The 288,358-nt window shown below is 39.8% G+C and overlaps 4 protein-coding genes across 17 annotated transcripts; 2 read left to right on the top strand and 2 right to left on the bottom strand.

The window, feature by feature from the left end:
* The first annotated feature begins 17,392 nt into the window (after window positions 1–17,392).
* On the top strand, window positions 17,393–91,009 carry DENND4C (DENN domain containing 4C). Of its 5 annotated transcripts, none has more exons than XM_039566733.1 (33): window positions 17,393–17,439; window positions 36,836–37,163; window positions 42,984–43,236; window positions 44,205–44,274; window positions 45,487–45,656; window positions 47,140–47,381; window positions 48,220–48,286; window positions 48,932–48,990; window positions 50,302–50,446; window positions 50,781–50,956; window positions 54,554–54,654; window positions 57,677–57,895; window positions 58,844–58,989; window positions 60,114–60,149; window positions 60,384–60,514; window positions 61,344–61,476; window positions 61,939–62,145; window positions 62,825–62,953; window positions 63,684–63,828; window positions 64,161–64,307; window positions 66,478–66,603; window positions 67,410–67,550; window positions 68,844–69,991; window positions 71,542–71,722; window positions 73,705–73,814; window positions 76,559–76,734; window positions 78,083–78,265; window positions 79,782–79,971; window positions 80,950–81,195; window positions 82,547–82,664; window positions 84,284–84,437; window positions 85,528–85,592; window positions 86,282–91,009. In XM_039566733.1, exons 2-33 carry the CDS (start codon window positions 36,853–36,855, stop codon window positions 86,416–86,418), a joined length of 5,862 nt encoding a protein of 1,953 aa, XP_039422667.1. In that variant the 5' UTR covers window positions 17,393–17,439; window positions 36,836–36,852; the 3' UTR covers window positions 86,419–91,009. The 5 variants fall into 5 exon arrangements, with proteins under 5 accessions (XP_039422667.1, XP_039422666.1, XP_039422669.1 ...); XM_039566732.1 differs by having other exon boundaries at window positions 66,475–66,603; XM_010392985.4 differs by lacking the exon at window positions 17,393–17,439 and adding an exon at window positions 26,257–26,383 and having other exon boundaries at window positions 66,475–66,603.
* Window positions 91,010–96,160: 5,151 nt separating this feature from the next.
* On the bottom strand, window positions 96,161–100,987 carry RPS6 (ribosomal protein S6). Its single transcript, XM_039566731.1, has 6 exons — window positions 100,883–100,987; window positions 99,995–100,126; window positions 98,901–99,111; window positions 98,387–98,533; window positions 97,104–97,261; window positions 96,161–96,332 (listed from the first exon to the last, which is right to left on the bottom strand). Exons 1-6 carry the CDS (start codon window positions 100,886–100,888, stop codon window positions 96,237–96,239), a joined length of 750 nt encoding a protein of 249 aa, XP_039422665.1. The 5' UTR covers window positions 100,889–100,987; the 3' UTR covers window positions 96,161–96,236.
* An 87-nt stretch (window positions 100,988–101,074) lies between these two features.
* On the top strand, window positions 101,075–145,024 carry ACER2 (alkaline ceramidase 2). Of its 6 annotated transcripts, XM_039566729.1 has the most exons (7): window positions 102,248–102,322; window positions 106,166–106,265; window positions 108,595–108,709; window positions 109,587–109,728; window positions 114,732–114,869; window positions 116,340–116,477; window positions 144,792–145,024. In XM_039566729.1, exons 3-7 carry the CDS (start codon window positions 108,634–108,636, stop codon window positions 144,988–144,990), a joined length of 693 nt encoding a protein of 230 aa, XP_039422663.1. In that variant the 5' UTR covers window positions 102,248–102,322; window positions 106,166–106,265; window positions 108,595–108,633; the 3' UTR covers window positions 144,991–145,024. The 6 variants fall into 6 exon arrangements, with proteins under 6 accessions (XP_039422659.1, XP_039422660.1, XP_039422664.1 ...); XM_039566725.1 differs by lacking the exons at window positions 102,248–102,322; window positions 106,166–106,265 and adding an exon at window positions 101,075–101,610; XM_039566726.1 differs by lacking the exons at window positions 102,248–102,322; window positions 106,166–106,265; window positions 144,792–145,024 and adding exons at window positions 101,075–101,610; window positions 117,180–120,402.
* Window positions 145,025–158,690: 13,666 nt separating this feature from the next.
* SLC24A2 (solute carrier family 24 member 2) lies at window positions 158,691–273,651 on the bottom strand. Of its 5 annotated transcripts, none has more exons than XM_039567191.1 (10): window positions 273,541–273,651; window positions 270,540–271,614; window positions 216,553–216,591; window positions 215,401–215,509; window positions 192,023–192,118; window positions 190,321–190,406; window positions 176,648–176,779; window positions 168,321–168,410; window positions 167,727–167,893; window positions 158,691–165,697 (listed from the first exon to the last, which is right to left on the bottom strand). In XM_039567191.1, the coding sequence occupies exons 2-10, from the start codon at window positions 271,470–271,472 to the stop codon at window positions 165,448–165,450; spliced, it is 1,902 nt and encodes a 633-aa protein (XP_039423125.1). In that variant the 5' UTR covers window positions 271,473–271,614; window positions 273,541–273,651; the 3' UTR covers window positions 158,691–165,447. The 5 variants fall into 5 exon arrangements, with proteins under 5 accessions (XP_039423125.1, XP_039423127.1, XP_039423128.1 ...); XM_039567193.1 differs by lacking the exon at window positions 273,541–273,651 and adding an exon at window positions 273,364–273,464; XM_039567194.1 differs by lacking the exon at window positions 273,541–273,651 and adding an exon at window positions 273,304–273,462.
* Between the last annotated feature and the right edge of the window lie 14,707 nt (window positions 273,652–288,358).

Below are 288,358 nucleotides of genomic sequence, written 5' to 3'. Positions count from 1 at the left end.
GATTTTTTTTGGTATCTTTTCTTAGATAATCTTGGATATTCCTGGAAGGCATATGTGCCTTTGGTATGAGTTGCAGACTGTTGCAGTTCCCCTCTTTGGTCAACAGTTTTCTACAACTAGACTGAAATCTGGTTCCGAATTTTCTGGGTCTGGACCTTTCGTTGTGCTGACTGTTAGACATGTTCACAAGCACAATTTTCTCCCAGGATACCTATCCATATGACTGCTTCAAACACTAAAATAAAGATCAAATTTTTACACATGTATGTATACTAATTATTGTGGCGAACAGATTAAAAAGCAGAAGACTGGAGAGGAGGACTGTAAATTGCTCAAGTGACCTTGCAGCTGGGAATAACTCTTGATAAAAGTATGTGAAGAGCAGTGATCCTTTAGCATGAACTGAGTTTAAGAGTGCCTGCATGTCCACCTGTATATCTCTGCTCAGGTGTTGCTTTGGGCATACCCTTGTTCACAGGGTAGTGGAAATTGATTCACACTTTGAGTTCAAACCACAAGTTTGTGGTTGTTCCATCTGCCTGCCTGTGTCAACTAACACACTAATGTATGCAAATGTAGCTACTGTAAGTGCATCCCTCCTCACAGAAAGTTGGCTGCCAGGATTGTGAGTTCAAGAAAGTCTGAGGACACCATGCTGCACAGGCTGGCTACTCCATAATGCAGGGAGCTGAAGGAGATGCCAAAAACTTGCCCAAAGCCCAGGACATCAGGCAAGTTCGAGGTTCTGAGACAGGGCTGGGGAAAGCCAGGAATACAAGCCAGCAATTCAGAGTTAGGATCAGGGCCTGTAAGGATAACAAGTGATCACCAGACAGGGCCATAGTGATGAGTAAGGTCCAAGGTCAGGATGGGACATCATCCTGTGGCCTGAGATTTGGACCCAGATTAGTAGGCTAAAGGCCAGGCACAGACAGGATTGTGGTGTAGTAGCAGCTGCTGCTCAGGTAGGATCCAATCACTGGAGCAGCACCTTGGGTCAGTTCCCACAGGAGGCTAAGGACTTTCTGCAGTGCTGTCTGGAAGGGATGACTCTTGGACAGATCTCTCCAAGCTTACCAGAGAGAGGAGACAGTCCTCAACAGTACTAAATTGGCCCTGAGGCAGCCAAACCCCCAGGAGGAAGGATGGTCTCAGAGCTTTTTAAACAAGTGTATTTCATAGCTCCAGTAACCAACAACTGCTGAGAGGAGAAAAAAAAACTAACTTAAGGCCAGAGAGCTCTTCTTACATCCTGTCAAGCCAACTTCTTGCTCCTTCCAGGCTTCTTTGGCTTTTTTCCTTCTTCTGCCCAGATACTTTAGGCTTCTATATTTAAGCTTAAAAGAAGGATGATACAAAGAGAAAACAAAGTAATGCTCTAAGTTACCGCATGCCTGCTAAAAAAAGGTAACAGTAATGTCTCTTCCTTTGAGATGTTAGGAGGACAGGTTTATAAATTCACCCCAGTTTAGCTGCTTAGTAAGTAATTACTGCTAAGGTTGTGACTGGTCTTTCAAATAAGAACTATGATAGATAGCCACTAACAATTATTTCATGAAATTGCTGCTAGCTTCACATAAGAATGAACAACCAGAGACCTCTACAAGTGATTTTTCACCCAAACCCAGGAAGCAGGCACTGAATCTAAAGGCATGCAAAGAGACTTTTGAATATCCATGCCCTTCCTACTCCAGCAGTGGGAGGGTTCCAGAGGAACTACTTTCTGAAAACCCTTTTTCCGAACTTCAGTAAACATCTCCCTATAAGGGAGGCATCTCCCTTTAGTACCTTAAGCAAATGGAACCCAGTTTAAGCTTTACTTACAAAAGTATCTCTAATCTTTCTTCCTGATACCTACCAAAAGTCTGTGTTTCTTCAACTTTTCTTACTTTATCAAAACCACGTTTTATTTGCAATACGCAGGTGCACTTTTAGGTTAGTCAGCATTCTGTCCTACCTAGGCTGTCTTTTTTTAAAAAAAGCATATTGTGAGGAGTTAAAACCTATTCCTTTACACTCAAAACCTTGGTGTTTTTTCCTTAACTTTCCTCAGAACTATTCAGCTAATTGTGAAGTCGTCTTCTCATATGGAACCACTTTTTCTGGATGTGAACAACAGTGAGTCAGTGAATCAGCAGATAACAAGCTTCCTGAGTGAAGTCAGCAGTTCCTATTGCCCCTCTATTCTGTATTGCAGAGGGATGTGTCAGACAAAGATTGCCAGACTGCTATACGTATTTACCAGAATTGCTAAATACTTCATCTTTGACCTTTCCCCTAGTTCCTCTCTCTTCTCCTTTTGTATGTTCATAGTCTTTAGTATCAAAATCCACACCCTTGATTTTAAAAATAAGGAAAGACAATGGATTTACAAATTAGGGTATCTTCTCCCTGATTATTCTTGCTTGCTCATCCGCCTGCTCAGTAACTACATTTACACAAATATTAAGGACAGAACTAGTCAGGTAGCAGAAATACATTAATTTCTTCATCTAAATAATTAATGTCAGTACCTCACCTTTTGCTAAATCCCTTCAGCGCGACCTGTTTATAAAGCTCTCTTTCTGGTGAAACTGCAAGATTATGGAGCTTCTGACAAAAAACAGACATCATGGCTTCCTTTACAGATGTAATATTTCTTATAGCAACTGAAACTAAGAAAAAGAAAGAAAAAAAAACGCCTCAGTTCTGTGCTATTGTTTCATAAGAACTTTGAAATTTTGTAACTGCTAACAGTGACATCTTAAAAGGTAATTCCAAAGAAAAAATAATAATTTTCCAACACCACATGATCTTCTCAAATGTATTATACACTATTTAAAGCAAAAAAACCATGGTGCTCCTCATGGAAATTATGCTAATAACACTAAATAATAATGATATTCAGAATTTTTTTGCACCGATAACTAATAAGTGTGTAAGAACCTAATTAGGAGCAAAAGAGCATTATTATTAGTAGTATTATTACTACTATTATTATTAAACAAGCATTCCACTTCTGACAGTCCTAATTCAGACTTAAACAATACATTAGAAACTTGCCATTAACATCACTAAACTTTGGATTATAATACATGTGATCTGTCTAACATCCCTCAATGAGCAGACAGAGATTCCAACAGGCACTGAATAAATCTCTCAGGATTTGGAGGCCACTCTTCCATGTCAGTCCTTTTCCTGACAAAAAAAGTTTCTATTTTCTTAGGTTATTGGCAGACAGTGATAAAATTTCCCCTGAACCTCTTTTTCTCCAGGCTTAACAACCCCAGCTTCCTCAGCTGCTCCCCAAAAGATTTGTGCTCCAGACCCTTCCCCAGCTGCGTTGCCCTCCTCTGGACACGCTCCAGCACCTCAGTGTCTGTCCCATAGTGAGTGACAGGCCCAAAACTGAACACAGGATTTGAGGTGTGGCCTTGTAAGCGCAGAGTACAGAGGGATGGTCACTGCCCTGGTCCTGCTGGCCACACTATTGCTGATCCAGGCCAGGATGCCACTGGCCTTCCTGGCCATCTGGGCACAGCTGGCTCATGTTCAGCTGCTGTCACCAGCACCCCCAGGTCCTTTACCACTGGGCAGCTTTCCAGTCATGCTGCCCCCAGCCTGTAGTGCTACATGGGGTTGTTGTGCCCCAAGGGAAAGACCTGGCACTTGGCTTTGTTTAACCTCATTTAGTTGGCCTCTTAATTCTGCTTACTGTTGTAACTTCACTTGAATTTCCTCCACTAGTAGTTATTTAATGTTCTTGTAAGTACATTGCTAGCCAAATTGTTTAAGTAGTGGGTCTATCACAATCTAAGGCTGTTGATAAGTAAGCTATTTTAGTTTTATACATATATTTACTAAATTCGTAGTTGGATGTGAGCAAAGCATTCATTTTTTTGATAAAAAGATTCTTGGTATCTTCTCATAGACAAAAACTTTACTACCATATTCTTGGATAAATCCCACATTGTTTATGAAAGCATAGTCCTACGCTGAATATTAAAAAAAAAATATATATTTTGGCATTAGATGGCATTCCATGTCTACTTTGAAAAAATAGGAAATTACTGTAAACGTTGGCCATAAATTTTGTCTCAACAATTCACTGATGATCTTTTCTGAGTTTAAGTGGAACTTATAGTTTCTTAAACCCTTGTGATGTCTTTGCCAACTGTAACAAGCAGGAATAAAGAAGAAATCTGTACTCTGAGGACTATAGTTTTAAAGCAGACTCTATACTTTCGGTAACTTTCATCACTATAACATCATGCAATTTAAAATTTAACTTTTAATTCTATTACTCGTTGCAAACAAATATTCTGAAGACCAGAAAAACAAGTATTTACAAAAATCCTTGGGAACACCAAGCTCTTCCAATTCCTTAGTATGTTTGATACTGAAATTGGCCGGATAGAAACTTTCTACCACAGTTCTGAGTATTAAAAAGCAGGCCTTTATTACAGCTTGCTGGTCACTCAGGGCACCCTTCCTCCTTTTGAGTGCCCTGAGCATCGAGTGAACAGAGTTTTTATCGTACACACTGATTACTTATTCTTTCGCTATCCCTGCTTACTTGACTTTATTTGACATAATCACTCCCCTTACCAGAAGTCCTTATGTGATTCTTTGGGGTCTGTCTTCAATGTCCAGTGTCATTTCTATGTGGCTGTTCCTTGACCCCTGCTTTTGAGTAAGCGCAATATCGTTGTTTTGCATAACTTCTACTCTGTCAGCCTTGCAGAGCTGAGCTGATTTCCTGCTTGTGTTCAGCATGACTTCTGTTTGCCTAAGTTACATCCTTAATCTATTTCTCCAAAGTTGTGCTGTTGTGTTCCACTGTCCTTGATAAGAGCAAATGCTGTTCTGTTCTACTGTCCTTATCATGTTGACCGCAAATTTCACAGACTTCTTCTTAAAACTTATGTGGCAGAATGACTGTAAGCTGCCTCACCATGGTCTGCACCATGGGCCACAGGGGAATCTCAGGCCTGGAGCACCTCCACCCCCTCCTTCTCCAATGACCTTGGTGTCTGCAGAGTTTTTCCTCTCACATATTCTCTCTCTGTTCTTCTCTGGCCGCAATTATGTCTGCTCAATACCTTTTTTCCTTCTTTGATATGTTATTGTAGAAGTGTTACCACCATTGCTGATGGGATCGTCCTTGTCCAGTGGCAGGTGCCATCTGCCATTGGCTCTGCCAGACATCGAGGAAGCTTCTAGCAGCTTATCAGAGAAGACACCCCTGCAGACCCTTGGCTACCAAAACTTTGCCAGGCAAACCCATACTGATGCACAGCATAAAACCTGTCACTATCACAAGTCTGATTGAAGTTTCACATAAAAGTAGGAGATCTGGTGTGCAATTCCACATACATCAACATATAAACTAGCTGTACAAGAGTGAAACAATAATTCAAGGAGAAATTACTCACAAGTATGCATACCGTGTTGCGTAAGACATATAAGAAACCCTTAACTGTAGTAGCATGACAGAAGTGCTGCCCAGCTCAGCACAAAAATAATCATTGAAGTGAAAACTTAATTCTTGTTACGTTTATATGGATCTTCTGAGTAGTAAGACTAACATGCCGTATTAATTCTAAAAAATTGTGTCCTTCTCTAGGTAACTATTTACTCATTTTCATCTAAGAAACACTGTTAATAAATACTAAAGGATGGCCAGCCCTAGTCATGTGGCTACTGTGAAAATCCATTCTTAGAGGTCAAGCAACATCAACCTAAACCACATAAATTTGCTCCTGACTTTTCAGTACTCCTCAAACACACTACTTTTTACTGTGACAAGAGGGAGGAAGACACTATTTTGTAGATTATAAGAGCCTTCAATGAACTGAGACGATTAACCAGGACAGTTTCACTCAGGAGAAGATATTCTTTGAATCAGTCTCCAAAACAGTGACAACCATTAAAGGTTGTGATTATCTTCTCAGTGAAAACAGTATTAGGCCCTGTGGCAGCAAGTGATGGGTTATGATTTCTGTCCCTCAAATACCACAGAAATACCATTTTATATCCTAGAAAAAAGTGTCTTCTCCTCCATAAAACCAGTTATAAGATTTGCTTTTGCCTTGCATGTATCATTTAGCCAATTCAACACTATTTTATGGCTTGCAATTTACAGACTACTAAAAACAAAAACCAGGAATTGAACACATTAAAAGATTACTGGTTTCTGCATTTTATATCAGATTTGGAAAGAAACGTGTCACAGCAGACATTAAAGTTTAGACAATTAACCACAATTTTAAAAACCTTCCTATGAATACTGCACACATGATTTTAAAAAATTACAAAATCTTTACATAACTCTATACATAGTATGAAGGACCATGGTAGGGAACATCCAGGAATTCTTCAAATTATCTCAGTGGAATATAAAAAAATTAGAATATAAATAGAAGCTTTGTCTATTTATAATAACCACAAATATATTTACAGACTTTCAGAAGGAGCAGCTATAATTTGGAATACTTTTCCTTCTCTTCCTACTAAAATCACACTATTGCTAACATATTTAGAATCTCTTGTGTTTCCTTCCCTCATTACAAGGAAGAATAAATCCTGTAAATCACAAGTTGTCCCCTTCCTCCCTCAGGTCAGGAGACTTACATGCTCTGTGAATTACAAATAAAATTAAGACATTTGCACTCCAGTTTTAACTGTATCTGTGTGTAGCAGCACTCTGCCTAAACAAAGCCAGTGCAACACCAGCAGGACACAACATATTCAAACTGTGCTGAAGTATCAGGACCTCTCAGATCATAAATTTTAGCTGGTTTTAACAATTTTAAAAATTGACATCATAAAGGTAGGTAATTAGGTATTAGGGTCCATGTGATAAACAGGCTTATCTCACCAGATAATTTAGTGCAGCAATGCAGACATATAAGGAATGTGTAAGATACAATCCAGTAAAGTGCTTAAACATTCATTTAACTTAAAAGCTCGACAACATCCATAATTAGGGAAGCCTTCATGATGATGATTTTATTGCTGAACTTTTGAAAACATTTTCAGCTTTTTAAGTAACACCAACTCCAGTGTCTGAAATTTCCTGAAAGGAGATTATACAATACTGCCACACTCTGTCAGGGAAAACTTAAAACACAAAAAAGCCAAAGAGAGGTGGGGACAACTTGATGGAAAGAAATTAAAAAACTTTCCCATACAGGAGATTTTTGCTCCACCTAATGGTCAGAAAGGAAAAGGTTGTTCTGTATGCTTCCTATTTGCTACACAATCAATGTTTGAAGACACATTTGAATAGGATGTGTCAAAGTAATACACATAATTATATCGTAGTAACATTATAAGTAGACTTATTGCAGCAATAACTAAGAAACACCAGCAATTTTACCTCATACATTCAACAGCTAATGGATTTTTGCTATCCTTGGAACTACATCAATGGCACCATGGTAGCTTCCAAAGAACTGAGTATGTGCTGAGTGTTGCTGCGTTTGTACATTACATAATGGGAAAGGTCCTTAGTGTGTGAAGACTGTCAGCCTGTGAATGTACTACGTGAACTTATATTGGTGAAGATCTGGTCCTTATGTTATGCTTTGTTTGCTGAATCTTTGTTACATACTGTACCAATTACTCATGTAACATGCATTCTCCAGATAAAACCAAAGTCCTTCACACATTCCACTCAAAGATCTATGTACTAATTCATTAGGTACTTGCAGGCGTGGGTTTGTTCTACTAGGTATGAACCTGCAGCATAGAGCATCAGACCAAGTCAGTGACATCCTGCGGATCTCTTTTTTTTTTAATGTAGATATGCAAAAATTCTGTATTTACTCAAGTGATATAATGAAAAACACCTTTCTTCCACGTTTTGAGAAAAACAATGTGAAGGTACCTACGTCTGGATAAGATGGATTCTTATAGCAAGTAATCCAATTTGAATAATCAATGTAATGTGATCTACAAAAAATTTTCCCAAAACACCATAAATTACTAAGGAATGTTTGAAATACTTTGTCTTTTTCCAAAAAATAATTCTGTTGTCAGACATAGAATATCCAAATTGTGTATACATTTACTAAGACATACAGAATATCTCCAACAGTGGTAGTAGACCTGCATGGAACACCTTTTAGTACTACACTATGTGCCTCTGGTTCTAGATACTAAATCACCAAATATGGGCAGATTTAGGCTTAGTTACAAATTTTCTCTGAAAGACCAGAATACAGCTGAAATGGAAATTCCTTGGGAATTTATGTAAAAAGAGGAAAAAAACCCCAAACAACAAAAAAACCCCAACCACAACCACAAAGATGAGAGGAAAACCGGCATTAGACAAGAGGAATGAGAAGACCCTAAAAAGTAGATTAACATGTCCTAACAGAATTACATTTAATAGGCCATTAAAAATTCTTAGTTTGCTCAGAATTGAGAAGAAATCTTGCTGTACCTAAATCATAGCTACTCCAGCTAAATTTTTATTACATTCTTTAAGAAAACAACATTATTTTTATTATTATATCAATTTTTTATTTTATTATAAAATTGCTTTAAAAAATGTCTACTCTGCAAAGTGTCATGAAAACCCAGTAAACTCACAATAGAAATACATGAAAGTATGGAATATACAATACTGATTTCTGATTAAGACCCTTGTGATCCAGTGATCCAGATTCTAATCAGAGTCAAGCTTCTTCACCTTTTTTTTTTAACAGTGTAAGGAAACCCTTCTATTTCTACCGTTCTGCAAATAGGAAAGCTTATTATTTTGGGAATGTATGTATTTAAGTGTATGAATAAGTGATTTTAGACTTTATGCTACAGTACAGAGCTATTCTGAAATTGATTGATATTAATATTACTACACACATATTGAACTGTCTATATATGCTTGTAATAAAAAACACCAGAGGAACGGCTTCTGCTGCTGTACAACAGTATCCAGTTATGAGCCTATAAAGCTCTATATCAAGTATTGACCACTCTATCGTTTTAAATATAGTCAAAATAACAAAAATCATAGAGTAACAGTCCATGCTCTCAGTTACATCGAGTTGTGCATGGGCAACACGTTAGCAAGGCTGACTACTTTATCAGACAACTGTTTAGGAACTAATTCATGTAAGTGTTTTTCACCCAGTGCTAACCATACATTTATTCTTGCTGTTACTTATTCTGTTTGTAAAATAACATTTCCTTTCAGATAATTGGAAGAAAATCTTTTGTATGTGTTTGGATTATCTCAGATTGCAAAGTTTTCACAAGGTTTTGCAATGTTTCATGTTAAACCTAGGGAACAGTTAATGAAGTCTGAAAACATTGTTCTAGCAGAGAAATATCTTTCTGTTTGAGTACTAGTTTTCTAGTTAATCAATAGTAAAAAAAAATTTGTAACAATAGTTTTCATGTTTATCCTGATATCGCACAATATGACCGCAGGCCTGGTTCCTATGGTATATCACCGTGTCCCGCAGCCATAGGGAGGAGGAGGAGGAGAAGATCCAGCAGGCAGGAGTTGTGCAGCAAGATTGATTTATTGAATTATTTTACAAACAAAGGACCAGCCACCCCTTGGGTGTGATTGGCCAAAATCCTAGAACATCCATTATCAAAATATTTTTCTACTATACCATAAACAAGACTTTCCAAGGTTGCAGGTGGCTTGGTTGTTTACATTCCCTGCTACCTCTTCTGTGAGAGAGAAAAGTCTCTCACGGACTTAGAAAAATAACAAGAAAATCCTCGCTAACAGCATTTTTGTACCTACAACACAATGTTACAGAAAACATTATTTATGCAATATTATGATTAGCATAGAGAGATTAAGGAATTCATAGAAGGTAGTTAAAAGTCCCAGGGGATGAAGTAGAAATACAGGAGCTGTGTGTATTACTTGTGCATTTGTGATATGCTCTGGCTACTAGATTTTCCTGTTTCCTGAAAAGATATAAATGAGTAGCATGCATCTGGAACATATCTGCACATTTTACCATCAAATAGAGCTGATTTGATCATACACCTAGGCTTTCAATTTGTTATGTGATATGTAACAAATTTAGGAAAGAAGTGGAGAACGGTAACAAAGATTCAGGAAAAAGAAAGTACCATAAGCAGTTACTCTTCTGGAAAGAGTGAAGAGAAATACAAATGGAGCAAAGAGAACACAAACTTCTAAGGTCATGACTGAAAGCACCACCCATGGTGTGCTGCAGAGAACTCTATTTATTTAGTTTGGAAAGATGAAAGGCTGAGTCACTCCTAAGCCAATGACATAAACCTTGGGTAGGGAGATACCCTACCTCATTTCTCACTCATCTGATGCCAGAAATATGTTACAAGGTCATTCCCTCCACCTTTCTCAAGCAGGAGATAGAAAAGTTGAACAGAGAGACCTCTGGGAATGCTGCAGTCTTTTGTGTTCAAATGACACCACCATTAGCTCAGGAAAGAAAAGGGCTAGGCAGCATTCATCTAGCTAACTCTTAACCTGCAGAGTCCTGAAAGAAAATCTCTTCTATACTCTAGGACTCGCCAACAGGATCAAATATTCTATTTCCATATACAAACCAGCCTCTGTACTTAGTCTATCACTTCCCATCCTTTTCCCTGTAAAGCACCTAATAAATGAAAAAGGAACTGTGAAAGGAAAAAACAAAACCAAATGCATACACACCCATTTGCTGTATTTACATATGCTCTGGAGCATGGGAACAAACTCCATTAGTCACACTGAGTGATTATTTTTCCCCTTAAGATAGGGTCTCAGATAAATGCTTCCAGGATTAAAATCTTAAGAGTGGACTTTACTAAATCCACTTAGCTTTTAAGTTCACTTATACCAAATGTAAATAGGTTTTTTTATAGAAACCTGAACTGTCTGGATAAGGCAACCCTACCTGCTGTCCGACACCTCAAAGAGTACTTACCTGCTTCCACTGTGACTAGAACTACTATGAGTCTCCAATCACTTTTCAGAGGTACTTTCTGAAGCACACTTTAAGCAGACTGAGTGGCTTAGGAAAGGGATCCTCTTGCTGATGTCTTTGTTTTGCTAGGAAGTGCATCTGTGGAGCCACAAGAAAGCTAAACCTATGCTTCTCAGTGGTTTTCTTAAAATGTCAGTTGCCTGGGTTTAATCATTCCACATGAAATGAACTGTCTTGTCAGAACAAAAGGGTTAAGAAGACAACTAAGAACTATGCACTGGGATATGATGGTGGCCTCCTCCATGGGCTTGAAGTGTTTGTGGAATCATAACCTGAGTTAATAAGTCTCAGATTGCATTAAGACATCTTGCTTATCCTTACATATGAGGGAGTTCTCCCCCTCATATGTATCCTCATGGAGTGGGATGACTGAGGACACAAGGCTGTAACAGAGATTAGAGAACAGGAGTGAGCAGGGAAGAAGTTGCTAGAGGAGGGGTAAAGTCAGAGGACAAAATATTGAGAAAGCTACAGTCAAGCAACAGAGACCTGTGGTTAACTCTCAGGAAGAAACACCCCCACATACTCCTAGTGAGGCTCACTGATGCCATGCCGGTCCCAGACACCTGGGTTCATAGCCAAAGGCCCTCACAACAGTAGTCCCCAGTCACATCCCTACTCCCTTCCTAGAAAACATTTTGCAGTCTCCCACTGTAAGCATTGTTGCTTCCCTAATTCTTAAATGAAAACGGCAATAGAATGATAATGTGTTTGTTTACTTGCCTCCAATTCCTTTTCTCTTGTGTTCAGCTTTCTAGGATCATGCCCATTTCCAGCAGTATCTCTGAGATTTAACAAGGAACATCCTATTGTCTTGTATATCTAACTTCTACCTTTCTGTTAAGCATGGGTAAAACAACAAATTCATTTGGCTTAGTGTTACACATTTCCAGTCAGTCCTCAGAAGACCAATGAAAGACTAGTTGGGTAGGTTCTATTTTTTTAAAATAAATATGCTAAAAGTTGGATTTAATTACAGATGTTGAAACCAATAAAAATTATTAGCTTGAATTGCCTTTAGACTACTCGTAAATAAACAATGGTGCCCAAAAAAGCATCTAGAAATTAAATATCTAACTTTTTTCAGTGGGTACACAGTAAGAAACTATGTCTTATTTCACATCTGAGTTTCATAGAATCATAGGATATCTTGAGTTGGAAGGGACCTTAAAGGTCATCTATTTCCAAACCCTCTGCTGTGGCCAGCAACAACTTCCACTAGAACAGGTTGCTCCGAGCTTCATCCAGCCAGGCCATGAACACTCCTATGGATGGGGCATCCACAACTTCTCTGGGAAACCTGGGCCAGTGCCTCACCATTGTCACAGTAAAGAATTTCTTGCTAATATCTAATCTAAATCTAGTCTCAATTTGAAGATGTTCCCCCTTATCCTGTCACTACATGCTCTGGTGAACAGTCTCTCTCCATCTTTCTTGTAACTTCCCTTCAGGTACTGGAAGGCCACAATTAGGTCACCCCAAAACCTCCTCTTCTCCAGGCTGTACAATCCAAATTCTCTCAGCCTGTTTTCTTGGGAGAGGTGTTCCATCCCTCCCCTAGATTTGCTCCAACAGGTCCATGTCCTTCCTGCATCCAGAGCTGGATGTAGCACTGCAGGTGGGGGTCTCACCAGAGCAGAGCAGAGGGCAGAATCCCCTCCCTGGCCCTGCTGCCCACCCTGCTTTGGATGTATAGCCCAGGACACAGTTGGCTCTCTGGGCTGTGAGCACACATTGCTGGGTTGTGTCCAGCCTTTCCTTCACCTGCTCTCAATCTGTTCATCCTCCAGCCTGTAATTATACCAGGGATTTACCCAACCCAGGTGCAGTTTGTGTGGCATTGTATTCTAGACAATATTTTTTGTTTCTTGTCTCTATTTTTTGTTTACTTCTCTCGTATTTACTCTTTGTGAAGGTACTTATTTATTTCAATCAAGTCAACCCAGATCTTTTGATAAACTGAGCAAGTTTTTGCTCAAGAAAAAGAGTTTTCTCACTTCCAAGAAGTGAGTCCTCTTGGAAAATAAATGAAAAATGAGGTTATGTTACTAAAACCAGCCATTAAGACCTAAGTAAGTACTTACAGTTAAGAAGTCAGGTTAGGTAAGTGACGGACAGAGTGGGTCAGCATAAACTGACCTGAATTTTAAAACAGAATTCATGTTCAGAGACATTCCCATTAGGATAGGATCAATTATCTCAGCAATTACAGGTGGATCAAAAATCACATAAATCACAAATCTGAGTGTACTTAAAAAATTACTGTCTTTTGTGCATTTTTGATCACATGGGCCAACTGGCCAGGTTCAACATGCAAAAGCAACAGAACCTTCTGTGGAGTATAGAGAAGTGACTGTTGTGTAACAGCTAACCCAGGAACCTGCTAAAAAAATCCAGAGCCAAATCTAACAGCAAAAAACAGACAAAAGAGAGCCCTAGCAAAAATAGATTGTAACAATCTTGTGCTAACCGAAACCCCCTTTTTCTATGTGCAGCCAAAACCAAGAGGTATCATGCTCAATACTTTTTAGCAGGAGTTACCTCTTTTTTCCAGCTACTGAGGACTCATGTAAGAAATAATACTTGAGGGAATCATAAACATTTTAAAAACAATTTTAAGACCTGTTGCCTTCTAAGCTGGACACAGAGAGTCTCTAACTGAAAGCTTTTACAGGGAAAAGAAACATGATATTTTTCAGAAAAATATACTGACAAAGCCTTTGGAAAATAAACATCTCAAAAAATCCTGCCACATTTTATGTAGAAAAGATCAAGATAACATGATTTTTTAAAATGAATGATTTCAAAGTATTCTTGAATTTAGGCAGTATTTTAAGCAGCATTAATTATTCATTAAAAAATAGTTAATATAGAGATCCGTATTCTCCCCTGCTGGTATCTATGAAGACCTTTCCACCAAGAGTACCCTAACTTAGGTTTTGATCTCATAACACAGTGATAACTAGCAAAAATTTATAATACTGGATTGAAATCCTGAAACTTTCAGACAAAAAGGTGTTTTTCCAATAGACAGGTTTGCTGAAATAGTTGCCAATTACAGGATATATGTTTTAAGCTGAAGCTAAATATGACAATGATTTCATTTTTATCCCATCTCTGTATGTAACTGATTAAAGCCAGAAAGAGCCTATGAACCTTCCACTCCCACCCATACCATACAGTCTGAGCAAATAAATTGTGAAACCATAACCAGTTGTACAATAAGAAGAAACACACGGATTCAGTGCTTTCTGTCTTATATGGAATTACAGAACACAGCCACAACTGCTCAAAAGTAAACAGTGATCAGATCTTCCACAGATTACAGTGAGAGCATTACCTCAAGCAATTTTTAACAGATTGCGACCAGCAGAACTCCCTGAGGCAGCAGGCAACTATCCCTTTATTCATTTTCACTATCCCCTTAATGGACCCAACTCCTACTTCATCTGTCAATTCCAAAAGACAGAGAAGATGAAGTGGTCTCTGATGTAATTTCCACAATTCATATGACTGGAGGTAACTACAGGATTAAGGAATGAAATCTTCCAGCAGTTATGAAGAAATTTTCAAGTGTTCTGTAAGAAAACTGAAAAGGAAAGGTATTTTTATTCCCAAGGACTCAAAATAAACAAATTATTTGCTCCAATGACTTTAAAGGATCAGGCCTTCCTGGAGTGTAAATTCGGCAATTGGTGACTAATCAAAGTCAAGACAATTTTTGAAAACTATCTGAAACTACATTGAACAGAGGGGGGTTTTTTGCTACTCAGATGCAAATTAAACAGAATTATTTGCTATAATATAAAATCCTTAAATTATAGGTTTTCAGGATCAGTAACAAGCTGCGTGACACATGCATGGTACAAAGGATTACTTTTGAACAAAAAACATTGATGCTTAGATTATCTGCTTTGGTTAAAAGACAAAAAGAGCAGAAAAGACCAAGAAACTCATGGTATTCCAGGAAAAAAAACCCCACTACGTCTTTAGATGCAAGGATCAGAGCTAACCTCTCTGGGTGAAATCGGTTCAAAACCACATAAAATTAGCTGCCTTTCTCTTGGCCTCATTCTTTCCTTTGGGTATTCCTTTGGAATTAAGGATGGCATGAGCAATACAGTGACTAAGTGCTACCAAAAGGATAGTCATCTCATTTTTTATGGCAGATCTACTGCTCAGTGAGTTTTTAGGGTACTTTATTAAGTCAAGAATTCAGGGAAAAAAATAAACACATTAGAACACCCCTTGATCTTCCTAGTCAGTTATTGAATAAAATCAGCATAGTGGAACATCTGATGGATGCCAGAGCTGCTGAGAGGTGATAGAAATCTGCAGCCAGAAAGGAAGACATCTTAGGGTAGAACCAAATAGAATACTCGGTTCTACAAGAGATTGTAGGTCCTCTTGGGAGGGACCTTCAATCATTTAGTCCAACTGATTGACCACTCCCAGGCTGAGTAAAACATGGAGTCCTTTATTGATGGCACCATCCAAAAGCTTCTTAGACACTGATAGGCTTAGGTCATTGTCCACTTCTTTAAGGAGTCTGTTCCAGTGTGTGACCACCCTCCTTGTAAAGAAATGCTTCCCAGTGTTCAGCCTAAACCTTCCCTAGTGCAGCTTTGGGCCATTCTCATACATCCTGGTGCTGGGTCCCAGGGAGAAGAGATCACATCCTTATCCACATCCCCTCCTCAGAAAGCTGTACAGGGAAACAAGGTCATCCCTCAGCCTTCTTTTCTCCAAACTAGACAAACCCAGAGTCCTCAGCTGCTCCTCATAGGACACTCCTTCCAGCTGTTTCACCAGTTTTTCTCCCATCCTCTGGACACATTCAGGGGCCTTCACATCCTTTTTAAATTGTGGGGCCCAGCACTACACAGAGGACTCAGGGTGAGGCTACACCACGGCTGCATCCAGCAGGATGATCCTGATCCCAGCTGGTGCTGCCCTGTCTGATGCAGCCGGGATGGGGTTTGCCCGGGCACACAACTGCTGACTCACACTGAGCTGCTGCCCACCAGCACCCCCAGATCCCTTTCTGCAGGGCTGCTCTCCACACACTCCTCTCCCAGTCTGTATTTGTGTCCAGTGTTCCTCCAGCCCAGGTGCTGAATTTAGTATTTGTTCTTGTTAGACATCCTGCCACTGATTATTTCCAATGCTCTGATCTATCCAGATTGCTTTGCATCCAAAGAGGCCCCCTAGAGACTCAACAGCAACCCCCAATTTTGTATCATCTGCAAACATACTAATTGTGCTTTCAACTCCTGCCTTCTGATCACAAAAAAACAAAAGCATTGAATAGGACTGGCCCTAGAATTGAATCCTGAGGAACACCACTGATGACCCACTGCCAGCCAGATATAGCCCCACTCACTGCTACTCTTTGAGCTCTGCCCTTCAGCCAATTCTTCACCCAATGCACTGTGAACCTGCCCCTCTCATAGCTGGACAACTTGTTCAGAAGGATGCTGCAAGTACCAAAAGCCTCATTAAAATACAGAAAAACTGTATCTACCATCTCCCCTTCACCCAAGGTAAGCTCCTCTGAGCTCGTCCAGGCCACTACACTTTTATGTCTTTCAGAAAATGTGACAAGCACTATTTGGTTAACGAGAGTCACCTATGAAGTGCATGGCCTCATTGGGGTAGGCGCCTGAAATGATCATGGCCATACGAGAATCAGCTGAGGTCATTCAGTCTGTTCAGCCTGGAGGAGACTGAGGACAGACCTCATTACAGTCCACAGGTTCCTCCTGAGAAGAGGTGGAGGGGCAGGCACTGATCTTTTGTCTCTGGTGAACAGTGACAGGACCGGAGGGAATTATATGAAGCTGCATCAAAGGATGTTTAGGTAGGCTATTAAGAAAAGGTTCTTCACCCCGAGAGTGGTTGGGCACTGGAACAGGCTCCCCAGGGAGGAAGCCTGCACCAAGCATGGCAGAGTTCAAGAAGCATTTTGACAATGCTCTCGGTGTGATTCTTGAGGACGTCCTGTGTAGGGCTACGAGCTGAACCTCCTGGTTGGTTTCTTCCAACTCAGAATATTCTATGATTCGCCAAGTGTTCTTTCTCACTACATTTTTCCTGGTACAACCCAGTACCTCACAGAAGCCACAGCGAGGGCACGGGCACCCCCCGTAACCTCACCCTGAGAGGACACGGGGCCGGCTCCTCGGGGTGCCCGCCGCAGGTGCCCGTGCCGCGGCCGAGTCCCGGGCTCCGGCCGCTCCCGCCGGCGCCCCCTGGCCGCCGCAGCGCCGCTCCCCGGCCCCGCCGCCGCCTCCTTTCGGGGCGGGCCCTAGACCCGCCTGTAGGCGTTGGAGGGGGAGAAAGTAACATGGTGGCGGCTTCCTTCCCAAGCAGGAGCGGCGGCGGGTGCGGCGGCTCCTGAGGCGGCGGCGGGCGCGGGGCGGGGGCGGCTGCCGGCGGCGCGCTCGAGGGGCAGGGGCCGGCGGGCCCGCGGCAGGTGAGGGGCCGCGGCAGGGGCAGGGGGAGGGGGCGGCCTGACAGGGGGGAGCGGGGGAGGCGGGCGAGCCGCGGGTCCGGAGCCCGCTCCCGCCTCGGGGCGCGGCGCTCCGCGGGGGAACCCCTCTCCTATCCCCGGCTACACGGCTGGTTCCTTGCCCTCGAATGAGTCCGGAGGAAACTTCCCTCCGCGCCGGACAGGCAGGGAGGCTCGGAGTGTTCCCCGGCACCGAGTCGGTCCCTGGGAAGGGGCCCTGCCCTGCCCTGCCCCGGCAGGGCTTCTGCGCCGGGGCTCGTCCTTAACCCGCACTGCGCGGCCGGGAGGGCGGAGGCGCTTTACAATTCTATAATTATTGCCATGATAATTGTTACTTCCCCTGCTCACTTCGGGCGCGGCCGCCCCACGGGCGCAGGTGGCAGGCGCTGCAGGTGAGTCTCGGGGCAGCTCCCTCCTTAATTTCTCCATTTTCCTCTCCCATTCCATGTCCCGGCTCCTCCCCTGAGCTCTAGCCTCAGCGGATTTAACCGTTGCGGGGGTCTGTGCCGAGCTGGAGATCGTCACCGGCTGTTGGACGGGTGCTGTTAGAATAATAGGGATCGTCCTGACTAAGTCACACTGGTATTTTGGAAGCTGGTCGTATCAGTGAGAAACTTAAAGTTCTGAAGATCTGAGAACAAGGAAAAGCTAAATGCATAACTTTTAATCAATCTGTGTTGTCATCTGAGGGTATCTGGCATGTCTTTGCTAACAGCCTGATAGCCTGTGTAGAGGAAAGGTCTGGTGATGTGCTAGGGCTTTCGTGTGTCAAATAGTGAAGAATTATTCACAGAAGCTGTCAGAAGCTTTAAATATGATGTAAGCTGATTAACTGTGTTGTTAATGCCAAACACAGTCTTCCAAAATGTTGGAGCACAGCTTAATTTTTGATTCTGCAGTCTCAGAAAGTATGCAAAAACTGAACAACATTATATTGATTCTAAAGTTAATGCCAGTTCTGTACCAATCTGCTTAATGCTGTTAAGTCCTCTTCTATTGTTAAATCAAACAGGTTGTAGACATGGACCGTTGTGCTGCTGTCAAACAATGCCTGTGGCTAAGCTTTTATATCTGCATGAGGGCAGGATAAACAACAAACAGGACATTTCATTTGACTTTTTTTCTTTTTTTTTTTTCCCCTGGAAGTTGTGTTAATGTGACTTCTCTAATATTTTCTTGGGTTGTTCTGAAGTTTTTAAACGTCATAGTGGTTTAAAGTTTAGGCAAATTTGAACCTCCACATGGACATATTAATAAAAAGAGAATTATTTGCCGTTAGTTTTGTTGGCCCTTTCTTTGTGTGGACCAAACATAAACTTAGTAAAAGTTTTTACATCACTCTTTTTAAGGTGGCATGTTAGAAGTTAAGGCAGTAAATGTTTTGTTCTTGTGGAAAAAAATAATGATGGAATGCAAATTACTTCATATCTGTTTGGAAAATGAAAAGATTTTTATTTGTATTTTTTTTTGAAAAGTGTCATGACCAGACTTAAGTGTTTAACCAGACTGCTAACCAACCATACTAGCCTATGTATTTCAAATCCTTTGCAGAAAGGACATAACTAAAAAACCATAACTGTCAGATAGTTTGTGAATGTTTTTCTTGTGAATGTGACTGTAAGTGGCTTTTAAGATTTTTTTTTTTTTTAAAGGATTGGCTGACAGACTGCTTTTTACCGTTCCAGTGGATATGAAATGCTAATAGTGCCTTTCTGTCTTGAGCAGTGCAAGGAAGTTTAGTAGAAACCAGAAATGTAAATTAGCTTGCCTAAGTGAGTTCTGACTTCTGTGTTAAAACAGTTACTAGCACAACTGGACACCAATTACTGCTAAAATCTTAATGCTTTAATCTTTTAAAAAAAAGAAATCCTACAAGTTAAGATGGGCATTTTCTTAAATACTTATGGAGAAGTATAAGGAGAAGTATAATGTTACATTTGGCTGTTTATTCTTTGGTTAAGATTGGTCTCTCCATAGCCCAAAATAAAGTAATGACATCTTCTTGGACCATGTCTTACATATTTGTTTTCTTATTTGAAGACTGTGTGTGTGATTTCTTTCTCATCAACCTTTACATGGTTTTCATTAGAAACAAACAAACGACTCGAGCAAAATCGGAATATTAAATGTTGGTATGTATAACATCCCTCTGACTCAACATACATTAAATTCTTATTTGGAGTGACAGTGCTAATATTGTTGAAATAGAGTTCTGGAAGTGGTATCTTTTTAAGCTTGGTTCTTTTTTAGGTCTGTGTTTGACCAGTGGAGAATTGATTTTGGAATTCAATCTCTATATGCCTTAAGGACAAATATGTTCAAGTGTTCATCTTGACACACCATCTGGGTTTGCTTAAAAATACAGTAGGAGAAAAGTCTCAGTAGAATTTGGTAGGAAAGATACATTGACAAAGTAGTAAGAAGAAGGTAAGGTAGTCTTTTGACTGTTATGTCTTACTGTTAAGCTTCCAGATAAATTTAATTGGCAGCTGTAGGCATAGAGCAGTATACATAAAGGCTGGCATGGCTGGTGGTCTTCTTACTGGTTTCGTGGCCTTCTGACTGAAATAACAACAAAAAGCACCTGTAACCTCTAAATCAGGCATCTTCTTGTATAAGGGTAGCCTGCACTGTAGAAAGTTGTCTTTTTCTTCCTGAGCTTGCTAGTCATCCCCAGGCAAGGATTGCCCACCTTCAGCATGCTGCTTTCCTGGAATTCAAGATACTGAAAATCTTGGCGTAACTGAGCTGTAAAATAGTTCTTAGGGATCGTGGTCATAGTTACTAAGTTGTTTCCCATGTGACTTGCCAGATACTTGTCCATACTGCTTATTCAGATCTGTAAAATGAAAATCGGTTTGCTGCACATGCATCATGAGACCTGTTTTCCTCTTGCAGTGCTTCAAACAGTAAGCTGAATTTTTTAGTTTTTTTAATCTGCTTTGGAATTTCTGGTTTGCTACAAAAAATGATACCTCTGTTAAAGTTGTTGCCTATGGTTGTACAGAAACATGATGCTGCTTCTTTCCCATGTGATAAAATAGTAGTGTTGTTGGAAATGCTACCCCTCTGTAATGATAGTGAGAGTGTTTCATTCTGCAAATTCGTGGAGATAAAGGCTCACAGTTCTGATCTCTCTGCAAGTGGTTGTTAGAAGCCAAGTGACTTAGTTCAGGAAGGGTTCTGGACTGCAACATAGTTTCTGGTGAAGTGTTACTGTTTCATGTGCAGTTAATTCTTGTGCATCTGTCACAAATGTGGGTGTATAGACTTACTTACTCTAAAGTTTCAGGAGTGCAGTTACACTGTGCTCTGCATTCCAAGCTCTGTGAGAGCAGAAAGTTTTGTCTTGGTTAGTATCTCGCTGTAGCCCTTTCTTTCTGCTTACAGGCTTTTTGAGGGTATAAATGTGGTCCTGATGTTTACTGTTTGCTTTGGCAAACTTGAAAACAGTTTTCAGAATTACTAAGATTATAATGATTGTCTCTGTTTAATCATGCAACTTTTTTTCTTTTCTTTTTTTTTTTTTTTTGAACACCATCTCAGGGTTGTTGATAGTGAGAACAGTAAAAATGTACCCACAATTTCTTGTTGAGTGTTGGCTTGCATGTCATTAAACATTCCATTTGCTTTGTTTCAGTTAAATGCAGCGGGCCAGTTCTGCCTTACTCTGCTTTCATCTTTGCATTTAGTGACACCAGTTCCTTTCCTTTATTCTCAAAAGGTCTCTAAAGAGACTTGGTGCTTTTCAAGAAAAAAACCAAGAGCCTGTGTTTCTCTGCCTAAAAGATATTAAAAATAGTGTAAATCAAGGATTGACTTGCAAATCAATTTATTCAGTTCTAGCAGCAGAAGCTGAGTTTACAATTACAAGTCTCTGGAGGAGTAGAAGGTTTCTTCATCTTGAAATGAAAGTGTTTCCCCTTTGTGAACAAAGGGCAGGTATACCAGAAAATGTAATCATTTTTCACCAAAGAGGCAAAGAACCCAATGTTTTTACTTTCTCTCTGAACCAGCTCATTTCAGTGATAGCTTTTGTCTTTATAATTAATTTCAGCCTTTGAAATGAATAAACAGAAGTCTGTTGCATACTGATGCATTCTTCAGTGCTGCTCTTCCCTTTTGCAAGTCTTTGCAATGTAGAGGAGTTGTTTGATTGCTGATAGCAAGACTTTTGGTTTTTTTCTTCCCTGTTGAGCAACCCAGTGCTGCTATTCCTGGTGTCACATAACATGGCTCCAGCCTTCGTTGCTATTCTCTTGGGAAGAAGCTATACTCTCACCCAGATAAGAAACCTGACATAGGTAGAAGTCTTGTGATTAAAATATCCTCCTGCCATGTCTATATAATTGTGTATATTTTTCTGCTTCAGGAAGGGATAAAAGCATGGCTGAAGTTGGGAGAAAGAGAACACAACTAGAGAGCAGCTACCTAGGAGCAGCATAGGAAGAAAAAGGAGTTGAAGGACTTAATTAATGTTTCAGGAAATTCAAGAACTCAAGGCATCTGTAGTTGTATAGTTAAGCCCTGAAGCTTCTGCAGATTATCCATCTTGGTCAAAGAGAAGATTACAGAATGGAAAAATAAAGTAAAATGCTGAGTCACAGCAATAGATTATTCATTTGGTTACTCTAATCTTCAAATATGGAAACCAGTGTGGCCAGTTCTCAATAGCTGATCAGTCAGCTGTCCTTGGAAATAGCAGCAGCAGTTTGCCTGCACTACAGTCATTTGTACCTACCTGTGCTTTCACTGCTGAGCATGAAATCTCATAATAACATTTTAAGTAATTAATGATCCTAGTGAGAATGTAAAATTCTGGGCATCTAGGTGCAAGTGGCAGGAAATTGTTGGTTTTGAAGGTAATAGGAGTTTAAGTATGCTGAGGTGGATTTTTTTTTGAGGCATAGATAATACCTTTTGGAGGCTTCCTTGAAACAAATCCTAAAAAATAAGCTGTGTCTTCACCAGAGGAAATACTTTCAAGGAGGTGGATAACCTGAGAAATATTAATGTATGTAAAACATATGTGTCTTGTACCTGTTAAGGTGCTGAAACTGCCAAAGTTGTGACTGAAGAGCAATACTGACAGAAGTTAATTTTTGCCTAGGGAGACTGTTGCTAGCTTTCTTCCTCCCCTGTTATCCACCACCTTCTTTTTAGGGGGTAATTCCCAATGAAAGCCTAACTTCAGGTGTCCTAAGTTACCAGCTGAAGCTCCCCTTCCAATGCCTGTAGAAGGAATCTGGGAAGGCTAACCCTGTGAGGTTTAGTTTTCTGAACAGGTGCCACATACATTTAAGATTTGGATTTGGCTGGAGGAGGAAGAGTACAAGTACTTTTATTACAAGGTTTCAAAGTCACGTAACCACTGTGATGTGGTTTGCTAATGCTTTGCACTTTGCCTCTCATTGGTCACATCCAGGATTGTTTTCAGTTCTGAATATTAAAAAGTCAGCAAGACATAAAAGACAAAACTTTGTTAACTGCATAATTTATGTTACTGTTTTCTCAAAGTTTTGCTGAAACCAGAAAAAGCGAGTCTACATGTTTCCTGTACAGTGTTTATTTGACTCAAAGTGAATTCTTGCAGTTAGAATCATCAGTGAAAGAGTTGAATTTTTTCTGGCCTTAAATTCTTGCTTAACCTTGGGGATACATCCTTCCTTAGCTTTTTTCTTTTCACGTTTTGTTATGTCTTAGTAGTAAATAAATAAGTAGTAATTCTCCCTGTACAAGACTGTTTGTTTTGTTTGTGAATAAAGTATAAACTTACCATTAAAGTTTTCCAGTACTAATCAACAATGTAGGTAGACCTGGAGTTGTACTGGTATAAGAAAATCTCAAGCCATAAGTAGAACAGATTTTGCAAGCCAAAAATTTGTTTTGCTAGTAGGGGTGTACTTTCACAGAGGCTTATATTTGAATACCTATATGACTCTGAAGAGCAGAATTCTGTTGTGGACTTCTGGTTATGTACAGTTCTAGGAATAAACCAGACATACCTTACACATAATAAAGGGAGGAGTATGTTGTTCAGGATTGGGTAGACAAAGTAACAAGTTCACCTTTGAAAAAAGGCATGGTGCGCAAACTTTCTTAAAAGAAACCCTTGCTTTCTTAAAAGACAGTGTCATTTCAAACTCTGATACATATACTTTGCTGCATTTTTTCTTTGAACTTTGTTTTTAGAAATCTACCCGTAAGATAATTATATGTGAAAGCCTGAAGTTCTTTTGGGTTACAGTGACTCATTCACTGTGAATGCGATGACTAATGTGACATTTCAGTGTATTTTAAAGAAAACAGAACAAATCCTTTTCAAAGACATTTACAGCTTTTTTCTTCTGTGAGATTCAGATGTACAGTATATGCACTGTACATCTCAAAACCTCTTCTTAGTCTTTTTGATCCAACTGATTCTGCCAGGAATAAAAGGTCTTATTTACTCAGTCACTCCTCTAATTTTGTACTGTTTTTCTAGTTATATTAGTGCCAGATGATTCACAGATCTGAGGAGGGAAACGGCTTTGATCCTCTAATTGTCCTTTGTACCTTTTTAAAAATCTCACCATTAACTCGAATGCTTTCTGGATTGAATGTCTGAGTTGAAATACTTTGCATTTGGGTTGTCCAGGTTGTTAAGTGTAAAAGTAGTATCACTCCATTCATATTCCTATTCATATTGTCTGTATGGAGCATTGGTACTGCCCTAGACTTGGCAGAGGAAGAAGGAATTTAAAAAAAAACAAGATAAGGGACTAAAACTATCATAGAGGACAGGATTATGCCCTCTCTTTTGAGCAGGGACTAAAATGATGGTAGCCCACCTCTAAGGTAAATCCTCTAACTCCACAACTGTCATCCCACCTGTCCCTTCCAAGAGCCAGTAGTATGTTAAAATTAAAGGAGGAAAATGAGGATGTTCCACTGCTGTATACTCGGGAGCATATTGTGTGGACTGGGATAGGTGTCTGGCTTTTTCGTGGTTTTGGTTGGGTGGCTCGTTTTTGTTTGTTTTTTGTTTGGTGGGGGAAGGCTTGAAGGGTTTGTTTTGGTGGTTTTGTTTTTTTGGGGTTTGGGGTTTTTTTGGTTTGTTTGGGTTTTTTGTTTTGGTTTGGGTTTTTTTTGCAAAGGAGGAAGTTGTGAATTCCACTTCACTCTGTGCAGAGAAATGAATGTAGGGTGTCTCAAACATTTTGTGCATGCCACAGCAAATGAGCATGGGGGCTGTGCTGTTTTATAAGTCATGTGGGATCAGATCTTGGGATGTCAAAAAAATTTGGAAAAGTCTGAGATCAGTTCTCTGGGTAAATCAAATAAATTCATTCCTAATTGGTTAAATTGGAAATAGGAATGTTCACAATTGTGAATTGTATCCATGATAGTCATAGCCTGCTTTAGGAAACCAGGGTTTTTTATTTTAAACATTACTAAATCAGTTACTAAATCAAGAAATATATTGTGTGTCAAAACAGTAAAAAAAGCCACAAGAACATGCATGAAGAAGATCTTAAATACAGAGACAAAGGCATATGTTAAATTATGACAGAAATTAATGATATGCTCTTCGCAATGATTTGACTTCCTTTACTGCCTAAAATCTGTACCGTTTATCCCAGAAAATCAAGTTCCCTGTAACTGTTTTGTCTGAGAACTCCACTGTGTGTTAAGTAATACAGTATAGGTATTTTGAATATCATATGATGATATTAAAAGCACGCTCAAAAATAGGTATAATGTCAGACCTCACGTTTATCATGTCTGGTGCATGCTAGCACTTCATGACAGAGAATCTCAAGCTTGCTACCCTCGATAGCTTTTTTTCATGTTTGAGGAAACTATTTATTGATACATACATCTGTATAAGTAGTACACTGCTGCAGCTTAAGACTAAAAGCATGAATATTCTAACTGCTGTCAAGTGTGTGGTTTGGACTTAATTTTAAGACGTCTTGGCAAACGAGAGTTTCTTAATGAGGAGTTGGCAAGAGGATTAAAAGACAGACTTCTGAAGTGTTAATAAGCTCCCACCAAGCTTGAAAAGCAGCTGAGGAAGAATGAAAATGCTGACATGAAGCCAAGTGGTTTGAGGCTGGTATCATAGGCCAACCAGAAATGGGAATCATCCCCTTGATAGGCACAAAAAGTGTTCAGTGGGATGGGGATAGGCTGCGAGGCTCTGAATGTATCAATGAAGCAGCCTGCGTTTGGTATGGTGGAGCTGTCAATGAAGAGACCTACAGAGAAGAAAGATGTCTTCCTTCAGTGGTGGTTTTTTACCGAAAGATAAAATGAGGAAAATAGTGTTCTTCAAAACCAGTGAGTGGGTTTTTCACTCTGGTTTTGTAGAGCATTTAGATGATGATTTCAAGTGACATATGGCTGATGGTGTTGTAGATGTTTAGGAGAAATCAATTCAAACCATGATTCTATGATCTGGCATATCTCTGTCTGTGGAGATGCTGGCAAAATAATTTCAATGTTAATACTTAACTATTTCAGTGTCTAGTAGATCAATAAGAAAAAAAATATCTCTGATTCTTATAGCTTACTCGGAGCAACCCCTCGGGTGAATTTGAAACACCATTCTTTCTTCTCTCCTTTGACATCTCAAAACCAGGTTATAGTCCCCACTCACCCCAACCAAAAAAGGGCACCAAAATACCTACAGAAAGCAATCTAGGAGATTGGACTCCTAGAAGAAATTTAACCACTGGACTTTTTGTCTTTTGACTTTTTCTTTGCTGTTTTGTTTTTGTTTCAGGCTACTATATTTGGCTTTTTTCCAAAGGAGTTTCCAATTACAGAAAGAGTTCTCTAACAAAGAATGTTTCCAGGGCAGCAGATGTTTCACTCATTACATAATACTGAGCATGGCTAACCTTTAAAGCTTTCAAATGGGGCAGTAAGTGCATTTTATAAAGTACTTTTCTTGCTCTGAGAACTATGTTGTTGTTATTATTGTTGTTGTTAAATTTTCTCTTTTGAACTATTTTCTTTGCAGTGTTTGGAGTAGTTGCCATCTTCTATTATGTGAAAGAACAGTTTGGGTACAACACTGATGAAACAAGATTAAACTGGTTTATTAAATGAGTGTAGCTGGACTGCTTGCTGATTATCATTCTTCCTGTCTTGTATCTTTTCCATTTCTGTTTTCTGTCCTTGGCAGTGGAACTTAATTTAGTGGTACCAAACCTGCCTTCATTGATTCCAGCTGCTTCTCGAGACTGTGTAGGTCAGTTGGCCTCACATATCTATAACTGCTCCAATTTTTATACCATTGGACAACTTGAAATTACTGTTCAATAGGAAAACTTAAGCTGTTGATTATTAATATGGTAGAATTAGCCTAGAGAGTCTGGAATAGGTTGGGTATTTCTTAGATCTAGGGTTTTTTTGGTTTGGTTTTTTTTTTTCCCTCCACTTAGAATTTTTCTGAGGGGCAAATTTTCAGACTCCTGAGTGTCCTGGACTACAGGGTCCATTAATTTAGAGATATTTTCAGCCATTTTTAATTCATAAGTAGCTATTCAACTTGCTGTCACAAAACTTTGCTTCTGAAAGCTTTGTTATTTTTGATACAGGTGTTTATATCATCACATCATTGCCCCACTGTTTTGTAGCAGTGGTAACTGGTTTTGCTGGCAATCAGAAAAAAATCAGACTAAAAGCACAATTCTGCTTCTTAAGACAGAATCCTAAATTGTTAGTAGATTTCTTCTGTGTCTTTTCTGACTAATTTTAATTTATTAAATATAAAGCTGAAAATTTTTGGCTAGTTTCCTCACTTCCTCTGGTGACCTTTGCATACAGGACAGAAAACCATAGCAAATGCAAAGAAAATTCAAGGTAGTGGGTAACAATAATATATTTTGTTTAAGGCCAAGTGTTCTCCATTTTTTTCTAAACCATGTCTGAAAAGCTGTAAGACTTCTCAGCAACAAAATTGATGTGTAAGTGGCAAACTGTATATGAATGAGAAAACTAGAGATTTATTGCTATGTAGCAATCACTTATTACAATACTGGATTTTCAGAGTCAGTTTATTTCATCACCACGTCTTCTTCTTGGGATGTACACTTTTGCATCATCTCTGAGCCCATGGTTTGAAACTGGAAAGGAAGTCTGTATTGGAAGAATACAGACACCTGTTTCCCCTTACATGGATGGTGTATTTGTTAGTGGCTCTCATGAAAATGTTAGTAAGAAATTGCCAAAGAGAGACCCCAAACACCTGTTCTAGTCAAGCTTTTTAAAATTGTGGTTGTCTTCAGTCACTGTAGGAGTTACAGATAAAGGGTGAAAAAGATCTTTGCATTTCGGACCTGTGGTGCCAGTGTTTGCTGTTAGGGTTCTAACTATGGTAATGTGATGTTAAGATTTATTTATTTAATCAATTTATAGAATACAGGTTGTTTTTCAGTATTAACTGTACAACTATATTTGACATACCAAAAGCTTAATGCACAAGTGATTTTGTTCTCAGACGTTCACAGTCTGCAGAACTCTGGTGCTCTTAGAACTGTTTTTTGTACAGGTGGAAAGGAAAAAAAAACCCTGCTGTTTCATTGAATTGTTTCCAGGCTTGGTGCCTTCGCTTCCATGGGAATTGCTTACCTGAGGTCATTTGCTGTGATACTTCTTATTTCGTACTGTAGTGCCCTGATCTGTTTGGAATGTTTTAGATAACTTTACCATCAAGCCTGGTTATATGCATTTTATGCCTGATTTTCATGTTCATATGCAATCAGAAAACAGTCTGGTACACAAACAGCAACTACAGAGTCAACTTTTTTTTTCTTTGCATATGTGCAAATTTGTGACAATTTATCTATCTGATGTAAAAAGCCAGTTTAGATTATTTTCAGTACCAGACCTTGATACAAGTTGTATTCTGAGGTTCGATTAACTCAGTCCTAGGTCATCCTGTAGGAATGCTTCATTAAAATGTAACTGGCTAGCTTTTTATCTTTCACCTTGTCCTTAAGTTTATTTTTCCAATGTTAGAGGCCTCTATAAGATAATCACCATGTAGGTTGTAATATATTTCAGTTGTGCAACTACAACATTCTCAAATGTTTACTTGAAAACTGCTAGGAAGGAATGGTCCTGTATTTGCATATATGCATGTTCAGACCAAAATGCAGGTGACATCCAGCCATTCCTGTTCCACAGCTGGTTGTGTTAAGACAGGTAGAAGGTGGGCAGTACATCTCTGAAGTTATTTTTGCAATTCCGGTTTTTCTAATGCTCATGTGATTTAGTCAAGTGACCGTAATTGAAACTTTGTGTAATAATTTTCGTTATAATCTGACATACAATCTAAAAAAAGGAAGTCTTTAAAAACATTTCTAATAATTTTTTTCTCTTGCTGTTGACTGACTGGCTAATAGTTTGTGGCCTATGTTTTTTTTCTATTTTAACCCTGTTCAGTACTAATGGTATGCTGGAAGTAATGTCACCTTACCTTGTCTTTTGTTGTGGGGTGTATATGTGCGTGTGTATATAGATGCACTTCATATTCTTACATGTTGTAAAACGTGCTTCAGAGAACTTATATATATAGACATGTCTGTGTGACTTCCCTGTGTGCTGCAAGTGCCATTTTAAGTGTTTGATAACCTCCTTGCTCACTAACTCCTCCTGAACTCACTTTGTGGAATAGTCTAGTTTATAATATTCCATTCTGTAGTAGTTTTCAGTTATCTGTAACGTACATGCAAGGTCTGATTTCTGCTGTGAAAGTGAAGTGCATAAACTGGAGTTGCCCACTTATCTGAGTAGAAATGGGTTTGCTTAAAAGGGTGCATGATATGGGCAAGCATATTGATGCAAGCAGTAGCAGGGAAGGTATGCTGAAGCACACAAGCGATTGGAGTGCCAGCTGCAGTATGTTCTGGCTGTTAAATGGTAACAGGTGACTGTTTGCACTTGCTGTGTACATTTAAGCACTTGCTGTGTACATTTAAGCCTGTGTGGGTACATGAGTGTGTTAGAATCATAACTGTGTTTCATGTTTAGCAAAAAAAAACACCAAAAAATCCAGTATATAAAGTTTTGATTGCCAGGTATAGTCTATAGTTGTGTTCCTTTCTGCTTTTCAAAGTCATTTCAAGCATCAGCTTCTTGAAATCTGGTTACACAGAGACAAAAACTGAGGCAACTAGAACAAGAACAATCATGCAGATTTATTGAATACAGTTAACAATGAGAACCACCTTCACTGTGTTCTTTTTGTAGCTGTGGAATACAGCTAGGAAATAAAAAAAAAAGAGCCAAAGGTAGCACTGTTGTTGATGTATTTCACTAACGTGAAGTTTTAAAAAATCATATTCATAGTATTAGTACTAACCACTATATCCAGTAATATTTTCAACCCTTTAGCATTGTATTTAGATTTGATTTTTATGAACGATCCTAGAGACAAAAGTTTTTAAGTGTCCAGATCCTCACTGCTGATAAACTTGCTAAGTTCAGGTCTTCGAGTTCTACTTTCTCTTGCCCCACATGATTAAACTTTATTGTTCTGATTTAGGATCACCTATTTGATCTGCGAACATTGGTCTTTTTTAATCATCTGTCATCATCTTTTTCTTCCCACCAGCTTTGTCATGCCATTATCTTTACCACTGTTGTGAAATGCTAGATGGAGATTTTTTTTTTAGGCCTGTAGTCACAGCATAAGGTGCAACAATTTTAAACTTAAAGAGGGTGGTTTAGATTGTACATACGACATAGTGAGGGTGGTGAGTCACAGGTTGCCCAGAGAATCAGGGTATCCAGACTGTGGATGCCATATCCCTGGAAGTGTTCAAGGCCATGTTGGGTGGAGCTGTGAGCAGCCTGCTCTAATGGAAGGTGTCCCTGCCCATGGCAAGGAGGTTGGAACCAGAGGATGTATAAGGTCACTCTGCTCCCAGCCCAAATCATTTTGTGATTCTGATATTTGAAATGTGTTTAGAAGAAAGAGGGACAAGCTGAAGGCTTAATGCAGCCCAGTTGTATCTCTTTGCTGGGTATGACAGTGATTTAACTTTTTCAAACATGTCTTTAAAGGCAATTACAAATCTTGTTTTCATTTTTTTGTCTTTTCAGCTTTAACAGGTAGCTCATACTGTTTATCTCAACAAGCATGCTATCTTGCTTGTTACTTAATGTGCCTATCCAAGGTGTATGTGCATACTATGTAATACTTTTTATGTGTTTTAAGGGACACTTCCAAATTCACTGATTAAAAGGAATTCTTCACTGGTTCTTTTGTTATAAAATAAAGATTTAGCTGGCATCAATGAAGATTCTTTTATACAAAGGGAAATCATATTGTTCTTCACTTCCTTCACCAATAGTGCTATTTAATCTCAGTACAGGATACAATGGTCTGTGTGATTAAAGAATAAGATAACTCCCTTCTTTCAGGGAAAGTTTGTTTCTGTATTTTCAGAATCTGTATACCCTTTTCCTCTTCTGATGAATTCACTGGAAATAATAGAGAAATTGCCTCTATAAAGACTTGGTCACGTAGCTGTATTTCTGTATTGAGTAGTGAGGTGCCTCACAGTGTTACCTATGAAGTTTTTCCTAGGGCAGTGGTTGAGAAACATAATGCTTCTCTCTTACTCAGATTGTAGCCAGTAAGTTTTCCAAGTCTTGCAGATGACCTCCAAATGCACTGTCTTCTGTCTATTCAGACAGAAGAATTCTCTCTCAAATTAGCATAGCAGATTCAGTTTTTTCAGGGATCTTTAGGTCAGTTAATTTTAAAAGTAAATGTCAAAGCACAGTGCATGTGCATTTTTTAAACTTCTTTACTGCCAATAGCCAAGTATAATTCACTTGCAAAGTTAAAGATCTGTGGAGAAGCCCTGAGTTAATTTTAACATCTACCTTGCTTAAAGCTTTAACTGTGGAGGCTGTTTACAAAATAGATGTTTCAACCACAGTGAACAAAAAGCGCTGAAGTTATTCTTCAGTCTGGAAATAAAACTTATTTCCTATGCAGTCTGGTTACAGAAATATTTCTAGTTATGAGGGAAAGAACTCATCTGAGTTCTTCAGTCAGCTGTGTATGCATGCTACAGGCTTCCACACAGCAAGTACTTTGTAAGTAGTAGTTTCCACACGTTGTAGTTTGTGGGTAACATCAGTATGTGAAAGAAGATGCAAGTTTAGTAAATTGCAGTGTCATGTTAGCCATTAATCACTTACGGACATTTCTGCCTTTTCAGGTAGTAGGGTGCTTACTGAAGTGGAAATACAAGGTTTTTTTAAGACCAACTTGATTTTTTTCTCAGTAAAGCTATGCTAGTTGGCCTCCTGAGCCCTGTGCTGGGTTTTTTTGAGAACATGTGAAGTTAGCACTCCAGTTAGAAGGGAACTGAAAAAGTACCTCTTGATATCCACACACACTCTGGACATATGTTTATTTTACTGGTTTTGTGCATTGAGATACCAGCATTTGTGACATTACTCTCCAGGAGCTGAAAGGAGCAAGCTATTACTCAAGGACTTGCCTGCACATAAGCCTTAAAACCGGCTATTTCTGAATCCAGGTCTTATTTTTACTCTGGATTGAGTACATACATACATACAGTTTGCCAAGAATGCCTTCTTCTTGTTAGTTTAAGGTGTTAGTATTTGTATGTAAATTGTCAGATTGTTTGTAATAAATGCTTGGTTGCTTCTGTATGCAGTTTTGCAAAGCTTATGTTTCCTTTTCTTTAGAACACTTGTCAAAAACTGCATTTATCTGTACCATTTTTTTGTATATTTATGCTGGTTTTCTAGCCGAATTTTAGAGGATAATTTGACACTTTACAGATTTTTAGAATCTAATTGGTGCTTTAGAGACTAGTAAATAACTAAACCAATTTCTAACATTGTAATTTTTTTCAAAATCTATAAAAACTATAAAAGTGGAATCCTTTTCACCAAGGCAATTTCCTTATGAAATCTCTCCTTAAGAAAGGGCAGTGACCTTTGTGAAGATAATAGCAATTAACTATATTTTGATAGAACTTTATGAAGAATTATAAAATTGCATTTTGATTGTGAGAAAGACTATTGTATTCTTAAAGCAGCCAGCCTTAAATGAACTGTGGGAGAGAACATTTTGTCATATTTCTGGCATTTAGCTTTGAAAAGATGTTATTTTCTTCACTCCTGCATATTTTTGCTAAACAAATCTTGTCTTAGGCTAGTTGTACTAAGTGCCTTAAAGTGTGGTCTGTGCTGGCTGGTTTTGTTTTTCACCTACAAAACTAATTACTGCCTGTGGGAATTCCTTTTAGAAAAACATGGGGGGTTTAAAAGTGCATCTTTTATTCCTTCATTTAAAAAAATACTTTTGGTCCTAAACTGCTCACAGCAAACTTTCCTTATGAGGACTATGAATGAATTGGAAAACTAACTTCACTTAAATAGTTTTTTCATAACCCTTGTGAGTCCATATGGACACTGGGGTTTGTAATTCCTGAAACAGTATTGCTCATGTTCTTAAAATGGAATTCCCAATTTTTGTTTTCAGTTTATTTGGCTCAAAATTAAGTACCTTGTAGACTTCAAAACAAGATCTTTCATGGAACTTTTATGTTGACTTTTTTTTCAATATATCCTGCATTGTCATCATCCAACATTAAGATAGCAGTGTTTAGTTTTAGAATTTTTTTTTTTTTTTGTATTTAGGTTTTTTCCTGCAAGAAAACACACTATTGTGTGTTACAATAGAAATCCCAATATTTTCTAAATGTTGTGTTTTTCTGTTAGTCTTGTGCTGTGCAGAACTGTGCTCATAGAAAACAGACAGAGGACAGTAGCTTTTGAAGTTATTCTCGGGAAAAGTTGCCGTGATAAAACTTAGGATAGATGGTCTCGTAGAAGAATGTTTATTCCCTTGTCTATTAAGAGGAGCAATGTTCATACTTGTTCTTGTGTGAGTCATCACAAAAATAATGGAAAATAACAGTGGATTCATCTTGTTCCCCACTAATCTTATGGGGTTTTTTTTTTTTTTCCTGCAGTTCAGAAGGCAGAGTATTCTTGGACCTGATGAATTCTGCTGTTTCTATTTGTAGTGGTGGCTATCTGCTAATTCTTTGTCTATTTATGTTTCTAAAACTGTTGCATTAGTGAAGATCACTATGGCTTAATTAAGAACTTTTACTTTCAGGTCTCTTTTGAGTGATCCTGTTGCTTTAAATCTTTCTGAAACTGGAGAACAAATTCCTGAAGAGCTGACTTGCAGTGCTTATTTGAAACCTTACTTATCCTTGTGGAAAAGGAACTGTTTTGAGAGACTCAGAACATTTTGAAAAACTCACTAAATGTTGTGCTGACATACAATACTTTTGTGCCAAGTTTCTCAGCTGAGTTGTCTGGTGACTCTGACTTTTGCCTGCCACATATTACACAGAGTTTCTATGAAGTAAAACATAGCCATGGCTAAGAGAAAAATGTAGTATGATAGATACAAGTGTATGCTCCTTAGCAACTAATTGCTACAGTTTTATTGATCCCCACTGATGAAAATTTAGGAATGGATTTTCTTCATTTGCGTTCTAATCCTCCAAATCTTAGTATTTACTTTTTCAGGTGCTTTTAAATTTTCCTCCCTCTGTTCTCCCAGGAAAACTTAAGTTCTCCCTTTAAAGCATATTTGAGGATAACATTAGTGCAATTCCAGGAACTCGAGCTGTAATTAAAATATAAACTCTTGTGGGATTTTTGACGTATGCTGTTATTGTTACTGGTTTTCTTTTTTCCTGTTCTGTGTGCTAAAAGTAAATGTAGGCCATGATTTTAATGTTGCATTGAGAAAACACAATACTGAGCTGTGTGAACGTGACCCAGTTACTAGAAGTCTGGAACATTTAACAAACGTTTTGGGTTAAAAAACCCCAATACTATAGGATGCCAACCATTTTCCTGTTTTTATCAGCTTTTTCCAGTTATTCGATTTCACTTCAAACAGTATTTTACAGATTGCAAGATACTCTAGCTCAGGACTTTCTTTTAAGAGGAGCAGAGAGTGGTTTGTTTATTTCTTATTTCCTTCTTTATTTTAATAATTCTCTGAACAATTCCGAGCATCTGAGAGGCAAAATGAAACATTTTAGACTTTGCAGTTTTATGATTAATCCAGTATAAGTCAGTGCTGCTGCTGAAAGGGTCATACTGCTACTGCTTTTGTGCTGACACAGGCAATGGCTGGAGAACTGCTCTGGTTGAACACTAAGCAGTCTCTGCCAGGTTAGCATTCATCCAGAGCCATTTCTTGTTCTAATTCATTATGTGGTTGCACAAACTGTAGTTCCGGACAGAAGCAAAGGTGGAAATGAGCAGTGGCAGTGTGAGAAGGGATCTCTTAACTGAAGCACCCGTTTATAGAGATGCAGGCACTCACCTTGCATTTCTTGCTGATTTGCTTAGCTGTAAGGCACTTTATTGCTGATTTCATGCTTTTTGTGACAGTAAAGATAAACTGATGCAAGTTTTGTACCTAAAGGTGATAGGAGCTTCACAGGTAGCTATGGCTCTGGAGTAATTTCCTTGTTCTTCAGGAGACCTAGGCACCTGAAGAATGAGGAAATGACACCCTGACATTTGCATAAACCTTTTATTGTTCCTGTTGATATGGCATCCATATGTTTTAGGCATAAATCTAGTCACATAAATAACTGTCCCATAGCTTTCTCCTCTGCAGGAGAGCCAAACTCTTCTGTGCCTATGTATGGATTGCCCTACAAAAGTTTTTGAGAGAACGTTGTAGTGACAGTGTGAAAAGCATTATGGGAAGATATTTTAAAGGGTGCAGGTACATCTCCTTTCAGGTTTGAAGGGATTTGAAAAGGTGATATTTCAGTGTAAGAAAATAAAAACTGTAGTTGGAATATAGAGGTACAACAAATTTGCATGAAGTTATTTCCCCTCCATTCCCAAATTTGTTGTCATGCTACAGTAGCTTGCAATATAGTGTTTGGCACCCGAGTTGCATAATCTTATGCTAAAGTTTTGTAGTAAATATGCAGGATGGATAAGTGATTTTTGCCTCAGATAGTACTTAGTACACTAATTATCAATAGTCTTAGAAATCTTGTGTGCTGTGAATATGGAAAATACTTTTTCAATATAATGTCAGTAAGAAAGAGCAGGATAAGAACAGGAGCGTAAATCAAGTTGCAGGGAACAGTGTTATACTGCCTTCACCAAACCACCTTTCTGTTAGCAGAGGCCAGTGTTTCTGCAGTTCCCAGACTTGGGCATTCTGAATACAAGAAACTTCTCTGTTTTGGTGGTAATACCTATGAACCACCACTCCTTGGTGGGTGGGACCTTGGAAGCCATGGCAGTCTTGTTTTCAGAGATGGGAACCAGACTTCCATTACTCATTAACTTTTTATATGGGATTCCCAGAAATCTGGTGATGGAAACAAAGGGATCTAGAAGAACGTGGTCCCTAGCTACCTGAAAGTTCATTGCTTGACTGCTACTGTTTAAATATGTCTTACTCATCTTGTAAATATAAAAAAAATTAATGAGATTTATGTGCTTGAAATAGTACTTGAGGTACTTGAGCATAGGCTGTCAGCTAGGTTTGTTCTTAATAGAAACTTATGTTTTACTGCTTTAACATCATATGCTTAGTGAACATTAGTGGTGTTGGGAGAACAACTCTTTCCAGATCTGGAATGTGCAGCTGAGCAGTGATGAATACTGCCTGATCAGCTGACGAAATGTGGGTTTGGATGTGTGATTTTTGTAAATGATTTCCAGATGTTACAGTCGCCAGCTGAATGTCTCAAGACTGCACTGTTAGGTCTAAGTTATAAAACAAAATGTATGCAATGTGCAGAGGATAAAGTGGTGAACCTGTACTTGCAATTGTTCTCTCTCTGTCAAAAAAAAAAAAAAAAAAAAAAGACAACGTGATTCTGTGGTCAAATTGCTCACAAGTAATGGCATAAAAATAGGGATGCTTTTAGATTGGGATACCTACATTAAGTTATAGCCTGTGAAGGGCTTGGACAGTTTAATAGATAACACAAAACAATTTTCTATGTAGCTGTTGTGTTAAGAGCTTTGAGTGAGATCCTTTATCTCACTTAAAACTTCCTTGTGTTAAAACATGACTGCTGTGATGCTAGAACTGAAATCCGATTACCCTCAGTATCTTTCAGTATCTTTTTTGAGCAGCAAAAGTCAAAGTTTGTTTTGCAGTATCCCTAGAATTTTACTGAACTCTGTATATAAGAATTTTACTATTTCCAAAAATTTTTTCATAAGTTCTAAATCCTGATAGTTGTTGAGAGAGGTTTGAGTTTGAAAGCAGAGTGTTCGATTTCTCTCTCTTTCCTTTCCCTAGGAAGTACTGACATAGCCATGATAGAAGACAAAGGTCCGCGAGTGGCTGACTATTTCGTGGTGGCAGGGCTCACTGATACAGACACAGCAACCCTCCTGGACCAAGAAATAAGCCGACATGAAACAAAGTCAACTGGTCCCAAGGCTCCAATTACTGACATTGCTGTGATAATTAAATCAGCTGGTGAAACTGTCCCAGAGGGATACACCTGTGTTGAAGCCACCCCTACAGCCCTCCAAGCCAACTTAAACTATGGAAGTCTAAAGAGTCCTGAACTTTTTCTTTGCTACAGGAGAGGCCGGGACAAACCACCTCTTACTGACATCGGGTGAGATTTCTATTGCTGTTGAGTTCCTCTTTCAATAATGATAAAATCTTACTCTTCATAGAGGATGGTGAAAACAGATGTGAGAAAAATTCTTAAAAAGTACTGTCTGTATTGCTTATTGTGTGTTTTCATATCGAGTAGGTCAAATGAAGTGTCAGTCTTCTAGTGAACTTGTCTTTTTAAAATTAATGATAATGTTTTAGTTTAAAAGATGGGAGAGAGCGATGAAGCTGATAAAATACGAGAAATTAAGTTCTCTGCTGCAGTTTTATGAAAGATGATAGAATAACACAGAATTAATTTATGTAGTCCAAATCCAGAAACATTAACATGCTTAATCTGAAAATTTATTACTTCAGAAGTCAAAAATTACCACTTTGTGGAATTCACTTTAATGCTTATGGTAAAAGACACAACTTTAAAATGTATAAGGGTATGTAGAACTACTGTGGATATAATGAGAAAGATAAAAGAGCATGGTCGTGGGGTGCTGTTACAATTATGGCAAAATAGAGTGTGTATTTTTCTCCCTACTTAGTAAATAAATAGCAAAGAGTAAGTATCATGCATCTATATATACACTATAATAATTTTAGTTATTTTCATTTATAAGTTTAAATGCTTGGACATAAAGCCTACATACTCTGGTTTTGACCTACTATTTGAGTGCCTGCTGACAGTCAGGGTTCAGTCAGGGGGAGACTGATAGGGAAATCTTAGTAATGAAAGCAGCTCCCTGGTAAGACAGTTCACTCCTAAGGGTTATAGTTCAAGCTGTATAATTAAGCTGGTACATTCTAATTTCTGTTCATCTTGATCATCAAAACTACATTCTAATAGTCTTCTTAGTCTTAGTGAAGCTGTGATTTTTAACAATCTTTTCTCATGTGATTGACTGGCACTGCAAGAAGAGACGCTACAGTGTGAAGTTATATTTTGAATGATTTGTTGAACTTCAGTAAGTTCTAGCAGAAGGAAGAATTTCTATAGGGAGTGTTTCCTCAAAGGAATTCCTGAACAATCAGTCTTCAGCATGTGCCTTTAAGGAGGCAACTTGGCTAGCATATGTTTATTTCGTGTCTCCTACAACCTTAGGAGCTTGAATTCTTGGGAAAACTTTGTAAATGAAATAGGCAAGTAGTTGGCTAAGATGGTGGTATTTGGCAAATAGTGTTTATTCTGTATTTGTTGTAGACAGATCTAGTTAGGGTGTCACACCTAACACGTCATGACCTAACATGTCATGGCAGTCTTTTCTCTCTGAGCAATGATGCGTATTCTCCCCCGCTGTTCCCCCTGCTTTGCAACTATGTGCAAGAGATGGTTAGAGCAATCTTTTTCTTCTTTGTTTTTTTCTGTGAATCCCAGAATTCCTGTGTGTTCAAATAAAAGTAGAGTTCAGGCAAGAGATGCATGTACAGTCTGAAGGCTAATTTATGCTGTTTTCTACTATTTTATTCAAGAACCAATGTGAAAGAATATTTTACCTTTCAGCCTGTCTGACATGCTGAGTGAACTTAATATGTAGAGGAAGCATACATCCCTTGAAAGGATGAAATGCATACTCTTATGTCAGAGTTGTTAGTATGTGTATAAAATTGAGTTATGTCATAGTTGGAGCATTCAAGTGACTCTTGATAAATGCTTGTGTCTGTGTATTTCTTTCAGTGTTATTTTTAGGGAAAGTAGTTAAACAAACGTTGTTTGGAAAAGATGGAGATAGGGACGTGCTCTACTGTTTGTCTGCCACTGTCCTTGTGTTCAGTATTTCCGCTCCCTCCATCCTCGTTGCTTTCTATTTGTCCACTGCTTGTTGAGTCTAAGTGTCTGTAAGTTGCCAGAGTGAATTTCTGCTGCAGTTACCTACTTGCATATAGTTAGGCCATGTGCCATGCCTCTGGATATTACATTTCCTAGAATTAAACAGATTAATTAGTTGGAAAAAATATCAGTTGGAAATTAGTTGGGAAAACAAAGGTTTGTTCTTAGGATAAAAGGTCTCTAGGGTAATTTTCCTACATGTAGCTGTAAAATTTAGTATCTTAAGCTTGTATGTCTATGAAATAATTCAATTACTGTCGTTCTGTTACTTTCCTCACCAGTTTTTTTGCTGATGTTCCAGAAGTAGATGAGAACTGAGATTTGAAATCTGTCGGTTTAGGTGCAGTGAGACTTTCAAACAAAATCTCACCTCTCTTTGTTTTACACGTGAGTTAGGAACCTGTTAGAACTCCAGCACATCTTTCTTACATGGAAGAAAACCTGACAGAAAAATGGTTTTTAAAGTACAAGTGGTTTTGCAATTCACAACATTTAGTATAGAAAAGGAAGAATATCAGAATTCTTGTCTGAGGCAGAGGTTCTTGTAATACCAAGTAATGCAAAAGTTAGGTAATTTGCATTGTGTGAGTAAAGAAATTCTGATTTTTTTTTAACTTTTTTTTTTTTTTTTTTAACTGGTATGGGAAACTTTAGTTTGCTTAGGGATTCTGTGCTAAGGACCCATGTGATCCTATATGCCTGATTACTGAAAATGTCTGCAGGCATATCGATTGAACAAATGATCTTCTTTACTAGAGATGTATTTTAAAAAAAAAATGAACTCAAATTTCAAGAAGGATAATAGAAACTGGAAGATGTTCTTAGCAGTCGGTATCTTCCACTGTTCCTTAATCCCACCACTGTGACGACTGCAGCTGGGTGTTTGGAACATCTTAGGATAATAATGATGAAACTAATAACTTGTTTGTTCAGACAAATAATACTAGAGGTGACAGTAGAAATAAAAGATAAATCAGTCTTTTCCCTTTGCTTGATCCACCACTTTTCTGACCTTCCTAGTGCTTACAATATTTATATAAGTTCCTTTATTATTCAATACTTGCAAAATGAGAGAGGAAGAGGAGTTATAAAGGCTTATTTTGCATAAGAACTGTGAGAGACAGAATTTTGTTTGGAGCTAGAGAAGGAGGAGTCAAACTGGACACCCCTAGACAAACGCAATTCACAGAAGTCTGTCTGTTTTGACATGGTTTTCCAGAAGCAAAGTTTTCTACGTTTTAAGGTTTTTAGTTCAACAGCCACGAGGTTGTATTTCTTCTTTCTAAACTCTATTCCCTGATGCATTGAAGTATACTTTAAATCAGTAAAACTGGGCGTGAGAGAACTTCCGCGTACAATGTCAAACAGTCTTACAATGAGATGATAAGATTCTTTTAGTCTTTCTTGCAAAGAAAGGACCTAACATCTAGAGGAAACTGGTTTGGATTTTGCTTGAAATGAAACTGTATTGATGTTGATAAAATAATGTAGCAAATAATGTGATCCTAAGATCAAGACCAAACTGTAAACGTAAAGAAGCAGGAAACAAGTCTAACCATGATCAGTACTAATTAATCAAAGGCAGACACTTGGAAGTTGAAACAAGTAGAAGTAAACTTATCCTGTCAGGGAGGACGTTGTATATACAGGGTGTCATGTTCAGTATTTCATGCATCACTTCTGAATGTTTTCTCTGAATCATTAAAGCCATTGTTTAAATGGAGTGATTCATGGGTGGTGGCATTCTTCTGTTTGCTTGCAGATACAGCATCATACTGTAAGTTCAGAACTATGCATGAGGTTAGGAAATGGTGTGGGTTTAATAATACTTCTCTAGTGTATGTGTAGGGGTGCATGTTGCTTTCATTTTCTTTTTTGTTTTGGTGAGAGGTCACCCCACTGATAAAATCTTGAGCATTTAAAGTACATTTCTTAGAATACTTGTAAACTTATTAAACTGAACTGCTGGAACAGTCTGATTAATGCCATGTTCCTTCTCATAAGCTGGCAGCTGACAAATGTTTCTGGAATAATTTTATATTTTTTGATTTTATTTAAAATACATGAAACTGAAATAAAACTGAACTGGAACTTTTATTGGAGATTGCTCTGTTAGTTATTTTCTTCTGATAAATGTAAGACAGTGATGTGAAGAGTTCATGTAAACTCCTTATGCACAATGGACGTCACCTGAGAGCTGCCACCATTATAGTTGTTGGGGTTCTGTTTTGTTTGAGGTCTCTTAACTTTATGGAGGAGGTAACCCAATAAAAGGACAAAATACATGTTCTTCCAGAACATTACATAGTTTAGAAGTAGTTCAATTACATGTACTTTCGTATCTTGAACCAGTAGGTAGTGTATTAACACTAATGTTGCAACTTGGAAATGCTGGTATTAGGCTGGTTTTGAACCTGAGACTACACATTGTTTTAAATGTACCAAGTCTGATGATCAGAGTATTTACAACTGAAACAATTGTTGAATATTACTGTCCTTCATGAATTAGTTGAATAAATTGGCAGCCTGGTAGCTACATTAATATAGTCCCAATTCATGCGATTTCTTTTCTTTTTTCAAATATTCTAGGACTGTAATTCGTCATCAATACTCTGACAAGATATATGTTTGTTCTGTTGAATCAGAATAAACAGTAATATTTGTGCTTTCCAATTTAATGATGGGAAGAGTATTTGAGTAGCTTTGAAAGTTTTAATTTTTTGTATTCTAAGTTTATATTTTTTTAAAGGTCTGAGAATTTTTGGATGTGAAAGAAGACTCTTTTTTAGCTTAGACACATGACTTTTTCAAGTTTTCAAAAACATACTTAGTAGCAGTCTGTCAAACATTTAACCAAAGGTATTTTGGGGCAGTAAATATGTATTGTCTGGTTATTTTTTATTTTAAAGTTGTGATGGAATACAAGTGGGAAGCTGCAGACCACAAAGTGCAAAGGTTTAATGTGTTACCTTTATCCTAAGTCTTGTTATGATAAAAACTGATTTGAAGGTGACAAGTACTCTGTACATACTGCAGAGAACCAAGCAAATGGAGCCATTGCTTATTTGGGTGTGGAATGGGAGATAAAGCTTGCCCTGTAATAGCATCTGTGCATTAAAAGTGTTCAGGTGTATGTTTTGGCTTCCGCATTTTGTCTCACAGTGACTTTCTAGTAGCTTTACATTAGGGAAAGAAAAGTTATTGCTTATTTAGCTGCTGTGAAGCTGTAAAGAATCTTTCATTTTTTGCTAAGAATATGATGAACTAAGTTAGTGATCTTGCAAAAAGAAAAAAATCCATACACCACATGAATGTTGCTGTACAGCCATATAAGATATATTCTGCTTTCTAGAAGTACAGCCAACTGTACTTACTATTTCTTCCTTTTCTTTTTTCAAGCAAAGTATTAGTTTGTCTTCCTCCCTCCTTATCTTAAGCACTGTTATTCAAACTGTGAATGTCAAATATTACTGGGCTTAGATTTTTTTTTTTTCCTGTAAAAATTCGTCTAGGAAGCAGACTTCTGTCCTCTGTTGTGCTTTCCCAAAAATATTTCTTTAAAAAAGTATAAACAAACAACAACAACAAAACCCAAACCCGAAGAACACTTAACATAAAAACCAGAAAAAGACAAGATTGAAATGACTTAGCAGGCATTTTAGTGATTAAATTGTCCAGTGTCCAGAGCAATTTAAACTGTAATTTGTATTTATTTTTCATTGATAGTGCAGCATTCCAACTAGTTCTATAACTAAAATCCTTTTCAATGTAGCATGGTTTTATTTTTCTGTAGTTCTGATTTGTTCCCACAGAGAGTTCAGTGTAATTTTAAATATTTCTGAGCAGTTTCTTCAACCTCAAGTGCTGCATGATGAAAGACAATATAAAAGGTGCCTGGTAAAATGTTGCAATGATGACATAGGTTGCTGTCTCCGAATGCGTTCAAGTAACTTCATTTCTATTTGAATGCACATAATACTGTTCCCTTCCTGTGTGCAGAGTTCTGTATGAGGGGAAGGAACGCATAATTTCGGGCTGTGAGGTGATTCAAGCTACTCCGTACGGTCGTTGCGCTAATGTTAACAACAGCTCGGCTTCTTCACAACGCATCTTCATCACCTACCGAAGGGCCCCTCCAGTGCGACCTCAGAACTCACTGGCAGTGACAGATATCTGTGTCATTGTTACCAGCAAAGGGGAAACCCCTCCTCACACATTCTGTAAAGTGGATAAGAATTTAAATTGTGGTATGGTGAGTATTTACAAGCTTGCATTCCCTTTTTTTTTTCTTTTTTAACCCAACAGGCATATTTAAAGGAGGAGGTCCTTGAACTCTTCTTAGCACTACTATAATTGTGTTCTATCACTACACCATAATTCCTTCATTCTTTATACAATGTGTGAGATGTCGGTTTTGTAGGTTTTGTTGCTTTGATTTCCTCTCGGGTTAGAAATTACTGTTTCATACTGATTACTCACTACTTCAGTTTGCATATTCGTCTATTCGTCTGGGTGCTATTTAGGAGTAGTGCAATGAAATGTTAATTTATTCTTCTTTTAATTATCCCTTCCCTTCTCTTTGGGGATGCTGGCATTTGGTATAATCAGAAATGCTTTTTTCTTAGTTATTTCTAATGCCTGTGTTACTTAGACATTGTAAGTATGATAATTGCTGCTTACAGTTTCTCAGTTTGTTTTAAATGGTTCTCTTTTATTTAGTCTGTTTTGCTTTTAGTTTGCTTGGAGTGGAATAAGTGAGGTTTTTTGAGTGGTAGAGTTTATTTAGACAAACTACAAAAACTCTGTGTCAATAACCAGTTTACAGAACTACAATAAAAGCTTCAAGCTATGAGTTATGATGATTAGAACTTGACTTCCCCTAATGAAGTCCCCAAAAGAGTCTACTCTTAAATAACCAAGGAAACATGAAGGTGGAAATTAAACTGCTTTACTTTTGCCTGTTCTTTTGTTGAAACAGGTCAGAGAGTAGTGTGGTGGTGTGGTTATTTTATGTAAATCCTCTAATCTCTGAAAAGTGAGGGAAGGATGAATTCTCATTTTTGTAATTTACATGCACTCAGCAGCCAACTGGTCATTTTATTCTGTAATGCTTTTTGTTAAAATATCTGATTTCTTTGTAAAGGGAGTATATTCAAATGCTTGATTTCTGTTGATTATTGTCATCTTTGCTGGTTCTGAGATGAAACTTGTGTCTTTCAGTGGGGTTCCAGTGTATACCTTTGTTACAAGAAATCTGTGCCAGCTTCTAACTCTTTAGCATATAAAGCTGGTAAGTAGTTTTAGAAGCTGTCTTAACATGTTAACAAAAGGATTCAAATGCCTTGTTGAAATAAAAGAATAATTTAAAAAATTTTAGTGCTGTCTGTGGGAATACTGTTCCTGGAGGATGTCCGTTGAAATCAGCTTCTATAATGCCTTCTTTGCTCTCCTCATTTTTTCCCAGGGGAAAAAAAAAGGGAATAGCATTTTTCTTTATTATTCTAGTTCTTATGACAGGCTTGCTGCCTTAGGAGCTTTAGCAAACTTTTGTCATAGCAAACATTTCAGATGTAGGAAAAGACTTCATATTTTTGTGTTGGTGATAACGGAGAAGGAGTAATTAAAATCCTGTTCAGCCTTACTTGTATTTCTTTCTATGTCTAAACATCTTCTGTTTAATATGAAAGTTAAATGTATTTCTTCCCTTCAGTTCCACAACTATTTTCTTGTTCCTTATTTGAGGAGAGTGAAAAATATTCTGAACAATAAATGACAAGTCTGGCTTTTAAAAGGTTTTTAATGCATTGCTACAGATTATTTTTTGTTTCTGAAGAAGCCCAAAAAACTTTCAGAACGTTTCTGCTGAGAACTAAGTGTACCAAATTCCTTTGAAAGGAGTAAATTACCAAACGGAAGTTGAAAGAATAGATAATGAAGTTGGTGTAGCACAGAACAAGCAAGATGAGCAGCAATAGTAAACCCATGCTTGTGTGCCTTTTTTCTAACAGCAAGAGTTTGATATATTTCTGAAAGCTGGATAAACAATTCTTTTAAATTCAACATACAGAGTAGCAGAGAATGCGGACAGTCAGCTAGTTCATCCTATTTTCAATGAAGGTATTATTTCTGTTTTTACAGTAAATTATCAGTTTCTTCATAGGAATTTCTAATAAAATCTAATCCAGTGGCACATTTAAATAGCACAAGTAATTCCCAAGTGGTTTGATGTGAAAATCTTCACTATGTACTGGTTTTGAGCAGTTATTAAAAGCGTAATAGCTCAACAAATAACTTCAGTATTCATGTACTATTTTCAAGTGATTGTTACTTGGATGGCTTAGTCTTACTGTCAGATGAAAGACTTTCTCTTTTCAGTTATAATCTTCAGTTATAAAGTTCAGGTAACTGTCAGGCGTACCTATATTTTGTGGAAAATATATTGCTTGCATTATTTACGGCCTACAGAGCAAATGTGCTTACTTTTCTTTTTCCTGTTCTTGAGGCTTAATTTTCAGATATCCTCAAGAGAATTATGAATCATTTCCACTGTCAGACTCTGTACCTCTCTTCTGCCTTCCTATGGGAGCTACTATTGAGTGCTGGGACCCTCAAACCAAATATCCACTACCAGTGTTCTCAACATTTGTACTGACATGCTCTTCTGCAGAAAAGGTATGGCTCCACACTGTGTTTTTGCTTTTATTTCAGGTGGCAGTTATGGAGATAGATGGGGATTGTTTCTTCTGTGTTTAAGAAATACATTATCTAATACTTCCTTATAAAATTATATTTCTTAAGCCTTCATGTGAGATGAAAGTGAACCAAAACGGGAAGCAGCTGGAAGAGTATATGCTGTTTACTCCTATGTCGGCTGAACCATACCCTTAGCAAAACCAAAGCTCACAGCACATGGCTTTCCCTGTTCTTTCATGTAATGGGAATGGAAGTGTAGGCTACATATTAAGGAGAACTTAACACGCGTGTCAGCAATGTGTTAGCAAATTGTTACAGTTTTCACATGGTTACCTTAAAAGACACTTCTATGTGACTTTATGTAATAGGGCTCTGTACATATCTCTGCACATGAGTTGATAACTAGCTACCAGAAAACAGGAAGGCAGGGAGAGGAAAAGTATGTGCTGAGAGGGAGAATGTGAAAGGCTTTAATGAGCATCCAAGACTTAGTGATCTTGTTGAATTTGCATGAAGGGATGCATGAATTTGCATGAATTCAAACATCTGAATTCTAACATTTGGATCTGTCTGCTGAATCTGTGGAAGGCCACCAGCACACAAAGGAACCAAAAATGTGCCTTGGCTTACATGTGGGAAGGTAGTAGAGGTACTCCTGATGAAGCAAGGGAGCCTTTGCTTAGGGTTGGTCTCCCAGCTGTTGTTTCATCTTGCCAACTGTCTGTGTGTGTGTGTGAACTGTATGAGGGAGTGATTTAATGTGTGATTGACTCTCTAATAAACAGCAGTTTGGCTCTGTTGGTGATAACAGCTCAACTTCCACTCTGTCTCACTCCCCTAGTAGTGTCTCACTCCCCTTCTCCATTTCCAAACAGAAGAAAACATTTGTCCAAAATATTAATACTTCTATTTCAAGCAGGGATGCAGTAGCTGCTACTGTTTTTCTTTCCTTATTCTTCTTTTGCTAAGCTTACCAGAATAACTCAGTTATGAAACTCTGACAAATAGGGAAGGAGTATTAGAAAAGGTTGGTATCTGTTTAGCTTGATAAAATGAAGGAAGTCAAAGCTAAAATAATTTTATTGTTTGGTTTGGTAGTGATAGGGGAATTTACTAAAGAGAAACATTTCATGAGAGTTTGAGTTTGAGATTTTGGGGGTGTTTTTGACCCAGAAGATTAATAAGGTTTTGTCACAGAATGAAGGTTTGGTTCCTTCCCTTTCAATTTGCTGAGTATGAATACTTTGTTGAGGAAGGTGCAATGAAAATGAGGAAGAGAGTTCAAACCACTTTGTTTATAAGGTTGCTTTGTGTACATGGCATAAATAATGTCATTTCATAAGGTACCAGCAAAAGCACTGTAGTTTGTGCAAACACCGAGGACTTAAAGATGCACCAAAAGTTCTAGCCCAATTTCCTGTTAAATACTGGACTTGCATAGCTGTTTTTCTTAATCTTTTAGGTTTACGGTGCTGCTATCCAGTTCTATGAGCCTTATCCCAGGGAGCTGCTAACAGAAAAACAGCAATCGCAGCTGGGTCTTCTGAAAACTGTAGAGAGAAAAGTGATTACTTCCAAGTCCATCAATTCAAACAAATGCATCTGTCTTCTCTCACACTGGCCTTTCTTTGAAGCATTTAGAAAATTTCTTATGTTCATCTACAAACTCTCTGTCTCTGGACCTCATCCTCTTCCCATTGAAAAGTATGTGAAACATTTTTCAAGTTGATGTGGGAATGTAGTTATAAGCTCAAGAAGTCATGTGATTTGTGCATGTCTCAGTTGCCTAGTTGCTATAATTGATCCGTCATCTTGTTTGCACTGTTTAGCTTATGTTGTACTGATAGAAATTGTTGCTGCTTCTGTTTAATAGTACTGGCTCTTGCAGTGCCAGCAAAGCTAACTGGATTTTACTCTGGGTTTTTTTTAGAATATGTCAAGCCTGTTTACCTTTCTCTTAGCGAAATCAAACACAGAACAGGCTGAGCTGTGATACATGCTACATTTGCTGTCCTTTGTTTTAGCTTAATAAATATAAGCTCAAGAATGCTGTACATTAGCAGCGAATATCTATGCCTGTTTCCAAGCACTGCAGCTAATTCAGATTGTCTGTGGCTGTGTTTGTAAACTCTGCAAAGGATGCTTGTCATGATCCTGAAAGTTTGCTGGAAAATGATGTTACCTTCAAAACTGTTAAGACATCTGGCAGTGAAGTATATACTTTAGCAGAATCTCCTTTAAAACTCTGTAGAACTAGGCTGCCTGGGGTTTTAAGTGGCTTGCATAAATGCCATTTTGTTCATATCTTTTGCTTATATATCTGAAGCTGCCAGTATTAATTTTCAGGCATGAAATGTGAGCGAATTAAGCTTCTTTGTTTCGGTTTGCATAAGAAGGCTCTTACACTTACCAAAACAATAAAGAAATCTTAACAGTCTTTCTAAAACATGCTAGCATATTAATTCTGAAATGTGGTTAACATTGCTTTCAGCCCTTCTTTACTCCCCGGTGCTGTTTTTCTAATATCTTGTCTTCTTTGCAGGCATATATCCCATTTTATGCACAATATACCTTTCCCTTCACCACAAAGGCCAAGGATTCTTGTGCAGGTAAGCAAAATGTTTTCACTAGTTTAAAATCCGTTTTAAGCCACAGCAATGGCAAATCCTCTCTTGCCTTTGGTTTCCTCCTTTATGTTTTTTACTTGGGTTTGAATACTCGCCTGCTGGAAGGGAGAGGGGAGGAGATGGATGGGCTGGCCTTCTCTCTCATTGGTATAAACCTGGGACAACTTAGCAAAGGAAACAAACTATTTCAGACTTCAGGTGGTGTGGATGGCAGAAGTGTCCTACTTGCGCTTTTGAAATATCTGCCACGTATTATGGTTTTATTTTATAGGCACCATTTGCATTACCTCTGTGGCAGGGTTGTTTTCTGTCTTTCCCTCACTTGTCCACCCACTGCTGTGGGTCAGATGTTAGTCCCCTGGGGCATTGTCTCTTGTGCTTCTCTGTTTAATCACCCAGCAGTAGTTACATACTCAACACTGAGTCACAGATGGTTTCCTGTAATGCTCAGAATTGTTTCAGTGATTAATACATGTTCTGTTCACTTAGTGAACCCGAGTCCCAAAGACACTGTGTCTGTAAGCCAGGCAGTTTATAAGACTATGGATATATATTTATATTGGAATATTATACTGTATTAACTTTGAGGTTGTTCATATCAATCACATACTACTTTATGTGTTTCAGCTTTCTGCCCATGATGCATTAATATTGTCACAGCCAGTTTCTACACCATTGCCATTAAGGTATCATTATTAATGCTTTAAATATATGCTGCTTGAAAAAATCAGAGGCAAGTAGGAGTCAGTCTTAGAAGGAAGTCAAATGTTAGTGCAATCTCATTAGGTGTTATAAACAGGAAGCTCAATATGCACTTTTAATGTTACACAGTCCTTTCTTGACATAGATGTGTCCCTTGTGGAAGTATAATATCATTAATTATCCTGAAATAAAGATGACTTGCCAGATTATTGCAGGAACTCCAAAGGAATAATAAGGCGTTTGTGAGGAGAAAAAAAATACACATATTTAAAGATCTTGTATTTTCAGAACCAGTGCAGTAAGCAAAATTTAATAGAATAGAGACTGCTATCTTGCTTTTTTTCCCTTTTTGGATCCAAGAGAGACAGTTAAATCAAGCAGTTAGGTGAAATCTGTGAATCCACAAGTGTGCCAACATTTTGGAAATTCAAAGGTATACCTACAAATTATTTGTGCTTGAAAGTTGTTGCAGTCTCTATGGATGCTGCCTGCACCTTCTGGGTTAGACCTCTCTATGATTGTGACATGGGGTTTTGTTTCAGCACTTTTGCTGTTCTTTGGTTTTAAGTTGAAAACCAAGATCTTCCGCCTTTTTATTCTCTCTGCCCCAAAGCATTATCATATAATATTTTTTATGCAGAAGAATCCCATCTTTAATCACAGTTTTTACACAAGCACTTAGGTGAAAAATTGCAGCCCTCCACCAAATTGCAAAGCAACATGTAAAAACTTTTTTAAGGACCAATTTGACACCCCTGTACTCATAGATATCATTACAATTCCTAAATGTGTACTGTCCAAACAAATTAAATGGAAGCTAAACTATAGGAACTAAAGGCATGTTGCTATCAGAATGATGGATTAATTTCATACCGGAATTTGATGCTGTGATTCTAAGATCAAATGGATACTCTAGTTCATGATTCTTGCATGAAGTAACTCATCATATGGAACTGCTGGTGTTGTTTTTGTTTGAATTGGTTAACCAGTTAGATTTGCTTTACTGTTATGAAGACAAGATGCCTGTGCATCTATGAGAGCAAGCAAGACAAATTCAGCAGTAGCGTGGTTTAGTGTATGTTTCTTCAGCAATAGAATGCAAATTTAGGTTTCTTTGGCATAGTATAAGCCTTAAAATGACATGATGGCTGTTAGTTAGATAGGTAGGTATTTAGTGTGTATTAGCACCATTCAACTAGTTGATCCCAAAGAGTTGTCAGAAGTTTGATAGCAGTAATTTTTTTTTAAACCCTGTAATATTTTTCTTTTCTTCCCCTTTCCCATCTACTCCTTAGTGGAGCAAACTTTAGCACTCTGCTCATGAATCTTGGACCAGAAAACTGTGCCACTCTATTACTTTTTGTATTACTAGAAGGCAAGATCCTCCTCCATTCCCTTAGACCAGCTGTGTTGACAGGCGTTGCTGAAGCTGTAGTAGCTGTAAGTACAAAGTGTTCTATACAGTAGTGAGAGAAATCAATTTAAACGCCACAGTTGTAACAAGGCTTTAAGTTGAAGTTATTGATGTACTGAATGGTCTTTTTTCCCAGCAATAGCATTTAGTTCAATTGTCCTAGCTAGTAACTCTTAGAAAGATCATAATTTTTGCATAGATAACTGATTAAAGTAATCAGACTTGGGGACTTTTTTCTGATAGTGTTACAAAGCTTTTAGCAATTTCATTTCGATGTGCTGTATGTAATCTCTTGGTTTTTCTTTTACAATATCTGTTATCTTGTGTTAATGCATTTATTTCATTTAATTTTTCCTTCAGATGATATTTCCATTTCAGTGGCAATGTCCATATATCCCCCTCTGTCCTTTGTCTCTGGCCACCGTACTCAGTGCACCTCTTCCATTTATTGTTGGAGTTGATTCACGATACTTTGATCTGTACGATCCACCACAGGATATTGTGTGCATTGACTTAGACACAAACATGGTCTACATGTAAGTTCTATGGAGATTTTATATTTTTCTGTAGACGAAGAGATTGCTGAAGTGCTCAGGAGATAAAATTGTTAAACACTGTTTGATGCAATGTGGTTTGTTTCTTACTGTCCCCTGTTTTTTTCCTCATTTCTAATGCTTCAAAGCAAATTAAAACTTAGTAAGTCAAGGATCAACACTTGGCACTTCCCATAAAAATGTGATGCAGATCTTGCATCTATAAATTTGTGACAATGGTAAGTAACTAGGGAAAGGATTGGTCCCCCTGTACTAGGGTGCTGGGGAGGCTGTATCTCAAATTCTGTGTTCAATTCTGGGCCCTTCGCAACAAGAAAGACATTGAGGTGCTGGAGCATGTCCAGAGAAGGTGGTGAAGAGTGTGAAGCACAAGTGTTGTGAGGAACAGCTGAGGGAGCTGGGGATGTGTAATATGTAGAAAAGGGCCCTGAGGTCCTTATCACTGTCTGCAACTGCTTGAAAGGGGGTTGTAGCCAGGTGGAGGTCGATCTCTTCTCCCAAGTAACAAGAAGTAGGATGAACAGAAATGGCCTCAAGTGGCACCAGGGGAGCTTTAGATTAGATAGTAGGAAAACTTTCTTCACTCATGGTCGGGCTTTGGAACAGACCGCTCAGGGAAGCGGCCGAGTCACCAGCCCTAGGGGTACGTAAAAAAGACATGTAGGTGCAGTGCTCGGTTTAGTGGTGGACATGGGTTTGTGGTGGTCATGGCAGTGTTAAGTAAGTGGTTCGACTTGATGATCTTAAAGGTTTTTTCCAACCTACATGAACATGAATGCGTCAGGATCTTTGATAACAGCTCTTGATGCTGCAAGCACTTGGGCTACTTTATGTTAGTGTTACTAAAGAAATTTTTCTGAAGTTTTGTGATTGTGAGCCCAATCAAGCAAAATTTGATGTCTTCCCTACATTAATTCTAAAATATTTTCACTTAACTATTGTATTTTTAGTACTTTTCTTGAATTGAAGTATTCCTTGAACAGTTTCTTTGCACCTTCTTGAGGAGAGGCTAATTCAGAATAACTCTTGTGGGTTTCTATAATTTGAGTACAAATAATGGAAATTAAAACCCGGTTTTTTCAGGTGTTTAGTAACTTTATTAATTACTTTTCCATTTTTAACTAGATCGTAAATAGAAAGATGTATCTTAGTTCAAGATGAGCATGGTCATCACTAAATCAAGTGCACATCTTTTCTCTGTGAAAATTTAGTTTTATTTATCTCATCATGTCACTTTTAAACTCTTGACTTTCTTTTTTACTCACCTGAGTTAGAGTTATTAATTTGATTTGTGGATCAGTGAAATGCTTTCTTGATTTTTACTGTCTCAGAAGGATCCTTCCTCTAGTGACACAAATGTTTCCTTTACATTACTGAAATGTTTTGTTTTGTTAGTAGCATCACAGGAAACAGCAAACAATGGAGCAAATTGTGTTTATTTTTTTATCATGGGGGGTTTTTTTCTCCTTCCCCTAGGTCTCCATAAAAAACACTTTAAAAAGCATTTGCATCAGTTTATACCGAAGTATTATGCCACCAAGAGAATAATTATAAGTGTTGTGAAAGAAGGTATTGAAGAATGTCATGAAAGATAACTTATTCATTTGAAGATACTTGCAGGGAAAAATACCTCAGTATTTTTGTTTATAAGTAGAATGGAAGTTGAGGACTGCATTGCAGAAAAATAGAGATAAAACCAGGAGATTTTGCAGGGAGACAAAGAAGTTGAGATGCTTTTAGGACTGTTATAAAGACCAAGTACCAGCATTACTTGGATTGGTTGTTGAACTAAAAATCTCCTAGTGGCTGACCACTTATGAGGCAGGCAGCTGGAAAGGCTTTCCCACCCTTTTTTTTACGGTCTTATAACCCCTTTTCTCTTTCAATAGTGAAGTGATCTCTTCTGATTTTGCTGCCCATTTTGCATTTATCTCATCTATACAACCTGTTTGACTTCCAGAGGAGTTTGGCATCTGTAATATTTGACTTGGGTAAATGTGAGGTATTGGTACCTGCCTTATAAAACGTTTCTAACCTGGAAATGAGTATATCTTTCAATTTTGGAAATGTGTAGGTAAACCCAAATTTCCATACAGCACTTTGTGTTGAAGATAATACAGAACTATGAAAATACTGTGTTATTAGTGAATAAAGATTGTTTAGTTTAATTTTATCCACATTGGTTTCTGCCCCTTTTTATGTCTATGGCAGTGTGGTAATGCTGGATTTGTTTGTTTGTTTGTTTGTTTAGGTGTAAAAGCATTTAACAGCACTGTTGCTGTTTGGAAAGACTGCTGACTAGAAAAATAACTTCTGAAAAATTAGATATTTTCTCATACATCAGTCTGTCTAGTGTCTTTCTAGAGCAAGTATGCTGCTACCTTTCTTAAGCTATTCCAAAAATACTAAATATTAAATATTTATTCATTCAGCATCTTCCTTATTGCTTTTTAAATTTTTTTAAACTCTCTCTGTGATACTTAATGAGCTTTCAATGTTAAGTAGCCTTTTTAGGGCAAAGATTTGAGAGTTTGTGTTATTTTCATAGCAGGATTTCTTTCCTGTCACTTTTGGAATGGCACCACTTACAGGGTTTATAGGCATGCCACTGTTGTGGGGGAAGAATGGGCAAAGGCATCCATAAGCATGGAATTTTTCTTTTAACTCCAGAAACTTTGGCTTCCTTCCTAAGATATTTCTGTGTTCATGCCAATAAAGCAAATTATAATGGAACAAATATTTCACAGATGGAAAATGCAAAAACAACTAGTGCCAATATCAGCCTGGATAGTAATAACTGGTTAGGTCTCATGGTGACAAGGTTTATTGTAGTCTCTGTAAGAGCAGCTCTCTCCCACCTTCTGTCTTCCAGAAAGAGGCATAGGAGTTCTCAGGATTTATTCCCTCCCTTTGTTTATATCCAACTGCTTAAAGAAGGTCTAGCATTGTAACTGTTGTTCTCCTTAAAGAAGATGAGCATCCCTTTAGGCAATTTACCCCACTGCTTAATCAACCACGTGATTTTCCAGCTGTAAACTGAATTCCCAGTCTTTCTAGTACCAGTTGGACTGTGATTGAAGAGGGGACCGGGTTGCCATAAACATATAGCAAAGTACCATATAATCAAGTTCCCAGACTGATCTGGCCTTTTTCAGTAACATGTATTCAGAACTGCCTTTCTTTGTATCTGTAGTGGTATGGCAGGTTTATGCTAGAATAGATTTTGCATAATAATCACATACAGAACAGTGTGCTTAAATCATAGTAGCAAGGCTGATAAAAAATCTGAAAGGGAAATAATTTAAAAGTCTAAGTGGAATCTGAAGGCAGATCTTCCTTGCAGACTGGAGAAAACTCTACTCATTACTCAATTTATACTGTTCTTATTTGAAAAAATGAAATTCTGAGTTATGTCACTCCTATTTTTTTTTTAAACAAAAAGGTCCAGTGACAAGATTTCTTTTCAAAATAATTTGAAGGTACTGTCTTCTGTAAATGAAGCAAATTAAGGTGGTTGACGTTATTCTTTTTCTATTGTCTGTATTTTATAAGTTCTCTTTTGTCTCTCCTGTGTTTTAGATCAGATGATAAGAAGAGCACCAACTGGAAGCAGTTTCCTAAAAAGCCATGTAAAAGTCTGCTTAGCACCTTAAAGAAACTGCACCCACAGCTGGCAGCAGGTGAAATAAAGAAAATAAAATTAATTTTAATTAGCATCTAAATGTAATTACTTCCTTCTATTGCATGAAATGTGGTTAATTTTTTTAGACTTTTTTTAATGTGACTTCTTAGAATTTAATCTGGTTTTTTAGCCTTTACTCGTGGTCATGTCCAGCTCTCATCCACCAGCACCCCCCCAAGTCCTTCTATGCAGAGATCTGTTCATCCCCCAGCCTGTGTTGATACTGGGGGTTTCCCCAACTCAGGGTGCAGCACCTTGTAGTTGATCTTGTTAAATCTCAGATTCCATGGGCCCACTTCTTGAGTTTGTTCAAGTCCCTCTGGATGGCATCCCATTCCTCAGGTGCGTCAACAGCAGCACTCAGCTTGGTGCCATCTTCAAACTTCCTGAGGGTGCACTCAATCCCTTTGTCTGTGTTATTAATGGAGACATTAAATAACACAGGCCCCAATATAGACCCCTGAGGGACACCGCTTGTCACTGATGCCCATCGTGACTCTAAACCATTCACCACTATGCTCTGGATGGGACTATCCAACCAATTTCTTATCCCTCTAACAATCCACCCGTCACATCCATCTTTTAGAGAGAAGGACGTTAGGGGGGTCTGTGCCAAAGGCTTTACACAATTCTGGAGATCTGTAGCCCTTCCCTTGTCCACTGATGGAGTCACTCTGTCATAGAAGGCCACTGGGTTGGTCAGGCAGGACTTGCCCTTGGTGAAGCTGTGCTGGTATCTTAAATCACTTCCCTGTCCTCCGTGTGCCTTAGCACAGCTTCTAGGAGTATCTGTTCCAGGATCTTCCCAGGCACAGAGGGGAGGCTGACATGTGAGTAGTTCCCAGGGCCCAATTCTAGCGAATATCTCAGATAATGAGATGGATCATGGAGTAGCTAAATTTTGACAAAATATTTTGTCAAAAGAAAAATAAAGACTGACCATCTTCAGCCTAATGTCTTAGACAGATAAGAGCAATGTTCTAACTGACCTAACAGTTTTCAGGTATTGTTTCTGTCTAAATATAGGTAGGTTTTTTCAGGTAAGGTGGTTCAGGCTATGTAAGGTTATGTCATTATGGGGAAGGAAATGATGATCGCCTCATAGGTGTACCTAAGATACACAAAATTCATAAATTGCAAAAGCAATCGTATTAATTAAGAGGTAAGTGTTCTTGCCTTTGTTTTCTATGGTTGATTTTTTTGCAAATAGCCTTTACTTCATCTGTTAGAAAATCTCAACTTTTATCAGCAGGGTATGTCATTCATTAGGAACTACTTCCCAATCTATCTTGAGCACAGCCAGTGGTCTCTCTTAAATAATTTTTCTATTTTGGCAATATTATAATAGCTATGTTGTAATATTTGTTTATATTTATGTAGAGATGTAACTGATATTTTTGTTATAATAATAAGTGTGGAGCTGTCATTTTCAGCAATCCTGCTGCTGTTTTTTTAAGACTGTAAGCGTAAACTCTGAATGTCACTTGTTTCCACCATTTGGTGCACTAAAATATTAGGATCTATGTTGGAAAAGTAGTTTTAGATGTGTATTCTTCCGAACAGGGAAAACACGGTCTAACAAATGAGTGGTTTAGGTCGCTTAAAGAATCAGTGGCAAAGGTATCAGTAAAAGCAGGTTTCATATTAATATGCAAATGCACGACAAAGTTCAGTAGCTAGGTTCACTCTGTTACCGACTACATGGATGAAGCACAAAAGGAAAATCAGATTAGAATCAAGGTAGAATGATTGTAACAAAGACTGAGGATGCAAAGTAGCAAGAGCATAAATAGTATGGGGAGGCCCTTCTGTAGAGTCAAGAGTTGCAGATGGACTCACTTGTTTTCTAAATTCCTAATGGAGCCTAGGTGCCACTGGATCCAAACTTAGTCTTAGACTAAGGGGCCAAGTCCAAACTAAGCCCCAGGTTTGTCTAAAGGATTTAGCATCACTTAATCATTGATTGATTTAACATTTACAAAGTGATTTAATAGGGTTTACTGTAAGCACCACAGTAACTTCATTACAGATCTGAGATGGAAATATTCAGACTATACTTGCTGTTGGGTGTTTAAATCCATTCACACATGCATGCACACAGACCCAAAGAATTGTGTACAAAGGTGTACATACTTGTTAAAATTCACCTTGAGTTCAGTGAGGTACTCCTGTCAGATGATTTGGCAACACTCAATGGGTGGTAAGTTGAGCCTTGAGGATTGGGTGGTACTGGGGGGTACTAGTACTGACAGCCCAGACCCTGTCAGCAGGTTACAGCAATGGTCCTCAGAGTATTGCAAACTGGAGGGCTGGTGGGCTCCAAGAGGTCCCACTGAGAAGGAGGTGCTGGTACAGTCACAGCTGCCCCAGGGAGCTCAGAGGGCCTGGCTTAGGACTAATCTTCATAGTGTCACAAGATGATTATCTTCAATCGTCTGTCAGTCTTCATCCTGTAGACTGGAAACTGCTGGAATTTTCCTTAAAAGTCGTTATACTTGTTCTGTTCAAGCTGTGATTTAGGCAAATAGTGTTCCAAGGCCATCCATGAGGCAAGAAATGTTCTTTAGGCAGCAGCAGTTCCTCAGAACAGCCATTGTTTCTGATAAGCTCAAGGGGATCTTAACTGCTCAGGAGCCATTAATCAAGGCCAAGGCCTAAAGGGAATGCCTGTGGAGACTGGAGGTTGTACAGCAGCCCAAAAGGAGCTGGGTTGGGGCAGGGAGTGGAAGAAACCACCACACGTGATGGTTTGTGTTTGTGTTGATTTATTGTTGAAAGACTATATTCAGTTGAGTATGAAGTAACATTAACTGAGCTGACGTCCTTGTTTTATGTCACAGACTGCTGCATGAGTTAGAAAAATATGCTTTTGAGGTAACCTGCCTTTTATATCAGCCAATTCAATTGGAAAATAATCACAAGATTTCTAGTGCTTATCACTTATGCATATGGGCAAGTAGAAAAAAATTTTGAATGCACTGAATTTTTATTAAAGGATTGTATGTGTTGCTCATTGACAGTTCACAGGAAAACTCAAGAAGGCTCTGCAGTGGAAATGACTCCTATAGAAGCAGACTTTTCCTGGCAGAAGAAGATGATAGAACTTGAGATGGAGATCCAGGAAGCATTTCTCCGTTTCATGGCATCTATTTTGAAGGGTTACAGAACATTCCTCAAGCCAATCACACAGGCACCTTCAAATAAAGCAACTGCTGCCGATTCCTTGTTTGATCATCAAGGTGAGGGTGGTGCAAACAAGCTGCTGACAGCACTGTTACAGCTTTAGAGCTGAAGAGCTGCATGACTTTAAAAGGTCAAAGTTCCCTTTGGTTGTAGAGTTCTTGGCAGTATTTAAAATGGCAATTGTCTAAAGTTCAGCTGTTCAAAGTTGATTGGAACTGCAGGTTTGCACTAGCTTTGTATTAGAAAAAGCTTTTTTTTAGTAGCATGATGCCCTCTCATCATGGCATATTCTACAAGGGCATCTCTTGGGAACGAAAAAATATTTCTCAATTTGTATGAAGCAAAAATGCTAAAAAGCCCAGTAATGAGGAGTGAAGTAATGGTCTTGATATAAATGGAAACATTGTGGAGAATGGGGCAGAGGTCAGAAAAACAGTAAAGCAATAAACAATAGTGAGCAAATATCACTTCCTTCATCACTGTTAACTATTCAGATCTGTTCATGAGTTGAACACCACATAGAATGTCACAGGGTTTTTTTATGTGGTAGTGTTTTGGGTTTTGTTTCTTTTTGGGGGTTGTTGTTTTTTTTTTTAATTAGTGGATGAGAGATTTGGCAAGAGATTTTTAGTTTTCAATTTTATCAGGCCCGTCACCTTCTTTTAGAATAATATAATTTTTATTTTTTATTTTATTATTGTTTTAGCTGTTGGATGCTTTTGTACAAAGTCATCTTTTTCTTGCACAATGAATCAACACAGTGAGAAGGGATTACATGGGTGTTATTGATTGCTGAGGATTGTTAGCTATGTTAAAAAAATAGCTACTAAAAAATGCTATTATTTTAATCTTCCAAATGCAAGTAGATATAAGTAGTTGTTGTTATAGATAAAGCAAATACTTGATGTATTAGCACCTTAAGTAATTTATGTTGACACTTCAAGTGTTCATTTCTTATGGAACTTTTAACTGGTATTTAGTTGTGTGTTCCCTTTTATAACCAGGATTTTTAAAAAGCAGAGACCGTGCCTATACAAAGTTCTACACGCATCTCACCAAAACACAGATATTCAGCCGCTTTATTGAAGAGTGCAGTTTTGTGAGTGACAAGGATACTGGCTTGGCATTTTTTGATGACTGCATAGAAAAGGTGAGAAATGTAGTAGTACTACTAAATAATATTTTTCTGTCTACTTTGTGTTACTTTACTGTCATTTAGTTGAGAAGGTACATAACTTCTGTAATAAGTGTTCAAAGGGATTGGAATTTTGGTGGTTATTGCTAGCTCTTTTTCTTTTCTTCATCATCTTGCGTGGTCATAATTTCTGTGTTGTTGGATGAAATTTTAATTAAAGGCCTGTAGGATTTCAATCTATAAGATAATGTGAGAATTACCAGTAGCTGACACTTTAGCAAAATGCTATTTGTGTTTTCTCATTAAATGTTAGTTATCCTCCCTCCAATGAGGAATTACTACCAGTGGGCATCTGTGTTGTTGTTTTTCGCAATTTCAACTTAAAATACGCCTAGTGCTTAAGATGGGGTCAGAACTGGTTTATGTGGATAAGTTCCCCTTTCATTACATGCATGTTATAGGAGAAAGATTGCTGTATCCCATTCTTTTTTTTTTTTTATTTTTTTTTTTTATTTTTTATTTTATGAAGTCACATCAGTATGGCTCTGATCTAGATAGGTTATGGAGTTTATAGCGTCATCTTTAAAATTCCAGGTTCACAATATGAAAGCTAGGAGCTAGAGAATTGTATTTATTTTTTAAGGCATATATATGATTCTTTCTGGGCAGAACATTCTAATAATAGCTTCTTATAGACTGAGTCTTTGATTCAGTATTGATTCTAATCAAATTAACATTTGTAAATGGATAAAAGTTCATTTGCCTTTCCTTTTCTCTGCTAAATGTGGGGTATGCATCTAGAGAATACGTTGTTAATAATTTGTTATTACTGCAGGTTGTCATATTGGAAATACCTGCAAAATAGTAGTTTGTCTCAACTAAACTAAATGAAAGCACTTTTCCTTTGATAGATTTAGGATTTTGTATTTAGTAGATAATGTGAGCGGATTGAAAGCATGCTGATTACGGAATTCTTTACTGAAGCATTTGAAAAAGAGCTTAATTGCTTCTACAGTAATATGGAAAATTGCTGTTTCTTCTTTAATATTTCAGGAAGTGACACAGCTTTAATAGAATTATTTAGGATTTTGGTTTTGAGTTGAGAAGAAACTCTTAATTTTTTTTTTTTCTTTTCCCAGCTCTTTCCAGATAAAGGAACGGAAAAAGGAGAGAAGGTACTTTGCCCTTGAAAAAGTTTAGGAATATCTGATCATGAAATAAAAATGGAAAGCCAAGGCTGTGGACTTGATATTTGAGTAATTAGAACAAGTACAATTTATATAATATATATCCAATCAAATGCAGCATATATTAAATATATTTTTACATATTCTAACATAATTGAAGTTAAAAAGGACACTTTGTTACAAAGCCAAACTCTGTATTTAGTGTACAAACTCTGTTTTCAGGTTGATGTAGATTCTGTTGAAGATGTACGCTTGATTGAGCTTGATGAGTCACAAAAAAGTGAACACACAGTGTTCATAATGCCACCAGAACCACCTGCTGATGATGGACAGGACCGAGTGCCAAAATACAGGTACAAGTTAAACAGTCACATAGAGTGAAACTGGAGTGCTTATGGTGTTTAGCAGGGCAGATGTTCCATGTTGGTGCAGGACTTGTCTTAATACAGTGTTCAGAAGAACTCAGAGAAAGATGTGAACTGCCCAGATTCTGGTAAGTTTCTGAAGCTCTGGAAGTCAGTGGTTTGGGTGTGTACGTGTGAGGGAATTTGGATTATGGTATTAATTTTTCAATAAGTTCTTTCCAACTATATGGTAATACTTTTCTGCATGTATTCAGTGTTCTTCTTCCTGTTTGAGCCATTTGTGTGTACTTTGTAGCGAGTGCAGTGCACTTTGTTCCATGTTGGAAATGATGAAGGGTGGGTTATGAATCTACCCAGTACTACTGATCTGCAGACAATGAACCAAAAGAACAAAACATGCACTCCACTTTTCAGATTTCTTGCATTCAGTCTTTTTCAGCCCTGTGCAGGAAGTGTGGAGTTTCAGACACTCTGGGTATGATTTTTTTCTTCCTGTCTCTCTTGGAGATCATGAGGGTTCTGTTTTTTGCTGTTGTCCTTGTTAATCATCATCTGTGCTCCCCTGACCTTCATGACATGGTTAGCCGTCTGGTTCTTATTTCCATCATCTTTGGAGGTTTAATGTCCAAGGCATCTTCTTGTGGCATCTTTGTGAATAAGGCTAAAAGGGTCTTGCTATCTTCTCTTTTTTTTCTCCTGGTTCTTTATTCTCCTGTTTGTCATTTTTTTCCATGCCAGCTGTCTTTGTATGGCTTTCCTGCTATGAGCAGGCATGTGAAAAGCTTTTATTTTCTGTTTTTTTAAATCATCTATATAGCTATAAGAACTTCCCGCGACTAGATTTCAAGCTCTTTGACAGGCCACAGGAGCTCAAGCTCTCCTTCAGCAGACACCCAGCTGGAAGCAGCATTTCAAATAGTCCAGCACTCATGGCAAAGAGGACAAAGCAGGTCAGATGAGTCTCACTGAGTAATCACTGTGTGATCACTGAAAGAAACAAACTTTCTTGATAGAGCTGCCACTTCCTGTTTATACTATAAGTTAATGTTGTTAGAGGTTTGGTCTGTGTAATTATTGAGAATGAACACTTACAAGTAAAAGAAACAGAAGAGATTAAAAAATTAGCATCTGAGATTACAGTTTATTGTCAAATGCATCTTTAAGCTTTAGACTGTAACAAAAAATTAAATTAGAATTAATGCTTTAGTGCAGGGAAAAAAGCTTGATCCTGATGCTAGTTTTTGCTTGCAGAGAGTCTTAATAAGAGAGCGGTAAAAAGGGATCTTTGGTTGAATGTGTGTCTATTATTATTATTAAATTCTTACTCTTAAGAAGCCAGTATCTGAGTTAGATTTCTAGATTCAAGATGTTGTATCTTTTGTCTGCTTTTATTTTTTGTTTCACCCTTACAGGAGATAAAAACAGCCCATAAATTAGCCAAGAAGTATTATGTCAGCCCTTCCCAGTGGGCTAAGTGTCTCTTCAGTCATAGTTACAGCCTATGGTTTATTTGTCTACCAGCCTATGTCAGAGTTGCACATCCCAAGGTCAAAGCACTGCAACAGGCATATGATGTTCTGATTAAAATGAGGAAAACGGATGTGGAACCACTAGATGAGGCAAGTGCAAATCAAAAAAAGTTACCATGAATGTGAGATAGAAGACAAGGTGCAAGTACAGTGTGTTTCGCTGACACCACCAGGTTAAGTGTACTTATGGTTTGACCTGTGTTAAAGCCACCTTAAAATCATCTCAAGTCTGCTTAACTACAGCAACTGGAAATTAATTTCCTTTTTCATCCCCAGCATAGTGTCTGCTGGGTCAAGTACTCCAACTCAGTGTTGCTAGTCATCTCACAGATGCCTTCCAGAAGGAAGTTCTTGAATATCCCTGGTTTTTAAATGCACTTTAAATTAATGCCTTGCAGCCTTACTGCACTAAAGGGCTAATGGGTTTGTGTGCAGCATACTATTCTTTCAGTAGTATCCACAGGCACATAACAGCAAATTATGCTGCTTTTCACATGGGGGCCTTACCTCCTTTATTTCTCAAATAGAGGAGCTGAATGGAAAAAGAAAATCGGCATGCTCAACAATGTGACTGCTGATGTTATTTCAGGTTTTGTGATTTCCTGTTTAATTTTTGCTCCCTCTTCTGGCTGTGGCACGTTATGGACTAAGTAGTTGCTCTCATGCGGCTTTCCCTTTTACATGTGTACAAGTTGGAAATCAGAAAAGAGCTTAAGATGTTTCAAAATTCTTGTCCTTGGTCCATTTATGTGTTTCTGTATCTTGTCAGGTCTGTTACAGAGTAGTAATGCAGCTCTGTGGACTGTGGGGTCAGCCTGTTCAGGCTGTGAGAGTCCTTTTTGAAATGAAAAATGCTGGAATACAGCCAAATGCCATAACCTATGGTTATTACAATAAGGTAAGGGACCAGTGTGTTTTGCAGTTGTCACTCCCAATGTCCGGTAGCATGTTTCTAAAGTTGTTTCTTGCAGCTCTTCACTTGGATTTGCTGATTCTCTTGGTCAAGCAATCCTTTTGGACATGCTTACAGAATGGCTGAATCTACAGTATATGGTTTTACACTGTTAAATTTACATTCCCATGCTGTTTGGCTAACCAAAAATTCTATTGAAATATAGATTTGAACTGTTTGCCTTTGCAAATTTTGGAACCATCTAGGGCTTCCATGTCAAATAAATCTATTCTAAGGTGTATTATTTAAGACAGCAAGATCCAAGATGGATGAAGGCTGGAATTAGGCTAGTTGAAGTAGCCTCTCTCTCTTTTCCTTGCTTCCAAGTTTCTGGAATATCCTGATGAAACTTCATGGTAAACAATATAAAGGAAAAAGAAAAGAGGTGCTACTATGGTCTTCTGTTGCAATCAAAATATATAAATAAGAACAAAATCCATCTTGTTTAATTAAAGAAATCTTGATCCATTGTTTGCTTTTACTCAGCTGTTGTGTACTGACCTGTGGAATAAAAGGGAAGGGCTCATAAAATTTCAAGTATTTGTCCTACTTCACATGGTTGACAGTAAATGCTTTTTTTTTTGATGAGGGGAAAAAAGAAGCTTCTTGCCCTACTGTGTTTTTTAATGTAACTTCCTTACTGTTTTTGTTATTGTAAAAATGTCTCTTTCTGCAGGCTGTTTTAGAGTCTTCTTGGCCTAGTAGTAACCGCAGTGGCATATTCCTGTGGACAAAGGTACGAAATGTAGTTCGTGGCACAGCGCAGTTTAGGCAGTGCTTAAAGAAATCAACGCAGAGCCTACGAATGCCTGTGATATCAGGTAATAAGTTAGTTGAAATTGATTTATTTCTGGTCAACAGGAGCATGACATGCTTTCTGAGGGATTGCAGCTAACATTGTGGCTTTTGAAAGTGGAAAATCTGTCCTTAAATGTATAAAAATTGGTATTTGCTAACTTGATGCTTGTAACAGGATTAGCATGTCTTTTGCATACTGAAGAATTAATTGTCTGATTTCTGTTGCCAGAATTTCATACTCCTATTTTATATGTGCCAGCAGAAGTATTTACTATTGTCTGAAGAGGTTAGATTTGTTAAAAAACCTGAACAATTAAGTCCTCTCTTACTAACCAGCTCTCATTCATGTCTTTAGCTCTGCGGAGTCCCACGGGTGGAAGTGATGGGGACATGGTGAGCCATGGTAGCGTGGATAGTTCTAATGATGCTAACAGTGGGGAGCACACCCTCTTCGTCAGTGACTTAGTCAGGCTTGATTCCGTTGATAATCACTCTAGCACAGGTACTAGATTCTGCTGGGTTTACTACTAACAGTTCCCCATAAGGCTAAATTTTCTAGTGTCCTGTTGGTTTCCCCACCACAACTACTGCTTTCCCTTCTTGAGGCTGTAGAGAAGTGTGGAGTTAACTTGTGTAGAAAAAAAGTACACTATTGTTGAACATTCTTCCTTTACTGCACATCATGCTTTAGTTTAGAATGGACCATAGTAGAAATATTCTTACATTAAAAGAAATGTTTTGCTGTGGTCTCATGTACCCTGCTTTTTGTGTTAACCTTCAGAAAAGGTTTGAAGCCTCTGACATATGAGGCTGTTTAATTTTTGCATGTTGTCATTTATTCATAGAAGTAATAGTCTGTGTCAGTAAAATCTTCCCATAAAAGGAAAGGAGTGATAGTTGGTGAGGTGATTAGAAGGTAACACTTAAAAGATGTTTCTCCTTGATGATATCCCAGAAAGGTCTAATTAGTATGTTATGTTAGGTTATAGTAAACCATGCTTTTAAAGGCCATGTTCAAGTGTCTTAATAGTAGTTGCTAAACTTTGAAATAAATACAGACATTATCAGAACCTTGTCACACAGTTTTAGGAGACTGTGGAAATGGAAAGGCAAGTGATAAGCTGGAGAAAAACTCCACGTTAAACATAGTGTGCACTCTTTGAGACAAACTGAAGTAAAAAGAGTGCACAGGAAGTTAATAATTTGAGATAGCAAGACAAAATGCATGGTTCTTTGTATCTGCTTTAGTACTGATCACATCCTACCTGTGCAGTCTCAACTAAACTTCCTTTCTGTGTGTATTTCAAAACTTAATGTACAAAATTATTCTAGCACACTCTTCATGTTTTTAATATCTTGAGCCCTTCTGTAAAGAGAACTTTGAGTCTGATTCCTGTGCTTCATCTGATATGTCTGCCTAGATTACTGAACTTCCCTTCTCTCTGCTCTTTGTTGCTCTGCTTTTTGCTCTTTGCTGTCCCTTGGGTGCCGCATTTATCCTTGGCTATCACGGTGTGGGGTGCAGACTTATGGTGTGAAGCCTTGGATGCACGTGTGCATTATTTCTACCCTTGAATGTTACTCCTGCAGGTAATTCACCCATTTATTGATAGGGTATTTTCACTTCTGCTCAAGGCAGGGATTACTAACATTATTGAAACTATGATAGAGAGAAAATAAGCACCAAAGAATGTCAGAACTTGATTTTCTATATAAAAAGTTTTCAATACAGCAGCCAAATGTGTTAATTGATGGCCACTCAAATTTTTGATTCTTTTTTACATATTTGTTATTGTTTGGTAAAATAAATAGCACTGATATGTACGGTAGATGAATTATGTCTGTCACCCAAGTTTCCTAACACCTTTCACACTCAGTGATTTACACTTTGATCTTTTTTGGTACAGTAATGTGTGCTAAAAGGAACTCTGAAGTATATAAACAATTCTGTTTAGCATGTTGCTGAGAAATATGTCCGTATAGTATTTTTGTCTTTTTGCACATGCAGCAGCACTTCAGATAAAAATAACAGAGAAAAGAGACTTTCTGGATTGTTTCATATGACAAACTTTTTGGATTACTGTAAACTTTTTTTTAGCGAGTTACATCTGGCAAGTTTAACTGGTATAGCAGAGAAACAAACGTTTAAAAAATGTTTACAGTTTTACTTTTTCTTCTATTACAGTTTTTACTTTGGCATACAGCACAAAGATACAGCACAGTTTATAGTACAGGGGTTTTTTTTTAGGGCTGAATTCACTGTTAGAAGTTTGCTCAATTATGGCTGTGCTTGTCTAAATTTCTTTTGTTAATTAATGCATTTGAGAATTTAGCTTACCCAGCAGTTAAATATTTCATGCTAATGTGATAGGAAAGGAATGAAAGCAGATACAGTGCATTAAAAATAGTCACCAGAGTGTTTCTAGGGGAATAACTGGTATTTAATATAATTAGAAAAGTAAATTTGGATTGGAATAGCCTGATTATCTCTGGTGTTATCATCACTGAGTAGATCTTTCCACCAATTAGACATTTTTGAGATCTTACTATGAACTTTTCTGGAGAAACAGCATGTGAAACAAATAAATTTCAGATCCTTTTTTTTCTTATTGAAACACAAATTTAGGAAGGAGAAACGAACTTGAAGCATATATTTGTATTTCTTCAAGCAGATTGTCAGTCAGACCAGGGTTACAGATCCAAGGATGAACTTTTGAGAGATGGTGTGGATAGTCTTCCTCCAACTGAAACACAAGTAGAGAAAGATCTTTCTTCTAACACTGAAGACTTAATAGGAGGTTAAGTATGCATGTTTACATTGGTGAAGGCTTTTGGTAATAAATGTGTTTCATGCATTAGACTACCACAAATGCCTAATGTATTGAATTAATAATGTTGCCAGGCTCAGAATACAACAGATTTCATATAGTTATACTACTTCTGTGCCCTAAATTATAGCAGTGGAATGCCTATAGGTAGAAATAGCCTTTTATTACATTAACTTAATATAGAAGGAAAAATTGGACATATGCTGGAGTACACAGTAATTTACATTCCATTTCTCTCATTTGTCTGTTTGAAATCTTGACAATTCTTTTAGCTGTACTTGTTGACCTAATAAAAGGCACTACTTTTTGTTACCAACTCTTCCCAACTATAGACAGCCTTATGGTCATCTCCTGGCTTTGTTCAGATTTTGCCCTTAGTTTTTCTGTATTTTGTTGTTTTCATTACTGAATTTGTTTCATATCTGGGTTATGAGATCTTTTGTGGGAGTTAGGGCTTCTAAAGCTCTCATTAAACAAACTGCCCTGCATGAAAATCTGTGAACTACTGTTCCTACTCTGCTTTGGTTAGTTGAAAAAAATACTATGGGGAGAAATTGGCAAACACTATAACCCTGTGAACAGCTAAGCACTCTCTGCATAATGCTGGCAACTGTAACCTCTCAGGGTATTACTTCCAGGAAATGCTCAGTACTTAGTAGGACTGATCCTTTAGTTTGTTATTATGTAAGGGGACAGTTGGAGTTTGTATTTTACATATCAGTGCAAATGAAATTACTAAGGTAAATTTACTAATGTTCACATTCTCTTTCTTGCAGAGGTTTCTACAGAAAAATCTTACGAAAAGCAACAGCTGAATTCAGAAACTCCAAGTCCAGCTGATCCACCTGCTTGGGGTAACAGTATTGTGAAAGTTCCATCTGGCATTTTTGATAGCAGTGGAAGGAAGAGCAGTGGTGGTGAGTCACTGGGTGAAACAGAGCTTGCTGAAGTCCTGATCTTGTGCTGTAGTGTTTTGCCATCTGTTTCATGTTATGAAAAGAAACAAATCTTCTGTTCAAGGTGCAGATGTCTCTCACAATGTTTGCTTTCCACCATTATCCTGTGCAGATGGCATAAAAGGAACTTCTGGATTCTAAGGTTGAAAATCACTGTTCCGTAGATTGAAATCAAGATTTTCCTTGCCCTGCACTCAGAGTGTTTCAGTAATATACTAGAAAACATAGAGAAATAGTGTCTCCACTCAATTTTGTCATCTAAGTCTTGCTCATCTTGGATAAGTCTCTATTCCTGCAGCTTACATTGCCAATCTATAATGCAGGAATAATGTGTGTTGTCTGTGTGCTGTACAAAATTTATTTACTTATCTCAAGATTTATGATGAGGAAGATTTATGGATATATAAAAGCCAGATTTTGGGATGAATTTTTTTTCTGCCTTTGTGTCTGTCCTTTACTAAGACAAAGTAGCCCAGCTTCAGTATACCTTGATAGCAAAGAATTGAGTCTCAGGTAAGAAGTTGCCTGGAACATTTTTGACAATTATGAGAACTGATGGCTAGCCAAGAAGCAGCATTGATGTGAGATTCAAACATTCTCCAGCAGGTGGATATGGTACAACAGGTCTTCTCTTGAGGTCCGAATATAGTAGAATTTCTGTAGTTACAGAGATTTTTACCTAGCTAACACAGCTATCCAGGCAGTACATATTTCCAATTACCGTGAGGAAATAGGAATATTTATAAGATTAGTTTATATCTTCCGCACGCTACACTTAATTAGCATTTTCTAAATATACGGCTGTGTCATAAGTGAAATAATGCATCTGTATTGGGCAGACACATGTGGTAGTTTTTTTCAGAACCAGAATGAACTATGGAGTTTGATGTTTAAATCTGTGAATATAGCTCTTGGGGAAAAAAAAGCCCAAAACCAACCAGAGCAATTTTTACTTAGAATTGTAGTTCCCTTTAGTTCATGGATGTAATACCTACTCTCTGGGTGTTGGCACAGGGAAAGGAGGTAGGAGCCATACACAGCTTTGACTCCAAAGAGTAGGTGGCTTTTGATCTGCAGGATGCCTTTGCATCCAGTGAAATAATGTGTTAATGCTGGTGTAACTTCTTAATGGGTATCTTGGGACTGCGGTACTCTCCTCTATGTAAGGAGATTAAGGAGATTTCACATGATTTCAGGAAATAAACATTTTTGGTGGCTGTGGATACCATATTATTAATGCATTTTCTCTTTTAGAAACAGTTTCTAGCCCACTGTTCATAACTCAGGATTTGGTCGAAGATGTAGTCTTTGGTAATGTTTCTCCTAAGAAAACAAGTGAAAAAAGACAGAAGAGGCAAAAACTGTTTTCAGAGAGAAGCTGCAGTTTCAGCAGTGAAAGCAGAGCTGGAATGCTGCTGAAAAAAGGCAGCTTGGACTTGCATTCTAAAGAAATAGCAATAATGATGGGAGAAGATGCCAAGATCCTAACAGCAGCTTTATCTGGAGCCAAAACTTCACCCTGTCATATGAATAAATCCCACAGCTTTGAAAATATCCCTGACCAGCAGGTTTCTGACATCAGTGGCACTTGGAGTTGTGTGACTGAGAGTGATTGGGACCTAGAGCATAGGTCTTTACCAGTGCTGGAAGAACCTGGGGAAGGGCAGGAGCATCTTGAGAATGGAAGAGATGGAAACATGACCACAGTGGCAGACATGAATCATGAACAGTCAGCTGAGTCTGAAAACCTGAAACCAGAAGCCAAAGATGCAACTGCTAAAAGAAATAGCTTTTATGGAGTGGTTAAGCCTATCGAAAGGGAAGATGTTGAAGTAGGCTTGGACCCTTTGTCTTTGCTAGCTACTGACAGCACGCAACCAGGTTATCCAGAACCAGGGGAAAAGTTGGTGTCACCAGTTGCAGCACGAAATTTGGCAGATGAAATAGAGAGCTATATGAATTTGAAGAACCCATTGGGTAGTAAGTTTCCCAGCATGGAACTGCACAAGCTGGATAAGGAATCAGACGCTTCTGGTATACTTGGTCACTCCCAAGAAAGGAGATCAAGCCTGCCTTTGGATCCCATCCTGCCATCCCCCAAGTGTTACGAAAATCGAAGAAGTCCTTCTGTCTCCAGATCCAAAACATTCACTGGACGATCAAAGCAACAATCCCATCCACAAGTTCAAAAGGAGCGGTCTTCATCTTTGACAGGACTGGGTCGTTCTTCTCCACATGGCTCATTGGGAACTGTTGTAACAACTTTATCCAATCTGAAGTTGGACAATATATTGTCTGGACCAAAAATTGATGTTTTCAAATCAGGCATGAAGCAGGCTGCCAATGTGGCCAGTAAGATGTGGGGAGTTGTAACATCGGCTTATAGTTACTCAGATGATGAGGTAAGTGTTTTTCAATATGAAAAGTTTGGGGACAGAAAGTTGGAGGGGTAACTTCTAGGTCCAGAACGTTGCTTCTCTAGGTGGTGTTTTTTATTAAATATTGACTTTTATTAGCTAATAAAAATTACACTTTATCTCTGGGTTTTATCCTTACTATTAAAAAAAAAAAAAAGCTTTTCAAACAAAGCAAATTAGATGGTCTTGATGCACTAAGTTTTAGCTTTTTGTTCTCAACATTGCCCCCATTTATTTATTTATCTTTTTATTTATATGTAAAGAAACTGAACCAAGAAAGCCTAGTAAGTACCAATTTATGTCACCTTAAGTGATGCCATACTTTCTTGTCTTACTACGGAAAACTGGGCTGTGAAAATAAATTACAAACCCAGGAGGTCAGGTTGGTGAGGATTAAAGTTGGAAGTAATAAGGTGCAGCCTGAGCTCTAGTAAATTTACTTGTCAAGAATTTGGAAACTAAATGTTATGGTTCTTCTGTAACTAGCAGTGTCTTTTTCAGAGTAAAACATTTCAGACTACAATGACAAGAATGAAAGAGCATATAGAGAGATGAATATTGTAACTTCCTCTTTTCTATATGTCTTGTTGTTGTGCCTTCAAACACAGTTTTCGCAGTTAGAAATGCTTCTGCTTGACCCAGTTAATCTGTCAATCTGGTGTTTGGTTTTAAGGATCTTTTGTCTCTCCTCTTTAGGCTGTTAAGATAGCTTCTTGTTCCTTTTCTCAAATTCTCCTTTCATTGCCCAGCCTTCATAAAAGGTGGAAAAGGGGAAGAGAGCTCTGACTTCATTTTTATGTGAAACAAATTTAACTGATGTTATTAATAGGGTCTCTAATACTAAATAAATAAATAAAAAAATATTTTTTTTTTAACCAGGTGTTACCTGTGACAATGAAATTTCACTGCCTTGTTTTCTTTCCTGAGATTTTTTCCTATGATTTATGTTTCTTCTGTGTGTTTCTATTAGGCTGATCCGTTGCATAGAATTTTGTTTAATGGCATATAATTCCAAGGATGTGACTTATTTTACTTTTCTTCAAGCATCCTTTCATTCTCTCCTATTTTATTTATTTAACTTACCTTTTTTAAATATTGTAATGATTGTACTTTGTCGCATCTTGTGTTTTGGTGACTGAGTTATTCTGCATCATTTCAGCTGGTATGTTTCCTTCCTGTCTCCAATTCTGAGAATAGGACTTTAACTTGACCCTTTTTTGTGGTAGTTACTTCATTTTGTGTAATGTCTGACGAATCACAGTTCTGCATGATTTGTCATGTTTCTCTTGTAATGAAGAAATTTATATCCCTGTTGTTTTGTCACCCAGTTTGTCAATTTTTCAATATCCTCCTGCTTTGTCCAGTATCTGCACTTTTTGAGGTTACATAGATTTATCTTATATCTAATAATTTTTTTACATCAGGATTTATCTTAATCTGGTAGTTTAATTATTTATTCTTTAGGATAAAGATGGAAGCCAAATAATGGATGTGGAAGTACTCAAAAATGCTACTTTTTTTTTCTTGCATTAAAGGAAGAAAGCCATCGACCAGACTGTAACTTCCCTGTTGGTTTTGAAGATAATATTTTAGGAGATAATCTGTTGTCAAGAACTGGAGTCTCAGGCCTGCTTACAAATGAGCTTGCACAAAGCACTACTAGTCTTGGCAGTAGCAGCAGCGGTGGAGATGTAGGAAGACTGCATTACAGTGCAGGTGAGATTATTTGCTTTTGTTTTCCCCTGTGTCTTGGGGTGACTTTATGATGTGTATCCCATATCGCTGCCCTATGCCCAGAAATTAATTCCTGTGCCTTTCTATGCCTTTAAACTGAGCCTGAGGGGGGGAAGGAAAAACTGAGCAAAACATTTTCAAAGCAGTTTGCAGCTTATTCAAGGTCACACAGAGGTAGTTTTTTTTTTTTTCCCAGCTGTGGCAGGGGAGCATGGAAGCACCCGGCTTGCTGCTTTCCAGTTCAGTTTCTTTTTCTCCAGAGAGAGACTGAGAGTTGAATTTTTTTTTTCTTCCCTGGAATTTCGGATTTTCTCCCTTTTCTGCTGGACTGCTTCAATATTAGAACACATCAGGAGGACTTTCCACTGAGTGCAGAGGGCCTTACTATAATACAACTGGATTACAATACAACAAACAGGGAGAACTGTTGTATGTGAAATCACTCAAAACAGTGGAAGCTATGATAATGTGAAATTATTTCAAGCCCTTAAGAGAATTACAAGCAAATTTTTACTTCTATTTTATACTCTTCTCTTGCAGTATCAAGTAGCTAATGCTTCTCTCTTCATTGAATGTATAAATATGCAGGAGTTTAACCACAAAAATACTTTCTGTGTATGTGATAGGAAGATTACTAACTAGTTATAGCAAGGAACACCTGCTCATTCATGTAAAGTCATAAGACCCTGAAAGTATTAATAGTGAAATATTAATACAGAAAAGCTGAGCAGTTTGAGAACTGCAGATAGGTGCATAACTAACAGAGACAGATCATTTGAGGGAGGAAAGAAGCAAACCAACCAAAACCAAACCAACAGAACAACCCCGTAGTTCCATGTGCACGAAAAACCTAAAGCAATACACACTAAAAGTTCTTCATCTTTACCATGGAATAGGAGGCGTTGGATACATACTTGGATGTACATGGTAAATAATTGATGACTGTAAGCCTATAGCAAATTGTCCATCCCTCCCCTGCCAGATGTAAAACTGGATTAAATAAATCTAATAATTTTCAGTTCAGATTTGGTTCTTATTTTGAGAAAAAATATGTGGTTTTGAGCCAGCTGTGGGTTTGGTTTAGGTCTCTATGTAATGCAGTACTTCAGTGATGCAGATATTGTAAAGCCATCTGCATCAAGAGAGGAGGAACTGTCTTGCATACTGGAGACAAGATGGCTCTGTCTCCCAAAATCTTGGCATGATATCTTAGATATCTTCTAGTTTCAGTTAGTTAGGAGGGTTATAAGAACTAACTGTAAAGAGGGGCAGCCAACAAGGCATGTAAAATTTGTTCACAAACATAATCTTGAACTGAAAAAACAGAGGAGCCTTCTTTATGATGAGGGGATACTGGTGGTGATTTTTTGAATAGAAAAATTTGGGCATGTCAAAAATAATTTTGAAAATTTTTCCTTCTAAGTGTGATTCCAACCATTTTCTTCTGGTGAATATATTCCAACTTCTTTTCCCCTTTTCCTGGATGAGGCTCATAACCATAAAACCTAGCATTACCGAAGAAAGAATCTTTGGTTTAGTGCAGCGTTAATCAGGGAAAACCTAAGCGCAGTAATGGCATTTTTGATATCGTACGCCTCACCTGGTGCTGTCCTTATGTGTGCTATTTATATATGGGTGTATTATTCAAGAAGTCATGACTAACCTTTTAGAGTTGGTCAATATACATTGAGCAATCTTACTGCTCTTTGCCAGTCTATTTTTTTTGTGTTTTTCTTTTACTAATCTGTGATACATTGTGTTAGAAAAATAACCTTGAAATGTTAATCACAAATGTTATATTTATCTATATGGTAATTATAATGTCAATGAGTTACAGATACATGTATCTTTGGAGATCTTTTGGTACAATTTTCTTGCCTTGGTTGAACAGCGGTTGTTTTCTTTGGGGATGGATTAGTCATTCTTTGGTTGAATACAAAACTCAAATGACTCTTTTTGTGCAGGTGAAGTTTCATTCCCAAAAAGTATGAAAGTTCTAGATTCTGAGAAATCAGAGCACAGCTCTTCGCATAATACTAGTTTATCCAGCATTTTCCAGAACTATGCAATGGAGGTAAGATAATAAACTCATAAATTAAAGCTATAATTAGTCAATATTACTGTATGCATTATTACCTGTTTAGTTGCATTGTGGCAGGTTTCTTCAAAACAATTTTTTCCTTGTTTCTACTGCAGAGATGCTTAATACTTGTAGGTTAGAGTGCAACAGCAGCTTTAAAAAAGAAGAGCCTCTTAAATACTTTTATGCATCCCTCATATATAGAGAGAAAAAAATGTTGAGGGAAGGGTCAAGACTTGAAGTGAAAGAGAAGTTAGAGATGAAACAGGAGCTTTTGTGAGGTTTTAGATTTTTTCTCCTTATGAAAATTGTGTTGTTACTAAATAATTATTTATCATTGTTAAATAATGATGATGATAGTGATGAGTTGACCACAGCCAGCAGCAAAGCCCTCTCACAGGTATTTGCTTACTCCCCTCTCAATGGGAGAGAGAATTGAAAGCGCAGAAGAAAAAAGCTTGAGGGTTGAGATAAAGACAATTTAATGACTGAGCTGGGGGAAAAGAAATAGAAAAGACAGAGACACAACAACAACAAAAAGTAGTAATGAAGAGATCAGTCAACACCCTGACACCTCAAGGAAGAGTTGCCTTGGAAAAAACACAGAGTTTTGTCTCTGAGCATGATGTTTCCTGTATCATTTTGGTCACACAGTATCACTTTGGTCAGCTGCAGTCAGCTGTCCTGGCTGTGTCCTCTCACAGCCTCCTGGCTGGGTTGGACACATAATGAAAAAAAATCCATGATGGTGTATAAAGCCCTGTGCAGCAATAACTAAAACATTGGAGTGTTATCAGTTAACATGAAGCTGGTTACCAGTCTGAAACACAGGACTATAAAGAATACTAACGAGAAAATTAACTCTATCCCAGCCAAAACTAGTGAAATAATGTTTTAGTATGCTTCTCAGTTTCAGTTAGTACATGTAGATGCTTTCAGATTTCAGATATGTAGGCAATGGTCACTGTGTTTGCCTTGGCTGCTTTTCTTTCAGCTGCAGTGTTACCTTGCTAGGTCCTATGTCGTTTTCATTTATGTTTGATGTTCTGGACATCTAGGCTTGTCAAGCTTCTGCACTGCATTATATAAAGGGCATAGCATAATAAAATAAAAATGTTATTGGGCAAATATCTAAATTGTATTAGCTCTCAAATTTATTAGAAGCTGTATTTGATGCTGTTTTCTCGGATTTTTCTCCCACGTGAGTGAAACAATGAAGTAAGAGGCACAAGGTGTATAGTCCTTTCTTCAGATAGTAGAGGATTAATTTTACCATCTTTTCTCCAGTTCCCTATCTAGCTTAGTGGTAAGACTTCTGTTAGGTTAAAACACAAATTTCTGGTTTTCCACTTATATTGGATTTGCATGGCAAAGATTTGGTAGCAGAGGGGTTACAGGGGTGGCTTCTCTGAGAAGCTGCCAGAACTATCCCCCATGTCCAGCAGAGCCAATGCCAGCCGCTTCTAGGATGGACCCACCACTGGCCAAGGCCAGTCAGTGACAGTGGCAGCAATGCTGGGATAGTGTATTTGAGAAGGCAAAAAGAATGCTGTGCAACAGCAGCTGCAGGAGAGGAGTGAGAACACGTGACAGAAACACCTCTCCAGATACCCAGGTCAGTGCAGAAGGAGGGACAGGAGGTTCTCCAGGTACTACAGCAGGGATTCCCCTGCAGCCTGTGGTGAAGGCCATGGTGAAGCAGCTGTGCGCCAGCAGCATCTACACCATGCTAGAGCAGGTGGATGCCCAAAGGAGGCTAACCTGGTAGACGGGAGCCAGTGCTCCTGGCAGGACCTATGACTCGGTGGGGAGAGGAGCCCAGGCTGGTTTGCTGGCAGGACTGGTGACCCTGCAGGAGACGCATGCTAGAGCAGCTAGTGAAGAACTGAAGCCCGTGAGAAGGGCTTGGAGAAGTTAGTACGGGACTGTCTCCTGTGGGAGGGACCCCACACTGAAGCAGGGGAAGAGTGTGAGGAGGAAGAAGTGTCAGAAAAACATGGGATGAGTTGACCACAATCCCCATTTCCTATTCCCATGTGCCATTTCAGGGAAGGAGGTGGAGAAGTCAGAAATTAAGGTCAAGCCTGGGAAAAAGGGAGGTGTAGGGGGAAGGTGTTTTAAAATTTGGGGTTAATTCTCATTACCCTACTTGAACTTTTAATTGGCAGTAAATTAAATTAATTTCCCCTAGTCGAGTCTGTTTTGCCTGTGGCAGTGATTGCTGAGTGATCTCCTTGTCTCAATTGTGTGTGACTCACAAGCCTTTTGTCACATATTTCTTCCCCTATTTGCTTAAAGAGGGAGATTGACAGAGTGGCTTTTGTGAGCACCTGGCATCCAGCCAGAGTCTACACACCACACTATTATAAAGGTTTCTTTTGTGTTTGATTGGTTTTGTGGGATTTTTTTTCCTTTTTGGATAAGTAGACATGCATTTACTTATACAATTCAAAACAATTTGTGTATTTATAAGTTTTCATAGAAGCAAAAAATTGCAAATGCTAAATTGGTAGCCTTTTAGCGTAATGCTTCTTCCATGTCAAAAATAAATTACTAATGTATTTATTTCATAGGTAAAAGTTAATGTGGACGAGATAATTCTGAGTATGGTGAGAAAGAAGTCGTGAACTCACTTCTCCCCATTGGTCTTCTGATACATGTTAAACTTCTATGGGTACTAAGACTATAAAAAACAATTGTAAAAGAATCCTGATAATATTAGTTCTCTGCTGTTCTAGGTCTTGATGTCAAGCTGCTCTCAATGTAGAGCTTGTGATGCTTTGGTTTATGATGAAGAAATTATGGCTGGGTGGACAGCAGACGATTCAAACTTGAACACTACATGCCCTTTCTGTAAAAGTACCTTCCTACCTTTCCTTAATGTTGAATTTAAAGACCTTCGTGGCTCTGCAAGGTCAGTGCATTTTATAGATACTCTGTTTCTGCCTTCGTACCTGTGCATAGTTTTATTTATTCACAAGAGGATCTTAGATATTGTAGCAATTGGAAAAAACCTGGACCATGTTCTAAGTTGACGGAATTGCTTTATTAAGCACACAGCAGTATTTATATGTTTTTTTGGTGCACAAGTTTAGGATCAAACTATGCGGCTGGTGATTAGGAAACTAACCAATCACACGAATAAATGTCAAAGCAGATGTTTCTTGCTCTTCTATCTCGGACACTCTCACACAACCCACACAGTTGTGTTCTGGGCCGCTTAATTGAAGCATTCTTACATAGGTATTTATGGCTGAGGATGATCTTTTGCTATGTACTTTCTCATGGGAAAAAGGTGCTTGTTAAGGTCAACAGGAGCAGCCTCTTCTACAGATATCTCTCCCCATCTAGATGTATGGAAGAATGTCGCTGCCTATTTGATGGTCGTGATTGTATTGAAGGAAATTATAGGTCATGTAAACTATTGAGTTGCATTGTAAAAACAGCCAAAACCTGAAGAACCGGTTGCCTTTTTATCACTTTTTTGTTTCCTATTTTCTATGTAAGCATAACTGTACAGAATGTGTAAGTCTGTTTTCATTTTGTTTCAATGTTAAAACAAAGCCTATGGACCTTAAACTGTATAAAAGCATATGAAGAGGTTTTTAAATCTGTCAGCAAAGAATTTTTCCCAGATCATATTTGCTAGCAGCTTTTAGTTCCAGATGCTCCGCCTTATTGTTTCTCCAGTTTAAGCTTCTCTACTTATTGTTTTTAACCTCTTTTAGCTGCACTGTGGAAAATGGAAATTAATTTTAAGTTCCAGTTCTCACTGTAGTGGTTATTGCTGTGAAACAGAGATTCCACTAGTGTTCTCTAATGCAGAAATTTAACATCTGTATTAACTGTAGAGTGTGTACTTAAGAGACTTAGCAAAGCAAGACCCATTTGTGTTGTCCTGTGCTTATAGTGGTGTATGATTGTGCAGTCTGTAATGTCAGATTACAATAGCAACCATTTTCAGTGATGTGTCAGCTATTAATATGCTGTTGCTGATTTGGAACCATGACAAACTAAGGTTGCTTGTAATGATTTTTGTCCAGTGTAGGATGTCTTTTTGCAGATCGAATCTTGTTATGTGTTAATTTACTCTGCCTGTGTAAGTTGCAGGGGTGAGAGTAGGATGGAGTTTGTCCTGTTGTCAAGCTTTTTAATGTTGTCTCCTTTTTTTGCTACTTTTGAAAATTAAATGTAGAAAATAATAATTTTATGACTCTGTATCTTTACCTTTGTATTTTTCTCCCTCCCATTCATGTAACTAGCTTTTTCCTGAAGCAAAGTACCTCAGGAGATAGTTTACAGAGTGGTACTCTACCATTAACCACGGATCCCCTGGAGCAGAAACTGTTGACCAGTCCAGCTGTTGATGACTTGATCAGTTTTTCAGATCACCTGCAGTCCAGCCACACCATAGCTGAAGAAACCAGCTCTGCAGCTGAGCAGGGGTAGGTAAAACAGGATTGTTAGTTCTGTCAGAAATGCATCGGTACTTCCACACTTAAAAGGGTAAGGCTGGCTTTTATACCAAATGTGGTGAAGTACAGTTGTAACTTGAGGATCATCTCTTTCCTCTCACTCTTTTTGCATGTTTTAAGCATGCTTTTATCAGTTTGAAGTAAACTCATTCCACAAGTGAGTAGGTTCTAGAGACACAGCTATAGAAATAAAACTTCATGTCCATCCACTATGAATCAATTAGTAGAACCTCAACTCAGTGTGGTTAAAACCCCATCACCTTTTAAACTCGCACAGAAATTCAAGCATTGCTTCTCCTTTCCTTGTATGTATGATTTAAAAAGAAGGACACTGCATTACGGGAAAAAATTAAGTCCATTTGCTGGAACACTTTGAGAGAAAGTTCTGGGAGCACTCAAGACTTGTGCTGAGCTTGTGTTCTATGACAAACAAAATCTGTGTAAAACTCAGAAAAACAATACCACTTTTGAAATAGTTTGAGGAAAAAAAGCATTAAGAGGAAGGTGTCATCTTGGACAAGGGAAGAATTGAAATAATGCTGCTATGAATTGTGACCTTTTTGCTGGGATTGCTTACATTTTGTTGTAATTGTTTGGGGTTTTTTAAATCATTATTCCATTTGAAGTTCTGGAGTATTAGTGCCTGAGAGTAATGAGCTAATGTCTGTGTCAGACAACTAGAGCTTTAATCAATGCAATAGTAGTTAGTCTTAATACACTAAAAATTAAAGGTGGTATTGCTTATGTTAACATCTTAATTTTTATGGCAATGTATTTTTAACTAAAGTAAAATTTAGGAATGAAAGTCACCTGTAAATAATCTCTTCTCTCTCTGCAGATTATATGGAAGCAGACACTTTCTGTTTCATTTTGTTCTTCTGTATTCTAGTTGAAGTAGTAGTTTCATCCATTATAATTGTAAGGAGCACAGAATGAATATTCCCAGATCTGCAAATGGCTTGGTTGTGTGTGTTAAATCTGACAAGCCTGAGTTTACTTAAATTAGCTTTCTGGATGAGTTTGACAGAATTTTCTTATTATTATTTTGGCATGCAATTTTTAAATTGTTTTCTGTTATACTGTTGTTCTGTTCATGACATTTAGAAAATAAAGGGAAGAGGAAGTAAAGATGAGCATAGTGAAAGGAAGATAATCTTCATAGATTGGGAAAACTGTAGATTGCTGTTTTTCTAAGCAAGGTAAAGCTGTACCAGAGCAGTGGTATCTGTACAGAACTACAGTGCTTTCAGATTCATATCTTAAGTTACACCCAGCTGCTTTTCTGGGAGGATATTTATACTGGTCTGAGAGGCATTTTGTTCTGTATTCCCTAAACAATGGAGCTAAGTAGGAAAGTACCATTTCTTATTAATAGAGAAAATTGGTTTGGAATCTTTACTTGGCAGCCTTTCTCTGCTTCCTTCCTGTTGCCATAGAAATACTGAATAGTTTCATATCAGCACATTTTCTTCTAAAATTCACACAGTGAAGTGGCAGAAGAGAAGACTATAGATCCCACAACCATGGAGACACGTGCCAATAGTCCACCAAAAAGGGGTGTGTCCTTGACTCGGAGCCACAGTGTTGGAGGTCCACTGCAAAACATTGATCTTTCCCAGAGACCGTCTCATGGCATTTCAACAGTTAGTCTTCCAAATAGTTTGCAGGAAGCTGTGGTAAGTCTAGAAGTTGCATATTCAGTTGAGAGAAAAATATTGAAGACTTAATTAATGAACTTAATAATATTCTACTACTAGCTTTCTTGTCCATTTGGGGAATGGGAATGGCCAAGCATATTTTCACCTTCTTGTAACTGAAAAAATCTTAGTTCAGTTTATCTAAAATTGCTTTTATAGTACTTTGTATGAACAGATCTGCTTGATTTGAAATATTCTCTCTAAGAGAATGAAGCTAGTCTTTGTCTTTCTAAAACTGGAAGTTCAATAGTAAAACAACTCCTACACCAGACTAAACACAATAGCGCAACATGTTGCAAGAATGAAAGTTTGTTCAATTTCTGTGCTCTTCCTTACACTCCTCCTGTATGTCCTGTTAGTCTTACCTGTTGAGTGGACAGGAAAAGGTAAGAGGCAGTATTGAGCCTCTTACCTTATTTGTGAAAATAAGTGTTTCTCCTCTCTTGGTGCTTGTTATTTTCCAGAAGCTGCCTTAACATGCGAACTTATGATTCAGTTCCACAGCTGATATAATTACTGACATTTCTCTTCAATTTCCATTGCTGCAGGCTTGGTACTGGCTACCAGCTTAGATAGCTTGAAACTGTACAATCAGGAACAAGTTCTAACAAATTAGCATTTTTTTCTTGTTCATATAATAGAGAAAGCCTAGGTGATTGATCTTTAAAATTAAGAAATCCCTAATGGTCAAAACTGCCAATGCTGTTAAAGTTATTGTGTGTTCAGTAGTACCAGAGGCTTCTTCCAAACATCAAAAGAAACTCTGCAATGAAGGTTTCCAGGGCAAGTAATCTTGAAGAGTACTTCTGGAAGAAAAATCTTCTTTGTTTTAGTAAAAAACAAAAACAAACATAAAAAAACCCCACACCAAGCAAACAAACAAAGAACAACCAAACAAAAAACCCAAACAAACAAAGAAAACCAAAAAACCAAAACCTTTTTTTTGTGCATTTTTAGGATCCTTTAATAAAACGACCTAACCCTGCCCCTGTATCTGTACCCTATTTGAGCCCTTTGGTACTGCATAAGGAACTTGAATCACTGTTGGAGAATGAGGGAGAGCAAGTAATCCATACATCCAAATTTATCAATCAACACCCCATAATCTTCTGGAACCTAGTCTGGTATTTCCAACGGTTGGATCTGCCTAGCAACTTACCTGGACTCATTCTGACATCTGAGCACTGCAATGATGGCGTGCAGGTAAGTGGCTTCCTCGTGTTAGAACGGCGGTATTACCGTGAGTTAAGCTGGAGAGCTTGGTTCAAAAATACTGGGTAAGTAATTCCTGAATAGCTGAATATAAGTTACTGGGTTTTTATAATACAACTAGGTAGGTTTGTTTTCCATAAGGATTCGTGAAGGGAGATGTGTGAAAACAATCTTCAAATTCTAGTCAAGATGGTCTCTTTTAAAAAGCCAGAGAGTAGGATTCATTGATGAATAGGAAGAAAGGAAAGAGGATGTGTCTGCAAAGAACTCAGAATCTGTAATATACTGCAATACACACAGAGTGAGTTACATACTTGAGTTTATAATCTTTAAAGTTAATGGACAGTATTTTTTGTTCTCTTGCAATAATAGGTTTTGCTATTCAAACTCCACTTTGTTTCAGTACTACATGACTAGAACAAAAGAATGTAGAACAGATCTATTTTTTGAGTACTTTGTGTTTCTAATTTAAAGGAGTAGATTGAAAACGATATGATTTTTATGTGTAGGTACAAACACAAAATTAAATATGTATTTGTACCTGATGCATGCAAAAAAAGAGGTGTTCTTTTCCTATCTAATTATACGCGCTTCAACTTCAAAATCCTTTCCCTCAATTTTCAAAGAAACACCCACCTAGAACTGAGAAAAATTTTGCAAGAAATGTACTTGAAGACAATACTAATGAAATCTATAGCATCCTGGAAAACCACAATGCTGTAAGAGGGAAAACAACAGGATGGGACATAATACCATGTAATTACTATTTAAATAGGCACACTAAGTGGTAAATTTTTCTTGCCTGGTAATTCTTGCTGTATTAGTGATTCCAGGGGCACTTAATTTTATAAAATAATTACATAACTGTTGCTTTGACTTCCATATATTTTTTATGGAAATAAATAATATTTGCATACATATGAAGATTCTTTGTGCTTTTTGGGAAGGCCGACATATAGACATGCATACCAAAATGTTCGTCAGGTCAGAAAATACTGCGGTATGGTATGATAAGTAGTACAAATCAAATACAGTGTTTGGGGCACAAAAAATATTTCCAGGTATATACTTATAAATATTTTCTTCAGATGCCTGTAGAAAATTAAATGGTCTTCATACATTGGGATAGATTAAAAAAGGTAATTAAATGTTGCAGTACTTGTGACTGCTCTGGTTGAGTGCAGTTTACTGTAAAAGATATCATCTGTTCCTCTTTGTTAGATTCAAGTTAAATAGAGTAAACCTTCTTTGTCTGCAAAATTAGTAAAAGAACATGGTTTTTAAATAATGTAACACTGTACTGGTGTTTTTAAAACTTTTTCTCTTTCCTCATGTGTTTTAGCTTCCTTTGACATCTCTTGCTCAAGATAGCAAGCTAGTATACATCCATCTTCTATGGGACAATATCAACCTCCACCAAGAGCCAGGGGAGCCCCTGTATATATCTTGGAGAAATCTCAGTAAGTGAAACAAATGCTACAGAAAGCAGAGGGAGCAGAGACTATGGAAAGAAACTGTTGTTTTATAGTGGCTGATGTGCACACAGCCCATCAATTTGCAGTATTTTTTAGTGTGTGAAGTATCTGCAATCCCTTAAGTACTTCACATAGTTCACATAGTTAGTTGTGAAAATAAGTTTAATCTGTTCATCATATGTCATACAGTTTCAGGGGGGAGGAATTGCTGATTGCTCTACATGTGGTGCTAAATAAGCCTCACTTGTTTTGAATGTTTTGCTGCATGATCTGGTAATAGCTCTGCAGGCATGTACAAGAAGGCTGTATTACAAAAAGGTATCTTGTACTTCTGTAAATGAACAAAATATCACAAGTCCCATTAATAGGTACATTTGGCACCTCTCTTGACTGTCACAAAGTAAGACCAAAGAAAGCCTTGTCTAGCATAAAAACAGGCAGACTGGTTATAAGAACTTAAGGATTTCCTTACTTCTGATCATCAAAAAATCTTTGTTGACCTAAACTTCTAAGTCCCTGTTTTAACTTTTAAAAACTGCTAAAAACTGTGTAGTGTGCTAATTTTGGTTCTAAGTAATTAAAAAGGGTTTGTTGAAAAATGTCCTAAAAATAACAACACTGATCAGAAAAGTACATTCAAGCGCACCAAACAATGTGGTATTTCCCTCAGATTCTACAAAGTATATTGATGTAACCATAATAGATGAAAAGCATCCCCAAATCATCTAGCCATGGATGAAGATGCATAAATATATATATTTGTGTAACAAAGGAGCAAAAGGCCTGTTTTAGATGTGGAGGAAAAATAGCTTTTTAGACAGGCCATATAGCAGTGTCAGAAGATATTTGAAAACAAGAAATTACATTTGTAAAGCATCATATATGTCAATTTTATGAAAATGTCATGTTGGTGTGGTGAAGATTACTAGGCTTGGTCTGCAATTCATTTACACACCATGTACTCACTGCCTAGTCTGTAAACTAACTTCTTTTCCAGTACATGGACTTACTATTCCCTCATGAGTCACTGTTTTCCAGAAAATACTAGTTTGGTGTTATTCTGAATGTGGCATTTGAAGTAACAAATCACGATGGTAAATGTCTTGATCATTTTCTTTCTTGTTTGATTCAGCTGTGCATTATCTATTTCAATATGTATCCCAAAGTTACCAGTTAATTGTAGGTGGCTTTTAAGATGGGCTTTGATAAGAAAAGTTTCTTTGCTAAGAAAAGTGGCACTTCTATTTTATTTCTTTTCCCTTGTTTAACAATAATCTTCTTGCAGTGAACCTAATTTTTAAGTACAGCAATGAATCTGAGCTAACCAACCATCACAGGCAATCTGATGCTGGGTACTCTTCAGTCTCTTGTGTTTCTGTCATGTGCGACCTCTTGCACATGGATACTTGATGCATCCTGTCACTTTTGGGTGAAGTTACTTCTGAGTGAAGACTATATGCAGACAAAGTCCTTCCATTTTAACAAATTTCTGTAGATTGAGTAGAGGTTGTCTATGTGTATCTCACTTTTGGAAATACTTCTGCTTATTAAAGTGGAAAAAAAATCTTTACTGCTTTAATAGTCTGTATGGTTGTACTTCCCAGATTCTTCTGAAAAGAAACCCTCCACACTGGCAGAAGATCAGCAGGCAACAAACACTTTGTTAGAGAACATCAAACTAAGTATTCAACACAATGATGTTATTAAGCCGATCAACCTCCTCCTACAGAAAGTTAAGCCAGATATGAAACGACAGAGGTAAAGGGATAATCTCTTCTTAGTTTCTCCCCACTAAAAATTAAATAAGATCAGACTGTGTACATTTCATAGTGATAATATCATAAGGACCTCTGGGGAAGATTCAGTTTCATTTGTGCCCACCAAAAACCACGTGTATTTCTTTATGCCTATGTTTACGAAGAGATGCACTCTGTATGCAGATGCATGGTGCATCCAGATCAAATGGATGAATGTGATTCTTTAATGAAAATGGACATTTTACAGTCAGTAAGAAAAATGCAGGTATCAATTACACAGATTTTGACGGTACTCCAGGTCTAGAAAATTGACAAATAAAAATGTACAGCATCCTGTTGCAGTGTGTGGAATATTCTCCCTAGTTACATCTTTTGAAATTCCAGCAGCCTGGAGTACTGGCTATGAAAAGTGGATGCAGCATGATCCACAAAGAGAGGGAGATATGTAAATAATTCCTGTAATGGTACATTTTGTAATCTGCACTGCAATTCAAGGAAGGCTTTGTACAAAAGCACAGGCTCTGAAGTAAATTACAGCAGATGTGTTTGACATTTATCATGCTAAGTCATCTTTGTTTCTGTATTTTGTAGTTACTAAAAAGAAACAGAAACTGATTTGCCTAGAGGACCATCTTTATGACTTCCACAAGGGGAAAAAAAGAATATCTGATTATTTAGTGATATCTATTTTTGAGATAGATCATGACATTCTGAAACAAGAAACAAAAAGTATGGGTGACCTAAAAGAAACCCACACAGGGCTTCATGGTCAGGCAGGAACAAATTAATAATAAATAAAAAAGTGGTGGTTAATTTAATATTTCTTGTTTGCTTGGCATTTTGATGGCAGAGGAATTTTTCATAGAAAATGTAACTACTAGGATCTAGAAATAATACTTCTTTCTGCATTAAGTAAAAGTATTCAGGCATTAGAAAACCTTAAGCTGGTTGTCATGTAGATTGGTCACTGTCTTCACAAGCAAGGTTAACAAAACAGCTGCAGAAACTACATAATGGAAGTCTTCAATATTGACTTTGTAAACAGGATAGTTGGTGCTTTCATTAACTCACCCTTCAAAATATTCCCCTAGGAGTTTTTACAGGGAAATTCTTTTCCTGTCTCTGGTGTCTCTTGGAAGAGAAAACATTGACATTGGTAAGTAAAAAAAACTGTGAAATGTATAGTCCCTGTGGATATTTTACATGAAAGCTAGTGTATAAAACTGACTTTTCATCCATGAGTTTCTAAGATTCAGTTGTGTTTTAGTGAGAAGTAGTGGGCTGTCAGTCTTTAGGTGTTGGTTTTATGTAAATATAATTCATATGGAACAAATAACGCTGACTTTGTTTGAAAACAGTAATGAGTTAGTTTGTAACAAAGGGTATTGAAGAGCTTGAAGTTTTAATTCCTCATGTCTGAAAGCTTGTTTCCAGTCTTGTCCATCTTTCTCCGACCCACATATCAGATCTATGTCATCTAAACACCTGATTTCCCCCCCCCTCTCCTGATGTGTTCTATCCTGTCTTCTATTTGGTGCTATGCAGTCGAAGTGAGTCCCTTGTGGGGGAACGTGATAGCCAAAATACATTGGGAACAGGCAAACGGAACTGTGAAAGAAGCAATGGGCAGGCACTGTGATGTGTTGTGGTGCCACACCATCTTATGGAGATGCTTTTCAGGTCCTCTGAGAGGATGCATTTAAAAAAAAAAAAAAAAAATCAGCATCTAGTGAGTGAAGATAATTTTGTTACTATATAAAAATCACCAAAAGCATTTTATAGGACTAGTATAGTGTGTTGTACAGTGTTTGCAAAATAACCTCAACTGTGCTTTTTCTATTTCAGAGGTCTTTGATAGTGAATACAGACTTGCACTTAAAAAACTACCAGAGGAAGTTCTTGAAAAGATGCAGAAAATAGATGCTCCACCAAGCAGCAGGGTTGAGTGTTGCAGGAAGTGCTTTGGAGCACCTTTAATATAAAAACAAGAAAGACGCACACTAAACTTTTGAGAGACAAAAGCAGAGGTGAACAAACCAGGAGCATGGTGATATATACACTTTTGAATCCCAAAAGGTGTTAATTGAGCAATTTGTCAAACCAGTTTCATTGAGCTGCAACATATATTCTTCTCTTTTATCTCATAGGCACATTGTAAAGTATGTCAAAATGTTTTAAAATTATGAGTATGTTTCAGTGGTTGGTCTGCTTTCCCCCCATATATATTTTTTAATTTCCTCAAATTTTTCCTCCACAATATCAAGTTGTTCAAAAAGGTGATGACTAAACAGCAGTCTATAATTGGTGACTTTCTTAAGGGCCACCAATATTTGTGTATTTTAATGAAGTACTTTTCCAGTACTCAGATTCTTCATTGCTTCTTTAAAATCACCTTTACCTAGAGGGGGATCCTTTTATTAGTGTGTGGTGTGGTTGTATGAATGCAAATATTTCAAACCTTGGATTGGAAGCTGCAATGCAGTTGCTTTCGTCAGATCACAGTACCTAAAATTGGTACCCTTCTCCTTACTCTTGTCCCAATCAGTATTCTGAATTACCTTTGCTGACCTTTTCACAATGTGTGTCTATTGCTGTGAGAAAACAGAAACTTACACTCAACTTTCCTGTGTTCTCTATCTGATAAACTATAAGATCCTGTAAACGTACTGGCTGCTTCCTCCAAAGAAGGATAGGCTTCTACACAAAGCAGCTCAGAGGTGGATGGCTTTCTAAAAATTAGGTAGGAAGCTCAAATGGTATTAGAATACATACAAGGATTGTCAACAGATACTGCCTGAAAAAAAATTATGCTTTATACTATTTGCATGTGTGCTTAAGAAGTGTCTTCCTTGAATTCTTTGTCACCCTCTCCCTTGGTTTCATACTAGCCTGTGGGTTAATTGTTTTGCACTGATAGTCCAGATTCAATATTTCAGTTAAAATGTATTTATAAATGTGGTCTTCAAGGTGTATATTAGCAGAAATGGAGTGCTTATGTGTATGATCTGAAAAGATGTATCCATCTTTTGGATTGCGTCTAGTAGATAAGACTCTTCCTCACCTCACATATTTAATTGACTACAGTAGTCATAGTCTTGGCAAGGAGAGCCTGGATACTGGTCAACAGTTTAAAAGTTTCTGTTACTTGAAAAATATTATAAGATTTATTCCAGGCTGAAAGCTAGTGGTGTGGCTTTTACAATGGAATAATTTGTAGAGAAAAAAAGATATCTGTAGCATGTAAAAGGAGCATAGATTAAAATATTAATTGCATCTGGGCATGAATGTGTTTGCTTGATACTACTTTTAAAAACTTTCATTCTTCAAAATTATGAGGGATGAAGATCTGTCTGGAACAATTTTTACATTAAACAATAAAACAGATTTTTTTTATGAGGTGAAAACAAGGGAGTGGCACTATTTGTGACAAAATATATTTGCATCATAGACTGATGCCTTATATTTTGTCTAAAAGTGCTGATCCTAAGTTAATATGGGGATATTACCTAGACAGATTCTCTCCTGATAGAACTATTGTGCTTTCTCAACAACTAAAAGTGAGAAAGCACAAACTTTTTTTTTATTATTCTTTATTCTTTGGGTTTATGCATAGTTGCTTGCTGATACCTGACCTACATAACAATTAAAAAACAGTCCTTGATTCTTCATCTTTTCCCCTCTTCTCCAGTTACACAATTGGCACGATTCTGTCCTTCTAAAGTTAAAGTCTATCTAAAGCATTGATCCAAACAACTTACTATTTCTACAAATCAAAGTCAGCAATTTTTTCCATGTAACTCTATACATTCTTTTCCAACAGACAGCTACACAAAGACCATATTTGAGTGTTAAATGGACAAACCATGTGATTATGTGATGCAACTTGCAAGGAATCAAGTTTTAGTTATCCTTAAATTCTCCCAGCTCATTAAATTGCAAGGAAAATCTGTCTAGTGAGTGCTGTTTTAGATATGTGAAATCCAAACAGTTTTAAAACATAGTAAAATAATATTATTATGAACTAGTTTCCATAAACACATAATCTTCCTTTCCAAACAACTTTCTCGTATGTTGCTGAAAATACAGATTAATCAGGTAGTAGTGTTGTAAAGAAGGCAAAGCAGATTGTGTCACAATTCTAGTGTTTAATGTTAAACCTTTCCCAGGTATATACACTAGACAAATAAAACCCAACAAAACTAAAGCCAGAGGAGAAAAGGACGGCTGCAGAATTGAACTTGCTTTGATTTACTCTTGCATATTGGCATTTTTGTACACTACAAATTAACTGCTGTTCCTGGTGTAGGCACCTGGATTTCAGAGTGGTAGAGGTCCTGCATGTAGCTGCTTGAAATCTTTTATCTGCATATTGGAATTGATTCTTTAATATAGAATAAAAAAAGGAAGACTTTATCCTTTTTATAGAAAGTTTTTAATGCTTAGGTTTTAGTAGCTAACTAATCAGTTGGTTCTTGAATGTAATCCATAACTCAGATGAAAAGGGAGATCTCTGAAAACAATTTGTTTTTATCTCAGAAGATCCTTTTTTATGGGGAAAAAAGTGTAAGAGTTTAACAAAATCTGGCCAAAAATAAGCAGGGAAAATTTTTAAAAGTTTGTTGTGAGTACATTGCAACCACTTTTGTTCTTCTGAAAATTAGGCACTAAAGGCACATTTCTGCAATTTAGTTGACAGGATGAACTTCTTGGGCTATATGGGGATGACTTAGTTACCTACAAATGCTTCTGACTTGTTTGACGCCCAACTCCTAGGAATCCAAATTTATCTGAATCCATAATAGATTACTGATCTGGGCAAAGTGTTGTGAAGGAGGTATGTGGATAAAGCTTGATTTTGGTTCTGTTGCTCTGTCAGTATAAACAGAAGAAGTAGCATTTTGCTCACTTGTGAAACTCTTGCCTCCACATACTCTTTCTAGTATTTCAACAGCCAGTGTTCAGAAGGAGATGGTTCTTCTGTGTATATTTTGTAATTCCCGTGTACAACCTGAAGGAAACATTTGCAGATCAGCATTAACTTCAAAACATGCAATGTGTGCACAAAGTGAGGGCGTAAAGCAACCTGATAACAGATGTAGATGCAAACAATGAATTTCAGGAATGCCCAACTTAGAAAGTTTGTATTGGAAGAACAATTATCAAAGAGAAGCTTCCTTGAATTGTTTCTAAGATACTGTCTTGCACCTTTCACCCAGCTATAAATCAGTTACATATACAGCTTGAGTGCTCATATGAAAATAGCTGGGTTTTTTGTGGAATTAAACCAACAAATGAGGTCTTAAATGTTTAAAAACAGGATTCTTAAGTTACAAAGCTTTTCTTTATGAATTATATTCTGGCACACCACCAAAATCTGACAACTTTGAAAACCCTTTAGGCCTAGGAGACTGATGTGGCTACAGTGTTGGCACAGTAATTGGTACCAGATTTTACATGTTACTAGAAGCATCTGTATGTTACTTACAATCATATCCTGTCTTCACATTTTATATAACTCAAGTTTAGACAATACAGTGGTAATAGAAAGTATTTTATTTAGTATATGTGTTTCAAAGTAAATTAATTTTGCAAGTAACTTAGTTTGTTCCTGGTGGAATTTCACATTGGTTAAGCTCAAGCTACATTGCACTTGTGAATGAGTAATATTATTCTATTTTAACTGTGAATTAATGGCTTTTTGTATTGCTGCAGCTAAAAGAATATACCTTTCATTGAGTTTACTGCTTTCCTTGAATAACTGCAACATAGGGGATATTTTCAAAATGTATATTAAATTAGATCATAGAAATTATATTTTTAAAACAAATTGTTAAAATGTAAGGAACTGAAGAATCCACTCAGTAGGTTTCTCTTTTTAAAATTCTTAATTCAACCATTATTTTAATGCAGATAATTTCTGTTTCATTAACGGTAAGCAGGTAATTTTATTCAGATAATTGTACATTTAAACAAAAGGGTTCTTTTTTTCTTTCAGCTAATAAAAATCTTAAAATGCATTCTGTATATCAGCTTTTCACTATGGATCTTTTTAAAAATGAACACCCTTGTAACTTTTAAGTGTTGAAACTGAATGGTTGAATTGGACTCTAGTTCTGTACTCTCCTGTGCTGTATATTGTGATGCATACATGAGAGAATCGGATGGCGTTTTTATTTGTTCTTTCAGTCTGCATCAACCAATGGTGCAAATAAAAGGGATTGTTTGCTGTTGTTTAGAAGCACATTAAACTCCTGTTAGGAGCTTAAAATAAACTGTATTGTAAGGAGGATGAAATTATGTGGTATGAATAAATTATGAATCTATTAAGTGAGCTGGGAAGCTTAATGCAATAAGATTTGCACTGGTTTAGAGACTGTTTTGAACTGTTGAAAAATGGCATCCATTTACTGTGCTTTGATTAACAATTGTTTCTCTGTAATATTTTGTACATTTGACAAAAATTTGAGTTTAAAAGGACACTCTATATTCTGAATTCTGTATAGATATTCTAGACTAAGAAACAATTTTTAACGTTGTTCCCAAAATAAAATATATATGCATCCTGTGTAAAAATGTCCATTGTTCAGCTTTTTTCGCCACTGGAATTTACATGACTGACAGAATTTAATCTTAAGTGCAAATTCAGCCTATAGTTGGGCAAAAGACTTTTGACTGCCTTTTTGGGTAATTATTTCACAGTATCTTGGTGGCTTCTGAATGGTGGGAAAGAGCAGAGGCAGGGCGAGAGGGAAGTAAAAGATGGGATTCACTTGTGGAGATGTGGCTTCTAGACAGGATGGTTCTGTGGCACCTTCAGCAAGCCTGGGCATCAGCAGAGGTAAGAACAGCTGAGAAACAGGCCGACTGGGACAGAATCCATGAAGCTCTTGTTTATGGGAAAGGCACAGCCCCAGGCTTCCTGAGGGCAGCTGGTGCTCTCTGCAGCATAGTTGTGGCTTTACTTGGGAGAACACCTTCCAGAAGTTCTGGTTTCTCAAAGGTTTCATAATGGGGACACAGAATGATGCTTTCACTTGGTGCATCCTAACTTGCAAAAATACTGCTGGACCTCTTGTCTCATAACATACTTGCAGGTTTACATGTAGTTTCCAGGGGGTTTTTTGAGTTGGTTTTTTGTTGTTGTTTGGTTGGGGTTTTTGGGGTTCTTTTGGTTTTTTTTAATGGGGCAGGGATAGGAGTGAGGGTTAGATGAAATTTAAGTAGTAGAAATTGCCAGTGCCTCAGGCCTTCACCTTCACAACTGAGTATCTTTCAAACCCCCTCGTGTGCGGCAGTCAGTTCATTAATCTGACAGTAACAATAATATCAGACCCTAAAGACCTTTCTCACTGATGAGAATGATGTGCCTAGCACAGATTGGTATATTGTGGAGAAGATTCATAATAAACCTGTATTTCCAGACCTATTTTTAGATAGGGAGCTGAGGAACAATTAGTGTTTTGGACTTGAATGTCTTGTAAGCATCACACTGACTTTCTTGTTTTCCTCTGACTGCTTTTGTCACTGCTGTCTTTTCAATAATGCTGCTTGCTAAGAATGTTACCCTGTCTTTGCATTTCCTACCCTTCATGTGGCCTGTTGAGGGAGGAGACAGAAAGAGGGAGAATGCTGTGCAAGAGCAAAAACTTCCATTTGAGGAACCACCAAAGAAGCATGAACATCGTATTTGGGTTTGAAGTTATAGAGAGGAGGGAACTGCCACTTCCTGTACCAGAATCTCATAGGAAATTTGAGGGACTGTGATGGTAAAGAAAATAGCAGAAGGTGCTTGCTTAATGAAGCTCTGATCCTTCATGTGTTCAGAGCAACCTTGAGGGGTAGTTCCCTACTAATTAGTGGTAGTTACCCCCCATCGCTGTAGACACAAACTTCTACTATCTAGAAAGAAAAGTAAAGGAAGGGCCAACTGACTTACCAAGCTGGAGAACTGATGGGGTCCACAAGCAATCTGAAAGGTCCTGCCTCCATGTAGGAGTAATCGTATGTGCCAGTGCAGGGTGAAGAGCAGCTAAGCAGGAAAGACATCATGTTCCCAGTGGGGCCCAACCTGACCCTGAGAGAGCAGAGTGCCCTCACAGCAGTGCAAACCAACAGTATCTGGAGGTGAGCTAGGCTGTGCATTGCCAACACGTGGATGGTGATCTTTATCTCCATGCTGGTGAGACATGTCTGGGTCCTATGTCCAAGTCTCAGCCAACTAGGACAAGAGACACTTCAACATCCTCAAATGACTTCAGCTAAGGGCCACAATGGTGACGAAGGGCTTGGAGCACCTGTCACACAAGTGGAAGGCTAAAAAAGCTGGCACAGTTCAGGCTGGAGAAAGCTTAGGGGCATGTGTCTCTATACCTGATGGGGTAGGTGGGAAGTACAGAAGACAGAGACAGACTTAGCTCAGTGGTGCCAAAAGAGGCAATGGGCAAAAACTTAAAATACTGAAGTGGATTTTCCTGTAGTTCAACTGTGAGGTTGTTGAAACACTGGCACATGTTGCCTGGGAGTTTGTGAAATCTGTCCTTTAAAAAATGTTCAGACTTGACCAGTCACTGCCCTGCTTCAGCAGGTGTTTGCATTAGTTTTCTAGGGTTGCCTGGAGGAGACTCAGTGGTTCTATGGAGATGAGTGGCAGACAAAAACTGCTGGGAGTAACAGAGGCTCACTTCACCTAGCTATGAGAGTAGTTCAGAGGGATGTTCTGACATTTTTGTTTAGGTTTCCTCAACATGCTTTCATTTGGCATTTTTTCCTCATTTGTTTTCTGTGCCACACTATCTAAATTCAGACCTGCCAGTTAAAAGTGATTATATGTCAATGCTATGTGTATTCTGTTTCCTTTGGTTGTGAAGAGATGAATTGCAACCTGCCATGTTCTGACCAGGGTCTGTTACTTGCCTTGAAGCTTAAGGTGTCTCTGAGTTTGCAGCCAAGCCTCAGACTTGCAGAAAAACTGTCCTTAAAGAGTAGAAACCCTGCTGAAACATTCAAGGAAAAGCTGCTGTTCCCAGATAGCACTTGGCATTGTGTTTAGTATCACAGGTTTTGAACTGCTGTTAAGGTGTTAAGGGACTTCTGCAGCTGCTGGCTTTGTGGTTTTATTGCAGTTCCTACTGCAGTAAAACTGGAAGTGCACAGGGGCAGAGAGAACCTGCTCCTACTTCATTAGTCTCTTTCAAGTTGGGGATTTGAGTCATCCATGACCTAAAGCCATGGTGAAAGCAGGTGACTGGGAAAACGCTATGAATTTATTAAAGACAAATCGTGCTAGGCTAAATTGGTAACTGCTACAGAAAAATAGCATGTCAAGAGAGAGTACTGCTTAGCTGGACCTTGGCAAAGCAGATGCTATCTCCCACAGCCTCCTCCTATACAAATGTCAAATACAGACTGGATGGGCAGTCTGTGAGATGGGCAGGAATCATCTCACAGGTGATCAGTGTGTTTTACTGAGGCTGGCAGCCTGTCACAAGTGGGGCTCCCTGGGCCCCATGTTGTAACATCTCCATGAATGATCTGGATGATGGGATCAAAAGCACCCTCCCCACGTTTGCTGTGTCACTGAACTGGGTGTTGAGGTGGACACATTGCCAGGGAGAGCCACCTTTCAGAGACACGAACAGGCTGGACCAGATGATCTTTCAAGGTCCCTTCAAGCTAGGACTGTTCTTTGAGTCTGCCAAGTCATGATATGCCTGATTTGCAATTGAAAGCCTAAGACTGCAGAAGGAAGCAGCAGATGAGCCACAAAGGCAGCTCCAGGAAGCAAGTGAGGGAAAAGAGTGCAGAAAGGATTTTTTAAACACTGGTCATTTCTTCATTAGGTCATGTATTTCCTGGCTCTGACAAGGCCACACATCCTCAAAGCTTGACAAAAATAACCAGCACCCCACTGAATTTTTTCACACACTGGGTATGAGTTGCACTGCTTCAGAGGAAGACTTACTAGCAGCCTATACAGCAGGAATAAGCCATACAGAATGGCCTACACGACTTAGTAGTGGTGTAGAATGTTCAGAACCTTCCTGTTCTTGTCCAGGACAACCACCTCAGTGCTTGGTCACCCTGACCAGAGTAAGAACTGTGTACATTTTACTAGGATAAAGAGGCTAGACAGTGTTATTTCCCTTCTGCAGATTGTACAATTCTCAGCATTGTGAATTTATTGAGTGCTACTTGCATACTTACCTACATTTTCTCCATATTAATTTTTGCAGAGACTAATGTGGATTAAAAAGGGGTCTTTTTTTTATTTAGTGAAGCTCAGGTTTAACAGGGCCTATGGATCTTCACTATTAAACTGCAGGCAATGACCATGGCCTCCATAAAAAAAAAATACACTGTAAAATGGTACCCTCTTAGAATTTTATTGGACTAGCCAGCATTATTTAATTCATGCGTAACCACCATTACTAACCCTCTAAACCTTTTCTGATTAGTTAGTTTATTTGTCATTCAAAACCAGCCTCAGTTAAGCTGTGAAAGATAGAGCTCGGGTAACTGCTTTGGCCAAGTCTCTTGGTCCAAGGTTCCACTGCACACAAGTGCTTCATGGCAAATTCTGTCCTTGTCAGATGGGTATCCCATCGTCCTAATACAAACCTAAGTTTAAGGACAGCAGGTTTGATCCTTCTGTCCCCATAATGTATTCCCAGCAGGTCTTGTCTTCTGCAACTTTTTTTTTCAGTCCCAGTTTTTCATCTGATGCATTATAAAATGCCTTCTAGCTAGGTGGGGCCCCAAACTTAGAAGAGTCTTGCCACACAAGGAAGAATAAAAACCTTCCCAACTTCTAAGGTTGTGATGAAGCTTAATGTACTAGAAATAGAAGCACCTATCTCAACAAAAATAAAGTGGATCCCAATTACTATTTTAAGAACTAAGACAATTTATTTGGCTCCAGACCATTCTAACATCCAACACATCTATTTTTAACTTGGAGGTGAATTCCCATTACCCTTACCCAGTACAGACTGAATACATTAAGGCAGATCTGTAATTTTTAATCCTCAATTCAAATTTTCTAGTCAAATCTTTTAAAAGCTGCCTTATTCGTGGCCCAGTACCAATTTCAAGAGCAGAACACTGCAATACCTACAGAATCACAAGTATCTCACATTTGCAGTAACACATACGGATCATAAAGAGCAACACCAGGGCTCCTCACAGGACTACCTGCCACTAAAACTTCTGACTAAGTATCATCCAGATCCTGAACGCTGGCAGACTTGCTGGGTCTGCAGTCACTTCCCTGTGGAGTCTGTTCCAATGAGTGTCTGAACTGCACTTAATTCTGCCAAGAATCAGCTGAAGGTTAAGTTTTACCAATGTTATACTCAGTATCAAAAGTGAGTGACACAATCTTCTCCTATGTAAACACTATCCTGTACTTTGGATTTAAAAAAACCCCATCAAAATACCCACAAATTAACCACTCAACACTACTAAGTGGGTTACATTCTGCCCACTGCACTGCAGAACCATTGCAGAGAATTTTGATGCTGCAGGTAAACCCTGCTTGTAGCAACATCCACACACGTGCACAAGTTCATAATAAAATGGAACTTCTCAATAAAGACACAGTACTACAAGTTCTCAAAATAGAACTGCATCAAGATCAAGGTTTGTGGCTCCAGTTTGGTCTACATGATGCACCTAGTCTGAACTGTTTAAGAGATTGGCAGTAACAACATGAACTACAAAGTCTCATACTGGAAGTTCACCACAAAAGGAGTTTATTGGTAATTAAATGTACAATGTCTTTTTAGTATCACGTACAACGTCTTTACTTCTGACTTGATTCAGACTTGGATGTAGAAGCTCTCAAAGAAGAAAGCCGGCGTCTCTTGGCAATCTGCTCCTGGCGTTTCTCCTTGGCTTCCTGAAAGGCATGGAGTATGGAGATGTTACATATCATCATCTTATCATCAAAAAGAACCAACTAGAGAAAATGCAACTTGAAGGAATAGATTCTGTAAGTCAAAAAAGCAAAATTATTTCCCTTCTTCAGAAGAATTCTGCAAGTATCCAAACCAACAGACCTGTGTCTTTGCCTGGTATGCACCCAAAACTTTAGTTAAGGAAGTGATGTGGAGTTCACAACACAACAAAGGTGCATCTCTCTCAGTTTTTATCTGGAAGTAATGAAACTCAGGAGGCACTGTGCCAAATATTCCAACTGTACCTGCTTACAGTACTGCTTCAGCAGTCACTGCAGTTTTAGGAGCAAGGGCAAACACATGCAAACAAACACCTTCTTGCCAACTTATCCTTTATCAAGATCAACTGCTGAATCCTATTTCTCTGCACAATCACTCAAATGCTTGGGCATCTTGAGTTAAAACAGAATTGATTTGAACTAAAATTGCTACAGCAAAAAATATCCTCAGAGGCTGTAACTGTTAGTTTCCTTGAAAAAAAGCTGTCAAATTAGTGGGCCTGGTTAATTTCTATTGCTCTAGGACTGGCAGAAACAGATAGAAATATTTAAAAAACCTCAACTGACCAGCTATGTTTATACTCACATTTAGGTCCTTATATTCAAAATGAGCTAGTACAGAGCAGCTGTAAGCATACAGTCCTGTTAACCAAATCCCTTGATTCTGGGAGATGAGCTATTTGCCATACAGCTGAGTTGAAACAGCAAACGTACCTTCATCCTCTTGGCCAACAGCTTGGCGTACTCTGCGGCTTCCTCCTTGTTCTTCTGAGTGCGCTGCTTCTTCAGGGCAATACGCCTGCGCTTATGCTGCAGCACTCGAGGAGTCACCAGTCTCTGGATCTTGGGAGCCTTCGTTCTGGGTTTCTTACCTAAAAATCACTACATATCAGCAGAAGTGGCAGAGTACCTTCTGAAGAAGCCACAGGCCTCATCTAGCAAACTCCAGAGTGTTTCATTTACTATTAGCATTATTTAGTGTACCATATATTACAGCAACTACAGAGAGTTCAACATCCTTATAGATTTTGCAGGAAAAATGATCAATTATCACCAGATACAGCATTAACAATACATGGTCTTAATGCTCATGATTTGTTATTAGAAATTAAGTGTAAATTTCTAGCATCGTAACAGGCCTGTCTCTTGTAACTCCCCCTAGACCTAAATTTTCAGTAAGGGTATTCATTATCTACCTTCCAGAATGAGCCATTGTTTCCAGCATTAAAAAGCCATCTACAATTTTACTTAGGTTTGACATTGTTTATCCCAAAAAACAGATCTACAGCCTACTATGAGCAAACAAAACACACTACCACACACACCTGTAAAATGAAATTTTAGTAAGCAATCCTGACAGACTTTAGCAGTCACACAGAACAGTCTGATGTCCAGCAGGATCATACTCTTTAATGGACAAAACCATTCCCCCTATGATGTGTTTTTCTCCCCAACAAACTTCCACAGTACCAAAGTCTTATCATATTATTCTAAAAATCCACCTTTTCTTCCCCAGATCAAAAGCAAAAAAACCCCCAAAATTACACCTTACACTGCAGGAAACTGGTATTAAGCCAAGCAGTACCCTTCCAATACAAGCTCATTTCAGACTGCCATAAGCAAGGGGGAAAAATCTTAGCATCTTCTCTCTACACTGCCTTTTCCCCCATACCATAAAAAAGTTTTAACAACATTCCACCTTGTATTTAACCCTGCAGCAACTACTTTTGGGTTATTCTTAGAAACTAGTAAAAATTACTCCAGATTTTATCAAACATTTAAGAACGAACTGTGACAAAACAGGGCAGAGAGGGGCGAAGGAAACGAGGCAACGAAGAAACTTTATTTTTTTCTACAAGTTACAGCTGACAAAGCTTAAAATAAAGTGAGTGTCAGCTCCTGGATGCACTATTAATCGTGGTGTATTCCCTGCAGTAGGATGAACACCTCGGCAGTAATTACAAGAACCTGAAGAGCTGTACTATTGGAGTTCTTACCCTCTTTGTTCAGAGGCTTCCTCACAACGTACTGACGAACATCGTCCTCCTTGGAGAGGTTGAACAGCTTCCGGATCCTGCTGGCCCTCTTGGGACCAAGACGACGGGGCACAGTTGTGTCAGTCAGCCCAGGAATGTCCTTTTCACCTTTGGGAATGCAAGTTTAAACATGCCATTTACTACATCTACTGAGCACCAGCTTCAGCAGCCAAACACTGAGCTTAAAATATCTAAGAATTCAAGGTAAGGCTATGTAATCTTTGGTATTCACTTGTCAGTAGCACCACCCCAGCTACCCTTGGCTGCTTTAACATGATCAGATTGCTGGCAGCAACAAGAAGTGTTTTAGTGATCAGTTCTAGCAGTACAAGACTGCTTGTGCTCAGAGGCACCGTTAAGACACATTCTGAAACTGGGACTGCCATTTCCATTCCATGCAACTTACCAACCACTGCAAGCAGGCTCCTTCCAGGTGCCTACTTCTACCTATTGCTTGTTTCATCCAGACTCTTACCCTTCTTCACTATGACTAAGTTCAGGACACTCAAGTTTGCATCAACAATGCAGCCGCGCACAGACTTGCGCTTTCTCTCGCCGGTTCTTCTGGGGCGATAGCAGGAGTGGCCCTTGCTGAGGAGAAGGCGGACACGTCCGTGAGTCAGGACACCCTGCTTCATGGGGAAGCCTTGCTTGTCGTTGCCACCGCTTATCCGAACGACATATCCCTAGGAAAGGAGAAATGTTTCTGAGTTACTTGTGTCGTTATTACCTCAAAAAGCAGCAGATACCACAACACACTGCTCGGAACAACAGAGCACTGTGTCCACGATTCTGCAAGAGTCTCTGTTATGGCTAGCACGAACAACTTTAACCAACACCTTTGGAACAATCTGGCCACTTATTTAAGAAACGTGAAAAATACCTCTGTATACCATAATTTACATTTAGTGTGATTCACATCCCTTTGAATTTTTATTGGGAAGTAACACAGTGCAAAATCTTGCACCATTATTGACTAGTTTTTCTGAAATTGTAAGCCTAATTAAGCCTGTTTACTTGACGAACTGGAAATGTGCACAGAACACAGGAGTGTCTAGAGTAGTACATAGGTAAAAAGGAAAAATACAGGTTTTATCATCTTCCCTGTGAAGATGGCAGCAGAAAAGATCATGTTCCTCAAATTCAGCTGCACTGTCCATATTAACACTAACTATTCCAAGCCCATCCACCATGCCAAACATATTTCTCCCCATGTATTAGCAGCAGTTTAAACACAACAAAGTCAATTTTGAACACACTGGAAGTTTTACACTGCAAATTTAACTTGGGCTGAATACCAAGAGACAGCACTGACATGAAGAGCAATAAGCCACTGCAAAAGGGAGCAAGAAACTAAGCAGAAGGCTTTAAAAACCAAAAATCTCCCATTCAGATAAAGTACCAAAACAGGCTAGCCTAATCAGTAAGTTCAGTACATACATAGCAAGAGAAACTTTCAATGTGACTGCCACCATGCAAGCATTACAGCATGAGAAGTGCATACTGGAGACATTTTGCATTTTACGCTCCTCAAATACAACTCTGACAACATTCTTCCGTACTTCCTACCTTCCACTCCTCACCAAGGGAATCAGCCAGCACCTCCGTGGCCATTCGCTTCTCATAAAACGTCCTTAGCTTACGCTCATCGTCCACTTCAATGAGCTTTTGGCAGCCAGTAGCCGGGAAAGAGATGTTGAGCTAGCGAAGAAAAATGCAAACAAGAAAACAGATCTCGTTGAAACTTCTGAGAAAACACTGTAACAAAAAATCAGTACTTACCTGATGGGTTGAGCTTAGCATTTCAAAGCTGAAAATCTCCAACTGCTTACACAAATGCTCACCAGCAAAGCCTATCATTACACCACACTTGGGAGAGCCAAAGCACGGACGCCTATGTTCGGCAACACTAGGCTCTACAACTCGTTCAGTCGCACAGAAAACTGACTTTATCGCAGCCAGAGACCGATCACACTGCGACCAGCAAAAATCTGTGTTATCCTCTTCCTGCAAACCCCTCACAGCACACGCCGCGTGAGAGAGACGCTCAAGTCACTGCAGAAACAGCACCTGCCGTGGGGGATCGCTTGTACTTCCTTGGGGCCGCCGCAGAGCGCAGCGCTGCACGGGCGCCTCCCGCCACTGCCTCAGAACAGCGCACACGGCGCCTCCCTGCCGGGCCCTACTGTCGGCTGCACAGGCCTCTCACTCGCCAAAACCTTCCCGAGCGGCCCACCCGGAAGCCCGGCGGTCCTCCACCCTACGGCAGCACAGTCCCGCCCGAGGGAGCGGGGCCCGCCAACAATCCACTCCCATCCGCCCCGCAGGTGCGCTCCAGCCCCGCCGCCAGGGACCATCGGCCACCAGTGGCGGCTCTGCGGGCAGCGCCGGGGCCATTTACGGCGGGGGAGCTCCAGCCCCCCACCCCGAGCGCGGCTCAGCCCGGCGCGGCCATACCTTCATCCTGCTCACGTCTCGGCGCCGCGGGAAAAGGCCGCACTTCCGCCCGCACTTCTTACATACACCCAGCAATTCTCGCGAGAGCAGCACCGCCCGCGCCCCGCGTGACCGGGGCTGCCCAATGGCGAGCGAGGCTTCCACGGGCGAGGGGCGTGGCCGGGAGGCGCGGGGGGTGTGGCCTCGCGGCGTGCCCGGGCCCGGCCCTCCCGCACGCCCGGGTTCCGGCACTTGTCTCCTGCCTGGGGCAGGCCCGGGTGTGGCTTTGGTTGTCTGAGGTGCCGCTCGCCAGCGAAAAAGCGTTCCTTGGGAACGGGCCGTGGAACGGCACGCAGGGACTCACGGGTCGGGCGGGCCCACTCCGGGGCTGGGAGTAACGGCACGTGTAGGAAGAAGCGCCATCAATACGCGACACGCTGGCTTTCAGGGGAAGGCGCGTTGTTTGCGTGGTATGAGCGGCTCCCGCCGGGATGCGCTTCCCGGTTCCCTGCCTACGCACGGGCGCAGGGGTGTGCGGGGAGCGGCCGCTCCTCTCTGTCACACGGCTGGAGCTGACCCTATGTCCTGTGTCCAGTTCTGGCCTCTGCAGCACGAAAGAGACAAGGAGCTACTGTGGAAGGCCACAAGGAGTCTGGAGCATCTCTCTTACGAGGAGAGACTGCAGGAGCTGGGTCTGTTTAGTCTGGAGAAGACTGAGAGGGGATCTCATCAATAGAAGTATCTCAAAGGTGGGTGCCAAGAGGATGGCGCCAGACTAATTTCAGTGGTTCCCAGTGGCACAGCATAGAGTAATGGCCCTAAACTAAAACACGGGAAGTTTCACCTCTACATGAGGAAGAATTTCTTCACACTGAGGGTGGCAGAGCACTGGAACAGGCTGCCTGGGGAGGTTGCGGAGTCTCCCTCTCTGGAGACATTCAAAACCCACGTGGACGTGTTCCTATGTCACCTACTTTAGGTGACCCTGCCTTGGCAGGGGGTTGGACAGAATGATCTCCAGAGGTCCACTCCAAACCTAACAATTCAATGATTCTGTGTGAGATACCTCTAAGCGTACAAGAGAGGCAGGCGTGCTGCCCACGCCTGTGGAGGACCTGGCTGCTCAAAGCCGCCGGGAACGGGGAACTGGCGGTCCCACCGCCCGGCTGCCCGGCGATGTTCGGGGCAGGCGCAGGAAGCCCAAGCGCTGCGGGCCCCCGAAACCTCTGCCCGTGGAGGGCCGGCCTGGGGCTGCTCCGCCTCTTGCGCGGGCCGCGGAGGGAGGGGCGGGGGCGCGGTCACCGCCCCGTAGCGCCCTAGGGCCGAGCCGGAGTGGTGGCTCGGGGGGCAGCGATGGGCGCGCTGCTGTGGTGGGACCCGCTGCGGGCCGGCAGCTCGGAGGTGGACTGGTGCGAGGACAACTACACCATCGTGCCCGCCATCGCCGAGTTCTACAACACGGTGCGTGGCGGCGGCGGTGCCCGGCGGCGCGGGAGCGGCGGCCGCCTCGGCACCGGGGGCGGTGGGCGGGGGGGCGGGCAGGTCCCGCTGCAGCCCGGGGGCTCCTGCTGCCTGCCAGCTCCGTCTCCTGTGGGGCTTTCATGGGATTGTAGCATGTCCTTCTATAGCTGGCAACTTCTCTTCCTTCTCCAGTCGCTGGCATGCCTGAAATTAGAGGATTTTTACCTAGTTTTTGAGGTATGAAATGGGGAGGTTTACTAGTCATATTGCTACCGGTAAGTAGTGTGCAGCAGGCCTTGTCCTCGTCTTTGTCGAGCCTTGTAGTGGCCAAACACTGAATTTTTGGTGCTAGATTGCCCTGGTCTGGTATCCATTTTCACAAACAGGTGTCAGTGCCTTGATGGGCGTGCAAGGCAGTGATGGGCCAAGATAAAAAAGTACCTTGGTGTCTGGAGGCAAAACTGGATTTCTCTTAAATATGTTTTGCTCCAAGGCAAAGTTTTCACGGACAGTTTGCCGTAATGTTGCAGCATGAAGTCAAGAGTGTATTTTTCAAAGAGGAAGAGATGTCTGTTTAAGAAAGTAACTGAAGAATGGAAAGAGAGGGAAGAGGAATAATGTAATTGTTGCTTCCTTCCAGTTAGTCATGGTTTACCCCTGAGTCTTGTCACACCTTTCTAATACCTTTCAGCTGCTGGAGAGAACTTAAAAAAACACAGCCACAGCAGCAGAGCCAGACTGCACTGTACCACACATCTTGGAAAGGGAGCAATGCTTTTGACATCCTGTTGATGTAAAGAATGTCAGTGACAGATCCCCTAGAGTAAGATAATCCATCAGGCTTTCGGGTAGTTTGCCCTTCCATGAAAAACACGTGTCCAGGAGCAAACCTGCAAATGCTCAGTCTGTTTTCTGTTCTATAGGAGGTGGTGTGTGCACAAATGAGGAGCTGGAGCTTCTGCTTTGTCTCTTTTACACTTTAAAGTGGACAGGTTTTTTCTCCCAAATTCCAGCCTTGTCTGAACTGTCTTTCCCTTTCAAGCTGTGTTGACTGCCAACATAGAGTGGAAGAAAGAAGTAGATATCTGGCTTCCCCCACTGGAGTTTGTATCATGGGAGGTTCTGTACACATCCAACAAATAATTCCATGGTGCACTGTATACATTGCTAACTTGTTTTTTTCTTGTACTTAGCTGCCAAAGTCCTAAAGATGGTGGCCGGTCTGTAACATTGGCGAATTTTGAGGGTGTGTAAGGGAAACTGTCAGCTTTTTTTGTATGTCTGATGTCACTGTGCAAGAACCAAAAACAAAGGGAGGAAAAGGTCAGGAAAAACAAGTTATTGAAGACAGCAAATGTGTTCTGTAGCCAGCTATGCAGGGGGATGGGTATGTGTGTGCTGGTTCTGTCTGGAGTAGAGTGAATTTTCCTCACAGGCACTGGTATGGGGTGATGTTTTGTTCTGGAAAGTGTTGATAACTCAGGCGTGTTTTCATTACTACTAAGCAGAGGTTACTCAGGCCTTTTCTGCTCCTCACCTCATCCAAGCAGCCAGTGGGGTGGGGGTACAAAAGGCTTTTGGAGGGAACACGGCTGGGACAGCTGATTCCAACTGACCCAATGGATTTCCCAGGCCATATGGCGTCATGATCAGCATGTAGAGCTGGAGGAAGGAGAAGGAAGCAGTTGGGACATTTAGGGTGGTGGCATCTGTCTTCCCAAGTCATTGTTACGTGTGATGGGGCCCTGCTTTCCTGGGCATGGAGAACATCTGCCTGTCCATGAGGAATGCTGAAATAATTCCTTGTTTCACTTTGCTTGTGTGAACAGCTATTTTTTTCCCTATTGAACTGTTCTTATCACAACCCTCACAAGTTTTCTCACACTTACCCTTCTGATTTTCTCCCACATCCTGCTGTGAAGGGAGTGGGCAAGCAGCTGGGCAGTTGTGGGATTAAACCACAGCACTGTACTGAGGTGATTAGCAGTGGTATAGAAGCTTGCCGAAATGCTAGAAGCTGCACTTGTGTCCAGATGAATAACTGAGGCTTCAGACAGGTGGACAGACACAGAAAAATGTTTGCCCCAAAGCCTGCTGTGTTGTGGCAGCTGTGTACAAATCAGTGAGGTGTTCACTGAAAGGGGAGGAAAAAAAGAGGCCATGTTGAGGGTAGTCATGTTTAGGCTCTCTTCAGTAATACCATGTCATTGTTAGGGTTTGATTTCTGTGTTAGCAACTTCTGAAAATTAAAACAGTTAGTTGCAGTGGATTGATGGGGATGTTCACAGGACAGTTAAGAAGTTTTTGCCCGACTCCAAAAAGTATCTTAGGTGTCATCTAAATTTTAATCCTTTTAGGGGGTGTTCATTCTGACTGACTCAAACTCCCTTGAAGTTCCAGGAAGCACTCTTCAGCAGACCTGAATCTGGCATCTGGGTCATTAAGCTTTAGATTAAAACCTTGCTAATCTGCATTTTAAACTGTCATGGCTGAGGTCAGAGTTGTGGTTGAGGTCTCACGCAATATTCATGTAAGCACAAAACTGGAGCAGCTTATATGAAATGTATTTTTAAAAAAATTATTTATTTGTTCTGGTGGGACTTAAACCAAAGCAATCACCAGGATTAAATCGGTAGGAGAAATCTGTTCAGAGGTTTTATATAAATTGATCAGACTAATTTTTTTAAACATACACAGGCTAGACTTAACATGATTTTTGTCTAACTAAAGTGATTCAGGTCTTACTCTTTTTCAGTAAATAGGCCACAAAACATTCTGTAGCTCAAATTGAAGGAATAGTTATAAGTATCTTTTTTCTGTTTTTTTTTTTTCCTTCTGAAATGAATGAAGTAATGTGTTCTGATGCAAAAATGATATTGTTTATGTTTTAAATACCTGAAAACTGTTGGGGTTTTTTCCTGTTGGCTGGGAAAGTCAGTACTTATCAGTTCAATATGTTGCATTTAGTTGTGCTTGTCATTTCCATTTAAGAAGGGTCTTATTTGCCAGGGTTTTATTCCTCTTCTTTTGTTCCCTAGTGGCATGGAAATCAAAGTTTTAAAAAGTTATGAGGTAGTCTTAAGAGTGTGAGAGAATGCTTGTACTCTCCCTACAGCATCTTTTTTTACCACAGAAGAGTTATAGTGTATGTAAATGACATGCTCAGGTACCATCACTCCCTCTGATGTTACAGGGACCTACTTTAGTTATTTGCTTTCTGCTCAGAAAGATGTTGTGCAGTAAGCTTCTCTGTGGTATTTGAATGCTGCTGCTCTCTGGGAGATGTAATAAATAGTGAAGAATACATGTGCTTTGGTAGGACTGCAGGAAACGTACTGTGTCAGGACAGTGGCCAGATGTGAGTGAAGTTTCATGATCATGATCTGAGCAAGCCCATTCTCTCTGTCTTATAGGCCTATGTCCTGAATTCCTATAATACAATTAATTAGTTGGAAATTAAAACTAAAGGTCCAGAATTGTATGAAGCCAAAAGAATGGACTGTTACTGAAGGACTACTTGCCTGTTTTCCAGAACTGTAACATTTAATTGTTGCCTTTAGCAGATGCCAAAGGAAATTTTCTGTACTACCGATGTAAATTTTTGCACTTATTGTAACTATAAAAGTATTTGAATTGTACATTACCAAATCATGGAGGCCAGTTGTGTATTAATATAAAAAATGCACATGCAACGTACTTTCTGAAGCCATACTTCAGTATTGAAATTTTCAGTACTAAAACTATTCCAGCTTCTGAGATGTTAGGAAATCCTCCTGATGGCCACTGCGAAGAGTACAAGTCATGCTCAGGCTCCAGTTTGCAAGGGGTTTCTTGCATTTGCAGGCAGGACCTTAGCATGAGTGGAGTTCAGAGCACTACGGTAGCACAGAACTGCTCCCGTGTTGGCTAATCACTTGTATAACGCTACATTGCTACAGCTGTGGTAAGTAGATCTAGTGTGTCCTTTGTCATCTTGTTCCTAGGCAGAATAAGGACTTTCTAGCCAAATTTTTGCAGACTGTGATTGCCTGTTCTGATTTTCTTCATTGGTGTGTTGGGGTGACCTTATGATGTGTATCCCATATCGCTGCCTATGCCCAGAAGTTAATTCCTGTGCCTTTCTATGCCTCTAAACTGAGCCTGAGAGGGGGAAGGAAAAAACTGAGCAAAACTTTTTCAAAGCAGTTTGCAGCTTGTTCAAGGTCACAAAAAGATAGCAATTTGTTTCCAACTGTGGCAGGGGAGGGAGGAAGCACCCGGCTTGCTGTGCCCAGGACAGTTTTTTTCTTTTTTCACCAGTGGTTCAGCTGCTTTGTTCTCCGGAGAGAGACTGAGAGTTGAATTTTTCCTTCCCTGGAAATTCGGATTTTCTCCCTTTTCTACTGGACTGCTTGATTGCTTTAACATCAGAGCACATCAGGAGGACTTTTCACTGGGCACAGAGGGCCTGGCCCTGGGCCACGCCCCAGCTCCGAGGAGACCAAAGGAGGACTCTAACACTTTCCCAGGTTTTTCCTACACAGCGAAAGATTTTATTATTTAGCATTATTTTCCTTTTCCCGTGTGTTTGTTAAATAAATAGTTTTATCTCCTTCACTTTCCTTTGAGGAAAATTTATTTTTTCCCGAACCTGGTGGGGGAGGGTGCCTTCTCTCAGAGGATATATTTCTAAATTTGGCCAAACCGGAACAATTGGTCAGTTTCAGCTGTAGAGATGGAATAGTTTACTTCCAAACCAGTTGGTTTATAAGCACCTATTTTTGCCCCTTGACACTTCCCTTTGGCCTAACTGTGTCTAAAAGCCTAAGATGCGTAGAGCACTCCCAGGCCCCCAGAGGACTTGTTCATATTCCGTCATCCCTGCTGTGTAGTCTTCCTACCTGCTTTGGAGTGACAGAAGTCTTCCTGTTCTGTGTATGTATAAGAACATCATGCACTGGGATCCTGGTCCATGACTGTATTCCCAACGTTGCTGACAGTCTCTGCTGCACGGAGACCGGTGCATTTTTTTGTGAACGGAAGTTGCTCAGGTGAACCTGTTTTGTTGAGTGTGTAGGTTGCTTTACAGGAGTTAAAACAACTTGATCTGCCTCTTAAAAATCTATTCTCAGGCTGTGTTGAGAGGTGGACAACAGTAGCTGAACGAAAAAATTTGTATGTTGTTCTTGAATTACTTCTCCACTAGATTTTCATTATTGTCGGTACAAGTTTGTAAATTTTTTTTAAGATATGATCTGTCCCAAAGGAATGTTCTTGGCCCAGAGTTGTTTTCTATATTAGCTTCAGAGGAGTGTTGCTGGGGGTGGTTTTTTCTTGTGCTTGGGCTAAGCAGACAAACATGAGAAAGCTGAGGCTGGAGATTTGTCCTTTGGCCCATTGTGAAGCAGCAATAGAGTCTTTTCATAACTGCTCAGTTACTGTGCCATGGCTGGCCCTCAGCACTGGCAGCTCCTGGGAGAATCAAGTGATCACTACTACAATGACAGTTCCTGCTAATTGCTAGTGAAGTGCTTTCAGTTTTTACAGCATCATGCTTTAGGCTGTTGGTAAGCAAGAAAAAACAGAAAACATGTCTTCATTCAAATCATACATATTAAATTAAAAAAAACCCTAGGAGTGGTCTGAATTATCAGCCTTTCCACCTTCCTGTAACTAGTTTTCAGTCGTATTCAGTTGTGTACAGTGGAGAACTGAGGGAAAAGATTGAGTTGTAAAAGGACTTAAAGCTCCAGGCTCTCTCTACCCTGCACAAAAAGGGTTCTAACTCTTTTAGCCTAGTGTTGTATTTCAGACCTTCCAGACAATAGCTATTGCTCAATAAATTGACTTCCACAAAGCTTGTCTAGCTCTTCCTAGTGCCAGTACTTCTAGTGCTTTTTCCATGCTAGGCTTGATAGCCATTGAGAGGACAGGTCACTCACTGGTCCTCAGTACCTTGATCTTGTACACTTTCTGAATTACCACAGTCTTGAATATTTGTAGATTCCCAATAAAACTCCTTTGGGAACTGACTTGAATTGTGATTTAAAGATGACTAGTCACATTTTACATTGCCAAAAGTTTTTATGCTGTTACTAATTTAATGATGTTAAACAAAACAAGTTGATGCTTTTGCAAAAACAGCTCAGCATAGGCAGAAACAAGGGCTCATAATTTGTTGAGCTGGGGCTTCACTGAATGACAAAATGTTATTATGGATGTCTTCGAAAGCCTATGGATATTTAAGATTTGTTTATTTTTTGTCTTTGAGAGACTTTGTTTTTCTTTCCTAGATAAGCAACGTCTTGTTTTTCATTTTACCGCCCATATGTATGTGCTTGTTCCGTCAATACGCAATCTGCTTCAACAGTGGAATATATTTAATATGGATTCTGCTAGTCATGGTTGGTAAGTTGGTTAGTCTGTGTTTGTCAACTCATGTGTGAACGGAGAGAGGACACTGGTTTTTCCTGCTTGCACTTGACTGTTTTTTAAAATAAAGCAATCCTGACCTCTACGGAAGCGTTTTCTTGTACATGCTTAAAGCCAAAGCAGCCGTAGTTTCTGGAGGTAAAATGACTTTTGCAAACTGAGGTTGGTGGGAAGTTCAGCTATAGTTCTGTTCCCTTCCAATCCTTCCTTGCATACTTTCTTTTTTTTTGTGTTTGGGTTTACTCTACAGCAGTGCTGGCCCTCTTTCCTCTATTGTTGCTTAAATGAGAGCTGAAGTGCCAGTGCAACTGAAGAGAGGAATAGACTGTACTGAGAAGTACAGTCTGAGAAGGCCCAAAGATGTAGATGTGAGATTCGGAAGCTTGTTCATTCCTGGAGGTACTTCAAGGGGGTAATCAGAGCCCTCTGGGGCAGTGTGACACTTTCCACCTGTAAACCTTTATCATGGAGTAGTCATCAGGTGCTGTTTTTTATCTTTGTCTTACCCATTCCTGTGCTATTGAGAAAATTTGGAAGCAGCATTTGGCTTTTATTTCTTAGTTGGTTTTGCTTTATAATTTTTCACCTGATGTTTCTTCATGCACATCTTTTCTAGTAGTAGCTGACATTTTTAGCTGCTGCTTTTGTAATGTACTTTCATAACATACTTTTCTTCATGATGAATGAGGGTATGATGAGGTAGATTGCCTGTTAGTAAAGTTGGTGCTTTTTATAACCTTTTCTAGACCAAATGGTAGCTACCATCTCCTGTGAAGTTCTAAGCAGAAGCAGAGTGTTTCAGTCTGTTACGGTACTGCAGCTGTTCATACTGTCTTTTGATTCATTCTTCCAGGAATTGGATCTGTTTATTTTCATGCCACCCTCAGTTTCTTGGGCCAGATGCTGGATGAGCTGGCTATTCTCTGGGTTCTGATGTGTGCTCTTGCCATGTGGTTCCCTAGGAGATACCTGCCCAGAGTTTTTCGAAATGACAGGTAATCATACAATCATACATCTACACTTCCATGTTTCTTGAAACTTCTTGTGCTAAACCTGCACATAATGGCACCAAGTTATCAACCTTACCACTATCACTGCTATTTTTGTTACTGGAGTATTTTACTCCATTCTCTTCCAGTTGCTTGTATCTCACTCAGCCCATTTTGTTCAGAATTCCTGAGTCTGCAGTTGCTGATGGTGGGGTTTGTGTCCTGTAACTTCAGGTGATTAGATGAGATGACTTTGGTCATTCGTCTTCAGGTGATGAGATGACAGTTCCTCTGGAATTGTCTATTCTTGTTGATTCTAGGGAGACTTTTACAATGAGTAGTTTATATAACTTACAGCTAATGTAGGAGAAGCCATCTTTCACTTTTGTATATCCTGAAGTGTATATATACAAGTGAGCCCGTGAAAGTCAGTTGAATGTTCATCTGAATTTTTAAGGCAGTGGTTAAGGATGGTGTTTAGGTATTAAAAGGCTAAGTGTTTCTTTAGAAATCTATTGTTGCAAAGGAATTTTTTTCTTTTTCTTGCACGTTTAAAAAAAAAACATTATAGCCAGTTTAAACCATTTGGTTGTGGTTTGCCCCACCATAAAACCATTGTGCATGTTGTTCTTTTATGCAGTAAAGAAGTTGACGTAATGGAGAGGCTTGAATTGCAGCATCAATGTTCTCTTTGAAGATTGCTGAGACTTCTGCCTTTTGCCGTCTTACACTGTTACTCTCTGCAGGATTTTTTTGAGTTTGTTTGATTGTTGGGGGTTTTGTTTGGTTGTTTTTTTCCTGACATCTGCCAGATTAGAAGTTGCTAATGCATGGAGAGAAGTTTGGTGCCTAGACTGACCATTCCTCAAAATAGCTTGCACTGGGTAGAATGTACCTTTAATTACTGTATACAGCCTCTGTGCATGGCTCAATTCTCTTCAACATCTTCATAAATGACTTGGACTTGGACACAGGACTTGAAGGAACACTAAGTAAATTTAACGACCACTCTAAATTAGGAAGAGCTGTTAAATCCCTTGAGGGCAGAGAGGCCTCCACAAATGAGAGCAATCACCAGCCAGGTGAAGGTCAGCAAGAGAAAGTGCTGGGTTCTGCACCTGGGATGGGGCAATCCTGAATGTATGGACAGACTGGGGAATAAGAGGCTGGAGACCAGTGCTATGGAAAGGGACCTGTGGGTCCCGGTCAATGGCAAGTTGAACATGAATCAGCAGTGCCCTGGCAGCCAGGAGGGCCAACCCTGTCCTGGGGTGTTGCGGTGACCCAGCCCACTGCAGGGCTGGGGCAGCGTGATGCCAATCAATCCCAGCCCATCCCCTGGATCGAGTTTCCCGAAGAGGCAGACTCAGAGGGTGGGTCGAGGGGCGGCTCAGAAGCCTAAGCTGCACCCCCCGGGCAGTGCCCGGCCACAAGCCGCCTCCCCCGCTTCGGGAAAATTCTCGGTTACTTGGTTGTTCACTGGTTCTTTGTTATAACTCCCGCCTCTCGGTTTCCCCCAGTGGTTCTTGTTAAATTGTATCCTCCCCTTGGCTTGTAACTCAGTGGTTGTTTTCCCCTTTCACCGGGGTTTTCAAATTGCCTATAAAACTGAGGACAAGCCTCGGGGAGGGATCCCATCGCATTCCATCTCTTCCGAGCTTGTTCGGGTTGCGAAACTTCTAACAATAAACCTGTTAGGAGCCAGACCAGAACAGCCTCTTTCTTCCTTTGTCTCCGAGCTAACGTGAGCCGATACCATCGCCTCCTGCCATGTTCCCTCTGCAAAGAAGCCAGCCAGCTGGCTCAGCCAGCAGCACTTTTCCTGATGCCAAAGTCGCTTCTGCGACACACAGAAGTAACACAGCTGGACTTTCTCCGCCAGAGCTCGTGCTTCGAGCACAAGAACTGTGTTACTAGGGGGCATCAGGCACAGCATAGCCAGCCTGGCAAGGGGGGGGGATTGTCCCACTCTGCTCTGCACTGGGGGAGCCTCACCTCGAGTGCTGGGGCAGTTTTGGGCACTGGAATATGAGAAAGACATTAAACTGTTAGAGAGTGTCCAAAGGAGGTTAATGAGGATGATGAAGGGCCTGGAGGGGAAGCCATATGAGAAGCAGCTGAGGTCAGTTTGTTTGTTCAGTTTGGTGAAGAGGAGACTGAGGGGAGACCTCACTGTGGTCTTCAGCACCCTAATGAGGGGAAAAGAAGGGGCAGGAACCAGTCTCTTCTCTGTGGTGACCAGTGACAGGACGTGGGGGAATGGCCTGAAGCTGACTTGGGAAGGTTTAGGTTGGATGTCAGGAAAAGGTTTTTCACCCCAGAGGGTGGATGGGCACTGGAACAGCTTCCCAGGGCAGTGGTCACAGCACCAGCCTGACGAGTTCAAGAAGCATTTGGACGGTGCTCTCAGGCACATGGTGTGACTCTTGAGGATAGTGCTGTGCAGGGCCAGGAGCTGGAGGTGTTGATCCTGCTGAGTGTCTTCCAACGCCATGTGTTCTAAGATTTTATGTGGTTCAATGGCTTTGTTGCGTTGGTGTAAATTTAGTACTTCTGTGTATTACAGTATAGTGCTATTACAGAAAATCATCAACAAGCAAACAGGTTTTTACTGGTGTCTTTTGGTTTATGATGTGATGTTCAGTTCAAGTGAAGAATTCAAGAGTCCTAAATTTACGTGTAATTTTTGTAAACTCTGTAAATGAGCCTCCAGAAACCTAGAGGATACATTTCATCAACTACTGTCTTCTGATACTGCAGGGTATGTTCATAATATGGACCAAGATATTAAACTATTGGGTTTTAAAGGAATAACAACACTTCTGTGGTAGAACGCTGTTTCTGTTGAACTTTGTGTTAAAACTGTAAATACTGAGATGAGAGGAAAGATCTTATTGTATCCTTCCACTTCTCACAGAATATATCAAGACAGTTACTTTTTTAGGAAGGTCTTTATTCCTTTCTGAAGTATACAGACATTCTGGGCAACAAACCCATCTTGGTTTTGTGAAAAATGGGAGCGTACTCCTGGTTCTAAAGTGATTTCAGCTTTTATTATGTGGCCTAAAGCGTAGGAGTCCACAGGTAGAGCGCATGCTGATAGTCCGGGGAAGTAGAGCAGGAGGGCTCCTGGTCAGCGACAAGCGTGGATGCTGCAGAGCTGGCGCTCGATCTTCTTCTTCAGAGCAGGGATGTTCCCGTTGTTTAAGGTCGAGCGGCATGCCTCACTGACCTGGATGCCTCCTTTTTATACCGTTTTTTGTCACTTTGGATTGGTCTCTGTTTGGATCCTTCATTTGCATGAAGGTTAAGGCACTGATTGGTTCTTAAGGGTTTTGTCCAGGCTGGGTCATTGCTTGGGGGCGGTGCAGTTTACTTAGGTGTAACACAGTACCCTTTTTACAATATAATAACCAAACCTTTTAACAGTACATGCATTATTAACATGACAATTATTAACTATTTAACAATATTACTAGTAACAGTATAAGTTTCTAACCTATTTTTGACAGTTTGAAGGCAAACCAGCGAGAGGAATTAACTCCACACAAATATGTTGTGAGAGATTTCAGGTCAGAATTAAAATTTAATAGAAAAAATTCACAATAAAGGCAATAGTACAGAAACACTGGCTTAAACTGACAGAGTCAGAATACGACCAGATACCCTGTTGGTCAGGGTGGTGGCAGCAGTCCCATTGGAGAGATGGATATGGTCTTGTTGAAGCAGTGATCCTGTAGAAAGGTCTGGTCCTTCTCTGGAGGTCCAGAGACTCCAGAATAGTGGTTATCGAGAGCTTTGTCATCTGGGAATCCAGTGGTGATATCGTGGTGTCACAAGCCCCACATTATATACAGGTAGGATTGTTTGGTTCCTCCTCCACAGCGGGGCATCTCACAATGGGATGATGTAATTCCATCAGTCATTCTGGGGAGTCCTTGATGGCCCATTAGCTGAGATGGCCCCGCTTGAGGCTGATTTTGGCTCGCTTTGGGCAGCTGTTGCAGAAGACCAACCATTACCAGCCCATCAGAAGGTGCTGTAGGTGGTGATAGAATACATACCTTACATTGTAAGCCAAGACAAAACTCTAACCTAGAACAGGTTTGGTTAATACTTTCAGGTTTTTTGCTTTGCCTGACTAGTCCTCAAGTATTATGTCTACCCTGTGCTCTTCACTTTCTTCATCCTCATCACACTTTGAGTTTTCAATGCTAAAAATGTTATTATCTGTCATGACCAGTTTGTGATGTGTTTATTCATTAAGACGTTCGTGTCAGATCAGAACTTCCTACTTAAGTAACTTGTTGCTTTACAGCAGAAATAAAAACTTTAAAGCAAAAAGCAAATGGAATGAGCCTAGGTGAAGCTAATGACACTTGTGGCCATGGAATGGTACTGTACAAATATATTGAGACCCTACTTCATATGTAGAAGAGCCATCCTTGGACAACAAATGTTTTAAAAAGCTATGGGCCAGTAGTTGAAGGGCAGCGTGATGGTCCTCTACCTGCCATAGCCCAGCCACAGACCGGAAGTGAGTTGTTTGAAGTGCAAACCTGAAGTTTAAACAGCAGTTAACATATATTTAATTTAGAGGTTGTCAGGCTGTCTACATAGGGTGCAATAGTGATTTCATTTTTGCTAAGACTATACCAAATCTTAGTCTTATAAAAAAGTCTGGGAATTTCTCACCTGCTGTTGAATTTGATTAAGAAAATGTTCTAACTTAGCATGTGAGTTTCAGTATCTTTGAAGGCTCTAAAGAAGTAAAGGAAAGTAAAGCAGACTGTAACATGGCTGTAGAAGTTGCTGCATTAACAATAAGAAGATATCCTAAAAATCCATATTAAAACCTTGAAGAATGATGAGACAGAACTTTTTTGAGGTAGTACAGTTCTGTGTGCAGAGGTGGACCTAAATTTTGTAACATATTAAAGTAATTTTAAAATTTCTGGGTTTAGTTTTGAATTAAAAGCAGTTTTTCTGCCCATATGAACTCTATTCAGGAGCCGATTTAAAGCTGCTGTGGGTGTCCTGTCTGGTGTTACCACCTGCCTGGCCTTCATTAAGCCTGCCATTAACAACATTTCGCTAATGACTCTGGGTGTTCCCTGCACAGCTTTGCTCATTGCTGAATTGAAGAGGTAAGTACAATTCTTCTGAATGCAGGCAGCATTGCCTTCTCAGATCCTTAGGACACCTGTGAGATGATACACTAGATCTGTCTTCAGTGCTTGTGACAGCAGATCAGAAATGCTTCTTCTATGTGCAAGAGCAAATCTACTATAAACTTGCTTGGCAGTTCAGACATTTTTTGACAAGGATTTTTTTTCCCTAGGACGTTATAGGAGGTCAGATATTTTCTGTGTTCTTGCAATATACCTCTCACTGCAACCCGATCTAACTCAAATTTGTTTATTTGTTGTGGAATCAGGGCAGGGGTTTCACTTTATGGACAGCATTTCTTCTGTACAGTGTGCGTAAGGGTGAGGTGATGGCATGGTTGCAGTCTGGATGGTAGTGGGAATGTGGAGCAAGGCCCAAGCACATGTGGAAGATGTTCCAGCTCTCAAAATTGCACTGTGAGTTTGCATGACTTTGTCATCTGAGATGAATAATATGATGGAGTCAGAGTGACAAAGATAAGGTTAATCACTACATTTTGGAGGATAGCTATCAGTTAGGGAGGGCTGTAGAAACCATAAAACCAGAATTCAAATAGAGAAGAACCTGAGACTGGTTTCCACATTTTAGAGAGTTCTTCTGTTACAGTGATACCAGCAGCTGTCCAGAGACTTTTTTTCCATCTCTTTACCCACTGCAAAAAAGACCAGAGGAATATTAACATTTGAACTTTTTCACCTCTTCTCCAGTGTCTGAGAAAGATTTTACAACTTACGCATGCTCTTATATGTTGCATGTGTCCATCAAAACAAGTTGAGTTAGAACAAAATGTCTTCATTCTGACGGCATCTGTTAGAATAGAGATTTTTCTGTTAGCTACATTACCCTGGTCTGCCCACTGCTTCAGTATACAGTGGAAGCCTCTCCAAACAATGTTTTGTAAAGGTGTTCATGAATCTTTTCTCATTAGACATCCTTCTGTGTATTTCTGTGGTCAAAGACACTTGGAAACAGCACACAAGTTAGTTGTGGACAAGGTCAGTAGCGGAACAATATTCATGTGTGTATCTGCTTAGGTACATGGTTCAGTGCTGTTAGCAGCAGTAGTACCTCTCACTGAGGAATGTAAGTGCCTTAGCATTAACGGGAGTCTTCATACAGTAACAAATAGAAGCAAATCTGAGCACTTGCTGCATGGCTGGTTGTTAATGAACAGCATGTGTAACTAATCGCTAGTTGTCCAGAACACCCCTCCCTAGGTATGAGAATAGTTTGATGTTTGCCCGCCATTGGCACATTGGTATTTAAGGCAATACCCAAAACACAGCTACTGATAAAAAGATTTGTTTTGTTACCTCACCACTGCCTTGTGTCAGAGCCAGACTTACTGTAAGCGAAGTTCATCTGTTAAGCACATTTATGGTGGAGTCATTTTAATGATATGTGTCTGGAACTGTTTTATAACTATTTATTTATGTTTTTCTCCTTAGGTGTGAAAACCTGCGTGTATACAAACTGGGTCTCTTTTCAGGTCTTTGGTGGATGCTAGCACTTTTCTGCTGGATCAGTGACAAAGCGTTTTGTGAGATCTGGTCCTCATTTAACTTCCCCTATTTGCACTGTGTATGGTAAGTGTTGTGTATAAAGTCCAAAGTTTGATTTAAATGTGATTCATCACATTACCCTTCTATGCTGCCTGGTGGCTATTTCTGGTTGGTTCTAGACAGAATTGATGGTAAGGTTTTATAAGCCCAGAGCAAGTCTTAGGCTATTCAAGGTGGCAGATTTAGGAGTCTCTTTGGCCTGATCAGATTCTTAAGCCACTAGGTTCAGTAATTGTAACTGAATTCCTTGCCATACTGGTTACTAAAACAGTAGCTGTGACTATGAAAACTTACACTGCCATTGATAATGATTGAAATCTTCATGATGAATGAGGATTAGTGATTAGTTAATGATGGTGAAGTGGAGGAGCAGTGAAGGAATTTGATGCCTTTTCTCTTTTACTATCCAGCAGATCATAGTTACTTATTTGAGGTGCCATATCTCAGCATTTCTGCACAAATCTGTCAGGTGCAGAGAAACCAAAAAGCTGGAGCCTGTTTAGACCAGGGATAAAACAGTTTTGTAGTTTTTCTTGTTCTCTATATTCTTTGCCTCCATGCAAAGGACAGACAGCAATCCTATGGGGGGCTTGTGAGAAGATTGTGAAGGACAGACTGATTTTAAAGTATGGTGATGTAGTTGATTGCTTTACTGAATTTATGTTACTGATTCTTTTTTTCTTTCCTTTTTTTTCCCTTTCTTGGTGTGTGGATGGCTATTCTCAGGCACATTCTGATTTGCCTTGCGGCATATCTGGGATGTGTCTGCTTTGCTTACTTCGATGCTGCCTCTGAGATCCCTGAGCAGGGCCCTGTCATAAAGTTCTGGCCCAGTGAAAGGTGGGCATTCATTGGAGTTCCCTACGTCACTCTCCTCTGTGCACACAAAAAAACATCTGTGAAGATTACATGAAGCTGGAAGCCATAGAATGGGGATGGATTTTCAACTTAAATTCCAGCACGGACAATATTTATATAATGAGAAATGACTAGTGTTGTGTTTTCTCTTCTTCCTAAGATAGGCAGCACTTCAAGTGTCGTAGGAAGAGGAGGGAAGTGTGTTCATTCCTCTCTGAAGAGGAGAGAGGAAGCAGGAACATGGGGGCACTTGAACACTAAAGTAACAAATGGCTCCTCTGTTTTTTGCACTGTGTTTTTGATGTAGCATTTCTCTTGATAAAATCTCTTTTCAAATACCAAGGTCAAAGAAAGATCTTTTTGTGGTAGGTCACCTCTGGTGCTTGATCCACTTCTTTTGTAACTTTCTTTGCGAAAGAAGGCAGTCCAAGATGCCTACATGCCATCCTGTGTCCTTCTTAGCTCTGATTTTGGTGTGCTTGCACATGGCCACAAGAGTGTGCTCATAGCCCATGCTGCTCCCAGCCCGGTGTGGCACCCAGGCTGTGCATTGCTTTGGATCACAGAACACATGTTTGCTTCCCCAAGTACAACAGGAGATCAGTGTTTGCAGCAGAATAACTCTGTAAGTGCAGTTAGGCAGTGTAAATGCGAGGGAGCTGACAGAAGTCCCTAAAACTAGGTAGAAGTTCAAGGATTTTATTGTATTTCCACTGTCCTGTGAATACTTGTATGCCGCATATTTCCTTCTTGCAGAAATGTCACAGAAATCCTTCTCTACCTCTACAGACACTTTTGGTCTTGAATTTGGCATTGAAGCACTCACAGAAGTGTGAACATTAACTTCAGTAAGATCTCAGGTCAGCATGGATTGGCAGTGTGATTAAACTATAAAAACTCATAGGTGCCTAGCTGCACATCTAATTTGAGAGCTGACTTCTCACCAACGCATTGCAAAGTGATGTAAAAAATAGTCCAGTGCTCCACTGGTTATACTTAGGAAAAAAGTAGATAACTGCTTAAAAACCAAGCTGAAGACCTAGATGTCAGTGAGCAATGAGATGTGATATTTGAGTCTTGCACTCTTGTGAAAGATTCAGATTTTCTGTTTGTTTTCAGTCTGTTTTGTAAAGATAAGGGATGTCTAGGTCCATTTAGTTTTAAGATTATTGGTGTTGAGGTTCAGGAATGGCTATAGTTCTTACAAGCAATTAATACTAGGCCTGTTTAAAAAAATGGTGCAAAGTGCAGGCATGTTTTTTAAATATTAGCAATTGTAGCTGCTTATTGCTGCAGCTTTTGGAGAAAAAAGGGTCTACTAACATTTCATCCGAACTCTAAGTGGGTTAAGGCTTTGAATATACACTTTTATTAATAAGTGTTATTTCCTTTTTTAGTATTAGACCATGAAATATGATTTTCTCGTTTGCTAACACATCTCAAGTTGTACTTGTTTTTTATCAATGCAAAAATGTACTCTATACAGTATAATCTTTATGAGAGTGGCTTTTAGCATGAACTTTGGCATGAATTAATTTTCAAGAATTTTAAGACCTTTAAAATTTTATATTCAAATTTATGCTTAGAAAGCAAGAAGTGAGGTGTATGCTGATACTCTTAAAGCAAATTGTTAGTGGGAGATACGACTTCTTCATGAGATCGTTAAGTGGATGAGCAGACTACTGTCAGATGACTGCCAAATCATAAAAGCAGCAAAATCTTTCCAATGGAACAGTACATATTTATACCACTTGCTAGTAGATTTGAAACACCTTTTTTTTGACACAGAGTGATAAAATTTTTGTATGAAACCTGTTTGTAAAAATTCATGTAGTGATGTTTGTTACTCTTTGAAACAGCTGTTCTGTCCTTTTCCTTCCTTTCTCCCTGATTATGAAATGCTCAGCTTCAAAGAGTTCTCAGGTATTAAAATTTGTATTATTAAATCCTTATACAGATAGGATTGCTGGCTGGAACCCAGCTAAGTTTTCTGATGCCTAACATGGCCCTACTTTGAGTAAGACTTCGTGATAGTGTTTGCTAAATTATTATGTAATGGTAAGTAAGTTATTTTCAGTATTGCTTGGGAACCTAATAACTGCAGACATAATGTACTATTCAAAATGACTGGAGCCTTTCTACTTAATATTTTGCTTGAAAGTAACCTCTGACTCAAAGGGCTCTAGTTAATCTGCTGTCAGTTGCTGTCTCCTACTCTGCAGAGTCTGACTGCTCACAAAGAAATAATTTTATAATTTAAAAAATCTCAGTAGGGCATTCAGCTATTGAAGAAGTAAATGAATGCAGATAACAGGCCAAGAATCATCTCCTGTATTTTTATTATCTAATCTTTAGCCTTTTTACTCTTCATAGATTTTGTGAACAAAGATCACTATGTGTTATTCAAAGCTTCACTGTAGAACTGGTTGCAGTATTCCACTGTAGCAGCAGCTCACCACTTTTAGATGTAGCTATTGCACTTCACCTTAAATTCGTATTAACTTACATGTTCTGAAAATAGCTACACTTACTTAAAAAATTTAAAAACATGCATTTTTTTACAAGATTCACAGCTTTACAGATTGCATCTACACAATAATATTAGTACCCAAAGAAGTATGTGATTGGCATACAGAAGGGTTTATGCACTGGATCATACAAATTGATATACTATGCACAACGAACTCTATTACTTTGCAATATAAAGTGATGTATATGCACCTGCAGGTTTTAAAGCCCCAGAATGCTTTCTTTCCCTGCCGGCAGGAAATGAGTTAATTCCTGGTGTTTAGGTTCAGTTAGTATTTTAGTCTATTCAGTGGGATGCAATACTGTGTTGAGCATATTGTAGATACTGACATGTGATATCCATCATTCCTTTAATGTTAACCTTCAGGTTTTTTAAGAAAGGATGGTTAGTTTTCAGTGGTAGCAAACACCTGCCCCATTCACAGTCATTAACAACTCAAGAAGTACTGTGTAAGGAGTGGTGTAGTGCTGGGGTTTCTTTCCATCTCCATTGAAGTCTGTATACTAAATGTTTGTGGAAAACATGTAATACTTTGCAGCATTAAACTGTATTTGGAGTAAATATTGTTTGCTTTTTCATACATCATGTTTGTGGAGAAGAATGCAGCTGCCAGTATAATGCCTTGAAGTATAGTAAAGATAATTTTTCCCTTACGCAGATACCAGCAATTCTGACTCTCTGAGGAGGGAGACTGCATTAGCTAGAAGACCATTAATTAATGAGATAGTGATTACTTTGCATATCAGACTGGTTTTTGCAACTTGAATGAGTATTTGAAAACTGCAAGTGCATGAATCAAAAAAGACAAGTAGCAAGAAATGGCTGAAAATGAGTGGCCTGTATTTCCACAAATAGACAAAACTGGGTCAGAAGTACCTCTGGGAGAGCAAAGTGGGGATCTTCAGTGTATGTTATCTAAGACTGCGCTTCCAGCTTAAGGGAGTGAGGTTGTGGCTATATAGTAGCCTTGCACCTGCCGCTCCCCTCCTGCTTCCCTTTTACCGTAGTTCGTCTCACTTCATGTAAAAGACCATTTTTGAGACATTCATGGATCCTCATAAGGAATTATAATCAAGCTCGAAATAGCTGTTGTGTGAAAGCGTAGCTATAATTCAAGAATGTTACTCAGTCATAGTTAATGTCTATAGCTGCTAAAAATTCAAAAACAGCTGGTGGGTTGGCTTATAGATTGTTGTGTCACTCAGTCTGCTCTTGTCTGGAATTTATGGGCATGGTTTCCCATGGAAACGAGAGGAGCATCATCATACCACTGCATTTCCCTGATAACTTCAGAGCTGCAGGCTTATTTTGTCCAAATCTGACAGAGGCAAGAGCCTCAAAGGTAATTTTGTGCAAAAAATGGTCAGGTAGAAAAGCCAGGCCTCTGAGACAAGCTATTGTTAAAATAATAGAAAACTTACCCAGGAAGGAAATCAAAGCAGTGCTCAGGTTCAGGATTTACTTTCACTGTGGTTCGTACCAGCTATAGCATCAGGAGCTACTGACACATGGAAAGAATTTCACATGCTTCTGTTCCAGAGATAGAGGAATTCCTTTCTCGTGTAACACACAGAAATCAATGTTTTTCTCCAAACTTATATGTCAGAAATTCCCCCAAGAGGTTGGTTGGCAGTGTCTTTTTTGCTATACTCCAGGCTGTCAGTTAAACACAGTGCAAGCTGAGAAAGACTGCAGTTTGAAGGAAGTGACTTCCATGCCACAAACTCGGGAACCATAAAAACCTGTTGGTAAACTTCCAGCATGTAGTAAGGAGGTGAGTAGGCGTTGGTTAAAAACAAATTGTGTCTACCTAATTTAGTTTTCTTCTACAACAGGTTATTTGCTGTCCCTGTGGCTATAGAGGAAACAGTATTATTAGATTTTGACACATAAGAGTTCTAGCACAGTCTGACAAGACATTATTATAAAAGTGCTAGAAAATCTGTTTGATAGAAGTTCTGTCTGTGGATTTGTGAAAAATAGTTTTGATAGCTGTTTCTGAGCTGTCCTAGGTGATCCATTATAAAATCAGAAAAAGGTGTAAAGTGGACCTCAGAGAAAGTCATTCCTGGGTCACCTTCTGTTTAATTGTTCAGTAGTGCCCACATAAAAGTTACTGATAAAGTCTGCAAAGAATACTTTGAGAAAGAAGTCTAAAATCCAAAGGTAGTTGGCTGAATTGTAATAAAAAACAAGACCAAAACTGAGTAAGAACAGTGTATTAAACCTATATAGTTATTATTGACAATGCTGATTGCAGAATAACTAGGAAAGAAGTTACTAATACTAGAACTGAAGGATTAATGTGAATCAGAAGCCAAATATAATACAGTAAGACATCATCTCATTAAAAAGAAAGAAACCCAACATCATACTGAAAAAATTCTGAAAGACAGGAAGAAATCCTTTCCTTCAGAGAGTACCAATGAGGATTACCAGCAGTTGGAAGAAACCAAAGGCCCATATGGAGAAACAGACTTAGCCTTAAAAAAGTGTGAGGTAGATACGAACATGATGTAAGTATGTACATGGAAGTGTGCAAAGATTCAGAGCATTAGGAGAGGGGAGGTGCAGGAAGCACAAGAGTAGACTGTGGAGGGTCAGGATCTCTATCTCTTAATGAAGATACATATTTAAGGAGCAATTGGAGCAGCTGTAGGCATTTGTGTAGGTGATGGACACGTCTGATCCTGCCTTGGGAGAGGGATATGGAGTAGTTGGTGGTAGTCTGGAGACTCAGACACTGATTTTTTTTTCCTCTTGTTGCCGGGCTTATGCACATGGGCTGGACATAGAATGAAATGTGGGCAGAGGTAAAGATGAGTACTTGGCCTGATTGCACTGGCAGAGAAATACCAACTGTACATAAGAGCATAATTGTGGGCATTACTGGGAAGTAATTGTCATTGAAATCTGTGTAGACTCTTAGGTTAGGAAGAATCCAGGAACACAAAGGTTGAGCTGTGATCATGCTTATGGGAAATACTCTGTGACACTGATGATTTACAAAGTCCAGTCTGTTTGGAGAGCACAGAACACACAGAATCACAGAATATTCTGATTCGGAAGGAACCCACAGGTATCATTGAGTCCAACTGTTAAGCAAATGGATTGTATGGGGGTCAAACCCTTGACCATGATCAAACCCAGCTGAGGTGCCTTTACATCAATCCTCACAGCATGGGCAATAAGCAGGAGTTGGAAGCCACTGTGCTGCTATAAAGTTGTGACCTTGTTGCCATTACTGAAACTCGGTGGGATGAATCCCATGACTGGAGTGCAGCTGTAGACAGCTACAGGCTGTTCAAAAGGTACAAGGGAGGAAGGAGTGGTGGAGGGGTTTCCCTCTGCATCAGTAATGAATTGAGTGTGAAGATTTATCTTTCAAGAAGAGCCATGAGCATGTCAAAAGCCTGGGGTTGAGAAAAGGGCAACAAAGGGAACCTTGTCGGTGGTGTCCACAACAGCCCCCTGATCAAGGACAGCCTATTGGTGAAGCCTTCTGGCTCCAGCTGCAGGAAGCACCGCTCTCACAGGCTCTTGTCCTGCTGGGGGACTTCAACCACCCTGACCTCTGCTGGGAAAATAGCCCAGAGAGTTGTAGGAGATCCAGGAGACTGCTGGAATGCATGGAGGGTAACTTCCTGACCCAGGTTAACAGACAGCCGTGCCAGAGGGGGTGCAATACTGCATCTGATGGTCACCAACGTAAGCAAATGTATCAGAGACATCAGAATAGTAGGCAGCTTAGGCTTCAGTAATTCTGCATTGGTGGAGTTTGCACTCCTGAGGGAGATAGGTCAGGAGAAGTGTGAAGTTAAGACCCCGAACTTTAGGAAAGGAAATTTCCAGCTCTTCAGGGAGATAGTCTGTGGGATCCCCATGGACATTGCTGTCAGGGACAAGGGACTGAAACAGAACTGACAGATCTTTAAGGAAGTCTTCCACTGAGCACAAGAGCTGGCAATCCCCAGGAATGAGAAATTGGGCAAGGAAGGCAAAAGACTAGCATGGCTGAGTAGGGAACTGCTGGTCAAACTAAAGGGAAAGAAGCAAATGCAGACAGTGGAAGCAAGGACCCATGACCTGGGAAGGGTATAGAGATGAAATTCAGTTGTGTAGGGATGGGGTGAGGAAGGTCAAAGCAAAATGAACTAAACCTGGTATGGGACACAAAGAATCACAAGGTCTTCTACAGGTACATTAACCAAAAAAGGATGGTCAAAGGTGTACTCCCCCTAAAAATAAGACTGGAAAACTGGTAATAAAGGGTGAGGAGAAGTCTAAGTGACCTGATGAGCTGCATCCCAGAGTCCTGAGGAAATTCACTGATGTAGTTGCCAAGTCACTCGTCATGATATCTGAAAAGTCGTGGCAGTCAGGTGACATCTCAGGAGACTGGAAAAAGGAAAACATTGTACCCATCTTTACAAAGAGCAGAAAAGAGGACCCTGGGAACTACCGACCTGTCAGCCTCCCCTCTGTGCCTGAAAAGATCTCAGAACAGAAGATGCGCTAAGGCACAAGGAGGACAGCAAGGTGATTTGAGACCTCCAGCAAGGCTTCACGGCAAATCCTGCCTGACCAGCCCATTGGCTTTCTGTGATGGAGTGATTACATCAGTGGGCAAGAGAAGAACAACCCCAAAACAAGATGTCATTTATCTGGACTTCTGTAAAGCCTTTGACATGGTCCTTGACAACATTCGTCTCTCTAAATTATAGAGCAAGAGGTTCAGCAAGTGGACTGTTATGTAATAAGGAATTTGTTGGATGGTTGCATGCAAAGAGTAGTGGTTAACAACTCAGAGTCCTGATGGGCATCAGTGACAAGCGGTGTCCCTCGGGTCTGTATCGGTACCAGTATTATTTAGTATCTTCATTAATTACAGAGATGAAGGGATCAAGTGCACCCTCAGCAAATTTGCAGACAACAACAAGCTGAATAGTGCAGTTGCCACACCTGAAGGACAGGATGTCATCCAGAGGTACTTGGATAAGATAGAGAACCGGGACCATGGGAATTCTATGAAATGTACCAAGGCCAAGTGCAAGGTGCTGCACCTGCATTGGACGAACCCCCGGTTCCAACACAGGCTGGGGATGAACAGATCCAGGGCAGCCCTGCCCAGAAGGACTTGGGGGTGCTGATGGAGGAGAGGCTGGACATGACCCAGCAATGTGCACTCACAGCTCAGAAAGGCAATTGTGTCCTGGATTGCATCCAAAGCAATGTGGCCAGAAGAGCAAGGGAGGGGATTCTGCCCTTCTGCTCCACTCTGGTGAGACCCCACTGTAACAATCCTCTCTAATCATAGAGGAGCAAAGACAACTCTCTGTGAATAAAGCAGAAAGAACCCTGAGGTTCAAAAATTCTCCAAAATGAGATTAAAGCCAAACATGGTTAAATGTTTATACCAAAAAATTGATTTATTTAATTTAATGGTAAAAGAGGCAAAGAGAAAGAAAGAGAAAAGAAAGAAGTAGAAAAAGAGGTGGGGGGGGGAGCACAGGAAGAGTGACAGAGACAGATTAAGTAGAAACATACCACCACCCTGTGGGTCCCAGTGATGTCTCGTTGCTTCCCTCCATCTGGTCTTCTTGGTGGTGGGGGTCTCCCGCCCAAAGGTGTAAAATCCAATGGATTCATATATGTTTGGGACAGTGGGAACACCAAGGTACCTCCCCTGAGGGGAGGCCAGGTTTGACACTGTCCCTTGCAAGACTTTGGATCAGTTGCATCATTTTGCATCACATGCAGTGCGCTGGTGCAGGGTCTGGGGAACCCTTTGGGGGGGAATTTGATGGGCCATGACACCCCCTCAGCTGCCCCTCACATGAATGTCCCATATATATGGCTGTCCTGGGGTGGGGGAGCTAGTCTGAGCTAGTCTGTGCAGCAGAGCATGGGTGTTCACTGCCTCTGAGGTTTTTTGCCATGCCCCTGAAACCCTCCTGCTCCCACCTGGGGGGGTGTCTGTGCAAACCTGGCAACAGAGAAGCCTGGAGCTATGGCCTCCACTTGGAAGCTGCTGGGCTTGGCTCTTCTGTGAATGCTCTCCCAGGCCTTACCCATTACTTCCCACTACTTTATTGCTTTGAACAACAGTGTCACTTTCCTTGTCTTGAATAGCCTTAGGCAGTTTAACTCACAGTTCAAGGTTTCAGTCAGGAAGCCCATTTAGGGTGGGCTTCGGTGGTGCAGCTTCATTGTACAGTTTTACCATAATGGGCAAAAACCTTTCTGACAATGTTTGAGCCATGAATTATAATATTTCAGTCTCTGACACCCACCGGGCATTCTGTGTCCAGCTCTTGGGTCCCCAGCACAGGAGGGACAGGAACCTGTTGGAGCATGTCCAGAGGAGGCTCAACAAGTTGATCAGAGGGATGGAGCACTTCTTGTATGAGGAAAGGCTGAGAGAATTGGGATTGTTCGGCCTGGAAAAGAGAAGGCTTTGGGGCAACCTAATTGTGACCTTCCAGTACCTGGAGGGAACTTACAAGAAAGATGGAGAGAGACTCTTTACAAGAGCATGTAGTGACAGGACAAGGGGGAATGAACTGAAAAAGGACAGACTTAGCATAGATGTTAGGGAGAGATTCTTTACTGTGAGAGTGGTGAGGCACTGGAACTGGTTTCCCAGAGAAGCTGTAGATGCCCCATCCCTGGAAGTGTTCAAGACCAGGCTGGATGGGGCTCTGAGCAACCTGGTCTAGTGGCAGGTGTCCCTCTCCAGGGCTGGAGGGCTGGAACTAGAAGATGATTAAGGTGCCTTCCAACCCTACCCATTCTATGAATCTATGATTCTCTAAAGCAGTGAGGTTCTGTCTCTATTCCCATTATCCCAAGTATCTTTATGTCAGGATTCCTACTGCAATGCCAAAGTAAGTACAGCACCTTATTTTGTTGCAAGGGTTCTCTTAAGTCAGGTAACTCTGTAAAACTTGTTTTTCATGTATCTCATAGACTCTGTGAAACATTCTTAGAATTACAAAGTGATCAGCTTAATAAATACTAAAGAATGAAAATATCGACAACCCACAAGAACAAAACCAAAAACTTCTAAGGGAGTTGTTTTGATTCTCATATTCTCATATACCCTTGGTATCAATGGGGAACATGGAGAATTCAAAGAATATAAAAAGTCTAGAAGTTGTCTCTGAATGACTTTCATGGGACTGGATGAAAGGTAAAACATCTTTTGATCAAAGAGCGGTGCAATATGGTCACAGCATGCACAATTCAAGTATTCAAAGACACATCATCAGCAACCACACAGGTAGAAAATGAGAGCAAAAGCGCTTGGATAACAAAGTATACATTTAATGTAAAAAGATAGAAGTTATTTGAAAACTCTCCATACACACAATATTTACATAATTTGCTGTGGGACTTCACTCTGTTTGTAGGGTACCATTTATGACCACATTTTGTCAGGTGCTCTTTCTCCATGAAAAAGGAAGTTACAGGCCCTTGCGGACACTAGTTTACAGTGACAAGTGAGTGACATGATCTGGAAAAAACTGTTTTCTGAGAGAAAGAAAAAAAAGAGTGCATATTTGAACAATGAACCAGAGGGCAAAATCTGCACAAGGCTGAATATTGTGTTTGTATAGAAGTGATACCCATTATTGACATTAATGACTACTTGGAGAAATTGCTTAACAGCTGGAATGCAAAACTAGACGTCTGTGGGGAATAAAGGGCTGTCGTGGTGGTGACTGTCTGTTCAGGGAAGATGTTCTGCTGACAAGAGGAAACTGCTAAGTTGCCCAAGAGAGAAGTGGAAAGGAAACCGTGAATGATGGCCTTACTGGTAGGTAGGAGGGGAAAAGTCACAAGTAGACAGCTGCCTAGGGAGAGACTATGAAGGGAAAAAGCCTCAAACAAAATGTGGGCATTGTAAGAGGACTGCAGAGAAGGGAAGATGACCTACTTTTTTGTAGAAATCCATACAGCCCTGCAACGTGATTCTCCACATAAGCATATTTTGGAGTGATGCATGCCTTGTAAGTCCGTCTACAGGACTGTGGTCTGCTTCTCTGCTTGCAGTGCACCAAGCAAGGATTGCAGTGTCCTAGGCAAACAGATAACTAAGTGTTTCAATATTGTACTCTCACAGCTGCACATAGTATCTCCACAGAGACGTGATGTGGTCTGTCTCACTGACCACAGTATCTGGACCACCTTTGTTAATTGCTAAGCTGCTTTGCTAAAAGGAGATAAGTTGATCAATACAGCAAACCCCATGTTTAAAGCCTGCTGTCATGAAATGATGGCAAAATAGGGCTAGAAATCTTTTCAGGAAGTCATGTAAATCAACAGCAGTCAAAAGCAGGCTCAACCCTTCAAAAATGCCTCAGGAAGATTTTTGCCTAGCCTGTTGTTCAAAAATTCCAGTGCTGCAGTAGCCACATTCTCTTTTCATTCCAGTCACACAAGCAGAAGGGACCAGTAGACAAATAGACAGCAAGACTTTTACTACCAGCATGTGTGCAGTATGAGGAAGAAGGCTATCGTAGGGGAAGACTCTCTGCTGGTCCTGCACTCACATGTCTGGCTGAGTCAGGGCTTTGATGGTGCAGAAGCCCCCTGGGTAACATGCTAGCTAGTTTTCCCTCTTTGTGAACTGCAGTGAAAGGGATGGGTCAGGGAAAAGGTGAGAAGATGCTAACTGCAGCTTGCCTTCTGAATTTAGCCATAAAAGAAACCCCAAAACCAATCAAACAAAAAATACAAACCACAAACCAAAAAAAAAAAAAAAACAACAAACCCAAACCAACCATGGCAGAAGTCACTCAGTATATTAGTGATGCCTGTTGCATCTTCCTGTAGAAACAGAGAGGTGTAATCGCAGTGTGACTTTTACTAGTCCACTTCCGTAATCTGAGTAAGTCCTGATCCAGAAGAAGGGAGTACATAATTTGGACTATCTCTGTAGTATCATTATTGTATTTGGAAGAAATGAAGAGGTGGTGATGTGAAGAAAAGTTTAATTTGAAGGTTGGACTGAAGCAATCTGGTTCTAGGGCCTGCCTTAGTTTTATAGATGGGATGGCTAATCTTGGTTACTTTAAACTCTTGGCAGTTATTAGGGCCACTGGAAGAATGAAATGTTAAACCTGTGCTCTTTGCCCCTCATTATATGCACTGGATTTATCACTTCTGACTTTTTCCAGAAATCTTTAGCTTTGTTACTTGTGATGCAATGTCTCAAATTCTCTATCCCCAGATGCCCTAACACCTCATAGAGCATGACATGAGGCATCCACCAAAGGCAAGACTACATCTGCTATCTGTCTAACAAATACTTCCTTCTTACTTCATGCTCTGTGTTCATTTTGTGTCACGCCCTGAACTGCGATGGACAGCACTATGTCTCACCACTGAGGGAAAGGGATATATAGCCTGGGGACGGAAGAAGCCTAGTGTGCCAGAAAAGAGCTGCAATGTGCACTTCCAATACCAGTTTTAGCTTGACTGCAGAAGGGGAGAAACACTACAAGGAGTAAAATGCATAGGAAAGGAAAATAACTCATAAATAATGTTGGTGAGCACTTCCGTGGTGTTTTGCAATCGCAGACCATGTTGGCACAGCAGCCTTGTCCTTTGACCTTACTGTTGGTGCTTTTTCTTCAAATCTTTCCTTGCTAGTTACCTATTTTGCTGGTTAACCTGATGTGTGCTCTCACAATTCAGTGTCTTTGTAGTTGTCCTCTTTTCCTCTCTCTCTTATTCACTGCAGCAAATAAAACTGCTGTGTCCTGGCTTTCAAACTCATACCTCTGCTAGACTGAGTTATTTATCTTTAATCTTTAATTCTCTGTCTGTGCAACCACTGCCAGTGATTGCAGTGATGAAAACTAGTACAGACAGCAGAGCTGTTAGATACCTTCTAACCTGCTGATACTGGTGGCAGTTTGTGGCTGCAGTGTTCAGCAGCACTGAAATGCCTAAATACATAATATACATTGGACGTGAGTATACAAAATAAATTTTAATGTAAGCCATAATATAAAGACCTTTCCACAAGCGGTGCTCTGCCTAAAGTGAAAGGTGCTACATCACTTGCAAAAGGGGAGATCAGCTGCTGCTTAAAGGCTATGTTATCTTAATGCTGCACATTGCTGTAAATTATATGAAAGGCCAGTCCTCCACTGAACTATGATGAATGCCTGACCTCAAATATAGCTTTTAACTGTGAATATCAGAATTTAATAGCAAAGTGTGAGAGTTTGTTCCTTTTTACAAGTGCTAAATGTTTTTTTGATTCAATATTTTTATACTTGGAAAACTGAGGAGTAAAAATCTGTCAGTCCTCAGACTGTAGCATGCTGTTTTATAGCTGATAATTATTTGCAATATGAAAAATAATAAAGACAACTTAAAAATGCATGTTTTATCCTGGTCAGCAATTGGATGCAAGTATTAGTGTTTGCTGTAAGGCTCTGTGACTTTTTCTACTACAGCTGAGAATTTAGATAAACAAATAATTCTTACTATTTTAATTAACCACAGCTTATTTACAGTAGAGAAGAGTATAATCTGTTATTATTGCTATTTCCTTCTGGGAAGGTTAGATGTGGTGTAAGTAATTCAAATCACTCTGTGATCTCACTGATTACTGCAGTAATCAAAGCTATAGCGTAGGCAGGACATCGACAAATGTGACGTAGAGTGGAAGACAGACCAGGGAAAATCACAGAAGTCTTTTTCCCTGCTGGCATTTGTGGCAGATAAAAGTGCTACATCATAGAAAAGGCCCTGTATGTGGTATTACTGATGTTATTTCTTGAACCTAAACAGCATTTAGGAAGTAATTGCAACCTTGGGAATTTCAGCCTATTTAGTATCTCAGCTGGAATCAGGAATGGAAAGAGCAGAACTGCAGTATGAGCTGTCATTTTTTTATATAATTTAACTAGAATGTGTGGGTGATATCATCTTGATAGCATGAAGAAAATGCATAGAAAAAAATGCCTTGACTGTGGAAACAGCTTTGAAATCACTGACAGGTTTGCAGCTGAATGACAGCTTAGGTGCTCCAGGAGACCTCATATCAGGCTCCCTCTGTGAGAAACCAGCTCTTTGCTCCTCCATTCATTATGGAATATATGATTGACCCTTAAACTGTTCCTAGCAATAACCACACTGTCAGGAAAAAGTGGACATTCTAACAGAAAAAAACCTTTGAAATATTCTGCTGTGATCTCTTTTTTTTCTCTGTTCCCATTGCTCCTCCCTTCTCTGTTCATTTTAGGAAACAGATGACTCATACAATAGAAAACCATAAATGTAAAACATATACTGTACATGTAAAGCACAGGTAAATGTAAGCATATATGGCATTATTTGTGACTGTATAAATGTGCAGCTGAAAAGATTGTATGGTCCTGGACCTTGCCTTTATAAGGTGAAAGCTTTAAGAAAAATGGGTGAGACAGTTGGTACACACCATAGTATCTGAGTACCAAAGTGCATGCTAACTGATAGAGAAGTCTTGTTTGATAGCATGCAGGATAGGTTCTCTGTGAGGCAGGTTATTCATTCATTCCTTCAAGAAGGAAGGCTTTAAAAGCAAATAAAGCCTCGGTGGGTGAGGACTATGATGCAAACTCATCAGGCCATTGTTAACTGGATGCTAGGAGGAAGGCAGGTTGCAAGCATTTTCAGTCAGCACTGGGGAAGGCCTCGGGATACATCTTCTCAGTGTAATTCTGTTGCCACTAGAGATCCGTGACAAAACCAAGACAAGTGGCAGATTACCACACATTTCTGTTGAAGTTTATCACTAGAGAAAGAAAATGCATGTATTTTGTCCCTCAAAACATGCTTAGCTGAACTTTAATCAGAAGGGTAGTAGTTAATCCAATAGGACATGGTTCAAGAAAGAAATTGTACAGAAATGTTACCCTCCATCAGTATTAGGTCTGCAATTCAAATACAAAGGTCAGCTGTCTTTCTGTGTATTTCTTTTCATATGTCCTCAACAGAAGAAAACATATGTCAAATTTCCTTCTTAATATAATACTGAAAGCTGTTTTAATAAAGTGTGGAAAAACTTTCTAAAATGTAAGGAGTTGCTAAGTCCGTTGACTGACTGAAGTTGCTTAGTACCCAGATGAAAAAACTCTACCATGTTAAGCAAATTAACGTCTCTGACAAACGTAAGCCTTTGATGGTGTTTAAACCATCCCCCCAACATATTCAGCCAGGAGACACCTCAGAGATAGATGTGGTGTAATACACATAGAGGAATGAATCAAATGTCAGAGTCATCACAGAATCATAGAATGGTTTGGATTGGAAAGAACCTTATAGATCCTCGAGTTAAAACCCTCCACCTTCCACAAGATCAGGTTGCTCAGAGCCCCATGCAACCCAATCTTGAACAATTTCAGGGATGGGGCATCCACAGCTTCTCTGGATAACCCGTTCCAGTGCCTCACAGCTTTCACAGTAAAGAATTTCTTCCTAATATCTTATCTAAACCTACACTCCTTCAATTTAAGGTCGTTCCCCCTTGTCCCATCACCTATCACTACATGTCCTTGTGAAAAGTCTCTCTCCAGCCTTCCTGTATGCCCCTTTAGGTACTAGAAGGCCACAGTTAGGTCACCCCACAGTGTTCTCTTTTCCAGGCTGAACATCTCCAGCTCTCTCAGCCTGTTCTCACAGGGGAGGTGCTCCAGCCCCCTGATCATCTTCATGCCCCTCCTCTGGGCTTGCTACTGTAGGTCCATGCCCTTTTTATGTATGTGTCCAGCACTCCAGGTGGAGTCTCACAGAGCAGATGGCCAGAATCCCCTCCCTTGCCCTGCTGGCCACGCTGCTTTGGATGCAGCCCAGGACGCAGATGTGTCTCTGGGCTGCAAGTGCACATTGCCAGGTCATACTGAGCTTCTCATCCACCACCTACCCAAAGTCCTTTTCCACTCCGCCTGTGTTTGTACTTGTTATTCCACTGACTCAGGTGCAGCACCTTGCACTTTGCTTTGTTGAACTTCATGCAGTTCACACAGGCCCACTTCTCAAGCCTGTCAAGGTCCCTCTGGATGGCATCCCTTCCCTCCAGCGTGTCCACAGCACCACACAGCTTGGTGTTGTCAGCACCCATTGTTGCTGGGAGTGCACTCAATCCCACTGTCCACAACACAGATAAAGATGTTAAACACAGCTGCTACCAATACTGACACCTGAGAAACACCACTCATCCCTGGTATCCACTTGGACATCAAACCATTGACCGCAACTCCAGCAAATTCCTTATCCACTGAGTACGTGTCAAATCCCTATCTTTCCAACTTAGAAACAAGGATGTAATGCATGACTATTTACCCTTTAAAAAAGGGGGGGTTGTTTCCCCCTTTCCATTCAGTGGGAACTTCACCAGACTTCTCAAATACGATGGATAGTTGTTGGGGTTTTAGGAGTTCTCCTAGTTTTTTTCTGTTAAAGGAATTTTCCCCATTGCTAGGAGGACAAATTGCTGGGTGCTTAAGAAAAACAAAGAGCTAGCCACTGGAGTGGGGTGCATCTGGCTACTCTTTTGTTTCACCTGGGTGTGCGGTTAGGTGGTCCCTGAACACCGGAGAGGGAGGCTGTTTTTCATCAGCTGCTTTTCCTTCTGTGGAGAAAAACCCCAGGATCCCAAGCCCGCCTTCCCTGCCCCGCTGGCAGCCGGGCCATGGCCGCCCTGCCCCGCCGTTGCTTCGAGCCTTCGCTACGTTATAGCCCTGCTCGCTCTGCCTGCCCAGACCTCCGGGGGGTTCTCCGTTTACATACATCTCATCTGCCATCCGTGGGATTTGTGCTCGTCCCCGCCGCTCCAGCCTGCCGTTCCTGAGGGTCCGGCCGGACACCGGGATCGGCTGCCCAGGGGTTTGTGAAGCCTTTGTCCCATCCCTTCCCGGGATCCCAGGGCACCGGTGCCGCGTGCTCCCCGAGCTCGCTCCGGAGCGCCCCCTGCAGCCGCGGGGGAACCATCGCACCTGCCCTGCTCACCGGGAGCTGCCAGCGCCCCTGCCGGCTGCGAGCGGAACTGCACCCGAGGGGAAAGGGCCCGACAGCCGAGAAGGCTGGGGCTGGGTTTGTGATTGTTTGCTGTTACTGCCAGAGTTATTGGTGTTTGTTTGCCTTGTTATACACATATAGATATATAATAGTAAAGAACTGTTATTCCTATTTCCCACATCTTTGCCTAAAAGCCCCTTGATTTCAAAATTATAATAACTCGGAGGGAAGGGAGGTTGCATCTGCCATTCCAAGGGAGACTCCTGCCTTCCTTAGCAGACACCTGTCTTTCAAACCAAGACAATAGTGGCTTAGCCACTTCCTCGGCCAGTTCTATCAGGCCCTGTAGATGTATCTCATCAGGTCCTATGGACTTGTGAACCTTTATGTTCCTTGAATGGTCTCAAACCCAGTCTTCTCCTGGAGCAGGCAGTTCTTCATTTTCCCAGTCTCGGCTTTCACCTTATGCAGCTGGAGCATCTGCTGGTGAAGGCTGAGGCAAAAAAGCTGTTGAGTACCTTGGGCTTCTCCATGTCCTGGGTAATCAGGTCTCCCATATCCTTTGTGAGAGATCTCACATTTTCCTTGACCCTTCTTTTATTGCTGATTTTGTTACCTCTGATGTCCTCGGTGAGATTTACATCTGTCAGTGCTTCCTAACCAGATCCCTGGCTCTTTTGACAATTTTCTATATTCCTTCCAGGCCACCTTTCCTTGCTTCCACTCTCTGTAAGATACCTGTTTGTGTTTAAATTCATTCAGGAGCTCCTTGTTTATTCATGCAGGCTTATTGGCATTCTTTCTTGATTTCCTGTTAGTAGGGATGCATTGCTCTTGAATCTGGAGGAGATAATCTTTGAATATCATCTAGATCTCTTTGGCCCCTCTTCCCTGCAGGGCTTTATTCCACGTCACTCTACCAAGGAGATCCCTGAAGATACAAAAGCTTGCTCTCCTGATGTCCAGGGTAGTGAGCTTGCTGTGTGCCCTTCTCCCTGCCCCAAGGATCTCAAACTCCACCTCTTCACGGGCACTGTAGTCCAGGCTGCCCCTGAGCTTTACATTTCCCTCCAGCCCCTTCCCATTGGTGAGAATGAAGTTCAGCATGCATGCATCCCTCCTTGTTATCTCCTCTTCCTTGGAGAAGGAAGATGTCATCAAGGCATTCCAGAAATCTTATGAGTTGCCTGTGCCCCACTGTGCTCTACCTCCAACAGATGTCAGGGTGTTGAAGTTCCCCATGAAGACCAGGGTTTGTGAATATGAGGCTGCTCCTCTCTTTTTTCAAAGGCCTCATTGGCTAAGTCCTCCTGGTCAGGTGGCCTGTAGCAGATTTCCACTATTAAGTCCCCTGTCTCTGCCCTCCCTTTAATCCTGGCCCTCTAAGACAGCTTCTCATCCAGCTCCAGGTGGAGCTCCATGCACTCCAGATGGTCACTGACATAGAGAGCAAGACTGCCTCCCTGCCTCCCATGCCTGTCCTTCCTAAAGAGCCTGTTCCTTCCATTCCGACACTCCAATCATAGGAGTCATCTCACTATGTTTGTGTGATGCCAGTAAAGTCATAGTCTTGCAGGTGGGCGCACATCTCTGGTTCATCCTATTTATTCCCCATGTTGTCTGCATTAGCATAGAGGCATTTAAATTGGGCCCCCAGTGAGGCTGACTTTCTGTCTGGAGTGGCTGTAATTCCTTAAAGCTGCCCTTCGGGTGCTCACCTGCTGACCTCTGTATCCTCAAAAGGTTCTGGGCATGTCTAGCTGGCTCTGGCATCTACTTACCCTATGATATGCAGGTGGGGTTTTTCTTGTTGTTCAAAATTCATATAGTTCTTCCGTTCAGGAGAGTTGACTGTATACGCAGCAGAGCTAAACTGTGAGCCCTTCTGGGAAACAATCACCTGGGATAACAAGCAGTCCTCCTTCCCTTGCTGCTTGCCTATAGCTGGCACTGCCACCGGGCTGGTGCCTCCCTCAGCCCCAGCCCGGGGACCCTGGGCAGGAGCTTGTAGCAGGCAATCTGTGCTTTCAGAACCATACCCTCCAACGCTCCATGGTTTTGCTAACCCCAACCAACACTTGCATGACTGCTGCTACAGAAAAGGCTTTAGTTATTGTAAAAGCCAGCCAGCCAGCCAGGAAAAGCGAACATGGGGAGCTCCACAACTCAAGAAGTTGAACTTAGAACAGTTCTCTGCCTTACAAATTGAAAGCCTTCATGTTGTTAAGGTACTTTTAATGTCTCTGGCTCTCCCTCCAGTGAATTTTCTGTGTTTAAAAGTGCAGAAGGTCATTCTCCTCTTTTTAAACAGAAGCATTTGATAGCAGGTATTTGCTCTGCACTAAGGTAGCTGCTTCCATGTAGCTCATGGAAACTAGATTGCCTTTGGGATCTTCACCTTTCTGTCAAATATGAGTCAAACTATCCTATGAATAAAATGCAAGAATATGTCATAACTGGATGAGGCATAAGTGCAGGCATCCTGACATGCTTTCAAAGGAAATAATATCAGACTTTTAAAGGAAAGAGGGACAGCTGAGATACTGGGAAATCTGTTTCTGTTGATTCCCTCTTGTTTTGACTGCAACAGGCTTCTTACCTTCTGGATATTTCTTCATTACACTTTAGAAGACTGAGGTAATTGTCTAAAACCAGCAATTACCATTCCACGGGATGCATTTTATCTTTTTCTTCCTCTACAGCAATATAATGAATTTGAACTTACATACTGTCTCCCTAGCCCTTTTGTTCATGAAGAACAAAATTGTACCCATACCCACGAGTGTAGTTTCAATCTTAAGTCAGCACTAATGGATTTGTCTTGCTTTTAGTTGTCTTTATGCAATTTCTGAAAGCAACAGTCCAGCAAGTAAGACACAAAATCATTCTTTTAAGCTCACTCTTTGTGCATCTACTTCATCTCCCACTGTGAAGCCCACGGAGATTTTGCTATCACTGTGGGCAAGGCCAGTGCTGTAGACACTGTTTACACTGTGAAATAAGCTTGCTTAGTTGTTAACTCAGGCTGCACTACAAAATTAAGGAAATGCAGACTCCAGTAGGAGTAATGCAAACCAGTTAAAAGGAACAAAGAACGGTAGACCTGACAGAAACAAGACAAGGGACCGTGTCATGCAGAAAACCTTTCCCTTTTGTATTCTCTCCCTGACCTCTTTTATTTGCAACTACAAGATATGATCACTCAGGCAGCACAGCTGTGCTGTCTGTGGCTTTGATCTGAGGGCTTTAGAGTGCTCTGTCATTGAAGTCTCCTGCTTGAACTTTTCCCCATTGTCCTCCTGACAAAAGGCACTGAAGGTAAAGTGAATAGATTGTTCTTCACAGTTACTCAAGGAGCATTTTCCCCTCCTTTCTGTGAATCCTATGATTCTCAGTATTGCCCTTGACCCAAATAACATCCCAGTTAGGAGAACTCACAGCAGTTCTTTAGCTTCAAGGACTGAACACTGCTTATTCACAGCAGAAATACCTTCCTTCAGGCAGCCATTTCAAACCATTGGCAATTACTGAAATGTACAATGTATTGCTTTGGGTAGGTGTCTCAGGAAGGGGAGATCATCATTCCTCTCGGGTTCTCGCTCATGCTGCTGTGGACGGAAAGCTGAAATGCATGTTACAGCTTGTGGTATCAGATTAAAGAAAAGTCAGTAGCAGAAATTGTATCAGTCAAGTTGTCACCGAAACTGCAGGAAGAACAGAAACTCTCCAACAGCATCTTTTCAGTGTTAGAGAATTTAGGCATTACTTTATTCTGGACAGGATGTGCAATAGAAATCATTTCATCCACACATGCCCGGCTTGTGCAGTGAAAATCATTCCACCACACACCACTTTACCAGACTTTTCACATACCTATACAGACAAAACCCAAAGAAATTCTCATACATTGGTCTGAAATTACACAGTTCTTAGTATTCAATCACCTGTTGGTGATTGATCCCTTTGCCTCCAATGCTAATTTGGTCCTCATTCTTTGGTCCTCTTATCAATCTTTTCCCAGACCAGGTGTGTCGGACCTCTCCAGGGGCTGGTGTTTGGGGTAATGTTTGTTAATGTTTGTTTATCTCTCATGTATCTTCTGGCTACTCCCGATCTGTAGGTTTTAAACTCATCAGGCTTCTCCCTGTGAACAGTGTCTTTTGATGAGAAACTTCAATTCCCCTTGCCCCTGGGCAAAGGAGAACAACCCCCTGACTAAAGTTACATTAAAAAATATTAAAAGTTGTATCATTTCCAACAAAGTCACCTACTTCAAGGTGACTTGAGGCAGAGGAAGCTCTGCTATTTACCATGTGTTGCACAGAAAAATGAAATAAATAGTGGTTTTCAGCAGCATTTGATTTTTATGGTGATAAAACAATATCAGCCTAACAAAAACATGTCTGTTCTGGTAGATATTCATCCTGTGCTTTCACATACCAGATGGTAGGGTGTAAGGGAATAAAGATGTTAACAGGGCCTGTAAATGCAAGGGATCCAAGTGTTCCTCTCCCATAGGTTTCTGTATCACTTCTCTGTCATAATCCACAGAGATACCTCCAAATCGCTCCAAACCAAGCCTGGAGACACTTAGAGAAAGAGTCAGACAAGTGGGCATTTGCTTTATTCAGCGCTGGGTACATGGAGGATCGCTGCTCCTAACATGCACACACAGCACTGTACACAGCACTGATACAGTTATATTTCATGAATATTCATTACATTCTTTGGGCTAGGAGTGGTTATACAAATTACTTCTCAGAAGTCATTAATATCATTAGCATACATGACACGCAAGCGTAGTGTGCTCTTGCGGTCACACTGAGGAAGGCCCTGCATCCTCCTTGGGGGTCATTCTGGTGAAGGCTAGTGGTCTTCCTCACAAAGCAGTTTTCACCTTTCTTTCTGAAGCATGTGCATTCCTTTGTTGGCTGTTTCAGCGGTTTCTGTGCTGGTTTCAACAGGTTCTGTTCCTGTTATCTTGACAAGGTGCATTCTGTTTCTCTTGACAAATCTAAGGCGCATCCTGCTTCTGAGGCTTGTGATTAATATTTGCTTACTCTTAATAGTTAACTCGTGCTTACATGAGTAAACTATTGATTAACTCCTTTCATACCTTATGCCAGGATAGGGTATTGTTTAAAGCAAATGCTCACATCCACAAAGATAAGAATCTCTGGAAGATGACTTTAATAGGACAAAGCAAGTAATTAACCATTTCATAACCCAGAGGACAGAAGCAGATGAGGAGCTGTAACCTCAGGAACTCACTGTGCTACTGTTCACATGTTAAAAAAACGGGCAAGACTAGTTACACCTGGAAAACATTTACTACAGCAGTCAGATGAAGGTAATGCAAAGGAAGAATGCGGAAAATCACACTATGAGAAGCCAGTCCATAAAGGACACAGAGGAGACCTGCATCTTTATTTGCAGGGAGAGAGCCATCCACTGGGCCATAGCCCCATGTGGTTTCCCTCTCTCAAGGTTTCAGACGGCGCAGTCCCCTTTTATCCTAAACTCCTGGCCACATGTTGTCTCCTTCCTTTCCACACTGGCTGAAGTACTAGGAAGGTACAGCCTTCCCAAACCACCTACCACATATTCACCCCTTGAACCTGTCATTTTCCTCCCATGTTTCGAAATTCAGGCTATCTGGGTTCTGCAATAGACTTTGTGCAGACCCATTTGTCCGTTACCCTGAAGTTCAGGAGTCAAGCTGACTGGGTTATGTAACAAACTTGTGCAGCTTGAGGTTGGTAGAGACATTAAGATCCATTTAAAAGACGTTAACACCCATTTCTCCTAAAGACCCTCACCCACCAAATTGTTTGTAAAGACACTAGCACCCATCTTTCCTATCAGAAGCAGGGCATCAACTGAATGCCTGAAAATTGCAGCAGAAGCTATAGTCCAGCAGTGTATGTGAAACAAATTGTCAGACATCCTGTGTTGGGGTTTTAGGAGTTCTCCTTCTGTTTTCTTTTTCTCTTAAAGAATTTTCCCCATACATGTTGCCAGGGGGACAAATTACTGGGTGCTTAAGAAAAACAGAAGACCTGGCCACAGGGGGAGGGGTGCATCTCTTTCGCCTGGGTTTGTGGGCTATTAGCTCCCAGCGTTTGGATGGAAAGAGAGGCTGGAAGGAATTGGTCAGCATGGCAGGCTTCTACTTTTTCAGCTGCCTTCCTTCTACTGGAGAAACCCTGGGATTCCCAAGCCCATCTTTCCCTGCCCTGCTGGGAGCCAGGCTGAGGCCGCCCTGCCCCCGCCGTTGCTCCGAGCCTTCACTACTCTGTAGCCCTGCTCGTCCTGCCTGCCCAGACCTCCTGGGGTTCTGCTGCAGCTCCGGAGTTTGATACATCTCGTCTGCCACCCGGGATTTGTGCTCGTCCCTGCTGCTCCAGTCTGCCGCTCCAGCCTGCTGTTCCCGAGGGTCCGGCTGGACACCGGGATCGGCTGCCCAGGGGTTTGTGAAGCCTTTGTTCCATCCCTTCCCGGGATCCCAGGGCGCCATTGCTGCGTGCTCCCCGAGCTCGCTCCGGAGCGCCCCCTGCAGCCGCGGGGGAACCATCGCACCTGCCCTGCTCACCGGGAGCCGCCAGCGCCCCTGCCAGGCTGCGAGCGGAACTGCACCCGAGGGGAAAGGGCCCGACAGCTGAGAAGGCTGGCACTGGGTTTGTGATTGTTTGCTGTTACTGCCAGAGTTATTGTTGTTTGTTTGACTGGTTATCCAGATACAGATATATAATAGTAAAGAACTGTTATTCTTGTTCCTCATACCTTCACCTGAAAGCCCCTTGATTTCAAAATTATAATAACTCGGAGGGAAGGGAGTTGCAATTTTTTTCATTTCAAGGGAGACTCCTGCCTTCCTTAGCAGACACCTGTCTTTCAAACCAAGACATCCTGTCAGCATCTTCTGTTTCATGAGTGACAGGGACAGGGGAGGGGATAAGTTAAAGGGACATTGTTACATGAGGACAAGTCTTACTCGAAGTGAAGGACACTAGACACAATAAAGGCCAGAAATATTTTAATAATTATTTTATTTCTGGTGGAAACAAACATACATTTTCACTATATCAAATATTCTGAATAGCCGAGATACCTGGAACTGTTTTGTTTGCAATTTTGTATTAAAATCTTACCTTATCCCACAGCAGATACCGGTGGAAATGATACAACTTTTAATATTTTTTAATGTAACTTTAGTCAGGGGGTTGTTCTCCTTTGCCCAGGGGCAAGGGGAATTGAAGTTTGTCGTCAAAAGACACTGTTCACAGGGAGAAGCCTGATGAGTTTAAAACCTACAGATCGGGAGTAGCCAGAAGATACATGAGAGATAAACAAACATTAACAAACATTACCCCAAACACCAGCCCCTGGAGAGGTCCGACACACCTGGTCTGGGAAAAGATTGATAAGAGGACCAAAGAATGAGGACCAAATTAGCATTGGAGGCAAAGGGATCAATCACCAACAGGTGATTGAATACTAAGAACTGTGTAATTTCAGACCAATGTATGAGAATTTCTTTGGGTTTTGTCTGTATAGGTATGTGAAAAGTCTGGTAAAGTGGTGTGTGGTGGAATGATTTTCACTGCACAAGCCGGGCATGTGTGGATGAAATGATTTCTATTGCACATCCTGTCCAGAATAAAGTAATGCCTAAATTCTCTAACACTGAAAAGATGCTGTTGGAGAGTTTCTGTTTTTCCCACAGTTTCGGTGACAATACCTCCACATTAGCATGCAAATTCCAAGCAACAAATTCATGTCAGGTGTTGTCTCCCAATTCCACAGAAAGGCCAGTTTAAATACACTCACTTGATTTCTCCTAGTTGTGGTTAGAGTGCTTTTTCCAGGGCCAGATAAATGGCTAACTCTGCTCCCAAGAAATGAGAAATTGAGGAAGAAGTACAATTTAGAGTAGAAAACTTACTTTTCCTATATGAATTTGACTTTCCTGATTTTTATTTCTTTCAAATTAGCTGCATATTAACTGAGATTAAAACCAGACACCAACGTAGGAGAAAGAAAGAGGTTCATTGAGCCTCCTTACTTTGCTGTTTCTAGCTCTGTGTAGCTTGACAAGCTTCTCAAAGACATCAAATTTTCGCTCTGCTGCTGACTCATTCGTGGTCCACAGATCAAAATCAGCAAGGCCTTCAGATGCAACCAGTCTGGACAAGTTGTTCCCTGCAGCCTGCTGGCAGGTTGCGTGTTGTGCAGCAAGTTTGTGTAGATCTGAATGCTGAGCAGATGTGTGCTTTCACCCAGAGCCCTCCTGCAGGTGCAGAGACCTTCACCATCCTTTACTCAGGAAATGATGGGATTCACTCCATTACTTGTTATGGCACCCAGAACACATAGAGAACAGAAGGAAATCTGTTCATCTCAGTCTAGAAGGAAAATACAATCCGCAGCTCTTCAGAGGTGTATGGTGGGGCTGAGGAAATTCAGCCCACGTGAATCTTAAGTGAGAAGACACTCCCTACATGGGTCATGATGAAAGGCAAAGTTCCATCCAAGCCCAGCTGCTCTTTATTGTACCTTGGGCTGGTGCAGAAACCTAGAGAAACCCAGAGCTTTCTTTAGGCACCTCCTCTGTATTGGCAAATGTAGTTAGTATTTACTGCACTCTCTATGATCTCTATCACTGCCCTTACTCTTTAACATTCAGAATTGAAATCAGCCCAGAAGAGGATGCTTTTGTTGCAATGAAGGCCAGCAGGGGTTTTGACTGGAGAACAGCTGCTGTAATGCTAAGTATATATTTGGAACAAGGACACGATGAGATGTACTGCCCTGCTTAATGTCCTTGCCTGACTGTGCCTTGCTCTCTCCTGCATTAAGGGTTTTATTATATCTCGTTGTTGTCAGCAGAGGTAATTGCCTGCAAATGTCCGCAAGCACACCTGCTACCAGACACTTTGGTATTAAGGTAATTCCAAGAAAATGAAAGCTTCAGCAACCATGCCAGCACCAGTTATTAATCCAGATAAGCCACCTTCCACGCACTGAGGACATGACCTGTTTGTGTTTCAGTCCACCCACCTGCCTTGACATTCTGGAAGATTAGTGTCTCTCTGGGAGATCACTGTGCCCACCTCTTCCTGATGCAGTTTGTGGCAGACCTGGTGACTAAGAGATTTTAATTGTTTTGCCCATTCCCAGATATTTCTGCTGACAAGGCCTGTGTGGGGTCTGTGACTTTAGCAGGTCTAGACAAGCTGGTACAGGTGCCAAAGTACCTTTATGCCAGTAAACGGTTCCTACTTCCTTCTGTAGGGCAGGAATGGTAGAGCTCACCAGGGCAGGTGAGGCAGTGGGTGCAGCTACATAGTGTCACCTTTCTATTGGTATCCAGACTTTGCATAAACCCGCTGTGAAACAACTGAGGATGCCCTGCTTCTACCAGTTGCTCTCTGCTCCTTCCATGGTGCCTGGTAGTGCCTGCAGAGCTGACCTTGCCACTCTATGTTCAGCTGCCAAGTGATACCAGAGACAGCTAGAACTGGTGTCAGCTGTGGTGCCAGCTGGACAAACTGGCCTTGCCTGGAGGACGGCAGTGCTGGCAGCGTACCTGATGGAGCATCGTGTGGGCATTAGTCCCTTGCACTGCTTTCTTCTGTAAGCAAAACCCACACTTCTCTCCAGGGTGTGATGGATTACAAAAACGCAGATGACTTACTGAGATACTAAGACGAGAAAAAGTGAAAATCCCAGGAATACATAAAACAGAGACTCAGAACCTGAGTTACATCGTGACCGTTTCATTCCAGGGCTGTGGATTTACTTGTAGGTTGGGGTGCTTTCTGCTGCCTGAGCCTTATGAGGGGAAAAAAAGGCCTGAGACCTTCCCATTCTGAGCACTGACTGTCTCCACTTGCTGGGGCACCACTTGTGACAGGAATTATTTTGGATGCTGGGCAGTGTGAGGAACAGAGAGGAGCCAGGGCAGTAAAAACAGGCCTGAGGACAGGGAAGGTTTGGCTCCACCATGCTTGTCCCAGCTCCTCTCAGGACAACACCCTGGCATGTTTTAAATAGGTTTTTAGCAGGACAGGTGATGGTGGTGGGGAAAAGCTGTCCAGAAAATTTCTTTTTGGAAAAATTGCGTATTAACAATCATGAACACTTAGCAATTTCCATTTTCAGTCAGTTTGTGGTAAAAGCTTTGCTGAAAGTTGTTCTGAGTGGAGAGTAAACTGAATTTTAAGGAATATTTTTTCAAAAATTTGTTACATAATAAAACAGAAAATGGTTTTACTGATACTTTTGCCTGAGGCACAAATGTTGCATCATACAGCATGTTAGCATGGAGCAAGCTAATGTTTCCAACACTCAAACTGATTTTTCTTCTTTCTTGCATTTTGTGATCTTAAGTGAAACTCTTTAGAGCTAGTTTTGGCTAGCAGTATGTCCTAGTTCCAGAGGATCAGACTACAATGAAAATCCGTGAAAATCGAGATACCAAATCAGCAAGAGTTGGTCATTGCTGTGAGAGGCAAATTCTGACCAGCAATATAGCATGGTATCAAGGCAGGCAGGCAGTACATGATGGCAAGAGCAGGTCCAGATCTTCAGAGGGAATTTGACAATTCTGGGAGTAGTTTCCCTTCTCCTTCACCCTAGTTAGTAACAAAGAATAGGAAATAAGTGGGGATGATGTGCGGGCAGTGGGAGCAGTTTTTTCACTGATGCCATCCAGTGCACTAAACTGTCCACAGAATCATTGAATTTATAAGGCACCACTGGTGGGCTCCTCAAGTCCAGCCTCCTTGCTTACACAGTGTCCCCTAGACGATGTTACTCAGGGTTGTATTCCTTCATTTTACAACAAAGTTAAAATGGGCTGCAGAGAGACAGGAGGGAAAACCATCTGCGTCTTTTGAGACATAAATTGTAACTGGTAATTTTTATGTCAGTTTTTCTCCTAGTCTTCCTTCCTGCCCTGCTCTCTGGAACACAGTGTCCAATGAAGTGGTGTGTTTTCCCATGCCAGACAGTGACCACAAACATACCCTCCCACCCACCTCCTCCTCTGCCGCAGACAGCAAGCCCAAGCCAGACCTGCTTGTGAATACAATATTGCTGCTAGCAAGAATTTCTCTTGCTTCTTTCTAAGCCCATGGGATACTTTTCTCTCTCATGAAGAGATTAGCAGAAGTTCTATAAACTATGAACACCTGCAACCTTGTAGAACTATGTTTACTGTACAGTAGAAAAATATTTTGACAATGGGTGTTTAGGATTTCTAGCCAATCCACCCAGGGGGTGGCTGATCCTTGTCCAATTAGACTATGAAGAAAAAAGTCTATAAAAGAGTTTGTAAAATAATTAAATAAATCACTCTTGCTGCACAATTCCTGCCTGTTGGATCTTGTCTCCTCTCCTCCCTATAGCTGCAGGAGACGTGATCTGCACACTCCGACGTGTCCTGCATGCTGCGAGCCAAGCAGAATTTGTCTAGAGGTACGCTGTTCCCTTTCCCCCTGCCAGACCGGGATGTCCAACAGGACTAAAAAATGGCGAACGGCGGCTTAAAAACTGACGCTGCGTTAATGGTCTGGAAAGGTGTTTTCAGTATAATGTGCACCTCCATTCCTGAAAATTCACTTTGTGAGTTATTAGACTGGGTTGCCCTGCATGGCATTTCCCCGGACAGAGACACCGCCCTGGATTTTGGGCTGTGCTATATGGTGCGACCTTCCATCTGGGGATCCAGCAATGTTAGAATTATTAGGCACTTGGCGGTTTTTATTTAACCTGCTGATGGACCTTGACTGTGGCAGCAGAGCTGGCTCGCCTGTTTCGGTGGTGAGTGATGGAGAGATATCCGAAGGAGAGAGATGTGAAAAATCTGCCCCGGCTCCACGGGCGGAGAATGCCCCGGAGCCTGCACCGGGTCACCCTGCACTGCCGCAGGACCCCACGCCACCCGAGGACCCCGCGCCGGCAGAGCAATTAGTGGGGGTGTCAGGGCAGCGGGAGAGCGCACAGCCCGCCTTGCCGTTCGGCTCAGCGGTGGCCACTGCTTTTCCGGGGCCAAGGCCGGGGGGTCTCGCGTCCTGGACCTCCATGGCGGCTCCTGACCGGGCTGCGCAGGTGCCTGCCGCGTCAAGGATGCCCGGATGGACCTTTTTGGCCGGTGTAGCTCCGGACAGTGCTGCACATGCACCTGCCGCGCTGAGAATGCCCAGATGCTGCTTGCCCCTCTCCACAGCGGCGGATGGTGCTACAGAAAAGCAGAACTGAGCAACTGACCCTCTAATACAGCATCTGCCTTTGTTGACAGAGCTGCCGAACATATCACAGCAGCTATCGGAGCTGCTCAGCTTGCAAAAGCAGCTGTTGCAGCTGCTGGAGGTGTCCCGCCCCATGGGCCCGCGCCTTCTGCACCTGCACCATTTGCGCCACCCACGCCCCCTGGGACAGAAGCGGAGAACCAGGAAGTGGCGCGACCAGCAGCTCCAAACCCGGAACGCACGGCAGCGGTGGAGCTGGTCCCGGCGTTATCCACTGGCACAGCGCCGGCGCTCAAGCCACCAGCGAAGCCGAGACCAGCGACAGAAGCGGTGGATGAGGCAGCTGCACCCCGGCCAGCGGCAGCTCCGAACGCTGCCGCGGCACAGGAGACAGCGGCTCTGTGCGCAGCTGCAGCACCGCAGACAGCGGCAGTAGCTTCAGCGCCAGATCGATTGAACCCGGCCAAGGTCGCGTCCCGGAAAGAGGCTGCAGTTCAAACCACAGCTCAGTCGACTGCAGCCTGTGCTGCCAGTTTCTCTTCTGGTCGGTCCAACCCTCCCCGCCCACCTTTGTTCGTTCACGGCAGCTCAGAGTTGCCTTTAACCGACGATTCATCGTTGGGCAGTGAGGCAGAGGAGGCTTTGGCCCTGGGGCTTAAAGCTGCTGTAGCCGGGCGGCAAAAGAAAAGGCTGCTTCGATCTCGCCCCTGGACCTTTCCAGACTGCACTGTGACAGTGCGTCTGAGACACTACAACCGTTTCTGGGAGTCACTTAAGATGCGGGCTCTGGAGGAGGGAGATTGGAATTTATTGGAAACACTGGGGATGCCAAGTAGAGTTGAGGATCCTGAGAGTAATCGGGAAGCTGTTACACTGCATCCACAGGCTGTGCCTGTAGTTCAGGATGGTAGTGACACCCCAAAAGGGGAGATCCAAGCTTTCCCAGTGTGTAAGGCTCTCCCAAATTCAGGCCAGAATGATAAGCATGAGGTAATTGCTTGCAAGGTTGCACAGGATCTACAATCCAAGCTTGCACAACATGGGCTTGGTTCTGCTGAGGTTATGCAAATAGTAAGGATGATAAATACAGATTTGCTTGCTCCATTTGATATTAGACACTTAGGTCAAATCCTATTTCAACCTGTACAATATGCAGTTTTTGAAAATACTTGGAGAAAGCTGGCTGACAAGGCTGCATTAGGGAATATGCAGTTCCCTGCTGATGATCTTCGATGGACAGTGGGAATGGATGCTTTGATGGTGACTGGTCCCTCCTCTGATCCCAGCCTACAGAGTACGTTTCCTTCTAGTGTCCTGCAGCAAACTCAACAGGTTGGCATGGCTGCCCTGCTGAAAACCATAGAGCTGTCTGCTCCTAGAAAGCAATATACTGAAATAATTCAAGGGAGATCAGTCATTCCTCTCTTTCGTAGAGAAAGTCACTGCTTGTCTCGAGAAGCAGGTTGACGATGACGGGTTAAGACAGATGTTGTTAAGGCAGTTAGTGAGAGATAACGCAAACGAGGAGTGCAGAAAAGTCATAGATGCCTTACCAGGGGATCCTGAGGTAACAGACATGGTCGAAGCCTGCGCTAAGGTGGGATCTGGGAACCAGAAAAGGTCTGCTTTGGCTGCGTTCCTGCAGCCTGTTCACGCATCTTCTGGTCGTGAACCAAAGCAACCCAAACGCGCAAAAAACCAGAAGCGGCCTAAGCCAAGCCAAAAAGAGAACACACTGATGCCCCAGTGCAAGAGGTGTGGCAGGCCAGGGCATTGCTCAGACTATTGTAGATCCCAGACTCATGCTGATGGTCGGCCGTTGTTGGGAAACTTCTGCCAGGGTGCAAGGAGGGGGAATTGCTCTCTGATGCAGTCGCTCCCCCAGAGAGTGGCACAGGTACAGGCACAGGCCTACCCAGCCACCCTAGAGACAGCACCCAGGGATCAGACAGCACCCAGGGATCAGACGGGTTTGACGTCCACACCGCAGCCGCAGTCAACTTAGACTCTAGCAGTGTTTATAAGGTTCCCTTGCATGCATATGGACCCTTAGCCCAGGGATCCAGTGTGATGCTGGTGGGAAAACCTGACGTTGCCCATCAAGGAATCATAGTGCACTCAGGAGTTATTGATGCTGACTTTAAAGGTCAGATTTGCGCTATGGTCTCCATGCAAAAACCCCCTGTGACTATTCCTGAAAAGACCTGCCTTGCTAAATTAGTGCCTTTTAAGTCTTGTGTCCCCAGGATAGAACAACAAGCTCACAAAGATAACAGCAGTGGATCTACGGGACTTCCGCAGGCCTTCTGGACTGCAGACATCTCTGACCAAAGGCCACAGATGACGTGTACCCTGATCCTGCCAAACGACCATCCGCCCCGGACTCGGCTTCGAGGTTTGATTGATACGGGTGCTGATGTAACTATCATCTCCTTCTCTGAGTGGCCTCCCTCATGGCCTTTAGCCCCGGTGGGATCGGCCATCGCAGGATTAGGAGGATCCACACAGAGCTATTTAAGCGAACAGCCTGTGATGGTGAGGGACCCAGAGGGGCACACAGCTACAATTAGGCCTTATGTTACTACCACTTCCCTTAACCTTTGGGGGCAGGATGTGTTGGCAGCTTGGGGCGTACGGATTGGGACAAATTTTTAGCAGGGGTCACTGTGTGTAAGGGCGCACAGCATCCTACACTGCCTTTGCGGTGGTTGACTAACACACCAGTCTTTGAGCCGCAGTGCCCCCTACCAAAAGAGAAGTTAGACGCCCTTCATCAGTTGGTTCAGGAACAGTTACAACAGGGGCACATTGAGCCTTCTACTAGTCCCTGGAATACTCCTGTTTTCGTAATTAAGAAGAAATCAGGGAAATGGAGACTGTTGCAGGATGTCCAAAAAGTTAATGCAGTAATGGACGGTATGGGGGCATTGCAGCCTGGCATGCCCTCTCCCACCATGATTCCTGTGGGGTGGGACATCCTGATCATTGATTTGAAGGATTGCTTTTTCACAATTCCTTTGCATTCTAATGACAAACCCAAATTTACCTTTACTGTGCCTGCCATTAACAATGCTGAACCTGCTAAGAGATACCAATGGAAGGTCCTCCCTCAAGGGATGAGGAACAGCCCAATTATCTGTCAGTGGTATGTCGCCCAAGCTTTAGCCGGAGTTCACAAGCAGTTTCCTGATGCACGCTGCTACCATTACATGGATGATATCCTGGTGGCAGCATCCACACGGGACGAGCTGCTGAGAATACAGCCTCAACTGCTCGCTGCTCTGCATGCCTATGGATTACAGACAGCTCTGGAGAAAGTTCAACAGCATCCTCCCTGGAAATATTTAGGAGTAAAAATTTTGGACCAAATTATCCAATGCCAAGAGGTGCAATTCCCGGATTCGGTTAAAACCTTGAATGATGCTCAGAAACTGCTGGGTGTTATCAATTGGTTACAACCTTATCTAGGTCTAACCCCAAAGCAATTTTCCCCGCTTTTTAATACATTAAAAGGGGATCCTGATCTGAATTCACCTCAGGAGTTGACTCCGGAAGCGTGACGAGCACTACAGGAGGTCCAACGGGCTGCTTCCGCTCGTCAGGTTTATCGAGTGGATGCCTCCATTGCTATCACTGTTTTCATTACTATTCCAGACCTCCATCCTACAGATACCATTGGCCAGTGGAATGCACAATGGCCTGATCCTTCGCATATCCTAGCTCTTTTTGCCTCATCAGCAAAAAAGGACCGTGACCACAGTGTTTGAATTGGTCACTTCTCTGATAATCAAATGCTGTCAACGGTGTTTGCAACTGATGGCTGTGGATCCTGCAGTAATTGTCATTCTGATCTCAAAGGAATACTTTGAGTGGAGCCTTATCCAGAGTGCTCCTTTGCAAAGTGCACTGCAAAACTTTTCAGGGCAGATCACTTACCATCTGCCCAGACATAAATTACTGCAGTTGGCAAAATCGACCGTACTTTCCTTGTAGCTGAGAAATAGTTGAGTGCTGGTGCAAGGACCCACCGTCTTTACGGATGGTTCTGGGAAAACTGGGAAAGCCATCGTTACCTGGAAGGAGGGATCAGAATGGCAGGTGCTGAAGGAACACGAGTCAGGCTCTGCTCAGTTAGTTGAATTAAGGGCTGTTACCATGGCTTTTCAGCGATTCTCACAGGAACCTTTGAATTTGGTTACTGACTCTGCTTATGTAGCAGATATCACCCAACGCTTAGATTGTTCACTTCTGAAGGAGGTGAACAATGCGGCTCTGTTTTCACTGTTGCAAACCTTGTGGTCTGCGATTCAGGCTCGAGTGCATCCGTATTACATTCTGCACATTCGAAGCCACAGCAATTTACCAGGTTTTCTAACAGAAGGCAATACCAGGGCTGACATGCTGACCAACCCTGTGTGGGTAGGGCCTCAGCCTGACAGAATTGCACAAGCCAAGGCATTGCACAGTTTCTTCCATCAAAGCGCACATACCCTGCAGAAGCAGTTTCATTTAACACCAACTGAAGCGCGCGACATTGTCAGCGCTTGTGCTGTCACGGACTCACTGCGCCTTTGCCAGCGGGGTAAACCCCAGAGGGCTAAAAGCCTTGCAGATTTGGCAAACGGATGTAACTCACATCCCAGAATTTGGTCGGCTAAAATATGTGCACGTGTCTATTGACACTTTCTCCTCGGCTATGTGCGTTTCTGCTCACACTGGAGAGAAGGGCCGTGATGTCATTGCCCATTGGAAATTGGCTTTCTCAGTCCTGGGCGTGCCAGCTTCTGTGAAAACCAATAATGGTCCTGCCTACGCCTCGGAGAAGACGCGGCAGTTCTTGCACCTATGGGGTGTAGACCATACCTTTGGTATCCCACATTCTCCTACTGGCCAAGCCATTGTCGAACATGCTCATGGTACTTTGAAGCATGTTTTGGACAAACAGAAAAGGGGAATGCATGGAGAAATCCCACAGAGCCAACTAGCAAAAGCTTTGTATACAATTAATCACCTTACAGTACCACAAAATTCAAATAATCCTGTTATTCTGAATCATTTTCTCTCCTTGCAGTCTGCAGGCGAGACACAACTGCCCCGGACAAAAGTCTGGGTGCGGAATTTACTTGCTAACCAGTGGGAAGGTCTGCATGAGCTTATCGTTTGGGGTTGTGGGTATGCTTGCGTTTCCACAGATACTGGGGTACGGTGGCTACCTGCAAAATGTGTTCGCCCTGACCTGCTGCAGCAGTCTCTAAGGAGAATGCCCGCTGTTTCTATTGTGGTGAACTTGGACACTTTATAAAGGACTTCCCACAAAGGTCACCCACCCAGGACCGTCGTGCCGCCTACCAAAGGCACCAGAGACAGCAACAGCACCAGCAGTGTCCAAAAAAACTTCTATTGGAGCGCGGTGTCAAGGCCCCGTGCCCAGACAACAAATCAAAGGCCATACTACCCCGCCCCGGCTGTGAACTCCACATCGGACCACCGAGAGCAGACAGCTGGACCTCGCCCTGCACCATCATCCCAGATGACACATGACAAGGATCCAACACACGGAGTGCTACTGATGGGAACCAGACGCCAACTGGTAACATCACTGCCATTTAACTTTGTTGACAAGCGTTTTTATCGTATCCCCACAGGAAAGTATGGACCACAGAACGGCCCATGGGACATTCTTATCCTAAGCGATACCATCCATGGTCCAGAACAACTCTTTGTATTACCTGAGATACAAACAGTGCACCCTGGACAAGAGATTCTTGTCCAGCTTTGCTGCATGGACACACCTTTCTTTCTCCCACAGGGAACACTGATTGCACAAGCTTTTTTACTTCCACAGAACCACCCAGAACGGCTTCCTCTCAATCCTACAGCAATGTGGATAGAGATTGTGGGCTCAAACAAACCGACCATCGAGTGCAGCTTGTTCTGTAAAGGAGAAAGGGTCTACTGCCCAGGGATGCTGGACACCGGAGCAGATGTGACCATCATCGCCTGCTCCGAGTGGCCAGGGAATTGGGAACTGGAGCCAGTGGCAGGTATGATCTCCAGGATTGGTGGAGTTGCAGTATCCATGAGAAGCAAATGAAATGTCATCATCGAAGGACCTGAGGGCAAGATAGCAACCACCCGACCATTCATGGTAAGAGCCCCCATCACCCTATGGGGCAGAGACCTTCTATCCCAGTGGGGTGCCACCCTTATCATTCCCAGCCAGGATTTCTGACTGAGGCCACTGAGAAACGCGCACTGCCATCTACTCCCCTGCTCACCTGGAAGACTGACAACCCAAAATGGGTGAGGCAGTGGCCCCTTGAAAAAGAAAAACTCAGCGCGCTGGAAGCCCTGGTGGAAGAGCAACTCGCTAAAGGTCATATCACCGAAACCACAAGCCCTTGGAATTCCCCTGTCTTTGTACTGAAAAAGCCCGGCAAAGACAAATGGAGACTACTCCATGACCTGCGAAAGATCAATGAGGTCATTGAAGACATGGGCCCCCTCCAACCCAGCCTGCCATCACCATCGATGCTGCCCCGAGACTGGCTGCTGGCCTTCATAGACATTAAAGACTGTTTAACATCCCGCTTCATTCCCAGGACGCACCCCGGTTCGCCTTCTCCATCCCCTCTCTTAACAAACAAGCCCCACTCAGAAGATACCTTTGGCTCGTCCTCCCACAAGGCATGAAGAACAGCCCAACCATCTGCCAGTGGTACGTCGCCCACATTCCGTCCCCCATCAGGAGCCTATTCCCAGAAGCAATCATTTACCACTATATGGATGACATACTAATCTGTGCATCAGAAAAAACTTACTTGGACAGAACTCTTAAAAAGACAATTGAAGCCATAGAAGAAGCAGGGTTCGAGATTCATGAGAACAAAGTGCAGCACTCCAGCCCATGGACTTACCTTGGCCTCCAGATCCGTGAGAGAACCATTGTACCCCAGCAACTTGCCATCAAAGAGGATCCCAAAACCCTAAGGCACTTACACAGCCTTTGCGGATCCATAAATTGGATATGCCCCCTACTGGGAGTCACAACAGAAGACCTCACTCCCCTCTTCAACCTCCTCCACAGCAGCGAAGACTTGGACTCTCCATGCGCCCTCACACCTGAATCCCGAGATACCATCACCAAAGTCCAGGAAGCCCTGTCTTCACGCCAAGCCCATCGCGTCGAACCCGGCCTGCCTCTCCAGTTTGCAGTTTTGGGTGAGGCTCCCCGTTTACACGGACTGATCTTCCAATGGGACTCTCAGCTCAGAGACCCTTTGCTGATACTTGAATGGGTCTTCACAAGCCATCAACCTACAAAGACATTAACCATCTTCCAAGAAGTAATGGCACAGTTAATAAAAAAGGCCAGAACTCGTCTCCGCTCTCTTGCAGGGTGTGAGTTCACATGCATGTACTTCCCATTGACCACTGAAGATCTAAAGCAGTTGCTCCAGACCAATGAGAGCCTCCAGTTAGCCCTAGATAGCTACACAGGCCAAATTTCCATTCACATGCCAAAACATAGATTCTTCTACCGTGATGCAGCTTTTAAATTGATTCCAAAATTAATCCAAAGTAGAAAACCTCTCAAAGCTCTGACCGTCTTTACCGATGGGTCTGGTTCGTCCCACCAGTCTGTCATGACATGGAGGCAACCCAATACCCAGAAATGGGAATCTGATATCCAAATAGTAGAGGGATCTCCACAGATTGCTGAGTTAGCAGCTGTTGTCAGAGCCTTTGAGAAGTTTAAAGATGAACCTTTTAATTTGGTCACAGATTTGGCTTATGTCGCTGGCATAGCTATGAGGGCTGAACATGCTTTTCTAAAGGAGGTCTCCAACCAAAGATTGTACCAATTGGTTTCTACATTAATTCATTTAATCTCGCACAGAAAACAGCCTTACTACATTATGCATGTGAGGTCACACACTGACCTCCCTGGTCCCATTGCCGAAGGGAACAGGAGAGCAGATGCACTGGCCATGCCAGCAGAGACTGCAAACGTCCCTGACATCTTTGCCCAGGCAAAGTTGTCATGTGCATTTTTTCACCAAAACATTCCTGCCCTCGTCAGAATGTTCAAGCTTTCAAAAGATCAAGCAAAAGCTATCACTGCAACATGCCCGAACTGCCGGAACTACCAAATACCATCTATGGGCACTGGAGTCAACCCCTGTGGTCTGAACAGCTGCCAATTATGGCAAACCAATGTAACCACTTCCCATCCTTTGGGAGATCCAAATATGTGCACGTGTCAGTTGACACATTTTCTGGGGCAGTGTTTGCGTCAGCCCATGCAGGGGAAAATGCCATCCACATCATCAAGCATTTTCTCCTTGCCTTCGCCACCCTGGGAGTCCCTGAAGAAATCAAAACAGATAATGGGCCTGCCTACACCTCTCACAAGTTAAAAGATTTCTTCAGCCAATGGGGGATAAAACACAAGACAGGCATACCTAGCAATCCCACAGGACAATTCATCGTAGAAAGGACCCACCAAACCCTCAAAAGAGTCCTCAACCAGCAACAGAGAGAAACAGAAATCTTGTCTCCTGTTGAAAGACTCTGTAAGGCTCTCTATGTCATTACCTTCCTAAATGGTACATCATCAGAGCCTGACCCCCCAGTACTCTGCCACTTCTCAAATTCAACCCAAGCTAAGCTCACAGAGATACCACCAGTGCTGGTAAAGGACCCTGAATCACACCAGGTCTCTGGGCCTTTCCAATTGATTACCTGGGGGAGAGGCTACGCCTGTGTCCAGCTACCATCTGGCCCGAAGTGGGTCCCAGGAAAAAGTATAAAACCATACTTAGGCCCTACAAACACTGCTACCACAAACACCAAGAACTCTCCTGAGACAAATACAGGACCTCCCCAAAACCAGACCAGCTCGGCATGGAGACGAAAACATCGCCGAATGCACACCAACCAGGAAAAAGATCGTCCCACCACACGGCAACAGACGAAACAGAAAGCTGAACAAGAAGCTATGGCGAAAGTCAAGCTGTAGGCCAGACACAGCCTGAAAAACTGATCCTAAGTTTATATGTTATCACCCCTTGTTACCCCAAAATATCCCCTTCCCTCAGCCCTTGTCAAACCTCCCTAAACCCCAAAACTTCCCCTCTCACCACGAAGCTAACAGATCTCACTTATATTCCCTCTCAGAAGCCCCATCCCTCCCCAAAGATGAAATGTATCTACGTTGATGCTGTCCTCACTGCTACCTCGATGACCTAAAAGTAGATAAGAGCCTAGACTGGGTCAATGACCTTTTTGGACGATGGGGAATAACAGGATGGATTGCATCTTTGATTAAGGGAGCTTTGTGGGTATTCATTGTAATTATTACTGTGTTACTTATGTTCTCTTGCCTCCTATGTTGCTGCAGAAAGGCTGCTGGGAATGCCTTTTTAATAAATACAGAAGGGGGAGTTGTGGGGTATTCCCAGCCCCTGCCCTGGAGGGATCTCTGCTGAGACAAGAGATTTCGCAATCGCCCAGCAGGACTCCCTGGAAAGGCAAACACTTCTTTGGTCACGGCGAGAAAAGACAGACCCACAATCCTTTAGGAGACTCTATGCAGATCCTCTGTAACCCATTGGCTTTCACCCACCCCTGTATCCCTATAAAAGCAAGCCCTCTGCCCCTGTGCAGAGAGAGAGTTCTCGTCCCTGGCTTTCCCCTTCGCCGGAGGGGACCCACAATAAAGCTACCTTCGTGCGGAACCAGCCACATGAACCTCTCGACTCTCTCTCTGGTCTGGCTTGGCCTGGAGGCTGCCCTGCAGAGCTGAGCTGGAATCACGAGCTGACAATCACTAAAGAGCTGACAGCCTCTGCAAGGGCCCTCCTGCCAGCAGCTGAGGGAAGACAACCGGGCCTCGGGAAGGTGATTCCTTTTGGGACCATCTTCCCAGACCGGTCACCTCTTCCTGGGTCAGAGCCACTGACCCCATCACCAGCTGTAATACTGACCTACAGCATCAGAGGCAGAACAGGGAACCTCCAAATGATGACCAGGAGGTCAACCATCAGGCGGATGGTCCTTCCACAAGCAGAGACTGGGATGGTCCTTCCACAAGCAAAGACTGGCATGCTCCTTCCTCAAGCAGAGACTGAACTTTAAATTTCTTGTAATGGAGTCAGATTGTTAAAGCCTTAAGGACATATCTAGAATTAATAACTGATGTAAATTTCTATTTAAGATTAATACCTAGTAGAATTATTATAAAACAAAAAGGGGGAATTGTGGATACAATATTGCTGCTAGCAAGAATTTCTCTTGCTTCTTTCTAAGCCCATGGGATACTTTTCTCTCTCATGAAGAGATTAGCAGAAGTTCTATAAACTATGAACACCTGCAACCTTGTAGAACTATGTTTACTGTACAGTAGAAAAATATTTTGACAATGGGTGTTTAGGATTTCTAGCCAATCCACCCAGGGGGTGGCTGATCCTTGTCCAATTAGACTATGAAGAAAAAAGTCTATAAAAGAGTTTGTAAAATAATTAAATAAATCAATCTTGCTGCACAATTCCTGCCTGTTGGATCTTCTCTCCTCTCCTCCCTACGGCTGCGGGATACAGTAATACCTGTTCTTCAGCTCTGACACAGCCCCACTACAGGCAATCCTCCAGTACAGCAGAACCAGCACATGCAGTTTCACACATTTTTATCAGCAGTTAGTGGAAAGTTGTAGCTGATGGCTGGTATTTACTCGCCATTGCTGGTGGACAGGCGATAAGTGTTTGGAAGCAACCCAAAGGTTTGTGGGACACTTCTTGTTCATTCAGAGTTTCATTCACTGTAAAACTATTGCTCAAACATCCTATTTGGTGTGCTTTAAACTTACAGGATGCTGGTAACTTCTCTGCCGATCCTCATATTTAGCTAATAAGAAATGGTTCAGTTTGGGTTTGATGCCTCAGAAGCAATACTGTAGATTTACAACTAATTGCTAGTACCTCATCATCATGTGAAAAAATCCTCCCTTATCCACAACATATATATGATGTGCAAACTGTGATGTGAAAATTTGCATAAATAAGAGATGAAGGGATGACAAAACATCTCTTCAGGGCTAAAATCTGTAGTCTAGCTCTCTGTACTCTTTGAAAGTTTCTGGCACAAACATTTATTTCTCTGAGATATGTGTTGACGGAAAAGGAACTCTTTGTTTAAAATGGAAATTCTGAAGTCTTTCCAGGGAAGGAAAGTTTTAACTCAGCTTTAACATGCACATTGCTTTTCTCCTTGTCAATAAACAATCGAAATGCAACTATTTGTAAAGGAAAAAAGTAACAATGAACCGTTTTTTCAGCACTACAGATAAGGCAGTGAAGTACTTGCTTGTGGACACTTGGCAAGGCAACTTGCCTTCATTCCCCCAGGCAGGATTGCGGTGGATATATAGTATGTTTTTCTTTTCTCCCTGCTCACCCCAGTCATATACCACCAAGGTCTGCTGTGGTACTGAAGGACTTAAAATCCTGTACTGTACAAAAGTCACTGAACTTGAGGAAGGGATCAAATGTTAGCAAGCAGTAGGGTAAGAAAACACACACCCACAGAGCAAAGCTATGAACACTTCTGTGTGTACGTATGCATGTTCACTTCTCAGATAAAGCCTAAATGTCTTTTTACAAACTCTCTATCTCCAATCTAAATTTCAAAACATCCCACATGTGCCTTTGTGACTTGGAGCCTACACCAGCTCTGTTTTTTGTAGGATGTGTTTGACCTTGTTTTTTGTTGTTTGGCAGGCATGAATGTCTCAGGACAATCACCATTCTCAACTGCTAGGCTATCAGCAAATTTCTTTTGTTTCCAATCTAAAATTTTAAGGCTCTAGTATGGTTAAAGATGAATGAAAAATCTCTCTCCTGAGCTCCCACCTTCAGCGTTGGCACTATGCCTCACAAAAACCACCTTACTTCACTGTGGAGGATGACTTCTTGGGGCTACTATGGGAGAAATACTAAGTAATAATGTCCACTTTTTGTAATTTGTGAAGATGTAAAGTTGGGTTGATTATGGGCAAATTTTAGTATTATTGACTTTCTTTTGCTGTCATTTGTTGAAGATCATTCTTTTATTTAAATACATCATTCACCCAAGGACAGACTTAAAAAAAAAGAAAAAGCCTAGCTGGTAAGGACAACAGACTGTGCAGCCTGGTGATTAAACAAGGTGTCAAAGTAAAGAATGCGAATTAAAACATCTTGTGATCAAATGTATCAGTAAAGAAACCTAAGGGAACTTGATCCTGAATGGAACGACACGGCTCCAGACATACACAACTCCAGGTAGTTTGAACTCACATTGGGCTGTAGAAGAAAAATCCTTGTCTAACAAAATTTTAAGCTCACTGAAAGACACGCAATTTCCTTACTCTCTGTATACACAGAAGGTACCACTGGGACATGACAAGAGGCAAGCAGTGCAGCTTGAACACTGATAATGACAAGCAGCACTGCAGATCATCTCTGAACCCGGAGAAAGTAGTTAGAATACTATTTTCAGAGTAACAGCAAACCCAAGACCATTAAGACAAAAGATACTGAGCAAATTGACACACTCTCTTTTTATTAGTATTTATTGTTGTTATTGTTATTCACACTTAGACAACTCAATTACATAAAGTGATTTGTATGAAGAACTCTGTGTTAATATGGTAAGGTGAGAAAGTGTACACGCCACAGTGAAACATTCTGTAGATACAGTGAAGTAGGACCTTGATAGAAGGGATTATTTCCAAGAGCCCATGTACAAATAAAGGTAACTTTCATACTATATACAAACTTATATTCACAGAGAAAATGCTGATTTAGAGATACAAGAGTTTCATCTAGTGAATAATGATCCATACACTTAAACACAGGAGAAAAACTGCAATTTTCAGGGGGTTGCCTGGACTTGCAAAATATAAAATACATGGCAATGTATTTTTACTTTTAAAGTTTGAAATGAGTACAGATGGGGGACTTCAGATTTTTCTTACAATAGGTTGAAACTGAGAGATGATAAGAGTATGAAAACTACAAAGTGAAACAAACATGCTAAAAAAGCTTTATTACAAAAATAGCATCTGATTGTCAGTTATAACACACTACTATTTTCACATGACAATACCATGTCCTGATCTTGCCATCTTAAGTGACAGAAATAATTTTAATTTATGTAAGTCAACTCCCCAGAGTCAGGACTGCAAGATTAAAACTGCAACAGAGATCTTGATAATGGAAATGAACACAAGTGAAATCCTTTGGCATTACTTAATTATTATAAGGGATTAAAATGAATTATTGATTTCTACTGGATAACCTGACCCTGGAAACTTTTTGGAGAAGCAACTCAGTTCTTATAAACTTACTAAAACATAAGGAGCTTCCTTTACTGTGATCTCAGTGGGAGAAAACATCAGAGTAGCAGAATGATTTAATTGCTTCATTGGGCCTGACTCTGCGAGCATCGTATTCCTTCTCCTGGGGTGAACAAGGGTAGCAGGATTGAGTCCCTGCTGCAAAGGTAGTGTGCAGCATTTTGTACAGCCCCACAGGAAAACTCAAGAGTATGAGGAGCAAACTCCCCCTGACTTACTGACAGCATCACTAAGGCAAAACCAGATCCTGCTTTACTGTACATTTATTTGTCAGTATTTTACATTATACTTTAAACAGAGACATGGAATTGATTTTTTACTTTAAAATTAATGATCCCCTTATTTAGAAACCCCATACTAGTCTTCTGGGTTTTTTATGGCTTCTTTTTGCATTAAGACAACTATGTGACATAAAATAAAAATAAAAAAAAATAGTAAAGTGCACGATCTTTAAAAACGTGTACAAATTTCATTGTTGGGATTGGTTTTGTATTTGATGAGGGGTGAATTTACAATAAATCTACATGAATGTACAGTTCATTTACCAATCTTGAATGACTCAGTCTTGTCCTGGGCTGTTTCACTTATGGCTCATGTAGGAACGATACGGCCAGTTCTGTGTCTGGCCTATCCACACTCCGAGGGATTACATGGCTTCTAGTCTGGGGCTGACCTACGCCTGGCTGGCTGGGGCATGGGCTCAGTGCCATGCTAATGTGACGACATGACTTCTGGAGAAGACACAGCTTGCAGCTGGTCAGGCAGAGCACGGGCAGGGGAACGCTCAAACTGTCTGCACCCATCCAGGCAGACAAGCCCTGGGATGCTGCACACTGACACCTAGCAAGACACTGCAGACCTACAGGATGGCCTGCCTGAACTACAGGGCTGTGAGCCGTATGTGACTTCTGTATTTGATGGGTGCACTGTATTGCAGAACTTCAATTTGGAAATGATTCATCCCAGTTCCAATGGAAATGACGGGTATCTCAATACCGATATTCCTGTAACTGATGGCAACAGACCCAAGAAGGATAATTTTAACATCAACCACAAATGAAACCCATGGCTGTTGGAGGACTGGAGCAGTATTCTTCTCCACACTTTTGAGTGCAAACTATCCCATTTGATAACCTCAAAATCACTTTCTGCAAGTATTTTTCCGTGTGCTAATTCTTTAACTATAATAATAAAAAGAATTGCCTGCTCAAACCGTGCCTCTTTCTCAGTTAGTTGTGTCATTGTTATTTACAAGAGGTAAAATTGTTTCCAAGAATACAAGTGAATGTAATTTATCTCTTTGTACATAGCTCCCAGGACAAATAGGTTTGTTATGTAACTGCATTTATGAAACATGGGAACCTAAGAGAAAAGTCTCTATCTTGTCCAGGTTAATGGCAGAACTCTTCTACATTTCATTGGGCCAGTTCTTAGAGAAGGGATTATTTCCTTGTTATAAATAAATAAAACCATCTGATACAGACTCATACTTGACTCAGAACATAAGTTATATGGACCACAAGATGCTATTTTAAGGAATTACTGCTGAAAGACTAGTAATTAAAAAACATTGTATATCCCCTTTTTTGAAAAATATGTAATGAAGTAAAAGACAACCAGAGAAATAATCCCTTAAAAAACACCCAAACATTAATAATATTCCTAAGTATCTATTTTTTCACAGTACTTGGATTAACTACATGTTTAACTTACCACTTTGTGGACCTTCATATCCACACACAACAGTACCATGAGTGACAGTGACCATAAACTACTTCAGAGTAGTATATGTGGAAATTATATGGTAGGTTCATTGTCATTACAAACAAATGACAGCTAGATAAGATTGCTTGTCACCCACCGTGCTTTATGCTTCATGAAGTTTATGCAGTCAGCCACAGCAACTGGATACATAAGCAGAAGCATACAGACACAAGAGCCTGTCTGCACTATAAGAAAGCACTAGCTTTCAGTAAAATAGTTAATTTAAAATACATAGAGCTTTGCTGAAAGATCTTTCCATGTCTACATGTAGTTCTTAAGGAGAGAATTGTCACACCACACTTTTAATCACACTTTTATAGCTTTTACCAGATTGTGACCAGGGTGGCTTCTGCAGAGGGAAAGCAGAGAATAGTTGTAGAACTCCGGTAGTATTTTTTACCAATGGGGCCCATTCTCATATTTATTTTCAATGAAGTTAGTGCAGAAAACCTTTAAAACTGGCTACATTCTGAACCATGATCCTATTCCAATGCTACCGGAAATCCCTTCCAAAAATTGTGTTCAACATTGGTTCTGTTCAGAGATGATGGTGCCACGGAGAGTTGGTTATTTAATCTGAAACTGCATTCTTATCGTACTTACTGTGTTGCCAAGCTGGTGTCCTGAAAGTGCTAAGCTAGAACAGGATCTTTATCATAATGCACATTTTTCATTTGCACTTTGTAAGGATTATGCAGACACCAGTACAATTGAGTAAGTGAGCACAGGCATACAGGCAGGTGGAAGAGGCTTCAACACCAACCAGCTCGCTGTAGAATTTGGGCAGTGTGAAGGACCAGATCCCTAGTGAAGTCATTCAGAACTTTGACTGAAGAAAATAGAAACTGAACTTTGGCTTCTAGGTGTGAAATGTTGAGAAGAGTTCATGATCCCACACTGAAGTAATTATGAACCATGAGAAACACTTTATGCTGGGAAATTTGCTGTCATTGTAAAATAGGAATGTTGTAACAAGTGTGTGCATTTCTGGCAGCATTGAGCCTGGACAACTCACTGACATCCCGTCACTGGGTTGGAGCAGCTTTTGGCTGTTCTCTCAGCATTCCAGTTTAAGATTGAATTCCTTCTGCACAGGGCAAGGGACTAAGCTTCTCCCTCCATCCTACTCCTCTACCAGCCAGCAGAGCTGTTGTCTTGTAATCAAAGAGCACACCAGCATCCAAATGTCCATGAACAGTTTACCCCAGCAGTAGAAAGCTGCCTTGGCAAGTATAAACATTGTTCACAGACAGCCTCCACAGGAAGCACCACACAACTGAAATCTGTCCTGCTACCTCTGGATCTGAGATACCACTGGCACAGTTATTCAGCCATTTGAAAAATGGTCTGCCCTACAGATGCAAAGCAGTGGGAGCCATGATGTGTCTTCTTCTGGAGGAGAAAAAGCTATTTTTAATATCTTCCAAGATAAATACGTGATAGGGACAAACAGACATGGGAAAGAAATGAGATACATTTTAAAACAGGATAGAAATGCCATTACAGGATACTAGTATTTAATGGTATACATAAAGGTCTGCCTATAAGCTGTCGATGCCAGTTACTCTCTACTGCCTACCTGCCCTCAGTGTGGCAGCAGTCTCTGCTGCTGATGCCCTCACTTTGCAGAGTGCACCAGAGTGCTCTTACAGCTCTGAAGGTCAGATAGGAGTTTTTCTTTTCCAGTGTAGGAGTTGTTACACCATGGTGGCATGAAGTTAAAAAAAAAAGAAAAATTGTACTGAACAGAGATTGTTCTGGTCTGGTTTCTTGATTTGAAATGTCAGAGCAGTGAATCTGGGCATTGCAGTATTTTTTAAGTGCCCACATACACAGCCATTCCTTTAGATCACTCCTCTGATTCTGCTTACTTGGGAAAGGCTTGCCTGTTTTGATCACTGTCATCAGAAACAAAAGCATTTGGTGACTCCTCTGGAATAGACTGTACTGTGGAGTCAGCTCTGTATTTTGGGACTCAAGTTTCAGTGGAGGTCAGAATTTGGGTTATAGATTTTGCTTTAGGTTGCTGTTCCTGTCAGTAGAGGGCATCGCAGTTATGTCTATCCACCTACCTTTCCAGTGTACACCCCTAGGAACAAATGTTAAAGAGGTGGGCAGGCAGCACTACCATTAAGACAGGTAAGGACTCTGGACCAGTGAAGGATCTTGAATACAAAGACAAGTTTTTGCTCACAATGTGAGAAGCTCACTCTAAAAAGCATTAAGAAGTAAGAGATGTTGCTTGTGGTATGGTTAAAATCAAATACTGATTCTGCATGTAGCTAGGACTTAATACCTTAGGACAATATATGAGTAGCAGACATTGCAACTCCTAGTATCCTTCCTTTATTTCATTAATATCTCACTTTTTTCTTCATGATATCACATGATATTAATATTCCTAATATGAATTTTGTACTGTTTTCTCTACCACTGTTTTCTGTCAAGTCCTTACTTTCTAACCATACACCATTACATACGAACACATATAACAGGAGTAACAGTAAAGGACAAAGGGGATGAGTGAGAAACAAACAGCATGAAGCAGAGAAAAACAGACAAGACAAAATGTGCTGAGCCTTCTGTTACACAGATGTGAGCATGGCATTGCCACTGTGAGCACAATACATTTATGAAACAATGCTGAAACAGGTCACAGAAATGCACTGAAACTTCATGAACTCTTAATTGCACAAAAGACTTGAACAAACAAATGATGATTATCTGAAATAATTTCTTAACATTCATTCCAGTCTAAACTACAGAAAGATGAACATTAATTGCTTTCTCCCTTCTTGGCTTTTTTTTTTTGCTCAAGGTTTGGACCTTCTCCTTCTGTCAGTATCTCAGAAAATGGATGTTGCATTTTCACTGCTTCCTGAGTTTCTTTAGACATGTACACTTCCAGCAACACTGAGAATTTTCATGTAAGTTTCCTGCAGCTCCACTGTATTTAAATTGCGTTTCTCCTACCTAGTTTCAAGATTTATAATAGCAAATGTGAACTGCCCCAGCTTTATACAACAGCTGGGGATCTCTTCCAGCAATAACTATATGTAGCTGTGAAGGTCCTTACACTCCAAGTAATAGTGAAAGCCTGTAAAATATATATTCACTTAGCAATTAGGCTGCCACTTTATAACTACTTCTATATTCTGTATGAAATACTATGCATAAGCAAATTAGCCTTTTTATTCTGGCATGAAAAGGCAAACTCATAATCATAACAGCATCTGAAAGCCGTTGGTACTGTTGATATTGCTGCTTTAGAAAAAATAGTGTGTTCACATAGCTGTATGATGTCACTGCATGCTGCGTTGCTATTAGAGAAGAAAGATTATCCCCATTCTGGTCTTTGCATGAGAATGCAATGAAAATCTGCACCAGTTACAAAACGGTCAGGCATCATGGCTCCTTCAGTGCCAGAGACAGAGTTTCTGGAACCTGAAGGGTTTTGCAAGATGTAAAAAACCACCATTAACATCCTGCTGATTGCCTTTACAGACCTGTGATGCAGATGATCAAAACACTGATGAATTCCCTGGCTTTGCTGAAATCATATCATACAAATCCACTTACACGAAGAGACGTACAAGCTCTTCCCTGTTTGTGACTCATCGCTTCATGTATGCTTTCCACTCAGGAGTTTCAGCAGGCTATTGGAAAAATCCTGTACCAGGGTGTGTGGGGGGTGGTGCCTCCACAAAGTTAATATCAGCATTCCCCTTAGAAGAGGAGAGCTTTAAGAACTGAGCACACTGTGTGTCTGTGCATACTACTACAGAGAATGAGAAGTCTGCGGGTGTGTACCGCAGGCAGAGGAGAAGCAGTAACTTTCGCTGTTGCCATGCGTACGTAGTGTGTCCATTACTGAGCAGCGAGGATGTTCTGCAGCAAAGAAACCCTCGGTGCACCTGGACTCAGCCCTTCATGCGTAACTGCACTGTCCACAGCAGTCGTTCTTCAGCTCTGAGATGAACCTTTTGTATCCTTTTCTTTCTTTCACTCTTTTAAAATTGAGGAAGAGGAAATTTACAGATCCATGGGTTATTCCCACTGAAGCTTTCCATTGTGTTTTGGTTTTTTTTCTGTTTCGTTTTGACATATTTATCTTTTCTTTAATATAGGTTTTGTTTCGATTTTTCTTTTTCTTTTGTCAAGAAACAGCACTTTCCACTAGATGGAGACAGGACACTGGATCACTTTGTCCTCCAGGAGGACACTGACAATCAGGAACACAAAATAAAGCCCAAACATGAGGAAACCCAGGATTTTATTCATCCTCCACTTGCAGGAAGCAATGGATAGGATGACAAAGAGCAGCATGATGAAGAGGAGGACAATTGCACAGAACAGGCCATTGCTGCTGACTGTCACTGGGGTGAAGCTGTTAACCACAGCATACAGGAGCCATGGAAGAGGAAGGCTGTTAAGAAACAGAAAAATTAATTTAAAACATTGTGGAAGTCCAGAAGGGAGCACTAGGAGTTTTCTGGAGACAATTCAAAACACAACCAAAGGCTTCCTGCATAAAGTGAGGCAGGAAGAGTTTCAACTCTTCTAATATTTTCATAAATATAAATTGTAAGCTTTCTCATGGTTCTTGGGGAGAATACATGGGATTTTTGCCCCCCACTCTTCCACCAATTATACTGGGGAATTATATTTCCCTTGGCTGGCAAATCACCTGGCATTCTGTCTGTGAAGAGGAAAATCCCTTTCATTTGTTTCTAGATTTCACACCATCTGCAGAAGAAGCTATTTGCACTCTTTACAAGAGCCTGTCTGACAGGAGGGTAAGTTGCATAAAAACATGTCCTTGCCATGAAGAACCAGCACTCTGCAAGGCACTGCCTGCAAAATTTAGCCCTTAAATGTCTTTGTCCCCATTTACTGTATAAACCTCTGTTAAAACTGTGAACTTCAATTGAACTTCAGTTTAATTTCTATTTCTGTGTTTGCTGTCATTGCATTTCTCATTTCTCATGCCACAGAAGGAGACAATATCCCTCTGCAAGTTGTCAAGCTGAAATAAATATTTAAGACACTGATTGGAGCTTAGCAGGCTTAGAAAGCATGAAGTGAGTTGTCAGAAGCTCACAACATTAAAACTTTCAATAAGCAGTTCAGGAGAGAATAATTTATTACAGCTGCTGTACTAACTACACCAGTCTACAGCTCAGTTGTGCCATTTCTGCTGTAAACATAGCAGACTGGTGCAGGACAAAACCATTTCCACTGGCAGGAAGACTAAACATTTTTTAAAAAGTAAGAAAGCACTGCAAAGAGAAAGAATTTTGTAATGCACCCTCTGTATTCCAAGTTGGAGGACGTGGTTTTCATATATTTTACAGGTTTGTTGCGTATAGGTATTTCAAAGACTTCATGCTTCTGAATTAACAGAAAAGTGGCCAAGTTTTCCTACCATATCTAAAGGTACTGGCATTAGCTAACAGATAAGAAGGTATTTACTATCCATTCTAACTTCTGTAGCCTTTTTATACCTTTGTGCAGTTGCTGGTATTTTTTACCTGTGAAAACCAGGATCTCCTCTACAACCAGGCTGTTTGGCGCTGTGACTATGACTAGACATGTTCTTCTGTTTGTGTGTGACAGCAAGAATCAACCAAAGATGGAGAAATTGAAAGTATATACATGATTCTCAGTATCTCCACCCTGTGTTGAAGATGGGAATGTGGGAACAAAGAATTTATCTGTGTGTTTCCTGCACATTTTTGAAATGCTGAGGCATAGATTACACTGTTTCTGAACCTGATCTACCTTGACCTCAAAAGATCAAAAAAGGATTTGAATTACAACATCATGCCACAAATCATTACCCTAGAGCTGCCATGAAGCAGTGAAGTGTAAATAGTAAACTTCTGCACAATCTCATGTAGCTTCACATTGTCAGAGCTATTGAAAGGGTCCTTTTTGTTAACAGAGAATTGGTTTGTAATTTGGGATTTGCCAGGTATAGAAAAAAAAATTAATCACATGTCAACAGCAGCCTAAATGAGTTACACAAGACAATGACTTTCTGTTGTTATTATAGCAAATGTTGAATACTGCAATGAATTGTTCCTGATCATCATTTATAAAGAAAGCTCTAGTATAAGCACAATGAGTGGTAGCAGAAAGCAAACAGCAACCTCATAAAAGCATAAAAAGCTTTGAAATTCCTTTTCGGAACAATGCTCTTGCACAATTTTAAAGTGCAATTCACTTGCCTAGGCCTTTCTGTAATATATAAAAGCAGGGATTAGGCAACAAATTTACACCATTTCTTCATGCAGGTATGTATAAACTTCACAGCACTTGCCACAGTAACATCTGCTGCATATTTGCATCACTCTCCTTTTTAAAGATTGCTGCTTGTGGGCAATACCACACCAATGTGCTAAGAACAAAAGACTTGTTTAAAATAGACACTATTTTTTTGGTGTAGAACTTACCCCACTGTGATGTCAAATATGTTGCTTCCAACGGAACTGGATACGGCCATGTCCCCCAGACCTTTGCGTGCTACAATAACACTGGTAATAAGGTCAGGAATGGATGTGCCAGCAGCTAGAATAGTCAGTCCCATGATTTCTTCAGTAATACCAATGGTCTCTCCAACCTGGAAGGGTTGAGGTAAACAAAAGGTAAACAAAAACAGAAAAAAGTGTCCTGTAGTGAAGAAATGTTTTCAGCTGCCCTGGACTTGCCACTAGCTTGGAGAGTACCAGGCGAGATCTGATAAATACTAGTTTCCACAGACTTCCCGATGTATCAGGAGAGAGATAAGACAGTCAAATAGAAGCATAAGGTATTGACAGGCAGTTGCTGATGGTTGTGATGTTTTAAGAATGATTAAGTCCTGTGGTCAGGTGAACCACCACTCTGAACTATTTTCCATTTAGTGAGTATTGATTGGCATCCATGGCTACAGCTGCCAAAATAAAGTAGCACCCAGCATGAGCTAGATGGACTCTGTGTCTAAACGATCTTTTACAGTGCAAAGCATAATGCAGGGCTTTTATTTTGTACCAGTATCACCTCCTTACCTGGTGTGCCCACCAGACCATCAAGTAGGAAAAGAATGCAATCCAGCTGATAGAGCCAAAAAACGTGATAGGAAAAAATTTTCTTGATGTCTGAAACAGAAACAAGGAGAAACTGTGAAAACCTGTATTGAAGGGTGACATGCCATACTCTTAATTGCTTCTCAATATGAGAGTGGCTTCTCATTTTTTCTGATGGCCTGTTCTGAGCAACTGTTCTGATCATCATCAGATGATCAAAATACATGTCAAGAAAGGTAAGAAATGGATGCCCTGACATTGGTATATACTTACCTATGCCTCATTCTTCCAATTGCTTCAGTCATAAAATAAGACCTCCTAAGAACTTGTATGATGAATGGCAAATTTTGGGTTGTCATTTTTGTCATAATTTTTTATGATGCAGTTTGCATATGGGTTTAATTCACTAGTGGTTTGACTTCTAAATTTATCAATAATTTCATGCTTATTCAGAATGAACGTTTTCAAACTGCTTCAACAGGTGCCTATATCTTTCCTTCCTACATTAGTAACTTTTTGCAACAAATTTCACAGTCAGTATAACAAAGATTGCCCTATGACAGAGCTAAAAACATGCACACCTAAAATATATTACGGCATTGTCGTGGTTTGACGCTGGTTAGGTGCCAAACACCACGAATAAAACAAGGTGAAATGAGGATTATTGAGGAAAATGGAAAAACTTCAAGGCAAAACAGGTCCACACTTAAACAGTTATAGTATGAAGAAGATTTATTACTAACAAAATAATAAGAAATTAAAGCAAACTCCCAGAACACCTTTCTCTTCCAGTACCACCCTCTTTCCACCAACCCACACAATGGAAACAAATGCGGGGCTTGATCAGTGTTTCATTTCTTAGAGTCTTTCTTTATGTTTAAGGAAAGGAGTTTCTTCTGCTGTGCCATGGGATCCTTCCCACAGGAGACAGTTCTCTGTGAACTTCTCTAGCATGGTTCCAACTTTTGCAAACAACAGTCTGCCCGGAATCTGCTGCAGTGAAAAAAAATATCCCTCCCACGAATCTTGCCATCTTTCCCCACTGCCATCATGGGTCATAAATAACATGGGGTTTAGTCTTTTAAGGATGAGCTATTCCAGCCTGAAAGTAAAGGCTCTCTTCTTCAATCTCTAGAAGTCTTTTACCACATCTATATACTCTGGCATGAGTATTTTTCATGAACTACACGTGGATTTCTACATCCCCACATGTACCTCATCTTATGAATTATAGGGAAAACAAATTGCTGTATTAGTCTTCACCACGGCTTGCAAGGGGAATTTTCAGCTCCGGCACTGGGAGCGCCTGCTCTCCTTCCCTTCTGTTACTGACCCTGGCGCCTCCATGTTGGGTTCGTCTCACATGATCTCACTTTTCCTTTCTCTCTGACCTGGAAGAAATCTGGTGCCTGTAAGTTGTGGCTAAGAAGTTGATCTTGTCTCTTGTCCGGGCTCTGCATTGGGGAAAATTCAGCATGTCTCTCGTTGCCAGCTGCATGATGTTTTTACTTGGTTCGACGTGAGCCACACTGGTTGCATGGAAGGGGCCTGCCGGGCCCAGAAGCCACGCCGCGAGGTTCCGGCTGCGCTGTTGCTTAACCCTGTTGCTGGTCACGGCTGCCTGTGGAGCCGGGATGGCTTTCCCTGGCGGCTCGGCCCCGCGTCACCGTGCTGGGGGAAGGCCTCGGGTCTGCTTCGGGATGGGACCCAGGGGCCCCCAACCTTCGCCACCCCAAGTGGGGGGGAAACAGGAACAGAAAGAACTTCCCGTGCTTGCTCTTCCTTTAAACATGTAAATTGCAGAGGCAGTACCAGCTTTTTCATTTGTTTAGCAACTTGTCCATCGAACTAAGTTTAAACTACCACAGGCATTTAGTCTTCTTGTGAAAACTACTCGCTTTCTCAATAGAAGATATGTTAAGCACATATTTTTAATGCTTCACTTTGTAGAGAAATTCGTTATAAAAACATGCAAAACATACTGTCAGGGCCTTCAATGAATTAAAAACTGTATATAATACCGAAGTAACTTAATTTTCATTTTCACAGTCTCCCTTACTAGTGTCAGATTTTTAACAGATAGTGTTCTTGCAGCCAATGAATGGGTTCTATGCAGATTAATGATTTATTTTGGTTTCTCTTCTTTCCAGTCTTTTGCATTTTCCATATTTCTTACTGACTAACTGAATCTATGTAAAAAAAGAGGTCAAGTTAATACTAAAGGAAGGAAACAAAACTGCAGTACTGCACCAGGCAAACACTACCTAAATCAGTATTTAAAATTAAATTTTTCCTATGAATGAATTCTACCAGTCTTTCTTTATGGTCATTGACCTTCTGAACGCAGATCTTACCCAGATGATTTCTGACATGTGACTAGCAGAGTCCTACAAATTTTCATGAATAACCAGTAGAACTGCCTGTGGAAATAAGTTAGACCAGTCTGAATGCCTGTTTCAGCTGCAGCTCAGCCCTGCACTACTTCCTCCTGTTCAGTCCTCACTAAATTCACTTCCACTCCAGAGTTTTTGTGCCCCCTTTCATTGGAGGTCATGCCCCTGCTGCACCAGGAGGCTCACAAGACTGTGGATCATTTCTAGATGATGTGGGAGTAGACAGGATTGCAGGGCTTTCCCTGAATGTGACTTTTGGAGAGAAAATACCATTTGTTCTGATTAAGTTCTTCAAGCCATAATAAACACTTCTTTTTTAGGGAGTTTACAGAGCTGCACAGACAGCTTTTCTTACGTAACAAACTCAACAGGCATTTATATGGAACAGTTTCCCATTTAGGAACTGATGAGCATGAAACCACAGGGTGGCTGTAGACCAAGAGATGATCAGTGTATTGGGCTGGCCATTAGAGCTGGTCAAGCAGGAATGTCACTGTTTTTTGCCAGCTGAACCTGAAAACAATGAGGCTAGTCTGTAGCTCAATGAGACTGTAGATTTTCTGCTGATGTAACTGCAATGAGTTCAGGACATTAACTGATGTAAAAAGGGTAAAGTCAGCAATGGCAATTGTGCACACACATCTACAGCATGGGACAAACAGAAGGTCCATATCTGCTCCAGCAGCAGGTGCAGCTGCAGGCTGTGCTAATGGAGCACTTTTCACTCCCTGTGTGCACTTTGCATAATGCCAAATGTCCGGCTGAAAACTGAGCATGTACTAACATTGATTAACATGACCTATACCATTTCACAACTGAATATACACAGGAATACACATTAAAAATGGTACAGATTTAACAACACTACTAGAGGGATGGAACACCTCTTCTGTGAGGAAAGGCTGAGAGAATTGGGATTGCTCAGCCCGGAGAAGGCTTTGGGGTGACCTAATTGTAGCCTTTCAGTACTTGAAAGGAGCCTACAAGAAAGATGGAGAGAGACTGTTTACAAGAGCATGCACTGACAGGACAAGAGGACTGAAAGAGAGTAGGTTTAGATTGGTATTAGGAAGAAGTCTTTAGTATGAGGGTGGTGAGACACTGGAACAGGTTGCCCATAGGAGTTGTGGATGCCCCATTCCTGGAAGTGTTCAAGGCCAGGTTGGATGGGCCTCTAAGCAACCTGGCCTAGTAGATGGCACCCCTGCCCATGTCATGGGATTTGGAACTAGATGATCTCCAAGGTTCCTTCCAACCCAAACCATTCTATGAATTTATGATTCTAAACTCCCTCATAATATGGATAACTGAACTTCTGTTGGAGTAAAGGAAGCAGTCCAGTAGGTGTTTTAAATGGATTACCCTTAAAATAAACAATGCCACCTGGAAACATCCTTTTCATATAAATTCCATTAGTGTCATACGCATAGTTTTTAGAAGTACGCAGGGTACTTTGGTTGATCTATTTCTTAATTGCTCCTCAACTCATTACAGATTTACTTCTTCAAAACAGAGTTCTAAATTTCTATCAAAGCAGAAAATATGATAATGAGCTTATGATATTTAAACCTACTCAGATGGACTTTTAAGTTTAAAATCAAAATTTTATATGCATTGGGTGAGAGAAGACCTTAATCTGAAAAGGAACGCAATTTGAAAGAAACATATAGATGGCTGTTATAGTGATCTGACACCAGTGGGAGCAGAATTAAGACTGGTGGAAATAAATGAATCTAAACAGCAATTTCCTCTTCTAAAACTAAACAGCTAGCACTTTTTTTCCACCATTCTTAGTAGTCAACTTTTCCAACTTTCAACATTTTTCATCTTCCTTGTAAAAGCTGGGATTTTTTGGCAAGACATATGGTTAATGAGACGATGAAGCGATAAACTTGTTGCACCTCATCACAAAATCTGCACAGAGCACCTTGCAGCAACGCTATTTGAATGATCACTGCACAATACTCAAGATTTAAGCATACATTGGCTTAAGCAAAACTAATACAACCAGAGCAGTGCTGGCCAGTAACAGCTCTCTGATGGTGAGATTATATACACCAAATGGTTCTTGCAAAACAAGGAGACACTGCCTATCTGAGTCAGACACCCATGCAATTTGGATGGCTAAGAATTACGAGTCAGTAACTTTGCAGCATGTGTACTCCTCGCCTGTCTTAGCTAATCCTCTCCCACTAAAATTAACTGATAAGCAGCAGTCCAAGATACTTTAATAGGCTTAACACTTAAATCACCTATTTTAAAATGGGGAACATTTAAATTCAGAAAGGGCAAAATTTAAGGCTTGTACGTTTTACAGGTGATGAAATAAAAAACAGACTCCATAGATGCTGCTATATAATTTGCATATAGATGAAAAATTTAAAAAGCCATAACAAGAATGCTGATTCTTTTTTGTATGCTGGATTTTATTCCAGACTATAATAATAATTATGCTTGTTTTGTAACTAGTGACAGCATTCTTTTGAGATTTATGTCATTTCTACTCCCCAGCTCTTTGAAAAACAGAGAGCTGCCAATTCTAAACATTTTCCTAGAAGAATTAGTCAGAGAACAGGAGACAGGAATACTTCTCCCCATCTTTTTTGGTAGTTGTTGTGGTGGTTGCATTGTGAAGACAGAGTGCCTAGTTTATTACCAATTGGCTCTTCTGTGGTCCTAGTAACACACAAATGAGAGAAGGCATGGCTCCTTCAGTTCATATGTTATCTTCTTTTAACAAAAGCAAAAGGATTTTGTAGTTCCACCGTAGATTAGATGGTTTGGTACTGTTCCTGCCTATCAGAAACCTTAAGGCTGTTTTTCTTGATATATTTCTATATATTTATTTCATGCCAGTGTCTGAAAAACAGGACTATAAGCAGCAAAAACAATCCAGGTATGAAGGCTCTTCTTCTAAGAGCTTGATCCTGAAAGGTAGTGTGTGCTGAATAATTTGGAAGGTAACTTTTAATTTTAGCCAGTATTATTACCAACATCTTTAACCTGAATGATTCATATGTTTGTCTCGTTCATAAATGTTTGTCTCGTTCATAAATGTATCTGCATTGCAAAGTTTGATCTTTCTTTCACACTTAACAGTGCTTAACTCTGATTACTCAGAACCTGCTCCTCTAACTGGATCTGTACAGGAACATGTTGTCCTTGTCCCCTTGGTAACAGTACATCTCTGAATGGCAACAAGAGTTCATGGAAGTTGTAGCTCTTCATTTGTAATGGGAATTTGCAGAGATAAAAGGAAGAACTCCCCCATATGGGTCCAGTGATGGCAGAGCCCTAAGAGCCATTTTTCTGGCCTGTAATGTAAGGGGATGGACAGTGGAGTAAGGTTGTAACAAAAGAGGTGTTCAACATCTGTTCCTGACCTACCAGGGCACCTTGGTCACGTAACTTTTCTTTCAATCTTTCATTATCTGTTACTGCTGGAGGTGGGCAGTTACGTATGTGACCTTTAAAGAGCCACCGGGGAAATAAGCCATTAGTACAGGAAAAATACCCATTATTGTTCAAAACACCTGAGCAAAAACTCAGGAAAAAAAATTCCCCAAGGGCACACCTACCTCTGGAATATGCCAACAACATTATCACGTTATAGTAAGGATTTTAATATATACTGGCTTAATGTGAGCAGGTGTTATTAAGGCACTAAACACATTAAAACATCTCAGCCAGTCAATCAGCTGACAGATAGCTGAACTAATGCATAATCTACTCTAAGTATATAAAAATCTGTATATGTGTGCAGCAGAGCATAATAAGGCAGCAGGATTTTGCTAACTTTAGTACCAGAGACCTTGTCTACGAAATAATTTTTCTAGAGCTTCTGGGCTTCGTGGAGCTAAATATATCTTGGAATAGTACAAATAACTGCAGGCAAACCATCTCCTTTGCGTGGAGATAAAATACACTTTAGAAAAAAGACTCTAGATGAAAAGAAGAACTTACTGAAAAGTGGACACCCACAGAGGATACCAAAGGCTCCATATGGTCTTTCAAATCAGTATATAGCACACAAGCATTAATTTTATATATGCACATGCTAGTTTGAGCATTCTGATGCAGAATTTGGGTTTCTGACTAAAATTACCACACTTGAAAATCAAGTCCCTGATAGCGGCCTACCTAAAAAATCTAGTTAAGTATTGGTTTGGGTTTGCTTTAACTTTTACCTCACAGATTTCATTGAAAATTGTTTTCTGATGCACATGCTGAGCTGTGATATCAGGCTTTGTTTTTGTTAGGAAGGGATTAGCGGGGATGGCACACAGAAATAAGTGAGAATATTTTGAAGATACATTAATGAAGCATATTTAATATGTTAGATAGTTTATGGAACCATCTGGTTAATTCTTTGACAGTAATGGTCAAAGTAAGCAGCTTGTCACATCAATACAGCCCATTACCTCTTCTGTTAATCTACGTGTAATTACAAACGGCATTGGTTTTTTTCTGTATAAAAAACTACTCCTTTCAGTGAACAAAGTTTTAAAACTCTGTTGTCCACTTGCCTATCTGGCACATACAACCATGTTTATCTTTTGTGCAGGGTATTTTAGATGCCGGATGTCAGCATGGAGTTCTGTTGTGAATGGTACTAGTGTTAATAATCACACGCATCACACAGTTGCAGGCAACTTTTCAATTCACTCTCCAAAACTATAATTTACAAAACTGTTCTCATTTGTACAGTACAGAATATTGGATAAAGCTACAGGTCTACTTATACTAACTGCAGATTTTCAAAATTCAAAATAATGCCCATACATACTTCTCTCTCATTTTAGATCAAGTTATGAAAAAAATTACAAGGACGGTTTTGAATGATGAAAGGAAGGCCTAAATTCAGAAATAAACAACCTTGAAATTCATGAAGTATGCTCTGTGTGTTATGAAACAAAAGTGATTACCAGAGTTTTCTGAAATCTTTAAGAAAAAGAAAGCTTAAACATTGGAAGGGAAAACGTCACTTTATAGCCTTTGGAAACCTTTATCCAAAACCAAATCAGAGATCTTATTTTAGCTTCTTTCTTGCACTGAATTGCAGTTTTGCAGCGTGTGGGATGGGAAGGTTTTTCGCTGTGTGTGAGGAGGAAAACAGAATTCAGGGTGTTGATTTATAAACTTACATGCTGTGCATGCCTCTTTGCAGTAGTTTTAAACCCATTTTTCATCCAGAAAGGAAAAGAGACTAAAACACTACTAAAATTTTTTTTTCAGCTCTTGACTCTCTCTCTTCTACTTTCCATGAGCCTTCCCAGTCAGGTCTGTTTGTATATGTGAGTATGAAAGTGGTAAGCCTTGGTAACTCACCAGTCTTACATTACTTCAGGCTGTGTTTGGGACAAAACTGGCAAGTATTTATACATGAAGGGACTTACAGATCTCATCCTAGTATGAAAATTACGAGATTATGGGTAGAGCAGAAAGGTCTAATAGAACATAAATTTAAAAGAAATGCATATCATTATGTTTGAACTGCAGAGAGAATCTAGACAGTCTAAAATCCTTCCAGTCATACCCTTTAGGGCACTGCAGATAGACAGACTTACTCAGCACTCATGAGACATTCAGTAGAGATTCAGAAATACAAATGTGAAGGCCCCAAAGAAGTTTTCAGACCTTTCACTTTATGTCATAAAGTATTAGTGAATACAAATTCAATATACAAATTAAATCAAATACAACCTGTATAGAGCTATTACCAACCAGCTGCTCATAAACACCCATTTGCGATTTGCAGATTTGAATACTGATGTTGTGACCTCTTCTTCAAAGAAGAAACCATTAAAAAAACCCATTAGCTCTGTTTTTACATGAATCTGCTGCTGTTCTTTTTTGGCATTTAACTAGAGAGCCACCCTTTTGTGCAGAACACACTGACATATAACAGTTACTTACAGGTTTTCTGACATCTGGCAGGGTAGCCCACAGTGGAAAAACAATGGGTAACACTAAAAGATAGGTGGCCTGCTTGCGTCGGGTTTCAGGCCAGGCCAGGCTGAGAGGCTGTTCCTCCTCATCCTCTTCGTTCTGTAAGAAAAGCTCCAGTGAACAGATTATCACAGTGGATGAATAAAGTTAGGGATTCTTTCAAAAGGAATTCAAGGAGGGTGTTGTGTTTCACTGAGAACTATGGCGCCTAAAAACATTGCATTAACAGCCCACCTACCCAACAACATTAGCTAGGACACACCAAAAAAGACTTTGGCCAGACTGTGAGGTATCCCTACAGCACAGGCTTCCTGAGGATGTCCATTTGTTGACAACGTGGCTGGTCCCTTGGGATGCACAGGGTGTCTCTGACAAGTGTTCCCGTGGCTCTCCCTACGGTTGTGGGCTAGTCTAGTCAGGGGTTAAGACCTGTCTGGGCTGCATCAAGCCTGGCCACACAGACAAGAGAGAGAGAACGTGTGTGTATATGTGCCTGTGCACATGTGCACACACCCACACACACACAGAAGTGCATCTTTATGCATGCGTATAGATGTATAGGTGTATCTAATTTCTTAAGCTTTTGCGAGGAAATAAAAAAGTTACTATTAAATATATATGCGTATATATGTGTATGTATTGTCTTCTTCGCAGGGACATACGGCAATTCAGGCACCTGTGGGGATGCTAAGCTCCTATGGGTCAGACTAGTGCTAAGATGCTGGTGTCAGACTGGGCTGCTCAGGGCTCTGCCCACTCAAGCTGTGAAACCAACAAGGATGGATATGGCCCAGCCTCTCTGGGCCGTAACACTGCTGTTGGGCTGTCCACATGAGGAAAGGGCTTCTCTTTGTCTCTCCCCAAAGTCTCTTGTGTTTAGACCAGTCGCAACACAGCAGTGTTCTTAACAACTTGGTCCTAAAACTAAAGCCAGTCCTCTCCAATTTGTTTCGCTGATTTTCTCATTGGTCTATAGTCTCCATTTATGTGTAAGCTGCCCACCTGTCATCCCTATTATGGAGTAGGTGTATAGGAACCCTCTCCCATGACAGAAAACATTTGGCTGCCACACACTTCTCTTTCCTTAGACTGCTTCTGCTAACAAAATGGAGCAAGTATAGCAGGCATGACTCAGCCTTTTGCATGCATGTATCAAAATAACATTTAAACTGTTAACATAGGTAGGTGATATCTCCAGAACTGCACATAAATTGCAGAACCAGTCAACTGAAAAAATGGCCTGAACAATACTTTCACACAGATGTGTGTAATGCAAACCCTGTTAAAGCTGGAAAGATTTCTAGAGAGCTCATTGAAAGCTAAAAAGGTCTGAAAAAGAGCAGCTGGTGAAAACTGTTTGAGAACGAGTGATAATGATGACTTCTTCACGTAGTGTTCTTGGGTTTTATTTTTGAAAAAAAGATAATGATTGAGACATCTCCACAATATGCATGTTATTCCCCCTAGAGATTTATAATAGGTTTCTTTTCAGTTATTGCCCTGTATTAAGATTGCTTACATAAACCTTATGACAATGCTATATGAAGCAATCATTTAAATGACCACACCAGTTGTTTTTTTCTAAGCAAAAGTGTTATTGATGAAATGTCACTATATGATTATACTGTTAATAACATTTTCTACCTACTGCTAATTGACCTAACTGGTCTTGATTATTCCACTGTTGTGTACTCCTGAATTGTCCAACTACCTGAACTGATCAGTACCTACAGAAGCAAGCTCAGCTCTTAGCTTGGGATCTTTCAGTATAAAGGTATCACCTGACACCGATGGACTGGAAGCAAATTCCTATTTACCTCTTGACACATTGACAAGTTGCAGCTACTTTTGAGTTATGCGTTGATGTCAACAGAGGACAATATTTTATTAACCTATATACTTTGTGAAACTCCCAAGTTGCAAGACTGTAAGACAACAGTAAAGTGAACAGGTCACTGGTTATAATCATTAAAAAAATTTTAAAAATATTTTGGCACAGTTTGTAGCACTCAACACAATACTTCAGAGGCTCCTGAGCAGCTTAAGAGGCTAGCTTTTGGCTTTAGCTTTCAGCTCTTCACTGAAGTTGGACATACTATGCTTCATTGCTGCAAATCTATTGAAGCCTGATTTTAGGGAAACTGTGCTGGAGAAGTTTGTGAGGCTACTTCCCAAAGCCAAATCCATTCCTTTTTCATTCCGGTAGATGCTGTTGGGGTGGGAAAATCAACCTGAGACGGAGGCTCAGCTTTGAAATATGATGACTGAGATTAAATCTGAGCACAAAAGGACCAGTTGAAGGGTTGCCTAGGTAACTCTTTCTGAATGGCCTCTGTGTAATTCAATCAGCCAACTCAGCTGGAATAAAGCTTTGTAAGTGACTGCTGCATAAACAGCACTGAGTGGCATGGTATTTCCTGAATTGCCATCTTTAGAGATTAGCCATGATTAACAACTACATTTAATCACAACAAAACTTTACATTAGTCTGAGTTTGCACATGAGTCTTAAAAATATCTAGACAGTAATGCCTATGTTGGTTCATGCAATACTGTACCAGTACACACTGTAGTTTAACACTGGGCCTTGTTCTATTTTCATGTCTGTGTCAAACACCTCTGAGTGTGCATGAGCACAGAGGCAACATGAGTGGCTGTAGCAAAGAACCACAAAGAATTGCTTTTGGAGATTGCCAGATGTCTCCCGAGAAACCTTGATCTATCTGTGTGAGATCTTTTCACCTTCCAGTTGTCCTATATCATCCCTTTCCCCAAGACACCAATGAGGCCAAAATATAAGGCCAAACACAAGCTCACAGTGCAGGCAAAACACTTCTTCTTGCTAGTTTAACTCCAGGGTACATTACAGATGTCACAGATTAGATATTCATTTCATATTTTGCAAACTGGATTTGGCATCTGATTTTCAATGCTGACTTTCCAAAAATCAGTGGGAATAATGAAGTTCGAAGTATTTGTAGATCTAGCTTCCACAAATTTCAAAGCAATACTAAATTATCCACTGAAGTTGAAGAAATGAATGGGAAATAATCACGGCAGCTCTAAAACCACACAAATGTGAGTGTCACACTGTGGACTAAGCAGCAGTGACAGAAAATGACTCAGCACAGATTCATGGAGAGATTGCACTGTCTGTGGCTCCAGGAATGTACATACTGAATTATGCACTATCACAGTTTGTAGAAACTAATCCTGAAGCTCTAGTTTTGATTTATTTTGGTCTGTATGATGAAAACTCTGTACTTGCAATGTTCAATATGATTATATTCTGCAACGCAAAGAAGAAAATGTAATTATAACATGATACACACCCAGGAATTCAATTGCCTAAACACATATGATGGTACCATTTTAGATATCTTACGGTATCTGCCTTGACCCCTACATGCTCCAACAGAAGTGAAGAATAGTCTGCTCACTTTATGACACACCTGCCAGCACTGTGCAAAGATCTCCATTTCTTTAGGGCAGCTTAAGTGCTACTACCTACACATCTACACTCCAAAACTCATTCCCTGCTATGACTCCGTAGCTAATTAACAACACTGGGCTGGACATATGGGAAAGCTGCATTACCTGATGTGATGTACTCTGATGATAATCTGTTAAACTGCTGTATTAAGTCAGAACAAAGGCCAGTTTACCCCAGTACCTTACAGTGGTCAGACATGAGCATTCAGAGACTAAGTATTCAAATATGGCATATTTTTTCATCTTCCATAAATTCATAAAATCATAGCAATATTTAGGCTGGAAAAGACTTTAGATCATCAAGTCCAACCAAAAACCTAACACTCCATCACTAAACCATGTCTGCAAGCACCATACCTACACATATTCTAAATACTTCCATGGATGGTCACACAACCACTTTCCTGCTTGGTAACTGATCCGAGGCTTGATAACCCTTTCCGTGAAGGAATTTTTGTAATAGCTGATCTAAACCTTCTCTGACACAACTTGAGGCCATTTCCTCTTGTCCTGTCACTTGCTACTTGGGACAAGAGGCTGACCCCTACCTGGCTACACCCTCCTTTCAGGCAGTTGTAGAGAGCAATAAGGTCTCCCCTGAGCTTCCTTTTCTCCAGGCTGAAAAACCCACCTCCCTCAGCTGTTTCCCACAGGATTTGTGCTCCAGACCCATCACCAGCTCCACTGTCCTTTTTTGGACACGCTCCAGCAATTCAGTGTCTTTCTTGTAGTGTCTTTCTTGGGCCCCAAAGGGGAACACAAGATTTGAGATGTGGCCTCACCAGTGCCAGGGGTACAGGGTACAGTCACTGTCCTGGTCCTGCTGGCCACACTATTGCTAATACGAGCCAGGATGTCACTGGATCTCTTGGCCACCTGGGCACAGCTGGCTCGTGTTTAGCTGCTGTTGGCCAGCACAGAATCACAGAATCATAGAATAGTTGGGGTTGGAAGGGACCTCTGGAGGTCATCTAGACTAAATGACCCCCAGGTCCTTTCCCACCATGAAGCTTTTCAACCACTCTTCCCCAGCTTGCAGCACTGTTGCATGGGGTTGTTGTGATGCAAGGGCAGGCCCCAGCATTTGGCTTTACTGAACCTCACAGCACTGGTCTCAGCCCATGGATCCAGCCTGTCCAGACCACTCCGAAGAGCCTTCCTACCTTCAAGAAGATCAACACTCCAACCCAACTTTGTGACATCTGAAAACTGACTGAGGAGGGTGTACTTGATCCCCTCATGCAAATTACCAATAAAGTCATTAAGCAGGATTGGCCCCAGTACAAAGCCCTAGAGAACATCACCAGAGACTGACAGCTGGATTTACCTCCATTCACCACCACTCTCTGGGCCCGGCCATCCACTCAGTTTTTTACCCAGTGAACCATCCACACCTGGTCTACCCATCCACACCATGGAAAGCCAGTATCTCCATAGGAATTATGTGGGAAATGGTGTTAAATGCTTTACTGAGGTACAGGTAGACAACATCCACAGCCTTTCCCTCATTTACTAAGTGAGTCAATTTGTCATAGGAGGAGATCAGGTTGGTCAAGCAGGACCTGCCTTTGACAAACCTTGGCTGATGGGGCCCAGTCCCCTTGATGTCCTGCACATGCTGTGTGATGGCACTCAGGGTGATCTGCTTCATGACCATCCCTGGCACCGAGGTCAGACTGACAGGCCTGTGGTTCTCTGGATCCTCCTTCCCACCCTTCCCATATCTGGGCATCACATTTGCCAACTCCAGTCAACTGGGACATCCCCAGTTAGCCAGGATTGTGGGTAAATGATGCAAAGTGGCTTGTGAGCACTTCCATCAGCACCCTTAGTACCCTTGAGGGGATCCCATCCAGCCTTAGAGACCTGTGTGTCTCTAAGCAGTGTAGCAAGTCACTGACCATTTCCCCTTGGATTATGGGGGCTTCGTTCTGCTCTCAATCCCTGTCTTCCAGCCCAGGGGTCTGACTGACCCTGATGACAGCCAATCTTGATGTTAAAGAATGAGGCAAGAAAGGCATTCCATACCTCAGGTTTTTCCTTATTCCTTGTCACAACATTTCCCACTGTATCCAAGAAAGGATGGAGATTGTCCTTAACCCTCCTTCTGTTGCTCATGTCTTTCTAGAACACCTTTCATTTCTAGAAACACCTTTCATTGTTTTTAACTGCAGAAGCCAAATTAAATTCTAGATGGACTTTGGCCCATCAAATTTTCACCCTGCATAACCTCACAATATCCTTGTAGTCCTCCTGAGCTGCCTGTCCCTTCTTCCAAAGGTCGTAAACTCTCCTTTTCCTCCTGAGTTTAGCCGAAGCTCTGTTCAGCCAGGCCAGTCTTCCCAGACAGCTCTTCTTTCAGCACATGGTGACAACCTTCTCCTGCACCTCTAAGATTTTTTTCTTGAAGAATGTTCAGCCTTCCTGCACTTCTTCGTTCCCTTGCGACCACCTCCAAGGAACTCTATTCACCAGTCCTGTAAACAGGCCAAAGTCTGCCCCCTGGAAGTCCCAGACACCAGTTCTGGCAGTGCTGCTGACCACCCTCCTTACAGCTCTGAGAATAGAAAGCTCTGCTTTCATTGTCTCTGTGCCCAAGATGGCCTCTGACCACTACATCTCCCACTAATCCTCTGTTCACAAGCAGCAGATCCAGCTGGGCACCTTTCCTGGCTGGTTCCCTCACCCACTGTGTCGAAAGTATCAAGGCATGTTTCACACAGTTCAGAAACCTCCTGGACTGTTCCCTTTCTGCTCTGTTGTATTTCCAGCAGGTATCTGGTACACTGAAGTGTTCCAGAAGAAAAAGGTCCAGCAGTAGTAAAACTTCCTCCAGCTGCTTATGGTATATTTTTGTCTTCCTCTTTGAACTAATTGGATGGTCTATATTAGACTCCCACCAGGATATCGGTCCTGGTCTTACCCGTAAGTACTCAACCCTTTTATTACCACCATCAAGCTCTAGAAAGTCAAACACTCCGTAACATACAGCGCTACCACACCACTTCTCCTTCCTTGCCTATCCCTTCTGAAGAGTTTATAGCCATCTATTGCATCACTCTGGTTGTGTAAGTAATCCCACTATGTTTATGTTACTGGAATTACATCATAGTTTTCCATCTGCTCAATGGCTTCCAGCCCCTCTTGTTTGTTGCGTACACTGCATGCATTGGTGTAGATGCACTTTAGTTGGGCTATCAGTCCTGTCACATTTTCTGGGGGGAGGAGCCTTAATTACTATGTGTCTGTTCTCAGGTGCTTCTGTTGTTTCTGATGGATTGATGATGCTTAGCTCTTTGCAGCTGTATATGGATCTTGATCCACTACCTCCACTGAGATGGTGAAGGTGCTGTGTGAATTAGTACAGGGACATTTCAAATGTGCTCTGGCATACTCAGCACACCATGGCACAGACTGAAGGGCCTCACTAGCACACTGTTCCTCAGACATTGATGTGCCACTCCTAGGCTTATCTCTAGCATGCCTGGTTTCATCCCTTTCCTCTTTCAAATCTAGTTTAAGGCTCTTTCAATGAGCCCTGCTAACTCTGATCCTTTTGCCCCTTTGAGGTGTAACCTGCCTGTCATCAGCAGGTCCAGTCTTGTTTAAGCCAATCCATGATAAAAACCCCAAAAACTCTGCTGGTGACACCACTCTTGGTGCCAGTTATTGACCTTCTGAGTTTTCCTGTTTCTTCCCTCATCATGTCCTGCTACTGGAAGAATACAGAATGACATACTTGTGCCCCTCATCCCCTAATCAGTCATGAAAGATTTAGATGTAGCTGCATTAGATCTTCACATATAATAGTCATTACTGTATTTCTGTGAAATTCTTACCAGCTGTCATAACTCCTTTTACTTTTTATGCATTGGATCCTCATTTTTTCTTGCTGAGATTTGAGACTGTCTTTTCCTTACAGAGACATCTGCAGTGATGAATATCAAATGTATACTAATGCCTAGATGGGATAATTGTGGTACCCTAGCATATATTTTATTGTTATTGTTATTATTATTATTATTATTATTATTGATGATTAGGAAATTAATCCTCTATTAGGAAAATGGATCTTAAGAAATGAGATTAGAAGTGTTATTTTGCTTGGTGTTCTCTTTCATACATCTGTAATAAATATTCTTTTAAACTCATCTACATACATTCTAAACTCTGTTCTTGCTACTTCAACTATTCTTTTATTTAAATCATTACAAACAATTAAAGTGGTACAAAAACTATGGATGCTCCATATTTCACAGTTCTTTATGCAAGAACATCTATCAAATATTTATCTGTAATCCCAGGTAAGAAAGCGCTTACTGGTTTGCTCAGGATTGTTTTAGAAACATGGGATGGTTTGGATTGGAAGGGACCTTAAAGATCATCTAGTTCCAACTCCCTGACATGGGCAGGGACACCTTCCACTAGAGCACGTTGCTCAAAGCCCCACCCAGCCTGGCCTTGAACACTTCCACAGCTCCAGTTGGGGCATCCACAACTTCTCTGGGTAACCTGTTCCAGTACCTCACCACCCTATCTAATCTAAATCTATCCAATTTTCTCAGTAAAATTTTTCCAAACAGAGGAAATTACGGTGTATTTTACATTGTATAAACAATACAAATATACAGTGACATTTCATCCACAATTATTTTGTTTATAAACAACAGCTTATAGCAAACTCCATCTGCCAAAGTCACAAGGCAGTCACTCCTTCTAGCAAACATCACAAAATCACTCTCTATAGGGGTTTACACTCATATTATATTAGGAAAAACAGTTGCTTTTTTTGGCACAACACTGAACAGAATTTAATACTTTTCTTCCTCACATTAGGAGAAAATGGAAAACAAGTACAAAGAACCACCTCAAACTTCTGAGCACTTCAGAAATACTGAATCTGCCACTGTTTACCAACTAATCTGTACTGTATAACAGCTATAACGTATGAACTATAAATATCATATTCTGAGGATTAATCTGTTAGTCCACCTAAGATGAAGAGCTATGAGATGAATTCTCATGCTTGTACATTTCTTGTGCATTTTGGCTGCTGATACTTAATCAATAAAGAATTAGCCTGAGGGCTCCAGAAGAAAGGAAACTGAAGACAGGAATTATATGCAGTTCAATTTGCTTATGCTGCAGTACAGATATTGCACCACTTTTAAAGAGGCAATTTCTTTCCTTGCTGAAAAAGACTGCTCAGGTCTTTTTTTGTTTCAGGGTGGGTTTTTGTTTGTTTGTGAGGGTTTTATTTTGGAAATGAGCTGTGTACAACCTAACTTTTCACAATGAGTAAGTCACGAAAAACTAACTTATGTGATCATGATCTCAAATGTTCTCTGTCCCAGAGGTATATAGTGATTTTAAAAATTGAGGTTTATTTTTTTCTTTAGAGGGCACATCTCACACTAATCTCTTTCACTAGAAAGGCAGAGAGTGTAGGCAATTGGAGCCCTACTAAGAACAGCCTCAAGTCTCTGCCTTCTGTTTCTTCTCTGTAAGCTAAATCACTCATTTGTCTTCTCTTAGATCTCATTAAAAAAAAAAAAAAGGCAAAACAAGATGAGATAGTAAGCTAGTACAAGAGTATGCAATTTCTATGGGGTGACTAAAGATAGAAAGCAACATCTTTCCTCACAAATTCTTGAGTAAAAGTCAAGCAGTCAGTAATACTAAATCCCTGAGCTTTCAGAATGCATTCTGTATATGCAGATACTCTTCTTAGGACAGTTAATTTGTGCTAATCCTTGCTGCACTTTCAACTCACTGAAAAGAGCTACCTTTTGAGTGGACCCTGTGGGAAGGAGTAAGGTCAGGCAGGTGTTTAGTCCAGATTCTGCTATTGCTGCTTGTGTCCTCTTGGGCACTTGCACAAATAAGTAAAATCACAGCTCCCAGAGCTTATATGCTAGTTTTTTATGCTATGCTGTCAGCATTCTTTGGGGAATTTGAAAATAAATTCTCAGAATGTAACACACTAAACTTCAGTCAGCTCACCAGGAGATGTAACAGCTATGGTATCATGGAGATACTTCTGAAGAATAAGCCTTTGTCTTCATGCCGTTTTTCACAGTCCTAATTTTCAAGTAAGTCAAACTGGTATACTGCAGCAAAAAGTGTGGACTAGGTCACTGAGTAGCATTGTGAAAATAAAAATCAACCCCTTTTGATAGCAGCACCTTCTCTTTAAGTTGCAAAGGGCAAACAAGATGCAGACATTTACTTTAGGCCAAGTGTGGCAACTGAAAAAGTATTTGGGCTCTGGAAAATAATTTTTTTATGATGAATCAAACAAATACCAGGGATGCTAGAATGTATCACGGTCTTACAACGAAGGCTGCTCTAATCTTCTCGACCCTCTCTCTCTATGAAATAGTAATGTTTAACATAGCCCATATTACCACCCTGAGACAGAGAATGCAATGCTACTCACATTCACACCATGCTGATTTGATGCAAATGGAATCATTACTCCAGGGCAGGGGAGATATGTCCCCATCAGGGCTCTGTCCTGAAATGCAGCACAGGGTGCTGCTGCTCTTCGGTGGGGAAGGCAAAACATGCTTTACCAGATTGCTGCTCAGGTAAGTGGATTACACCCCATGCAAACAATGAAGCCTTTGCACCATTCTCCTGTGGCATAAAAATTGCCTTATACTTTCATGGAAAAGTTATCTCAGTCATGATTGGCATGTAAACACTTTCCAGCGGGGTTTCCACGGAAAAAGGAAGAACTGTGTGCACGTGTACATGTGTACATGAGTATGTGCGTGCATGTGTGTGTGTGGGTGTAGGTCAGAGGAAAAGGTATTATCTTCAGATTGGAAACTATTTTCAGGTAAGCCACAGGTTGAAACAACTACCAAATGCTAGTTAAGAAGGTGGCAGGGGGTGGAACTGGACTTCTCAGAAGGATCACACTCTTGAAGGGCACTTTACAAAACATTTAATGAGATAGTAAGCGTCCTTTTAGTCTTGTTTCATTTTCTTACGCATGCTTGGTACCACTCTATGAAGCTTTATATAACAGAGTCTTCTCCTCTGTGGCAACCTGCTAAAGGTTAAGAGACAGAATGCTGTAAGTAGAACAAAATCCCCAAGGAAGATGCAATATCCAGCAGAAAAGAAGGCAATTTCTGACTTCAAATAAAGCAGTAATGTCTTACAGATGGTATGGTGGGAGGAGGTATTGTTCCCTCCTGTGCTGGCTAAGGAACGGGAAGGAGACCACAGCCATCTGTCCTTAGCTGAAGATCCCAATTTTATCAAAGTGTAGGATATCGGCTTCTGCTTATAGGTAAGTGGGGTGATAGGAGTCTTACTCTCTGGCACAAATGATTGGGTTGCTGGGTACATTTTCTGGACAGCCTTTTTGAATTTCTGCAAGCAGCATCAGGAAAGAGTTTTTCTTGTTGAAGAAGGGCTTGAGCTACAAAGAGAACAGCTGACTTTCCCTGGAGGACAGTGGAGTAAGAAAAATGGAGTTAAGGTCCTAGGCAAAAGGGAAAAGCAAGACAGTGGAGTTTGGAAGAGAGAAACGAAGAAATTAAAAACAAAAAACAAAAAAGTAAATTAGGTGAAATACACCAATCATGACATCTTGCAGAAGTCATTAACTTGACAGTGTCCTCGAATCTGTCTTGTGTGGTGTTTCAGCTCTGTGTAAGCCTTTCCTTCTTTCTTGAAAAAGAAGGAAAATATAAAGATGTTCCTAAAAAGCCCCTAAAGAAACCAGGAGAGGTATATGGAAAACTAAATCATGGCAATTGGGAGTATCATGCTTTTAAAAAGAATTATTTTACAAAAATATGAAAATTAAAATACAATATGAAAGCTGGTTTTTTGTCCTTTGCTTGTAGTCTTAGCCTGAGACCATCTTTTCACAAGGGTCTTTTTCTCAACATTGTAACTTTAAAATAATAGGGGATTTATAAGTAAAATGGATTTATGTACATAGAGGAACATAGAATATTTAATGTACTTATTTTCAGACAATTCTAACTCAAATACAGAGACTGATATTCTAAAATGCTTGTGTCAAGGGATTTAGAACCAGACACTATAATCAGCATCAGTGAAAAGTAAAACAAAAAACCACAAAGGTGACTACGCTTGTTTTGCAAGAGGGAAAGGCATGAAGACCACAGTAGAAATTGACAACGGGGGAGAAAGAATTAGATCCCTATGTGGGTCTTCTGTATCATCACTGCAAACATGTTCCAGGATGACCTGCTATATGAGTATATCCATTTCACATCCCACAGTTTTTAGGACAGCATGTGTTCCCCCAAAGGCATATTTGAAGCTTTGTTCATCCAGACTGATAGTTTCTAATTTTCTCAGTTCTAAATTATCACTACCACAATATGGAGGCACTAATAGTTAATTTTTTAAAGAGATTTTTCTAAACAGCACTTACGGATCACAAAACTGTATCTTTAGACTATGCAAGTCGAAAACTGGAGAGAAGCAATTTTATACTATCTTTCCAAATTCTGACACTACTTCCTTCTGCATTAGAGTAAGGAAAAATAATCAAACTTTCAAGCTACTTGATTGAATTCTACTTAGAAACAGAAGCAAATGATATCAGTATACAATGGAGAACACTTCATTACAAAAAGATCAAAATTCAAGAGCATTTGTAGGTCAAGTTTGGAAAAACTAAATAGAAGGAGGAGGGCAATGACCTATTCCCCTTCTTCAAATTCTAATATTCATCAGTGAAAAGGGTCACAGAAACGATGTGTGTGGGCTTCTGTTGTAGCCTATAAATTTTGTTGTCTTCTATAAATTGAGAGTAATCCTATTAGTGTCCACAAAGTCAATACACAGAGCAGAAGGAAACTGAAAAGCCCAGTGTTAGCTTCAGAGTGATACTACAGTTTGGGAAGGTGTTTAAGGAAGCTATGCACAAAAAGCCAGGCAATACACTGAGGAAAGGCTCTGGCACACTACAGAGTTGCCAGAGATCCTGACAGTGAAGGGTCCTAAGTATTATGGAAGCCTATTTATTTTTTCCATAGATGAGTAGACTATTTGTATTACAACTTCTCAAAAATTCCACTATGCACTTTTAACTTACAAAATACATTTCAGCATATCAATACTCAAGCAGCCTAAGAGAGCTGCCAGGTTACCAATGGAAGAAGACAAAATTGGAAAGGCCACTGGGGAGGAATCCAGCGTGGGCCATCTCAAAATGCAGTTAGGAGACTGCTAGTTTTTATTTTTACAGCAGATACCTGAAATCTTTTCACTCAGATTGATGGAGCTAAATCTGCAGACTCACTCCTCCACCAGTTACAAACCTCCCTGCTTTGCTCTGTTGTGCCATTTGGATAAGGATAAATACTGTATCCCACATCTAATACATGAGAGTAATTGTTCAGCATTTCCTAATACTTGCCGAAATAAAAGTTCCGAAGCCTGCATCACTGCAAATTTAAAACATCTAAAGGGAGATGAAAGGAAAGCTTTGCTGAGTAATGTACTCTTGCAATAGTTTTCCCTTCTTTCCCTGCAGTTGCTTGAAACTGAAACCATTATCTCAAATAATAAAGCTCCTTGACCGTGCTGATTTCTGAACAAGCCTAGGAAATGTTTTATTACAATGTAAATTGACAGCATGTGGACACTGCTGTGATATGTGATTGCTTTTTCTTCATTGTTTTCACTGAACAATCTCAGGGGGAAAAAAATCTTATGAAGCAAGATAACAGAAGGCAGGATGCAGTTGTTTTTGTACAGGTCCTCTTTCATAATTAATTTTGACTATTCCATGATGCACATCATGACAGGTTCTCTTAAGAGAACAGGTTTTGTGCAATGTGACAAGCAATTTCTATTAGCTATATTTAGGGCTGCAAACATCTCATCTGTAGAGTAAAAATACATTTCCTAAAAGAACAGATTCCAGACTCCCATCTTACCTTACACTGAAGGGCAGGAGCAGAAGGCAAGAGCTTTTATATATGGCAAACTGTACACTGGATTCAGTTCTAAATGAAATCTAAATATTATGCAGACAGTTCATACTGTCAGCTTCTTTCTATTAAGATGTTTACTTTCAGTGAAAAGCACAAACATGCAACACATTTACTAATACGAGAATAAAAAGAAGAATAAAATAAAGTCACTAACCTCTTCAACATTATGGGCGATTCCATTCTGCACTGGTCCTGAATCACTTGGTGGTGTTACTGCAACTTCCACTTTCGCACCTTTCTCTGTGGCATCATCCACAGATAAGAGTGGGAAAACAACAGATCAGAATATTAAATAACAAATATACTAGTGAAATAGCTGTCATATATACAGTCTGAGCAAATGATCAAATACTAAAGTTGAACCAACACCTGTGTTAGAGAGAAAATATTTGCCTAGTACACATTTTCAATGAAAATCCTACAAGCAGTGAGCTAGCATTTGGAGAAATATTTAAGTTCATTGCACTCACTAAGTTCAGTGCACTTTGTTTATGCTAAACGCACTGAGCCTAATACTTCAGGTAAAAAGTGACATACAGCACTCACCCCTGACATTATAGAATGCAACATGTTGCATTTACAGGTGAGGGGATATATTCAGTGATTTAAGTTTTGTAACACACTAACCCTTGCAATTAGTAAAGTTCCTTCCAAGCTGTAATCCTGCTGTCTCCCATGCACAAATGTGGGGAAAGAGAAAACAGATGGTGTAATAATATCCAGTAATAGAGGATGATCTTCAAACCAGAATCCTGTAGTCCTTGTGCTAAACTCCCACAGAATTAAAGCGATAAAGTTAGGCCTTTGGTTTCTGATGCCAAATTTATTAAAATTTATTCTTACTTTGACTGTCTTGGAATTCTCTAAGTGGTAATTACCTCTATAAGTATGTAGGACATAAATGTTGTCAATGGCCCCAAATCCCTCGGACAATATAAAGTAATGGGGAATAGCAATATGAAATGCCTTACTCAAGTTCAACATGCCTTATGGTATGCTCTTGTGCACAGAAGTAAATACAGCTGTCTAGTTACATTACTGCTATCCTGAGATTCTTCTAAATTAAAAATCTGAGATCACAGCCACAGCGGAGTGCCAGACTATCCGTAATTATTTCAGTATATGTGTGTTGTCTCTTAACCCTGCAGTCAGCATTATGGTTTATTAACAGACTGTCCCAACCAACTGCCTGATTTTGGAAGCAAATAATATCTAAACATAACACAAGGTCAGAAAAAGTGTCAAGTAATAAAATGATTCAGATTTTACTGGACACATTTGTATCTGATTTTCTAATGCAGATAATATGATGAGGTAAAGTAGAGAAAACAGGTCACAGTAGAGATTTTTCTCTCAGCATAGGAACTTTGGAACTAAAATACAAATTCTTGCCTTAATGGCAAACCCTAGTAAGTTAATTTTGCACAGTTAGCATAGATGGGCCTAAATGACTCCAAGCAAATAGCATACAGACAAATCAAATCTTAAATATGAAGGTGATGCTTTTTGTGACAAGGGTGGTACCATATAAAATGCATATTCTACTAGAACATTTAAATAAATTGATTAAATTTTCCTGTATGTACCGCAAGTAAGTTTTGACTCTCTGTCACTTCAACACATAACCAAAATCAGCTTTGCTTTTTCTTTTCAACCAGCCAGAAGGCCTTCTATTCTTGCATTCAACTCCTGTCCCATCCATAAATTTCATACTCTTCAGTACAGAGAATCAGAGTATTTTTACTAAAATAGCGTAAGTGATGTAGGAGAAAGTAATGATTAACAATTTTCAAACAAAATAAAACAGTGAAAGAGACTTCCAGGAACAGATGATAAATCTGTAATGCTGCACTCACCATGATTAGCAGCTCCATTCTGCCTTTCACTGTCTTCTACCTGGCACTTCTTTTTGGCAATATTATGCAGAATTGAGGCCCTTTCCTTGAACTTTCCTAAAAGAAAACATTGTCATTATTACAATGCAGCCATTTTGAGATGCAAAGTTTCTTTGCCATAGCTTAGGCTCCATAGAACAGTGCTGATAATCCATTTCAATTCCTCGTCAAACAGCAAATACGCTATTAAACACTATCTCATGTTCCCATATACAGGGTGGGATTTTTTTTTTCTTTTTTTGTGGAAATAAAATGCAAATTTTTTTTTGAGAAATCAACAACGAATAGACCAAGAAATTGAAACCAAAAGCTATGATTTTTCTTCGGAAGAAGTCGGTAAAGTACCACCTATAAATGTGCTGGTGTAAGATTTCAGCTGAAGCAGAAGATGAATACAGATTAATAAAGATATCATAAACAAACACAGTTCAGTTCTCAATTAGTAGTACAGTACAACAGAATTTCATATTAACACATATATTGCATTACAGTGAGTGTGGTTAGCTTTGTCACTTTGGACTCATCTATGTGTCTTTGATTTCTACTCACTTCAGTGCTTGAAAAATTATCAAGATTATTCTGGGAGTTATTGAAAAACACCTGAAAGACAACACAGTCACTGCTCACAGCCAGCATGGCATGAGGGGAAAGTCCTCCTTATCAAACCTGATTTCCTTTTATGACAAGGTAACGTCCAACCCACAGCTGGATGAACACATCACGTGATGGGCGAGCAACTGGCTCACGGGTCAGGCACAAAGGGTTACAATGAATGGGGTGACATCAGACTGGAGACCTCTCACTGGTGGGGTTCTACAGGGCTCCATCCTCAGCCCTGTACTCTTCAACGTCTTCATAAATGACTTGGATGCAGGACTGGAAGGGATACTTAGCAAGTTCACAGATGATACAAAACTGGGAGGAGCTGTTGGCTCCCTTGAGGGCAGGGAGGCCCTGCAGAGAGACCTTGACAAATCAGAGGGCTGGGCAATCACCAACCATGTGAAGTTCAACAAGGGAAAGTGCTGGAATCTGCACCAGGGATGGGGCAACCCTGGATGTATGGACAGACTGGGAATGAGATGCTGGAAAGCAGCGCCATGGAAAGGGACCAGTGGGTCCTGGTCAGAGGCAAGTTGAACATGAATCAGCAGTGCTCTGGCAGCCAGGAGGGCCAAGCATGTCCTGGGGTGCATCAGGCACAGCATTGCCAGCCTGGCAAGGGAGGGGATTGTCCCGCTGTGCTCTGCACTGGGGCAGCCTCACCTCGAGTGTTGGGGGCAGTTTTAGGCACTGCAATATGAGAAAGACATTAAACTGTTAGAGAGTGTCCAAAGGAGGTTAATGAGGATGGTGAAGGGCCTGGAGGGGAAGCCATATGAGGAATGGCTGAGGTCCCTTGGTCTGTCCAGCCTGGAGGAGACTGAAGGGAGCCCTCATTGCAGTCAACAACTTCCTCGTGACAAGAAGAGGAGGGGCAGGCACTGATCTCTTCTCTGTGGCGACCAGTGAAAGGACCCGAGGGAATGGCCTGAAGCTGTGTGAGAGGAGGTTTAGGCTGGATATCAGGAAAAGGTTTTTCACCTCAAGGGTGGTTGAGCACTGGAACAGCTTCCCAGGGCAGTGGTCACAGCACCAGCCTGACAAGAGTTCAAAAAGTGTTTGGACAATGCTCTCAGGCATGTGACTCTTAGAGATATCTTGTGCAGGGCCAGGAGTTGGACTTGATGATCCTTGTGGGTACCTTCCAACTCAGCATATTCTGTGATTCAGAAGGGGAAGAAGAAATCTCCAGAATATATGATTTTCATATCAGATTCTTAAAGGTAAATTTTCTTCTAAACCTGCCAGGTTGTAATTTTTGTGTCCCATGAATTTAACCATGCAGCTCAACCTCTACACTCTCTCTAGGGCAACACACTCTCCAGAGGTCCAGGGTTCTGTCACTCTTTATTGACCACAGTGTCCAAATGATATGTTCAAACTAGGCAATGTCAAAGATGTCAAATATGAAGTGAAATGAATCCTTTCTCTGCCTTGATTGATATTTCTATGTAAGGACTCTTTGGATACATAATACAGCCTATGTTGTGCAAAAAGTTGATGTATCTGCCTTTATTGTTATCCTGATTGCTGTTGCACTTCTAGTCTTCTAAAATATTTTTTTAAAGTTGAACTGGTGTCTATTGTACAGTACACCTCTAATTAAGAATACTACTATGATACAGGGCCTGTAGCTCTTTTAATTCTTCATCTCCATTAAAAAAATTCCACTGAAAACTGTGGTTGTCCCCACAGCAAAACCAGCACAGGCTTAAGACCAGAAGATATTTCAATGGAATTATATAAAATATTAACAGTGAAAAGTAAATGAAAAAAAAAATTAATTAATTCAATTATTTGGATAACAATCACTTCCGAGCTAAAATCTTGGAGAAATTCCAACCACAAAAGGATAAATCATTAGTTAGGAAAGAAATCCTCTTATCCCTCCTCAAAACCCTGGTACCCACACTTTCGTATGTGAAGAAGCATATGAGCAGTTCACAGGGACTAGCAGCTATCATTTGCTGGGAAGTGGAACTAATTTCTCAACAGCAAACCACTTGGAATACCACAAATATTTAATAAGCAGTACTGCCCTTTCTGCAGTCCCCATCTTTTCACAAACACATCATGTTCCAAAAAAAAAAAAAAAATCAAAATTAGCAATTCACAATATTTTGCAAATATTATGTTTTTTTGGCACCCAGAGTAAAACGCCTGTAGAATAGCATTTAAGCATGAAACACAAGCATAAATAACCTGGCATCTCATTATTTCACTGCACAGGATAAGAGACAGAGATTGCAGTTAGAAGGGAAGAAGTAACAAAGACTTAAAGAAAGAGAGAGTGAGAGAAAGAACAGAAATTTTTTAGGATAGCAGATAAAAGAGAAAAAACCAGAAAAAATGCAAATCATATCTCCAAATATTTTAACCCAAAATGCTGAGCCATGGCAGTTCCTAACTTCTTTTGAAAGAGTAGGGCCATTTAAAAATGCTTCTCCAGAAGAATATGTAGATATTAAAAGGTGCCTGATATAATTTCAGTTTGCTAAAGGGTTGTGCTGGCTTTCAGGCTCCAACTCAGCTTTACATGTTTGAGAATTCAGCTTGTGGTGCCACATATATACAAACCCATTTTATGCAAGCAATGAAAATGATGCAGCTGAGACATTTTCTGAAAAGTATCTGTGGAGCCCCATGTCTCCACCTACTCCAAGATGGTGTAGGACCTTTCAATTAAACATTCAGTTTTAGAGGTTAATTAAAATTATGAAGAATTTAAGGTTATTCTAGTATTTTATTTGAGATTCTGTGAAACTGTGTAGGTTTTCTTAACAGAGAAACATGGCCGTTATTGAACTGAAAAGAAAATGTCTTCACAGAGATTCACACTGGTTTAGATTAGCTTAATTGAATGTGTCCTCTATTTTTTTCACATTTACAAAAACCTCCCACCATCTTTAGAAAGACTTTCTAACACTGACTTTTAACAATTTTAAGTTACACCATTCAATTCAGGAGACTGTTCCAGAGTTACAAGTCACTGTCATGGAAGTTAAAATCAACATTTGAAATGGAAAGTTGTTTTGTTTTATTTCTCAGTAGATGCATGGTTCAGTTTACACTGTTTTATATCATTACCTTCCATTAGATTCACTCAATGTAGGTAGCAAAAGTGCAAGTAAATTTTTAAAAGACATTATTAACTATCAAAAACATGCAACTGACAAAAGCCTGCATGAAGACAGTGAGAGGTAAAAACACAGCGAGACGTAAAAAGACAGCAGAGCAATGCCCCCTCCCTCCCTCCCTCCCTTCCTTTCTCTGCCATTTTTCTTCCTTTAACCAAATAAAAACTTGTTCACTGAAAGGGAAGCACAGAGCCACCAGGAAAAAGGACCACATGAAGATGTATCTAAGTAATTCCAATTTTCAGAAAGCCACTAAGGTCAATCTTAGGCACAGATCTTCTCTCAAGTCTTTTTTCTTATCCTTAAGTGGGCTCACTAAAATAAAGCATAGAAATCTTATGTTACTGTTCTTATTTCTACAAGGTAGGTGCCTATGTTTCCTCTGTAACAGTCCCATGTACTATGGTTTGACTATGTAACAGAAATTTTCACAGCAGCTGGTATAATGAGAGTTTAGGTAAATGAGAATGCATGATTCCATGGACCTAAAATAGGACAGATCGCTATAGAAAATTCTCAGTTAATCTAGGTTCACTACACTCCAATGGATTTTGCAGCTCATTTTAGTTTGCAAAGAATGAGGTAGAAGGAAGAGGTGATCAAGGCCAGATGATTACCAAAGCAGGTAGCTTAAAACTAAATTGGTTTTATTTGAATAGATAGAAACAAATCAGTATTGCATAATGTAGATATGCCTTGATCTGTATGAGGAACTCCAGCTGGCATCAGCTGGCAGAGATTCTCCTCCTGATAAAGGATATATTAAAAAGCCAGTCCTTTAACTACAAACTAAATTGCAGACTACAGGCTCCCTAGGTCAGAAAAGTCTCTCATTTGATACGAAAACAGTTCCTCAGGAATTCACTCATTTAAAAAATTCAAGACTCTACCACTTGCTTAATTTTCAGTCTGTGATCAAAGGAAAATTACTGCATCTATGTAGCTATAGCCAAGCTTTCATGAATCTGAACATGTCAAATCTGTGGCTGTTGAGCACTCTGAACTGTACTTACTAATTCTGCTGATGGCCTGCTGTGGAACGGAACTAGTGAGTCACTACTAAGCAGTTCCAGAAATCTACCTTACATGCCTTCTCCTTTAAGATCATGCAGAAGTATCAAATGAGAACACATGCAATTTTGTTGTGTTGTAGGCTATTGGTGGAGCACAAGGTTACTGTGAGGGTCTCGTCTCATAGGGCATGTTTACTGCATAGGTTGGGCCTGATTAATCTAAAATTAATTTAAAGTCACTTTCAGACCAAAGGGGAACAATCAAAACAACAGAAATCAGTTTCCAATACATGGAGCACAATGGCTCTCTGGCCATTATTCTGAATCTGATTGTGTATTATAGCTTAACCATTAATTCTCATCCCTGATTGTTCTGATGAAGCAGGAAGAATAAATGCACTTGAGTTTCTTCACTGGAGGACTGAAAGAATATTGCCTATCTCCACTCTAGGCTTGAGGGTCTGGACATAAGGATGTACTTTATCAGAAAAAAAAAATCAATGGATTTGTGAGTGGATTTATGTGTTCCTGTGACTAAGCTGTTGTGCAAAAGGTACAAAAACCTCAGACAAAAAAAGGAAGACAAAGAAGAAAATGGGTAATGCAAGTGAGTGTGATGCAGAGTGATAGCAATTAAACTTCTGAAAATCCAAACAGAAAGCTGAAAATATAGCACACTTTGATCAAAATACAACTTCTGGGACACACTACTCATTACTTGCTTTGTGAAAGACAAGTGAAAATGATGATGATAGTTGTATCTGAGAAGGTAAACTGCATCATAGACTCTTGTCAGTGTTTCTAAAAACAAAGAGCTTCCTTTTTATTTCTGCTATTGGATTTTTCCTGTTGCTGCAGTATGGTCCTGAATTATTTATTCATGAGAAGTGCATTCTGAGATGACATTGAATATTAACAGCATTACTTCTGCATAGGCACAGTAATAATATACATATATATGTATGTATCATACTGCAACAGGTATTTCCCTACAAATGACTACATTAGTTGTCAATAGAGTATTTATGTATTTCAGAAGGCTACTTTTGAAATAGTAGATTTAATACTTCACCATAAAAAATAAAAACCTTAACATACCCACGTTTAAGGCTACAATGAGAAATTACCTTTGTATCTTGACTGTAATGAAGACTCATGTAAGATGTACTGCAAAAGCTTTACCTCTGGTAGCCGTATCTGAGTGGCCCAGGTTAATGGCTCCTTACAGATGCTTGAAAGGTGTATTTAAACAACATAGACACCACTGTTTGTCTGTTAAAATCTGCTTTCAGACATCTTTTCTTTATAAGTGTCACCCCTGTGAACCAGATGCGTAATCTGGGTAATGGAGGCAGTGAGGCAGAACCATTCTACAAGCTCAGGCCTGCTACAGATGAAAACAGCATCTTCCTACACCTGGCGCCAAGGTTTATGGAACCATCTCCCATAGCCAGCCCCAGGACCAGATGGTTATATTGGTGTATCAGCAGCACATACAGAAAGAGGGAAATAGACATTATCACTTCCCATCCACCCTGAGGAATGATCATAAGTAAGTCATGTAATGAAGATTCTCTCAGGGTCTTCAAGATTACTTGACACTAGAAAGCAACTGTGTTTTTAAAAACAGAGAGTTAAGGTATTTGCCTTAAATTCCCAAGATTAAAAACAAGTAGGAATGGGTGCCTAAGTTTTCTAGAGGCCTCAAGATTTTCCCCATCCCCAAACATGCCGCTAATTTCTAAACATAATGAAAACATCTGTCTGGCATTATAATCAGAGAGCTGGACAAGAGACCTTGATCCTACAGACAATCGGGTCTCAGTTCAGGGATAATTCCAAATTGTAGAAACACTGACCGCACTGGGACTAGAAGCATGTGTTGGAAATTTAGCACACAGTTAACTGCTTTCCTGAATTAGTATGATAGAACTGCAATGCTTTTGAATCAGCAGAAAAATTTCCTGAGATTTCACTGAGCCCTGATTCAGGCCCTAATTACTTCCTTCTTGTATTGCTAGAACAAGGATTTCAAACTGCAAATTTTTTGCATTGCAATCAAGCATACAATTAATACTCCAGGAATAAACACGCCTAGTTTTTAAAGGTTATTCATTACTTTTCAATAATACAGTAAACTGAAGTCACTTAGCAATTGTTCTGAGTGATTTGAAAATCCATAAATTAATTCCTCTTCTTGAATTCGTGGTAAAACATGGCATCAAATAAGCATCCACAATCTATCCTATACTGTGCCATATAATTTGCAAGTATGGTTTTGCATATATGTTCTTTGCTAAAAGCATCCCATTGTATTTCCTTATCTGAAATAGCAGAACTGAAATGCTGAAAACAAGAACTTGAAAAAAGAGTCATAACTGACTGAGCCATCAATAAAGACATGCAAAAAGGAGTTATTCAAAAATGGAGAAAATGAAAATAGGACCAAGAAAAACAAAGGAAAATGTAAACACATAAAAGGCACTCAAAGGGCTTCAAAAAAAGCTGATACAAACAATTCTAAAATATTTCTTACCTTCTTCAGTCATTGTGTCATAATATTTTAGGTTTCCATATGATCCAAGCTCTATAACATCACAGTAAAAGACACAGAGATAAGGAACCAACAGACACTCAAGAAATGGACATATTTTTGCATGTGCTTCATAAACTGGAACAGTGATTATGCAAAACATTTTGCAGGACAATGAAACACAGATTACAGAAATGACACTGCTTTCTCCCCAAAATTTCACAAGTCATGGACTTTAGCTAAAGTGTTAAACTTGCTAAAGTGAGATGTAGGAGAAGCACTGAAATCTAAATTTTAGCCTTTTCAAGCTTCTTGCTGATTTGGTGCCTTTACACTTGGGGAAACATAATAAACCTTGAGAGTACCTAAACAGCAGTAGTCTTGTAAACTAAGCTCTTTTACTGTTCCCCAGGTCAGACATTCAAATACTACTGTATCCAAATAAAAAAGTCTCTAAACACATAATTTTAGGAACTGTTCATAATGCTGTCTCCCAAACACTGTTTTGATATCAGTGCTGATGTTGACTCACTTTAGAGGGGTTACTTAACCACTCTCTTGTCACTTGTGAAATCAGAAAAAAGTTACTTGGTTCATCAGGTGATATGAGACCTAAATTAATTAAATAATCAAATTTACCTGAATATATTGCATTACTATATTCTATCAGGGCAGAAAAAAGAATGGAATGCAGAGGTCTCCAGGTCTTTAGGGCTGCTATTATTCGTTTCTGTGTGATACAATCTTGCATGAAATCACCTTTTTACTCCTGATGTGGCTTTACACTCCTTTTCTTGAAGTGCTTTTTCTTAAAATTTGGCATATATGTTATTGTATGTATAAATACAATAATTAATGTAAGCCCACAAAACAGGACAATGAAAAATTTAGCTCAATGAGGACTTTGTAAATGATCTGGCTGAGGAATTTGTGGATTACTTCACTCATCATTTTTATGTAGTTTTACAACTGAGTTTCTAAGCATCCAGCCTTTGACAGAGTGTAAACATTAAAAAATGGATACTTAACAGTTTAGTGATGCTCTTTGCAAATATTCTCTCTACATATTTATGAAACAGCTTAAAGAATTGAATGTACAAGTGATATTCAATTATTTTGGTTTTTGCTGATGCACCATGATTTTTCAACAGTTGTTCACAAAGGTGAATTTCAGTAGAGGCCTGGCTATTACTCATTAACTGTAAAATACTGTGATGATAGCAAATCTGACACTTTGAGAGATCAGGGGTTTTTTTCTTTTTTTTTTAAAAAGGCATCTTACATCATTTGCAGAGAAAGAGAAGGCCTTATGCCATGTAACTAAAAAACACAGCATATTATCTTTCTTTTTTTAGTAAGGATGATTGGATTACAATGACTTTTCATAGGCATATGTTCAAAAAACTTACAAATATTCATATACTTTTGTTTGTATAATGCAGTGTCTTACTTTCCCATAAGTATGCCCAATAGAATAGAACATTAAGTCTCTGTTAAAGCAAAGAAAACTGTAATTTAAAGACAGAATTTATATATTGTTTTACAGCAATATAGAAATGTATATACTGTTTCATAAAAATATTCCTGAGAACATTAGTCTCGCAACAAAATCTTTGTAGCTGCTAGTACATATACGAAGATACCATTCTGATTTTAGCCCTACCATCTTGATTTTATATTCTAAAGATTTAATTTCCTTACCTGGAAAGAGCTCTCAGTAACTTCAATATGGACTTCCCTACATACAGCATTTGGAACTTGCCCTGTTTAATTAGGGCTCAGTATTTGCTGATTCTATGGGCAGCACCTTTGCTTATACTTATTCTCACTGATCTCAGCCTTCATGTGTCTGAGGTCTGCTTTGCTAGAACCTGGGCTGAGGCACTCACTGGAGATTGAGAACAGGACAGGAACACAAATGCCAGAAGGAGTCTGCCAAAAGGAGTTGAAGAGTAAATAAAGAAATGGAGGCACATGGAGAGCAACATGTTGCCAGAGAGGGGCTGCATTAATGAAGGTGAGAAGAACATCGCACCACAGCAACAAACTTCAGAATTAACAGAATAGCATGTCTTAGCAGATGAAGCAGAAGAGATTTCAGAGGAAACCAACAACTGTGAATTCTGAATCTCAAAAAGAAATTAAAAGGGTCAGAGAAAGGCAGGATATTTCACACACTGGCAAACCTATTTAAATCTATTTGCTTCCTGTCTGAAGTGAGAAATAAAAGCCAAACAGGAAAGAAAAAAAGGGTCGATCTGACCTTACAGAGACCAAAAAAGACGAGAAACAAGGTGATGCATGACAGTGCATGATGCTGATGATAATCATGTTCTGGGCACTTCAGCAATTCAACACACCAAGGATTAAACTAGGTTAATTCTTGCAGTTAGCAAAATTATTTCCAGGAAAACTAATCTTGTTGGTGCGATTATGTTCTCCAAAGCTTATAGTCCTATACCCAGAGTGGAACATTTTATACAATCATCAGCCCACTGACTGAAACGCACAACAATGATCTCAGAAAACATCAGCTGCATGTATTCACATGAATTATTTTTGAGGGTTTCGAGATTAGAACAGTGCTGCTTGGCAGCATGACAGATCTGCCTCTATACAGTCAGCCTCCAATATATTGTACTGGCTTCTGCTGTGAAATTTGGACTAAACACTCTTTGTTTCTGAGTTCTCCTTTATACTAAGACATATTCTGTTCCATATGACTGTAAGTAAACAGAAAATTAAGTACTTTTTGGAAAAAAAAATTGTATTGGAAAAATTTAACAGCTTTAGAAATAAATTTGTTTGCAATGGAATTGAAAAGGATACTTGAAAAATTATCCCCAAATCCAACACAATTAAAATTTGACAATTCCATTTTTGTGAACAGGCTATGCAATTCCCATGGTGAGGTCATAGCAGGCAGACTGGATGACAGCCAATACCTGCATCCCTGCTGGTCGCATGAAACAAAGAGGATGCAGAGATGCAGCTTAACAGCTGATCCCCAACAGCTACGGAGTCACTGAATTAATTTGTTCCCTTCTGCATATTTTTACACCAGAAGAGAACAGAAGGTTCCTGGTAATCCCGTCTGACATTCCTGAAGGATTACAACAACATTTGTCTTACTACGTACTGCTCTCTACTGTGTTTGTAGGTGTCACACCACATCAAAGCAAACAGAAAGAAAAATGTTGTTAGTTAATGGGCTACATTATTTGTGATTTCAAATGACATTCAAGACACCCAGCATGACTTCACCAAGAGAAAGTCCTGCCTGAACAACTTAGTGACCTTCTATGATGGAGTGACTACATCTGTAAACGGGAAGAGTTACAGATGTCATTTATCTGGACTTCTGTAAGATCTCATCATGCTCCCTCCCTCTCTCTGAATTGGAGAGAGATCGATCTGTTCAGTGGATAAGAAATTGACTGGATGGCTGCATCCAGAGAGTAGTGGTCAACAGCTCAGAGTTGACCACTGATAGATGTGGTGATGAGTGGTGTCCCTCTGAGATCAGTCTTAGTTAATATCTTCATCAACTGTGTAGACAGGGGAGAGCAAGTGCATCCTCAGAAAGTTTGAAGACAACACCAAGCTAAGTGATGTAGTTGCCACATCCGAAAGACAGGACATCATTCAGAGGGACCTGAACAAATGGGAATGGGAATTTCATGAGGTTTAACAAGATCAAGTGCAAGGCGCTGCACCCAGGTTGGGGAAATCTCTGGTGTCAACACAGGGTGGGGGATGGACAAATCAGGAGCAGCCCTGCTGAGAAGGACTTGGGGGTGCTGGGGGATGAGAGGCTGCACATGACCCAGCACTGTGCACTCACAGCCCAGAAAGCCAAATGTGTCCTGGGCTGCATCCAAAGCAGTGCAGGCAGCAGGGCCAGGGAGGGGATTCTGCCCCTCTGCTCTGCTCTGGTGAGACCCCACCTGCAGTGCTGCATCCAGCTCTGGGGTCCCAGCACAGGGGGACATGGACCTGTTGGAGAGCCTCCAGAGGAGGTCACCAAGTTGATCAGAGAGATGGAGTACCTCTCCAATGAAGACAGAACATTTGGGTTGTTCAGCCTATAGAAGAAAAGGCTCTGAGAACACCAAAAAGCAGCCTGTTATTTAAAGGAGAACTGCAAAAAAGATGGAGACAAACTTTTTAGTAGGACTTGCTATGGTAGAAAGAAAGTAGACTCACACTAGACATAAGGAAGATATTTTTTATATCGAGGATGTTGAAACAATGGCCCAGGTTGCTCGGAGAGAGGTAGTAAATGCCCCATGCCTGGACACATTAAAGGTCAGGATGGACAGGGCTCTGAGCAACCTGATCTGGTTGAAGATGTCCCTGCTCACTGCAGGGAGGTTGTACTAGATGATCTTTAAAAGTCCATTCCAACCAAACTATTCCATGATTCTACTAAATAAGATAGCTAATAACTCACTTTATTTTACACTAAGTATTGTACATACTGTCTGTGATGAAGTACGCATTTCTGTCTTTTAAATGTATAGCCCCAGGCTGCCATAGAAGAAAAGCAGAGCCAATATTTCTCTCCTGGGACTAAGATCTCAGATGCAGCTGTCCCTAGTAAGGTCAGAAATGAGCCTGTCTCAGAGTTTTTCAAACTACTCATAAGCCATACAGCTATTTTAGAGACAGCAACCTGCATTACTAAAGGCATGTATCCCTTCATGAAAAATGTAAAGTCAGACTCTCAAATGAAAGAAACTAATTGTGGATTTCTCCAACAAGCATGAGGCTTTCACTTTGTATAAAAAATGTATTTGTATGAGAATTCATGTCACACTCCTCCAAGTTAATTAAAAGCTTCAAGGTTGATATATCTATTATTTAACACAAAACTGCTAAAGAGAAATTACCAATGGCAATCCTGTAATTTTTAGAACAATTCCATTCCACCATTGGATTTATTAGACACTCCTTTTGTTTGACTTCTACAGTCATGAAGGTGTCAAGGCTCAATCCTTTACCCGTATCAGTGGGAGTTTGGCTTAAAAGAAATTTTGAGGCATTCTGGAACAAGCAGATGGAAAGCACATATTTTTCCTGAGTTTTCATACTCATAAATTCAAAATACTGAAAGGTTGAATACGCAAAACATAGGAGAGATGTGAAATGAGAAAGTAAGGGCTCAAAACTGGTAATTAAATTGAGAACATGCATGTAAAAACTTCAAATTAAAAGTACGTAAATAATTATGAAAAATTCTAAACTTATAAAGCCTGAGTATTGGAGACAGAGGAGAATTTCTGTGTGAGGCGTTGTACACATAATTCTGAAAGTTAGCAAATTCCTGGTAATCAAGACATTATTTTGGAAACCCACTCTTCCCCTTCCCATCTTTTTGATAAGACCTCTGATTTACAGTTATTATTTCCATCAAGCTTAACAGGATGTCCTTTTTTTATTTGCATTTTTTAAAAAGAAGGCCAAAAAACTGGCCAAAGGAGTTGGAGGAATTCATAACATCAAGGAGGACAAGGATGTCTTTACTGTTTTTTCTTCTAGATGTCATGGTCTTGAGAAAATTCAGTAAGATGATCAGAGTCTCATCCATAAACAGAAAAAGGAAGCCACTTTAAGAGCTGTTCTAGATAGGTTGTAGTGACAATCCAAACTAAATTAGAATCAAAATTTGATTTGGTTTCAGCAATGATGTTAGATTAGGAACAAAGATCTCTTGATGCTAAGAACTTGTGAAAGATCTAGTGAAGATTAACATTACAGGTTTAAAATTAGAGTCCTAACCTCTAACAGATCTTTAATAAAAGATAATGCCTTTGTACATACACTATTTGAGGCAAAATACACAAAAATCCCACCAACTGAAGGCTTTCAGGAACTGGGAATTTTAAAAAGGAAGAATTATTTGATTTTTTTTTTCCCCGTGAATCTCATCTTATTCTGACTCTTACCATTTATGAGCTTCAGAAACCTCTTAACTTTCTTTCTGAGTAATTATATCAAATCTGGGATAGACTGCCACTGCTGTGGGAGTTTGTATGTCATATCATTGCAGAATGCAGAGGAGAGAAAACAAATATTCTTTTAAAAAGCAAAATACTTATTCTCCTACTACAACCGGGTAATCAGATGTTGTACCCTACATTTTTACTTGTGGGCCTTCCAGCTGCCCGTTCTTCAAAAATGGAGGCTTTGCCACTGAGCTGTTTCTGTGGAAAATACAAAAAGACCCTTTTTGGATCTAACTAATACAGTAAAAAAATTACATTGAATTTCAGAATTGTATGTTTTTTGCTTATATTACTACGAGTACTGCTTTTTTAACACTCCTAAACAAATCAACAAAATAATATAAATGAAGTCTTTCAGGTACTTGGCTATTGGGCAGTACATTGGGAGTAACTAAATTATTTACTACTGAGTATCTGAGCTCTAATAACACATGTGATCACCTTTCATCTTCTCTTTAAATTGCAAGCCTTCTATTCCTGTTCTCTCTCCTCATGTGTCCTTGCCCTGTTTTTTACTCTAGGTGGTTTTGCCCTGAAAATAATTTTTTTAGAGTAGTCCGCTCTTATGTAATTGGTTTATTGCAATTTTATCTTGGAGTGTGAATAGAAATATAACTAAAAATTTATACAATTATATCAGTAGAGTTCTGGGCAGCTTAAGATAATGATAACATCCAAAAGCTAAATCTACCTATTACTTTGCTCTTAGTGCAACATCGAAAATTAAGAGTGAAAATGCAGTGTTTTCAGTCCTTATCATCTAACAAATCTTCTTGTGGTGACAAAAGGAAATTTGTCAGGGTTTTAACTGTATGGGCTGAAGAGCAGATATTTTTAAGGGGATGATCAATGACATATGCAATGGAGCAGAAAGTAAATTAAATTACTATTGTATGTCAGGCCCAGATTTTGATATTTTTAGGTGATTTTATTTTTCTTAAATTAAAGCATGAAATTGTTTGTTCATGAGAGCTTTGTTTCCTCTTCACTCTTAAGATACCTTTGTGCCATCTGCCATCAAACTCTTGAAGAAGAGCCAAACATTATCTAGAATGTACTAACACCAAAGACAACCAATACAACAGAATTGACTCAGCCTGGATCAAACACAGTTCCTTTAAAGATGGTATTTACCTTCAAACAATTTTCAAATATTCATGGAAATAGGAATTCCAAGGTGTAGAAGTGAAAACCTCATCATGCTGATGATGTTGGGAGTTCAACCACTGATTCTTGCGGGATCAGGATTTCCTCGAGTGTCTGTTGGGCCAAGCACTGTAGAGTACTGGAAATCTGCAACTCCAATGAATAAATTTCAGCTGTTTTACTTTCCAGCATATCCTAAGAGAATAACAGAAGGACAGCATGCCCTCCTTTCACTAGCCAGTCATAAAATCCAACCAATCTGGAGGATGAAGTCATCTGTCATGTGCAAACTGCACTAAAGGAAATCTCCCATTTTCAGCTTCAATGGAAAGTCCCTCACAGCCACTACTATTCCCTGGCCTGTACAGATCTATAAATTGTTTACATTCTTTGTTGTTCATGTTTTTAACAAAGAAACTTCGAGTTGGGAAGAAACTTATAATGAAGCTAAAGCCATTATGCATGTAAATACATAGTCAGGACAGCTGTACCCTGCGCTGGGATCATGCTTGTGTTTAAATATTCATGTCTTCCTTGCATTCTCTGTAGGGAATCCCAAGAAGAATATGCTATCTGAAGAACAGGGCATCACTGGAAAATATTATGGAGAAGAGAAACAAGAATTCTGCCTGCAGTGAACAGCTTGAATAGGTTATAGTTAAAACAACAAAACACGGCATGCAGAAATAAATTGTTGTGAAAACTGACAACAAAACAACCACAAGGATTAGATTTCAGATTCAAAACTAAATTAAAAAGGCATCAGAAAATGTCTAGTATTTAAATTTTTCCAACCACAAAGATCAATACTGATTTTAAAGGGAAACCTATGCTTCAATTTTATGTAACTAGAAATCTCAAGGAACCTAATGCAACAATGAGTTGTGCCTTCTCTCTGAATTTTGGGAACCTCTGAAGATAAGCAGATCTGACACTTACTGCTACACAGCTGGAGAGCATCATAACAAAGAGCTACATTTTCCCATCGAACTGCCCATTCTGAGAGAAATCTGCAAGGCTTTCTTTGCCCACAAAGTTATGTGTAACAAAAACATAGCCAATTTTTAATGTCTGTGGGTAGGATAAAAGTTGCAAGCCCACTCACCCTATAGTCATGGAAGTGCAGCCTCTGTTCATCTAGAAAAAGCAAGACCAACATGCCCAAAGTATGACAAGAATGAATTGGTTCCTGTATGTAAGCTAAAATGATCCACTCAGTAAAATAATTCAGACTTCAAAAGTCTGTTTCTTTCATTGTCAACATATATTTATGATTGACATATAAAAAAATCTGCTGAACCAAAACCTCATAATAGAATTCTCTTCACTAGCCCAAGACACTGTTTTTCTCTATGCCAAAATCAGAAATTTTTGTAGACAGCTAAGGTTCCACAGCTGTTACAGTGACATTCATATCTTCTGAGTGTTACATGGAAGTTTGTAAATACAACTGCTATCCATTCTTGGTTTTGATGTCCTAAGTAGTACTGGGGGAAACAGCTCTATAATTTCTCTCTCTCTCTCTCTCTCTCTTTCTGACAGATATTAAATGAGCTATCTAAAATACTGTCCCTGCCTATTTAAATAGGCCTGCTTTTAGCTGCATATAACCCATATAGGTTACTACTCTATCTATACTGTTGCTGACTCTGGCAGTGTGGGGTGTTTGATGTCCAAGATACTTTTAATATACTCATCTCATCTACATTATCATGGAATCTCAGATATCTAAATTAGGAACACAATTTTGGTGGTCTCTACTGTAGTCGAAACATAGAGGAAGGTGAAAGAAGACCTTGCTGGAGAATGATGTGTCTCATTGCTTCACCTATCTCATTTGGCTGTTTGAAACCTCCCCCAGGAAAATGCTTTCTTCTTGCTAATGACTGTGCAGAGAGTCATGCCACTGAAAGCTAGAAAAGTGCCACTGCAGCAAAGGTGACCAACAGCACCCTTAGGGTGCTCCACTACAGAAAGCACTGCCACCAGGTCAAGGACATGATACTGTCCTTCCACCAGAGCTCATGAGACATATCTGGGTGCTGGGACTAGTCCTGGCCTCACCAGTACAGGACAGTTGTAGACATACCAGAACAAGTCCAGCACTGGGCCACAAAGATCATGAGGGCACTGGAGCATCTCTCATAAGAGGAGAGCCTGAGAGAGCTAGGACTGTTCAGCCTGGAGGAAAGAAGGTTCAGGGACATTTTATCCACGTGTATAAGCACCTGATGGGACAGAAAGAACAAAAGGGAGTAACACTTCCCTCAGAAGTGCCCACTGACAGGGGAAGAGCCAATGCACACAAACTCAAAACCAGAAAATTCCATCCAGACACAAAAAAAAGCACCTATTGGGATGATGGGCAAACACTGAAATGGGTCTCCCAAAAAGACTGTGGAGTCTCCATTTGTTCATGACTGGAAGCTGTCGTAATCAACCTGCTAGAGTTGATCCTACTTGAGCAGGGGACTAGACTAGCTGGATTCTGTAATGCAAGAAGTCCCTTTCAATCTACATGAAGAAAACCACATCAATTTTGTGAAAGCTAGATGCATGAAGAGAGTATGAGTATCTGCCTGACTTGACACTACAGTTTGAAGGTTAGCCTAATTGTCCTTTTTATTTGTTTCCCATCATCATATCAGACTGAAATACCATGGGAAGGAGTTAAAGAGAAGACACTATACTATAATTAACAGCTACTAGTATGTATGCGAGCCTGGCAGGGAGGCCCCATCCTCTCTGGCAGGAATCCCTTGCAAACATTTCAGTCTTCAGCAGAGAGGAGAGCCAAAATGGTCTAAGCACTGTGCTCAGAGAACTGCTTTTTCTTGATGGGCCAGAAGAGGAACCAAGGACAAGCTGGGTGAGAACAAGGGTGCAAGAAGAAGGACGCTCAGCTTCTTTGCAAGCCTAGGAGAATGCCTAAAGGATGCTCAAGAATGATGACAGATTTAAAGCAGAGGTAGTTAATAACATACATAATTACTTTTATTAATTTTGTCTAATTTGCATATTTCTTCATGTTAAATAAAATACTTTTGTGCTTATATAGCTCTGAAAATATATTTCTTTCTTCTCTGGTGTGGTGCTAGGAAGTGCACTCAAGTCCTGCAGCACCACAGAATCAAAGAATTGTTAAGGTTGAAAAAGACTTCTGAGATCCACGCTCTGGAGTTGAGGAAAGTGGAAGTGCGCAGGTTACTTCAGCAATGCAGGAGCTGAGCATTGCCCATGAGTTGGTGTAAGCTGAGCTGCCTGGCCTTACTTCTCTGAGGATATAGCAAATAAACAGCTTCAGGCAAACAAGGTTTCCAACGGCACCAATGGCAGTGAGCACAGACATGATGGTGCAGCTCGCCTAGGCCATGGGAAGAGTAAGAACATAAGTTTTTTTGCAAAATGAGACCAAATTTGGGAGCCTGCTGAGTGACGGTGCAGGCAAAGGTTATCGAACCTCTGTCAGCTGTCTTTGGGGTGAGCTGACAGTTTTCATGACATCTAAGAAAAGTACCCAAGTAGCAGCAGCAAATGAAGCGGAACAGTTTGAGGTGAATGGAAAAGTTGGAAAATTCTTAAGACCAGTACCTAGGAACACAACAGCATCTAGCAAGCAATTATAAATAATTCACTACTATGTCAAAAACCCTGAGGAACACATTCTTCTTTATTTTCCTGAGAAGTATGAATGCAGATTTCATTTCTTTTTGTCAGAACAGTGACATTACTGTATTTTTCCATGTTCAGTGAAGGAAGTGACAGAATTGTAAGCTCAGCTTTATGTAACAGAAGGTTACTTTTCTCACCAATAACATGCACCATATTTATATCTTAAAAAAAAGTACAGCATATAAGATAAACAATTCATTTTCTGCAGAAGTACATCCTGTAGTTTTCCATTTTGGAAATAGGACTCGAGATGGGAATAGGAGAAAATTGCGAAAGATACCTACTTCTCACTGGGGACTAGGCCATGACAGAGATTTATATCACACTCATTTTCATGCAGAGGATGGCATTTGCATATGAGTTATAGCCTTGTCACATAGGAGCAAGAAAGTCAGCAACCAGCTAAATCTTCACTTGTGGGAGATGTTTTGCTGGCTTGTGGCACCTTATCAGCAGGCAGAAAAGGGGTGCTATGATAATGAAAAGATCTCATTCTGCCTGTACCCTGATAAAGCTGTGCAAGAAAAACAAAGTAGCCTCAGATTGCACTGGTGCTCTAAATCCTCCCTTCACTGCTGGCATATTCCCTGTTCAACAGAGTACCTGTAGAAGCCTCCAGAGAGAAAACGCTCCCTCCACACTCCTGAAGGAATCACCTTTAGAGCAACCTACAGTTTATAGGGAGAAGGTAGGATTACTATTCATGGCAGACACTTTCATAAAAAATACTTACCATCTTATTCTTGTCCTGCTCCCACTGCACAACAGCAGCCATCTTGTGTCAAAAAATGTAAAGAGATCTTTGTAAAACCTACACTTTCATAACCCAGGAATATCCCTTTCAAAACTAGGACAAAGGTATCTGAGGTACAGGACTCAGAAGGAAACAGCTACAAATGATCAATGATTTTCATGATTTATGTTCAAGTTGCTTGGATTTTGGATTGGGGCCTGACCAACACAGCAGGTCAGATGATGCCATCCTTATTCATACCGGTAATGTTATGAACAGACCAGCTGACTACTCAGCTGGATTGCCAGACTAGCACTTAAGCAGAAGCAAATATGGCATAGGATTTCCTGGGGATTAATGACTGGCTGAGAGTTGATGATAGCCTGATGCACAGGCAGTCATTAATCTTAATCCTCAGGAAATGATCTGTATCAAGGTCATTATTTCTGTAGTAAGAAAAAGGCAAACAAAAACCTAGTATCATATAGATATTTATATTTTTAATGAATGATGAGCTTTCAGCTGTAATGTAAAGTTCACATCCCATTAACAAATATCCTACACATTCACCTCATAGAGTGGCTGAACTCTTATCTTCTTAGAAGCTTTATGCTGAGACAAAGATTTGAAGGGGAGAAGCCTTCATTGTCTAGACTGTTAAATCCACAGCACGACTGCACACTTGCCTGAGTGCAAAGCGCCAAATATCCAGCAGCTCCCACTGATCTCAGATATTACTCATCTGTCAGAGGTGGGCTGAACACCTTGCAAGCCTACTGGTTCTGGAGAGTTTGCAAGCTGGCTTTCATAAGCCAAGCACAAGCCATGAAAAACTACATTTGTGTGAAAAGGGAAAAGGAAAGACAGGTTCACAAGTGTGTAATAGTATATTGGGACTGCTCTGTTTATCTACATCTTGTGGAAAGTAAATCTTACTCTCTCATTTCATGTTACCCTACTTGCAATCAAGTGCATTTTTAAGATGCTTTCAATTGCTGTAGAGGTTGGTTCTGACTTCACAAATGAATTATTCAGAAGTAACTTTGATGCGCTGGTTTTCTATAAATACATTGAATGTTAATGCAGTAACAATGGTGTGTAGGTCAAGCTGATCTTCAATAGTCACACGGCCTGTTTATACACTCTACACTGCTTTTGCTACCATGAGGATGCAGATGGGACTTCTTCTCTGTCAGCCTTGCAAAACCCACACTCCAAATGACAGTGCAGTGTGTCTTCTGATGCCCCCATTTCCCTTGCAATTATTCAAGGGAATGTAACTGTGAAATTTTTTATTGACTTAAAGAGAAAGAAAAGCTGGATCTCCCAGCTGCAGTGCAAAAATTAAAAATGTAACTTCTAAAGGCAATATTTGATCTAGAAGCTCTCAAGAATCAAGCAGAGCTCCCAGACTTGATCCGTGCTTTTCCAGCCACTGAAAACACAGCACACTTGGCTGTGACAGCTGCAGTGTTGCTGGTGTCTGATTGGGAAGTGATTTGACTCATGGACCCAGCAGTCCAAAAAGACGGGAGGTACTGAGGAAGCCATCCTATCGGAGAAGGCTGAAAGAAGGTGAGTACAGGTGAGTGAGATCCAATATGAGAAAGGCAAAGAAGTAAATGCTAGAGAAACGCAGGAAAAGGAAATGTGAGGAGAAGGAGGTGGAAGATGTCAGGAGTATGCCCAAGTGCAGGAGGTGCCAGAGTTCCTGTGTACATGTTAGCTTTGACAGACACCTTTCAAATTTTTTCCTTTGAGAGTGGCACTTTTAAATGCTTTCATAAACTGTTTCTGCAAATCTAGCAAATTCAGCAAATGACGCAATGTTTTTGACCTAATGATCTAAGCCATCATCTGGCAGAAATAATGAGGAAATTTAAGCTGGCTAAAATAAGACTGAAAAATGCTCAGAACATCTTTCTGCTATTCCTTTGAGTCTGATCCACACTTGCATCAAAGGATTTGGATGAAACCCTTCAGCCTCACAGGTCATGCACCAGGTCCATGGTCATTCATTATATGAGTGCAAGAGAGCTAATTTTCTTTGCTTACACAAAACTCAAAACTGTTGAGGTTTTTTTGTAGAGGAAAGGGTGTGTAAAGTGGAGAGAGCCACATAGGCCAGAGAAGGCAACAGGTAATCCTTTACATCTTTACATCTCCCCAAATGATGGGTTTATAGAGCAAAGGACTGCATTTCTCAGACACTTTTAATAAATTCCTTTCTATTTGTAACAATTAAATGCTTTCAGCTTAAAAAATTACTTAGCTAGCATGGCAAAAGTCTCTTAAAATAAAGATAATGCACCAATTTGGTTCTTCAATGTCATTATGAACATGTAGATCAAAACACAAAAACATGGTGAGAATTTGGTAGGTAAAATTCATACAGATCCAAATGGATAAATAATACTGTATATAGTAGGTACCCACATCCATTTTCTCACGTGCTTTTTAAATGAATGAAAGATTGAAATATAATGACATCCAAATTTATTAACTAGTATTACCTACCTCAACCAGCCACAGTATTTACATCAAACTAAAACATCTTTTCTTTCACAGAAGTTTACAGAACAAGCTGAATACAGAATAATGAATATGGACACTTAAAAGCTTAAAATCTCAGGAAACAACATGAGTGTTCAGTGAAGATATCCAATACTCCTCATGTTTGCCCTCCAAACTGCCTGCAGTGCAAAAGATCTTGAAAGCCAAGTCTGTGTACAAATGAAGTGGTGCCTCAGAAAAGGTTAATAATGTGTGACAGAAACATGGATGCATTTTTTTCAGATTTTTCCTACAGCCATAGGTCTATTTATAAAAAGCTAAAACCAGAGCTCCATGCACAAAAACAAATTACTGAATGAATTGCACTTTCATGCTCTCATGAACTAAAATTTGAATTCTGTAAAGTCAGCAAAAGCTTGAAATACTGGCTTCATTATATATAACAACGTAAATATCTGCATACACATAGGCTATTTTCCAGCAGTTTTTTGGCCATTTCTTCATGGAAGTTTTGCATTAAAACACAGTGTTTACTGTAAATGTATGTGATTCTTTTTCCCCTTTGCAAATTTTAACTCAGTCTGTTATTTTTAATGAAATGTCCAGATAATGAAATGGCTACTGTCTTGCACTTACTTGAAGGCCACAACATATTTATATTCCCATTTTTTAAAATACTGTTACTTCCAGGACAAATGTAAGACTTTGCAAAGGTAAAAATCTGTAAACAGTGAAGTATTATGTGCAAAGAAATCCTGAAGAAAATGTTACTGGATTACTTTAAATAATATTTATGCATTGCAAACATCTCTATCGATCCACATTGATCTCAATAATTTTACTGACATAATGAAAACCAGGATTGAGTTACTTGACAAACTTAATTATAATTAATACCTATTTTTCAGAAGCGTAGGGCTTTTATCTCTCCCAACATGAATTTCAGATTTTAAACCCCTGTTGCCCTTCACTGTCATGAAGGGGGAAGCCTCTGGATCACACTACACACTGCAAGCCTACTACAGCAGAAAAGTAGACAGGTCTGAACACTGAACAAGCTATGTATGGGAAACAAGTGAAATAAGCTTGAGCAGTGGAAAAATACCTGAGAGATGATCTTATTCTCAATTTCCACTAGGTTCAAATTGCACTCCAGTCAACAATTCTAGCTTTCTTGTAGTCTTCAATCTGTCATGTATGCTCATGTGAAGTGCTATATATAGCTTTTGGTCACTGAAGTTTGAAAGGTCTGTCAGTGATATTTTAGGTCTCTTTAGTCCTTCCCTATTCCTTCACAAGTGCTGTTTCTCAAGACATCTATTACTGCAGCAAGAGAAGTCCTACAGACACACAGACACCAAATAACACACGGCCCTGAATTTTTGTTGTTCTTCTACTAGAATATGAGAGTCAGATCACCCCACAGTCACAAAGCCAAATCACACCACACTTGGATAAAGCAAGTGAACCATTTACATACATGTAACACAGAGGTATATTTGCTGCATTTTTATTAATGTCAGTGTTAAACCACCTGAAGTCAAATCAACAGAATCTCATTCTTTTCTACAGTCCACATGACAAATTATCCACCATTTTGACATTTTTAAAAAATATAATCAAAACCAGGGAGGAAAACAAACAAAAATCTTTATGAAAGTACAGGATGATAGAGTTTTTGTAACTTTTACATTGCTGCTGAAGCCAGAAGAGAGGAGAATCAGTAGTTATAATATGCATCGACCAAATGATCAGTTCTAGTTTCACTGCAATGAACACACTTCCTAAGTTGAAAGTCTTGGTGGGAGTATGTGTATCACTATAAAAGTGAAGAACTCTCTCAGAAAACCCAGACACATTCAGAGAAGACTGATGAAAGCAAGAGAACTGCAAAAAACAGTTTCAAGTGGAGAAAGGAAAAATAAAGATTTTGTTTGCTTTTGCATCAGGAAAGTAAAAAAACCAAATTAATAGGCATACCTTCAGCAAGTGGATCAAGTGTGTGAATCATGAGCTGGAAGATGCTGTTCCTCATTAGACTGTTGTGGAGAGATGCAGAGCTTCCTCCCCGCTGGAGACGTGGCTTGGTCTAGGGTAAAAAATATGGTGAGGAATTTAGGGGTTTTTGTCTTTTGTCTGGAAAGATGTCTGAAACAGTATGAATTAATCTCACATCTCACTGCACAATGAAACATTTTGAACCATCGCCTACAGCAGACTATATTAAACTACAGACAGTATCCACCATTGCCATAAGCATAGACAATTTCTCTGGAGGGCACACATCATCAGAACAGCCATTAGTCTCCCAGGACTCAAGAGAAAAACAGGGAAAAAAGAATCCTTCTTTCTGAAAACTCATAAAGTGTTAAGAAAATTAAAACCTCATACTAACATCAGGAAGAATTAATAATTTTGGTTTTTTGTAGAACCTTTTGTTTGAATCCCTGAAGTAAGTTATAATTTTTACTACTTTGGTACACTGTAAACATGCATATGATCAAAACTATGGAGAAAAAGCACAGAAAGTACTCTTTTTTAATGGCACTCATCAGAGTGAAACATGCTCCTCGCTTTGGTTCAATCCATTAAAGTCTCATGGCAAAAAGACATTGAGTGTGGTAAGGCAGTACAGACATCTACAGCAATGGATCTAGTGCACAAGCACCTTTTGCACACTTTTAATGAAATATAAAACATACTCTGAGGTTCTGTTCCCCATGCAATTGTCTAGTACAATAATCGATGCATTGTATATATCTCATAGAGTAAGACTGTTTTGTGGCTGTTTGTTTGTTTCAATAAAAAGGATAGTGAGAGCCAACAGACTACTAAGACCCTGAAATCCAATTAGAGGGAAAAAACCAACACTGAAGAAAATAATACTTGGCTATAATACACGGATTAACCTTTGGTGTCAGACACATACAAAATGAGAAATTATTGAAACCAATAAAGAAAATCAGTTCACTGCTTTATCTTTGGAAAAAAATTATTTAAACTCTATTACGGTATAGGAGGAGAAAGAAATCCCAGCAATTTAGAAGAATGTTGATGCATGCCAAACCAAAGCAAGGCTTGCCTCACCACCCTCCTGAGAAACAAATGCTCAGATGTGTAATTGCTGCCTACCGTCAACATTTGGTCATCCTTGTCTCCAGCATTAGGTGACTGCATGAATGGGAAAAAGAACAAAAAGAAGTGTCAGATGGAGCACACAGGGAATGGAAAGGCAGTAGAACATCACACGTCTGATCCTATGAATTCTGTTGTGATAGATTTTTGAACCACTCAAAGCATCCTACCGATCAAGTAAATCAGAGTAAATTCACAGTGCAATGTGCAAGCGTCTTTTGCTCTTGTCAGTTTCTTGGACAGGAACTGTTGTCATTTCAGGGCCTGGCACAGCAGCTGGGCTGCAGATCACAATGTTCACTTCATGCAAATTACCCAGGGAGGCAAACTCCCTGTACATCAACCAGTTTGAGAGAATGAGGATAGAAGACTAAAGGCAACAAGAAACTCAGGATTGACCAACTGTTCCACAAAAAGCCTAAAAAGGAGTAACCTTGGTATTTTGCAGGAAGAGACTAGGCAAGGAAATGAAAAACCACGTTTCAGTTTAACCACTCCCTGCAAATTACAATTTAGCCCAAACTGGCAGCTCTGATTAAGGGCAAGCAGCATGGCACACACCACCCTGTCATGAAGGAAAATGAGACTCGGAATGGGTCTTAAACTATTTTCTCCATCTCAAGGACTCTTCCTTAGTGATATCTGATACACAGAAAACAAATTACATTACAACTGTTCCATGGATCAATCTCTCCATTCAGTGAAACCCATTTTTGGACACACATCAACAGTAATTTTTTGGACATGCCTTTTGGGTTAATTAACCTTGAAGGTTAAGTGGAAGGCAACCAGCTATGACCAAACACTGATGACAGAGCAAATCCTTTATGTTCCGTAAAAAATACAAGAATAACCAGAACTAAACTCCTTGTCAAAAATGTACTGCTACAGTTGTGAATTTTGACTCAAAGTAAAGATAATCACACCACAAAAACATCTTTGTTCTGATAAAGGAACTACCTGTCACCTCTAAAATAAATCTGCCCTTGTGTGAGAAAACAATAGAAAAAAAAGTTCTATGCTCTATCAGGGAAAACTACCACAGATAGAACCTTTAAAGGAGTAAAAAGAAAAGGAAACAAAAAGAAAATACAAAATCTGTGTTCTAAAATGTCATTTAAAAAGTAGATGCATCTTAGAAAATGCTGGTCTGAAGTGTATGCATATACGGTTATATATTATAAATATTCATATGTCTTTCAGATACAAATCAGCAAATCCAAAATTTATGTATTAGTATTTCAAGGGACCTTCATGGAAAAAAAAATCCATCTCACAGCAAAATTTTCAGGAAAGAAAAAAGGACAAGCTGGGAAAAGCTTTTATTGTCTCAGGAAAAAGCAGTTTAGGATAGTTGAGTCCTAAGGATCAGCGGCTATAGTTACAGAAGTAAAGTCTGTGGTACTCGGATGAACGTGCAGACCTGGAACTTTAATGAAAGTTTAAAAAAAAATCACTATTTGGAACTTTGATTTTCTGAAGATAGGGAATCTATTTTTTATTTTTAATATTGAAAGATATGAGAACATATAATTGACGAAACTGAGTAAATTGTACTTTCTACCTGACAATGGTCTGAAGACTATCACCTTTCAAAATTTCATGTTGAAGGAGACACTTCTCATTTATTTGAAAGGGAATGGGATGAAGCTGAATGAATGTATAAAAACAACTAGTTGATAATTTGTACCATATAATTTAACTAGTACAAGATCTTGTACTAGTTAAATTATATGCTATAATTACATAAATAATAAAGAGAAAGAATAATGAAACACATTTTCCATATACATTAAGGAAACAAAAGTGAGAAATAATTCAATTATTTGCCAATACAAACTGGGGTATACACCATGAAATAGATTTTTTTAATCATTTTTTCCACACATGATTAGCCATGTAATTGTTTCTGAGTTTGACTTGCCAGTCTAGTTATTTTATAGCAGAAACATTCAGGACAATTTCAAAAACAGGAATGTAAACAATTGTTTGACATTTTGGTGATATTAAATACTTATAATTCCTGGATTATAACCTGGAGTAACAATAAAACCAGTTTAAAATAGTGTTTTAAACTACGGCAGTGGAAAATTCAGTTGTGTTGCTGTTTACAGTATTTGATGGCATTTTGTCCACACCAGGATGGAAAATTAAACTATTTTCCTATTGTTCACGGCGAGTTTTGCATTTTCATGGTCTTTGCTATTTAATTTTGGTATCATACACTGCATGGGAAAGTATCTTAAAGTATCATTTTCCCTTGCAGGAACATTTAGTATGTAGGCATTTTATGCAGTCTTTTAATTTGGGACAACACTTAAAACTGGTCCGTTTTGTGGTGTTTTTTGCAGTGGGAGCAAATACTTCATTTGTGGACACACTTAACAACGATTTTTTTAAAGAAAATACACGTTTTCTGTAAAGACAGGTTTGTTTTTACATCGTGGCAACTGTTGCATGTTAGTTCCCTCAGGATCAGAAAGAGATGAAGGTTCCATGTCTTATACAGTACATATATTTCCGAAGGCTTTACTAGTAAAAATTACCTTTTGTAATTTTATGCTATAATTTCTTTAAAACCATGAATTTATTATGATTCTGCAAAGTGAAAAAAACACATTCTAGCATACCTTCTTATTCAAAAGTATTTGGGGCACAATCCATTATAATGTTTTTATCAGAATTATAAAATGATTAATCATTAGACAGATCCCTAATTTTTTTTAGATAATTCAATGGGGTATTTGTTGGCTCCCCTGTACCACACGGCAGGCAATAAGAATTTGTTCATCCTCCTGCCATTATCGATGATCATGTATTCAAGCTTGCTTCAGATGAGCTAAAAAGTCTTAAAACATTTTATTTCAGGAAGAATACATAAAAAATGCCTACTTGCTATGGAGAAATGATCTCTGGTATCCTTTTCACACATCTCTTTTCCTCAATGCCCTAAGTCCATCAGTGATTGGACGGGACAACTTCTTTGCCTTGTTTGAGAACATACATTGTTGAAAAACAGGGTTCTGAGTAATTCATGCAAGAGGTGACAGCTCACTAAGTAACTGGTGAGTCTCCCAATGCTTTCCTTTGACATAAAGGCCATCATGACAGCCAAAGGAGGAGCAGAATCTATAAAAACCTCTAGGTATTTGACACAGAATATCCCTGTTGGGGGGATGCCTAGTAACAAAACTGTCTGCAGCTTGAGCAGCTGTTGCTCTAGTTGAAGTTTCCGTGTTAAAGGTTCAATAGCCAGAAACAGTGAACTGGACTGCCCATTCTCTTCTCCTAACATGAGAAAAGCGGAGTGTCGAACAAGAGCAGGTAAAAAGTAATGGGATTTCAACACCCTTTCTGCAGTGTGGGTTCACATCTCTTTTCTGCTTGATAAATATTTTCCAAATATAGTAAGGAAAAGCTGTTAAAAATCAATCAATCAATCAATCAGCTTTTATGGGAATAATGGCATTTCATGATGTTTGTTGGTGGGCAGTGTGGTGCTGAAAGCAATATGGTGTCTCCAATTATTGTATTATATGAGCCCAGACAGGAATTTGCATAATTGTCTCAAGATGCTTTCTAGTGCAGGACTTCTGCTTCTCCCTCTTATGCCTGTTTTAAAAAGTGGCATCTGGACACTACAACTTTACAGCTGGCAGTTGAGTCATCACTTGTCAGTCCTCAGACAAATTACAGATGGTAAGTTTTCTTGGAGCACTTTTTTAGGATTCTCTAATCTTCCACTTAAGGTCTGTAGGGTTTTTTGTTAGACTGAACTGCAGAAAAATGAGATAGATTTCAAAGGCAGCCACTGAAGTCAATCCAGTTAACCTAAGACAGTTCCGTTAATTTCTAAAAACCAGTATCCTAAGGAGGGCTAGCAATGCCCTTGGAATAGAACTGTTCTGCATTTGTTTGAAATTATATGGTAAGTCAGGTTAAGACTTAACTAAAATCCAAGCAACAAGTTCAGCTAGGCAGATTTCAGAAATAGGCCTAATGAGCTTAGTAAAGAAACCAAAAAACGAAGGTATTATTTTATCTTGTTCTCTTAATAGATACATCTTTGAATTTTACCGAATTAGAATCCTTTAGAGCTCCTTTCTGTGAATATTCCAAAACAAGCCAAACTTTTGCCTACTTGATGGTTGGAAAGATCAAATCCTAGTGGTCTCAATATACTTAAACTAAAATTCTAGTATCCATGGAAATAAAAAGTTGACCATCACCACCTGCAGAACCTGTGTCAGGTGCTGCAGTGGGGCCAGTACCACTTTATAACTGAAGGAAATGTACCTCACTACCCCACTCTCTAGATTATTTCTGTAGAAAGGCTGTAAGTAAGGGAACACTTCTGTATTTAAGCTATATTAAACTGATGGTACGGATTTCAACTTCTATATTACTGCTTAGATGTCAGTATCTGAATCCAGACTGTGAACTAACACTGTGTAACACCTTGGATCTTATTTAAAACAGAGGAAGAAAAAGCTTTAGTAAGCACACTTTAGAAAAATACACTAAAGTTCTCTTTCACTTTGCCTTCTTTCTTCTTTTCCCCTTTCTCTTTCTTAAAAGTAAAATAAAACAGGGAGTTTTACCTAATGAAGCAGATTTCTGTATTGCTGAAGAAAGTAAATATGATTCAAAACAACCACATCCAAAATGAAATTGAGGTTGTAAAATTGCTTTACTCATCAAAATGAAGAATTTATTAAATTAGAGGTTGAACATCCAAAGACATTAAGCTGGACCACCAAAATGGAATATCTGGCTCCATTTATAACTGCTTGTTTACAGGCACCTAGTGTGAAAGCTGTAGCTCTGGAAAAAGCAAAATGGCTTTGTTAATTCAGATCAGTTGTCTCTTTTATGCCAGTCTATTCATACAATTACCCAATGTGCATACACATAGTGAATCCTCATAAATGTTCAGAAGAGATGCATCCTAGCTGATTTGAGCAGTGACAAATAGATAGTGTAAGCCATCAGCTGCTAAATCACATGCTAAAGATAGGTCAACTTATTTAATTCCAGATATCTGTGCATCCCACTGTATGAAATAAGGCTCTTCTAGTCAGCCTGTATAACCAGCTATATGGTATTTAGTTATTCAACATGTGTAAGGAAGAGTCTGCCCTATGTCTCTTACCTTCTCTGAACTTGCTTAAAGTCAGGTATCTTTGGCTTAGGGTGGCAATGTAATAGCTCAAGCTTAAAGACTTCAGGAGTTTTTAATCACCTTAGTGTCAAAAGTAATTATGCGGTTTTAAGTTGTCCCTCTAATCCTCATTTCAAGACTTACCAATGAAGTCACCTCTTGCTATTTTTTGAGTCATATAATTTAGCACCATAGCTCTGTATGTCTATGTAACTTTCAGGAGGGCAAAAGAATACTTAAAAAAATATATATAAAAATAAAAAATTGAAACCTAGATAGTTAGTAGTTGTAATATATACATGCACAAAACAGGTGTTCACAAGTGACAGTTTAAGTACTTCACTAAGGATTTATGTGGCTAACTTTAAAATACGTGGATTTAAGGTCTTTTATATGCTGCTACTTCATCAACGTTACATGAGAAAGCATTAGTAAGTGTTCCAAGTATAAGTTCTTGAAACTTAAGAAATTCTGGAAGTAAAATACCCACGAAACAAGAAGCAAATTGTAAGGAGGGGACTAGGAAGGCTTTAATCTGAACTGCAGCTACACCATAGAGACTGCTGACAGGAGACACTTGCTCTTCATTTCTTACAACTCAATCAAACATGAGTGACTTAGCAAGAAGCCGGCAAAAAAAGTATTTCCTGGTACATCTGCTTGCCTAAATACACAAAGGATCTGCTACAGATTATGGAGGTTTCAGAGTTTGCCTTAGAAGAGGTCACCATAATTCCCAGAGGGGAAGACGTTTCACAGATCTCAACTCCAGCTGTTGCTATGCTGATTTGCAGCTCCTGAATAAATTTCACTGCAGTCAGTTGGCTGTATACTGCAGAGGATTCATCACAAGGGCAAAAAGGCTGCAGTTTCACTGCCTTCCCACCTCCAGCACCCTGGAGATCCTGAAGGACAGCTCCAGTTGCAGAGAAGAAATGAGCCTTCACAGCCCATAGGGTGGAAATGCTGAATCAGCACATCCTCAGCTGCCCCCGTCATCTCCCTGTTCCACCAAGATCTGTTCACTTCTCTCAGCTTATTTCATGGCTGCCTTTCCCCTCCAGGTGACTTCTTTGTTACTCTGCTGACTTTACTGCCAGCTGGTAGGAAGGCCTGATCTAGCTCTCAGGATAGACACTGCCAGAAGAATATAAACAAATACGTGAGGGGCATATAAAATAATGAATGATACTGAGAAAGCTAGCTGAGTATTGCTTAAAGACGATGTCTCCCCCAGTCAGAATAGAATGTAGAACACTGATCAAAGGGAAAGCCTTGACTATCCTGTGGGACTACCTTTTCCATGAAACAGTAGTAACATTTAAAACGGTCTCACTCACATACTAAAAAAAAAAAAAAAAAAAAAGCGAGTGGGGCTAAAGGAAAGCATCACCAATACAGTAGTATGAGGTACAAATGTTTCAAATAATGTTTCAAAACATAAAATTGTCATCCCTGGGAGCATGCTGGCTGCTATGGGCTGCAGTACCACAGGTATCAGTTTCACACCAGTGTAAAAGGCAAAATCTAGCAGTCACCTTCTGTTCCTCCACTTCCTCATTTGTAAACTAGGAGTAGAGACACTGTTTGTAAAGAACTTTGTTCTTATGAAGAGGGCTGCTTTCTTCAGGGGCAAGTTACTGGGTATGACTGCCCTCTCTTTAGCAATTCACTGTGCTCTTTTGGGTTTCGCATCTCCTACTGAGCACAACATAGAGGCACATTTCAATAAGCTACAAAGCAAATCTTGAGACCAGCATCTCCAATAGCTATAGGTAAAGGATCAAAATGTACCTCTTACAATGTTTTGTTAGCTAACAAACATCTAAGACTTTTAAAATTTTTGGACTATTTATATCTGTAACAAGTCTGAACCTATGGGTTTACAAAATTTTATGAGAATTCATGTAATCAAAGCACACAGAACACTTGTGCTTTTTACATCCCATAGGATGTTAGACTGATTCTTCAACATTGTAAGAAGAAAACAAATTAAAATATGATGGTTTAATTTTTTTGTTCACCCACTAACTGGATTACATGTTCTCAGTTTTACAATGTGAAACTAGAAATCATGTCCAAGACAAAGTACTATTTAAAGAAAATATCTTAATTTTGCCTATTTGACCCAACAGTATTTCAGGCTCACTGTTCTTCTAACTGACATTGAATACCATCTGCCTCTATACTCATCCTTCAGATAACCCTTTTCAGTTTTTCCATCGGTGCCTCTTAGGTCCTTCCTATAAAATGAAACATGGAAATGCCATCTAAGGGTCTGTCTTATACCTGGTGCAGGGGTAAGAAATGGTAGGGAGACAATCTTTTATGAACAAATAGAGAAGAAATTTTACAGCAGAACCTGCAGATAAGAAACCAGCACTGTACCGTGAGTGTGCCTGAATGGAGCTGTGGACAGAAAAGCAAGTCAGATTTCCAAATTTCATCTACAACCATAAAATAAAATAGTTTTTTTCAAATTAGGAGGAGAAAAAGAGGATGACATTTGCTTCTGTCTTTCTCTGATCACTCCTGCCTTTTAACTATTTTTCTACAATGTTCTGCTTGGTACTAAGATGAAAGGGATCTAAGATTTGTGGCTCTGAAAGCAAGAGCATCCCTGTGTGCTGGGATTCTGGAGACCACCAGATGTGTTCTGGACAATCTGCAGTATGCACGTGCCAGATTACTTTTAACTCCTTTGGAGACAAGAGATCAGAAAGATCTCTTCTGATCTCTTCTCTTCTGTCAAGAGGCAGAAAGACCAAAATGACACTGTTCTTCCTAAATGCAGGGTTATAACATTAAAACCTTAAATCAGACCTCCCCCATTTTCCCTCTCAGTGTCTGGATCATTAGAGCAATTGTGTCCTTCATGGCATAGACAAGGATAGACAGACAATCTCTGCGCTCACCTTTCTTCATCAGTCTGCTCTTTCACATTGCCTTTCATACTGCCAATTTGTCCCTACAACTATGACCCAGATGCCTGCAGGGAAACCACTGTCCATGAAGAAGCAGTGGCTCTTGCTGCTCTTCCCTGCAAAGTCTGGTCCTCCCAGAACAGCTTCCTAATTACTATTTAAGCTAAACATACAGCTCCAATGGTAATTCCCCTTGTGATCAAAGAGAGTAAGGGATTGGGGAAAGCAGATGTGCTGGAGTGAGGGAGGACATACATGGATGTCATAGGAAACCATATCTATAGGAAAGCAAGAGAGAGTTCATGGTGAAGTAGTGAGGGTGGCAGCCTAAGCAGCTACGGGTCCTACCTCAGGCTCTCATCTGTGTTTCACCTATTTTTCCCATTTACAGCCTATGACAAAAGCATTTCTTCACCTGTAAGCTGCCAGGTGAGCTTCACTGCAAAACATGAAATTTCTCTGAGACTTTTGCTGAGAAATGTTATTATAGACACCAGCCAAAATCACAATCTGCAAGGTCCTTCAATTAGCAAGAGAAGAGAAACTCACAGTAACTCCATCCATCTTTTGTCTAATTCCATTCCACTACAATTAAAATTAAAGTCTGATATCTCTAAGCACTGCAGAAGTCACAAGCACAAGACCATGCCATTAGCCCAGCTGTAAGCATCCTTTTAGCCAAAAATTCACAGTCTGCGTCTGCCATAAAATCACAGAATCACAGAATATGCTGAGTTGGAAGGCACCTACAAGGATCATCAAGCCCAGCTCTTGTCCCTGAACAGCACCATCCCCAAGAGCCACACCGTGTGCCCGAGAGCAGCATCCAAACGCTTCTTGAACTCTGTCAGGCTGGTGCTGTGACCACAGCCCTGGGGAGCCTGTTCACCTGTCCAACCACCCTCTGGGTGAAGAAACTTTTCTGCGTATCCAACCTAAACGTCCCCTGACACACCTTCAGGCCATTCTCTTGGATCCTGTTACTGGTCACCACAGAGAAGAGATCAGTGCCTGCCCCTCTGCTTCCTCTTGAGAGAAAATTATAGACAGTTATGAGGTCTTTTCCTCTCATGATTTTTCCCCCAGAACCTGTTGTTATGATCCAGTTTTAAGGTTCTTAGAAATGCCTCTGCCCGAATTAAGGTGCAAATGAGACCACATGCCAGTGACAATAATATGGGTTTCATTGTATAGTAAAAGTGAGAGAAAGAGAAAAGGAGAAAGAAAGAAATAGAAAATAGGCGGGGGGATGAAGAGTGACAGAGACAGAATAAAAAGAATATCACCCCTCTGTGGGTCCCACTGGTGCCTCGATGATCCTCTCCAGCAGGTCTTCTTGGTGGTGAAGGTCCCCCCAAAAAGCTTAGAATCCAATGGGTTTATATACCCTCGAGCCAGGTAGCAATGTCCGGCCATGTCCCCCTGGGGTGGGGGTCAGTCTCTCACAGCAGACTCTGGGTCTGTTGGATCACGTGCAGCCCTGTGGGGCCAAGCCTCTCACGGGAATGTCCCGTGGATGTGCCCTGTGGGGTTGGGGGTTCCACAGCTGGGCCGGTTTGTGTAGTTGGAGGATGGATGTTTAGTGCCTCTCACCAGAGGCTGCACCATGCACCCAAAACCTCCTCCTCCCCCCTTGGTTGGGGGACAGTCTGTGTAAACCTGGCTTCTGTGAGCTGCGCTCTCTCTCCACCCCAAACTCAGCCCGGGATGATTGAACAATGGGCTTCCCTTTATCTAATCAGCAGTTTGACTTTCAGTTCAAAGTCCCACTCTTCACAGAAGCTTCTTTGGTTGTAGCTTCTTTATAATGAGCAAAACTTTATATTAATGTTTGAGGTATGAACTATTTTCAGTCTCTGACATCTGTGCTTCTTTCATTGTATCTTAGACTTTCCTGCTGCCTTTATTTTCCTACTATCTCATTGGCAGGCACATCACACAATACCCACTGGAATCTGGTCCACCAAGAACACTTCTGTTTCAGGGACTGGCACACCTCTGTATCTGAGAGGGATGCTCCCACTGTTTCAGCTATCTGCTTTCAGTAAGAAGTATGGTCATAACTATCTGCACTTACCAACAAGAAGGCTTTCAGTTCTTTCAATACTACCCAGCCCAAACAGTCTTTCTTCAGTGTAAAAGGTAGACAAAATGGAAGAATTGGGGAGAATTTTTAACAAAAACTACATCCTTGCATTGAGTGAAGTTATCCAAGACAGAGGGGATTTGAAACTAAGAGCTGAACTTGCACAGCAAAGCTGGGCCCTCTTAATGAAATACACTGGGTATGAATTCCATTATGACACGTAAAAATATTTTCTGAGCCTTAGTATATGCATTTGCTGATTATTTAATAGTCAAACTCCAGTTCCTGTGGCTACATTCCAGGTTAGCATGTTTTTGGCTTTAACATCTCAAAATAAATCTTTCCAGGTAGTACACATACTGCTGTATCTTCAAGAATTTGGTTGCTCCAGGAGGAAACAATCTAGTTCCCTAAGATAACATTTTAATACAATTAACTGAGTCATAAAAAGAAAACTTTCACTTAAGATAGAACAGAAATCACAATATGTTTTGCAGTCTTAATCTGTCAGAAGTAATCCATAAATTGGAAAATTCCCATTGCTATGACTCTACATGTTTCTAGTTCAACGTGATTTTGCAATCATTCTGCAAGCATGTAAAAACTTCAGTAAACAATGCATGCATGATTCTTTTCAAAATATTCACCTGAAATTTGGATAACTGCAGTTTGTTTCAAGTTAAACTGTCAGCAAACATGGTTCTTTCATGTGGGAGTTTGTGAGTGTCCAATCAGGACTTTATGAATTTAAGCTACTTTTTATTATGTGGGGTTCTATACATGGTCTTTTACATCAACCAGCTGTTGTGCTTGTAATGCTGATGAAAAGAGTCAAAGAAATAAATGTATTTGAATCTTGTAGAGTCATCTTTCCATTTGTGAAACAGTGTGTGGACAGAATGAGGACAAACACAGATTAGAACTCCTGAAGTCTGTCCGCCTCCTGTTTGCTTTACTGGCAATTTTACAGTCAGCATCTCTGTGTATGCACATTTTTAATATGCTTCATAAATAGATTTCTGCAGTTGTTCTGTGGATGTCAATGGTGATATATGAAGTGTGCTTATTATATTAAAATATTTTTTAATCTTTTGGTTCAAAACCTTGCTTATTGAAAGGGACAGAATCATTAGAACTGTCACTGTTCAATTCCTGCCAACAGTGTTTTGTGTGTAAACTGAACTTTCCTACATACAACCACAGAAATCACCTCTCAAACCAATCATGTTTTTCAATATTCTAGTTAAATCTAAATTAGCAAAACCTTTGCATCCTGGTTCACAGAGATTTAGCAATTACATGACAAAAATTAAGAAGAACAGGTAAAATCATAATCTTAATAAAAAAATAACAAGTACAGGGGACACTGGCATATGTCCAACAGATTAAAACAACAACAACAAAAAACTGGCTCAAAGTCTGATTTCACACCACTTTGAATTAATTTCATGGGATTAGCATAAAACTAAATTAACTGAGAGCAGGATCTGGTTGTGCATGCAGGAAAAGAGGTGATATTTATTCCACAGCATGCTGAAAGAAGGTGTCCAACTCATGATGTAGATATAAAGCAAAAATACAGTGAAAATAAAAAACCACATTTTGCAATGCAAATGATGGTTTTATTATGGTCATAATAAAGTTTATCCCTAGGATGGGCTCCTATTTCACACCTTTTCCCAGATCTTTCCTGACAAGGGCTTTTGAACTCATACAGTCAGGCTCTCGCTCCGCCCTGCAGATTGTTGGGATTTTGTCAGCTCAGCTTGGAGCCTCTCCCAAGAAACAGCCAGATGCAAAAATTTTGAGACTTTGGTGTAGTTTAAAGTCACAGGTGTCTGACACACAACACTGAGAGCTGAGAAAACTGGGGGCTCAAGATCCAGTTACTTACCCTGACAAGCTAGATCAAACTGCACTGATGATCTGGAGAGTTCAACTGTTCCAAAAAGACCATTGCCTCAATATTTCTGCAAACAGCATTTAAGTGACTTCATATCCTACCTATGCTAGTCAGCTCTCACAGCAACAGCTGTTTAAAAAAACAATACACTATTAAAATTCCTTCCCTAATGCTATAGCAAATTATGGTGAGTTGTGCCACTGCTTCTCCCAGATAAAGGAATGCCTGGCCACTGCCAACAGCAGCATCCAGGGCAGCTTCACACACCACCAAGCAGTCACGCTGTGGCTCAGCCACGTGCCACACCACTCTCTGCTTTCACTCCTGACCTCCACTGCAGTCAGAGTCACAGGCAAGTAAGGACAACATTATAAACGACTCTCTGAGCTCATTAATGGATGGCAAAGCAGGAACTATAACAGGATTCCAACCCCTTCGTGTCTCATTTCTAGCTGATGGCTTGTTCAGGTTGGGTATAAAGAAGAGCTGCTCCCGTCTGCTGGATTAGTAGTGCCATCTGTGAAAAAGGACTGGGGAATCGACTTGGGTGATTGCAGATTTTGTGGTACTAACAGAATCTATCACAGCATTTCCAATCCCTAGCAATCTTTTGGGCACAGCTAGAGAATGACAAAATACAGATTTGCACGGGAATGGACTGGTCATTTCAACAAAGACTTTGGACCTAAAAGCCAACACAGAATCGACATTTTTGTACACTCTTTGGAAGAACTGCTCTCCAGATTCTTATCAGTTCTGTGAAGCTACATATATTAATTCCACTGATGGAAATAAATTGGCTAACACTACTATACCAGCTTCATTTGCAATTGTATTAATACAGAAAAGCTCATTCTTCGGTTTACGCCACAGAAAAAGGCATGGTATCTTGGATGAAAACAAGGCAAGAGATGGAAAACTAAAATAGACAAAAATGCTGCCAAAACACAGAAAGTACCAATTTTTGTGAGCCTGAAGAAACTATGCTACCCACAGGTGCTTTTCTCTTACCTACCTTCTTATTAAATAAAAGATCAAATGACTGCCTATATTTTCTGTCTATAAAGTGTTTCTTTTCTGCCCTAGAAGCAGTCACAGACCCGGGGCAGGCTGAATTCTAACCACTGATTTTTTGGGGGGAAGGCACTGATTTATGCAATTTATCTCTCAGAAACACAGAGATCTTTCAGAGAAATGTAGACCTGTTGACTAAATCTGTCCAACCATGACTTCCCAAAGAAGACTAATCCTGAGATCTGTGATCGCATCTTTTCCTATGAAAACCACAGTGATCTTGGAAACATTTGTGGCACAAGATAATTATGCCTTCCAGAACCATGAAAGAACACCCAATAAAGGGGCCTTCATATGAAGGTACTTTGAAAACCTAGTAAGAAACACAGTGCATATCTTGTAGCTAAAGACAATTAAGTGTATCAGAACACCAACAGAATTAGAAGTAGAAATGCTCCAAACAAACAAAACCTAATCACTTTCATGACAAGTTCTGCAAAAAAGATGTTACACACAGAGTTGTAAAAATCTGATGCGGCAATGTGGATTCTACTTACATAAAATGTATTAAGAAAGAAGTTTTTTTTCACTGGCATCACCCAGCTATGAATTTTCTATAATCATACCCTGCTTGCTATTTAATTGAAATACAGAGATTTAAAGCCTTTGCAGAAAGTCTTTTATTATCATTTTTCACGTAGTTCTTCCAACAGGTAATTGGAGAACTAATTTGTTTAATTACTTCAGGCATTTTGTCTCTCAGAATGTGTAGCCCTGTACAGAAAGGAGAACTAGAATAATTTCTGCACTTTGTTTTTGCCACCTAAGACCTCACAGTTTATTGTGATGTCTGCATGCCTGACTTTTGCAGAAAAAAATACATTAGATTTTCTTAATTAATTTGTTTCCTTCTTTCATTAGTTGAAGAGAAATCTTGCACTGTGATCTAAATTTTATGAACTGCTTTTTCCTAGTGAAAAAAAAGTATTTAATCTTCTAGGTAATTTATCTCCTCTAAATACGCCTTATTTATTGCTTACTCAAAGTTATGCTCAGTGTCTAATACCTACAAATTCTTCTGGTTTTAGAAACCATGAAGATGAATCTCAGTTTCATTTATAAAATGCTATTTTTGCTGCTTTATCCTTGTGAGGACAACCTTGTAAATGTAGATTGGCATAAGCCACTTACAAGGATTAAACAAGTTAAAGCAAGCAAGTTTCATTTCTGCATTAAAGGGCTGAACATGGTGGTGTGGCACTATGCAAGAGCTAGTCTAGTATACACTGAGAAGCAAACCCTCTTTTTATACATTATATCCCATACTTTTGTATTTATCTCCCCCAAGGTATGAGCAAAACTTTTCAGCCATGACTGCACCAAGACCAAGGGTTCCTGAAAAGGTTATGGGTTCATAGCTTCTTTTTCTTAGCTTCTTAGGTTTTTCTAAGAGAAACTTCAGCTTCCAGTAGTAGGGGACTCACTCTTGCACATGAACAAAAAAATTAACTCTTCCTATGCCTTTTTAAAGTACTTTAAAGATAATTACAATTTTAGGGTCTTAAACAGAAATAATCCCAGTCCACATGCTTAATGAAAAAGGTTTCAGAATGTCCTGCAGAAAAAGGTTTGATTCAGGATTCTTAGTCTGGTTCTGTTCTGGTCTTCAGTCTGATACTCTCAGAAGAAGGACCACTTCATTGTGTTATTTTTTTTCCCTCAACACTTTCTGAATCAATCTTATTTCTTTCTTTCTTTTTTCTTTTTCATTATTAAGTTTCATAGCACTAATGTATTCACTGTCTTGTCTTGCATTTTTCTGTAAAACTGCCAGCTTTTCTGCTAGGTCTGTCACTGATCTTAGGACTAAAAGTTACATATGACCTTTGCTGTGGCCAGAAATATCTGACAGAACTTTAAATACCTGGGTGGGAAATGCCATGCAGTGCAAATCTCATTTCTTCACAACAGATCGACAGAACTACTCTGCTGGCAGTGAATTTGTCTGCTGAATTTGTTTTGAGTAAGTGTCATGGAGAGATGCAATTATGACCCCTGTCGGTTCACTCTAAAATGTACACATTTATGCTACTTGACTCAGAAAGTCTTGCAGCAGTGCTTGGTCATTCTCTCCTCCCTGAACTATACCACTGAATGCGAGAAACATCTAGAAAAAAACCTATAAAAATATCAAACAGTTGTCACTGTTAAACAAAAAAAGCAGCCTGTCAACTGGAGAGCCCTGAACACTGAAGAATCATCAAGTTTCATAACTAGTTTTCATAACTAACGCTTCATTACACCTTTTCAAGTAACTCCACTCCAAGATGTTTTAAGGCTATTGCTGTAGAAGCTCTAGCCAGAAATGTAGTCACATGGCTAAACTCCCATCAGCATCAATTTTGAACCAAGGATGACAATATAAAGGGACTTAATTAACTTCAAGGTCAAGGAGACTTGGTCTACTATAAAAAAATCAACATCATAAAGCAAAACAAAAAGCAAGGCTAGAATACACAAATGGATGGTCACCCAGCAGTTTAGGGGATAACAGCAGTGTAACTTTATCCCTGGAAAAACCATGGCAAACTAGGGTAGATGTACTGTAGAGTAGATTTGTGAGGAGATAGGTTTCTGAATTAAAATGCAGTTGAACAGACTTTGTAGCCTGACACTCCTGCTCTGCGTGATGAGTCCTCTTCCTCATCAGTGCCACCCAAACCCACAGTTTTTAAATAAATACAGTTTTGATTAATATCTTCTACATAAATCCATTTGCTTTTTGGTTAGCATGAGCGCAAATGGAGCAAAAACCCTTAGGAAGGGACTGAGTGGAGTGGAACAAGGTAGTTTTAGAGGCTAACTGGCTCCCCTTGGGAATTTCTTGCACTTCCTGTCTTCTACAATATTTTTGTAAGCACAGAACAGTGGTATTGCAGACCCTTAAAGATCAGGCAGCACACCAAGGAGCTCATACAAGTAAGAGTTTTTGGGACTGAGCTCATCATTTCTAATAGCAAATACATTAGGATTTTATAAGCTCAAAAAGGCTTGTGAGACTAATAATCCATAAAGCCTATTAAGCTATTAAGGTAACCAAATAAAGCATCTGCATTTTGATCTGTCTCCAGTCTAAGTGCTCAGCGTGATGCCTCCTTAGTGATATAATGAAGGCTGAAGAAATCATTCTCTATGACAATTTTCTGTGTTTCAGCTTCTGTTAGAAAAGAAACTTCTCCTGCTCTTACAACATATAGTGTCATGCTTTAAATATTCAAAAATGTCTTCTCTGTTAAAAGAATTTTTCATTCATTAAGACAAAGGATAAAATACACTGGTTCCTTTAGTCTATTTATATTTTTACTTGCTTGCACTATTTCACCTGCTGCAAAATGCATCAGACACATATTCCCATGGTCATCTCTGCTCCATTTACTATTTGTAACTACTGCTCCACACTCTTTTCTGGATGTTCTCCACAAGCATTTGTTTCCTTTTTATTCTTCTCAATTTCATTCAGAACCTGCTTAAAGATAAATTTCTGTGCTCATCATAACTGGCAAGTTCAACAAAACTAAATTAAAATGAACTTTTTAGCTAGCATTCTTTGGAGGTTGCCATTTTGCAATCTAGCTAATTTGTTTTAACTCAGTGAAGTGCTGATGTCCTCAGCCTTTGTCTTCTTTTGGTACGTTGAGTAGGGCCAATCACAGGTATAGATAGCTTAGAACATATTTCTTGAATTTTTTTATTGAGTGTCATGTGCTAACATCACAAGTAATAATCCTAGCTTTTCTGCCATAAGAAAATAGGTGCACATTTGCTCCCCTCAATGGCAGTCTATTAATTTATGTTGAAAACCTAGCTTTCATGCCTCTGAATGAAACTGGTTTACAGTACTGGTTTTATAAATGTGAAATCGTATTCTCAGACATGAGACTTCATGCACATATCTCAAAATAATCATAATCAAATGACAGGAAGAATGGTAATGTATTCATCACTGCAATGCCACTCATTAATTTCTGCAGCATTCATGGCAGAAATACGGTTGGTATTTCTCATCTCCAAAGCTTTATTATTCCAGAGTCACAGAAATGCCATTCTTTTGTCCTTTTAGTAAATGTGGTTAAAATGAAGTAATTCAGTAAAATTATGTACTGTTTCTCACTTAATTGCAAAGTCCCCAATCTGGCAAACTATTTCTTTACATTTTCTTTAATTTTAACTGCCTTTCCTTTCCCAGCACTGCGAAAGTTTAACTTCCAGGACCATGTGCAATTGTAATCCAAAAATAACAATTAGAAAGGCTTTACAGATAAGCGAACTGAACAATACCATACTGATTATGATTGGAAATAAAAAGATGAGTCTGTTTCCATGGTAAAATGTAACTACTATATTAGACATGGGAACTGCAGCAATAAACAGAACCTGCAGTGAAGTCATCTTTTGCCTGACTCCAACAACAGGCCAGGGTTGATCTTCTCAAGTAGTACCGATTTTATTATTTTTCTTCTTCACTTTTTTCATGCCAGCTGATACTGTAACAACACAGCACATCAAATGACGGTATGTGTCAGAAAGTCTTAGATGACAAAGACTAGTGGTTCAGACAGTTTGTTTGGATGATGAACTGAGTGGACACAAAAATAATCCCTTCACCATATTTATCATTTTTATTGTCACTAAATAGCGCTCACCATCTGCATGTTTGAGCAGTATTCAGAAAAAGTGAGTGTGGTGAGTTTGGATTTCTAGAGAATATATTATAACACTTGTTAAGTATACAATTAGATGGTTTTAATGTTTTTTTCAGATTTAGATATTCCAGGTTTGGTCTCAATGACATGAAACTAATAAAAAAATATTTTTACAGTGCAAGCTAAAATAAAGTATCCATATCCCAACACGAAACCTTTAATTTGTTCAGTCAGAGAGCTTGCAGGAGGAAAGATCGTAGCATTGAAATTTCAGTAATTTTTTAGTTTATTTTAAGCCTTATGTAAGTAATGTAATGATTGCGTTTATTTTACGAAGCATTTTTGAAAGAGTGGACTGAAAACCACTAAGCCTGCTCCTGAAGTGTTAAACTTCTACTGATTTTAACACCTTTAGTTCTCTCTGTCTATCACAGAAAATCCCTTTATTTCTCTCTGAAAGACAGCAACAGTTCACTGTAAAACAACACAATAATTTGAGACAGGGAGAGATGTAAGAAACCTCTTGGGAAAACCAGGGCTATTTGGTCTATATTAAATATTTATTGCAGAGTGTGACAGTTTTCTTTATTTTTATTTACATTGCCCCACACTGTTGTAAGTATGTTACCACATGGCTGCTGTGTTTCACCTGCATTTTGCACATCCATCAAGTGGCTTGTGAAGTACTCTGCATCTATTTTACAGCATTCGTCATACTGAATCTTTCTGGATAACATGAATTTCTCCTTCCAATATTTTATTATTAAAAGACTTTTATATAAGACCCAGGAAGACTAAGCCAAATCTCAGTGGAAGCCCACGTCCACACTGTGATTAATGAGTCTTCTTTCCTTGCTGTGTACTGATTCTCATAGCATCCCTGGTACAGATACACACAGCCAAAGGCAGGAGTCACATAATTCTCCTTGTTGTGTCCTGTCCTACATCTAAGTAAAATGAATGCCTGTGTAGATCACCAGATTAGACCAGCATAGAAGAAATTTTGATAAGGCTCCTTTACTGCAGTTGACTATAAACCACTGAAGTGAGAACAAGGGTAGTCCTCTGTGGATTTGGGGCAAACATTGATCTGCTGCTTCTCCCACACAGATGATGAGCACTGAAGGGTAATAGCAGGGTTAGTGAAGAAAACTGCAAACTGTTTCTACAGTCCTTCGAAGGAACCACAGAAACAATGATGAAATCTCACTTCCATCTGTATGTGGATTTTGCTTTGCTGGACAGCTTAGATAAGTTCTAAGTAATTTTGCACAAATATGTTTCCTTCAAATGGAATAAAATTAGTAGTGGACTTAAGTCGCATTTAAATATAAGATCCTTAGGCTATCCAAATCACTCTTACCAGAGGTGCTTTACAGTCAGCTTAGATCAACTGTGCTGTCCTTTATGCAAATGGAAAGGATAATCAGGATCTGATATTTGACCAGACAAATTTGTGACATCTCTTTCCTCCCTGTGATTTTCTGGGACAGAGCTGGGGCATAACTTTACCTGGGAGAAGGGAGGAAACAAGACCTTGCATTCATTTCTTCTACTAGAACAAGAATGCATTTATCCCTGGACACTTCCTGCGTGTACTAGCACAGGTCTGTGGGTACTACAGCACTTTTCTCTTAAAAGCCTCAAAACTCATTCACATACTTTCTAAAGACAAAATTTATTTCCACACTGTGTGAGAATATCAATTTCTTACAGCCTTATGTATCTAGATTTCTGGTCTGTTGTGACATAAGGGATCCGAATGCCAGCTCCGTAATAAGAAAGGTCTCCTCCCCTCAATACACCCATATTTTTATTTAAACAATGTTAATTCACAAGTTTACTTAGATGTCAGACAACTGTGCACCAGAGGAACTCCATTCACCTCAGTAAAGCAGCCTCAGATTTCCCACATGATAGTTACAGAACTTGGCTCAGTACACTATATCTTACTAACATTTTCTTTACAAAGGGGGTACTCGCCTGCCAGTCTATACATTTTGGTCAGAGCTGTTTACAAGTGAAGGGAAAGTCACCGATTTGTCAGCTGGGGGAGTGGTCAGACAAAGCCCTAAAGAAGCTGCAAGGAGTGCAGCAACAGTACTTCATACCAGTACTTTGCAGTTTTGCATTTTAGCACTTCCTTCATTTTGGGCAGGTAAATGGTCTCAATTATGCACAATAAGGAAGAGCTAGAAAGAAATGTGAAACCCAACAAGGAAGGTGTCAACTGCTTGACCTAGATTTAGATCTCATTTTCCTGTTTCTAGACAGAAAATAGAATTACATTCTTTATACTGCAGATAAATTCTTGGTTTAAATGCTGGCACAGACCTACACAGCACCAGTTAGTACTGCTGAATCTTGTATGTCCTATCCCTTCTCCACCTTTATAAGCATGTCATGTCACAGTTTGAAAGTACCTTAGCAGGCACTTATGTAGAATTTGTATATGGATTTATTTAATTCCTTAAAATACAAAATAAAAATAGTATTGATTCAATGATGAGCATTACTATGTGAGGCAATATGGTTATATTCCTCTAAGGCAGGAGCTGATCTAAGCTGTTCATTTGCCAATAAATGGAAGGTTTAAAAATATTCTCTAGCCACTTTTTATAGTCTTGCAAGGACAATGGTGACCTAAAGTAGCAGGATCCTGGTTTATTGAGAGCTTTATTGCTTATTACAACAGGTAAGACTTGGATGACCTTAGCAGTCCTAGCAGAGGTGGAGGAGAAAAGAGAACAGAGATATTTACAAGTGCTTCTTGTGATATATCTAGCAGAACACAATAAAAGATGGAGGTCATACAATGTTTGTTGAACCTAAAACTAAATCTGCCGTCTACCTATAACTGGCAAATTCTGTTTCCCCTGTGCAGGCTCTGCAGCCCTGCAAAATGCTTGCTCCAAATGCTGGAAACCCAGCATCCTGTTTTGAAACTGAATATCTTATTAAGTGTATCTTTGATCCCACTAAAATGTACGTTTAAGAACCTTTGTGAAGCAGGTCCTCAGTGAATATGCAGCTTTTGGATTAGCCACAGAAAATATTACAAGAACAAGAGCAACCTGCCAAGAGATAAAATTGTCTTCTCTGTGATGATTTTCCTTCTAGAGAGGGTGGCACCACTGCCACACATTTAAACAAACTACAGAGTTTTGAATTCCTACAAATAAGCACTACTTACTGACACCAAAGGGCTACCCCCTTTGATGTACTCTATTGCTGTTTGTTTCCCCATCTGCAAATTTAAGATAATAATGTGGACCTTTTGCAAAGTGCTTTGCCAATCACACGCAAAAAATTCAAAGAATGAGCTAAATATTTGGTATAATCATCCAGCATCTTCACTAGTCCCTTGTTAATTGATATTTCTAATTCCATCTGCTTCTAGTTAAATCCCATGCATCTTGGGCAATGTTTTTTGGTTAGTGATAAAAACAAACATTTGAAGAGCTATTTCCGTGTGATGCTCAGAACACTTTTTATTGTTGTAATGCATACATAAATTTAAAGAAGAGATTCAAAGCATCTTAGAAATATTTTCAGAATTATTTACTTTTGATGTTAGGAAATTTGCAAAATAAACATTCCTTTTGATACTGTAACATAGGTCAGCCCATCAGTAAACATGTACCAGCATGGCAACCTGTTATAAGAAAGACCAAATCAATGTAAGCAGAATCATCAGCAGAGTGTGAAGTAAGTGTGTAAAACATTCTTTTCACATTTTCCAGAATTTTATATATATACTTTTCAATTACTAAAATGTATGTGGATTGTCACAGCTATTTCTTGCTCTGCGCAAATTACTATATTCACAGGTGTATGCATAGTGCATCTTCCTTGTCTGAGTGTTTCTTTGGCTTTACTACTGATTTCAAGATAAAAAAACCTCAAAAATTGAAGGTTCTTAATTTTTGTTTTGGTTTGTTTTGTTTGAGTACATATTTTATTCATTCTCCCAAAACCATGTTACAGCTTTTTTCTGATAAAACTGTCTTTTATCATCTTCTGGTTTGTTGGGCTTCATGAAGAATGCTGAAGTTCAAATAGTCCGTTTGGAAGTATCAGTTATTTGACTGATGAGTTCTTTGTACTAATGATGCACTGGATATCAGTCCATGTCCTTCCCTGCATAATATGGCTCTTAATATGCTATAATATGGCTCTTGCTGTGAGATAAGGCTGACAGCACTGACTGAAGTCTGTCCTTGCTTGATGAAAACAGTGCAGATGTTCCCCAACAGACAGGAAAAGGTCAAAGAAGGAGACTGAATGTTGCCTTGAAACACTCAGTTATACTCAGATATTACTGGTTTTCACTTGAATTGTTTTGTGACACTGAAAAAGTGAGCGTATGAGTTAAGAGATGAGTTTGACTTTTTTTATTATTTGTAAAGCTTTTGATAATTTCACAGGACCTAATTTACAACCTTATTAAAAATACATGTTGGTTACAAAATACACAGCAGCAACATCACCTATGAGAAGAAAATGAAAAAAAAAATCTGTTCATGCTGTCGGTCCTTAGACAGTTACTGGGGCAGAAAGCTGCAAATCAAACGATATTGCTACTGTCTCACTGCCTAAGCATTTTTATGCCCTTCAGTACTGATGAAGCCAAACCTGATTCTAATCAAATCTGTGAACTCAGTATTCTTGTTTTTTTAAAAACATTGTTAAAATTCAACAAAATTATATATTTTAGCATGATTTCTAATGATGTTTTGGTGCATAAAAGAACTTCATTGGCTTCAGAAGCTTGCTGTTTAAATAAGGATTGCTATCTCATTTCAGAACTCACCTACAGTAAGTGAACAGTGAAAATCACTGAAATTACACTGATAAGTAAATAACACTACATTTTTTGGATAGCTGTCTACAATTATGTCCATGTAGAGAAAGGTGTTTTATAAAGACATTCCATTGGTGCCTGTAGTGGCCACCTAAAAAACAGCATCTAGACAGGAGTAAGGGAATAAAGGTAGGTATTTATTTGAAGGGCCTTCAAAGGTACACCCTGGGGAGTCCAGAGGCTACTGCCAAGATGGACCCCAAGATGGGCGATAGGTCACGAGTTCTTCACACTTTTATAAGTTGGTTCATTTGCATATCAGGGCTAATTCTCCAATTAAAGCTTCAGTTAATGATGTAGCTTCCCCTTCCTTTTAGAGGCTTTTGGTTTATACTTTTTGGGCCTAGGACAGTCTGAGTGTCCTTGGAGAACAGGCCTGGGAGAGGCTTTGTTATGTCTACCTAGCATGAGAGAACAGCAGCTAACAGGCTAAAAGAAACTTCAGAGTTACACACTAGGCAGTACAGGATTTGACAAATATCAAAGTTAAAACCTAAGGCATCACATTACCTCAGTCAAGCAGAACTGATCAAAACCTAGGGAATCACAGTTCATTAAGTAGCAACATAACCGTCACAAGGAACTGTTGCAGAAAAGAAGGAAGGTCATATTCTGTCATAGGATGATGATGAGCTACATACATTTTCACTGTGGAAAAGCTAAATGCTAGGATGTGCCAGTAAAAGTGTTACCAGTAGAGACTGGCAGCCCTTCAGAAAGGCACTGACAAAGGCTCAACTGCAAGATGGTGAACAGCTCTAGTCATATGCCAAGAGGAAATACGGGTTCTGACTAGGACACATGCTGGGAAGGACACACCAGCAAACAGGAGAAAAGAGGAGACCTCAAAGTGTGATTTTTCTATATAGGAAAAATGGGAGAACGGGAACACAAAGGCATTTACAAAATTTATCAGTGAAACAAGGACAGAAAAAGAGGTTATAAGCTGGTCATAGAAACAATTAGTCTTGAAATAAGAAGGGGTTTGACATGTGGAAACAGTCAAATTCTGAGCACCCACACTTGAATCTGCCTTTTTCTTGTGGCTTTGACAAGTGTATACAAAGGATAGCATAACATAATTGCCTCTGATTACAAGCGCCAGGACAAAGAAGTCCACACCAGTGCTATGTTGTCTGATTCTGCAATGAATACTTGCAGCATATCCTGATGAAAAACCAGGAGGAGATTTGAATTTTACTAGGATTTATAAAAAGAGCATTTCATCCACTTGGTGATACGTAAGTAACAGAATTCTCCTTAATTTTAACAGCTGATATTCATAGCAGCAAATTCAAAACACCTAAGTACACACTCCACTCCAACCCCCAAAACACTACATTTTGAATGAAGCAGAATTTGTGGTTTCGATTTGGTGGTAGTTATTGTTGTTGTTCTTTTTCTTGTTATTATTATTATTACAGAATTTTATCTTAATAAGCAAAACCTATTTTTTTCTGAATTGTCTTCTAGTCAGTACAATTCACTGGTGATTCATCACTTCAACAGTTGTTAGACTTCTGCAGACTCCCAGTAGGATGGCATCTTGCCACTGTTCCCCACTTAAAACATGGTAATGGGGAAGAGAAGATTGAAAAACTGGGGTAAATTATTTCCCAGGAAGGTACTCTGGACAGAAAGGATATTTTAGAAAGCTTTGTAGTCACCTACAAAAATAAATCTCAGTGACAGAAAGTGAGCACATTTTTGCAACTCAGTGATGCTCATGTGTCACTTTGAGAAATCTGCTTATTTTTGTGATGGAAGAGCAAGAAGGTTCATATAATTGCTTTCTCTGTGTACACTAAATGAAAGTTCTGAAACAAAAACATCTGCAGGTTTTTACTATAGTCAGAATTACTGTAAGCAAACTAGAATTTGATGTGAAGTGACAATCAGAGTTAATTTGAGATTATATACAATTTCACATCTACCAAGATGGGATATTTTGTGCTTAAGCCATGGAACATAGTGACTGTTTCAAGGACTCAGCAGGGGACTATATTCATACTGCCTTTTAAATCCTTCCCTCCTAGCAACTGTAAAAGGCCATCTTTACTGTGTTATAATAGCACTTAAAATTAAGGGCAGTACATATGTATATATGTTGCAACAGCAACAATTTCCTTGAAAATCATGTGGTTGGTTAAATTGAGTGTTTAAATGCTGTAGTATATTTAATTTATCACAACATATGTCCACCAAAATACTTAGCCATATTGATAAAATATTAAAAAGTCACAACCAAAAATAAAATATAAATATGATTTACTTAAAAATTTATATTTTGACAATATATGTTAAATTATTGTGTTCAAATGTGAAATCCACATAGTATATTTTGTAAAATAAACCCACGTGGCTGAACTAAAAATTATGACAGGAAGTCCAAATAAATACTACTTGAATGCTTCAATATAAAACCAGATTATTTAATTTGGGTTTTATAAAGAAATTTAGTTCCTATGACACTTGAGAAGAATGCAATTATTAATTCGACTGCAAACTGACCATACTGATATGATATGCTTTCGTATGAAATAATGACGTTCAAACACAAATAAAAAATAAAACATTGTACAACAGGAGAGGGCACTGCCTTGGATACTCTTATTTGAACATGAGAATATTTAGGTAACCCTTCAGATGAAAATCTAATGTAGCAACTCATTATTCCTGGCATAATATACACACAGTGGCGCACTATCTATGGTTATAAGAAGAGTTAGCAAAGCCAAAAAACCCCAATTCATAAACCCCCACTAAGTTCTAATGAGTTAGTTTTAGCTAATTTTATGAAATATCAAAACCACTAATGCTAAAGTGTGCAAGCATCTAATGCTTAACTGAATATAAGGTGCTTAGATTTAAGTCCAAGTGGTGCTGAGAAAATGTACCTTAAAACAGTGCTAAAAGATGAAAATGCCACCATTTCTCTATTTTTTTTTTTCCATTTAAAAATCCCACCACCACCCCCAACCTTGATTTCCTATTTCAAAGCAAGCATTCTGTGCACTGTTCTGAGTCATACCATTGGGGTCTGGCAGGCATAAAACTGTGGAAACCGGGTGACATTTAAAACTACAAAAGCTCAGGCTCCTTAAGGAGCCTGGGTGGCTGAAGACACCTTAAAGCCATTGTGCCATTTTGCCTTGCACAGCAGATACTTTAAACTCTGTCACAAACACTTCGCAGTCTAATCCATGGGTGCAAATGATTTAAGAAGTAGACAGGGAGGGAAACTGACCCAGAAACCTTCCTATCTCTGCTGCCTCCCCCCCTTGCTGCCACCCCCAAGAAAAACCTTCATTCACTTTTCCCTAAAACTTCTGATAAGGCAGAATTTTAAACCTTTAGAAATGGGATTAACGAAAGCTCAAGCAGATGCATCTTTGGGAAAAACTGCACATGTGATATAAAATTCCAGAAGAGAATATTCCTTTCTCCACTGGCCAAATGTTCTTCTGTCCCAGTCCAGTTCTTCAGAGACTGTTCTGTTAGGTCTTATCTCTCAGGCAAAAAAAAAAAAGGGTTAAGTTTTATCATGAAAAACGTTAACTATGACTAAAATTTTCCTCCCTCCCCCCCTCCACTTTCCTATTCCTCCCCTCTTCAGAAGGGCGCAAAAGTTTGATCCCTGCAGCTCACTGTGTAGCAGTGTCTATTCCTTTTTTTCCCATTTTTTGTCAGTTTTTAAAAGAGGGAGTTTCTGTAAAAAAGCAAAAAAGCTTTTTGATGAGGGCATCTACTTACTTCTTCGCAGCATTCCTACGAGTTATTTCAATGCATAATTAATTTCTTTTTAATCTTTGACTGGAAATTACTTCAAGCAAGAATAGCAGATAAATCTCTGTTTAAAATTTACCTATTTTATTATCTTATTACATATATCAGTCCTGGGAAAAATGCATAGCCAATCTACTTCTTTCACTGCTTCTGCCTTTATGTTCTTTTGCCAGCAATAGTATTGCAATGTGATAATTTGGCATGGTAGTAAGTAGATTTTTGGCGAAGACAGAGACAGGGACTTCAAGGAAACTGTGACCTTTGCTTTAATCTTTCAAAACTCAAAAAACCATGTATTAAAGCTATTACAGATATGGAAAAAACATTTGGAATAGCTTGTAGCAGTGAATAGTTAAGTCTCTAGAGCAAGGAGAAGGAATTAAATCACCACATCAGAAATTACGTCCCATGAATGCTTCTTTAGAAAAATAATGGTTTAGAATGCCTGTTTTTCTTTTTCAAGGTCTGGTGAGAGACCCTGATTTATATTTCATGACTTTTACAATGAGCTTCCAACACAACTTAAATTAGCCATTGTGCAACAGCTTTCTGATGATGCCTGCTCTGTGCCCTTCCCTAGGACCTCCCATGGGATCAAGCAGAGACATTTTGCTGACACAGTGTCACATGTAGCAATCTCCTAATGTTATTAACCCCTAGAATGTTGCATCACTGGAACAAATAATTCATTAGTGTTATTTTAAAAAAGGAATATAAAATGTGCTAATGAAAACCTGCAGCACATTATTGCACCTGAGTTGAAGAATGCATGAAGTAAGATAAAATACCATTTCCAAGCATTATCTGATACTGCACAGACACAACATAGTCACATTGGAAAACATTTCCCCTCCTGTTGTTTTAACATGAATAGCATCAATATCTTATAAACTTATAAATTTCATTAAAAAGAGGGAGAGGGACTTTTCACACAGGCAGAGAGCAATAGGACATGGGGCAATGGTTTTAAACTAAAAAAGGAGAGATTTTCATAACATGTTAGGAAGAAATTTTTTATGAACAGAGCTGTGAGACACTGGAACAGGTTGCCCAGAGCAACTGTGGATGCCCCATCCTGGAGGTGTTCAAGGCCAGGTTGGATGGGGCCCTGAGCAACCTAAGTGAGTGGCAGCCCTGCTGATGGCAGAAGAGTTGGAACACCATGATCTTTAAGGTCCCTTCCAATCCAAAGCATTCTGTGATTCTACAGTTTTTCTGCAATGCCTGGGGGCTAAAAAAGTGAGCAGAAAGGGGAGAGACCCTTTAATGTGGATACTCAAAAATTATTTCAGTTGCTGGCAAAAATGGGATTTCACTTTTCTAGAAGAATAAATGAAGCAGTGCAACATCAGAGCTGGTAATGGGGAGCTCTGTAGGGAACTGTAGCTCAGCACCTCCACAGGTGCACTGTGGTGCCACAAAGAGCACTGGCACAAGAACTACACGCTGTTCGGCAATTATTTATGGTAACACATCAGAATGCACTAGCTGTATGAAACAGACACTGTAAAAAGCAATGGTTTAGTAATCCTGGCTACAGAAACCTGATGTGAAGTTTTCCTGAGAAAGTCTTTCCCCTCTTTTCCCGAGAACAGGGGAGACACTGACAATTTTTGTGTGAATTAAAAACATGTGGATTATTGTTGGTCTGCTGTATTGCCATTTTAAAGTCATCTTTTGAATTTTAATTATTTTTCAACAAATCCCATTGCAAATAGATCCCAAAAACAATTTAAAAAAATTAATAAATTCATCTTCAAAAATGAAATACTTCCACAACAGCTGACTAACTTAGAATCAGTTTAATATAATGATATTAAAATATTTAATTGAGCATGTCATTTATAAAAGTAGTCAAACTCTAACCAACTGTATTATTGCAGCCTATTAGCTAATAAAATAGATTGCAATCTTACTAATAGAAGAATATTTTATGGCAAATACTTCAATAGGAGCACCCAGTTATTACTTGCATAAATCTACTACAGGCAATGAATATAAATTAGAAAATCACATGAAGCATTGTGTCTTATTATGGCAAAATGATTTTACCTTGAAATAATTTTACTTAGCATCTACAATATCCTCTATATAGGAAGTGAGCATTCAAACAGTAACATTATATAACTGGAAAGTTTTCACTTGCAATTTTGAGTTCATGAATTATAAGTGAAAACTTAGAAGACCCAGGAAATAAAATAGACATCATAAAATCAGATAAATTGTAACAAAAAATGCAATATAAGCATAGAATTTTTTTTTTCACATCTTACAAAGAGTTCTGTTTATACTTTGGACATATAGAAATTACTCATAAAGATGCATACCAATAATTCTTTGCAGAATTTGGAAAATCCTCAGTTAAAGCATTGCCTACAAGTGAGCCAAGAACTTCTGGAGTTAAACATGTCATCTTCTTTTCTTGGAACAGAAGTATTCATTTAAATTATCTTGCCAGTAGCATAGTAGCAGAAAATGCCATGGTGAGCTATTTTAGGCCTGATTTAACCATCCTATTTTAAATGAATAAGGAATAAAAAAGAGAAAAAAATCTGTTTGGCTCTTCCTCTGCAGGCTTATCAGTTCCTGAAAGTAACGTCACCCTCAATAACCTCTCCTTCCATATCTTCCCTTACCATCATGTCAATATTTCTTGCTTAGCAGAGCACAGCAAACGAGCTGTATTCCAATACACATTGAGCAAAAGCATACCTGAGACTACACAGACTTGTGGACACCTCCAAAATTCTTCAGGCCTGTGAACATATCTTAGAACTATCAGACAGTCTGGGTTGTAAGGGACCTTTAGAAGGTCATCGAGTTGAATGCTCCTGCAACCAACAGGGACATCTTCCACTACGCCATGTTGCTCAGAGCCCCATCCAACCTGGCCCTGAATGTCTCCATATGGGGCATCCACAATTTCTCTGGGCATCCTGTTCAAGGCTTTCACCACCGTCATTGTAAAAAAACTTTCTAATATCTAATCCAAATCTACCATCTTTTAGTTTAAAACCATTACCCCTTGTTCTATTGCAACAGGCCCTGATAAAAAGTCTCTTCCCATTTTTCTTACAAGCTCCCTTCAGGTACTGGCAGGCTACAGCTACTTCCTGTAGCCTTCTCTTCTCCAGAATGAACAATCACAACTCTCTCAGCCTTTCCTCAGGGAAGAGGTGCTCCAGCCCTCTGAGCATCCTGGTGGCTTCCTCTGGACTCTCTCCAACAGGTCCATGTCCTCCCTGTGCTGAGGACTCCAGAGCTGGACACAATACTCCAGGTGGGGTCTTACAAGAGTGGAGAATCTTAGAATTCCAGAAAACTGGAACCAAATTCCTAACTGAGGCCCACTGGCTTTGCATTCAGTGCATGAAACAAGTGCATCAAAATGAAGTCCCACTCAGCCCATGTCCATCAGCAGGGAACCTACTGGGACAAACAGTAGGACATGGTCAGTGTGGTGACAGAGAGGAAAGTTTTGGTACCTCACCCCAGGTGGCAGGAAGATGCACCTTTCTACTGCTGTGCCCCAGCTTATGGCTGGCTCCTGAATGTCAGCACTTGTTCTGAGAAAGCTCCTGCCTGCCAAAGAGCCACTGCTGCCCACATTACAGAAGCACCCAGAAGCACTGTCGTGCAGCAATCCAGAGTTTACAGGCACCATGCAACTACCACTGCCACTGCTGCTGAGGTCCCCAGAAAAAACAGCTGTATAGCCCCCCGACCTTGTGTTCACTTCACTGGTTGTCCCCCTCCTCTGCCTCTCCTTTGTCCACAAACAGAGCAATCCAGGTCCATGAAAATGAATAATTCAAAAATGATGGGGTGCAGACACATTTACATAAATAACTCTTTTAACAGTATTCACTATAATTCAGAAATTCACTCTTCTAACACCACTCACGGGTGACAAAATAATATTAAAGTTTTCAGAAAAATCAACTTATGAATATAAGGAATTGTAGTGCTGTTGTCGGGTTATGTGATACTTAGAATCAGCACAACATCTAAATGAGATGACAGATACTGCAATGCAGCAATTTAATAATTAAAAACTTCATTGTTTCTATTGAGAGACCCCATAGTTACCCAACAGCTGTTTGACTTTGTTGAAGAATCACCCTTCCCAATTAACAATGCTACCAAGACCAGACCTTAATTAAAAAACAAGTAACCACTCCTAATAGTGTCAACAATTCCATCCCAAGCTAAACCTACAGAATGCTGTCCTAGTTCAGGTACCAGGAACTGTGGCTGCAAGCTCTTTTACTGAGCTCCACTCAACAAAGTGGTGTATAATTCAGTTTACATAACAGTGCTGCTGAATGCTAAGTCTATGTAAGGTGTGGAGCAGTGCCTAAAGTAGGAAGAGATTAGAGTGATACTAAATAAAGTATTTCTGCTTCCTGCTAGATGGCTGGAATAAATGATGTTTCTACAGAAAGACAAAGGCATGTTAAAAGACAGCTTTGCTTTGAATCACCAGGACCCACTATTCAGAACTGACCATTCTGTGAAATGTTTTTTTTCCCTCCCTACCGTGTTTTTTTAACCAGCACAGGTTAACCTGATAGGTATGTGGATACCTGCTGGTTAATAAAGCAATTAAGCTTTGAATTTCTAGCTGTCATGTAGATACTCACTTGAAGTAATTACTAGGCTTTCTAAGCTTTAAATATGACAGAGGGATTATCCTTGCTGGCTAGCTTCCTTAAAATTAATTACCCATTATTCACCAGTGTCCACAGATTTTTGCACAGATTAAGATGATGTAGGGTCTGAGGACTCCTTTCCTGAACCAAGAGATGAGGACTCCTTAAGGACCTTTACAATAAAGTTGTCTTCACCTTTATATTCTCTTCACTCTATGCCTTACTATCATACACAAATCTTAATAACCTCCTGTAAGAACCTATAAAGATTAAGTCTAGAAGGGGTCACAAATGGAAGGTAGTATTGCTTTGAATGTCTCTGTTTTCATACCATTTTCTGCATACAGGATGAAACACCACTCTCTACCTGTGTGGACAGAGAGATTATCTTCTACCCAGAGAACAACCATATACCTATTTATATTTGTAAGAACGTACTTCCCAGATATTTTGCACATTTCCATGAAAGAAGAAATAAATGAAAGATCCAGCAGTACTTAGGTCTTGTCCAAGAATTAGTTTTCCCCATAACATATTCAGTCAAGTATCATATAGTCTTAGTTCACCATTACCCTCATCCATCGCCTTTATTTTATAGTGAGACATAAAGATAAAATGTCAAAGCATCCTCAGATGCACAACTCCTTTTGGGCAGGCTTTTACAACAATACACCCATTTGCATCAAGTTTAACTGAGTGACTGCACATTAGCATGAGGCTCCCTGCCACTGGCTGTACAAGCTACCAGAGAAGGACTTGGTCTTACAGACAGCAAGTGTGTCTTGTCACAAAGTGTTCTTGCTTCACAGAATTACAACAGCGCGTGGTGGAACAGATACATTTCTGCCACTCTTGTTGAGTAACAGCCCCACAGAGCCCTACTTAGTCCCACCATAATTTATGAGGCATGCCTAGTTACCTCTAATTCATTGAGGATTCCTACACAGAGAAATCTCCCTGCTAGAAAAAATTAAATTTTATTACATTTGAGCAAGGCAACTGCTTTAAAATTGCCCCTGGATTACTGAATGCAAAGAACACTACTGTGCCACGGCAAGCTCCTGCAGACAGCAGAAACCACCACAGTGCACTGAATACTGGTGAGACACATAAGCAAACCACAGCTTTCACTGTTCTCATCACATCCTAGTGCTCATAGAGTGGGCTGTCATACCTATGGAGGTTTAAGCACTGGTGTATCTACAGAGGATTTCTGATAAATACTTCCATGTTTACGACATAAGCATAACGCTGGGAGTAGAAAAACCTGAAACAAGTAAACAATTGTGTGTGTCTATTTCAGCCAAGGTCACAACAGCCACTGCCTGTTCCTGCCCATTCCTAAATAACTCATTGAAAACTGAAATTAACCCTTTTGCTTGACAGCTGATATTCATCTTGTTTAACTCTTCAGTAAACTAGTTCTATTTTTACAAAGATTTAGGATATTTTTCTATCATAAGTGTACGGAAGATATACAATGCTACAACATCTGCCAGCTGATTTTTCTACTCCCTCTTCCACCTTTTGATAATTTACAATTTGCATTTGGCAGTCACTCATTACTATTCAATTGTTATAATCCTTTCTACTTCCCCTGATGTGGTGATGTGCTTTCTGTTGGGGAGCAAAGGGACTGGTAAATCTTTGTGAATCCTTGAAATCTTTGTGACTCTGTGATTTAGATACTGATGGTACTCACCACTTTCTTGCCATAAATGAAATTTGGTCTGATTTAAGGCTTCATGGCAATGTGATCTGAATACCTGCCACACATTAGGCAGAAAACCGTGTCCTTCCTGCCCATCATGGTTGCTAGCTAAAAGGATCCCAGACACAGGTCAATCCCGTATTAGCAACCTTGATCACTCTTCTGAGGACTTTTTGTGTAGCCATATCTGAAGAGTCTTCCTTGGGAATAAGGTGAACCTTAAAAAGGTGAGGTGCAGCACCCCACTGCACCTCACCTCATGTCTCACATACCTACCCGATTATTTGTCTCTTTCAAAAGGATCTTCACATTTAGGGACTGTCAGACATGTTCCAGTAACTGGAAGGAAATCAGCTGATACTAGGGCGATTTAATGAACTGAAGTCAGCCCTAAAATTGATTGATGTTTCATTCCTTGCAGAGAGTATATAATTTAAAGACAAACTTTGTTCAGGTGACTAAGATAGGGTCCATTAGTTTAAATGTAGTAATATAACTCTGATGGACTTTTACATCACAAAATGAAAAAACACTTCCTGAGTGCAACACAGGAATTTTTGTCTTAGATATGCACTGCAGATACATTTACTTCTATTTGTAGACTACAAGGAGAGCCAGATCATAATACCCATACTGGAGGAGTCTTATGCTAGATAAATCTCATCTTGGTGTACATGAAAACAAGCAGATGTGGCTTTCTATGTATTTTTATTGCCTTCCATGCTGCTGTAACTGTAAGTAAATATAATGGTGGGGGGTTTTATTTTAATCTATGAGGCACAGGGGATAAATGTGTTGAGGAAGAAACAGTTGATAAAATAAAGGTGATAATGAACTTATTTTCATGTCATGAGAAAAATATCAGCTTCTCAGGAACAAGCTCTGTTACTAGTAATTTCAACCAACAATGGGGGGGGAGGGGGAAGACCACTGAATTTTAATGCTGTTTAGAGTTGCTTGGAAGTCCAAGTTTTCAATGAGATGTCAGTTCTATGGAAAGCAGACCCACTGAGTTAGTCCTAGTTAATATTTCAGAGATTGCTCACAGAGAAGGCGTTTGGTTTCCACTGTGACCAGTTAGTGTTGACAGCCCATGACGACAGTCTAAAGTAATCAAACAACTAATTTAGTTCTTTTTTATGTTGTGCCTGAAGAAAAGTTCATCAGAGATTGGTACGTTTTTCTACAAGACTTGTGAGTGGGTAAAAAAATTGCTTAAAGTAATCTCTAGAACACAGTCACATCATGGTTTCATCTGTTTTCTCCTATTGATGGCCAGGTACCAAGGTATGATTCTGCAAGCAAAAGGTTAACTGTTGCCATTTCATATAAGTATTTTGCACGTGCTTCATATTTTATTATCACTAAAACTGCATTTCTGTATGTTTCGTTGGAATAACTCATTTTTAATAACATAATTTTATGTGCTTTTCACAAGAGATTTAATACGAATCAAACAACAAGAAAACCAAGACACCAAAACTACATTTGTCCACTGCAAAATGCAAGTACTTACCTGAAAACAGATAACAGTATAGCTTCATGTTTCTCTTGTCAGATCAAAAAGCTCCTACGCTGACGAACAATGTACCTGCCCTGGTAAGACAGGGCTACCAAAACTTCCCAAAAACTTCCCTCTTGTGACAAGAGTCTTTAGAAAAATGAGTCTATAATTAAAACAGGCAAAATTTCAGAAATGCTTCCATTAGGCTGACTGGTTTAAAATATAATCACACAAAAAATAAAAGTAGGTTTGGTCTCAGTTAAACTTGTTTCATCATAATTGCAAGGATATCTCATACCGGGTTCATGCACCAGCAGATATCAGAGACATAAAAGGATTTCTGTAATGTAAACTGGCTGTTCTAGAACTTGGCATTAGTAGTGCTTTAGGGCACCTTGTTTTTTTGTTCAAAATATCAGTCTCTCAATCTCAACTCAGTCTCTCCCGGCAGCTCTGCACTACTCAGAGTTTCTCCACCAAGAGACAGCCATGAGGCTGTCCTGAGCAAGACAGCCAAAGTGACCTTCAGGAATAGGTTTGTGCTATTATAAAACTTATCATATCTCAAGCATTTTCAACAAACATCTTTTACTTGGTGGCCCTGTAAGAAAAGTACCCCATTCCCTACTCATTCACATTCCACCTGCACCAGAGAGAACCTGTTCTCCTTTGGCTTACATCATGTTCTTCATGGACATCAGTTAATGAGTTCTTTTATCTCCTCTCCATATACCCATCTTTTGATGCTTTTGCTAAGATACCCTAAATAGGCAGCAAGAAGTCCAGATCAACATTAAAGTAACTCCTCATATCATTCCCCCAAACCTCATGCTATGCAGAGCACATTAGCCCCTTCCCAACAGTTTAAGCTGAAATACATTGGAATTAATTTATTCTGCAAAACTAAAACATTGATCTGGGACAAGAACATCTACAAGACTTAATATACAATATGCAAACACACGTTGCCCTGGCTAAAAACTGACTTGGAGGTTACCAAAAAGAATTATTTCTGATACATGATTAGCTACTTAGCTGCAGTGTATGTGACTCAGTCTAATCTCATTTCTTGCTTCCTTTTAATTTAAAATATGAAACAAATGTGAGGGTGTTCTGTATAACATTAATGGTGGTCTCAGAAAACCCAGGAAAAATTAATACCCAGACATGAAAATAACTCCTTAAAATACTGACAGTTTTCAGTCTCAGGGAAGAGGCCGAACTCTTGAACTTGCCCAGAGGAAAGAATTCCAGATGTTCAGGGTAGTAGGCAGACCAGACCATGTCACAGGAAGAGAGGCTGAGAGAGCTGTGGCTGGTCAGTCAGGAGCAGAGCAGATTCAGGGACAGTGAACATTCACAGGTTACTAAGTACCTGACAGGAGGGTGTGTAGCGGCCAGACCCCTCTCAGTAGTGCCCAGGGAAAGGACAGGGAGAAATGGCACAGACTGAAATACAAGAAATGTCTTCTTAACCTTTGGAAGAAAATGGTTTTGAACTACAAGGGTGGTCAAACAGGGGTACAGATTTCCTAGGGGCAGTGTGGATCCTCTCTTCTTTGAGGTACCTACGTCCACCAGGTATGGCCCTGACATGACCTGCAGTAGCTGAGCTGCTTGAGGTGGGCTGAGTCTGGACAATCTCCAGAGGCAGGTAAGCCTCAACCCCAGTGTGATTCTAAATGCAGAACCTCATTAGAGATACTTTAATGAAAGCTGTTTATTTCAATAAGCTTGCTTACACTCTCTGTGCTCGAAGGGCAATATATTCAATCAAACTCCTTCAATAACAAAAGAAAGTTAAAAACTGAACTTGCATTCCTCTTGCCTTTCAAGCTTACAAAATTTAACAAAGGCACCTGACTTCCAGAATTTAAGGACTTGAAGGACAAAATACTTTTGGTGGTATGGGCCTTGCAGTACTTTTTTTTACTGCTGCCATTAAATAAAATCATAGTATTTGTGAGTACAGTCTTGCCTGTTAAAAATTCTTATTATTTGCGAATTTCTGTTTATACTTGCAACATTGGTAACGTACTGAAAATCATTCCACATACATCTAGGTCTTTCCATGAACTTATTTGCTGCACATGATACACCTGATGACTGATCTGTGATGGGACCCACTGCTTTCTGGCCTAAAGCATGGATAACTAATTATCTGTACAGACTGGTGAAGGGCATTTCCTATTACAAGTGACTGAAATTATGGAGCAGGATATGTGCTATCATATTTTACAATAATAACAGTGTACATGCACTAGTTGTCTTTTAGTTAAGTCTCAACCATGTCTCCTTTACCTCTGCCCTGCTTCAGAAACAAGGAGGTGGAGAAAACGAGAAACATATTTAGGAAGAAGTTTAAGATGATCTTTCATTTTCCAACTGCTGCTGAGCAAGACGCATTATCAGGTTTCTTGTCTTGTCTCTGAGTAGGCCCAGCAGGGGTACAGAGATCTCCAGGCGATCCATCTGCAAAGCTAGGAGGCTGTATTTTTGTTTTATTGCGGCTCTTTGCAGCTGAGAAATAGAACAGGATCTTCAGCCCTATGAGCTCAGGATCAAGCAAGAGACTGAGAGCCACGGCTTGCAGCAGTGTGGAGAATCTGCTGCTCCCACCGGAGATTGAGCCCTACGACAAATGCCGTGACAGATCAGCTCTAATCAGCAACAGCAAGGCTGGGCTGTAAAGAGGTGTCATTTGACTTGCTGAAGAAACAGTGCATTAAAATAATAATATGAATTCCTCATCAAACTGAATGGGCAGCACCGTTCTCAGCTGAAGCAAGAAGACACATATGCCTATCAGGATATGTAAAAATTGTATTTTTTCAATATCCGTATCACTAGAGAAACAAACACCCCAATTTTTTATACACATGCTTAAACAGCATACCCTCATCTATCTCTAATGGGCTGATAAAATATCCTCTCTTGATAACTCTGAATTTCAAAGGAATTTGAATCTAAGAAATTAAACCTAAAGGCCTGTTGTATTTCTAAGCGGAATGTCTTATGCTGAATCACATATTTTCACTGCACAATCCGAAAGAAGGTCACCAGATGGCACTATTACACATTGTCATCCTGATTTCACTCTCTTAATATACACAAAAAGTTTTTAATTGTGGAAGAAGTGGTGTTATTATTACTGTAGCATTACATTTATTTGGGGCAGTGTGGTGAGTATCATCTCTGTTTTAATCTCTGCAGCCTTAACAAGTTCTTCCAGAGAAACTGTCCTCTGAGAACCAGATGTTCTTTTGCAGATTTAAATACAGACATAAAAAGAGGAAAGGTACGGACTGTTCTGTTATTTATGTATTTCTCTGCTCAAGGACTAGCATGTAATGGGAACACATCACAGCAGGAACGCACACACATTTGCCTATGCTGATTTTTCCTCCTTGGTAAGCAGAAGCCCTCTGCTGTCATTACACAGAGATTAAAAGCCCTAGGCATACTTTTAGTACACACTTTTCTCTATTGCACTAACAGCCAGCCAGCATATCCAAGGTGCATCTTGGACCCAATTAAAATGCATCTGCACACCTATCAGAAAAATACTGCACACAATGAAAGCTGACATTTGAACCTCTCTTGATTGTCCTCAGCTCATCTTTTAACAGTGTGAGCAGAAATATTAACCTTAACACTCGTAATTGCCACAACACGAACAAAATGCTCTAAACTCTTGATATGTGTATTTTACAACAGCAAACCACTGCTCGTTTCTGTGGCTACTAATTTGCGATTGCCTGATATGTGTGTCATGATTAGTTCTATAGCTTGTTAGAAGAGTAATTTAGAATAGTAATTTAGACTTGCTAATGCTTCAAGGCTGTAGGTGTTTTTTAGCTTTGTTCAGATACAGCTTTGTTGAAGGCTTATACAAGCTGCCTAACGGTTCCTTCCTGACTCACAGGACAAAGAAATAGACTCAGTAAATTACTATTTTGCTTTCACATATCCCATTCTACACTTTTTTTTTTTTTTTTTTGTTAACTGTATCTTACATTTCAACAAACTCATAAGTGGTGAAACAGGAAAAAAAACAGGTCATGAACTTCGGATGGAAATGGCCAACTGTTACAAGAAGTCCTGACCCACACATGGTTGACTGAAATTTTTCTGACAAAATGCAGTTACCTTTTCATAATCTTGAATGAGATTTATGTGATAGCAGAATTAATGAAAGGAGTTTACTTCACAACAAGTGTATTATTGGCATACATGCTGCACTGGCTAGCAACCTTGCTGAAGAAAAACACTGGCTAACACCAGAAGCATGACTATTTCTGCTGATAAGGAGCCTAGCTTTTCAGTGCTGTATCTAATCTTACTGGTGATCTGAACAAAAATTTTTCTCCTATATTCCAGTTAGGGGAGTCCATGTTTCCCTGGACATTCAGTACCCCAGTGGAACTAACCAAAAGCAACAGAACAGTCACCACAGGCCTGGGGGAGCCCTGCCAGAAGTCCCCACACATAGTTCAATCACACAAGAAACATTTCTCCTGTATTTATTTTTAAGCTTTCATGCATGTTACAAGGAATAAATTCACCCAGCAGACAATATAGCAGCACCATATTTTGGAAGTAAACTGAAAAAGGCAGCCGCATTTTTCACAGGAAATGGGGCTGCATTTTATCAAAAGTAAAATTCATAAACACAGATACATTCCACAGTTGTTTCTGATCATAGAAATGAGCAGTTCTGCTTGACACTGGGCTCATATTCATCCCACATATTTTCATGAACTTAAGTAAGCTTCTCATATCAGGAGCACTGCACACTATAATAACAGTTCAAGCCTAGAAAAACTGTATTTCTATCTAAGTTCTCCTTGCCAGAGGGGTTAATATTGAGCAGTATAGCCCCTCTCCAATACAAAAAGTCGGAAAGGTACAGGACATCATTATGAGTTAGAAAATCCTGCTTCCCTTTTCGGCAGTGTTTGATGCCAAACAACATCTAACGGTCAGCACTTTCTGCACAGAATATGCTGCAATTACATGAAGTCCTTCTAGCACTTTGAATCCATCCAAAACTCATTAAAACCAACAATGCTGATATCCATCTACTGTGAACAGAAAGCCAGTCCCGTGCAGCTGTTCAGCACTCTGCAGTGCCCAATCCCTGGTTGACATCTGGAGCTGAAAGAACAGATCCTTCTGCTCTTGATGTCAAGATGCACTTTGCTTTGTGGTCTTTCACAGGCTGTCAGAAAGCGTTTCTTGGCCCACACTTTGGGAAACAGTGATGCAACAGTGTCAGTCCCTGACAGCACCTGACAAAGCTGACACATTAGAACAGAAATCCCAACATATTAGGAAATCAGGTAAGTAATGGCTCCTTGACCAGAACCTGATGGTTTTCTTTACTCTTCCCTTGCTGTAAGAAGCTTGGTGAACAAAACTGCAACCAGCATTGGCTCTAGAAGAGGTAAGGGAGCAGGGACTGAGGCTTGCCATTGGCCAATCCTCCACACCCCATCCTCTACGCTTAGAAAGAAGGTACTCATGTCTCAGAGGGGTGGTCGGCAAAGGGAAGACAGTAAATTTTAGGTTTTCCATGGCAAATGGACACTGATATGCATGGTACAAAATCAGAGGTTAACATGAAGTAACAGACACAATAATGAAGTGTGGCATCAAATCCTTATTGTAATGGAAGGGATTTTGTCTTTTAAAAAACACCCATTTCTCAATACCAATTTCCTATACTTATGCCTTATCCTTTTACCCTTATACTGATCTAACAGGATAATCGATACTTTGATGATTCATTCATGATGTCAAAAAAAGGTGACGGTCAGAGCCACTGCAACAGGAAGAAAGAGATGATGCTTTACACGTCATGAGTGAAATGCCATCTGTCTTCTTGCTTCACACAGATGTTGTAACACTGATTTTTGATATTTCAATGGAATGACATCCAAGAACATTCAGGGTTTGGGTTCTTTTTCACACACTGATTTTTGATATTTCAATGGAATGACATCCAAGAACATTCAGGGTTTGGGTTCTTTTTCACAAATGAGTAAGGCAGGCATAGGATTTTACAACTCTGAGGAGATCTGAGACATTGTGAAATAAATTACTTGCTGAAATTCAACAAACATGCCTGAAAGAGCCATGACTGCAAACTGATTTCCTTTTGTTAAGGACTGTATGTACACATCTCCTTACAGCAGGCTCTGTTCCCTCACTAAATTGTGAAATATTTGAAAATAACAATTACCATTTAATTGTGAAGAACAAACATCCAAAAACAGTTAAAAGCAGATGGAGCAAGAACAATGTAATCTGAATTTTAATAATTAACCACTCCTTTTTCCATTGGAAGCTGAAGTTGCTGAATCCTAACAAGGGTTTCCCTGTTATTTTAGGAGCTCTATGCAATTTAATTAATTTGTTGTAAATGTTCAGACATCTACATGGAAGGTTAGAAATTTGATCAATTAAAAAATGGATTAAGTAGTTAACCAATATTGTAATTCTCTGAAAGTTAAAATTATGCCTCATTTTATAAAAAAGATAATCCAGAAAAATCTGCTATGAATCATGTACGTTAACAGTGTCTGTGGCTGCAGTGCCAATAACTTTTCTATAAATAACAGTAAGACTCACTTAATAGCTTATTTGCCTCAAGTACCTGTTTGGAATCATATGTAGTATCTACATACTGACCTGAACAGAAAAGGAGCAAATTAAATGTTCACAGACTAGATTAACACTTAAATAAGCATTTTATTTTGCTTGGTGGTATAGAAAAACAGCAACTTTGAATTACCTCTGTTTCAAAGGTGACCTTGTGCTAAATGACATCAGGCTATCACCCTCACACAACCTGATGTAATTCCAGGCTTCAGAAAAGGCAGCACTGTGGTAATTATTCATGGTATTGCAATAAAAGCACAGGAGACAGATTTTCAGGTTTACCAACCTATTGCTGCAGGTGATAGCCCAGATTTTTGCCCAGTTCCAGGTCAGGAGAGGATTAAGCCTTACAGTAAAGATCCTATTGGTGGAGTATTGATTCACAGATAGTCAAACATGAGCCAGCTGTGCCCAGATGGCCAGGAAGGCCAGTGGCATCCTGGCCTGGATCTGCAATAGTGTGGCCAGCAGGACCAGGGCAGTGACCATCCCTCTGTACTCTGCGCTTACAAGGCCACACCTCAAATCCTGTGCTCAGTTTTGGGCCTGTCACTCACTATGGGACAGACACTGAGGTGCTGGAGCGTGTCCAGAGGAGGGCAACGCAGCTGGGGAAGGGTCTTGAGCACAAGTCCTGTGAGGAGCAGCTGAGGCAATTGGGGGTGCTCAGCCTGGAGAAAAAGAGGCTCAAGGATGACCTTACGCTCACTCCAACAGCCTGAAACAAGGGTGTAGCCAGATGGGGGTCATTCTATTCTCCCAAATAACAAGGGATAGGCCAATAGGAAATGGCCTCAAGTTGCACCATGGTACTAAGAAAAATTTCTTCACTGAACAGGTGGTCAGACATTGGAACAGAATGCCCAGGAAAGTCTCCATCATCCCTGGAGATATTTGAAAGCTGTGTAGATGTGGTGCTTAGGGACATGGTTTAGTGGTGGAGCTGACAATGTTAGGTTAACAGCTGGACTCAGTAATCTGAAGTGTTTTTTCCAACCTCAGTGAATCTATGACCTTATAAAAATGCCCATTTCTCTGTAGTGATTACAGAAGTAAACTGAGGAGGCTATATTCATAGGTCAGGCAGCACAGCTAAGCCAGGTGAATCTGGGGCCAAGAGCTGGATTCTGCAATTGTCTACATCTTGAGCTTCTCATTGGTAATTTTGAATGTAGATAAACTAAATCTGAAAATTAGTCTTTGTATTTTTGCAGAGTACTTTTCCATAGGAAGAGCAGGTTATTCACAGAGAAAAGTTTTCTTTCACTTTATCACTCACAAAAATGTTCCTGTATCTGTACTTAATTAACAAAATAGCTAACAGATTTTCCTACATTTCAGAAAGGAATTAACTGACTTTTTCCATGCCCACAATTGCCCTCAAGAGATAGACCCCTTAAAAAAGATGAAAGCAGCAGTGGTTTCTAGTAGTGGTCTGGAAAAGACAGTATGATGCCCCCACACAATAATTGCTTTGATGTTTATCAATAATCCAAAAACTAATCACATGACAGGGCAGATTATGCTGTGAAACACTGAGTGCCCTTTTCCAGTTTGAGTCCAAGGGCACCGAAAGCTGATAAAGCCTGTTCTGCTTGCTACAAGTCCAAAAGAAATTGCTTTCTTGTTTGCTAGGGGTGATTTAATACGGAAGGAGAGCAGCTCAGAGGCTTGGAATCATACAGTGGCACACAGAGATCAGAGAAGCAGCAAGATCATATTCACCATGTCCTGACTTTCGGGCTTAATTTCACTTTCATCAAAATCAACAGGAAAACTTGACATCAACTTCAAAGCTACCTTTTATTCAGTTTAGTCCTTTCCCTCACAAAAGAAGAAAACAAAATAATTATTGAAATTACAAAAATCTGCACATATAGGGTTTATCCTAGTTCTATTTGACTTTTTCCCTTACTATTCCTCCTAATATTTTAAGGAAGGACATCAGTGTTAATGATGGAAAGAATTCTTAAGCAGAAAATTTACTAACATTTAAAACTTTGTCAAAGAGGATACGCTTACCAAGATGCTTCAAAAACATCATGATGCAAAATGAGAGTCTCATGTACGCTGTCTGGTCTCTTTCCACCAAGCCTGACCACCTTTTTCTCAGATGCCACCATGTTCTTGCTTTTCCTCAAGACCATTTTGCCGTCAATATGTTGACCTTTCTTTTTTCTTGCATACGGCAATCCAGTCAAGCAAGTAGAAATAAAACTTTCCTACAGCACACTGTACAATGTTCTACATGGCTTGAAAGCCACAGGTTTCTAAGACAATTAAATGAAAGAGAGAGCCACATATTGACCCTTAAATCCAAAGCTAAGGCATGAGTTTGCAATTCAGTCCAGCCTGTTACTAAGCCTGTTGATGTTATTTGAAGATCAGAGTCTGTACTTCTTCACACATGTCTATGTACAAGATCATAAATCAAAATTCATTTCCCGTGGCCCTAAAAAGAAGAGGCTGCATGCTTTTTTTAAATGATAAATATATATACACTATATTACATTCTAAATAGCCTTACTGTGTTGTTTGCAAGTAAAAAATGGACACAGGAAGTTATCCAAATAATTCAGTAAGTAATTTCAATACTAATATATCTGAAAATAATGGTTTTCAATATTAATATTTGCAAATAATTACTAATATATTTGCAAATGTATGCACTAATGTATTGTAAGATCATTAGGGAATGGGTGTGGGAACATTTCTATTCCTTTGCTTAAAAGCACTTACACTTAATAGGAAATTTTAAGTGAAGAAAGTAATAAATTCTCACCCCAGCTTATTGCACAGTTTCCTGTTTCTATCTCTGTAGAGGTACAGGATAGGGAATCACTAATGTGATACATTAGGTACAGTAAAATATGTCAGTAGCTCAATACATCACGTCCTCGGCCTCGGGCAGGAATGACTTGTTTGTTGCTTGGAAGGAGTCCATACTTAAGAAGAAAACACAGACATTTTTCTCCGAATAACTAATCTGGAAAAATCCTATGAGGAATGTGCTGATCAAAAACTTTAACTATTTGAGTGAGTCTTATGGAAAAGGGTTACTAGGTAGAAGAGAGGTGAAATGGTGCAGGAAGCATGCAAATGACCATCCTAGAGAACTGTCCCATTTCTCATTCACCTCTTGCGTGGCGCACACAGCACCTTTCAGACCGACAGAGCGCACACACGCACACACACAGGTGTGCCTACACACACGCACACACCAACGGGAAATGGTTCCGGTACACACCGACAACGAGACCATCAAAAGGTTACAAAATCACTTCATCATAATGTGCAGAGTATGATTCGGAGTGGCAGCAAGTAGTGATTTTATTTCAGAAATGGAACACAAAAAGCAATGGCAATATTCCTGTGCAGTGTACTCCCAGGATCATTCTCTGAGTAAATTTTAAAGGAATTTTGCCATTGGTTTTGAAAGAAGACTCACATATTCTGTCTGTGACTTCTAGCATTGCTGTGTCTCCTTCCAAAAAACTCATTCAGAACTTAACAGCTTTCCATGGTTTGCAATATAGAGAGGAAACACTAACCACTTCTTAATTCAAATTTTGCAGAGTATTTAATAGTATTTATATTACTGCAGCATTTAAAAATCCAGCCAAGACGAAGACCTCAAACAGAATATGCTTCTACCCAGAAACATTCTAAATGAAAAGAAAGTGTAATAAATAGATACAATTAATATTAAGAATAAAGCAGAAAATAGGAATATTTAAATAAAAGTATGTGGAAACAAAATTAGCTGTAAGACAGCATGACACTTTCAAATTATTTCAGTTGACTTCAAACATCCGTAAGTAACTAATAATATGAATTATTTCTAACTACTCCTGGACAAAGAAATTCTTGGAGTTCCAAAATTTGGGAGTTTTCCACTCAAATATTTGATTGCCATGAATTTTAGTTAAATGATAACTTTCTGATTGTGCCTGGTAGCAATAGAAGGACTTTAATTAGTAGTTTGATAAAAGCTTGCAGCACAAATTAAAAAAAACCCCAACAAAATTAACATCTGATTAATCCCAAAAGTGGTGCTATCCTCTAATGTTACAAACCCTGCAAACTTCAATCTTCTCCCTTGGGCAAAAGTCCATATAACTAGACAGGTCTCAAATGATGCCCTGAAGGTCACCAAACACAGGCTGTGACAGCAGACATGCCTTTTGCTTAGTGATCTATATCAGCTAGAGCTGTTTTACAGCAATGTGAGAGGGTGAAGAGTTTACACTACTTGGTTATGCAATAAATGTCACTGGTATTACTGCTGACTTCAGACTAGACTCACGGCATTAAGCAGTTAAGAGGTGATAAAGCAGGATTAATTCCTGAGGAAAAATTCTGATTAATTTGTCAACATAGTTTGTAGTATAAATTCCCTGCTATCTTTATTCTTCCTCATACAGGAAAACATTTTGCACCAATCTATTCTCTTAAGTGTAGGACTTTCTAGCAGTTTTAATAGCATTGCACAGACACACCTTTAAGCCTGTTTTTGCACACTCACCTTGAAGAAAGTCATCCAACAGCACAGCTATTTATGGCTGTTCATGTAAATCACAATATGGATGACAATGGAATGGTAACGGAATAGTGCAAAACACAGTAACTTAGCATTAATTGTTCTTTGAGCTGCCCTGATGAAATTGTACCTGTCAGGGACAGTAAAGTCACACCAAGTGAGTGAGTGGTTAAGGCCGGGCTGTAGTTACACTGCTAGATAAAGTCGCTTCCGAGACAACATGAGCTCTGAACCCTCCACCTGCTGTAAAAACAAATACATAATCAACACACTGAATTCTCATTGCTCTCCCCTGCCCTGAGGCCCACTTCTATTACCAGCAAGGCAGTGGCTGTTTTTCCAACACAGAACTTCTTTTCATTTCCTTTTTTCAGATCAGAACACAGGTAAATGAACAAACCACCAGTGACAGCAAATAACTACTGTATTTGCTCAAAGATACAGCTATTGCCTGCAAAACAACGAAATATGTGGTAATGTACTACAATGTATTTTCTGTCAAATGTAATTTGCTTGCCAAAAGTATGCCCTAAGGCTGCTCTAACTTAGGATTTTCAGCTTGCCTGTGACACTGACCTGCACTCTAACAATACAATTGCAAGAATTTCAAACACACAAATTTATGACAAAACCAAACTAAATACAAACCATCTGATCTGACTATTTTCCCCAGAAGCAAAACAGAGCATCAACAGTACTGTTTTGACTTAGGTCCTATAATACAAAAAGGTGCTGTCTTCTACCAGATATATCGACTGATACTAGTGAAGATATATTGCAAGATCATACAGGGAAGTAAGCTACTTTTTAAATTACTTCTTGGACATCTATGTTTAATAAATAATCAGCAACTCAATGACAGCTTGGGTGAGGGAGGTATGCTAACTGTACATACAATTGTATACATGACAAATCATATTCTTCTTATCAGATACTGTGAATGGAATTTATCTTTCTCCCATGATGAGTTACTGTGGAAAGAAACTGTGATTTCATACAGTTATCTAAGCACCTAGTCTAGGGAAGACCAGATTATCATCTCATTACTTGGCTAGGAAAATTAATAATAGTTAAAAAATATGTGCCTGTCTCAGAACAATACCATGTCAGGACCATTCTATAAGGCATTCTACTTGAGAGACCAAATCTCCAGCATTTTGAAATGCACAGCTAAGTATTATTAAGGTATTTGGTTTGTACTGATAACGGAAGATAGTGATTTTCAGGAGTACTTAATGAACGGTTTTGAATTTAAAGAAAAAAAAAAACCAAACCACAAAACCAGTCCCCTTTCTTTTTCTAAGCCACCTATATCTCATGATGCATATCTGTGCATGATAGATTTATTACAATTACCTAGTATTTGGTCTATCTTGTCATTGTAGGTTCTAAAAAACTTGTCAGTGCCAAGAAATAATTTGAATCTCTAGTTTGTGCCAATAGCACACTTACTGCTGCACAGATTAATGGAAGCAGCAATTAAGTTAAACAATAAAAAGTGATGTTTAAAAAAAAGCTGGCTGAAAAACAACAGAACCTGGCTGATCTAGGTTAAGGTGAAGGAAACAACATTTACTCTACAGAGTTACTAACATCACACTAGCCACTGCTTGCAGGTTAGACTAAACTTGGTACGTGTCTGGGGAGAAATAAGGAAGTCTTATTGTTTATATTGAAGTTTATTTTATAAGCAGTAACAGAGGCTGCTACATAGAATGTCTGAAGAGTTACAGGTTTTACAGCTGTTCATTTACACTCATCTCCAATACATCTTCCCATCTGTTCTATACACCATGTGTAAAACACTTTTAATACGCATTCATCCCACATAGATCTTTTCAAGAGAAGCATGGGCACATACCTTATTTTTAAGAATTTTCCTGACCTCCATTTCTATATCGTTTTTGTTGTAGGACTTTCTTTGGTGTGAACACGCTATCCATTACACAGTAAAAAATTCAAATTGGTTATAACCTTATTCCACAGCTACAAAAGCAAAATCCATGAATTCTTGGAGGAAAAAATCAGAGGAGAAAAGACACAATAGAGCCTGTTTTCTCATCTCTACAGCTGGCAGCGGAAAACTGACTCCTGCTAATAAAACCAACAAAACCCCAGATCATTAGCAGGAAAGAAGCACTTCATCAAACCTAATTTTTTGGCCTGTGGCCCTGGCAGTGCAGTGCTGGCTGCCTGGGGAGTGTCACCACTCAGAAAGGCCAAGGTCACCCTGAAGTCAGCAGCGCTCAGGGCATCACACACTCTAAATGTTGCACCCCTGACACTGCAACAAGCACTGCCCTAGGGCAGCTTCCATTACCCATATCACACCCCCACACTTTAAAATGTCTATTGTGGAGTGGTCACTACTGTTTTTTAAAACAAGACCAGGAAAGTAGGGGAGTCAGCTGTGCCTTGCCGCTCAAAACTTTTACATGACGAGTGTGGCACCAACTTAAAATGGGCAGTGAATGTATGTAATTTGGCAGATATCTCTGTGTAATTTCATAACAGTTGAGCACTCCTATCCCCAAAATTTGAAGACGTTGTAAAAAGCCCTTAGATTTTGTTAAATATTTATCTGAGAGGTAAATCTGGAGAACTATCTTGGGGGAAAAGGCAGAGGAATATGGGTTGGATTGAAAAGCAGTACCACGCTGCTGCAGCGGGGTCTGCCATTTCTGAACAATCCTCTAAGCAAAAAAATTATTTCTGAACCTCTTTTCTGTTTTAAAGTAAAGCTCCTTCAGAGATTGAGCACCCCAAAGCTGGCAGGTATTTTGAGGTCTGGTATACTGATTTGGGTCTTGAAATTCCACCTACAGTCTCCCGTAGCTCTCACATTCTGTGCAGGATCTGGACCAAAGTACCCAAAACTGAGATGACAGAAGGAAAAACATTTATAAAATCCCCAGACTTTCCTCTCTTTGTACAGCTTCTTGTACAACAAATTTAACCATGTCTGGAGTTCTGCTGAAATACAGCATGGTGAACATTTGCCAACACAGCTGGTTTTGTTCAGCCCCTAAGATGTATCATTTGACTTTTTTTAAATTTTTTATTTTTAAAGGTATTGATGGATATTTTGTCCCCTTGCTATTAATTAATGGTGGGACAGTTGTAGACTTCCTTTTCCCATCATAATTAACAAGGGCTTCATCTTAGTGGATGGCCATGATTTAAGAGCATTTAATCTACACTATGTTTGCATGCTGTCATTTTTTGCTCGTTACCAGAGTATATAAATAAGAAACCAAGGGACTCCAGTGGTGAAAACTATAATCATAGCTTTGAAGTCAATAAATTACTGAGAAGTACTAAAAGAAACTGAAATAGTATCAATTTCACTGTACTAATGGTTCCATATATAAAGTATCAGCCTTTGGTTATGTCAGTTAATAGTCCCAAATTGAAACAACAATGCTAAAAACTCAAGGCAAATTAACTCATAGTTACTGCTACTGGAGAAACATTAAATTAACACAGAAGTAACTGAAAGTTTTTGAGAGAATAAAATCAGATAAAACAACACAAAACCAAACATTTATCTAAACAAAAGATGGTTCAATGTCAGTGCTGAGGCTTATATTTCAAACACCTACTTTAAACAATGCAGCTATCTTGCTGAGATAGATACTCAAGATCCACATACTCATAGCTCTATATTCACATACATGCTTGCACAAGCAGACCAACTGAGAAACGTCTGTAGAATAAAAGTCAAATCTTCCTAAGAACTGTAAAACACTGTGAACTATGAAAACTACCAAAATAATATCTTTTCTTGGTAGCAAGAAAAGAAAGGTTATTTTATAGATAGAGCTACATTTACTGGGTCTGTGGATTCAAAATTAAGAAGCCCTGAAAAAGATCTGTTCTGGAGTTTCAGTTTTTCCTGTACACATGCAGGTAATTTGTGTTTTACCTTGAACACAGATCAGACATTACAACAGCGAATGTGCATGTGCAGTGCTAATACAGCCACAAAGCAGAGAAGTACCTAAAATACTGTTAATTTCCTTTAGGATGCAAATACTTCCATTAAATACACCGTGGCAACACTTGACATCAATGTGGATCTTAAAATACCACACACAAGCTATTCAAGTTTCTTAAGGCAACAAAATTGGCAAGAAAATAATAGCTATGCCGTGTTGGTAAAAATAGCTCATTTTCCAAATGCAGTTCTCTGTAAATGTAGAAAAACTGCAACTGTCTTGTATATACCATAAGCTATTTATCTAAAATGGTACTGTCGGTGAAACAGATGTCATTGCACAATATCCCTGTGCCACCCACATTCTGTTCTCCTAGTTGCCAAACAGAACTGTTTTGAATTATTTACTGAACGATCAGATTCAAGCATTCCTGCAATGATCTCCATGCGACACTAAAGAAAAAAAGTACTTAAAAACTAGTTTCACGTGATATTTTAACATGACTTAATACATTCAACATATCTTCACCAACACAGACTATGAAGAATAGACTGAAATCTTAGCAGAAAGTGAAAAAAAAGTCTCATTTTTAAGAACTTTGTGCATCAGCTTTTTCTATTTTCCTCTTCCTATTATACTCAATTTCAGGCTTATGTTTTTAAATACCTTCATTCAGCTGAGGAAGACGCCAAATTAATACCAAAGTCTCCACCTCAGTCCTAAAAATCATCTGTTCTTTGCAGGATAGCTACATAAAACCTAAAAATCTCCACCTCAGTCCTAAAAATCATCTGTTCTTTGCAGGATAGCTACATAAAACCTAAAAATCATGCCACAGAGTAAGATAGGTTGGAAGGGATTCTGGGGATATCCAGCAGTCGGATGGCACTTACTACTGTAGGGCCTGTTCAGGGCAGCTCGCAGGGCTCAATGTCACTCACTTGTTAGGGACCCATCTTGATCTGCATATACCATATACCATCCTACAGTGTGGAACTGAGCCATCTGGTTTTTATCTTGTCTTTTCATGTCTTTGCTGTCTTGCTTTTACATCTATCCTCCTTTTTTTTTTTTTCATCCTTTTCACAGTGATCTCTGGAGTTCATCAGTATCAGACTGCCATCAGGCTTCCTTGGGGGTGACAAGAGGCACAGAACTATCCACAGTTGAAACAGAACCTTACCAATGAACCCTATGAACTCTAAATGCAAAAAGCTTGTAGTCTGTTCTCATCAGTGTCACAAAATTGTTCCGAAAATTAAAGTTAGCAGATTTTCTCAACCTGGACACTTTAATAATCCAGACGGTGTATGTTTGAAAGCTTGTGAAAGAAAACAGTGAGCACAATGAAATTCGTATAGAGTACTCTGTCTGCATTCACATTTGTACAAGTAGCCAACACACTAAAAAAAATAAGATCAGAAGTTGAAATAGTCACAGTTTTCTAGTACAAAAAAATGTGCTTTAATGGGGATAGGAATCTAAAAGGCATCTACAGAGATACACATGTATTCCAGCAACCTGATGAATACACCTAGAGCAAATGAAAGCTAGACAGAAAAACAAGTTCATATCTAAAGCCTTTTCTCATGGGAAATACTGCCCTTGAGAAAGTAAAACCTTCTTCAACCTCTCAAGACAACTGAGAATAAAAGTACTGAAACTAACATTAAACCACATTTTAGTATCTCAAGAGCTTTCTCGTCTGATCAGCTTTTTACTTTGGTACTCGTTTGCTAATAAGCCACCTAACCCTTCAACTATCCAGCTTTACGATGCCTTATTTAGACTTCTCAAATTTGTTGAGCTGCTTTCAGATTACAATAGTCTAAAGATAAATACGATGCACAAGTTTTTTTAGCAGAATACTTGCCAGTTTGGCAGCAGCAAAATCAACAACAGATAGGCATAGGGAGTTTTGGTAAGAGGAAAGAGAATTTTCTCTACTCTCCTGAAATTAAAATATTTCAAGACACTTTAACACACCCAATTCCAGATAGCTGCCTAGCAATTCTCTGCCTTAATGGGGAAAAAGAGAGTGAAAAAGTTTCCATCAGAAACAACTGAGGTTGCAAATTCTGTGTTTAGTATACTAATTTGATACATACGATTGTACATACACACTCTTGGTGAGTGGAAGCAATCTAGGCTAACAGCTAACACTGTAGAAATGAAATATTCTTTGCCACCAAATGCCAAGACTATCAGTGTTTAGGAAATAAATACCCATGTGCATTGCATTCACTACTGGGCACCAGACCTCAGACTATAAAAACATTTTATCCTTTGCTTTAGACATAACTTCAAGCTGAAAGTCCTAGGCATCTCTATCAGGCGTAGGACTACACATAATAGTTTTTCTTTTTTCTTTTTTTTTTATTTTAAAAGCAAGAAAACCAATTACCTAATAATAGCCAATAAGTTAACAGAGAACTTCACTAAGACTTTATCCAACAAACATAATCCGTGACATCCTTGCTATAAAAAAATCAGTTCATTCATCCTGCTTAATGCTGTTCAACCTAAGAATTAAATAATTCATAATGACTTATCATTTCAAAGTGTCAGTGGAATATTCAAAAATATGTCTTTACAGCATGGCTCACAGAGGAAAAACATGGTCTGACACCTTCAGAAGCTATTTTCCCCAGGAAGCAGAAAATACGTATTAGCTAAATTGCAACAAAATTAGAGCGTCTTTCTTCACCCCTCAATGATTTCTGAATACATTATTTTGTCATTTTAATTAAATTCAAGTTAATTCAGGAAAAATATTTTCATGAAATATATAATGCAAAGCTTGTGGTTTTAGGAAAAGTAGCCAATTTCTGATTTTTTTCACCCCCATCTGAAATCTGTGTACCTGTATTATAAACAAATGCTCAGTAACTAAAATGTTAAACAATAAATGAGTGGTCCTAAAGGTATCCTTTCAAAATCAAGTCCATCTAGAGTACTTAAAATATAAATAATGTTCAATATGGCTTGCAAGTTATTTATTCTTCTGTCCAGCTGAAAGTAATTGGACACTTTGATATATAGATATTCTCCCTCATGGTGTAGCCTGGACAGCACAAGCCAGTTGCTTTTCATATTGACAACTGCTTCATACCAGTTACAGATTTATATTTTCTGTCCGGTTTTGGACAAATTAAGGTTGCTTCATATACCACAGTCTTTCTAACATTACATATTTTTAGCACAAACTGTCAAAGAACTTATAATACACTGTGAAATCTCACATTATTTAGAAAGCAACTAATGCAGTTAAAGAAGCCCTTTGCTAATGAGGGCAAGTATTTTGTTGGTGTTGATCTTTCCTTTCATTTACTTACAAAATCCGAATTATGCATTTTGAGAAAGATGAAGATGAGCATGCTGATTTTGGAAAAAGAAAAGAACAGAAAGGAAAGTAAGTACAAGTAAGTGTACAGCTGTTAAACGTGGCTAGAGACCAAAAGAAAAAAATGAGAGTTTTTTGAGTTTTAATTTTGGTGGCTTGTGGCTTGCCCTAAAACTGAATGTATCTGTCATGACTTTTAAAATATCCAGATCTGGTATGTCTCTCTCCTCCTGTTTATGTGCCTGTGCACTTATATTGGTGGATTGTGTGTCTTCTGAACCACTTCATACACCACTGCTAAACAAAAGAAACTAAACAGTGAGCAGCTAGGTCCCTGATAATTTGAATAATTACTGTATAATAAAACCTTATCAGATGAATATACCCGATGTCATATAAAACCAGATATTCCAGCCAACATACTGCTACATGCATAAGTATTTATCAGCTCAACTTCACAGGTCCCTTAAATATTGCTTGCTTTAAGAAGAAAGCTGTTTAAAAGATTATTGTAATTGCTGAAGACCTACCAAGCCCTCTGTGCATAAATTTCATTATCTACTTGTGAACAAAAATTAGTTTGCATAGTTGCAAATAGCATATCCTTCTTAAACAGAGAACCTGTGACTTCTGCCATTGTGGTCCCTGTTTTCAAGAGGTTTTTTTCATGTAATTGCCACTAATTACAATAGGAAGTTCATGTTGCATTATCAGCATCAGTAGATGACAAACATGTATAAAGATACCTTTGTATACTGTTCTGAATTATTTGCACTTTCTCTGGGGAAAAAAGTGCATTAAAAGTCTTTAAAAAGCCAAATTTTTTCACAAGATCCTCCCCAGATATTGTTACTGCTTAATCCAAAGTCTTAGGGAAAAAATAGCAGCTATTGCTCAGACCTCATCAATGTGCCAAAATGCTGAGTAAAGGTTTATGTCTTTTTGCTGCATTTTCTTTCTTGCTGTCTATGTGATCAGGATCATTCTGGAGTTAAAAGCTATTGATTTACTAGAAGGCTACTTGTTTTTTTCATTTTCAGTAATATCAGTTTGGTTAAACAAAAAGACATTTGAGCAAAACATGGAACTTTTCTATATTGGTTACTGTACTATATTAGAATCCTTATGCTATAGAAGGACTCAGCACTTACAGGGACATTATTACATGTAATTCAACTAAAAATTGACCAACCTTTCCTTCAGCATCTGTTGTTACCTTCTCAACCTTGTTCCTGTTTAAAAATTTCTTCACCAATTCTTCTACTTGAACATTGAACTTCATGAAAGTCACATAGGAAAAATATGCTGTCAGGAGCGTTACGCTTTCCCACCACATTATGAAGTTATCCAGAAAAAATATGATTAGCAAGATCAAGTCAATGATGTAAAAGGACATATCTCGAAAGAGTGGCCACCAAGTAAGGTTCAAGATCTCTTTAGAAAATAAAGCACACATTCCAATAACGAATAGGATATTGAACACGGCAGATCCCACTATTGTTCCAATGCCAACGTTGCTGTGGGATATAAACACTCCTATCAAAGAAGTGAAGAGTTCTGGGGCTGACCCACCAGCAGCCATGAAGGTTGCCCCTGCCACATCATCAGAAATGGCCAGTTTTTCAGTGATGACAGTCAAGGAAGGAACAAAGAACTCATCACAGACTATGGCTAAGGCTATAAACATGTAAATCATTCCAATTATATGGAGGATCACTGCTCCCTGTCTTCTCTCCTCAAGAGAGAAAAGGTCCTCGGGGTACTCTCCCTTCGCATGATCATCTGTTTTATTGTCGTGCCCAGCTTCATATTTCATTGAAGCATGTGGATCTGGAGTGCCATTTTCATTCTGTTCTGTGAAATCCAAGAGAGTTCTTTGGTGCCCATGCACCAGCTTTTGGCTATCTAGGCTGTGGACCAGTGCTATGCTATGTGGTTCCATCTTGAAAAAGGCACTCATTGAAAGTGAGAAAGTACTAATGGCCACTACACTGACAAGGAGCCCTACAACTCGTATCAGTCTCAGTTTTTTCCTAACATTCTGGTGCCGCCTGCAACCAAACAGCGGTTCCTCCAAACACCACTCTGCCAAGACACCAGCAACAGTTTTTTTCTGAAGAGCCATTTTGTGTTCTGTGTGAGATGCTGAGGGAGTCAGATGGACTGTTTCTTCATAATTTTCTCCAGCTTTGAAGTTAGAAGTGCTTTAGGAGTCTTCCCAGAACTAAGTACTTTTACTCTTCGCAGGATGTATTTTCTTCATTCGTCTTAAAAGGACAAACATATTATTGATATTAGTGAAATAGGAAGTGATTAGAGACTTATAAAAGCATTTTACAGACTCAGTTACATTTAAAATTTGAAGCAGAATATGTAACATAAAGCCATGTCACATCCCACCAGACACAGCAATTATATGTTTGTTTAAGCAGTAACCCTGTGGATAACGATTTACCAATAATCATTTTATGCCTCTCATATGCCTCTGAGCCACTGCTCTCCTCAGTTGCTGACAAAAAAAAAAAAAATCCTAGTGGATGGTAAAAGCTCTCTCCAGATGTTGTACAAAAATGAAGAAACTATTATTTTAATGGATACACCAAAGATTATTACCTTCTGTAATTACTTTCCACTATGAACATGTAATGTCCAAATCCCAAATGCAGGAACAATAGTGTCAGAAAAAGCAATCAAAGTGCTAACAAGCATCTCATCAGACCTTTAGACAGCTGAGGCAGCATTAATTGAAATGTTATGCGTGCACAGAGCAACAGTCATTGATGTGTAAGCGGAACACTCTGCTGCTGGAACAGGATTGAAATGGGAGTTTCTTTAGCTCCTCTGTAGAATCAACTCCGTTTTACAGGGAGAACTTGGCTTGCTTCTGATCACACCTAGGACACTATCTTGGATGAGCCAAGACAAAAATTTTCAGCCGTCCCTTATTTTGTTTTATGACATGCATTAAGCAATAAGTTATTATAAGTATATTACTAAGAATACCTGTTCTTCTTAGTACACATGTGGTACCTTTTAAAAATGTTCCTCTTACAGATACTTAAGAAAATAGTTTATATTTACCCAAGACTTGATCCTAAAACAAACGAAATGGTAAGGAATTATGCAAGAATGACTATTCATGTATGCCAGAGATGAGCATTCTTGACTAACAGCACTTCTAACACAGGAAAAGACCTCTAGATAATAACAGGTTACTTTGGTTAAGGAATTTGAAGAATATCTGTAATGCAGAAGGTCGTTACATATGTGTCTTGCACAGTAAGCTGCATTTTATATGAAACGAAAGATACTTTGTCAATAAAATTGATCATTAGTCTACTAATGATCATTACTGTTACTGCCCTAAAATACTTTGTTACATCTCTTATTCAAGTCATTTGTAGCGATTGCTGAATTCTAAACAATCTATCACTCAGCAGAATAATTGATTTTGTATTCTCAAATACAGGAATACAGCTGTTAATAATATTTAAAATGTAATAATTATTATTACATGCAGTTATTTCCCGAGAAGTTATTAAGTCATTCGCAGTTTCTCCTGATTTCTTCAAACAGTTTCCATACTAAGATGTCATAGAGGCATACTTCATCCGCAAGATACAGTACCACAGCAGAGATATTTATTTTCCACCTCTGAGTTAATACCCGACGGACAGCCACAAAAACATTTAGCAGGAAATACACCGGAACGACACCACCGCTGCCGTGCGCAGCCGGCGGCGACGGGCCGGGGTCCGCGCTCCCTTGACCATTACGCGAACGGGATACAGGAGAAGAGCTCGTGCTGTCCCCTGCCCTGGCACTCGCACGGCAGAGCCCAGCCAGACCGCTCCCGACACGGAGGACCCCAGACCCCGATGGAGCGCAGCGCAGTCCCCCGCCGCCCCGCCTTCTTCCCCGTCCCCCCGCGGAGATGCCGCAGAGCCTCGCCTAACTCAGCCCAAGTTCGCACCGCTCCGCCGCGCTGCGCCCCACGCCGCACAAACTTTTTCCACCTCCGAAAGGGGAGCGGGTCCAGCCCCAAGCACGGAGAGCCGCGGAGTCACCGGCGGGGGGCTCGGGGCACCGGTCCCCCCTCGGCAGCCAGTACCGCCCATGGGGGCGGGAATCTGCGGATGGGAGTCCCCGCACCGCCGCAGCCCAACCCCCGCCCGCACCCCGCCGGCGCTCACCCGGAGCTGCGCTGCGCTGCGCGCCGGCCCGCGGACGCTCGGCAGGGGCGCGGGAGCGAGCGGGATGGGGACAGGGACGGCGGCCCCCGCTCAGCCCGCGCGGCACCGACTGCGGCGGGCGGCGGCAGCGGGATCCGCCCCGCAAAGGCGGGGCAGGCAGGGCCCCGCCCCCGCCCGCCGCGCTCCCACGGGAGTTGGGTCACCGGCCAAGCGACGGGGGCAAGGAATTTATTATTCTTTCTTTTCCCCTTCGTCCTGGGTTAGCTGGCGCGGTTTAAGCGAGGTAAAATCCAGCGCTTCCTAGCAAAGGTAATAAGCCTCAAAGAGTGGGGTTATTTTAAAAAGGTGAGGCCTCCTGATCAAAATATCCTTTATGCCAAATGAAGGGAAATCGGGAAAGGAAAGAAAAGGACCTTTCATTTTGGTTTTGATTTTAGAGAAGATGATATATCCACGATTAAGTTACTCATCATGATTAACTTCTGCTGAACAGAAATTTCTTCAAACTACATTTCAAAGTTGCCACAGAGAACAATAAAGGTGCACTGAACACACAAGAAAACGTGAGAATTGCTTAGCCAGAAGAGTCCCCTACTATTCTGATCTTCTGCTTTTAACATTAGTATTTCCCCAATAAGCTGGGCTTCATTAAGTAATTGCTTCAAAATTCACGTACATTGAAACAGTTACAATGCAGCTCTGCCCTAGCTAATTTCCTGTGACATGTGCTGGAGATCAATTAGAGTACACAGGTGATGCTCTTTCGAAATACCAGTTGCACTCCTCCTCTATGCCATTGTTAGAAAAACCTTCATGGTAATCCATGGATAAACCAAAGTAATCCAGTGTAGGCGGGCCAACAGCCCAGAAAGACCCTGATAGGTTCGGGGCAGTTACAGAAGAACTTCATGTGGAAGTCCTTGAAAAATGCAAAGCCCAGACAAGAGCAAGGATATTCAGATGGGTTGGGTAGGACAGAGGTTGAGATCTGGGAAGAGTTTGGTAAACAGCTCAGTGACACTTCTCTGCTTTCAGTGAGATCCTTTGCACATCCTGAAAAACCCTACTGTAAGACGTGAATTCTCAGTCTCTTTGGGGTAAAGAATAACCTTTTACAACTTCCTTTTTCTACCTTCTTCATTTTGAACTCTGGGCTGTTTGGGTTGCCCTAGGCATTGATGGGAAACCTGTAAGTTCTAAAGGCTTAGGAGATGGCAAAACCAGATACACCAAAGTACAGCAGTCATCTTAGAAACTATGTGGCCATGAAAGAGATGTGAAAGGTTACAAAGATATTTCCAAAATTTCAATAGTTTCTAGTGAGAGCCATAGCTGAGTCACACACACACAAAGTGCTCTTTAAGGCCAGAGTCTGCATGTGCAGTGTACATTTATTTCATGTTACATATTGGGAGGTGGTCATTAGCGGCTGACAGTTGATAGAGGGGGCCTGTTGACTATCACAACTTGCGTTTGTTCAGTCTCAAGATGATGCAAGGAGACATGTGGAGATTGCTTTTAACTGTGCTTCTAGAGACCCCACATAGATAAGAATTAATTAAAATACAGATTTACTTCTGTATCCATGTATGCAAGTCTTAAATGAAGTAGCTACATCTCAAACATTCAACGTGTGCCTCCTATACAGTGGTGACAGGGATTAAGGGTAGGCATGCTTATACAGTATCTTGTGACTGCTGAATTGTTGGCTTGCAGTCTGTGAGAAGTGGTCACTTGAAAAAATACCTAAAATGGTTTCACAGCTTCACATATGGCCCAGAGGCAGGCGGAGATATGTGCGTAGTACCCCGATTTCTATCAATTTCTAAATTAAAAGTGGAAGCAGGTGACTTTTACAAATGACCACAGGGAGAATATGTAGAAAATACACTATAATTATGCTATTATATTCCCTATCGTTTTATTATTTCTACCCAGAAGTCCATGTATCTGAATTCTAATATCCATCTGTTTCTCTGTACTTGCAATGATTTTTCTCCCAACAATAAATATGTGTTGCAAGCCAGGGACAATAATATCTGTAACAAAAATTATGTGGCTCACAGTTGGGTATCTTTACCAATGACTTAAGTATTTGGAATCAACTGACCCATTCTCATATAAATGCTGCCTAATAATTAGGAGAGAAATAAATCAGCACTGTTAAATTGGTAAAGAAGGATAAAAACAATAAAAGAAATCCCCTTTCCCCCCCCCCCCCCCCCCCCCCAAACTTAAACACCAGAGTATATCCTGGTTAAATACAGAATAATTAAATTATTTGAATGAAACAATATTTGCCTCACAGCTGGTTCAATATTTGTCCTTTAAAGAGAGGAGAGAGGGCACCTCTGCTAAGTATTTGGATTCTACACACACACATTTGTATACAGACTAGGTTTTCATTTTTATTTATATTTATTTATATTTATGCTGAATATGTAGTTTTGAATACCTTATCTGTAGTTTACTGCATCATATGTGAGGAGTCATCTGAATTCGTAAGCCACTCTTCGTCACCAATTCCTATTTTCAGGAAGCTCTAAGAAGTAAAACCTTTTCTTTTTTTTAAACAGTATTTTCATTTTATCTGTTTCCTTGCTGTTGTAAACCTTCAACTTGGTAAAAGCAAGCACAGAGGTGTTTTTTGTGCTTGAGAGGGAAGGAGGAGGGAGTCAAATGAAAAACCCTAAATAAAAACATGTCTAAGTACCCCAGCAGTACCTTCTAAAGCTGGAAGATAAAGCTGATGAGGAGGTTACCATGACTACAGAGGCGGCATATTTGAATGAAAATGGATGTTAAGCTTTTAAATGCTAATTGCAGTTGGGAACAGGTGACATTTGAATTATCAAAATTATTTCACACTTTGCAATTTGTAACAAGTGAAATAGGATGGAAAAGGTGACAACATAGAGTTAAATTAAAACACTAGTTCTGGTTTCAGCTGAGATACAGTTAATTTTCTTTGTAGCAGCCACTGCGGGGTTATATTTTGGATTTGTGATGGGAACAGTGTTGTTCAGTCAAGGATGCTTTATTACTGGTTTTATTACACAGCCTTTATTGTTCCTCACCCCACCCCACCAGCAAGATGGCTGAGGGTGCACAAGGAGCTGGAAGGGAAAACAGCCAGACAGCTGAACACAATTGACCCAAGAGATATCCCAGATCATATAGTGTCATGCTCAGCATATAGAGCTAGGAAGAAGGAACAAGAAATGCTCTTAGTGATTGTCTTTGTTTTCCCAAGCCACCATCACATATGATGGAGGCCTGCTTTCTTGGAGATGGACGAGCTCTTTCCTACCCGTGGGAAATGATGATTGAATTCCTTGTTTTGCTTTGCTTGCATGTCCATCTTCTGCTTTACTTTTTAAATCATCGTTATTGCAAACGAGTTTTCTCACTTTTATCATTCCGATTCTTCCCACTACCCTGAAGTGTGGTAGTGAGCCAGTAGCTGTGTGGGGCCTAGTTGATGGCTGGGGTTAAACCACAACAGTCTTTTTTGTCACCCAACGTGACTCTCAAAGGGTGCAAGATAATGTTTGATTGGGATGTGCTAGATTGAATTTATAGCAATTATGCTGCTTAGCTATTAATCAACAGGCTCCTGTGCTTGCCATGGGGCTCACTTGCCCAGCTGTATATTAGAGTCTAGTGCTCGTTAGTGACTGCTTTTCACTTTCACTGCTTGCCATAGGGCTGTTCTGCTGATCATGTTATTCTGCTGGCCTGGGAACATTCTGATAACAGCCGTGGTGATGCATTTGGGCTGGCAGATGGCCAGGGCATCACTGCTGATTCTGTGCTGCACTACTGGGCAGGCTGGAACTCCCCTGTGAAATCAACTGAAAGGCACTGTAACCTGTGAATAAGTATACACAGGAATGAGCATGGCACCCCAAAGTGTCTGTGGCCATGGATATGCCTGTGCCAGGGTATGTACATCTTGAAGTATCTGTGGCCATGTTATGCTTGTACCACTGCAGGTACACCTCTGAGAGGGCTGTGGCCCAGGCATAAATCCATGCTGCAGCAAGAACACCTTGAAGCATGCATGAGGTCCTGCTGGAGCACCTCAGTGTGTGTAGTGAGGGAGAAGCCCATGGCAGAGCAGGTATGCCCCATGAGGGACTACAGCCATGGGTAAGGCTTTGCTGGAGCACGTTTGCTCCTGAAGGGACTGTAGCTGTGGGTGAGGAGCCCTTCCGTCTCCTTCCCCCAGATCTATATCCTGAGCATGATGCTATATGGACTGGAATATCCCTTTGGTCAGCTGGGGTCAGTTGTCTTGGCTGTGTCCTCTCCCAGCTCCTTTTGCATCCCCAGCACACTCCCTGGCAGGGTGCTGTGAGGAGCAGAAAAGGCCCTGACACTGTGTAAGCCCTGCTTAGCAGTAATGAAAGCATCCCTCTGTCATCAACACTGTTTCCAACACAAATGCAAAAGATAGCCCTTAGTCCTTATACATAACTCTATCCCAGACAAAACAGGAACAACACGGATATGGTCTTTATAATTAAAGTATGTTGAATAATTTAGTTGTTAGTAATAATAAGCAAACACATTGCATATAAACCATAGTGTTTATAGAGCAAAAACTGTTTATATCGCCTGAGTAATACATTCTTGAGGAATATATTGAGCAAAATTAATCAGACTTCTTTAAATTAACTACCATAACAAGTTTCCAGTAGCCCACATTAAAGGGGACACCTAAATTTAATATTCAGTAACTAGAATTCTCAGTGATGAGTAAATCCTATGAGTGCCTTCAGATAGGAATGTTAGTTATTGGCACTCCATATATTGGGAAACAAAACATGAACATATACACAATCTTCACTAAAGTCAAAACCACAAGCTAAAATGGCATGTAGACCAGTATCACTGTGAAACTATTATAGTTTGCTGTCATACCATCAACTAGCCTGGCTGTGGGATTTAGCTGTAAAAGATGCAAAGTGTGCACTTTACCTTCAATTGTAAGTATTTGCTTACTATTAAGCCTCAAGGACCATCTGACATTTCTGTTTATCTTGCAGTGGGTCAAATATTACTTACTAACACATGCCTTTTGAAACAGTCTTGGTACTATTATTATATATCATGATCAGTTGTAATGAAAACTTATGTTTTGTAATAAATAATTTATCTTAAAGGCTTTGAGAGCTTTTGAGGGTTTTTTAAAATTTTGTCTATTTTATTTGTTTGTTTTTAGAACTAAATGAGAAATCTGGGGTCTGTACCTGTGTACTGCATAATTATAATCAGCACCATGAACAACTTTATTAAGGAGGATAAAGCTAACTGCATTTTTTAAATTCCAGTTCCTGCTAGTGAATAATGTGATAGGAAAATATAAACTGAATATAACTTTGAACACAGAAGCTTTATTGGCCATGTTTGCAGAACACTAAATAACATGTTTTTCTAATGTAATATTTAAACTATTAATTAGACATAAGGCAATTGTAAATGTTGTCATTATAACATGCCAGTCTCCTTAAAGGACAGTCTAATTAAATGAAAGTAAAAATCTTCCTTCTCTTCATCTGGGCTTGAGAGGACCATATCAGAGCAGAGCCACAACAGTCTAACATTTAGTGCTATGACAGAAGAAAATACTCTGTGGAATATCATTATCGAAATCCGCTAAAAAATCTGGGTATGTTATACACAGATCATTATTTTTACTTACAGGGTAGTTCCAAAAAACCTATCAGTATGGGGCAACATGTCTTTACCTTTCACATTATATTCTCTTTCAGATGGCATAAGTTGCTCCTCTGAAGCTTTTCATATCTGATGTAACCCCACAGATCTTCCCTGAAATCAACAAGAATGTTTATTTCACTACAATCTGTGGCCTACCAGCCCCATTTATAAGAACACCTGCAAGGTGGCAAGTCAGTAGAGTTAGGAGCAGTTGCTGGTTTGGTTCCACATGTCACATTGCTTGAAGCCTCAGCTTGAAGCCCTCTGCTCCCAGTGACTTGTAGTACTGAGGAGTGCCTCAGGGGCAGAGGTCAAACTTGAGTTACAGCTCTTGGTTTCTTACACAATTTATCTATGACTAGGACATTGTCCAGAAAGAGCTGGAAAGGAATGTCTCCCACTGATCATGTTCTTCTCACAAACTAAATTGTCTTTGTTGCTATACCATCACACAGCAATTAGCTTTTTCTACCATTTCTCTATCCTTATGTTCTCATAATCCTTGCACTCAGTGAATTACAAGTTATTTGTCTTCATCTCTGCAGTAATCTAGTTTTCAGGTAAATTCTTACACTCTTTTGGATTTATTTCAGGGAAATAAATATGAAGCAAAAATTGTCCTCAAATAGTGAGGTTTGAAACAGTGAGAATTTGTGAACTGTGCTCAACTATGCACAGAGGTGGTGTACAGAGGAGGCAAAATGAAAGAGATAAGAAAATCTTTTTATGACTGAAGTCAATGCTAACACCTTGACACTGCCAGTGAAAAGAAAGGAAGTTCATGAGTCATTTCCCTCTTATATTGCTAGGTCCTTGCGTGCGTAGTACCAATTAGCCTTGCTCAGTTAAAGAGTCCTGCACACGTGCACTGAAAGTGCTTATATCATGGACTAAAACATACCCAGGTCAGTAGACAAGAGACTCCATCTATCAGCAGAATTTCAAAATTCACAGTGGTTGCAATAGGAACAAAATCTTTGAAAGAACAGCTGACATACTGGACTTTGTGTTTGATAGTGGTCAAAGCACTGAGTTGTGCTATGTTGAATTTTAGAGTAAGGTGAAAGAGTAATTTAAAGCAGCACTAAAGAATTAGCCCAATGAAAAGAAAAAAACCAGACTTCTCAAACTGACAATGGGATCTGGAACCAGAGTATAAAATAGAAGTTGGAACCAAAATAAATTGATGATTTAAGAAGCTTTCAGAAGACAAGACACACTTTTTTTGTTTTAACTGGAAGACTCTCTGTCATGAGTTAAATAATTCAAGTGTGTGTAATCTTCCTGCATTCATTAAGAGCTTTTTACAGAAATACACCCCAAAATGTATTCGAATTTCTGAAGCTTACAAACCTGTATTCTGTAGAATTATTTTGATCACAAATAAAGAGCAGTGATCTTTTTGATTTTTAAGAATTAGAATAACAAGCCAGACCAAATAGCAGTTCAAGAGAAACAGCTGAGAATTATTTGTATGGTTGAGATTTAAGATAAAATACAAACACAAGATCTGGAACTATCCATATGTAGTGGTCAGGTTATTTTTTAATCCATCTTGATTATGATGCAGTTCAGTGCACAGGCTAAGGTAGAAATAAACAAGTGAAACATAATTTGAAGGTGGCTGAAATATGCAAAAAGCTTAAATGCATCACCCATTAGACATTCTAAAGGTCACTGTAATATGTTCATTGCATTAAGAACAATTTAAGAAGACAGATGCAATTACTTGATCTGTGTTTGTTGGGGATTTTTTTTCCCATATATGTGATCTTTAGTTCTAAGAACATCTGCTCTATGTCAGATTTAAGAGATGTTGACTTTTGCAACTCTCTGCAGCTGGACCACCAGCATCAGTTCCTGCAGTACCCAGAAGTCTCCCTCCAAATACCAAATGGCCAGTTCTACCTTGAATGTAATCTCCAGTGATAAGTATTTGCCACCAAAAGATCTGGGAAGGTGCTGCTCCAAACTCGTTTTACTACTGCTTTCAGGTAGTTTTGGATTCTCTCACTGACATTCACTGGCTTGTGGCATCTTGGTTTGTCTCCTTACCTGTGTTTAAAAGACATTAAATTCACATATAAGTGCAAAATTTATTCAATTTAGCTCCATTTTAATGTCAAGAATGAGTAAAGATCTTTACCGATTTCTCTAATCACTGGGAAAGAGTAGCCTTTTTATGATCTCTTGTCATTTAATGGTAAATGGTATGCACCATGCCCCAGGTCAAAGAAGACCTAACACACAGTTAAAATTAAACCAAGCATTGTAAGTGCAGTATAAAATGCATGTTGGCTCCCTTTTAATCTTGGTGCTCTAGATTTGTATTTCTCAGCACCAGCTAGAGAAAGTAAACTAAAAATATTCTTGTGGCTTATAAAGTCTTTATCACACACATCCGTGATCATTTCTGCAAGTGGAAGTCTGACTCAATGTTTCAGCAGGTAAGTGAACAGTTACAAGCTCAACATTGGATGATAACAGCAGTAGATCCATCAGTTTAGCTAAACTTGTAAATGTTCTGAGAAAATGAAAGTGGGTCTAATCAATGCTGTGGCTGATCTAAGGTGAACTACTCCAGAGTGGGTAAAAGGAGAGTGACCTTACAGCCTTTTTGTCAGTGATGGTAATGCAGCTGATGCTACACCGGCAAGGTTTTCAACTAATTAAGAGAAATGGTACTCCTCACAAACCAACTGGCAACTTTTTGCACACAGGCTCTGGCTTAGGATTTGATACAGCAACTTTCCTCAGTATGGGCTGTACAGACAGCTTGAGACACAAATGCTTAGTGCTAAGGGCATTCTCTTCGCTTTTGAAAGGATAAAAAGTCTGCTTCTGCATACTGTGCCTGTAGGGAAACTGGGAGGCAAGAAAGGGAAGTGGCACATTGGAGTACTCTCCATGCACCTGGGAACTGCACCGGCAGAGCCCAGGTAATGACAATCCATTAAACTTGTCCTCCCTCCCTAAACATGTAGAGCAAATTATTGACAATCCTTGCTGACCTAAGATTTTTCGAGTCATCTTGCTGGCATAGAGCAAGAGAAAAACAACCTAAAACCTGAAAGAACATGTTCAGATCTACTGCAGGATGTCTTGAGATAAAAGCTGTAGCTCTTTACTGAAGTTTTCCCACCTTTTGTAACGCACACTTCTGTCATTTCTTTAGGAAGAACAGGCCTGGAAATCAGTGTGGTGATACTCAGCTATTTCAGAAGAGTGTAGCTGATTTCCATGCATCTACTGAACACAGCAGGCCAGCCTATGCTAGTATGATTTTTTTTTTCAGTAATTAGTTTATTGTCAGACCTTCTTGGAAGAATAGTGAATTTGTTAAATGACAATGTGAACATGTTACATGGCAATTTTGCGTGATTTGGGGAAAAGGGTGTGCTGTGTGCTGAGATTTTGTGTGTGCTCAAGTGAAAGATTGGAAAGTCCTCCTGGCAAAAAGAAGGCCAAATTGCTAATCCACTTTTTGGGGACAATTTCTTCTTTTTGTCCTTTAAGGGGACTTTCTCATACCTCAGGTGTAGTAAGAACTTGTAGGGTCAAGCAGCACCAACAGTGGTGTTCAGGAACAAAGGGCTGGTCTGTCATTACTTGTAGATGCCCTACATATGTATGAGAGGTCTGTGTGGCCTTTGCTAGCATGACCATTGATGCTTCATGGTTTCCACGGAAATTTACTATTTCAAATCTTATCCTTTGCATATGGGCTGTTTGCTTTATTGTACCCAATTACAGATGCACCAATGTGAAAAGGTTTGGGACAGGCAAAAACACAGTGTGGCAGGGGCTGCACCTTGCTGGAGGGACATTTTGCATGTGGGAAGTAAGCTTGGAATGGACACACGCAGAGTTGAAAGTCACTGGGGTCAGTGTAAGAGTTTATAATGTAAATAAAGGATTTGTTGTTTAGGTGCCTTCAGAGCGGAACTAGCTCCATTCTGTGGCTTGTGTGGGCTTGCCTGCAAACTGTAAGAGCCAAATCTACTTCTGCAAAGTTGTTCCATCTGTGAGTAATTTCTGTCCCTTCTAAAGGGCCTGGGAACTATGTTTTGTTTTATTTAATCTGTGGCCTAGCTAGTCCAAGATTTCAAAATGGATGAATCAGTTGGGGGATTTACCTGAACAGCCAGGGTGGTGCTTAACTCCTGCCAATCTAGTTGTTACTCAGTTTTATCCCAGCTTGATGTTTTATTCTGGGGGAGTGAGAGGGAAAAATTTGGTTGCTTCGAAACAAAGGACTTTGCTGGCAACAGAAGCTGGAAGTGTAATTATTTACTGGATTTGTTTTCTCATCAGTTACATTCTGTCAGTCATTTTGTTGAACTGCTGACTAATACATTTTAAAAGCCAAAATTGAATATGCAGACATGATACACTCTTCATATGTAGGCATACTAAACTCAGATTCTATAAAGTTAATTTGCTGAAACTTTACTTGGAACAGAAATTAATGCTTTCTCTTAATAAATTAACATACCTTAGAGCCAAATAGTATCTCTCTGCTCTCCAGAAACTTACATTTCCCACAAATAAGCAGAACACATGTTCCATGAGTTTCAGGGGGGAGTAAAAGGCACAAATTTGAGAAAGGGGCTGCAGGGAGAGAGGTGAGGACCAGGGTGCTTCTGCTTTCACGCGGTACCACATGCTCTACGAATGTGTATATGAACAATGAAATGGAGATGTACGAAGGAAATGTCCCATAGAAGATTAGCCTGAGCTGCCAAGTGGTGTTGCACAGCTGGTATTGGGACTGCTTCTGGGGCAGTCCTGAGGATCCATGGGCAGGTAAGAGCTGTCTGCAGGCACAGGTCCTGCAGAGGGGAGGCATCAGGCAGGGACCAGCCCTGCTTCCCTGTTGCTCCCCACAGATGTCCTGGCCCATGGGTGCAGCACGGTATGTTGGAGACCACCACAGGCAGAGGGAACCAGCTCTCGGCATTCCTCGGGCTGCTGTGAATTCCCAGAGGAGGGCTGCATGTTTGCAACCACCAGCAACCAGATTGTTGCAGGTCCCAAAGCTCTGGAAGAATGCACGCTTTTCTGTGCAGTAGTTCAACCACTACAGCACACCTCCATGAGATTTCCAAATTTTCCTAAAGCTTCAGCTCCAATAGCATACCTGTTTTTTCCAAAGCATATTACTACTTCAACATTTTATAATACGCACTGTCAAATACAATTAAGCTTTCTAACTCTTTATATTTGGTCTCTTAAGTATCTCATCCTGTTGCAGGGACTTTCAGGAGGTAGTAATTTAGTCTTTTTCTACAACTGTTGATATCCTGAGTTATGTTGATGTGAGTGTTGCCAAATTTGGATCTCCCAGGTGCTACAGCTCATCTCTTCTTCTTTCTTCTGAAGAAAAAGGTATTAGCTATTCTTTCAGTAAGTCTATATGACACTCCTATGATTTCCAATAATTAAATTCCACCACAAATTTATAAACATGTGGCAGCCCCCATAATTTCAAATAGTTTGTGTTTTCTTGGATGCAGCTTTGCCCATTTCATAATAATTCTTCTAATTGTCAGATTCCAGACCTCAGTTTATCAACATATTCCCATTTTCAAATTGATGTTACCAAAAACCTCTGTAGTGGCAAATTGTGATTTAGGGGTGTTGTCTTGCCATTCAACAGTGCTAACTACCTTCAAACTCTCACATCAAATGCCATTTAAGCTGGCTGTTTTATTATTCCTGTATGACTTTCCACCAACTTTTGGAACCAGTTTCAGCAGGGTCTGTCAATTATGAAATCTACTTTCCCAGCAATTATTTAAGCTGATGACTATTATACAACATTCCACTGTCAGACATCATCAGGCAAGAAAAATTTTGGTAAACAATCACGTAGCGGTCTGTGACCTGTTTTCCAAAAAAGTTTTTTCTGAGGTGTTAGAATAATAATGTGATTCCCAGTCAGCAATACCCAGGTTTTGTAAAGGGACCAAATTTTTCCTGATATGCAGTGTAAGTATTTTTGGTACTGGCTTGGCCTGAACCTCTGACACACGGACAAATTTTAACTTTTTTTATTGAAAACAGAGTTGCAGATGAGACTTTAACTTTAGTTGTAATTATGCAACATGATCTGCATGGCAATTCTTGCTTTTACAAAATAAAATTTTCCTTCTGTGAGTATGAAATTTAAAAAGACCTGAATTAGAAGAGTGGGAAGTTCATGTTTTCTGCCTAGCAAACAAAACTGCATTGTTTTTCCTAGCATACAGGAAGCAACCAAGAAAGATTGCTTAAGAAATAATTTCAGAGGCAATGTACAACACAGAATGCATCTTCAGCTCCTGATTATAGAGGTGATTACTGCTTTGGCTCTTAAAATATTATTTTCCTTACACACACATGCAGGTCCAATGCTCATGTGCTCTTCTGGCTTCATAATTAAGAAATCAAACTTATTCCTACATGAGAAACACAGACAACAGGAAGATGAGTTGAAGAGTGTCTGGCAAGAAAGACTTTGATAAACAATCATGTAGCGGTCTGAGCTCCATTTTTCAGATCTGCAATAATGCTGCTTTTTATCTTCATGTTTTCACACAGTTGTATACTCTTACATTATAAACTACGAATTTGCTGATCAGATTAAAAATATGTACCTTTGCGGAATGATACTGATGTCATCACACATTCTCATTTAGTGAGAGACATGATGCTTTCAATTGCTGCTGTGTCTCTTGAAGTAAAAAGCATATGGGGGCTCATCCTGTACAGTTAAGAAAATATAATTATGCATATCATTAAAGATATCTTCTGTTGATCCCACTGAGAAACCTTTTAAAATTCAAACAACTCTTTAGCATGCACTTTTGTCTTTTAAGAGGGTTTTCCTTCACTCAAATACCCAAACAGGACCAAACCTTAACTGCTAGAGAAAGTAAGGATGAAACCTTGATGGCTGAATGATTCTCAGACTGCTGTTAAGAAGTAACATCACCCAAGAGACAACACCCTGCATCAGTGGAGTAAAATGGCCAAGGATCATCCCAAAGACAAAAAATCCTGAATTCTACTAGTATCATTGCTAGTATGGGTAGTACTGCAACCAGGACAAAAATACTGTGTTTTCTTCTCAGTTGTTCTTGTTCTACACTTCAGTAGAGTTATTCCAGGTTTATACTGAGCTGGTCAGATTGACCTTGCTAATTACTTTAGCCACAGCATGACCTCCACCTAGAACAGGCTGAAATCTAGGACAGCAGCCAAGCAGCCTGTCTGTGCAAAAATAACATTTTTGGAATTCTCTCCCTGCTGATCTTTTCACTGCGTGCTACCTGTGATATTTTATATAATCCTAATCAATGACAGTTATATTATTTTGCACTTCTTAGAATCTGAATAATGAGAACACACTGACCGAATAATTTTTCTCTTTTTTCTTTTGCTTTACTGTACTTTTAGGCTCACATCAAAGCCTTATTCTGTAATGTAAAATTTACTGTGTCAAGATTGAAAATACTGCAGAAGAATGCCTTTACTGAACATACTAGGGGGGAAAAAACCCACAAAAAAGTATTATTAGTTTAAATATTTTGGCAATCCTTATGCTTGTCTTCATCACAAATTAAGTTTGAGTCATATCTTTTGGATAACATAGACCTACTTTTTTCTATGCTTATATATAATGTAGATGTCGAACCAAGATGAATACATCTTGGTTCTGCACAAATAGCACTTGCATGTGTTTAAAGAAAAAAAAAACATTTTAAATGCAAACTTGGTAATAAAACAGGTGAAAATTTAAACTTTATTAAATGTACCTCTTGACAGTTTCCATTAATTCACTTAAATTTGTTTTAGTTCTATTGTTCTAGTGGACTGAAAACACATTGAGATGAGTGAGAAAATGGCCCGTTCTGATGTCCATAATCATGTATTCCATGTGTATAGTAACAATTAGGTCTGACCCCAGGAAATAATAAGTCTGGTTTCAAAACCATCACAGGGACAAACAAAAAAACAACCAAATGTCTTATGTCTATTGGCATACAGAAACCACGGCCATTGCAAGATGCTGTTGTGATTTTTTTACAAGAACAGTAGAAGATTTCATCTGGAGAGGTTATTCCCCCCATCAGATGAGCTTTAATCCTATTTTAATCTCAGTGGGCTATATTAAACAAAAGCAGAAGGTCTGGATGTTAGAACAGATTAGCCTTGACCTTACTGAGATCAGACTTAATAAGTAATCAGGTGTACATAAATTGCCATCTACCAGGGCTTCCAATGATGCATTGTGGGTAGTGATAGAGGGACAAAGTAAAACTTCCTTGTACTACGGTGCAAATGAGAAATTATAGCAACCACTGCACTGCTAAACTGTGCTGAAAGGCATACAGTTTGTAGTAAGTTCCCCTCTCTCTATCAAATATTTTACTGTTCCTTAAGGATGAAAATTTACTTCCTGTAGGTATTAAGAAAGGGTGAGGACAAAAAGCTCAGGTGGGACCTGCAAAGGACTAAGTGTTTAGAGTGTGTAAAAACTTAACAATACCATCAGTAAAAGACATAAACTGTATAAGGGATGACACTTTTTTAAAACTCAGTAGATTCATCATGATTTTCAGCAGAAACTCTCTCAAGCAGCCACTCATCATCTGATTATAATTTATATTTTCATTGCTGCAAAACCTGTTACATATGAGTGTAGATAACCTTCAGTACAATACCCTGCATTATCACCTAATTTTGCATATGGCAGTATATTAAAAGGGCAGCATATTAAAAGCTTATTAAAAGTTCACTCAGAGAACTCGAGATTTTACTCACTTGAGAAACACAAAAATTCAGATACATTATTAAATAAAGATATTGAGTTTTCATTTCATTTGCATGCTGTACAGCTGGCCTTTGTTTGGTCCCATTTGCAACCAAGTTTTTAACTATTATCTTTTTTAAACTTGTGATATTATGGTTTTTTTAGGCAGTGGTCATGTTACAGTAAATCCAGTTTCAAAGGATTGGTCCTAAACCTTATCCACATAAAGGAAAGCACTGAATTGGTCTCTCCACCAGAGCTGTCTTCTACAGGCAGTGTAGGTGACATAACACAGTG

Source organism: Corvus cornix, chromosome Z, assembly GCF_000738735.6.
Source record: "Corvus cornix cornix isolate S_Up_H32 chromosome Z, ASM73873v5, whole genome shotgun sequence".
Taxonomy (NCBI): Eukaryota; Metazoa; Chordata; class Aves; order Passeriformes; family Corvidae; genus Corvus; species Corvus cornix.
The sequence above is the reverse complement of the archived record's forward strand: the minus strand, read 5'-3'. Positions and strand labels throughout refer to the sequence as shown.

Bases quoted from the DNA above. Each gene is read 5' to 3' on its own strand.
- RPS6 (XM_039566731.1), bottom strand. The intron at 98,534-98,900 runs GTAAGAGTCTGG...GCATTCCCAAAG, and splicing joins CTTAGTCATAGTGAAGAAGG to GTGAAAAGGACATTCCTGGG. The intron at 96,333-97,103 runs GTACGTTTGCTG...CATGCCTTTCAG, and splicing joins TGTTGGCCAAGAGGATGAAG to GAAGCCAAGGAGAAACGCCA.
- ACER2 (XM_039566725.1), top strand. From the start codon at position 101,353: ATGCGCTTCCCGGTTCCCTGCCTACGCACGGGCGCAGGGGTGTGCGGG. The intron at 114,870-116,339 runs GTAAGTACAATT...TTTTCTCCTTAG, and splicing joins CTCATTGCTGAATTGAAGAG to GTGTGAAAACCTGCGTGTAT. The intron at 116,478-144,791 runs GTAAGTGTTGTG...TTTTTATGTCAG, and splicing joins CCCTATTTGCACTGTGTATG to TTTTTCTCCTAGTCTTCCTT.
- DENND4C (XM_039566732.1), top strand. From the start codon at position 36,853: ATGATAGAAGACAAAGGTCCGCGAGTGGCTGACTATTTCGTGGTGGCA. The intron at 64,308-66,474 runs GTACTAGATTCT...TATTTCTTCAAG, and splicing joins TGATAATCACTCTAGCACAG to CAGATTGTCAGTCAGACCAG. The intron at 79,972-80,949 runs GTAAGTCTAGAA...GTGCATTTTTAG, and splicing joins ATAGTTTGCAGGAAGCTGTG to GATCCTTTAATAAAACGACC.
- SLC24A2 (XM_039567191.1), bottom strand. From the start codon at position 271,472: ATGGCTCTTCAGAAAAAAACTGTTGCTGGTGTCTTGGCAGAGTGGTGT. The intron at 216,592-270,539 runs GTTGGTCAATTT...CCATTCATGCAG, and splicing joins CAACAGATGCTGAAGGAAAG to TCACCTAATGCTGGAGACAA. The intron at 168,411-176,647 runs GTAAGTAACTGT...TTTCTGTTTCAG, and splicing joins TGCCAGATGTCAGAAAACCT to ACATCAAGAAAATTTTTTCC.